Genomic DNA, 284,673 nt, shown 5'->3' with positions numbered 1-284,673 from the left:
GCGTCAACCCATCTTATTTTCGCTTTCATTCTTTTTCATTCTCTCTTCACTGCCCCCTGTCCTCAGTCCCCAAAAGAGAGGGATCCTGTTTTATGCAACTTTGGTGTTTTCTTAACTAACCAAAGGCAGAAGTTAGTACAAGTATGTCTGAAGATTACAGTAATTTGATAAACCAGAAGAGAAGAGGGATTATTTGTTATTTCTGCTTCTAGTCTATATGTATATATGAAAACATTCACAACTTAAAAAAAACCCATGAAACAACACATGGAAATATTAGAAAAAGTTTGATTGTTAAAATTGCATCTACATCTATTTCATCTGCCTCATGAAAAATCCAGCATCTATAAATACACAAAACATTTTTTCTTATTTAAAGGTGCCCTGCCACACAAAATTGTTTTTACTTGCATTTTTTAAATATGTTAGGTCCATATATGTGAACTGCTACCTCCTCTGTCAGCTCTAGCCACTGAAAAGAAATAAGCGGAGAAATCCGGCCAATTACAAAAGCTGGTCAGTGTGACGTGGTGTTGCCTGAGCTCACTACTATTCATGAGCTCGGCCAGTTGGGTACAGGATGCTGATAGCCAGGCTCTCATTGGCTAGCTGTTAGCCAATCAGAGTCAAGCAGCTTAGCTCGTTGAATATTAATGAGAACTGGCACAAATCAAGCTGAGTCTTCCTGCAGGCTTTCTATACCACGCTAGAATGGCTTGAAACAAGGTAACCAAGGCATTTTTTCCACAAAAAAATGTTACAGAGTCCATGGTAGAACTTCAGACATTACCACAAAGTAATGAAATACGTGTGGCAGGGCACCTTTTAAAAGTTTTAACTGCTGGACACAAGATATCTCCTACTTCACTCAGTCATCATTCTTGTGTTTGTGTTCTAGAGGTTTCAAGTTTCCACCTCACAATTGCATACTGGACCATGTTTGGCTTCCAGACTAGCTGTCACAAAATTGTACAAACACGTGTTAAACTTAGATTAGTAAAGACAACTGTCTTCCTTCAGCTGATGAATGTGCAGGGATGCAAACAACTCGCTTTTCAGCAAATGTCGCTTTTTCCACGTCATTTTGGGTGACTTGTACACCATATGCATACATTGCTATACTGTAGGTACATTTAAAAAAATTCCACAAAAAATATAACCAAATTGCTCTGCTGCACTGTGTTCTGCACTCTGACTTTGGGTAGCTCTCTCTTTTTTTCATCATACATGTGTTTGCATCCCTGAATGTGAAAACAGACTTCTAGTGTTTTGATTGGAGGGGGGTCTTAGTTTTCTTGATAGCATCAGAAAGCCTCTGAGTAAGATGTTAATTTTGTGATGATTTAACAGGGATTCCAGCCAGGTCTCTCTCACTGTACTTATTACAGAGTAAACTCCCTATAGCATATGTTCCCTTGAACACCAAAGTCTCAGTTCATAATCAGTTCATTGACTAGTTCAAAACTAAATACACTCAACTTTTGCTTTGGAGAAATAACTGAAAATGATTAGAATACAGTGTAAACAATCGAACCCCCCACGGTAATGACGAAAGCGCAGTTCAATAATCACCTAAATTAGTCTGTCCTATTTCCTTTATGGTCCGCAGGTACAGGCCTACATTATCAGCTCTCTGAAAAAGGACATGCCAAGTGTGTTTGGAAAGGAATCCAAGAAGAAGGAGCTGATAGCCAACCTGGGAGAAATCTACCATAAGATCGAGAAGGAGCACCAGATCTCACCTGGAGACTTCCCCAACCTCGCCAAGATGCAGGTGAGATTAAAGAAAAAGATCATTCCAGAGATGAATCCAGCCACCTACACAGTAGACTGATATGTACCATTCAGAGTTACATAAGCTACTTGATGCAATAACAACTTTGACTCTATTTCTGGCATGTTAAATAAAGTGTTAGAAACAAACGGTTCAGAGTAGAATGACCTTCCAACCTTTACTCTCTTCACATCTTTGCCCTTCTTTCCTGCCCTTGCCCTCCAGGATGGGCCAGTGCGGGGATGAGATTTATTTTTCCTGGTTTGTCAGGAAATCCTGCTTCTTGTATGCTACACCCATTGGTAGCCATTGAAGACTGATCTATTTCTATCACCAATTCCTGTTTTCTCTCAACCCCCTATTCCCTTCAGGAGCTGCTGAATGGCCAGGACTTCTCTAAGTTCGCAGCGCTGAAGCCAAAGCTGCTGGAGGCGGTGGAGGACATGCTCGCCAACGACATTGCACGTCTCATGGCGATGGTGCGCCAGGAAGAAGCCGCCATGCCCAGCCAGTCCGTCAAGGGTGGAGCCTTTGAGGGAACCATGAATGGTCCCTTTGGTCATGGCTATGGAGAGGGTGCCAGCGAAGGCATCGATGAGCTGGAGTGGGTGGTGGGTCGTGACAAGCCTACATATGATGAGATCTTCTACACCCTCTCACCCATCAACGGCAAAGTGTCCGGCGCTGCAGCCAAGAAGGAGATGCTGAAGTCCAAGCTGCCCAACACGGTCCTGGGAAAAATCTGGAAGCTAGCAGACGTGGATAAAGATGGCCTCCTCGATGATGAGGAGTTCGCCCTGGCCAACCACCTGATCAAAGTGAAGCTGGAGGGTCACGAGTTGCCGCCCGCGCTGCCTGAACACCTGGTGCCACCGTCCAAACGTGGGACAGCCCTGGAGGCCTAGAGGAGGAGGAGGAGGAGGAGGAGGAGGAGGGGCAGCCTGGAGACTAGCCATGTCAATGCTTTTGCATCATGTTTAGGACTCTTCAGACAAATGTCCAACCACAAGCATGAACAGCATCATCCTCCATCGAGCTGTGAGTCTCCAGGCTTCCTGACACACCATGAGGAGGTATCGCTGTGATCGTTTTCACCAGAGAGAGACTGGAGGGGAGGTGGGAGGGGAGGGGAGGGGGGAGGGTCCATCTTTGTGCATTAGGGAATAATATTTAGGTATCTGTTAGAAATAAATGAGTGAGGTTGATTTGCAAATGGATGAAAGGACATTACCGGATCATGAACTGATGGGTAGTTGGAAGTCGCATGATGGGGCTGAACATGGATTTGTGCATCCTGTGTAAAAGATGTCTTCTAAGTATACAGTCCATATTATTATATGTTGATCCAAAGAAATATAGTTTTCTTTTTCCATTTGGAGAGAGAGAGAGGAAATAAATAAAAACAGCTATTATAATTGTGTCATCTATATTTTTGTATTTCCTGACTGTTAACTTGGACTTTCCAAATGCTTCCCTTTTTATTATTTTGCCAGGTAAATAAAAAGGAATACTGTACCATCTGACTCGTGGTTATGTGGATTTTCATTGAATATTTGATACGTAACATTGATTTAAGTTAATCAGATGTTTGATTCACGGAACAAACTCACTGGAAGGAAATTGGGGAAATCATTGTTTTGTGCCTTTTAATTTGTAGTCATTGGTCATATAGGGTCATGTCAAGGACGGTCACCCAGAGGTCATCAAGACACTGACTTTTTTTATTTTGAAATGCCCCCATTTCGATAGTTTCAACGTAGTGCAGTGCCCTCTGTAGGACAGAACGAGTTGTCAGCACTGCCACGGGACATATAAGGCCATTTACCCATGACACAAGTCGCCTCTCACTGCATATTTGTGAGGGCAAATTGAAACCAGCAGTGGAGGCAGACATTTGAGACTTTCTCTGGAGCATTTTCAGGACACATGGAGAGAATTTACACAACTAGAAATTCAGTCCATGCTCAAGCAGACAAGCACAAATCATAAAAAGAAAGACCGGAAGCTGTAGCTTTATTAAAGTCATATTGGGAGTCTGACTAGAGATGAAGCTGGCTGCTTATAACTTCGCTTTACATTCACTTCGTGAACTTGTACTATTATATAACCTGAGTTGGCAGGTGTGAATCTGCTCTGATTGGGTCTGTTTGAATAATTCAAATAGAATGTAGGTATAACAAAGGCAAATCAGATGCACCTCAATGTTTGTTAGTACATTTGAAGGAATTATGATTTCCCCCCAACATGAACCTTGTTCATCAAGGCCCCAGCAGCCAGGTGATTGATGCAAGACCAAGAATTATATAAACACATTCCCATACTATATTTTTCACTGCATGTATGTTCACATCGGTGCCTTATTTTACATCTATCATCCTCAACATCACCTGGCTGTTGTCCAATTTTTGTGACGAGAGCAGAACACCAATTCTCTGAGAAACGGTGTTATGTTTCATTTTCACGTTGCACTCAGTCATGCGTCTCTCCCTCATCGGCACACTTAGGCCTCAGTGGAGACTCATTGGTGTTCTACACACTGATTCACTAGATTATCATTCAGTGTTGAATACGCATGATGCTCACCATCTTTTTTTTCCGAGTGGCAGATTTAATCTTTGCTGAAGTCCAGAGGCGCTCTCTTGTGTCTTGTTAAGTTATTACAGGTATTGTGTTTGGATAGACTCATATTAGGGCCATGTATGGTTGTGTCCTTTCTTATTTTTTACTGGAGTGTCTCAGCCAAAATAGCAGTAGCACTTACAACAGCAGTTCCCAACCTCTTTTAGTTGTGACCCCTTAAAAATATAGTTTGTGATCCCTTTTCGCAGGTTATGACCATGAGTTATAAGCAGTTAAATCAAAGAGGGATTTCCCTTCTTGGATTGTTTCATTTGAAGGATTTGGCCTCAAGAGGTAAAAATATCCAGCATTTTTGCAAAATGAACCCCTTAATTTATCCTATGTTCTTGATCTACAGGTTAGGACTCTGAACAAGACCAGACCATTAGTTATAAAACATGTAAAACAGACTTCTATGAAGAGCATAGTTAAAGATCAGAAGGATAAAATGGATCAAATAACAGCAATACATTTATCATAATAAGAAATGTGAAAACAGATACACAATACATTTTAAATCTTTACAATAAATTTGATTTTTATTATATATTATATTCCAACCAAAATAAATGGTTTAGCAACTCAGACATTCTTCTAAATCAGAGAGAAGAGGTACAGACTGAAGCATTTTATGTGTGGCATACATTTAAGAAAAAGTTTCTTTTGGTTTCTGTCAAAATGTTGTCCAAATGTTGTAAAGCACCGAGTGTCAGTTAATGTGGTGTAAATTGTATATAGTATTTTTCCAGCATTACTGTAGTTTACATAAACTTACAAGTGGCTGGATCTTAGGTTTGGTGTCTTAAAAACAAAAACTAAAGTGATGCATTGAAGTAACCTAATTTCTCTACTTGTAAAGTCAGATTCTAGACGACATGATCTATATCCATCCATCCATCCATCTTCTTCCGCTTATCCGGTGTCGGGTCGCGGGGGGAACAGCTCCAGCAGGGGACCCCAAACTTCCCTTTCCCGAGCCACATTAACCAGCTCTGACTGGGGGATCCCAAGGCGTTCCCAGGCCAGGTTGGAGATATAATCCCTCCACCTAGTCCTGGGTCTTCCCCGAGGCCTCCTCCCAGCTGGACGTGCCTGGAACACCTCCCTAGGGAGACGCCCAGGGGGCATCCTTACCAGATGCCCGAACCACCTCAACTGGATCTATATTTACAGCATAATTCAACATTTCCAAAATTCCTACTCTTTTTTTAATAGTGACTTCTGCATGTTTCCAATTGCTTTTTGTAAAATCTTGTGGAAATAATCTGCTGCAGACTTAGTTTTATTGAGCATTAGTAGGCCTACTGACATGCATTTGATAATTTACAGCTTGCAGTAGCTTCAGGGTTGTTCTGGAATGATAATATATTGACAGAGAGCTGCTTGAATGCCCACAGTGATGTGAAGTGACTGTACGTCCCTGTGTGTTTGGATAGCTGTCTCACTCCCCCCACTGTATATCTCTACTATACAGTGTTTCCTTTTTCCTGTCCGTTCGGACCTCACTATCTTCCCCTCCATCTCTTTTTCCCTCTTCCCTTCTTTTCTTCCACATGTTGATGGAGAGCAGCTTTTCCCTGTTTTGCTGCTTCTTTGTTTTTCATCTGTATTCCCTGTCACTCCCCCCCCGACTCTTTCTCTTACCCCCTCTCTCTCTCTCAGTGTTTTGGGTCACATTTGTCACTTCTACATCTAAAAATACTCCCCCCTCACCCTCTGACACACTGACCCCTGCAGATAGTTGATTGTGCGAGGCTTATATGACACAATCATGTGGAGGGAGTGCCGCTTCTGAGAGGCAGGTGAGGAATGAGGCACCCAGGGGTAACTATAGACAGTGCAGGCAGTGCAGTTGCACTGGGGTAGTAGCAATCTGAAAACTATTTATTTAAATAAATATATGATTTTCTTTTCTTTGGTATTTTTTGCCATGTACAGATATGCAATGATGATTGCTGAGTAATATGTATGTTGTTGATATTGACCAATGGTTGGAGTCAAACCCGCGGCCGCTGCGTCAAGGCTTGACCTCTGTATATGGGTGCACGCTCTACCAAGTGAGCTACCCAGGCGCCCCCCTGGTAGCTAGTTTATGCACAAAATCTGCTATCTGCAAGCCAAGCGAGCATGTCATGCCTTTCAAACATAAAAGCGGCAGATACTAGCGTGCACTAGGGCCTGTCTTAACTACCTTACACCACTGGGGGCACTTGTATGTGTGTGTACCATAGACTGTTAATATTAATGGACAACGCATCCAGTTCAGCGAAGTGCTGCAAATGCGGAAGTGCCTTAAACCTGCATTCTGTCTGAATTCCAGCAGGGGGCGATACGTGCGGTTGCAAAAGGAGGTTGGTTTCTGTAGAAGTCTATGAGAAAGTGACCCACTTCTCACTTGATTTATTACTTCAGTAAACATTTTCATAATGAGTTTATGGTCTCAATCGCTAGTTCGAAGTCTTCTGCAACTAAGAATGATGTACATTTTTTGTATTATGGTCTTGTTGATTTTAAAATCGGCGATAAAGCAGGGGGTGTTTTAGGGCATGGCTATGATGTGATTGCCAGTGAAAGTGTGTAATGTAACGTAGAGTGTAAGCAGCTCCTCCCTCACTCCTCCCGCTCGTCTAAAATCGTCACATCTGCAACCAGGATGGCTACACCCGTAACGGCAAACTCGACTCGACGACTCATAGCAGATCTCCACAAACCAATGGGTGACATCACACATGCTCTGTCCACTAATTTACAGTCTATGGTGTGTACAGTACATCTGAGTACAAGTAGTCTCACTTTGCCAGACCTTCCTTCACAGCACTGCAGTGGAGGGTCTGGCTAGTCCACACAGCATTCCGGGATGTGAGAAAAACGTGCTCTGGTTTATTGCCATTTCTTCAAACCAATCACAATGGTCATGGGCTGCGCTAATCTCCGCACGGAGCCGCTGCAAAATAGCCTCGGGAAAGATCTTGTTTTAGGGAAACGTGTACGTTCAAAAGTTGTTTTAGTCGTGCAACAGAACACTCAGATTGGACAGATCTAGTCTAGCTCTCGATTTACCCTGCACAGATCTGAGGAGCAGTTAACCGACATCCGGCTGAAAAGAGTGAAATCCGGCAGAATTTCCGACGGCAACGGAGCAATCCTGGAAGTGGAACGTCGTGGATATAGACAAGAGTACAAGTGCACGATAAAATCACTGGATTTCAAGTGTAACAACACCATAACTTCAACTGTTAATGCCTTAACCACCCAAAAAGCCCTAAGATTTTATGAAACAATGTCTACTTTTGATGCTTTAATTTAACTTGAAGGATTAAACAGCTTCTGTGTTGTTTGACAAAATTCGAAACCCATTCAAACTCCATTCAATGATCTAAAACATCTGGAGTTCAAGCTAAAAAACACAGCTGTCACCTAAAAAGTTGACATTTTGAAAAGACTATCTTTTTCCTAGCAGCAAGCTAACTTTAAATATTTTATAAACTATAGTTAAATATCACACAAAGTCAATAAATTAAAATGATATTGATTTATTTTTTGCTCTACTGACAGCTGGATACAGAACAAACCATTCAGCATTCAAGTGACATCCAGGTTTTCAATGAGGGCCTCAAGAGTCCGGAGCATAGTTTCACATTTTTAAGGAAAGGACGAGGATGAAGAGGCAATCGAAGAAAGGAGAGACGACAGGGGGAGATAAGTGCTAAAAAAAGGAGTCTGATTACCAGCAAGACATTGACCCTGTTTGTGTAGAGTGGAGAAGGTGGTGGTTTTACAGGGCAGATATGAACATGTTTGACCAGCAAAGACATAGAACAGACCAAGAAAATCATCCCAATTTCTTTAACATTTTGGAGAACTATTGCATCTGTATTGAATCTAACAACCACTCTGTCTAAAACAAAGACATCATCATCATCATGGTGAGCCTTGTCCTAGCGGCAGAGCATGAAGAAAAGAGTAATTTGCTGCATTTGAAAGTCCAGAAAGTTTCATGAGGTAGACTGATATGCAATTTGGGGCTAAAAAAAACTGGACAAAAACAGTCTCTGCTTGGTTCTTTTTTCCTCCAGTTTGGTTGTGTGGTGTCTCCACTATCGGTTCAGTTAATTGTATGTGCTTCAGGTTCAGCAGGGCGGTCTGGTTGCTGTTTGAGGTGCTCCGAACATCTCCTGTGAGGCGTAGGTGATGTAGAGGAAGCCATCAGTGTCACTGTAGCGGGAATAAACCTCCCCCATGCTGGAGGACATGCAGGACATGCTCTTCTCTGCCACTAGGAGGAACAGAGCCTGGGTTGAGTCCAGGGCAATCTTATTCCTGAAAGAAAGAGACAGTTGGAGAGGTGGAGAAAGGATGGAAACAACAACAGATTTTTAGGAAAAAAAGAGAGTATGAGGGAGGCAGGCAGAGAACAATGGCACACCTGACAGTTTGGGGGAGAAAGTGGAGAGAAGGGAGGGTTGGCTTGAGAAGAAAAAGTCTAGAAAACTCCAAAACAAGCTGGTTGAGAAGTAAGGTCTATTGATTCTACGAGCACACAGTGTCACAAATTAGTTACCTGAGCAGGCAGAGGAACTGACCCAAGGTGAGCTCGAAGGGAACCAGGAATTTAGTTTTGTCCAACAGGGGGAGAGTCTTTTCACGGAGGTAACGTTCAACAATGACCTGAACACAAAAAAACACATCTGGGGTAAGCTGCTGGTGCCATCACACACACACACACACACACACACACACACACACACACACACACACACACACACACACACACACACACACACACACACACACACACACACACACACACACACACACAACATAAAGTGTGACACTGGTGATTAAATGTTATTTATTAATATGTGTATGGAAAATCAACTCACAGGCAATTTGTTGGGGAATTTTGTCCGAATGCTGCACACTTCATCTTTTCTTGTCTCTAAAAAGAAATATTTTATACACATTTCACACTTTTAACAAAAGCGTCAATACAGTGTGAGCTCAATGTTTTAATGCAAGCAACGAAATGTGACTTACCGAGGCATTTCCTCTGCTTGAAGGGCATCATCTCCATAGATTTCTCAAAAGGAGCCATGTTTGTTTGTTACTTGGGGTGGTTTGCAGAGACCAGCGGTGATGGAGGTGGCGCGGCGGTCTTTCCCGGGCTGACAGTGAAGTCCCCTCGGGTGGAAGTCAACAAACCCCACTGAGCTGCTCTGACCGCTGGTGTTTTATAGGAGAATGAGCTAGGAGGAGCCGAAATGCGACACCAACAAACAAAGACACACTCCTGGTCCTGGTGGGCAGTGTGAATGCACATTCACACATACTGGTTATCTCACTGGGCATTCTCACATCTACTGGTGATATTGGGTGCTGCTGTGCAGACAGGAGTGTAATGAGGGCAGCCCACTATGTGAGGAGCACAAACACCACATGACATGATTCAGAGGAACCTGGTGCCACCACCTTTATCATGAGGTTTGAATGCTCTCCATTCAACTCTGACCTTTGACCTCACTGTTTGATAGCCTGAGAATGATCGTGATCAATAGTAACACTAAGTGGAGTGTTGACGTGAAGGCATGGACGGATTATGCCCCTGTAAACAGACATGCAAAAAGCCCCAACATCTTTACCAAGAGCCAGACTTTATGATGCCTTTGCCTCTTTTTTGTTCTTTCCCGTCTCTTTGTATTCATTACACATCTCTCTATGGTTTTGTGTCTTTTTGTGGTTATTTTGCATCTTTTGGAGAAGTTTTTTGTCACTTTGTAGCCATTTTGTGTTTCTTTGTGGTTGTTTTGCTCCCTTTTGTAGGTATTTTGTGTCTATTTGCAGTTGCTTTGCATCTTTTTGAAGTTGTTTAATGTCTCTGTGGTCATTTTGCATCTCTTCGTGGTCGGTACATGTCTTTATGAGTGATATTTTGCAGGTGAAGGCCAGGGGGGTGGGGCCCTGAAACTTTGGGCCCCTGACACTAATCCATCAATGCGGTTTCAGTACTGGGGCTCTCACAGGTGCCGTATCTCCAAACTGTATTTCAGTTTGATAATAATAATAATAATAATAATATTTCTGCTGTAGATGTTTAAGGATATAATGCAGTAAGGTCTAGAGTTTCATTATATACACTCAGTTGCCAGTTTAAGGGTACACAAATTAAAGCAGTCTGATACAACAACTCTGTAATAAATCCTGCACGAAAGATATAATGTTCAGTTTTGAACTGCGTGATCATTTTGAAGGTGGCAGTTTGAGCTGCTGTTGAATTATACTGCACTATACTGCTGTCTTTCTAAGACTTTGTGCTCTCCACTGTCAATAAACCAGCAACTGAATGTACATAATAGTTTAACTCAGATAAGTCAAACATTTTGAGCCACCAAGCCTGTGGAAACATAACCAGGGATGATTCAATTCAATTCAATTCAATTCAATTTTATTTATAGTATCAAATCATAACATAAGTTATCTCGAGACACTTTACAGATAGAGTAGGTCTAGACCACACTCTATAATTTACAAAGCCCCAACAATTCCAACAATTCCAGTAATTCCCTCAAGAGCAAGCAGTGCGACAGTGGCGAGGAAAAACTCCCTCTTGGGAAGAAACCTCGGACAGACCCAGGCTCTTGGTAGGCGGTGTCTGACGAGCCGGTTGGATGAACAGTGGCGATAGTAGTCACATTAATAATGGAACAGTGACTGGATGTAGCGGGAAGCTGCAGGGTTCAGCAGGACGCAGCATGACATTGCAGGGCATCGCTGAGCTCAGCAGGGAGTGCAGCAGGACCACGGCGACAGCTGCAACCAAGATCTTGGTGCCAACGTTCTCCAAGGAAATACGCTGGGGGAAAAAAAAAGCATAAGGACTCCGGGGAAACTCCCCAGAAGCTAGGATTAGTAACAAGCATTTCTGGGACGGGCTGCACACAAATAGTAATAGTAATAGTAATAGTAATAGTAATAGTAATAGTAACAGTAATAGAAAGGGAGAGGAGAGAGCAGCTCAGTGTGTCAAAGGAAGGAAGTCCCCCGGCAGTCTAGGACTATAACAGCGTAACTATAACAGGTAACTAAGAGAGACAGGTCATAAGGAGAGGTAGCGTTTTCGGGCTTAGAACTCTCCCCCTGCCGGATCTGGCTTGGCTGGCCTGCCTCCCTCTACTTTGTTATGTATTATTAATCTAACAATTATGAAGAGAAGCAGTTGGGCCAGTTAGGTGAACACTGCAACTCCTCACTCCCTAACTATAAGCTTTGTCAAATAGGAGAGTTTTAAGTTCATTCTTGAATGAGGTGACAGTTTCTGCCCCCCGAACCCAGATCGGGAGCTGGTTCCATAGGAGAGGAGCCTGATAACTGATGATGCGCTGTTGTGGAAGAAGATCACCCTCTGCTGGTTGAAAGGTGGCACAAGAGCAAAGTGCACTGCACCAGTCTAACATGCAGAATAATACAGAAACATAATTGCCTAAATAATCCTCTTTTTTTTTTTATTGAAAACTGTATGCTTTTTTCTTACTTTTTTAAAACTTGTGGACAGTTGATATACAGATGATATTCATAAATGGTAGGACTTTAAGATTTAAGATTTTAAAAGAATATATGCAGTTGCTATTGATTCACTGCCCATGTGTCAACTAGTTTGTGGTAATTTGATTCATCACAATCACAACTTTATTTAGGATTATGCACCGTTTGAACACAATGTAAACTAAAATAAAAAAGTTTACATAAAACTACATTTTCACCCATTCCCTTGAAAAGGAAATTATGACATTGTATTTCTGCTGCAAACCTTTTTCACAGAAGACCTTATGTCTTGAAAAAGATTTGTTCCCTAAAGTTGAAAGTTAACTAAAGTTGGGGTTTGGGGGTGGGGGGGTGGGGGTGGCTGAGGGATCCTACTATATCCTCCATTTTCACATTAAAACTATTGTGTACAAAATGATAATATAGCGTACTACAGAGCCTGATGAGGTCACTTTGTAACCTCACTATGGGGACACTGTGGGAATGTGAGCATTTGTCCACTGGCATCCTGAACAGTGGAGTTGGATACTCAGGGGGATTTTTGCATACGTCCATTCGAAAAACTTCCCTGTCCAATCGGTGTGCAGCTCTGGTGCAGCGGCTCCTCCTCTCCTCTGCCTGCTCCCACATGTAACGCTATCACCCTCCGTCTGTCTTCTGCATTGTCTCATAGGGGACACAGCGTACAGGAGCGCAGCACCATGGTAACTCCACTGGACCGAGAAGCTTATAAGTGAAATTTAAAAAAAAGAGAGGATTGTGTCAACAGGAAATGAAGACATGGCTCGTTGATGTTCCCTCATACCGGTGGATTCATTAATTCTAGTCTTGTGCCAGTCAGCAGGGCTGTCCTGAAGCTGTAGGCTGTAGCTGCATGGCACGTTAGAGATGGTGATTATATTTCCCTTATCGCATTGATCCAAGCGACTAAGTAGGCTACTATGTTGCTATCGCTCGTCCGGACCTGTGTTGCTCTACCTGGAGCTGCACCGTAGCCAACTCGTTCGTCTCATCCATTGCACGGCAACTGAGCGGTGGTCGGCGGTGCGCCTTGGTTCCGCCTGCCGGGAACCCCGACGAGGATGGCCGGCCGCCGCGGCTGCGTGAACTCGCTCTGGTCGGGCACTGAGCGTGTCCGCATCGGAGAACGCCTCAACGCGACGCTGGCCGGCGTGCTGGAGCTGGAGCTGCTCAGGTGCAAACACCTGGAGATGGTGGACACCGCTCTGGAGCACCGAGCCTCCACTACCGCCAACGCCGAAGAACCACGGGCGGAGGAGGGGAGCGCAACCCCGGAGAGCGCCGCCTCGGAAGCCAAGCATGGCTCTGCGACATCCCGCAGGCAACAGGTCAGTCAGTGCGTCTGTCAGGGAGCTCTACATGACGAGATTATTAAATATGGATGCGGGGATGATGGTGATCTGCCAACAAGCCAGTCCCTCTGCGCCTCAGTAGACAGATTTTATCGCTGCTTGGCGGGGCATGGCTGTGCCGAGGGCTGAACACCCAACTGAGTGAGATGATGCCAGGGACCATCCAAGCATGCCCGATCATTTTCCAAAGCAGCAGTTTGTAACCGTCACATGGAGCAAATGTCATGGAGGTCAGGGTACCAGGACCAGCTCCTGTCTGGCTCTGTGCCCTGCCTCAAGGTTAGAAAGGATGATATGGTGGGATAGGCGTTAAAATCAGGTGCAGGCATTATCACACAAGCCAGCAACCAGACACTGCTGCAGTTTTTTTTGGCTCTGGTCGGTATGCTCATCAGCTGTAAAGGTCACTTTGGCATCCAGTTTGCATTCAAATCACTCTGATCACAATATGAAGGTAGACTCCATCACTGTAGGTCATCTGAGCTAAACTGTGCTATGTTGATCTTTTTTTGTGAAATCCTGAATGCTCCAGTGAACTGTGACTTTCTTCACAAAGGTTAGGATGGGTGATCTTCAAACACACACATAAAATTAATCCATTTCCAATCCTAGTGTTGAGAATGAGGGGAATGTGGGTTGACATGTAATACAAGAGGACAGGATGTGAACAGGTCCCATCCTGGAGGCCTAGATACTGGGGCTGTCTGGTCTCTTATTAGTGGACATGAACTACATTTGAACCAGTGAAGTCATCAAGATGAAAAAATCTGTTGTAAATGAGAGGATAAAGATGCCTGCGAGTGCATCCAGCAAGATTTTCCGGTTAGAAATGCGAGACTTAATACTAAAATGGTCACTGGCAAGACAATATTGAATCAATAGAGTTGAAAAAATGTGTTGATTAGTCAATTAGAGGATTGACAGCAACTATTTTGAAAAGGAATATATTTTGGTTTAGGAGTGAGCAATCTGAAGCTGTCGCCTTGGGCACTGGGAAACCGCGATGGGCATTTTTCTCTATTTTTTTGACATTTTATTAGACAAACTCAAGAAAATAATGGTTAGTTTCAGCTTCAGGAAATACAACAGCCTGTTATGTCCTTTTTTTATTTAAAGGGCACCAATTTTAAATATAACTGCTCCTTTCCACCACATCGACAGCCTTTTCTATGAAATAATACTCCTTCAAGCAGTGAAATTGCTCCTTAAGATCAAACTATCCTAAAAAAATTAATAGATTGACTTTTTTCTATGGACCTAATTCACTGCATTGTACAGAGAGTGTAGTTATGTGCGTGTTAGTCTGTCATGGATTACCTCGAGATCATTTCCAGATTTGACAAACCAGTGACAGGTTCGTGTTGTGTTCAGGGTCTCCTGGTGTTGGTAGTTATTCCACCTCAGATATTAAATCCTTTGCTGCATTCTGAGAAAGTAACCAACACTTCATCCTGATCACTTTGCACACAGTGTATTTACACTGTGAATATGTGTGCCTGATACTACTGTAATGAGCCGTATTAGTCAACAGCATGCAGCACATTAATACATGTACAAATGTTCTGTCTAAATCAGGCCACAGCTCAGGTCACCTTTTTGCAGAACAGTGTATTTATTTGACACAATAATTACATGCTTGCACTAAAGGGAAGATAATAATAATACAATCTGTTTTCATCAGTGCAGGGACAGAAATGTCAGTCCCATCTGAGGGCATCTGCATGGAAGTGTGGCTCATAATGTGCCGCCTTCCTCGCCACCCACCTCCCAACATCTCCTCTGTAGTTCTCCCCCATGGTGCTGAGATATCCCGTTGAGAGGCCAAGCAGCATTGCTCATTCTCACCTCTAAAGGGAGCTGCCAGTGTAGCAGAGCAGGCTGGCACTCTGCCCTCTGCCCGGGCCGACCTCCGCCAACACAAAAGATGCATAAATGGAGACAAATAGTTGTTCTTGTTGTTGCAAAAGTGACCACATCTAGTTTAAACAGAGAGAGCAAAGAAGAGAGAGCAGATGTTTATTTACTACCATCAATGGGGATGATTACTGTAAAAATGTCAACCCCAAACACATTCTGTTAATTTGACCTGGAATTCATTACTTACTGCTTTGACAAATGCAGGATGTTCTGCTTTTCAAAACGTAACTATTTTTGTGAGCTGAGGATTAGATGACTCACAACATAATGTGCTCTACTTTAACACCAGCTTTTTGCTCTACTTTAACACCAGCTTTGTTAATTTTTTTGTTTTGTTTTTGGAATTAAACTCTTGAAATGTGATTCACCTTTTCTCTCTAATAGCAGAGAGAGGGTAGGAGTTATGACTGTGCAAATCCATATTTGGCAGGTCTGGACTATGGCTGTATGGTGTCATCTGTGATGGAAAAATACAATTTAAAATTACATCTTTTCAACCTTGTGATGTGCTCCGGCATTTGTGACGCATGCAGGTTTTTGAAAGAAGTAATGACACCTCAAAAACAAGTGCTTCTTCAACATTGTTTGTGGAAAGCAAACGCATTTAGTTTGTATGAAATATGTTTCAATATCATAAATAATTCAGTTTTAGGGTTGCAAATCTGTTTTTATAAGTAGACCCAACTTTGATTTCCAAATTAAGTATTCTACATGTTTTGTATGAACTAGAAGTAGACTACTTGTTTGTAACATTTTAATCTTGTCACACTTTTTAGCAACTCTTCTTCTTGCCTTCAGAATCGGTGTCAAGGCCAAGTTGTTGAAACACTGATTCTTGCCGTTAAGCGTTCAAAAATAAAAAATCTCCTTACTGAAGACTGCATACAGAGGAAAGGAGTGGGGGAAGGCGTGTGCTGCAGAGCTTCCCTTACTTCAAAATTAGAAAATTAGTTGCCTTTTCTTGTTATCTTTGGGTTTTGGGCTGTTGATCGGACAAAACAAGGCATTTGATATCATTACCTTGATCATTTTCCACAGTTTTCTACTGTTTTATAGACCAAATGTCTAATCAATTATTAAATAGAATCATCGATTCTAAAGATAATAGTTGCAGCCATAATACACAGTATGTGTTTGTGTCTCTACACCATGCGCAGTGCTGTGTGCACTATTACTGAAGGCATCCTGTCTTGAAATTAGGTTTAGTATTGGAAAGCATCATCTTACATGGAGAGCCATTACCCTGACTTGTGGAGTGAGACAGCTTTTGTCTCTTGGTTCTTGCCTCGGGATCCTTTTTAAGCTCACTGGGAAAAAAACAAACTCTACTTTTTATGTGCAATGAAAGATTCACCTGAATGTTTCAGAAAAGGTGGAGAACATATCACTCCACTCGGCTGGCGAAGATGAAGATGCACAGCGTGGGCTGTCTTTATATTTCAATACCACATTAATAATGCATGAAACAATAAACACTGCTGTGTAGAACAAGCAAGAGCTTCTTCTCACCAAACACTCGCTCCTGTTTGACCAAATGACTCTGCCTCAACATGGCAACCGCTGCCATTTGTCTCGCTGTAATGACATAATGCACTTATTAAGAGGAGGTATGTTGCTTGTGCAGCTGCGATCGCCAGCATTATTGTCCAATCGACCCATACATTTTTTTTCATATTGTTCCAGAGGGGCTGTGCTGCTCCCTCACATGAAGCAATATCATATTACAAAGCTCTGAGCAGACCCCCACCCACTTGTCTGTCCTATGATTTGATCATGCAGGTCTGTGTAACATTATATTCTGTAATGTGCAGTGCATTATATTGTTGGAGGATTATATTGAGGAGATGGACATTTTTGCATATATATCCTGTATACATATACATTCAAGGGACTTTTTAAAGGGTTACTTAATATCTTTAAATAGACTTAAGTTGAGGCAGAATGATAAAACCTATGTTCTTTTATGGCAGTAAGAAGAATTTGCAGTGAGTGGGAATTAGCGGCAGAACAGACAACAGTTCATACATGCGAGCGAGAGTCACAACAAGCCTGGATTGTGTATCCTCAGGCTGAGTTAAACATTTCGCCGAGCCTGTTGTAGTGTTGTGGTTCTGTGTGGGAGGAGAAGCGAGCGAGAGTTAGAGAGCGAGCAGCTGTAGCTATGGTGAGCACGGGGCGGCAGGCTCGAAGGATATTACAGAAGTGGGGGTTTATTTTGTCAAGGGGAGTGTGGGGGAGGTGGGGGTCCTTCAAGATGCCCTTCTCTCTCACCCGGCAACCGCTCACCCACTCCCCACCTCACCCTCCCTTTACCGCCTTCACTCACTCAGTGACTCACTCTCTTATTTCTCTGTCTCTTTTTTGGTCCCTCTCACTCAATTCAACTTTTATTTTTTGGTCACCCACTCGCCTCGACTCACTTTAAACTCCCTTGGAAGTAAAAAAAAAACAAAACAAAGGAAAAAACCCCAAAAGGGGACAGGAGTGACTGGAAGCACCTAATTCACACAGCAAAAGGGGAAGAAAGCCTACAACAGGTCAAAGTCTGTAACTCTTTCTCCCACTTCTTTTCCTTCCATCCCTTTTTTCTCCTCACTCCATCCCCCTTCCCTTCTGCCGCTCCGGCTGCTCTTTGTTACGTCATCTGTCTTCTCCCATTATCTTCTGAATCCCACCCCTCTCTCCTGTCACCCCAGCAGTGAGTCACTACCTGTATTGTTTCCTCAGTAACAAGAGGATTGATCAGTGCCACTCACAGTGTTCTGTTGTCTGGGCTCGATCAGTCAAATGCAGGGGCTCCTCTTGGCTGCTGTCCTGGAGGGGTAGGGGATTTGTAGGATAATTGGAGGAGGGGTTTCTCCACCAAGCGCTTACTAATCTAGCAAATGGAGGCACTTTGCTTTACTTAACTGTGTGTGTGTGTCTGTGTGTGTCTGTTCCGGTAAACGGTGTGACGTCACCAGAGCGTGTCTGGTAAATGATATAATAGATGTACATACATGTCTTTTCACACTGGTCTAACTGTGTCTCTACTCTCACAAAAACAAGCGGTGCCAATGAGTTGTGTGTTTAAAGCAGTGGCTTTATTGTTAGTGGTGTAAAGTAACTTAGTACATTTACTCAAGTACTGTACTTAAGTACAGTTTTGAGGTACTTGTACTTTACTTAAAGCTATAGTGTGTAGTTTCTGTCTCCCCCATGAGGAATTCTAAGTAATGACAACATCCCTGTCGCCGCATCCACATGACTGAAGCCTTCTGTGATTTAAAAAAAACAAAAAAAAAAACATGATGGACTCTTCAGAATAGGTAATTCTCTTCACTCGAGTTTCTGCACGCGAAAGTCGCCGGATGACACAATCTTCTGAACATAGTCATACTGAGGGAGTTTTGTGGAGCTGATAGTCTTAATTAGCTTTGTAGCAACTCATTTGGCAACGGCTTGAATGTAACAGACGTTCATTAATAATTTTACTCCACTACTTTTATCTGAAGAGTTTACATAAAAAAAGATGTGTGTGTGTGTGTGTGTGTGTGTGTGTGTGTGTGTGTGTGTGTGTGTGTGTGTGTGTGTGTGTGTGTGTGTGTGTGTGTGTGTGTGTGTGTGTGTGTGTGTGTGTGTGTGTGTGTGTGTGTGTGTGTGTGTGTGTGTGTGTGTGTTTTATAAAATACAATAAATTGTTAAAGATTAAATCAGGGGTTCCCGACCTTTTGTCTTATGACCCCTACAGGGCACCCTGGTCCAACACTTATTGATGAGATTTAATAAGCGGTGAGAAGTACCAGTATATGAAAACAATGCTTCTTCAGTATTGTTTGTGGGAAGAAAATACATTTAATTTGCATAAATATGTTTCAATATTATAAATAATATAGTTTGGGGGCATGCTATCTGTTTTTATAAATAGACCCAGCTTTGATTTTCAAATGAAGTATTCTGAATGTGTTGTATAATCTACAAGAGAACATTTTTTTCACACTTTTCAGCAACTCTTCTTGCATTCAGGATGGGTGTTGAGGTCGAGGTAGTGAAATGGTGATTGTTGCAGCAGTTCATGGTTAATGCTGCAAACCTCTAGGCTGTCTTAAAATTTTAAGATAATTTAATAATAGGTGGGAGGTACCAGTATATGAGGGACAGCTCTTAGTATATGATCGTTGTGCTTGAACATCTAGAGAACTATGCCCACCAAAATGTACATTTCACAGAGGTGAAATTCCCTTCCAAACAAGCCCTGTCTACACTGTGTATCATAATGAGTAATTCCTGTTATTACAACCATTGGATGGTCATATCTTTATCAAATTAGACCAAATATCATCTCGGTAATTTGGCCACTGTAATGATGTTATAGCTTAAATGTTGTCATTTTTCTGTATGGCCGTAAATGCTGATTTGTTTCTGCACTTATTTGATTCTTGTAATTTGGTAAAATGATCTACACATGTTTTTACTTGGTTGGCCTTTTTATCCACATCACCAAACATTTTATTTCCCCAGACAAATATGTATGCATATAATCCTAGTTACAGTATTTAGATATTGTAGTCAAAGATATTTGACTTTGTCAATATTGGTCAGCCCTCACCTGTCGCATGTTTTGTTTTTATCAGGTGCCGTCTCTCTCAGATATAGTGGTATTGCCCTGTCAGAGCAGCTCAGAGGATTGTGGCAGTAATTCAGGGGATGGGACAGTCCACTTCTCATCTGGCAGGGGGAGTAACTCACGCTGGTCTACTCTGTCCTGGGACGCCCCCTCTGACCTGCTCTCTCCACCAACACCAGACCCCAGTGGAACGGTCCATCTGGACTGTGACTCCAGACCTAGTTCAGGTAAACACACACACACACACACACACACACACACACACACACACACACACACACACACACACACACACACACACACACACACACACACACACACACACACACACACACACACACACACACACACACACAGAGTGGTCAACAGTGTGTGGTCCACAGCACTGACCTGAACAGTAACCAACGCAGTTTGTCACCGTCTGATATCACTACAGCTCACCTTGTGTAAGAGAAGTCCCATTAACCATTAACCGGGTTCCTTTTTTACTTTTGTTTACTTGCTCTTACTCTGGGACTTGGCACTGACTCTCTCTCTCTTTCTCTGTCAACTTTTCAGCCTTTCTTGCCAAACTCTTATCCACTCCCACTGTAACTGTGGTCTCTGTATCACTGCACCCAACTCAGACATTCCTCTCCCTGCTTTGCACTCATGTATGCCTTCTTTTATACTATTTTAAGTGATTCAACTCAAACCAGAAAGATTATTTTAGATTATTTTAAGTTTGAAGTTAGTTTCATGCCTTATATTTATTATATAATGTAGATTTGTGTGATATTTTTTAAGCTACTGTAAGTGTTTACAGCTGTTTTTGCACTGCAGTACCTTCATGTTACTTGTTAGTCAAACAGTGGATCCAGTACTGTGATGCCTTTCTCCTGGAATTTATGTTACTGAAGTTTGAGTTTCTGTAGGTGACGTCTTTGTTTAGCTAAGTAAGTTTTTACTGACATTACTGTCTTTATATACATCCAAACAACACTAACCCTTTTGTTCCAGAAAACATTATTTCCTTTTTCAAGAAAGACCTACCAAAGACTTTATGAAACTGCAAGCAACATGTGTATGAAATTGATGTTTTATTTTTTTTTTTCTACTGTTTTTAAATTAAATGTAACCTAAAAAAAAAAAATAACGTCAGTAACAGCACAAAATAGGAGTCGGCTAAGGAATAAGTACAACCCCTAATTTATAGAATTAATAAGAAATACAAATGAAACAATGGTCTTTAGGCACCCCTGTTTCCTGGCCTTCATCATTGGCGCCCCTGAGTATTATAGAAAATGATTGGATATTGTCGCTTAGAATTTAGCATACAGATACATTCTGAATTTATTTTCCTCTCTTCCTCAAGGTTTCTATTCAGTAAGCGGGAGCTCGCTCTCAGACTCTTGCTACTCTGTGTCCAGTGACGCTGCTCAGGGGGTATCGGTGCCACCGGCCAGACCCCTGAAGCTGTGGGAGCAGGTCCCTCTGTCCTCTGACAACACTGACATCCTGTGGTCAGAAGGTGCAGTGGAGCAACAGCAGCCTGCACTGCAGAGCAGCCAGGAAGATGCTGAACCAACAGAAGGGACACCAGCTTCAGGTGAGCTGGACAATAGATCCATATCATGTAATGGATCCATGTCATGTAAATCCATCCGTGTAAATATGACTTTGCAGCAGTCAGCTGAAGCTGGTTCAAAAAGGTCAACTGAAGACGGTTCAAAAAGGTCAACTGAAGACGGTTCAAAGCAGTGCTCTGGCTATAAACATCAGTGGAGCTCTGGAAAGAGATTAATGTATAAATATTATGGAATAATGACCTAAAATAATAAAAAATGTTCTTCTTCTCTCGTCTCTTACAGTCCAAAGTGACATTGAAGCAGCCAGTCTGAGCTTTCTGTCTGACCTCTGCTCAGGACTCAGTGACTCCCTGATTTCTTCCCTCATCCCGCTTTTCGACCCCACCTCCTCCCTCCATCCAAACCCCCAGCTGGACCCTCGCTACTGCACCGACCTGGTGTCCCGTCGGACCAAAGAGGTGTACCCCTACCCAAGCCCGCTGCATGCCGTCGCCCTCCAGAGCCCCCTCTTCACCTCCCAGAGCCAAGAGAAATCGGCCTCTCCAAGCCCTGAAGGACCCCAACTAGATGAACCACAAGAGTCCAACGCTGATCCAACTCTGCCTCACCAGCCCCAGCAGCCCCCTGGCCAAGCTTCTTTCACCCAGCTGGAGCAATACATCTCTCGACTGGCTCGCCAGTACTACAGCCGGGTAACCTCCTCCACTTCCGATTTCACTTCAGCTGCCACCCCTGGTCAAGTCAGGCACAGAGGCCTTGGTACCCCTGGCAAAAGTCACGGTTCGACCCAGTCCCTTTCTGCCTTTGAGAGCCGCAGTACACCCTCCACCCTGCCAGGGGGCAGCATCACTCCCTGTAAGTCACTGCTGGGAAACTCTGCCAGAATCAGCCTCAGCACCAGTGGAAAAAAAGCTACTAGAAATTCAATCAACCTGGGTAACCTTCCTTCAGCAACCGGAGAGGACTTGAACATAAATCTGCATCTCAACCTCAACTTGAACCTGACTCCTGGTTTAAATTCTAGCCGGGGACTGGTGGACAATCCCAAAAATGGCAGCTGTGGAGCTTTGAGGAGCGATATTTCTTCAACTTCCACGGCCTCTGCTACATCACTCTCCTCCACTACACCCACCCCAGCAGTTAGGGCTCGCCCTCGCATTTCAACATGTCCAAGCAGCCTGAGCCACCGCAGTTCCCTGGAGGTCACTTCAGGGTCTGGACCCACTTCTGGATTTGGGTCATCTGTATTCTGTCGCTCAGTAGACTGGAGCAGCGGTGCTCCACCTGAGACTGGGCCATCAGTGTTTGGTTCAAACTCTGGATCAGCTCCAGGGTCTCAGCGCAGTAGTTTGATCCAAGAGTCCAGCTCCAGTCCCAAGCTGAGTGAAGACTCCCCCATGGTGGGGGAGATCTCACGCCTCTCTGGCCTCTCTAGGGCTGTTGTGGTGGGATTGATGGAACAAGGTGTGGAGCTGGATATTGACTGCTTCCAAACGGATCCGGCAGGTGAGGTGAGGGGTCACAGTAAAACCCACCTGAAAGCCCAGACAGATCATTTACATGATTATACTAGACTAACCGACCTTAATCCCCAGAGACCCATACAGCTGTCTCTCAGTGTCACCCATTCTCCACAGTCTCAGTCTAGCCTCACCCCTCCTCTCTCACACTCCAGCAGCCCCATACACCCCTATCAGTCCATCCATATTCCCTCTTCCCACTATTCCTCACAATGCCACTACCAGCAGATCCCTTCGCCGTCTGACCTTCCCTCTTCCACTGCCTCCTCCCCTGCCTCCCACCCCACCACCAGGGGCCGTTCCCCTCCCCGGCCTCTCCAGCCATCCCCTCTGGGTGCCACCCCGCTCTCTGTTTTCCGACGGGATGCACCCTTCCAGTGCTCCCTGCCTCGCACCAATACAAGGAGCTCTCCTTTGGAGCATGGCGGTATCCAACCAAGGGGTGGCTCACTTCGGCAGAGTGGGGGTAGTGGTGGGTGTAAGAGGGTAGAAGGAGAGGGGCTTTATAGAGGAAAGCATGCCTCCCACAAGCTGATCCGGGCAGCCACAGTAAGCAGCTATGCTAAGAGAGAGGACCATAGCTCTGCTTGGGCTGGGGAGCAGGAGAGGGAGCGATCATCAGCCCAGACGCCCAGGAGGACCTCCAAAAAACTCTGGAGGGGCTTTGAGGGACGCATCTGGAGCAAAGAGTCCGAAAGCGAAAGAGAGGAGATGGACAGAGCTGAGTACGGCTATGGATGGAGGAGGAACAGCATTGGAAGCTGGAGGAGGGAGCATCGAAAGATGAAGGCTTCATCTAGCAATAATGACAGAAGGCCAAAAGTAGAGAACTCCCCCATCTTCTCAAAGAAAAGAGGGAAGGAAGATGGGGAAAGACGCAGCACCAGCCTCAGGCTTTCCAGGAGGGCTTTGTTCAGGAGTGAGTCCCAAGGCTTGCTGGTGTCTCGTAACATCGGCGAGGAGCCCACAGAGCGGGCACACTGGGTCTCCTCATTAGATGTGGGGCAAAGTAGCATGGGCCACAGCAAAGACGAGGGCATCAGACTGCTGAGAGCAAAGGAGGAAGACAAACGCCTGTCCTCCACCGCCAGCCTCTTTAACCTCTCTCGCTCTCAGAGCCTGGAAGGCAGCTGCCATTCCCTCTCCCCTCTCTCCTCCCCTTCCTTCTCTCCATCCCCTCCTTCACGGATGTCCCTACAGCGCTCTCGATCACTGAGGGACTTGGGGAGGAGAGTGTTTGGCTCCATGAGGTCCCTGAGTCTCAAACGGAAGCCATCCAAGAAGTGACACATGTACAATAAATAACCATCACAGTATATGCATTTTCCACGTTAAGTTCAAAACACCAGTGATTGATGATTGGTTGGTATTATATTTCATGTAAAAGGAAGTGCCATCATTTTAAACTTTCAAAGACGTAATGATTGATTAGACAGATACACTGGTTTTATAATACTGGCCATAAGATATCTTCCAGTCCTTTTAATCCACTACCAATATGATGGAAGTTCCTCTCAGGCACATAGTCTGTAAAAAGCTATTCATTTTGCTCTTGGCTCACATCATTCATCTTAGTAATGTTTTTGTACATTTTTAAAGACACTCTTTTTATAGCCTCACAAAAAAACTACATAACGTCTGTCGAATTTCTTCAAATAGGTTCTGCAGCATACAGTGCATTGCAGCCAATCAATTTCGCTGCCTCCCAAATTCTTTCCTCTTTGACAATGCATTAATTGTGCACCCTACAGTAGCAAGCAAGAGTGCTGTAGGGTGCAGCATGACCCACAGCGAAATGTCAGTGAAGAAAACTTATGTGACAACTTCATATAAGGGTGAATAATTCCTTTTAGGAGCTGGAAAGAACTACAAACCTTTTAAACATTTTATTAGTGTGGGTTTCAAGGGAATTTTTCAGTGTGCTGTTTCAAAGGATTTAACATCTCAACAGAACTTTATTCTGGGCTAAAAGTAGCCCAATTTAAAGATATTGAATATGAACTCCTATTGGCTATAAGTAGAATAATCCTGTAACCATGTATGAATGTGTATAATGTACACTCCCCTTCTGCATGCTGCTCTGTGACTTGTTCAGTGATTATAGCTATTGTGAGAATGTGATAATCTGTTTATGGGCAACACTGCCTCTGAAGTACAATCATATTGGCCAGATAATGACCAAAACCAAGCAAATACTCTTTAACTTGATATTGTGCTCAGGATTTTCAAATATTGAATGATTAAAATATTGAAGTTATTGGAGACAAAATGTGGCTTATCATGGCTTACAATTAATAAAAGAAATATGTATAACTAAACGTGTACTCTGCCTGAAATACCTGTATTATATACACTATTACAATCAAATGAGTTTAAAAAGACATCAGAGCTTGGATGTTATTTATAAAAAAATATTTTACTTGAAAACTCACATAATCAACATTCACAGCACTGACCAGACACCTGTAATCATGAAGGCATAATCAGTAGTGCATGACGAGTCTCATTTTAGCTTTCAGTGGCATTTTTCTGAAATATCCAAACTGAAATACAGCTCTGCTTCTGTGTTGCTAGGAAACTAACTTTCCCATCCTCTTCTTTCTATTTTCAGCAGTGACATCTTTAGTTTCCTATTGACTGCTTCCCAGTAGTCTGTATAATTACAGTTCTTACTTTCCTATTCTCACCTAAAGGAGACAAAGCAACATTATTCAAGATGTGTCAACATTCTTCAGTTGGTGATCAGTTGAGGATCAACACGCTCTCTCAGTTTGAGGCTTCATTTGGTGGGTTGAGCTGGCAGGCTCAAACTCCTTCACCAGCTCTGTTGGTTTGGTTAATCCCTTCTCCGGAGCTGCTCTTCAGGCTGGTGGAAAACATGCCTCGGTACATGGCCCTCTCTTTTTGCAACTCTTGATTCAGTTTTTCCTCAGCCCTCTGCAGATGTTTCCTAACATTGGCATCTGAGACGGAATAATATAGAACTTTTATTTTGGAAAGGCATACTTTCCTTTATCCCACAGGTGAATGTTAGGAAAGAATATACAGGATATATTCAATACTAGAGACAATACATTCTCACAAATTCTGCCAGCTAACTCTTAGCAACAAAGCGAATTTCCCAAAATGTCAAACTATTTCTTGAAGGTAATAAATAACATTTCAGAGACAAAAGCATCTTGACAAATCAAAAAAGGGCATTTTACTATTTTAAGTGGTTATCAAATATGAAACCGAATATATACATTAACTGTCCAGAGAAGGAAGTCTCACAAATAAGAACCAATGGGAACTACGTACTGATTGGAGATAAATATCCATCTAAAATGATTTGTGAAAACATAACATACATATTGACATATTGGCCTAAGCCTGCTGTGGATGACCCTGATGTGCTGGCTCTTTTCTTACCATTAGGCTGCTCTCTGCAGGCCTGGGTGAGGTATTGTTTGGCAGTCTGTGCATCTCCCATCTCCAGAGTGGCTACTCCTGCCCTGTACATTGCTTTGACATCACCTGGTCGCCACTTCAGCACCCGCAGGCTGTAGTCCAGCACACGAGAATAGTCAACCCTCTGTCTCTGCAGCAAACAGGCTGAAAGAAATATTTGTACATTTTTAACACTGTACATACTGTACTCAGCTGCCAATTTCCCTTGTAATGCAATCAATGAAAAAGCTCTCTCAAGCCCGAGACACACCAAGCTGATAATAGGCTGTTGGACAGTCTGGCGAGGTCAGTGACTCGAGTCTGTTCAGTGTGTTCCGTGCCGTCGTCCGTCTGAGGGGCTGTCGGCCTTCATTTTGGCCGACCTGACACGTTCAGTCGGAGGCAGGGCAGTCAGGACTCACCCGGAAATGGCGAGCGGAATGAGCGTGACTAGAGTCTCTCAAAATCTGATGAAAATCTTTTAAACTGACCTTTGTTGAGCTGAAAGGAAGACAGATTCAGCAACTGCATGGCCTATTTCTCTCTTAAAATGTTTTCAGAAACATGTTTCAGTGAACTATTTTACTACAATATCAGATCGTATTCTGAACGACCCGCCATGACAGTCTGGCTTTGAATTTCTGGAGAAAACAAACCCATGTGACGGGTTCTTAAGTCGCATTACGTTTCTTAAGTCGGTGTCGCCTCAGTGTGTTCCGAGGCAGTTTTTTGGACCTCGGGGACCCGACTGATCATTCCGACTGGCTTTTCTGTCGACGGTCGGCCGTCTGGTTGGTGTGTCTCGGCTATCATAAAGGAAGTCACCTCTTTGGAGCGTCACTGAATTGCAGAGGGATTTGTTGGTCGGGCATTTTCACATTGAAATGATTATTATGACTCCATATAAAACTAGTAACTACATGGAACAACTTAACTTATACTCTGAATAGTTTTTTGAAGAGCTACTACTTTAATAGATTTTAACAGATATATTTAAGTCAAAGCTAGTACTCTTTCCCCCCCTGTACTTTGCATAGTTGTGATGTTTTATCTACCAGCTAAGTTGTTGTAGCAGTCCACTTGTGTGTTTCTCAGAAAAGCCTCCTGTTCAGGTGCGAGAGCAGGTATCTCAGGTCCAAACCCTTTCACTGACGCCATCACATCAGAGTCGAGGCCTCTGAGAACCAGCAGAGCTCGGTGATAACGCCCGATGGCTGGGCGAATGTTTTTCTCCCTGTAGAGAGCATTCCCTTCCGTTTTCATTTGGGCTGCTTCCTCTAGTAAAGTCCAAACCGGCTTTGCAGAGGTCTGTTGGTGTCCAGAAAAGCTTGGTTCTGCTGCTGCTGCTGCTGCTCCCCTCACATCCAGACTCTCATCTCTTCTCCCAGCCTCCATTTCTGCAGGAGAGCTAGTTAGCTGTTGAGATCAATATACAAATACTGGTTTAAGTGACCTTTATAATAGGCACTGGTTTTACACGTCAAAGTCTCCCAACTTTATGGAAGTGTAATAATTGCTGGGATGCCCCTTTAAATTGGATATCTGACAGATTTACCAATCCACATTAAATACCAAGTTAGTCATTGTCATTATGAAACAGATAACGTTACAGAACAATATAATGAAATTTAGTAAAATGTATTTTGGTGTAGACGTCTTCAATCCACAAGCAGTTCTGCACTGTATGAGGTGCACGCTGGTTTCAGCAATTACCCAGAGTTTAATGGAAGACAAGATAAGTGGGGTAACGTTAACGTCTGACTATTTCCATGCTAACGTTAGATAACTAATCTCTGCGTCGACCTGCCTCTCTGGTAAGTTAAGTTTCGTATTGATGTCTGAGAGAATTTCGTTAATATTGCAGTTTACTGGGTTTGTGTATCAGCACTTTGAGGACACGTAACGTTAAATGCAGAGCAGCGCTGGAGATATCGTTAGGTCTGCCAATGCGAGATTGTCATTAATGGCATTGCTAAGAAAAGTTAGCCTCTTTCGACACGCTTTTGAGTCAAAACTCGGGTTCGGCTAGGAAGCAGAAGTCATGATTAGAAAACTGCATTTTGTACAATTTAAACTGACTTTAACGAACGTCCAGTACCGTTTCAGCAGATCGTTAACGGTTTTTAGCTTAAGTTACAGCTAACCTTGCTAGCAAAGTTAATGTACCATGCTAACTTCACATACTCACACACTAGCTAACGCTCATTCTGTTCAATTGAAGATCTCTACACATTTTAACGGTTTGGTACATTAAAGCGCGATGGATAAATTGTTCACCTTATACGCCACTGATAAGATAATCAGCGGACAGCTACTTCTTGCAGTCGACAATCATTCTGCTGCTATAACGTACAAGCGCTTCCTTGTTTTCTTAAGAAGTGGTCAAAACTTCAACTTCACGCAGCGTTACTGCCTCAACAAGGCCGAACCAGGAATTACCATGGATGTATTAAGAGACTACCAGTACATAAACACAAAATATGCTCTGTCTTTCCTTGGGTTATGTCTGTGCACTATAAACAAACTGAACTTTACGTTAGATGTTAAACACACCTTACCTGAAAACCCGTTAGCTAAGTGGGGCAACTACATACCCATATAAGGTGCTGTACACTATAAAATCAGACATAGGCCTAATACCTAATTCAACTTGTATGGCAAACAATAATGGTATGCAGGTGGACAAATACTTGCTTCCATCCTGCTAAATGCAGGCCCAGGGTGTAGATGTCACAACAAAAGGGAGGGAGGTGTAGGTCTATAGATTTATCCAGCAATTGCATTCATCCCATATTTGACTGTACATTTATAGGAAGTTTCACATTTAAATTTATTTATCTTATTAGGGCATTTATTGATTGTAGTTCAACATAAAATTACACCAGTATCATGTACCAGTAACAAAAGTCAACAGGCTCATTTAATCAAAACCCACTGAAATAGAAATGAAGCTCAGCGTAAATTCTTAAAGGAAGACTTCATATACCTTTTCCATCACTCATAATGATCAGCTGGTTCATGGTATGTCACTTGTCAGTAATAACAAAGAATTTCTAATATATCAAGAAGTGCCACTCCCTCGTTACTTCCGGCTTCTGAACTGGTTGCAGTTCCACCAGAGTTCCATAAAGGGGGCGCTCACAGGCCAGTGCAGAATGAATGGGGCTCTATGGAGCTATACCCCTCAAAACCCACTTTTCTCAGGATATCATTTTTTGTCTAGTAATATGAATGTTGCATTCAAAAGGGGAGGCTAAGAAAATACACACTGCTGTGTCTTAGATTTTTTTAAAGTCGCTTTTGAAATGTCTATGACGTCATACATATATACAGCCAGAGATACTGCTTTACGGCAAGCTCTGAGTCGCTTCCTTTGTTCTCTCGAGGCATCGACAACACAGCTAACAAGTAAGGCTCTCCCTGTTAATACCATTGACATATATATAATGGACCAATAGACCCCGTTGCTCTGGACGGAGACCAGTGAAGGCTATTAGAAGCACTTTTCCGGTGATGGCCAGCTTTACTGCGCAGCCTCCAACTGACAGAGACAACGTAAATGTGACGTGAGCAACGTGTCTGAAAGTTGTAAGTCTTCTTGTAGCTGTGCCAAGAGAAATCTCAGTCATTCCCAATCTTACAGAGACGGAGAGTGTAGGTATATGTAAGGAGATAACATAGGCACAGGCTAATTATTGCTAACTAACATGCTAGTTAACATTAGTAATTAAACCTAAACAGCTAACGTAAGTCGAAACTGCCTGCGAGCTTCTCCTGTACTATACGGTAATTCCTCTACTGTGCGACAGTAAGTCACTTGGTTATGACACAATCGTTAGCCTATTTTTACAAAGACGTCTGCTACGGAGCCATAACGTGAGATACAAGGTCATGGAGCCTTTTATACGTTGTCGTGTTTCTTTAGAACTAAACAATGGACAAATAGTCTTTAAACGCTGAAGATGTAAAGTTATTCGCAGTCAAGTGACGTAAAAAAAAATGGCGGTCAGCGGAATGCTAACGGGAGGTGATGGCCAGGTAGCAACAAAATGGCGCCATAGATGGCTCGAGTTCTGAAGCGAAGCTTACCCCCTTGGTTAATACATGTGCTAGAAAGAGGTTTGCTGATGTTTTAAAGACCACACCGAAATATTCACTCTGATATTCAGGCTCTGCTTCGGATGCCGTCAAGCGGGATCTCCGATCGTAATCACTCCTTCACTGACCAATCAGCATTCATTAGCAGAATGCTAGCGTGTTATGGGCTACAACGACTCACCCTGTAAGAAATCAAAAGGACATAAGTACTCATTCATTCAACTTTCGACCTATAACCCATGTTGAACTTGCAAAAACTACAATCAAATCTGAGGTTTCTCAACCACAATCAGGCGAAAGAGACAAATTTAGCCGTCTAGCTCCATAGAGTCCCATTCATTTTGCACTGGACCGCGATCACCCCCAGTGGAACTATGGTGGAACTGCAACCAAAATCCGGTACAATGGGGCTGAATAGGGAGTGGAACGGCTTTCCGTAGACCGGCTTTGGTAGTAATCAGAGCAGCTGTGTCGTTGTTAGTTAAACCAATCAGGGTCGGCCATTTGTCACGAGCCTATCACAGCATGACCTCCTGCTTTAAATCTGCTCTCTCTTCCGTGGTTGGCAGTTGTCGTTTCAGGTAAGTTAGTGCTTCTGCCACCGGTGGTCACGCCCTCAGACCTGGGTTCGTCTGTGCTTGGCTGTCGATGGTTCCTCTGCTCATTCACCACCACCAGTGTCTGGACTCCATCGGGGGATATGTTTGGGTTTCCTTAAACCCTTTAGGACATTTGGGTTCGATAGAGTCCAATCTCCAGAGACTTGTACATTTACATGTTTGTCTGTACATGAAATATGTTCATAATTGCAAGGAAGTCTCTCCTGATTGAAATTAAGTGGTGGAAGAAGTCATCAAATTTCTTACCAAAATAAAAGTAGCAATACCACAATGTAGAAATACTGTTACAGGTAAAAGACCTATATTCAAAATGTTACTTAAGTAAAAAAGTATAAGTAAAAAAGTATTGGCAACAGAATATACAGAAAGTAACCAAAAGTAAGTCATCATCATGCAGAATGGCCCATTTCAGAATAATTTATGTTTTATTATTGGATTCTATAATTGATGCATTGTGGCATCAGTTTAATATTGCAGTTGGTTATTGTAATTACTTTATATACTTCGTGTTAGCTTGTAAATTTCCCCTCAGGATCAATAAAGTCTAATCTTATAATAAAACATAATAATGTACAGTATTTGTTAATTATATTTTGTTTTATTAAATAAATGTTGAGTAAAAAGTACAATATCGCCCTCTGAAGTATAGAGGAGTAGAAGTAACAGAAAATAGAAATACTCAAGTAAAGAACAAGTACTTCAAAATTGTACCTAAGTACAGGACTACCATTGCCAAAGCAAGTATTATACATTCACAACACATGCACTTGTTGCAAGAGATGAATTCTTACACCATCCTATATAATTTTACAAAGAGAAAAGTATTTGGTATAAAAATAGAGACGTGATAAAATATCACCATACAAAACATGTAAGCATCCCATTAAACCGTTTTTCTTTCAATCCTACTGATTTGTAGTAAACATTAATTCAGTCTCATTCTGATCTTCAGTTTTCTCCTCCTCGTCTGTTTTTGTGGTACCATTGCTCATTAGCATTAGGTTCTGGGTTGGTTTGTGAGTTTTCACTTTAAATACGTCCCACCTCTCAGGAATCAGTCCTTTATTGAAGAGCAGTGACGCCAGGGAGGAGAACAACAAAGTGGCAAACATGTTGGACAACATGCAGATCGTCTGAACAGGAGAGTGCTGGACATATATGCCATCCTCAAGAGTGCAATCTGGAAAGTGGAGAACAACAGGCAACCCTATAGATGGCTCGCCGCTCAGCAGTCTCAATAATACTCCTACTAGCAAGCCCATGACGGAGCCGTAGCCATTGGAGATGTTAAAGAAGAGGACGCAGACGAGTTGAGGGAACATGATGGTGTAGGTTATGCCTGAGCCCAGGATCCAGAAAACCATAATGCTGTTGTGTAGGAAGGTGAGCACTGTACCAGCCAAGCCCACCAACACCACAGTGGCACGGATTACCCACTGGAGCTCCCCCTCTGATGCCTGCAAGGGGGAAATGCCTGTAAGCTGAAACCAAACTAAAACCCACAAGCTTGCTCTTCTCCTCAGGTCTCCTCTTACCTCGGTCCTGAGGATGTTCTTATAGATGTTGGATGTGAAGATGGAGGCGGCTGACAATAAAGCAGAGTCCGTTGATGACATCACGGCAGCAGCTATAGCTCCAATACCGATGATGGAGATGTAGTGTGGTGTGAGGTGCTGCAGAGCAATGGGCAGAACCAGACCGGCCTCTCCACGCTCGTATGGGGACGGGGAGCCATACACAGTCGTGTTCCAGTCTGACACAAAAAATGAGGCATACATGAGCATAGTATCGCTTCCCTTTTCTAATTAAATCCATTGTTGTACCTGTTGATGCTGCGACTGCTCCAATCAGCATGGATGGGATTCCGAGTATGAGGATGAGGGGAGCTGCAATAAAGCAGGTGATCCTGGCTGTGGCTGACGAGGCAGCTGACAGGGTCCTCTGGTGGAAGTCCTGATATCCAAGGTTACCAAAAGCCTTAGAAAAACAAACACTCTTACACTCTAGTAGCCTTTAAAGTGCCATCCAAGAACAATAACTATAACAATGTGAGCATCCACACTCCTTAACGATAATGTTCTAGAAACAGGGGCGTAAAGCATTGTGCTGTTTGATCCTCTATATATAAAAAAAGGAACAAATGGTCAAATATTCGTATTTAACAGCCAGATCCGATTCGACTGACAAAATTCTGAGTTGGGTACAGCCCTATTGCACTCTGTACATCGAGGACAACAATGGAAATAGGTCTTATGTGTGTCATTGACCATTAGTAGTTGTGTCACTTCACTGTTGTGTCACTTAACTTCTTTTTTAATGGCCACGTGACCAGAATCAGTGAAATTTCATATCGCACAATGATGTCCTTCTTCTCGCTACTGATGTCAGATAAACTGAACAGGAATCCCTACATGGCGCCCAAGGGTAAAGTTTTGTTATGCATCCTCCGACAGGCCGTTTTCACAGCAGATATTTTTGACTTGTCATGGTATTGGTCACATAACACTTCTATCCTATGACTATTTCCCATTCGCTTCAATTGAAGCCTTTCAGCAGATGCGCTCAGAAACACTGATGCACTGTGATTGGAATTGGAGAAGGTATTATTCTAGTATGTTTTATCACTATTTTAAGTAAAATGTCACACTATGCAATCACAAACTTTAAAATCACTCTTATACACTGTTTATGATCAATATTTATTTACTACCTGCATCAGAAATACAAAACCACATCCTTTTTCTGGGCACAATGTGGGTAAATTATACTGAATAAAAACATAATGTGACCGAACCTTTATAGTGGGAAAAACACAGTTGTTACTTATGGCCTTACCAATGGCTGTGTTCTACTCAAGTCCCAGTAAGACATGACAGGGTGACAGTGAGCCAGCATGACCCTGAAACTGAAGCAGCTTAATGGAATTCAGCCATCATTCATTTTAGTATTTACTCTTGCTTTTCCTACTGTGTAATATCAAAATAGTCTTTACCAATAACAAGAAATTATCAATCCACCTCCACGCTCTTTCTTTATCCACTGAACCAATCCAGGGGGCCTGGTAGGTGAAGTTGAAAGCAGTCTTGGTGATGTCAGTTGAATGGGCATTCATAAGGATGAAGGGGACACATAACCACTGCAGAAGAGACAATGAACCACTGACTTAAACATTTTAAAACATGCATATTCACCTGTTAAGTACTGTAGATATGTACTGTATGTGTGACAAGCAGATGTTTAGAGACTTGGCAGAATGGCACCACAAGCTTTGCATAAGATAATCATAAGATGTTTTGTCCCTCAATGGAAAACTTTTCTCTTCCAACAACAGGGCAGGCTTTATCAAGCTTCAAAATGTTTCTGTCAAATTGTCTTATAATAAGCTTTTGGAAGAAATTATTTTCTATGTAAGCAAGGAACTCACCAAACTGAAGAATATGAGGGTTAGCTGTATGATGTCGGTGTAGGCTACAGAGTAGAGGCCTCCCAGAAGTGTGTAGATGATGGCTACTGCGGCAGAGAGCCAAATGCAAACAGTATAGGGCAAATCCAGGATCACACTCATTGTTGCACCTATAAAAGTAACACAATCACATACATCCTGGCTCATATATAAATGTACTACATTTATAAAAGGAGACGATTTACACATACTCACATTAATACGCACACACCTAAAGATAGCCTCTACTGTAATACGGTAAGACTGACATCAGTTTTCAGTCTGTGCTGAGGTGTTTGGGTTCATGATTAAGGTAAGCATATGTGTTTATGGCACCTGCAATATCTTTGTTTACATTGATGGTTCAGGTAAATTTAAAACATCCGGACATTAATTTAAATACACCTTCAGGAAGACAGGAACTTCAGAAGTTGGGATGGCACTACCTTGTACTGTTTAATTCTAAATTCTCCTTGATCAAGATTTCATTAAATAATTCTTCAGTCATCTAAATTTTCCAAACCTTCTTTACGTGTGTGAATATGAGTTGTGCTGCTTCAAAATTTTTCCATAAGTGTGACTTACCTAAACCAATTAGAGTTCCTGTAACCCAGATTATATCAGATATCAGTAGTGCCACAGACAGAACTCCACTTATTGCATTTCCATACTTGATCTTGAACGGGTCCATCATTGTCACATATTTTTTGTCTCTCATCGTCTTGGCGAAGAAAAGTCCACCTTAACGATTGAATCCCACAAAGGGAGACAAAAGAAAAGTTAGACAAGCAGTCAGTGCCTCCATATCAGGTACATGATATGTGTCCACGTAAAACCAATTCAAATACCATGACACCATTTCATGCGACCAACCATAAAAACCTGGAGGACATCATACAACATCTGAAATCTTCCTCAAGTTGCCTTGGTATTCTGCCAAAAGGCTTTTAAAAAAATGTTTAAAATTGTTTGGCCTCAGACCTTCTACAGATTGTAAACACATCTCTCAGGTATCTTCCCAATAGCCTTGAAAACTGCAGTCACCAAACCACTCCTAAAAAAAGAACAATCTAGACACTAATCAGCTAATGAGCAATATAGGTCCATATCAAAGAGTTGGTAACTATTTCCAATATACACTCTTTTTTATATATATTGTTTGAAATGGTTTTTAAAACTAGACAGCAATAACTAACTTATGGGGCTCTGAAAAAGGAGTGAAAAAGATCTGTCATCTGTAGCTGCTGTAATCCTGTAAAAACGCCCACCAATCACTGCCTTGTGGTCCGCTTGGAAAGTACCAATGAAATGCCTCCTTGCCCCGCTAAGCGTTCTCTCAACAAATTCTCACTCCCATCGCGTAAAATACGGACGCATTGTCAGCTGACGTTGTTATTGACGCTAAAAGTCTCCTTTAGAGTCATATCTAAACAAGCTTTGTCTAAACGCTCTAGGTCGGCACTATTGGTGTCACTTTGGGTTTAGGAAAAGATTGTGGGTGGGCTTATAAAAGGTACGTTTCCGTGACGCTGGACAAGAACAGGACGGTTGTGTTTAGGAAAAGAAGAACGGGACAAGAACGGGACAGTTGGGTTTAGGAAAAAAAGAACAGGACATTTAGGTTTAGGAAAAGAAGAACGGAACAAGAACGGGACAGTTGGGTTTAGGAAAAGAAAAACAGGCCAGTTAGGTTTGGGAAAAGAAGAACAGGACAAGAACGGGACAGTTGGGTTTAGGAAAAGAGACATGAACCCAGAGAACAGGGTAAAAGTCCTATGTTGTTTGACCTATCAACCACCCCAACCAACCTCCCTACGCGGCATTTCGGCCTTTCATACTACTCACTACCATTGTTACTCTTAACTAGTGCAGTGCCCGTTGAAAACATGCCTGTTTGGAACGGGCGATTGCTTGGCCTGTGGTATTGCTGCTTGTAGAATTCATCAAAACCAAATTGTACCCCAAAATGACTTACAGAAGGACCCCAAACCACTTATTATGCACCTCCACTTCATAGCCTACTACTATAGGCTACTTCTACATCAGAGACTATTGTAGCTTAATACTGTATTTACCTGACAGAGAACGCTGCAGATTCAGAATGTAATCACAAAATATTTATTATTTTATATAAAAATATGGTGTAATCAGACATTAGACTCATGGCAGTGCGCTACCCACCTGGCCCGAACTGAGAACTAATCAGCACATATCTGCGTTCATCAACCACCAGAATCGGACTGCGCGTGTGTGTGCGTGTGTGCGTGCGAGAGAGAGAGAGAGAGAGAGAGAGAGAGAGAGAGAGAGAGAGAGAGAGTGTTGTCTCGTGTCGGATCGTTAATGAATTTAACATTTCAGCAGACGTGTTCATTTCCATACAGGTTTAGTGGCTTGATGGTTAATTAGAATTAAAAATGTATAGAATAGAGTTATGGATTTGATTCGCAGGGTTATTTTGGCGACTTAATTAACCCGACCCAGGGTGAGTCTGATGAAAACTGATGTATCTGCCCGGTTCAACTCTGAGATTTTCTCGCATTGCACAGCACTCTGAAGGAATAATCTCCGAGATTACGTTATGTTCTGCCAGCTCACAGCAATTTAATACAATAGCAGGAAAAGAGTTGTTGTTGTGTGCCCGTAGCAAGACACCTGTCAAGTTGAAATCCATCGGACTAACGGTTCGAGAGATATGCCGCAAACACACACACACACACACACACACACACACACACACACACACACACACACACACACACACAGACAGAAAGACGTTCCTGCAATTTATAGATAGATACTACGTCATCTTCAAGCACCGCGGAGCTGCTGCTCTGCCGGGTGCGTTTTATACACACGCTGAAGGGTGCTTTTTGCGTTGTATCTGACGCTGAGAGCCACTGACCAAGCGTCCGTATTTTACAAGTTGAGAGTGAGAACGGGTTGGTTCTCTATCCGTGCTGTGTACGAGCCTGAGCTCAATGCGTATTATCGCTGCCAGAGTTACTGCAAGTCTACTGGAGAATGAAGGAGAAAAGTCAGCAAAAGTTGCCACTGCCACGGGTTGAATGAAGTAGTTTTGAAAAATCAATATTAAATCCGAAATACATATAGCCTACAAATGATGCCATTTTTATGATGCCTGAAAAACTGTCTTACCAACAATGAAAGACAGGGCTGCTGTTACCGGTATGACAGCCCAGGTCAGACCCATGGTTGGAGTGTACACTGCCTCTGTCATACCAACGATGAAGCCCCCTCCAACAAATGTAGCTGTAGGAAGCCCACACACACACACACACACGCACACACACACGCACACGCACACACACACACACACACACACACACACACACACACACACACACACACATAACACACACAGCATCACTGATCACATTGTAACCCTGTTTAGGCTAAACTGGCCTACTATTATCAATTAGTTATTATCAATCAGTTATATTAATAACTCATTGTACATTTGAAACACCACATAAAACTATATGTACCATAAACGAAATCAAAAATGAGTCAAAGATCAATAGTCATGTTTCCATCAACGTATTTTTATGCAAATTTTGAAGTATCGCATTAGAAAATGTTGATGGAAAAGGGCAAAATTTGAGAAAACTTCCTCAAATTCGCAAAAAAGGTTTTTACGCTCACTTGAGGTGGTTTTTGCCTTTTTTGAAAAAGAGTTTTTGCGCAAAATGGGAGATGGAAACAGCTTTGCCAAATAAGTTGTGACGTAGCAAACATGTAACTCACATGACTATAGTCCCGGTATCCACCGGATGGGGGAAGGATCGGGATATAGGTCCCATCCAGCGTGCCATACACTTGTGGCACAAGGTGCGTAGTGAAGTTGCGTTGCTCTATAGCCTGTGCCTCAGCAAGTCGGGTAAATTGACGAATTGGTTCAACAGATTGAAATCGTATGGCCCTGCACACTACATATACACAGCGGTGAACGGTTGTCTTACTGACACCAAATATCTCTGCTACAACCCTGTATTCTGCACAGGTGGCCAACTTGTAAAATGCTACCTCTCTCCATTTAGCCAAAGAACAGCCTCTAAACTCTCTTCGGTTAGCAATCTACAACCAGGCGTAACGTCAACTTGTGACGAAACTACGCTTTGCATAGTCTAGTTTATTCGCTCTAAACCAGTTAAAGGACAATTCCGGCGCAAAACAAACCTAGGGGTTAATAACAGATGTGTACCCACTCTGTCGTTCTCTGGGACATGTTTTCATGCTAATCGAATGTGTTTGTAGCTTGGAACATGCTAGCGCGGACCACTGACTAGCCTACAACGCTAGTATATGGGGCACAGGGACACTCAAATTAAATCGCTATTTAATACCACTAAAAAGGCTCAAAATATCATCACACCTTAACGTTAGCATAACGAGGGTCCCTAAATGTTAACTGAAGCAGTGAGAATGTTGTAAGTGTACAGATAGTTTATTGAAAAGATAGATTATAAAGACAGTCACGTTCATTTTTACATGCGGGCGCACAGACACTCCTGTTCGGTGGCCATAGCTTCACAATGTCTGCAGGTACACTACCAGTTTCCTGAAGTACAAGGCTGTGTTGCTGCAGTGACTACCGGTATCTCTCTCTCTCTCGTAGCCCTTTCACAGAGCTCCCATAGCTCTTTGTCAGTATATTCTGGCTCGAAAAGATAAGGACGTCCATCAAACTGCAAGAGTTCGTTGTCAATGTTTTGAAATTCGGTGTAAACCGAGCCCTGGGTATCCTGCTCTGCCTTTGAGAAAATGAAAGCTCAGATGGGCCGATCTGGAATCTCCTCCTTATGAGGTCATAAGGAGCAAGGTTACCTCCCCTTTCTCTGCTTTGCCCGCCCAGAGAATTCGGCCCGCCCATGAGAGAGAGACATCATGGCTTTCAAATGAGCAAAGTGGCAGTTGGTCAAGGCCACACCCCCACCCTCCTCAATAGTATTTAAAGCTACAGACACATACTAAGGAAAGCTCATTGTGGGACTGGCTGTAATTCTGCACCAAGGCTGAATTTCAGGAAAGATACTTCAGATACAGTATTAGGGGACCTCTAAGGCCTATATAAAAGCATCCAAAAAGCAGCATGTCATAGGACCTTTAACCCTCTGGCATCTAAGCCATTTTCCCCCCAATATTTGGGTCGCCTGATTTAATTTTTTGTGTAATAATAATGCTTGTGTAACCTCAACCCTGTAATACACAATCAAGTTATAGACATAATTTTGTTTTCAGGACAACCTGGGCTATCAGGATATGTATGCTGCAGGCATGTCACATGAATTTATAAATTGATCAATGGATTCTATCCAGTGAAACATTTCTTACAAAATGATGGTGTGCAACTGTTAATAGTCACGTTCTTGCGATGTGTAGATGTGTTAGACTTAATAATAAACAATACTTAACCAACAAAAACGCTGACATCATGACTATGTAAATAAACCATAACTTGCATCACAGTGGAATTCAACATGCACCTTATTGCGACGAACAGCTTTAATTAAAAATGATGCTCACCTGTCATGGTGAAGACTCCCACCACCATGCTAATCCCTCTGTTGCCCAGCAGGGTGATCTCTGTCCGGTCCGCCTGCATGCTCTTCTGCAGCCGCCTGGACTTCATGGAGGCCCAGATGCCGGTGCCCAGCACCAGCAGGTAGAAGAGCACCATCACTATTAATCCTGGGACATTCAAGCTCATCGTGCAATGACTGACTGACAGACTCCAACTGCCTCCCTTAAACCTAATTATTATGTGTTGAAACCGGTTGAAACAAGAAAAACAGGGTTTCAGTTAGTCTGCACGATTGAGGCGTTGTTGAAAGCTGAGCAGAAAAAAACAGGTGTTCAATCTATGAGGAGTAAATCGATATTTACACAGCAAAGTTGCTTTTTTATCAATTTCAATATAGGCTTTTATTTACTTATAGCCTTTTAGAAATGTGTAGGTTTAGTTGTAGATTAACTACTGTTATATAGATTTTGTCTTTTTTCATTTTTTTCACTTTGCATTCATTCATTCGTTCTTTCATTTCATTTTGATACAGACCAAACTATCAATTAAATTACTATAAGGCTGATGAGTCAAAACCAGTGGAAATCTGAAGACATAAATGAAATGTTAAATGTATTTATATTTATTTTCAGTGTATATGCATTTTATTAGTCATTTTGAATTATTTTTTAGTTTGTTTTGCTTTTACTGTAACCAATGATTACATACATACAGTTCATACATACAGTACGTGTGTGTGTGTGTGTGTGTGTGTGTGTGTGTGTGTGTGTGTGTGTGTGTGTGTGTGTGTGTGTGTGTGTGTGTGTGTGTGTGTGTGTGTATGGAGTCAGTGAAACTTCCGTGGTTAACAGGTCAGACCAGGCAAACGGGTAACAGGTTAGACTAAGAGAATCAGGCACTCTCTCAGTGCGAGTAGATATAAAGAAGAACTTTTGTTGTGAATTTACAGTTTCAAAATACATATATGATTTTTGACATGTGCCCCCATGCCAAATGTGCAGATGCAAATCCTGCATTCTGGTGTGGCTTGTGTTCTGCGGCCAGTAAGTGACCGTCACATGTGCTATGAATTTTGCACTAAAAAGACATTTCATGGCAATGCATTTGTAATCTTGTTTGACTGGACAGCTTCTTTTTTGACATAGCAGCGTTAAAACAATGTGTATAAATTATAGCTTTAAATCAAAATGCTGGGCCCTTTCAGGAGGGCTGCTATATCATTTGAAATCCCTCCTCAGCCACATTATTTGTAACAAATTGAAGGCATTTTAAAACCTAAAACACACACACACACACACACACACACAGATTTACTGGGTGAAGCACATGTGCCACTGGAAAGGGATGGAAAAAGTGTTCAGATCCTTTAGTAAAAGTACCAATACCACAATGTAAAAACACTCAATTACAAGTAATGGTTCTGCATTCACATTTTTACTTAGTGAAAACAGAAGTTGTAACAGCAAACTGTACCTAAAGTATCATAAGTAAAGTTGTTACATACTGTGTCTAAACAGCCTTTGGAGATGAGTCGAGGTTATGTAATGTTCTGCAAAATAATTCACTGTATTTCACAGTCTTACTATACATTTTTAAAATATGCAATGTAGCAACTAAGTTATAGCTGTCAAATAAAGTAACAGTAAAAAGTAACAGCTGCCTACAATATTTACTTAAATGTAGTGGGGTTTAGGCTATAAAGTAGCACACAATTAAGTACAGTACACTTAAGTAGACTACAGTAAAGGTAGCCCACCACACAAGTATGTAGGCTACTTAGGCCTAATTGTATTCCACTAGTTCTAACTAGGGTGTTAACTGCTGTGTAACTGTTAGCTGCTGTTTTTTGTAGATTGTCAGCAAACATTAGCTATCTAGCAGTCTAAATTCAATTCACGGTGAACGGCTAATTCAGCTGGAAATATAAATGTATCCTAGATAGAAGCCGAGCTGGCTGTTAACTGTGACATGTTTTAATAAATCAACTGAATGAATTTCACTCTCTGTTTAACTAGTCTGCTGAGCGTCTGGTCGCCAGTCTATGGGAACGGAAATGGAATGATTCATCCAGCGCTGTCTTTCTGTCTGTCAGGTTAACCGTCCCCTTCTTAAACAGGGAGGGGTGAGTTTATCACCGAGTAGACACTTGATAACCCTACAATTACTTTTATACCGTGCCGACCGGTGCTGACTAGGTTAAGGTAGCCTATCGGTAGTCTAGTCTCGCATTACCAGACATATCTCCACAGCGCTGTATGAGGGGGGAAAGTATTTGCATTTAGCTCTAAGCTCCTCAACTGTAACCAGTCTGTTGGCATATCAGAGATTTTCTGTGATTTCCCGAAACAGGCTACAGGGCTGTGAAGGAAGGTCTGGCAATTCCAGACTAGCTACAGGGTGATGATTTGGTATTTGACCCTAATTTGAATGGTGTATTGACAAAATGAGGTAGCTGTAACTTTGATGTGCACAGTAGGTTTAGTGTAACCCTACTAGTAGGATACTAATAATAGTAGCCTATCTCAGAAGAGTTTTTGTCAATTCTGAAGGTAAATCAATAGCGTGAACACGTGCAGACACTTTTCCATTTTAAAAACAAAATAGTATCTATAAAATAATATCTAAATAGATGCTTGTTAAGTTTTAAATATGGTGTCAAATGGAAGACAATTTAATGACAACCATTTGTAAATCTGAAGACTTTTTTTTGTGGCTTTTTCCCCTTTATTAAGAAAGTGACAGTGGATAGACTTGAAAGGGGGAGAGAGATGGGGGATGACACGCAGCAAAGGGCAGCAGGTCGGATTTGAACAGGCGCCACTGCAGGATTCAGCCAACATGGGACGAACGCTCTTACTGCATGATTAGAGCCTGCCCCTGAAGACTTTTTAAGGATATCCTCCAGCTACCGCGTCATCAATTTATGACAGACAAGATTAATTTCAAAATGTAGGAAGGAAGGTCAGATATATCAACACAAACCTGTCTGCTGCCTATACTGTAAATACACCAGTGTTTAAATGTAAAACATTATCTGGCTTATGAGACTTTGATCTATCATATCATATATCTATATAGCTTTCTATTTCTGGATTGTTTTTGAAATGTGGACAGTAGCCTACACAATACAATGCTTTGTTTGGCAAATACAATGTGTTGGGTGGCAATTGGGTCTGAAGAAGATAGAGAACAGACACAAAAGTTAAAGCAGTGATAACTGACTTCTTTGACCAAAGAGTGGGCATTGCTGCCACTATTTTCCACTTTAAAAAACAAACAAATATAAAGGTTTTGTAAAAAATAAATACAGATTTAAGTGTATCAAATCAATTAATGGCTGAAGGTCTAATTTGGACATTTAGCATCTTTTAAGGACCTGCAGACATCCTGACCGCATTGTCAAAATATCCCAGTCAGTCTCTTTTTTTTTTTTTGTAGCCATGACACTCTGTTGAAATTCTTGAGTAGCCACACCCACGTCACGCATTCGTCCAATCAGCTGCTGGTTAGGGGCGTGGAGCATCAACCATTGCTGTATGACGTAGCGACACCACACTTATGGCGCTTTTCCATTACATGGTACCTGCTCGACTCGCCTCGACTCTACTTGCCTTTTTTGGTTTTCCATTAACGAAAAAGTACCTGGTACCTGCTAACAGATACTTTTTTTAGTACCACCAAAGCCGGTCTACGGAAAGCCGTTCCACTCTCTATCCAGCCCCATTGTACCGATTTTGGTTGCAGTTCCACCAGAGTTCCACTGGGGGTGATCGCGGTCCAGTGCAAAATGAATGGGACTCTATGGAGCTAGACGGCTAAATTTGTCTCTTTCGCCTGATTGTCGTTGAGAAACCTCAGATTTGATTGTAGTTTTTGCAAGTTCAACATGGGTTATAGGTCAAAAGTTGAATGAACGAGTACTTATGTCTTTTTGATTTCTTACAGGGTGAGTTGTTGTAGCCCATAACACGCTAGCATTCTGCTAATGCATGCTGATTGGTCAGTGAAGGAGTGATTACGATCGGAGATCCCGCTTGACGGCATCCGAAGCAGAGCCTGAATATCAGAGTGAATATTTCGGTGTGGTCTTTAAAACATCAGCAAACCTCTTTCTAGCACATGTATTAACAGGGAGAGCCTTACCTGTTAGCTGTGTTGTCGATGCCTCGAGAGAACAAAGGAAACAACTCAGAGCTTGCCGTAAAGCAGTATCTCTGGCCGTATATGCGTATGACGTCATTGACATTTTAAAAGGCTTTTTAGAACAAAAAAGTGACATTAAAAAAATCTAACACACAGCAGTGTGTATTTTTTTAGCCTCCCCTTTCGAATGCAACATTCAAATTACTAGACAAAAAATGATATCCTGAGAAAAGTGGGTTTTGAGGGGTATAGCTCCATAGAGTCCCCTTCATTCTGCACTGGCCTGTGAGCGCCCCCTATATGGAACTCTGGTGGAACTGCAACCAGTTCAGAAGCCGGAAGTAACGAGGGAGTGGCACTTCTTGATATATTAGAAATTCTTTGGTACCTCCTCAGTCGAGGTTCCAAGCGAGCTGAGGCGAGCCGAAAAGGTCACGTGAAAACCTGCAGGCTGCTGACTGGTCGGAAAGAATCGTCACTGATCACTGCATTGCTAGCGAGAGACAGCATTTATAAATAGTTTAGCCAGCGGTGTTTTTTTGCTGCCGGAGGCTCCACGCAGAGCTTTCTCCGTAGCATACAAGTGGCCTGATGTTTATACTTGTGCGCTGGTGTGTGCATGTGTGATGTGTGTGTGTGGGGAGCTGGTGAGCGAGGGAGAAGTGAGAGAGTGACCACTCTCTCCAGTATTTTGAATTTGCACTGCAGTAACTATTTTAAACACTAGCTGTCAGTATTACATATTGCACCTTTAAAGAGCAGTTAAAAAAAAATACAAATACAAAAACGAGAAAAAAAGTTACAATGCAGTATATGAAATAAACAATTATTTAAAGACAGGCAGCATCAAAAAGAAAGGTCTTCATCCTTGATTTAAAAGAACTGAGAGTTGCAGTGGACCCACAGTTTTCTGGGAGTTTGTTCCAGATATGTGGAGCATAAAAGCTGAAAGCTGCTTCTCCCTGTTTAGTTCTGACTCTGGGGACAGAAAGCAGAGCTGTCCCAGACGACCTGAGAGGTCTGTGAGGTTCATAATGTAGCAGCAGAACAGACAAGTATTTTGGCCCTAAACCGTTCAGTGCTTTATTAACCAACAGAAGTATTTTGAAATCGATTCTTTGAGGGACAGGAAGCCAGCGTAAAGACTCCAGCGATTAATGAGGACTCAAGCAGCAGCATTCTGAATCAGCTGCAGCTGATTTCACAAGAAAACTGTTGTTTAGTGACAAGAAAGAAAATGTTTAGGCCGCTTTTTTAACCGCTTTAACCGCTTTTACTTAAAAATGGAAGGTTTGATACAGGCCTATAATTGCTCATTAGTGACATGTCTAGATTGTTTTTAAGAGTGTGAAGTGAAGGCCTGTGGGAGGTTCCTGAAATAAGAGATGTGTTTACAGATATGTAGAATAGCTGAAGCCAAACAATTTGAAACATTTTTGGAAAAGCCTGTTGGCAGAATACCAAGGCAGCAGGTTCAGATGTTGTATAATGTCCTCCAGGTCTTTTTGGTTGATCGCATAAAATTGCGTCATATTTAATTGGTTTTGCGTGGACACTGTGACAACACATACGTACCCTGTACTTGATATGGAGGCACTGACTGCTTGTCTAATTTTCTAAATTTTGTCAGTGAAGAAGGAGGAAAATTGCCTGCTGGGTAAGTCCATAGTTATCAAAAACACAACACAGTTCTTTAGTCCCTCTGTCCTGGAGGTTGTCAACATGAATGTTAAAATCACCAGCAATAATTACACATTCAAAGTTAATACAGATTAGGCTATAGAGACAGCAGTTGAGTAAAGTCATCAAAGAAGGTTGCATAGTATTTAGGTGGCCTGTAGATATGAAGAAATATAGCCTAGCTTGAGAGAAGGACCTCAGCTTAAGAGCCACATTTTCAAAAGAAGCAAAATTTACCTAAGATATTTGTGTACATTGGAATGAGTCATTAAACAAAATTACGACTTCACCTCCTTTCTTATTTACTCGTCTATTCTCACTCATAAAACTGAAGTTAGGAGGGGCTGACTCGATAAGAGCAGCAGCACTGTTATTAGGCCTATGGTCTAACCAAGTTTCAGTTAAAAACATAAAATTAAGATTGTGCTTAGGAAATAAAATCATTGATTAAAAAAGATTTTCCTGCCAAATAAGTTTATTAAGGCTAGTGTTAGTGTGTTAAAAGGATTATCTGCCTCATTTTTTGGGACAGGCTGTGGCTGACGAGGAATTTGCTAAAAAAAAAACGGTGGCAGGTGAATGATGGGAGAAGGGGGGTTATATTTAGTTCTAGCAATATCCAGCTCCTTCATCTGGTCAGTGAACTCCAACAGGACCCAGCACATATTAAAGCTGTACTGTAGTGGTGCATACATTTGCAAGTAATTAGGCCTAATAACCAAAACAATAAACTGGGGCTTTTGGGGCACTTGGTAAGCCAGCCTTGACAATAGAAACGTTTGAATGGGATTGTTGGGTTATCGGGGAGGTGAAAGATGTGGGGGAAAAACTGAGGTTATCTTGTTCATCCCATCAAAATAATCTGTAAAAAAAAGTGCTTTAGTGTCTGCTGCATTGATCCAACAGAATCATGCAGTGGCTGTTTGAAGTGTACTTCATGTTTTTCACCCTGTGAGGCAGTAACGGTCACCAACGTCTATGCGCAGGCGCAGTGGTACTTCACACAACCGCAATAAGCAAACATGGCGGCGGCCGTCGACAGTGTTGTGAAAGTGTAAGTTTACCTTTATTTATTGTAACAGTAAAACGAGCAGCCATACAGAGCTAAATGTATAATTGATTAATCGTCATGTTACTGCAGAGTGCTGAAAACGGTAAACATCGCATCTTCAATACAATATTTGTCCCAGGAGGATAACGTTATCCACTGAGCTAATGTTAGCTTGTTAGCTGTGGGCAAATATAAATGAGGCGAGCCCATTGTGGAGCTGTATTTTAGCCACTACGTAGAACTAACTTAGCCACTCATGGGTGTGTTTAAGGTGGTGTTACACACAGTGTATCCAAACTGTTGTTAGTCAGCCGCCTGCAGATGAAGGAGAGAGTTAATTTAACAGTAACCTGTCAACTTGGCGGGTGCTTTGTTGTGAGGAGAGGCTTGCTAACAATCAACCTTTTGTTCTGAGGTCCCTCCATCGTTACTGTTCATGTTGTGAAGTTAGGCATTGTAATGAATTCAGGCTTGGTTATGTGGGTGCTGTTAATAAATGCTGAGGTAGTGCAGTCAGAGCAACAGTCTGTGAGAAGCTGAGAATAAATACTGTAACGTTATTTGTGATGAAGGGCACTCACTCGTGCACCATAGTGATTATTCGTTTTGGTTGCACCGAAAACGGCTTCGTATAATAACTGTGATTAGTTTAAGAAATACGAAAGAGTGAAGGAGAGAATTATGAATTACAGTGCAATATGCAAGCAAAATAGCAGTAGGTTGCACAGTAAGTGGTTGCACTGCTCCTTTTTATAGTGCAGTTCTAAAAAAGCCAATTTATGTGTGATCATATTTTCGATACTGTGACTTTGATTCCGGTCTCTGAACAATACTTTTTTCGATACCAATTTTATAAAATCCATTTTCACAAAAAGTATTTACACACAGATCTTTATCATTTTTTAAATATTCTTTACACCTATGTGACGCTCACTGTATTCAAGCCTTTCAAAATACAATAACACACACGTGAGCCCTGTCTCTGCATAATGCAGACTTTTTCCTCCATGCCTCTACTACGTTTAGACATCACAAGCATTCATCTTGGTTTGGCTCACTGACGCTAATGGAATTTAATCCTTATGTATTGAAATTTGGTATTGAATGACAAGGAGGACATATATATATATATATATATATATATATATATATAGGCAGATAAGTCAGTACCTAAAAGTATTGAAAGCACCAGGAAAGGCCAGTAAGTGGATAGTGGTTAGAACTACAATTCACAGGTCAAGAATGAACTTTAAATGTTGCCAACAACTTCAACAGACATTTTAAGAGTAAAAAATATGAAAATAGAGAGTGGATTGCACAGCGACTAATAATGCATATACAGATTCAGATACCTTTTGCATACATTAATAGCTTAACAGTGTTTGTTTTACAGTGTTTATTATTTTTAAAGCTTAATTTGCAACGTTCACCCTCAGTGATTATGAACGTGCTATCCTGATCTTTGTTATTTGACCTGTCGGTGTCCAACTTTCACATTTCAGGCTGGGAGAGCAGTACTATAGAGATGCTATGGAGCAGTGTCATAGTTACAACGCTCGCTTATGTGCTGAGCGCAGCATCCTCATGCCTTTCTTGGACTCTCAGACTGGTGTAGCCCAGTCTAACTGTTACATCTGGATGGAGAAGAGACACCGGAGTGCAGGTATATAATAAGTGCTGAATGATAATTCAATATTGTCATTAGTTCAGGGTTTTCATGCCTCAGAATGGGCCTTGGGGGGGGGGCATTATTAAGTGTGGGGTCTGGGGTTCCTCCCGCAGGAAATTTTGAGCATGAAAGACTTTATTTCTTGCATTCTGATACATTATTGAATAGATTGAAAGATATAGCAGCTGTAGATGGGAGGGAGGCTGACTGCTGAAAATCAGCCATTTTGGCACTGGCTAAAAACCTCTTTGGGGGGCGCCAATACTGTCTCTGTGCAGGAAAAACCCTTTCAGTTCATGTGGTATCCTGATAATAAAATAAAGGCATTTTATAACAGGGTTCGTCCGGGTGCTTGAAAATGCTTGAATTTTGATGTTGTGTTTTTTGAAAAGTTTGATAAATTGAAAAGTGCTTACATTTTGGATAAAGTGCTTGAATTTGACCTTGGAAAAGGTGTTTGAAACCCTGTACAAATACTCTGCAAACTAATGAAAAACTTATAAAATTAGTTATAGAAGTTCTTGTTTTATGTGATTTTATTTTTTATTTAAATTTGTACTGTGTAGCATGCCATCGGCCCATTTATTTAGTGCAACAGAGCACACCAAAACCTACTCCACCTGCTGGTTCTTCTATACAGTCTGTTCTGTGTCTCATCAGGTGTAGCTCCAGGGCAGCTGTACACTTACCCAGCCCGTCGCTGGAGGAAGAAACGCCGTTCCCACCCCCCTGAGGACCCCCGCTTGGCCTTCCCCCCTCTCAAAGCAGGTATCACTTGTCTCCCATCACAAAAACAGTCAAGTAGGGTTCATTCATCAACCTTAGTAGTAACATTTTGTATATGTAGATTATTCAATATCTTTATATTTAACGGTTGCAGGAGTAGGATGGCCTGTTCTGTTAATTAATTTTGGTGTGTTTGTGTGTCTGTCTGTTTCTGTGTTCATGTCATGTCAATGCATGTGTTACCAATTTGCTTGGTGTGTATAGCAGATTTGGAGCTGGGTCTGAAGCGTGATGCTTTGGGGACTGTGGATGGCAGCAGTCTGGAGGCCCTGCTGAAAGGGGAGCCCCTCGACAGGAGGAGCGGAGTGTCGGACCTCCGCGGCCCTGAAGATGACTCCGTAACTGTGGAGCCTCCTGCCACCTCAGCGGCCACTCACACGTCCTCTGGGCGTGTCCGCAAGGTGTGGCTCAAAGCTGGCTGAACACTCTTCCAATGCAACTGAGATCTAGAGTCTCGCAGTACAACTAATGACATGCGAAAAGGCATTTAAAGGAAAATCCCTGTGAGCAATTGATCTCGACAGGTCAAAACAACCTTTCAGTCACTCTTAAAAAGTATTTTGTTTAAGGACACAGGTCTTTTTTTGAGCGATGATATATATATACTAGAGCACAGGACAAATAACAGGAATAGATTTAGGTTGTATTACAATTGTCTGATATTAAATGCCTAATGTTTTCATTTAATTTTGTAATTAATCCTTTTATATTATTTTAGCTATCAACTTGATCTTACCTTATTATTTCTCCAAGTCAGTCGTAGGCTGTGGTTTCTAAGGCAGGGCAAATTTCTTCCTTTCCAATCTTGTCCATGTCTTACCTTATGAGAAACTGTCTGCTTCTCCTACATGTTTTTGTTAAACATAGTTAACATGTTGTAAATGTTAAACTGAATGACAAAAAATGTAAAAACAGTGAAACAACTTTGAGGCATTTTTTTCAAACTCTAAATGTAAGTAAAGTAGGGAAGAGTTCATACATTCAATACAGTGAGACCTAATCCAGACCCTCTCACTGCAGCGAGTCCTTGACCACGACGACTACTTGGACGACCTGGATGATGACGACTTTGAGGACGAGACCCCCAAGAGACGAGGCAAGAGCAAGTCCAAGGTGAGTACCACGTCTTTTGTCAGTTCCCTGTGGGATTGATCCTTCAGAAGTGTATGTGTCAACTGTTAAATGGGTTCTATAGGGTCGCAGTGACAAGAATGGCAAGAAAAAACAGGAGGCTGCAGCTGCAGCGCTGGAGGAGAGGGACAAACCTTATGCCTGCGACAGTGAGTAGAAGCTTCCTTTGCATCATCCGTGTGTCATGCAAGTCAGCAAGAGAGGCTTTTGCTTTCCCCCCAAAAGACAAAACCAAGCCTTCTGCCATGTATGATGTAATCTGAAAGACCCCATCTGGAACTAAGTTTGATAGCATAGAAATTTGAAAAGTTGCCCTTCCGAATGCGTTTCTTTCTTTCTTTCTTTCTTTTTTTCTGAAATGCTGCTTCGGTTGTGTTCTGTAACTTCCTGCTGGCCAAATGCTCACCTCTGCTGTATGAGTTTGCTAGCGCGCCAAATATTAACCATGTGAAAAATAAAGCTGGTTGTGGGGTGATGAACGGCGTATTTTTGTGGTTCCACCCTCTGCCTTTTTGGACCGTTAGAATTAGCCGCCATCACTTTAACACTTTTGTATGACCGTTTGTGTGTGTCAGTCTGTGGGAAGCGCTACAAGAACCGTCCTGGCCTGAGCTACCACTATACACACTCTCACCTGGCGGAGGAGGAGGGCGAGGACCGCGAGGAGATCGAGGCACCACCCACTCCTCGCCAGCCTGAGGAGCAGAAGAGTGAGTCACTCTCTAATGCTGAGAGAGAGACAGAGGGGGGGGGGGTTGGTTGCATGCCATGTAGCATGTGTGTGTTTGTACAAGGGAAGTCTCTCTCTCATTCATTTTTGCTCCTTTCATTTTTTTGATTTTCATGACTGAATCCCAATTTTGGGATTAGACTCAATGTTCCTGACTGAAACATGCTTGCACAGTTGGGATTTAGGGCATTTTTAAGCATATCATCCATCTCCCCCCCCACCTCCCCCAACATATCCATTGCATTGCTGTTTTCTTTTGTGCATGTGACACCGTGTTAGCAAATCCATTCACCAAGTGCATTTTTGTCAGTTGTCACTCATTCATTAGTTTGGATAATGAGTTAGTAGATACATAATCAGCCAGTTAGTGAGAAGAAAAAGGTGCCGTTGGTCTGAAGCGGCATGAACATGTTTGTAAAACTGTGCTTCAAAGTTTAAATACTTCAAATATTTGATTTAAACTTTATTTTACTACAGTTAGACAAACAGCAATATATTCATCTGGAAGAAGATAAGGGTATTTAATTTATCCTCCTTGATAACTCAGTTTAAAGTGACCGTTTAATGTGCACTGAATGGTTTCTTCACTCATTCTCCTGCTCAGCAACTAAGAAGGGTCCCAATGGGCTGGCGCTGCCCAACGATTACTGTGACTTCTGTCTTGGAGACTCCACTTTAAACCAGAAGACTGGCCAATCAGAAGAGCTAGTGTCCTGCTCAGACTGTGGACGCTCAGGTATGAACTTATCATGTCTCATTCATTACTTATTAACTGTTCACTAAGGCTTATGCTCCTTAGGGGGGCTTTCACACCTACCTCGTTTGGTCTGGACTTTCAGACTTTTTAGTTTGATCCAAACCAAAATTACAGGTGTGAAACCAGAGAGAGAATGCGAGAGGACAGGGAAGCGCGTCTACAAACCAACCAATCAATTACAAGTATTGGGCGACGCAGCTCATGTATGGGACGACAACAGGACGTAGTTATGCCGTGTATGATTATTTAGTGCGCTTGCATAAGTGCAGTGTGAAACCAAAACTAACTTGATCAAATGTATACAATGTAACAAAAACATGAACCTTGGTCCGGACCTTGGTTTGCACTTTCAGTTGTGAAAAGGCCATTAGTTACTCTTGCTATGCCTGTCAAGCTTTCTGTTATCACACATGGCACAATATATTTTTTACTTACTTGAGATCAACATTTCTAACATGTCCTCTCCTTCCTGCAGGCCATCCAACATGCCTGCAGTTCACACCAGTGATGATGGCTGCAGTGAAGACCTACCGCTGGCAGTGCATCGAGTGCAAGTGCTGCAACGTTTGCGGCACCTCAGAGAATGACGTGAGCCCTTTTATACATTGTTACAGATAGGGATGGGCGATAGAGACGATATGCAATATAAACGATACAAAATTGGCCTACGATAGAGATTTTAATTATATTGCGATAATTCATGTTGATGACGCAATCTACCCGCGAAGTTTAGAGCCACGAGCTGCAATGCGTCATCGTCATCTTGAGTAAACATGACTAAAAGAGAAACAAGGAGCTGGTGAAAAAGACCGGTGCAACATCCATTATTTGGACTTGGTTTGGATTTAAGCCGCTACAACGGAGCTGTGGTCGAGCCGTACCACGGCGCCTTTCACCAGCCTGACCATTCACTATATAACGGACGACTGGAATCTTGTCAGCTGGTGTTTGCAGACGTCGTACTTCCCCGCTGAACATACGGCTGTGTGTGCAGGTGCGCAGCGGCAGAGTGGGGCCAAAAAATGTACCGGGACGTTTACGGCCCCCGCCGTACGGGTTGAGCAGAGGCTGCACCGTTTGACCAGCAGGCAGCGGCGCCAGGCCGCTGGATGGTGTTACTAACAACTTGCAATGTTATTAAAACTATTATAAAACCGGCCCACCGGGAAAAGTCCCGTATGTGTGTGTGCGTGCGTGTGTGCGCGTGCGTGCGTGCTCTCAAATGTGTTACATTAGGCTGCAGGTAAGAAACTTTGTTTGAAATATGTTTTTATTTAAAGTATCTTTGCCTAATACTGAAAGTATTTTCAGTACAGTGTCTGTTCCTTAACTAAACAGACACCAGTTTGTCCTGTTGGGTGGCATTTAAGAAATGAAGAATTGTTTTTGTTGAATCACTAGACTGAACATGATGTTTTTTTTAGGACCAGCTGCTGTTCTGTGATGACTGTGACCGAGGCTATCACATGTACTGTCTAAGTCCCCCCATGACTGAACCACCAGAGGGTAAGCTGACACTGCAGAAGTTAACAGACTCGAAAGACATGTGCATGTTGTTATTCATCCTGGATATCATCACTTTGTACTGGGTCAGAGGCCGTTACCATGCACACCGCTTCACCCAGTATATCCAAGGTCACCTTCATGGCACCCGCAACCTGTCTGATCTGTTCTCTTCTCCTATAATCATTTCCTTTGACACCTCCCTGAAATCAGCATGGGACTATGTGCCCTTTTCCTCATAAATGCATTCTTTAGATGTTTTCCTGAGCAACAGCTTACATATAATCATACCTGCAAACTTGACGCTTTTCAGCCCTTCTGAGTTTGCAGGTATGTATAATGTAATGGCTTTTGGTAAAAGTAGGATTTATTACTCTGATTTGAAATTTACTTCAGAACACTAATAGAAAAGCGTTTTGTTGGATTGTTACTAAGATACCAAAAACGGAATAGCTTTGATTACAATTACAGGAGGGAATTCCCAGCCAAGTCAATGTTCTTAGTTTAAAGGAGCTACCATCATTATTTCAATAATTGCAATGTGTCAAATGAGGATGTGAAAGGGTTCGCTCGTAGTGATGAACCTACAGAGAACTATCAGCTGGATCTGCAGCTCCTCTCGGCTTTATGGGACTTTATAGTAAGTTTCAGCTCATTGTTTAGCTTTTCGGCTGCAACTTTACTGTTTTGGTTCACTCACTCACCGCTTCCATAGCTGTTTTTGAGGAAAAAGCACTAAAAACCCACTGTACACTACCTGCTCAGCACCTAACAGAAGACAGACAAAGTTACCCCCATTTTTTGGCTGGGCACGTCTGTGCAGCCTTGCGGTTTTGTTCCATCCCTCACCACGCGCCATACCACACCAGGAGCGCCTCAGAAGTGGAGCATCTTTGCCTGCCCGACTCACAGATTATATTGTCTCTACTTTGTACTTCACAATCATGTGTTTATTAAGCTAATATCTACCTTCCACTCCAAGCACTCCTGTAATTAAACTCCATGCCGGGCAGCTCGCGTGAAAATAGACGTGCCACACGCGCCGCTTCACACGTGCCTCTGGTACGTGCTGTGGCACAGCTGGTGGAATATCAAGCATTGACTTGATTGCTCGCGGGGCCTGTGGTGCAGACGCGCCTGGTGGAAAATAGGGGTTAGAGTTGGTAGAGTCAAATGACTGACAATGTTGCTTTGTAACTGCTGGATGTTTAAAACACGTGTTGGGCTTACAACTTGTGTTTCTGCTGCCCTAAATTGGCCCCCAAAAAAATAAATAGTAGTCTTATATTTTTACATCAATATAATTGTTTGTTGTCTATCAAATAATCAATGAACTGACAATTTTTTTTTTTTTTTACATTTAGAGTTTCACAAAGCGTAATCATATCGGTTGAATGTGATGTCATTGTGTGTCCTTTTAAAGGTATAGAGAGCCATATTGGTTAAGGAGATAATGAGATTTGAATGATTAGACAGTCCAGTTATCTTCCCTAAATTAGGTACTGTGTTGTGGGCTGTGATGTACAGATATGTAAATGAGGAATGCATATTCTTGACTAAATGGAGACTAAACAAACAAATATGTCCTCCCCAGTGATGCTTGAATAGCTGATGGTGTATTTCTACACATGTGGTTCTTGAGCCTGGCCTCACTGTTTCTATGTGTTGTACAGGGAGCTGGAGCTGCCACCTGTGCCTGGCTCTGCTGAAGGATAAAGCCTCCATATACCAGCAGAACCAGAGCTCCGCCCCCGAGTGACATCATATCAACAAGTCCCGCCCCATCAGTAACGGGACCCACCCCCGATGGAAACGTCAGACCTCCTCTCAGTCCGGAGCTCCAGGCTCTGTCCAGATGTAGCAGGGCCAGATTGCAGATCAGCTTTAGAAGTCTTAATATCTACAGTGTCAGTGGGGGGGATCAGTCAACATGGGGATCAATCTATCACTACTAACCTGCCTGCAAAGCCCCCGAGGCTTGCCAACACCTACATATTGTGCTTATAGTATAGACACACACACTCTCCCAGACTGTTACACACACTAGATACTGAGACAGAGAGCGTGCAGTAACCATAGTAACTGCTCTCTCCATGGGAGCTCCCAGGAGCAAACGGGTTAGCATCACAGCTAATTATCTGCACCCTTTCACACTCACAGACACAGTGTGGACTGTTGGGACAACACAGTTTTTCTTTCTGCCAAATTATCTATTTTTACTCCCTGAATGTGGGGAAAAAGGAAAAAAAAATCACCATGTATATGGTCGAGGAATATTATTATTATTATTATTATTATTATTATTATTATTACTATTGTTATTGTTCTGGTTACTAGTGGACTTTTGTAGTGGCATTTGTCTGTGTACTTTTGTCTGACCCATCGGAGCGTTATTTTTTGAAAAGGTTTCCCTGAGGGGAGCTAGTCAGTGCCAAGGTCCACCATCATCAAATACGCGCAACAATGACCCATGGAGCTTATCATAATTATTTCAACCATCTTTGTTTCATTTAAAATCAGAAGGACGACAAAAAACTGTCTTTGACTCATTAAGCTGTTAGCACAAAATCTTTGACCTTGCTACTTTAGGGTTGCACCAAAACCAACTTTTCATCTCTGATTCTGTTACCGGTTTGATCAGTTTTATCAAACACTAAAAACAGAGCATATACTGTAAAGGTATGTGTCCACTGGCACAGTGGGCAGTAAGGAGAAACTGATAACTGCCAGTGGGAAGCCCATCGAGCTTCCAATGTTGGGAAGTGGGGCGATGCCTATGTGGACACGTACCATAAGTGGGACTCATGAGACAAAACATTTAGTATAATGCCTTTCTTCGATATTAATTCTCCGTTAGACAGAGCTAACATTCTCTTATTCTGAAAAGACAGACTTGATAAGTCAGATAATGCTGTTCTTATCAGGGGAAACTGACCAATACATGGAACTAGTAACTAGTATTCTCCTCAAAGACGTTTGTGCTAGCTTTTTAGAAACACGGTATTTTTAAACTGCTGCTGTCAAACCGATGACACAGAATCATTTACAAACTGTAGCTGCTTTTATCATTTGTCACACAGAGGCAGATTTGCATGCAGATTGCACCTGTATAAATGCAGACACTCACACCACAAGTGTTTTTGATTTTTTGTTTTGTATTGTTTTTTTGTTTTTTACATTTTATATTACCTGATATTCCATTGGTACTGGGAGTTTTTCTAGTAGAATTTTGTAAAGTCTATGGTATAGCAAACACTTCAAGTATATAGCTCCTAATGCATTCTATGTACTGTATTGACTTTTTCTATTTTTGTTATGACTGTGACATGTTTGAATTTATTTGATTATTCTGATATGTCAGACCTCCATTATGAGTATTTGTAAAATTATGTACTTTGTTGTACTATTTTTATTTTTACATTGCTTTGGTATCAAAACCGATTTAGCCTGACAATAAAAATATCTTTGAATTATGTGTCCTTTGTAATTGCTTTAACTCAACTCATTTTTAGCAGGTCTTAAGTATCTAGTCTGTTCACACTAGAAAAGTGACAAAAATGCAGAAAGGAAATAAAGGTGCTACTCATAGCTGTAAAATTGTAAAACGGAAAGTAGATGGTAGAGTGGCAATCCCAAACCAAGCCATAAAATAGTCTTCAGAACTTGGACAGCTGTCTTTCTAAAGCCTGCTGAAGGCAGTGGAGCTGTCACTGGTACCAAAGTGCTGCAGGTAACAGCTCCATGTGACACTGAACTACAGTACATTGCTATGTAAACAAAACATGTTAGTCTGGAGACGTGATAAAAAAGTAATAGTATGGTATGTCAAAAATTTATAAAAAGTCTTATATTATGTCATAAAAAATATCAAATAAAAGTCATAGTATAGTATGTCCTAAAACAGTCCTAGTAAAGTATGTCACAAAAGAGTCCTAGTATAATATGTTGAAAAAAAGTCATAGTATAGTATGTCATAAAGTCAAAGTAAAAAAAAAAGTCATAGTGTAATATATCAAAAAAGTTGTAAAAAGTCTTGGTATAGTATGAAATTAAAAAAATTAAAACATCATAGTATGTAGTTAAAATGTAATATAGTATGTCATGAAAAGTCAGAAGGCAAGACAAGGCAAGTTTATTTATATAGCACATTATATACCCGTGGCAATACAAAACAAAAGCAAGGGTCAGTACATGATCATAAAACCAGTAAGAAATAAAAGCATGAGAACATTAAGGCATAAAAACAGTAAAAGATAAAAGCATAAAATAAAGAAAAGAATAGTAAAAATCATTGGTCTACTACAATAAGTAATAATGCATTAGCAGAAGGCATCTGAAAAGAGTTTTGTCTTAAGTCTGGATTTAAAACTGAATAGTTCCAGAGGTGAACCACATAATGCCTGAGTGCTGCTTCACCCTGTTTGGTACGGACAGTGTTTTTTTCTAAAAGATGTTAGTGCTCTGATCTGAGAGATCTGAGTGGTACATACTGCAGAAACATGTCCCATAGATACTTTGGCCCTATTCCATTAAGCGACTTGAAAACAAGTAGCAGTGCTTTAAAGTCAACCCTGTAACTTATTGGGAGCCAGTGCAGGGATTTCAAAATAGGGGTTATGTGCTCAGTTCTTTTTGTTTTTGTAAGAACGCTGGCTGCCGCGTCTTGTATCATTTGAAGCTGTTTAAAGTTCTTTTTAGGAAGGCCTGTGAACAGCCGTTGCAGTAACCAACCCTACTGGAGATAAAGGCATGAATCAGTTTCTCCAAGTCATCTTTTGACATAAAACCCCTAAATTCGGCAATATGTTTGAGATGGCAAAATGCTGATTTAGTAATTGCTTTCATGTGGCTGTTAAAATTTAGATCACTGTCTATGAGGACGCCAAGATTTCTAACATCTTATCCTTTGTTTTGTTTTGTTTTGAACTTATTTTTTATTGGGTTTTCAGCAACAACATTCCAGTATATACACGTTTCTCTATCCAGCTGTAGGCAACAATTGTGCACATTATATTCAAATTAAGATTACAAGCAAGTAAGGCAAACAAATAGAAACAAAGCAAATACAAATATCCACTCCCAATTGTACACATTAAATATATTAAATCAAAAATGCACATTCAGATATTCATATATGCACAAGTGCACATACAGATGAGCAGTCAGGAAACTGGCAGGGCTTACACTAAGCATTGTAAGGCATTGTGTGGATTATGTAAAAAATAAAATTAAAATAAAGATAGTGGAGGGGGGAAGGCTAATCAGTCTTATTGCATTAGTAAAGATACTACAGGACTCCACCGCTTAGTAAAGATGGACTTTTGGAGCTTTAATAAATATGTAATGTGCTCCATCTGATAGAGGTCCCAAACCTTCTGGATCCATGTATTATATGAAGGGGGGGTTGGTTTCAACCATCTAATAGTTATACACTTCAATGCTGCTGTAAGTAATATGTTTAAAAGATATTTCTTGGACTTTCCATTCAATCCTTTAGGTATCACTCCCAATAGAGCCACAGTGGGACCTCGAGGTATATCCTGTTGGAAGACCTCTTTATGAGCATCAAATACCTCTTCCCAGAATGTCTTTAGTTTGGGACAGAACCAAAATATATGGGTATGATTGGCAGTATGCGCTCCACAATTCCTCCAGCATGAGCTGGAATGTGACTGGCTCATTCTAGATAGTGTATTCGAGCTTGTGGCCCGGTGTGCCTCACTACACACCTCCTCCCATGCTTCCTGCGATATGTCTATGTCCATTTCTGCCTCCCATCTCTGCTTTATCCACAAGGAGTTTTGTGTATTCATGGATAAAAATATATTGTAGAGTCTACTAATAATTTTTTCATCTCTATTTCTTGTTTGTATTTCTATTAGGAGCTGCTTGATGGGGGACGTTTTTATGAGTTTTCCCCATTCCTTGTGCCCTGTCAGAAATGTTCTAAGTTGCAGATATCGATAGAAATCTGTCTTGGGGATACCATAATCGCTTCTCAACTGCTCAAATGTCCTTAGATTACCAAAACTGAAGAACTGGTGCAGATAAATCAGCCCATATTCTGACCACCTTCTGAAGCCGATGTCCGATGTATTAGGTATAAAGCTCTTCAAGGACCCTATGCTGATTAAAGATGATATTTGTGTCGGTAATCCAAAAGTTGACTGTACTTTAACCCAGATTTTAAGAGTGTTCTTAGTGTAAGTTGCCATTTCCTTTATTGGAGCAGCCAGGAAGGGTAGGTCTTGCAGAGATTTTAGCGAGCATAGGCTTTTTTCTATGTTAAGCCAACGCATGTCTGTGTTGTTCTGAAGCCACGCTAGCATAGACTTCATTTGTGCAGAAGTAGTATTTTAGGTTTGGAAGCTTAAGACCGCCGTTTGATTTAGATAACTGTAGAGTTTTAAGTTGGATTTTAGGGCACTTTTTTTGCCATATAAATTTTGACATCATTCTCTCCAAATTATCGAATGTAGATTTTAGAATTTCTATAGGTAGCATCTGAAATCTGTAATCAAGTAATCTGGGTAGAACGTTCATACGGATGCTTTCAACGCGCCCCAGTAGGGACAGAGGGAGCACAGACCACCGTCCTAAATCATTATTAATGCTCCGAATTATCTTACTATGATTAGCGTCAAACAGGTTCTGCAGAGATGGGAGAATGTACGTATATACCTAGATATTTAATACCTTCCATGGACCATTTAAATCCACTCTGAAGCTTTACACTATGTGTGACCGTGCCATTTATATCCATAGCCATAGTTTTCTCCACATTTACCTTGTATCCTGAATAAAATCCAAACTTGCTTGTGAGATATTATGTTTAGAAAAAGGCGTACATTATCTCCGTAGTATCTCCCAGTGATGAATCCAGTCTGATCGGGATGGATTATTTGAGTGATTTTCTGATTCACTCGCCTGGCCAGGACTGCCATCAATATACGCAGGTCCCCATTCAGCAGTGATATTGGTCTGTAGGATTGACATTCAGTGGGATCTTTACCCTCCTTATGTATCATCACTATAGTGGCCTCATTCCAGGATGGTGCCATAATTTTTTAATTCAAGTGCATGCTGGTATGCCTTTAGTAGCAGCGGTGACAGTAAATCTTTGAATGTCTTGTAAAATTCATTACTATATCCATCTGGACCTGGGCTTTTATTGTTTTTGAGAGATGAAATCACCTGCTTGATCTCCCATTCTTCAAATGGCCTGTCTAACTATTCTGCTGCAGACTCCGTGAGTTCAGACAATTTTATGTGGTCCAGAAACTCTGCAAGTTTCGTGTCATCTGAGCAGGTGTCTGTATTTTTATATAAACCTTTATAAAACTCTGCAAAGGATTCTGCTATTTTATCAGGTTTAGTGACAAAGGTGTCCTGCAACTTTACTCTCTGCACCGTGTTAGATGCTTGCTGTTTTCTTAAACTAAATGCTAATAATCTACTCGCCCTATTGCCATATTTATAGTAACGTTGCTTGGTAAATCTCAGTGCTCCCTCAGTTTTGTCCAGTAGTAAACTATTAAGTTCTCTACGAGCTGCATTCAAATTATTTAGGATATTGATTGAGGCCGATTTTGGGTGTTTTTGTTCAAGCTCTTTTATTTTATCCAGTCTGTTTAGACTTTTTGTTTTTTCCTGGCGGACGAAAATGAAATAATTCGTCCCTGATATATGCTTTGGCACAATCCCACAGTATCAATGGTGATGTTTCAGGCAAGGTATTGGTATTTAAATATTCTTTAAACTCTGCTATGATGAAGGAGACAAATTCTTTATCGTTCAGAAGAGATGCATTAAGCCTCCATTGCTTGGAGGTTGGTCTGTGGCCTATATTCCACTTGAGCGCGGTGGGTGCATGGTCTGAGGTAATAGGTAATATCTCAATATCTACTATCCTATAAAACTCATTCATAAGTGTAAAAAAATAATCAATGCTTGAATAGGACATGTGTCTACTTGAATAGAAAGTAAAATATTTACTTCTTGGAAATTTGCTCCTCCATACATCCATAGACCTGACTCTGTGGATAGGTGTTTAAGCATTCTGCTCATTTTGGACAAGGGGGTTTTTGAGGCGGGTTGTCGATCCATTAACTGTGACATCACACAATTAAAGTCTCCTCCCATCAACAATAGACCAGTGCTATACTGTGATATTATATCAAACAATGTTCTGATAAAGCCTGGCTCGTCTTCATTAGGTGCATATACGTTTAAAAGGGATACCCCTATACCATCAATTAATCTGTTGACCGAGACATATCTTCCTTCAGTGTCTTTGTGCACCAATGTTTGTTTGAAGTTGATTTGCCTGTGTATAAGTATGGAAACTCCCTTACTTCTCCCAGAGCGGTGCAAGGAGTAAAATACTGTATCTGCCCATGACTTTTTTAACTTCTCATGTTCCCCATCCGGTAGATGGGTTTCCTGTAGATATGCTATCTGGCAGTTAACCTGTTTCAGCTGGTGCAAAGTTTTCTTTCTCTTAATAGGATTATGGAGACCCTTAACATTATAGCTAATGACTTTTAGTGTGTCCATTATCTATGCTCTAAAATATATATATATATCTTGATCTTCAGGCATGTGGTGGCCAGGAGGAGAAATGAGGAGCAAAAGTGGACACTTGAAACACAACGCATCAGCCCTTTTATGTGGATCATGGGAGGTAGTGATATTGGTTATGTGCAGAGGGAGCGGAAATAGCTACAGCTGTGTCTACAATTTCCATCATTAACAGAATCAATAAGAATCCTTATGTAGAGTAAAGTTGGTGTCTTTGTTGTCGCAGTGTTTGTCACAGGGTCCCCAAAGAACAGAGGGACCAGAACAACCAAAGGAACAAGATAGCTAACGGAACTACAGCTAGCTAATGTTGATAAAACAATGGTGGGATCAAGTCCTAGCCGCAAAAGTAAGCAGCAAGTGTGTACGTCTAGGTTGAGTTTGACTGTGCTTGGGGTACAGTTTCAGCATCTCCTTATTATAGTATAGCAACTCGAATTACACACAGAGTTGAGTTCAACATAGATATTGAAAATACTAAATCTGCATTTTCCAAGGTATAGCAATGAGAAATAGTAGAATTATATCAACTTACGTAGTGGTAAGGTATTAAACTCTCACTTATAGGAAGAAAGTGCTAAATTAAGTACAAAATACAATATACAACCAAAAACTTGGAGCAACAGATGAATTACCACCCAACAGGTGATATTTAAGTATTAGTAGTAATAGTAGTACAGTGTTCACCTTACTGTTAATGTCCAAACACCTATAGATACGTTCAGACCTGAGCCTCTGTGAATGGGATAACCTTCATAGGATCAAGAAACTCCTTGTCCTCATCCTTATACAAAACCCGGAGTCTAGCAGGATAGAGCAGGCCATAGCGGACTCCTCTCCATCCTTGGACCATCTTCCTTACATCTGTAAATGCCGCTCTGGCCTTGGCTACGGTGGAGGTGTAGTCCAGGAACCGGCCGCACCATCGGCCCGTCTTGCCTGCACCGTCGGGGAGGTGGAGCGTGAGTGCGTGCGAGAGCGAAACCAGAGGAAACTCTGGTGGAGGCCTGTAGTGGTCCTGACTTGCAAATCGGTCATCCGGTCACACAGACCTCTATAGTGAATTTGCAGGCATAACCTCACAAAAGGCCAAAATAGCCAATTTGTCTCTCTTTCTCTTCCTTCTCCTCCTCCTCAGCACCTGCTCATTAATGTTATGGCTGCCATTACACAAACATTTTGAAATAAAAGCAAAAATGCTTACTTCCTCCATAACCTCTAGGGCTGAACGATTTTTGAAAATAATCTAATTGCGATTTTTTCCCCAAATATTGCGATTGCGATTCGATATTCGATTATTTTTTTAAGCTCTTTGTCTTCTGTATTATTCAACAAAGACAAACAATAAATCATTGTATAGTATGAACAACACACAATTACACACTAGACAGTTAAATAAGTAAAAACACATACATACATACACACACACACACACACACACACACACACACACACACACATATATTTTTTTACAGTGCACAGAGAGGAGCTGCCTCCAGCCCCTCCCCCTCGTGAAGTTGCGTGCCGACACCGTCAACACTGCACTTGCTCAGAGAGGCTATCGTTACGTTAGTTGCTGTGGTCTTGCCGTGGGATTAACTGTACTAATAAAACCGTTGAAACACCGCGGCCACGCTGCTGTGAAAGCTCCCCAAACCGTCATTTATCAGTCTGATTGTTACCCCTCTCAGTGGCAGCTCCTCCGCCCATATCTTTATATCTTTATAACGGAGCTAACCGCTAACCGGAGCTAACCGCTAATCCGAGCTAGCTCGTTGCCAACCGAGCCTTCAGTTCTGCGTGCCTGTATCCATTAACTGCATGTATGGACTCGAGCCCAAACAAAACCCTTCATTTTATTAAAATGGCTGTAAAAGTTTTAAACTTCATCTCAGAATTGTTTGAATGACAGAGATCAGCTCAAGGTACAGTGTAGCGTTAGCGTGCTAAGTTGATGCTTTCTCTGCGTAGTGCAGACTGATTTGCTCTTGCGAGTCATCAAATCGAGACCAAATCGCAGCCTTTGCAATTAGGAAATCGCGTTTTAACATATTGCGATATTATCGCAAATGCAATTAATCGTTCAGCCCTAATAACCTCCCTAACTTTATTGCAACAGCGTGCTGCGTCTGATGTCAGTTCGAAACCGCAAACAGTTCACACTGGAATCTGATATAGGATATAGGCCACATTTTAAAAGGTAATGTGAACAGCCAAACTTGCTCTGTTTTGTTTGAAATTTACTTGGAACGTCAACAAAAGTGACCATGCAGGAACTCATTATGCACCTTTAATGAAAAAATACACCATATTTTTTTAAACAAACAATTCATCAGACAAAGACATAGACAATATGGAAATAAGGAAAGAAGCACTTTTTTTTCTTTTATTGTCTTCTCAATTCTTAGTGCAATCATTCAATCCCTTGTCGCATAAAAGAGTCCCCATCGTTGGTCTCCACTGTTGGAAAGTTCCAGTTTTTCACTCCATCCATTTACTATTGCAAAATAGTCCTCTTCAGAGAATTCCTGCAGAGGACAGATGCAGGTATGATAAGCACTCATCCAAAGAAGAGAGACATTTAGGTTCAGTTAGTGTCCTTAGGTTGAAAGGATGTGCATGCTAACCTGAATGAATTCATCCTTGATGACTTCAGCTCTCTGCAGTTCTGTCTTTATCACCTGGATAAACTGGGCTGTCCGGTCTTCTGAGCAAACATTGCAGAAACCAGCTTCCTGGAGGAACTACAGGAGAAGAGACAGAATGGGTGAAGTAGAGTGGGGACAGCACCAGAAGCTGATGGACAGTAGTAATACATTAGCAACACATCCACAGAGCGTCACACTTTTGTGCATTTTCACAAAGTCTTTAGTGGAACGTTTACGTTCAAAAGTTGTTTTAGTCGTGCAACAGAAAACTCAGATTGGACAGATAGTCTAAGATCTGGAGAGCAGTTAACCATAGTCCTCAGAAATCCACCAGAGTTTTAAAATTCCAACACAAAGAAAGCGGAAGGTAATGGACATTGGCGAAAAGACATGCATCCGGCGGAATTTCCTGTGGCAGAGATCTTAGCTTGTTTTATGTACACAGGCCAAACAGTTAAAGGATCATACTCTTTATATTTATATTTTATATTCACAGGTATATGAGAATTCACCCCATGTTCCATGTGAGCAAGGTCAAACCTGTTAAAGAGAGCGCTTTGGTTCCAGCCACACCGCCTCCCCCTCCTCATCGTCTTGTTGACGGGGGCCCCGTCTACACCGTCCACAAGCTTTTGGTTGTCAGGAAGAGGGGTCGGGGTAGACAGTTTCTGGTGGACTGGGAGGGGTACGGTCCCGAGGAGAGATCGTGGGTTTCAGCCAGCAATATCTTGGATCCTAGCTTGATTCAGGACCTTCATAGGCAGCATCCTGAAGAGGCTGGGCCGTCGGGTGTTCGGCCTTAGAGGGAGGGGTACTGTCACATCCAGTCCTGCTCTTATTTTGTTTTCTGTTTGTTTCATGGACTTCCTGTTTTATTTTGTAATGTACTGTCTGTCTGCATTCACGTTCACTTGTCTTCCTGTCTTTGTTTGTTTCCGCCGTTTGTGATTACCTGTGTGTAGTTGTCTTCCTATCCCCCGTGTATATACACTCACCTTGTTTCACGTCTTCTGCCTGTCGATTCTGTACCTTTGCCTGCATTGTTTGTTGAACAATAAATCCACTTACCTTTTACCTCTGCATCCTGAGTCATGCATTTGAGTCTGCCATTGTACCCTGGCATTTATTACCACTTGTGTTTTTTATTTAGGGAATTTTATGCATTTATTAGTACAGTACAAAGATAACAGGAAATGAGGAAAAAAGAAACATGAAAAATATCACTTAATTTATATATTTTGTATTTTGTTTGTATTTTTGTTTGTTGTTACTGATGATACAGTGTACAAACAGACACTGCAGTGTGCTCGGCAATAATTCAGTAACAGTGTTAAAATAATATTACCAATCGCCTCGTTACATATTGGTAAAGAGGACCAAAGGGTTTTAGCTCCCCATAGGGCAGTGTAGCCCTTTTACAAACTAGTACATACTGTAAGTAGGCTCTACTGAATAGTTACCTTGCCATACTGTAAGGGTGTATAGAGGACATAGCCTCTCTGTTTGACGTAGGCCTCAAACACCGGTGTCCAGGGCTTCTCCCCGCAGCAGTAATCACTGATGAGCAACTTTCCACCTGGCTTTAACCATGACTGGATACAAAGAACACGGAGAATGAAAAACAAGGCAGAAAAGTTAGACCGGATAAAGTCACAGAAAAGGCACTAGTCTCCCAACGAAATATGTACAGTATACTGTATGACATAAAAGTGCTCTTTTCAGTTGTTTTTTGGAAATCAATGTAATGACTTAATGCCAGGGGCTACTGGTGGAATTTATTTCAGGGGGGATATAAAAAAATGTGTGTTACTATAATGTACACAACAGCTCATATTGTCCCTACTCATTTTTGTTACTGAACTGAACTAAACATACTCCCCCTCCCTAACTATATTAAATTTGATGTAGAGCAGGAGGGGCGTTGCCCTGGCACCCTCTATGGGCTAGCCACCACTGCTTAATGCTACCGTTTAAAGTATGAGAAAAAACTCACATGGAGGCGTTTGAAGAGGGCCAGTTTGTCATCTATGTGCAGGATTGTGTCTCTGCTGTAGATCACATCAAAGGAACCTTCTGGGAACGACCTCTTCGTGGCATCAGCCACCTCAAACTGTACCTGAGGTAGAGCGCATGCACATTATTTAAAACTGTTAGCTGTGGTATTTAAACTAATTGGACAAGGAAAAATTTAGTATACTGATGGCAGCTTCTCAGTGATCGCCCTCTCCATGGCGATGTCCACCATGTTGTTTGACAAATCCAGGCCAAGCACCTCCACTCCAAAGGTCTGAAAAGTAACAAGCATCAGCTTCGCTGTAGTTTCAATCATTAGAAAATCCCTCTATCATCATTATAAGCATCACCCTAACTACAGTAGTCAATTGTCAGATTCCTTGGCTCTTACCTTTGCCATGTAAAAGTCCCCTCCACCAATGCCACAGCCAACATCTAGAACCTTCTGTCCGGGCTTCAGGTTCAACAGGTCCACAAACTCCTGTCAGCACAAAAAAAAAGGATTCAAGTCATATGTCACTTTTCTTAGTCATGGAAATATGTCTATAATAATGTTGAATAAAACACTCTCAGGTCTGAAGTCTGTTTGGCATAAGTTTACTCATGTGGCATGGAGAGAGGGTGCGTTATAGAAAGATAGCACAGCTTCCCCAACAAAAAAAAATAGAACAGAAACTTTTATCCCTGATAAAGCTGCTACGATAAAGGCTGGTTCTGTTGCTGTTGAAGGTCATTTGTTAGCAAGACTAAAGCCTTGATTATACTCTGGAACAGATGCATACACAGCGGTCGCACAGTAGCTCTGTTTATACTATCTGCTTGAAGGACACGTTCCACACATGCGCAGTAGATCGCTACGCTACCACTTGTTGCAGAGTGGGTGTCGGTACACAATCTGTGCAGCCTGCACGATCCGTCCTGCGCATGTGCAGATGATAATCATGTTTTAGCGAGGATACGGCACTGCATGATCTGTTGCACGCTAGCCTCCACCTGGAAGCTAACGTTAATTCGGCTAATTTGCAATTTTCTTTTTAAAGATTTTTTTTGTGGCTTTTCCCTTCATTTTAAAGTGGATAGTAATGAAAGGGGAAGAGACATGGGGGATGACACGCAGTAAAGAGCAGCAGGTCGGATTAGAACCCTGCGCCGCTGCAGGACTCAGCCAACATGGGGCGAATGCTCTTACTGGGTGAGCTAGAAGCTGCCCCAGGCTACAGCTAAATTAAGTAATACAGTAATAAAAATAAAGACAAGTATTGATTGATTGTATTTTAAATGAGCACAAGTAAAGTAGAACTGACGTAACAGCTTTTATATATTTTAACGGTTTATTTTCAGGTTTTGTTTTGAGGGTCTTTTAAAGTTATTACATGCTGTCTCAGCTAGCGGTTAGCCGAATTAGCTGTTAGCTAAACTGACGTTAGCTTCCCGCTGAAAGTTTCGTATCCTCGGTAACACATGATTATCATCTGATTATCAGTGGGTCCGCACAGCCACAAAACAATTGGCACAACGCGGACGTCCGCACTGAGCCTACGCGCACACCTTCTGATGACTACATTAACGTCACGCAGACCCCAGCAGACAGTATAATTTCGGATAAGGAACAGTGGGGCTTTCAGCTAAATGCTAATGTCATCATGCTACGGAAAATGCTTACATGCTGATGTTAAGCAGTTATAATATAACTTTATTTACAGACTCAAGGTCCAGATATAAAAGTACACATAACATATTACAAACAGAAGGGTACACTCAAACATAAAAACATACAGACATACTGTCTATCACATAGTACATAGAGGGAACATACAAAACAGACATACCTACATACATACATACATATACAGACACAAAGTTATACACAATACTTAAAACATATGCAAATGCGTGTGCCAGTGTTTCCAGAGTTTGGAAGTAAATCTGGTATCACTAAGTGCAGGGTTAGTTAAGGCAGTTAAAATTGTATTCTTTGACTCTGTTAATCGGCACCTAAATTTGTACATAAAATTCCTCAGCACAGCATGGAAGGTGGGAACATTACTATATAGATAGAGATATTTCAGTTGGGACCGGGATTTCAAGTGGTGGACCTGAGTAGAAGTCATTTAGACATTTATTTTACACTGTTGCGAACATTATCAACTTCCATCACTTAAGTTATTTGCTAAGCTTTTCACTTTACTCATTTTGTTCAGTATTCTTGTTGTATCCTTTCCAAGAAGCACTTATTCATTGATTCCTTCCTTTATTCCTACCTTGGTGGTGCTGGGCCCCCCTGTGCTGACATAACCAGCCCCGCACATCTTCTCGTAGCGCAGGATGCCGCGGTTGGTGTACTGCTGGTTGTCCAGGAACTGCTGAAAGGTGTTGAATCCGTTCTGGGTACTCGAGGAGCGGGGAACCTTCTCCACAAGCCAGCAGATCTGATTCTGATTATTTTTCATCTGGAAAAGGAGGAGGACAAAAAGGATGGAGAAGTAGATAGAGAGGAGGGGAGAAAGGAGAGGGTTAACTACACATCCTGGCGCCTACATCTCACAATGCTATGTCCAATTTCACACCCAAGGTTTTACTAGAAGACTTAAATGCCTACCTCAACATAGGCCTGAACTTTCTAATTTTACCAACACAATGAACTCGAAAACCTACCAGGTGGGTGTATTGTGCCTCAGTGCGGTAGCAAGTGGGGTTAAAGTCCCTCTTGGAGTCACCTTGGTAGAACATCGCAAGTTAAAACGAATCCTTCACCTTTTGCTTTTGAAAGAGATATTGGCTACTGTTGCTGAACATTCATAATCAACTGAGAAAGACAGAGCAAATGAGAAAGAAAGAGCAAATGTCCCTATTTAAATTTCTTGAGTCAGATTCAGTTCTCATTAATGTGTAAACCATTATTATTCATAAGAGAGATGTAGACGTTTTATTGTTAGCTAAGTACCTGACCGGTGGTTGCAGGACTCTCTGAAGAAAAAGAAGCCACCGGGCCGCAGCCAGCTCAGCGTCTTCTCTATAAACGACTTTAGCTCTGTGTCGCTCAGGTACATCAGCAGCCAGTTGGAAAAGACAAAATCAATACTGAGGGGAACAATGAATGGAAACATTCAAATATATTAAAAAGCTAAAATTGTTTAAATAAAGCCGGTCTAGTTTCAGTGCAAAGATTGGATATCCCACGTATGATCCGATAGCCAGTGGATCCTATGTTCATCATTCATCCTCCATCAGAATGCATGGCTTGCTGCCTGCTTTAATCCGACAACGTGTAGTGACAACATCAATATGAGCTGCTATCTTAATGAATTTAAGCATATTTGTTTTGTTTTTATCTTGATATCTTTTTTTATACTCTGATATGTTGTCTGTATGTTTATTTCTTGTATGTCTGGTGAGCCAAAGGAAAATTTCCAACCTGGTGGACAATAAAGATTTATTCTATTCTATTCTAAAGCTGTGCACGTGGCAGAGAGTCCACAACATTGTCGTAGAATCTCACACCACGTGCACAGCTTCACACGTTGTGGAAAGGAATTCCTCCTGAGGGGCTGAAGGGCATCAATGTCTGTACCAAATTCCATCCATTTGTCAAAGTATCGAAGCAAAAACCACAAATGACCTCATGGTGGCGCTACAGGAAAAGTCAGGGGACCATCAAAGTCTGTAGGCTTTATCGTCTGCTGACAATCAATGTTCGAACCAACTTGCAGTCCATCTAATAGTTGTTGAGAGTTTTCAGTCTGGTCCAAAGTGGTGGACTGACCAGTACTGCCATCCCTAGAGCACTGCATGGCTAAACATTGAAGATATAAAGTGTTTCTTAAAGAACAGATATCCTAACCAGACCCAGATTAGAATTTTTAATCTCGCATGAGGGAATCTCACTGAAATGGTCTTTTGTCACCAGAGAAATATTGTTGAAGTGCAGCCGTTTCTCTCCCAAGCAGATACTGAGAGACTCATGCATGCTTTTATCACCAGCAGGCTTGATTACTGCAATGCTGTCCTCTCTGGTCTACCTAAGAAAGTTATAAATAAACTTGGGAAGGAACTTCTTTTGGTGGAACGTGTACGTTCAAAAGTTGCTTTAGTTGTGAAATGTAAAACTCAGATTGAACATTTAGTCTAGCTAGCTGTCTGGATTTACCCTGCAGAGATCTGAAAAAAAAGGTTAACCATAGTTCTCATAAATCGACCGGAGTTTAAAATGACAACACAAAGGAAGCCCAAGGCAACAGACATCCGGCTTAAATGAGTGAAATCCGGTGGAATTTCCGTCGGCTACGGAGCAATCCAAGAGGTGGAACGTCAAGCATATAGACTACACCAGTCCTGAAGTCCCTTCATTGGCTGCATCTTAGTTTTAGAACAGACTTTAAGATCCTTTTTTGGTGCTTAAATCACTCAATGGACTAGCGCCTGAATACCTGTCAGACATGCTCTCAACATATGCGCGCCTTAGATCACTCGGGTCCTCCGACATTAGCTCATTTAGTTGTTCCCTGAATGAGGACAAAGAACTACAGGGAGGCGACATTTAGTGTCTATAGTCCTCGCCTCTGGAATACCCTACCAGAAGAGCCGTGGGCATCTGTCATCTGGCAATCTGTAAATACCTTTAAAAGGAACTTTAAAACTTACCCTCTTAGCTTAGCATTCTCTTAATCTTCATCAATTTGTTTTTATTTTACATTTATTTTCATTGTATTGCTGTATTGTTAAGCACCTTGTATTGCTATGTTGTACTAAAGGCGCTATATAAATGAAGTTTAACACACACCTGTTTTGGGGGATATCCAGCTTTGTGACATCAGCTTGGATGAAGGTAGCGTTGCTATGGTGACCATTGTCCTGCCTGTTTCTCTCCACAAAGCTTTCCATGAAGTCCACAGCAGTCACATGGCCAGCCTTGGTCAGCAGGTGGCTGGTGAAACGACTGCAGAGACACACGTCAGTGTAAATCCATCTAGTTTACTAGTTTCATTCTCCAACACAACATCAAAAACATAATCTGATCCCCTGAATTATGAAATCTGCCTTTTGCTTCAGGCCCCTAAATTAAATGGAAACCCTGAACAACATGCTCACACACATCCACTACTACAGACAAGTCTAATGCAGCTGCATGCTCACCCGATGCCAGCTCCCAGTTCCAGCACTCTGGATCCAGCCAGGCTGGGCAGTACGGACAGGATCTCGGGCAGCTCATGTTGGGTCAGCTCCCTGGCACGAGAGTCCAGCATCATCTCCTCCACTGTGGCGGCCTTGGAGTTCTCTTTCCAAAACTCAATCTGTGTTCTTCTATTGACTTGAGCTCTTGTGTCCCTGTTAAATGTCATCTTGCGTTGCCAAAGTAGGCTACTGTCCCAATACACAAGAACAGTTAAGATTCCCGGAAATGTTCTTGACATGCCCAAGAATGCTGTACACAATCTTTGTTGCCTGTCAGTACATGATGCTCGTGCATGCGCATGACGTATTGTGCACTACACCTCAGAGGGAAATGTTGTAATGTTTACTGCACTACATTTATCTGACAGCTTTTGCTTTATTGCTTCAGGCTGGGCTTGTTTCAACAGCTCATTGAGTATTGGATACAATTAAAACTATTGAGGAAATATTTTCCGTTGAAATTGGTCCAGTATTAAACGAGATCTCTGCAGTCGGCAACGGTGAAACAAGCTACAATGTAAGTTAATTTCCACTGCACCCTTTCCACTGCACACTGACTGCTCACAGGTCCGTTCAATTCAATCCGGATCAAATTTTTACAATGGTCCACAATTTTGTGATGGGTACCCCAGAATCCCAAAAAACTCACCCGGCATTGGAGGGTTCCAGAACAGCTGTGGGCAACTCACAAGTATGACGTTGCCCTGATTAAGGATGCAACCCCTTTGGTGGTGGTTCCTAAATCTGATTATAGGCCCAACAAAAGACAATATCCTCTAAGACCCGATGCAGAAGAAGGCATGACTCCAATTATTGAGCAATTATTAAAGGATAAAATCATTGTTCCATGCCCAACATCTCCCTGTAACACACATTTACTCCCTGTAAAAAAGGCAGATGGAAAATTTTGGCGACCAGTTCATGATTTGCGCGCTGTGAACGAGGCTGTATTTATTCGTGCACCAGTAGTCTCAAACCCAGCCACAATTTTGTCGTCTGTGCCTGGCAATGCAAATTGGTTTGCGGTGATTGATTTGGCTAATGCTTTTTTTACCATCCCAGTTGATCCTGCGTCGCAATACTGGTTTGAATTTATCTTCAAAGGCAAAAAAAATGCCTGGACACGCGCGCCACAAGGTTTTTCGGAATCACCGTCTATTTATTCAGCCGCACTGCAGGAAAATTTTGCGGGTTTTGTATTCCCAAAAGGAAGCACTTTGATAACCTATGTTGATGACCTGTTGGTCTGTTCCAAGTCCGAAGAAGACTGCATTGCCGACACAAATGCTCTTTTGAAATTTTTGGCTTCGCAAGGCCACAAAGCGTCGCTAGAAAAGCTCCAGCTGGTGCACTATTTAGGACATGAGATCTCACACAACAAACACGAAATAGGGAAAGACAGAATTGAAGCGGTGCTGTGAATGCCAAAACGGGTGACAAAAAGACAAGTTTTGTCCTTTTTAGGATGTGTAGGTTATTGCAGAAGTTGGATTTGTGACTATGCTAAACTAGCACAACCACTTTCTGACATGGCGCATGCGACTGGACTGACTGCACATGAAAAAGTGACTTGGACACCTGAAGAAAATGTGAAGCTGAAGGAAAATTTGGCTTCTGTGCCTGCTCTGGGTATTCCTGACATGACAAAAGACTTCAGCCTGGCAGTTGATGAAAAAAATGGGTTTTACAGTGCTGTTTTGCTTAAAAACATGGTGATAAGCTCAAATCAGTTGCATATTATTCTCAAAGTCTACATTTTAAATGGATGTCTGCCAATCATCACATATATGATTATTGTGACAGAGACTGGGACTCCAGCTTAATAAGATTCTGACTGAGTAGCAAGATATGAATTCAATTGTGATTCTGTGAGAATTCACAGATCCAGTTTCTCTTTTTTAATCGTCCCCTTAACATTTAAAGGAATCTACATGTATGTGTGTGTGTGCTCAAATATAGAAAGAAAATAAAGGATACAATATGAATTACTAAACATAGATTAATTAAGAAGTTCCCCATACTTTTAGAGTTACACAGCACATTGGCCAGGAGTCATACTTGACGCCTCCTAGCCTATCTCAAACATCTCTCTCAGATAAGGCCAGGGATGATTGGGAATGTCTTGCTGCTTGTCTGCCTAATCTCTGATCTCTGTTTTCTTCATTTTCAATCATGTCGCCGTCCATACTACTAGTGCTAACGTTACCACCATCAAGCTGCAATTATTTGCCGCAAATGAATGCAGAATGCGGCCGAATCTGTCGAGTCGTCTTGTAGTGGTGCGTTACATGCAACGTAGCCTACAGTATATTCCCATCCAATTAGATTGAATTCAGTATTGATCACGTGAAAAATAATAACGGTAACTCCAGTGAAATTATTTGAAACTTGCTAGTGAGAACTAGATTAGGACCGTATTTAAAGCTGATGCTGGTTTCAAACTTCGCCCCCGGTGTGTCTGTAAAACACGGACAGAGACAACTTCTTTCTCTCTTTTGATGCTTTACAAGCATCGTGAAACCAGCTAACAGGTGAAGAACACAAACAACTAAATCACTTTAACTGTGCAGGAACTATAGACCAATACAACAACAGGCTTAAATGAACTGACAACATAAGTTATACGACTTACAGTTCTCAAGGACGCACACACACCATCTCAACTGATTATCCTCCGGACAGCAGTCTCTCTTTCTTTTTTTCTCACTTTTTTTTCTGTGTGGCGCACGCGCCGGCTCGCGGTGTGAGGCGCGTGTCCGCGCTATTCTCCGACATTACGACCTCTTGTACAAAACTAAAGTAACGAGCCAATTTTTAAAATGTAAGGAGTAGAAAGTACCGATATTCGTGTTAAAATGTAGCTAAGGATTAAAAGTAAAAAGTCGCCACAAAAAAAAATAGTAAAGTAAAGTAGAAATATCCGAAAAATCTACTTAAGTACAGTAACGAAGTATTTGTACAAAGACGTTCAGTCCATGAGAAGCTCTGCTGAAAAGGCTGCATGGGGAAAACATGGTTATTGTGACCCAGAAGGCGTTTGGAGAGGTCCACGTGGTAAACCTTGTTTACCTAAGCAACCTTTTCCTTACATGGCTATATTCTCACATGGGCTTGACCATGCTTCAAAGATGGGTATGATTGATTTTGTCACTCAGAACTGGGACTCGATTGGTTTCAGCACAGTAGCTGAAAATTTCCGCAAAAGATGTCTTGTGTGTGCTCAACATAATGTAGGTAAGTCACTCAACAAAAAACAATCTCAAATGTTATGATGGATTTTATTGAGTTACCCCAGCTAGAGGATATAAGTATTGCCTAGTTGTAGTTGACTTATGCAAAATCAACTGCTAAACATCTACTGCAGTATGTAATTTCCAGATGGGGAATTCCAAAAAATTGTTTTCAGACAACGGTCCTCATTTTATAAATAACACCATCTAATTTTTGGCAGAAAAAACAGGCATTGATTTAAAACGGCATTGTGCGTACCATCTTTAAAGCGCAGGGGCCGTAGAAAGAGCTAATGGGGTTTTAAAGAACAAACTTACTAAAATGATGGAAGAGACGCAATTGGATTGGGTTTCTTGTCTCCCCCTTGTATTGATGTATATGAGGGGCAGGCATCACTCAACCATAGGTCTCTCACCATATTAAGTTCTGACAGGTAGAACTATGTCTATGGGTCAGGATTTGTATCAGGTGCTACTCACTACACCCACGGCGGTGAAAGTGAAAGAGAGAACAACTTGGGTCCATGCGTCCCACTGTAAGAAAGCTCCAATATTGAGTGAAATTAATTAACAAAATGGAGTTTGTGGTGGTAACTATGTTGATATGTTCACTAGTGTGTGAGTTAGGAAAGTCAATGCAGGATGAAAACATCACATTGGCTGAGTGTGTGAAATATGGAGGACTGTATCCTGGCACTCACACATTTCAAGGGAATGTGGCAACTGTGGAAATAACGTCAGGTCCAACTGTGGGTTTTACTGCTACAAGTACTGTAGTTGATCTTGTTTTCATGTGTGGAGGAACCAATTATTATCATTACTTGCCCAGATATTGGTCAGGATGCTGTCATTATGCACATTTAACTTTGCCAGTAAATCTGATTTGAATGCCAGATCAGGAAGAAGATACTCCCCTGGCTATAGTGATTGGTATGACTGACACTGTAGGTAGAAAGCACCGATCCCTCCCAGAAGAATCTGTATCTTCCATAGCGGACACAAAACTCCCTGGTATGAGAAGGCGCTGAGTTTCTTCTTCCCACAGCTAGGAGTGACTGCGCGAGCTTTGCATGTAGATAATTTGTCTTACACTATGGGGATTTGCAAATGCATCCATGAAAGGTTTTTCAAAGAGACTTTAAAGTCACATAGACTAACCTTGTTAAAGCATCAGCAAGCCCTAGATTTTTTGTTTGCCAAGACTGGAGGTCTATGTGTAACTTTGAATTTGACAGGAGGTGCTTGTATGACTTTAATTCCAGACACTACGGATAATTTGACTGACGTTATCTCGACCTTAAATTACTTCAGATCTGCTCTTCTTCCGCAATTCCTTTTGGGGGTTGGCTAGCGAGTGGTTTTGGATCCTGGGGGGGAGGGATACTGCAGCTTTTATTACTGATCATTGGGACCATATTATTGTTTTTCTTGATAATTATGTGTCTGATGACATGTGTTAAGGCTATGTTACGAAAATGTATCGCAACTTCTCTGACCAGGGTCATGATGCAATCTGATGTGAAAGTTGGAGATGTTTGTGAGGATATGGGAGAAAATCACCTGCAGCTTCTGCAGGAGTTGAAGAGTTTAAATGACTCCTGTGTTTTCATTTCTTAATTTGTGTGTTGTTTTTGATTCCCTATAGTAGAAATTATATATCTGTATTATGAAAAAAAGCTTGCTTATAATATGTTAGCCAAAAACACGCATTTGCTAGTAAATGTGTTAGTATGTATGGAAAAGGAAGGGAATGTTTGCCATAAAACGGGGATTTTCCCCTTCACAAAGCATTAGAGGGTTTTTATCCTTTCTGTTTTGGTTTAACATATAGGTGTGCGGTATGATCTTTACTCATTTCCCATGCTAATGAGGGGTGAGATGTTTATCAGATTATACACAGAGGGTGATCGCAGGTCATTCCTCTAGATGAGACCCATGATTTTGATGGTCATTCGTCATTGGCATTGCCATTATCACTGGTGTTGTCAAAGGCAGGGAAGATTTTTTTTGCCTCCCTAGATGAGTGTGTACCATCGCCCTAGGATAATAAAAAGCTATAATCAATGTGTTTGTTCTTGCTAAAAGAAAATTATATGCTACTAAGTATCTAAATTGAAGAATTATTTTGTTGTTGTTTACTTTACACTAATGGGTAGAAATGTTAAAATGATAAAAGGGTGGAATGTTAAAGAAAATTGTGTTTTTTTGACTTTTTCATAATCATTTCAACATTTCTTTAAATTAATCTGTTCAGGGCAGTCTCACTGTTGTATGATCTATGACCTTGAGGTGTGTCAGAGTACCTATGTAAATGGATTTTCTTGTTCACTGATTTATGAGCTGTAGAAAGGCTTGAGACTATTTATAAAAATCTGTATGTTGCAGCCTGTTATTGGAGAAGAGTTGCATAGTATTGTTTTAAAGGACAAAGCTAACCTTGACCGGAGACATCTCATTGGTTTGTAAAAATATTAATTTGGCTGCTTTCCAATGAGCGCAGGTTTCTTTGTTCTGAAACAAGTATATAATCACTATTTGCTTTGTGTTCTGTGGGAGCTCTGGGGAAAAACTGATCTGGTGAGATTTGTAACTTTTTCCTCTGTATCTTCCCTGTAATTAATTACACAAAACCTTTGCAATATATCATATTAACCATTCTCTGTGTTTCTTTATGTTCAATAAAGTACATCACTGGAGAGGGCTGAAAATGTCCATAACAATAGTATGTGATAACAAGTCATAGAAGTCATAGTATAGTATGTGATAAAAAGTCATTAAAATAAATCGTAGTATATTATTTTAAAAAAAGTCATAAAAAAGTAGCATAATATATAGTTAAAAAAGTCAAAATATAGTACGTCATAAAAAGTTATTAAAAGGTTATAGTATAGTCTGTCAAAATAGTCATAGTATAGTATGTCATTAAAAGTTGTAAAAGAGTCATAGTAAAGTATGTCATAAAAAAGTCATGAAAAAGTCATAGTATAGTATGTCATAAAAACATTTTTAAAAGTCATAGCATATTGTGTAGTTAAGTCATTATATAGTATGTCATAAAAAGTCATTAAAAAGTTATAGTATAGTATGTCATAAAAGAGTCATAGTAAAGTATGTCATAAAAAAGTCATGAAAAAGTCATAGTATAGTATGTAAAAAAAAATGCTTAAAAGTCATCATATTGTGTAGTTAAAAGCCATTATATAGTATGTCATAAAAAGTAATTAAAAGTTATAGTATAGTATGTCATGAGCAGTCATTAAAAAAGTCACAGTATACTATGTCAAAAAAGACATAGTATGTCATACATTTAAAAAAGAAAGTCATAATATAGTTGGCCTTTGTAGTTAAAAAAGTCATAATATAGTATGTCATAATAAGTCATTAAAAAGTCATGATATAGTATATAAAAATATTCATAGTATAGTATGTCATAAAAAGTCATAGTATAGCATGTTGAAAATAGCCATAGTATAGTATGTCGAAAAAAGTCTTAGTATAGTATGTCGAAAAAGTCATAGTATAGCATGTTGAAAAAACAGTATATGTTGAAAAAAAGTAGAAAAAAATCATAGTATAGTATGTCAAAAAAGTTTAAAAAGTCATACTATAGTATGTTGAAAAAAGTAGAAAAATGTCAAAGTATAGTATGTCGAAAAAGTCGTAGTATAGTATGTCAAAAAAGTTGATAAAAGTCATAGTATAGTATGTCAAAAAAGTTGAAAAAAGTCATAGTATAGTATCTCTAAAAAAGTACAAAATGTCATAGTATAGTATGTATGAAAAAAGTTACAAAAAAGATAATTGTATAATATGTCACAAAAAGTCATGGTATAGTATGTCGAAAAGTCATAGTATAGTATGTCGAAAAAAAAGTCATAGTATGGTACGTTGAAGAAAGCAGAAAAATGTCATAGTATAGTATGTCAAAAAAAGTAGAAAAAAGTCATAGTTTACTATGTCGAAAAAAGTAGAAAAAATTAAAGTATAGTATGTCGAAAAGTCAAAGTAGAGTATGATTATGACTTAACTCATGGTATAGTATGTCAAAAAGTAAAAAGAACTCATAGTATATTATATCACGAAAAGTCATAGTATAGTAGTATGTTGAAAAAAAGTCATAGTATAGTCTGTCGAAAAAAGTCATAAAAAAGTCATGGTATAGTTTGTCGAAAAAAGCAATAGTATAGTATCTTGAAAAGAGTAGAAAAAAGTCACAGTATAGTCTGTCGAAAAAAGTAATAGTATAGTATGTCGAATAAAGAAAAAAAAAGTCATTGTATAGTATGTTGCAAAAGTCATAGAATAGTATGTCAAAAAAGTAATAGTATAGTATGTTGAAAAAAGGTTTAAAAAAAGTCATAGATTGTTTGAAAAAGTAATAAAAAAGGCGTAGTATTGTATGTCAAAAAGTCATACTATAGAATTGCAAAAAAGTCATGTGTATTGCGAAAACAGTCAGAGTATAGCATGTCGAAAAAAAGTCATAATATATCATGTCGAAAAAAGTCCTAGTATGATATATCGAAAACAATAGAAAAGTCATATGTTGAAAAAAAAAAAAGTCAGCATATTGTATGTCACAAAAACCATAGTATAATATGTCAAAAAAAGTCATAGTAAAGTATGTCATGAAGTCATAAAAAAGTCATAGTATATATGTCATAAAAGTCATAGCATAGTATGTCATAAAAAAAAGTCATATCGTACAGTACAGGCCAAAAGTTTGGACACACCTTCTCATTCAATGCATTCTTTATTTTCATGACTATTTACATTGTAGATTCTCACTGAAGGCATCAAAACTATGAATGAACACATATGGAATTATGTACTTAACAAAAAAGTGTGAAATAACTGAAAACATGTCTTATATTTTAGATTCCTCAAAGTAGCCACCCTTTGCTTTTTTTGATAGCACTGCAAACCCTTGGTGTTCTCTCAATGAGCTTCATGAGGTAGTCACCTGAAATGGTTTTACCTTCACAGGTGTGCCTTGTCAGGGTTAATTAGTGGATTTTTTTCCCTTATTAATGAGGTTGGGACCATCAGTTGAGTTGTGCAGAAGTCAGGTTGATACACAGCCGACAGCCCTATTGGACAACTGTTAGAATTCATATTATGGCAAGAACCAATCAGCTAAGTAAAGAGAAACAAGTGGCCATCATTACTTTAACAAATGAAGGTCAGTCAGTCGGGAAAATTGCGAAAACTTTGAATGTGTCCCCAAGTGCAGTCGCAAAAACCATCAAGCGCTACAACGAAACTGGCTCACATGAGGACCGCCCCAGGAAAAGAAGACCAAGAGTCACCTCTGCTGCTGAGGATAAGTTCATCCGAGTCACCAGCCTCAGAAATCGCAAGTTAACAGCAGCTCAGATTAGAGACCAGATGAATGCCACACAGAGTTCTAGCAGCAGACACATCTCTAGGACAACTGTTAAGAGGAGACTGCGCGAATCAGGCCTTCATGGTCAAGTAGCTGCTAGGAAACCACTGCTAAGGAGAGGCAACAAGCAGAAGAGATTTGTTTGGGCCAAGAAACACAAGGAATGGACATTAGACCAGTGAAAATCTGTGCTTTGGTCTGATGAGTCCAAATTTGAGATCTTTGGTTCCAACCGCATACTGAACCAGCATGGCTACCACAGCATCCTGCAGCGACATGCCATCCCATCCGGTTTGCGTTTAGTTGGACCATCATTTATTTTTCAACAGGAGAATGACCCCAAACACACCTCCAGGCTGTTTAAGAGCTATTTGACCAAGAAGGAGAGTGATGGAGTGCTGCGCCAGATGACCTGGCCTCCACAGTCATCGGACCTGAACCCAATCGAGATGGTTTGGGGTGAGCTGGACTGCAGAGTGAAGGCAAAAGGGCCAACAAGTGCTAAGCATCTCTGGGAACTCCTTCAAGACTGTTGGAAAACCATTTCAGGTGACTACCTCTTGAAGCTCATCAAGAGAATGCCAAGAGTGTGCAAAGCAGTAATCAGAGCAAAGGGTGGCTACTTTGAGGAATCTAAAATATAAGACATGTTTTCAGTTATTTCACACTTTTTTAAGTACATAATTCCATATGTGTTCATTCATAGTTTTGATGCCTTCAGTGAGAAGCTACAATGTAAATAGTCATGAAAATAAAGGAAACGCATTGAATGAGATGTGTCCAAACTTTTGGCCTGTACTGTATGTCATAAAAATGTTAAGCATAGTTTGTCATAAAAAGTAAAAATACAATATAGTATGTCATAAAAATGACAAAAAGTCATAGTATAGTATAACAAAACATTTATAAAAATGTCAGTTCATTATGTCATTGTATATTAAATAGTTGATTCTTAATGTTGTTCTAATTCTTGTTATATTTATTACAGTCATTTGAAGCACAAGTGAAGAAATTTACAAACGACCAAAGAGAAACCTCACAGAACAAAACATTTTATTGAACTTAACAACATACACTCAACATCTCTCTCCAAACACAGACATTCATAAACACCTTGTAGCATACAGTCGCCTTATTCCAGCACAAAATCACCACCTCTGTGCTGACAAGTTTGGAATAAAGAGGGGGGGGGGGGTGTTACGTTATGTACAAGGCCAAGACAACAGTGGCTCAGTGCAATTAACTGCAGCGTGATGATCAGCCATGCTTTGCTGTTTGCAACTACAGATACAAAGGCGTGATGAAAACTTGACATAAAAATGTACATAAAATAACTTTACACAATGAGAAGCAATCTATATAAACTTACATGTGTAATCATCTGGTCATTGACGTTACTCGTGGCAGTCATAAAGTATTAATAAGTAAATGAACCGACTTTAGGATTCCTTATACAATATTCTTTGTTTCAGAATAGAAATTCAATACTTTCTAAATTTGTTGTGAAACATAGTGCATAATCAGTTGGGTCTGATTTCACAAAATCTGGGCTGGAGGTGCTCGGTACAAAACTATGTAAAATACTCGTTTATCAAAGGTAAACAATGTAGCTTTCAGGCAGCCGGTGTTGAAGTAACGCTGCTTAAACATGTACAGCCACCCTTAAAGTGAAATGAAAATTCATCGGTCTGTACATTTAACGAATAACGGCAGCACTGAATGTGGAAAACAAGTCGGGCCATGACTCTGCGTGCACGTGTACAGGGAGTGTGCATGTCCTCTACAAACTCTCGAAGCCGATGGAGCAGAGGAGGAAGATGGCGTAGAGAAGTATGAGACAGAGTCCCAGTCTGCGGTCCAACCTCCAGCAGTTCAGATGGACACACAGGACCTGAGGAGGGATGGATGGAAAGAGAGAGCTTAATTTCCTGTTGCACTGCCCTAAATATAATTCTCTGAGTCTGGAAACCTGAGCCTCTGTCTCTGCCTTGACAGGAAAAAGATAAAGAGGAAAATCATTGGTAAAGAAGAACAGGCAGCTGATGTTACAATCTAAGAAATAACTATATGAATGAACTGGATTTTAACAATAATGATCAGCTAGAACTCACAGTGAGTATGACTGAGGCCAACAGAAGAATCACTGAGTACACCAGGCCTCTGCTGTTAATTGTCACCTAAAAGCCAGAGATGACAAAGCATTAACATGTTGAAACCACACAATGATAAATTCTATGTCTTATAAAGTTCAGTCTTGGTGTTGTACTATACTTAAATACAGTAATTTATTGTAGATTCACGTATAAAGACTTAATTTCTTCTTTGAAATGAGGAACAATATTCAGACTCAAAAGGGGCTGTCCTCCATATTCAGAACATTAATACAGCCGTAAACAGCCGTATTTGCTATGTAAAGCTATAGTGGAGTAATGGCGTCCTGGGCAGAGAATGAAGTCATACTTCCTCGGTGTGTTGTAATCAAAGCTTCTCGGTTCTCTGCGTTTGCATGTGAGTGCCATGTGTACGGGATGAGAAAGCGCCAGTATTTGACGAGTTGTAAGAGCCGTGTGGAGTAAATATCGGGTATAGCCCCTTCAAAGGCATAAAAGGAAGGTGTTATCCTAAAAAAACATGGTATACACTAATAAACAAATAATCCCTCTCGATCATCACTTATGACCCACTAGAAGTGTGTGGTGGTGTCTGTATCTGCAGAGACCCTGCCCTCTGCCTGTATTTTCTCTTTTCTTCTTATCTTTTGGTGTGCATGACGTTTATGGGCATCAACAAAGAGCCTTTGGGCCCCACGTGAGTGTGTAACCCCGAGCCGATAACGGTGTGCAGGTTGTGCAGCCAATCTCAGCCAACGCAGCTTTTCCCCCTCGGACGTCTCATATCGCGCACACGAGTCTACAACACACACACACACACACACACACACACACACACACACACACACACACACACACACACACACACACACACACACACACACACACACACACACACACACACACACACAGAGAAACAGAGAGGATGAAGCTCTGCTTTCACTCATAATCCGACAAGGTGTATTGTGTGTGTGTTTATATGTGCTTTGGAACATAACAGCCGTGAAACAATCTGAAAACATTATATTTTTATTCCTCCAATTCACTGCTTTCTACGGCTCTCCCTCTCTTTAGTCACTCTCTAGCTCGCTCGACCACCGCTGCGTTCTCTCTTTGGCTTTAGCGATACTCCCTTCATATTCTACCTTCTACCTACAGAAGTATTTTAAAAGTAGTTGGGATATCGCTATGTTTTTAGGATCGTGGGTCAAGCCAGCTGTACAAGATATCAGGTAGAGAAAACAGTCGGTGTTACCACTGATCCGTAGCTGACAATGAGAGTCCTCAGGGCCCAGGGGAAGCCCAGGCCCAGAAGCACATCAAAGATATTACTGCCAATGGAGTTGGAAACAGCCATGTCGCCCATCCCTGCAACATTTGACAAACACACAATGAAATTCAGGTGTAAATATGTAGTTGGAAGGCATTCAAATGACATTAAATATCCAGTCAAACAGCTTGACTTTTTCATTTTTTGGTCACGAATAAACCTGATTTAGTTTTGTAACATGCTAGGTGGTTTAAATGATTCAACAACGTAAAACACACACACGCGCATGCACGCACGCACGCACGCACGCACACCTTGTCGAGCAACGATGAGGCTGGCCATGCAGTCAGGGACACTGGTGCCGGCTGCCAGAAAAGTAATGCCCATGATGACTTCTGGGATTCCAAGTGTGTAGCTGATTATGGTCACCTAGACAGAAACACAGAGGGAAGAGGCTGTATGTATTTATATGTGTGTGTGCGTGTTTGAGTGTGTGCACGTGCAAGTGCATTAGTACGTTTCGTACCATCCAGACCATGAGGTAGGAGAATAGGGCTATCCAGAGTGTGGAGGACAGGAAGGTGAGCAGGTACCAGCGCTCCCACCGCGGCAGGTTACAGTCGGGGATGGTGAAGTAGAGTAGGACGCTCACGGGCCAAGAGAGCAGCCACTTCAGACGCACACACCAACCATCTGAGGAAATTTAGGAAAACACACGTGCACGCAGACACATGCACATGCACGCGCGCACACACACACACACCCACACCCAAGTTACCCCACAGGGATCATTGCAGATTCATCTAAACTTCTAAATTATTAATGTGGCATGGCCTGTGAATCTTAGTATATCCTCTCTTTTTAATTAGCTCCATTAGCAATGAATCCATCTCTAACACTGGAAGTACGTGAAGAAGCCAGAGGAAGCTTGCTACAGCCAGTTTGAACCTGAGAGATTTTCTAGCTTTAGTTATATATTTGACACGTGAAAAGATGCAAAGTGTGCATAACAATGTGTTCACCACTCACGTGGCAGGACGAAGGGTTTGAAAGGAGTGTTCTCCTCCTCTCCTTCCTCCTGCTCTTCCTCCTCTTCCTCTTCAGGATGTGCTACCCCACCTGTCTCTTCCCCGGTCTCTTTACCCCTCTCCCTCTCTCCCTCCAGTGGCTGCTTGTCTCCCTCGGCCACCGTCCTGTTCTCCCTCCCCCACGATCCGTTAGCACCCGAACCTTCCTCGCCCGAAGCTCCCCCTTCCTCTGGGCCACCCCGGGCCCAAATCAGCCTCTGCCTCTGTGGGTGGGGAGGGAGTGAGGGTGAAGTCAGAGAAAAGAAAGAAGGGGAAAAAAGAAGAAAAGAAAATGACATGAGAAACTACGTCATCTGACTGTAGCTAACAATATGAGACCTGGCAGCCAGGCATGTCCTCACCAGAGGGGGATTTGGAAAGCATTGATCAGGGGCATGGCACAGAGCAGGGGCAGCAGCACTGGAAGTGGCAAGCACACATGCAGGGGAGCCGAGAGAGTGAGGAAGCAGATTTAGTTACTGTCTGCTTGTGTCTGGGATAATATTATCCCCATGCATGTGTGTGTGTGTGTGTGTGTGTGTGTGTGTGTGTTTGTGTGTTTGATATGCCATCAAAAATGTATTCCCCTCATCTTTTTTTGTCTACCTGCAAAGCTCCTGTACAAATCTTAGCTATTGATAAATCATTAACAAATTCAACAATATGGCAACTAAAAACATAATTATTACCAAAAATACCACCAGCAAACTTAAATGGACTTTTCTTCCAGTGCATATGGAGCTAAAAACTGCTTTTATGTTACAGCTTGTGACGCTACAGTGACATCTATATGTTTTAATGGTGCAACACAATTCAATAAAAAAACTAGCGAGTAGATACTAAGAACTTAAGGAGGACTTTACAACACAAACCTAGGAACGGATTTACAAATAGCTGGTGCAACCCAGTTCAGGTACACAAGGGTGAGTGCAGTGATCCTTCATTATATTTATGGTACGGTTTGACCAATATGACCATGTTAATTGGACTGTGACATATTGCTTCTTCTTTTTTTAAATGATGCACGTGCACATTTAAATACCCACCAATCTAGCCAAAAAACCCGGGGAACTTGACGTTATGTGAAGGGTGTGAGCGCATGCGGTGTACCTCGTTGATGACCATGCGTCCTGCCATGCGCAGGCGGGTGAAGGGGGGGAAATGCGGGGTAATGAGAAGGCGGAGGCTTGCCTCTGAGAAGGAGAGCTGGTGGGGGTGCAGGTTCAGCAGCTCATCCACCATCACCACCCCTGAGTCCTGGCCGGCCACCGCACAAGAATCTGGGAAACGTGCAGGGAGATGGACGGAAGTTGGCAGGAGATATCAGTGGATAGGAGAGGAAAGCTTAATAAGATAAACGATAGACAGCAGACAAACAGGAAGACAAAATAGACAGAAGTGGAGAAAAAGTGGAGAAAAAATCTTGTCCATCTAGGCGGTCTTGTTCTATTTCAGCCTGTTGGAATTCCACAGGGTTTGACAGGCAGCCTTAACTGTGTCACTACAGTAGGTCATTTGAAACGCTGCTCTGAGAGAGAGACCAAGGGAAACTTTTTTAATGTTTTGGATGTACATATGCACGCATGCAAACACGAGCTGCTGCACCTGGCTTCAGCGGCACCATGTCGTTGTCACAGTCTCCAATGTTTCCGACAGCAGTCGTCCGTCGCAGGCGGCTCAGACATGGCTGACCTGCCCTGCTGCAGTGTCTCTCTGCCAGGCTCCGCAGAGATCTGTTAAACCTACACATACACCACACACACACACACACACACACACACACACACACACACACACACACACACACACACACACACACACACACACACACACACACACACACACACACACACACAAAGATGTGCGTGGTGGCTTGATACCAACAGGACAGAAAAGTGAGAGGGGGAAAAAAAAGACACTCACTTCATGATGATTATGTAGATTCCGTACATAGAGATCAGGATGATGGTCTCCCACCTTAAAACATGCACACAAACACCAACACAGATTCATTAATACCACATTCATCACAATGACAGTCAGCTATCCTGCAACCTGATATTCAAACAACATAGGCTGCTGAATTGTAATAGAGTTTAATTACACTCTTACCACAATACTTTTTCATCATAGATCACCTGCAAATACAATGAAAATATACTTTAATTACACCATAAAAAATGTCTTGTCAAAGGAACAGAAAAAGGATTGATTAGCTAATATTGGCCAATATATTGACTCCTATTAGCTCGTCACATCTTGGTTACAATTCTAAAAACCAAACACATTTAAGGGATGCTATTGAAAACATGTAATGCGCTAATAATAGTAATTAATGACTGATAATGAATGATATTAATGAATTAATATTGGCCTCAGAAATCCAGTATCGTCAAGCAATAAAATTGTATGCCGTGAGTATTTTCTCTCTACTGGTAGCCATATATACTGTCGTTTCTGGAGGAATTAAATGGGGAGTTTCTCACCAGGATAAGCACCAGTATGGACAGGATGTAGAAGGCAGCATCACGAAACAAAGGCCACCAGCTCAGAGAGATGGTCTGGAAAGAGAAGACACACAGTAAAGTCAAGCAAATGCTGTAAGATGTAATCATGTGAAAAAAAATCCGAAATATCTTTTTGCTTTTATGTTTAATGAGTTTTATTAGCTCAGAAAAGGTGAGATCAGTTCTCATTTTAGCTTAAGCCGGACCTGTCCAGAAAAGATGCCGCAGAGGCCGATGATGACCAGGATGTTAAAGACAGCTGATCCCACAATAGTTCCCACACCCACGTCTCCTTTTGTGATAAACACCCCTAATAACACAAAACAGGAAAGAGCAAGCCATAAATCATCAGCAAATGTGGCAATCAGTAAGAAATGATGGACTGTATTTCTCTCCCATACATAAATGTGTATAAAGTTAGGCATAATATCTCTCTCCTCTGAACAGAAATATTGTTGGTTCATAACCAAGGGGGCTGGGCAGATATCTTTTATCTTATGCTACTTATATTGCCTAAAGTTACTTTAATACATGAAAAGGCCAGCCTATTTTTCATTTGAGAATAAAGTAGATTATTTCAGAGGCAATATATGAGAAATAGAAGCAAAGTTTTCATTCTTACAAATCACAACAATACATCTGCTTCACTTTTATTAAACTGTATGTTATGCCTTCTAACAGAAGTAGCAGTTTCTCACATTACCACGACATGTGTACGATGGTTTCTGTATCCGTTTTATATCTGGGCCAAAGTTTCCAAACACTGTGAACAATGTCCTTATTTTGTCTAAATTTTACCATGGAAACTGCCTGGATCTTTTCTACCCAAAGTGTATTATTTCATCTATGTCCATATTTACTGAAACCCTAATGATCTGTGGGGAAAAAAACACTTGTGGGCCAAATAATTTGCAGTTGAGCTGGCAAACCATCAAGCAAAAATGAAACGTGCTCTTCTCGCTGTCTTTGTCTACTTAAAGGTCCCATGACATGGTGCTCTTTGGATGCTTTTATACAGACCTTAGTGGTCCCCTAATACTCTATCTGTAGTCTCTTTCACGAAATTCAGCCTGGGTGCAGAATTACAGCCACTAGAGCCAGTCCCACAATGAGCTTTCCTTAGGATGTGCCATTTCTGTGTCTGAAGCTATTGAGGAGGAGAGGGGGGGGGCAAGGTGGAGGGTGGAGGTGTGGCCTTGACCAACTGCCACTTTGCCCGTTTGAAAGCCATGATGTCTCTCTCTCATGGGTGGGCCAAATTCTCTGGGCGGGCAAAGCAGAGAAAGGAGAGGTAACCTTGCTCCTTATGACCTCATAAGGAGAAGATTCCAGATCGGCCCATCTGAGCTTTCATTTTCTCAAAGGCAGAGCAGGATACCCAGGGCTCGGTTTACACCTATCACCATTTCTAGTCACTGGGGGACCATAGGCAGGCTGGGGGAACTCATATTAATGTTAAAAAAACCTCATAAAGTGAAACTTTCATGCCATGGGATCTTTAACGCTTGAAATCAGTGCCGACATGAACTTGACTCCCCTCAGTCCTGATCAGATGAAGAGGTCTATGATTGCAGGTAATTGGAGCGCTAATGGGGCAATCATTGGGCTAATCCATGAGAGTGAGTAATCGATTAGACGAACGCCCTACTGACCAATCAGAGAGGTGAAGAGCTCGGGGGCGGAGCTCCCAGCTGCCATGAAGGTTGCCCCGGCAACATCCTGACTGAGCTGAAGGTTCTGGAGGACAGAGGAAGACAAGTTTAACGATTGAAGGATGAGGCTGTTGATCCACAATTGACAAGTTTCCCCAGCAAATGCACTTGTACTCATGTTTGAGTAATGTCTGCTAAAAACTACAGTGCATAGCTATTTGGAGAAAATGTTGAGCCTTTAATAAAAAAAAGATATTTGTAATCTTTCAATTAAAACAAATGTGCTCGGAGCTGGGTGACACAGGTGGGGAAGACATACGTTTTGATATCTGGCCTAATGCAGCGTTTGTTTATGAAATATAGACAGTCAGAAAAATAACTCCATCCTTATCCTTTAAAGGTTTGGATGAAAATAAAATAAACCGATGCTTTGTAAAAATCCCAGTTAACACCTGAAAAACACAAAGACAACATCAACAATCTAATTGTAGACTCTAAACTAAATTAACTCTCTTTTTTTGTTAAAAAAAAAACCCTCTACTATATGTCCTACATGATTTTATTTATTTATTAGATATGTCTTTAGTTCATACCTCTGATACTTTTTCCAGTGATGGCACAAAGTAAACATCACACACGATGGCCAGTGCATGAAACATGTAGATCGCCTGTGAAATAGAGGAGATACATTACTGGCCATATGGCTTATATAAGCGTTTCTGTTTGTGAGTTTATTGCAACAAAATGAAGCGTCCATTTCAATTTCTGGCTTTTAGGAAGAGCCGACACTCACACAGAGAACATGAAGGACTACCGCTCCCTGTCTCTTCTGCTCCAGAGTGAAGAGGTCTTCAGGAAAATCACTGATAGCTGGAGAAGAGATGGACAGAGAGTAATCTAATGATGTGTAAAATGGGTGAACTTCCTGAACTAGAGCTGAAACAATGAGTGGATGGATTGATTAGACACAGAAGAATCAGTCGGCAAGTATTAAAATCAATGAATCGTTATTTCAACAGCCCAAGTTCCAGTCTCTCAAATTAGAAGAGTTGTTGTTAATCTGTCTCTCCATTGACTCCCTGTCACTTTTAGGATTGATTTTATTGGTTTTTAACTTTTGAAATAAAGGGTATTCTATGGTCATGCACCTTTGTATTTAAAGGAGTTGTCGTGCCCTTTGACGTCTAAGAACAGCATCAGCAGGGATTTATGGCTGCTGGGTCCAGGCTGAAAACTAAAGGTGATTATGGTTTGGCTATTCTCTGTCTTATGTGATTGTAAAACGAATATCTTTAATTTTTGGACTGATGGTCAGACAAAACAAGCAATTTGATGACACTGCCTCATGTTTTAGGAAATTTAATGGAGAAAAATAATCAGTAGATTAATTAATAATCAATGAAAATAATCGTAATTTGCAGATCTTCCCTGAACCTCCAGTCACTTTTTTGTGAAATGTGTGGGAGTGTGTATGACTTTGTTGGATGTGTGTCCGGTTGTATCCCCTAGCAACAAGGGCTGAGACAGCTCGAGGTTCAAATGTTTGCCACAGTTGTGACGACACCAGTTAAACTGCATTATAATTGAGTTTTCAGCCCTTTTATTAATGGTTCATCTTGAGACTTCACACTGTCACTCATGCCATCTGCAACCAGGTTTCCAACTCTTTCAATAAAGCCATGAAGTCAACCTTCAGAGGCATCAAATTTGGCTGAGTTAGATGAGGCATCGCAACCATCCTCTTTCAAACTGTAAGGTAGTGTTTCGCTAGACTGCACCGTCTTGCTCAAACTAATGCCACGACTCACTGCATCAAACAAGCTTTTATTATGAGGCAGCTCAAAATAACAATAAAGAAACCTCTCAAGTGACTTTCTGATTTATTTGTGAGTCAGGATTCATAAAACCTCCATTGAAGATAAAGGTAACAAACGTGAGGGAAACAAGTGTGACTAAAGTGGCTGAGATCCTGCACAGAGGCAACATTGTGCAGTTAGTTAGCGGCTAACATGCATCACATGTCGGGATAGAGACACAAATATGGTGTGTGATATTATGACAACCTGTCACATGATTTTGTTTAGGCACGGATCAAACTGTATATTTTTATACCCAAGAACAAGATGGTGCTCTTGAAAAAACATGTCTTTGAGGCCTTGAGGCAGTTTTTCTAGATCAATATATTCTCTGTAATTGGATACAAAATCTCTTCATCTCACATCAGACAGTAGCCTAAGATGCCGTCACTGATTCTCTCTTAGTCTTTCAAAACAGCCAATTAGATCCAAGCACACACACAAGCGATGAGAGAACTGATGATGAGAGGCTACTAATCAGCAGGTCATGGCAGGCACTTTGAACAGCTCGAGATGCACAAGCTATCCAACCACAAATTCAGCATTCAGTTTCCTAGCAACTGGGTCCCCTCAAAGGCCTAACTGTTTAAACATCTAGATGTGCAGAGTTTGAAGAAATGAGGGACGAGGTGGAGGGAGAGGTAGATCTATGCGCGCGCGCGCGCACACACACACACACACACACACACACACACACACACACACACACACACACACACACACACACACACACACACACACACACACACACACACACACACACACACAAATGTCTCACCGGATCTAGAAATACTGTCATTTTCATTGTTGTCTTTTTCTTGCTGCATGAGCTCTTTCTTTGACAAGGAGATGTCATGATCCACAGTGGGTGCATTAGAACCTAGAAAGGATTGACATATGACACGATTAGTTTACCCAACTTGTATTTATGTTTGCCTACTGTGCTGCTAAAAACACTCGTTTAAGGTTATAATTATCTGTATTATTACTGCAATCAAACACTTAAATAATGTGAATTGCATGGTCATAACACACGGATGTGTACTGTAGATGAAATAATGACATTTTAATGTGTTGCTTCTTTGAAAAGCACCTGTAACATCGTTGAAGTTAAAGATCCAGGCGGCTGCGAGCAGACCGACTCCACAGACGCAGAACCGGGGGAGGAGCCGCGTCTGCCTCGGTCTCCTCGGCGCCTTCATCCCGCCAGCCGCCGCCGCTCGCCGGCTCTCCGCTCAGAACATGTCCCTGCTGCTGCCGCCGCCGCCACCGCCGCCGCCGCCACTCCTCCTCACACAGCCGGTGCGGTCCCCGTTATACAGACTGGATCAAACTGGCTTGTGGCTCTCTTTTTCCGATTTATCGTCTTTCAGCTATTTAGCTTCGGGCTCCATTCACGATACAGGAGGATGCTTGATAGGTTTGGCCTGTCATTCGCATCTCAGCACGAGTCAGTCCCCTCGCAGCATCCGCGAGCTCAAACTCCAGCACACACAAAATGAATCATCAGCCAGCTATGATATAAAAAAACATCCCTCGATTCAGACCATGCTCTCGTCCCTTCTGTCCTACATTTGATCCCCTACTTTATGATTTTCCGTATGGGAGGGGATGTTTTCCTGAAGTCACAGACAAGACCACCAGGGAGCGCCTTCTGCTGGGAGGGGCGACTGGAAGGTATAGATACACTTTTACTGGAGCACGTAATTCAAAATACGAAAAGTAATTATTTATTAATGAATGTAGTGGAACTGGGATACTAACCTGATAATAACAACACTGGACTGCTACTCTCATCAAGAACTCATCTCTTTGGTTCACATTTATTAAAGTATCTTCATACCATACTCACATGGCCATATATATGAATGAGTTATTGGCTGCTGTAACCCTTTCCCCATACTGACCACAAAGAGATCCCTTCGTAAGACTATTTTAATGTAAGTAAAATCCAAAGTACAAAAAACATCCAAAGTACAAAATTCCCTGATTCACTGAATCAAATCCACTGAATCAGTGCACAAACTCCTAATAAATGTGCAAAATTATTTATATTCCACTGCACATTTCATGTAGGCTAATATTTTTGCAAAAAATAAACTATTTAAAATAAACCCATTAGCCCTATGATCTGCTTAGTAGAAAACATATTCAGCTACAAAAAAACAACAACAATAAGCCAAAAAGAGTTAACATGTTTATAAGCGGGAGAGTTTAAATTAAATAGGAGGTAAAGCTCCGTATTGCACACTGCAGTAGGGCTGTAACATCAGGTGTGCACCACTCCACAAGGTGTTGATGGAAAAAAAGTTTCCTGTACAGCTTCCTGAAGCCACAAAGGCCGAAACGGTGAGAATGACAAACAGCAGAAAGAGTCTTGCTCTCTGGACGGCTGTCTCCAAGACACCTGCACACCTTAGACAACGGAGAAACCAGAGGGACGATTATGAATGAGGTAACGAAATATGATTCAGAGCTATTTTATGATGCAAAGCTTAAGTACCTTTTGGTCTGAAGATCTACTGTGACACTTTGAGGCTTCAGCAGCTCCTCCGCCTCAGATTCTTCCTGCACATACAGTACCAGACATCACTAATGCCCTCATTTCTACATCCAGTCTTTGGATTTACAGTGGCACACTCTAGTGGTCACTTGTGGAAGTACAGGATAATCAAACTTAAATCTACACCCAGTTGCCACTTTATAGGATTTATTGCAAGACTGCATTAGTTTTATCCAGGTGAACATAATTAACTGGGAACTGAGTGATTTTTATAATCTCTCAAGTTTAAAAGTCTGTAGACAGGAGGGAGAGGTCATACATGTCTAAGATCTGTGGAGTCTGACATGTTGATTTCCACTTCAGCTGAAGAGGCCAGTAGATTCATTTCCTCTGCGAAGGACAGAGGGGGACTGAGCGATCCTTCCTTTTCTGCCATCAGGTCATTCACAAAAGCGCTAGAATCCAACAGCAGACACACAGTACAGTATGACTGCAAACAGAAGACTCTGTACATCATGATATATACAGTATTTAGAGCAAGAGGATATAATGTGTCAGAGTTACAATGAGGCCTCATCCAGTCTGTTCTCCAACTGCTCACTCAGCTTCTGATTGGTCAGCCTGAGATCCTGGAGCAAAGAAACATGATCAGACACACTTCAACAGCTCATACCGTTAAGACTTAATCTGAAAGCGGTCGGTAGCTGAGTGAATACTGTTCTTTCTTAACTGAATAGAAATGGTTGAGAACACATTTACCTTTATGATGTTGGAGCATTCTTCCATTGCCTCCTCCAAATGCTTTAACTGCAAGTTTTTCTAAAACAAACACACATATGAAGAAATTTGATGTTCAAATAATTAAAAAGACAAAGAACTGTCAAGATATTCATACTGATGTCCTAAGAGAAAGATCAATCTTTATGATCTAATCTTTGACTTTTTGGTCAGTCGCTGCCTAGTGCTGTTGTCTGTGTTCCTACCTGATGAATAACCTCATCCCTTTTAAGCAGCTCTAACTGAGCCTCTCCCATGCTACGCTGAAGAAACACACAACATAACAAATCAGAAGCTGTTTGACGATGTAACATGACTAATGCAAACACCGGTGGAATGAATGGAGAGAAATAAATAATCAAACATCCCCAAGTTGAATCCATAATGTTACCTCCAGGGTTTGAAGTGAAACCTTGAACCTGCTCAAGCCAATCTTGTCCTGGTCTCTCTCTTGCTGGAGGCTCTTGAGCTGAAAAAGTCAGAATGACATTTAAATGTGCCAAGTGTTTTGAAATGCCTGTACCTCTTCTAACTGTAGCATATGATGACAGGTCATAGTGCTATGTGAAAAGTAACAGGTATCATACCTCTGTAGTTAGCTTCTTATTATGTTCCTTTATCGTGGTGTATTCCTTCTCCTGCATAAAAACACGACAACATGAAGAGTTACCTGGATATATATGTAAAACAAAATAAAAAAATAAAAAAAATGTTGTCTGCAATATATCTATACTAATGTGACATCTGATTTACTTCACTAACTGTGACTGCACTGATATTTAGATTTAAACCTACTGTGCAGTTGCCCTGTCTGACAAATAAGGGTAGCATAACATTTTCATTAAATGTACTTATGTCTAAAAAATAGCCTGGCATTGTTTATAACATAGTAGGCGTAAGGCTTTGGAAGAAAGAAATAACATATACCACTGATGCCAAACCTCCACAGGATGGCTGTTAATGTGCTGTATAGTAATAAAACCCTAGCTGGTATTACCCTACTTTATGATTATAGATCAACAAACTTGCAATCCATTATTTTTGATTAAATGCATAGTAAGAATTACAAAAATCTGATTGATGAAATTTTTGAATTTTGAAATTATGAATTATCCCTTTTCTTGTCAAAGGTTGCCTAAAAAGTCAAATCCTTGACATATATTTCTGAGGTTTACAAGTGAGATGCCACTGCAGTGAGGGTGGGCCTGAATACATCGACCTATGACCTGGATTAGACTAAAGTAAAAGACACAACGAACCATACGAGATATGAGGAAGCAAACTATGAGAATACATTGGTTTCTAAAAGATTACACAAATCATTTGAATGTTAATTTAAGTTAATAGCAGCTCAGAGCTCTGCCTGAAGAAACACTGGAATAGAGCTAGGCAGCTGATCAATGCAATGTAAGACTAGATATCAAGGATTTTACTTTGCCTTCTTATACTTCTGGTTACCCACCAATTTCTGAATCTTTTGTTCACTGCATCTCTTTGCATTGATGTCATCAGCTAGGAGGGAACTGCAAGGCTCTGCTTCAACCTTCTGTGCTTCACTGATGTTCTTCTCCAGGCTGCAGAAACACAAACACATCTACCTGCTGCTGACCGTTTTTCCACCATAATGTTAACGCACTAGTTCAAAAGCACTAAGTTACAAAGATAACAGGGCTGGCGCAACAAAAACATTGAAAAAATAAAGACAAAACAGATACAAATATAAGCCAACATGTCTTGCACAAATGCAGCAGGAAAATCAAACCGATCATTAATATGCTAAAAGATAATTGCAGTGTTAAGTTTGATAGTCATACGGCTCAGGGACCCTTCTGCTACTGAGTAGTGACAATTGTGTGTGACTAGTTACGCTTTCACTTGTTTTCTGAGGTTGGCGTTCTCTGAGCGAAGCACTGCTATATCATCATCTGCAACATCCAGCAATTGCCTCATTTTAGCATTCAGGTCCCTCTGTTGGCTCTGAGCATAATCCAGCTCCGTTATTTTCTCAAGCATCTCCGTTGGTGTCCTACACACGCACGCACACACACACACACACACACACACACACACACACACACACACACACACAAGCTATGAGTGTATAAAAAGTACAGTGTATTCACGTACACTAGCATGTGCACATGCCAACACACAGACGAGATCAAGTTCCATAACAGTGATTGCAACATTTCTTCGTGTGTGGGTTTATTCAGTGAACATCACTCACATATTCTCCTCTGTGACATCCATCCTGCTGGCTTACCCCTCCCTGGTGCTTGTGATCGACAAAGGTCCACCAAACAAATTACCATGAGGAGCAAAACAGCCTTTATTTATAAAAAATTTTGACAACATTTATGACTGTGGTCCACTGAATAGTGTTGACGGTGTGAATCTCTCAATGTACAACTTTTAAGGATGGACTAGACTGATCCAGTTAACTTATCTAACTAACATTAACATTACTTGTAACATATATTAATTATTAAGACACTCTGCATATAAAGCAGAAATCCCTGGAATGAGAAGCGCAAAAATATCATAGACGTTTTCCAACCTTTCAAGGCTGATTTTACCTGACTAAAAAATTAGAAGAGAGATTCTGGCATTGAAATGACTCCCAGTTTATTAGTGGGGGCACTTTGACAACATCTTTATTATATTTATATATATATATATATATATATATATATATATATATATATATATATATATATATATATATATATAAAGAATAAGGCTATTTTAAAAGTAGCTAACGTTAACTTTCCATAGGTAGCTAGAGTTATCCAACTTTAGTTAGTCACTTTTTTAAAAGAACTGAGGTAGCTAGCTAATGTTAGCTAAAACTCATCATTGATCAGCTAGTTTAGCTAAAATGCTAACAAGTCACATAGCTACATGTGAAAGTAACGTTACGTTATTAGTGTTTTTCAATACCTGTTGACACCCTTTATTAATGTTTTACAGACTCAGCTAGCTAGCTAGCTAGCTAGCTAGTAACATTAGCTACATGCTACCATTAGCTAACGTTTCAGTTAGCTAGCATGATACCACCCGCAGATACAAGTTGACCAAAGGTTAGCATACTACTACAACTGCTAATGTTTTATACTTAAATCCGCTTTAAAATGGACAACAAAAATGCCTTACCAGGGAGTAACTCCAAACTAATAAGGTAAGAAAAAAAAGAGACTGTGGTCAGCAGCTAAATTGTAGTTCTGGCTGCTAAACCAATCGCAGGAAGCCTGCGTTGCCAGGTTACCATGGACCTGCCACTAACCTGGGTCGCCTTCAGACCTTTATTTATTTATTTATTCTTCTTTCTTTTTTTTCCTTTTTTTACAGTCACTGGTTATGGTGCTATAGAGGAAGACTCTCTCTCTATGGCTCTGGTTCAGCCCCAACCCAGAGGCAAAACGGTGGTGTATGCAGAGCACGCAGTTTCACACCAAGGCCGTAGTTTTAATAATACACTGAACAAAATTATAAACGCAGCACTTTTGTTTTTGCCCCCATTTTTCATGCGCTGAACTCAAAGATCTAAAACTTTTTCTATGTACACAAAAGGCTTATTTCTCTCAAATATTGTTCACAAATCTGTGTCAGTGAGCGCTTCTCCTTTGCCGAGAAAATGCTGATTAGAAAGCATGATTATTGCACAGGTGTGCCTTAGGCTGGCCACAATAAAAGGCCACTCTAAAATGTGCAGTTTTACTGTATTGGGTGGGGGAGTCCGGGAGGGGTCCAAAAACCAGTCAGTATCTGGTGTTAGTGTTAGGGGTAGGGTTCAACCACCCCTTTTCTCTCTCTCTCTCTCCACCTGACTGCAGTTCGTAACAGACTTGATTGGGCAAATGCTCACATTTGATGGCGTCTGGCACTTCGAAGAGGTGTTCTCTTCACGGATCAACCTTAACCCTAACACCATGCCACACTCGTGAGGTGGATGGATTATCTCGGCAAAGGAGAAGTGCTCACTAACACAGATTTAGACAGATTTGTGAACAATATTTAAGAGAAATAAGCCTTTTGTGTTCATAGAAAAAGTCTTAGATCTTTGAGTTCAGCTCATGAAAATTGGGGGCAAAAACAAAAGTGTTTTGTTCAGTATATATTTGACACCCTTTTGAGGAAACGTGTCGTTGGAAAGCCATAACAAAACGGTTTTTAAAATGAACGTGCCCTTGTTTAGAAACAAAATGTTTGAGAAGACAGGCTCTTGGTGATTCATTATTATAAATGGTGTTGGGTTCCCTGCATTATAATGAAATTTGAATAGGTAGATTTGACTGTTTACTCAAGCGTCCATGTTTTAAATTGTTCGAAATTTTACTATTGCACCACCAAATACAAAAAATAAAATAATTAAATTAAATGTTTTTTTCAATAGTTCCATACTTCCCTTGAAATAATTTATTGAAGCACTTTCGAATAGCAAAACCAAACATCAAACAATGTGACCCATATGGTATAGCACACAATAAAGGCAGACATAATCAAACAATTAAAAAATATTAAAAAAAACCATTTTTTGCTGCAATGTAAATTCAGTGTAGGAGAAGAGCTCATATCAAAACAAAGGCTTGTAAAAAAAAAAATATATATATATATATATATATATATATATATATATATATATAAATAAAAAAAAACTACATTTTAAGACCAGGCGAACTAAAATGACAAAAGCAAAAGTGCAAAAAAGGAGAAATTGTACTGAGGTAACAGAAGTCCAGTTGGCGTCAAGCGCTGTGAGACATGTTAGCTGTGTCCCAAATCCATACTATATACTAAATCAAAGCAGGTTTTGAGTATGGAGTGTCTTCTACATACTCTAAACAGTGAGGTGGAACAGTTCCAGGAACTGATTTAACATTTTCCTTCTATTGTGTCAAACATATTGTATAAAAAGGTAATGATTTCCTGTATACCTACTGCAAAAACAGGATGTTATAAAGAGTTGTATACATTATATACTGTGTACAATTAGTATGTTGTAGGGAATTGGGACACAGCAGTCAAGTCAGTATACGTCATGTTGTTATACTGTAGGTTTAGTTTGTAGTAGTACATTACTGACTGAAACATAGACAGCGTAATGTGAAACATGGGCAAAGACTGTCCATGTAAATAAGTAGATTTTAAATGCTGTATTCACTAGATTACTTTACATTAGTCTGTAAATTGCAACCTTAGATTTTACACCATGTACAATTACTGTTGATTGTTTTCTTACACATATGTTGTCAACTCTTGTGAACACCCTCTCAGTGCTCTCATCGTCTCACTTTGTGCAACAATTTCCAGTAAAAAGCTCTGTGTAGTAAACTCAGCTGGAGCTCAGGAGTGGATGTAGACAAGATTAAGAATCCGAATATTGAGGAACAGACCTTAGGCAAAATAATCAGTACAAGAAAGGTCCATTTAAGTTGTCATCCCAAGAGGATGACTACCCAGGAGTCGTTGTCTGTAGTTTCGGACGCTTGTTAACAAGGATTTCAAAATCATACATTTTCCATGACCAATAAAATACATTCCCATTTCAGTGATGTCAGTTTACATATATTTTCAGGGCTCAGTATTCCTGAGGAACAATGCTAATTTCTGTGTTAATACTCTGAGGCAATGAGTGTACAGTACAGATTACCTTTAGGTCAAGGTCAATATACCTTCCATCCAGTAGACCCATCATTTCTTTGTCTCAGCACAAGGTAAAGACTACGGAGAAAATAGCGGTAGACAGTTACACCCATTAACATCTTAAAACAACCACGCACTGGCTTCTTCCCACCCCAAGCTACCTCTTCTTGAACTGAGGTGATCTTCCCTGCTGCTGCTGCTGCTGCTGCTGCTCCCGATAACATTAACCATCACCACTAAAGCAAAGACATGCGGCCTGTTAATATTCAGACCTTCAGCTGTTACCGGGTGGGTTCCAGCGATCCTGTGACCTGGAAGTTTATCCCATCTCCAGGGACAGGTGATGGGAGGAGTGGGCAAAGCCAGCAGAGGTACCAGCGAAGGCCCAGAGCGTGACGCAGGTTTCCCAGGAGCCCGAGGTTGTAGGGTCGGCGGGTCGAGTACCACTCCCTTGTGGTCTGACCCCGAAACATCAGGAAGAGATGGAAGAAGAAGAAGGCGGACACCAGCAGAAAGCCCACCACGCACGTGTCAGCGATGAAGGCGAAGGCAAAGGCACGTGCTGAGACTTGGCCTGGGGAGAGAAGGGACAGCAGCACTGATTAAATCACAGCCAACGATGGAAATCCAGGCTTAGGTTAAATTTGCACGTGAAATAGATTTGGTTATATTCCTGGGATGCATTTCATCACAAACAACTGAACTGATGTGTCAACGAGCATACATAAACCATCTGCTGCATTAAAGTTAAAGAGAGCTGTGGGGAAAGTAACCTTTAATGTTGTACTTTTTTTTGCATTCCTTATTATCCCCAGTTCAGCTCTTAAAGAGTCATCCAAATGTGTTTATGAATGTGACTTTCCCTGTGGACCACTGTGGGTGATTAATGGGACACTTTGACCAGAGCTTTCTCTCAAGTGAGTTCTGGCTGATGAAAATAGAGCAGACAAGAACTTAATGAAGTAGGCAGCACACAACATCTTCTGCACATCTGTCCATGCTGGAAGAGGGATCCCTCCTCTTTTGCTTTTCCCTGAGGATTCTTCCATTTCCCCCCCTCCGCTTTGGGGGGATTTTTTCCTTATCTGAATTGAGGATCTAAGGATAGAGGGTGTCGTATGTTGTGCAGATTTTAAAGCCCCTTGAGGCAAAATTGTGATATTGGACTGCGTATATGAAATTAAATTGACTTAAAGCAATGGCATTTGCTATGATATAAGTGTTTGTGATGGCACATTTAAATAATTTTTAAAACTATTGAAATTATCTAAAATAAGTCAATCTTTGAGGTGCAAAAATTACAAAAAAATGTGTGTACACTATAAGTAACGCTGGTAAGTGCCACAGCTACAAGGAATGCATGGTAAAATATAACCAATACGGCACAAACCAGATCCTACCTGAAACTAGCATGATCCAGGGTATGAGCAGCAGCAGGACGCTGTGCATAGTCACACCCTCCTTCAATATGACAATGAAGACCTCTGCATTCATCAGAGTGGCGTACAGGAGGCCCGACCACATAAAAAACAAGCAGCACAGGAAGTAGCGGTAGTTACGGAAGCCCACACACTGGCCAAAAAAGACGCAGTGGTGATCCCGCCGCAGAACACACACTTTGCAGTCGTAGCAATGGGAGCAGCGAGGAGGAGTATGTGTCTCGCATGTATAGCAGTACCTGTGTGGGAAAAAAAAGAAGAGAGAAAATACTGTTATTTACGGTCAGAGATGCAAACAACATTTACCTCGGCACAGTTCTGGACAGCCAGGTGAGCTTCTCTAAAAATAGAGTATATTTTGCTCATTTTATCTTCTTAGGAAATGTAGTGGCCTCTGTGTTAATCAGCAGATTTAAGAAGTAGTGCACAGAACTATTGTTAAGAGTATTTTAAATTCTCTGCCTAATACAGTCACCTAAACTATAGATCTAAGAATAAACTTTCTAGGACTCTAAACGGCAAGCAAAATAATTGGCAAACCCCCAAAAGCTTTTTTATTAGCCTATATTAGTGTAGGCTAATATGATCTATGTGTTTGTTTTACTAACTGCTTGTCTGCTTTTAATGTTTTATGTTGTCACTTGTGCTTGGTGAGCCAAAGACAAATTTCCACCCTGGTGGACAATAAAGATACATTCTTTTCATATATAAATAAATATCTATATATATATATATATATATATATATATATATATATATATATTTATTTATATCTCTAAGCTGCTGCTGCTCCTTCCTTACCTCCACCCCTGGCCCATGCCCTGTCCTCCCAGGAACACCCCCTTTATGCTGGGGCTGGTTCTGAGGAAGAGCAGGGCGTTCCAGCAGATGTTTCCCAGCATGAAGTACTGAGCCAGCAGGTGGACCGCTTTCCACCAGGCGGACCACACCGTCTTATTCTGGTCCGCCTCCAGCGAAGGCTCGACCAGCACCAGGTAGCTCACCTCCCCGGTGATTGAGAAGACCAGGAAAGTGTTGAGGACCACGGGGAGGTGGCGACACACCCTGTCGACCCTGAAAAACACCCGACTCGCCAAACTCGTCATGTTTCCTGCTCGTCCAGTGTCCACCTCTCGGTGATATGACAGCTCAAAGGGCGAGGACGGATTTGACAGACGCACTGTAGTAACCGTTGGTTAGCTTAGCTAGTTAACCAAAGAACCGCTCTGTTAGCTTTCTCTTCGAGGTTAAATTAACCGCAGGGTATCAATAATAATGTATGTAACTTTCGGACAAATTAATGTAATGCAAGAGATGAAATGTGACGCTGTTAAAGCCTCCCTCCGTACCATGATCCGCTGGTGGCATGAATGTATTGGCTGGTGGTGGACGGAATCAAGCTTCTGCTAAAACGTGTTACATGAAAATACATTCGCGGTGCAACAACATACTGTGGTTCCGCTCTGGGTGAACGCTCGTGTTCCCCTTTTAAAACACAGATAAAAAAAAAAAAAAGTAATGTAGATTGTCATTGTGGTTGTGTCAGACTGGTGGATTATAAGTTAGATATTAGTATTAAGTCTATTAATTAGTACTTAGCCTATTTGTGTTTATGCTGTGTTATTCTACACCCCCAAGGTTTCGCCTACATACCCCCTGCTCAGCCTGCTGCTGTTTCACATGCTCTGCTTTGCTCAGTGTATTTTTGTTTTAAGAGAAACATCAGAAACTTTAAAGAAACAAGAAAATAAACCTGTTCCCTCCACCTAACCATAATCCACCTGTGGGCTGAGCCATTACAACCCCTAAGGAGGATATTGCCTTGATACCACCTTGCTGCATATAAAATAGGCTTGACCAGGGGCAATGCTAGAAAATCTGGGGGCCCTTAAGACCTCTTATGTGAGGCTCTTAAATAATACAGAATTTCTGGCATGTTCCCCATCCCGTCTTGATGCCAAAAGTTATAGCATATTACCATATCTAAATAAACGTAGCAGTAATATTTTAATGTGAGTTGTCTATCTAAACTATTGTCATTTCTCATGTGAAGGTGAATGCAATTTTCTATAAACAGAGGTGCCCACTTCTGGTCCTTAAGAGCCCCTAAATTGTCCATCTACCCCAACACTGCCCACACCTGATTAGCTCGTCTGTCTTGTGTTCTAGGTAATCAGATCTTCAGGACCAGAAGTGGACATCACCTCTATGATGTAATTTCCAATATATGATTTACAAATGTAAGAGGAATAAATGTTAATAAAATAGGATGTGTGTTTCATTGCCAAAATAAAACTGTTTCAGGATGTGGCAGCCAACTGTAATCTGAAGTTTAATAGCCCAGAGGCCTTCATTGTACATTTAAAGTGCATACCTGTTTGTGTTTTATTATAAGTGAGGATGCTCAGATGCCAGGATAGGGATGTTTTCTGCGCTCCTCCAATGAGGTAGAATGCAATGAAGTGCCATATCAATGGGTTTCAATATTTTTAATTAAAGATTAATAGAACACTTTGACCAGACCGTTACAGTTACCTGTGTGGCATTGAAAAACTCTGATAAGGCTCATGAGTACAATGTGCAATGCCTTTTTAAAATCTTTTTATTGATTGTTTTTTTATCTTGTTTTTTTCTTTCTTTACTGCTGCTGCCCTGATTGACACCAACATCATTTTGTTGTGTTCATACAATGACTATAAAGTATCTTGAATCTTTCATTACTGATTAACCCCATTATCATGCCTATGTGTGTATGGGCAAGCATGTCTTTCGTCCCTCCCCCCCTCCAAAGCGCAGACCTTAATCCATGATAATCTCTGCATCCACTGAACGCCTGCAGTCATGGCTGCATCAAGGGAGAATTTACTGTCTCTCGGACATCTGACAGGCACAGAAAGAAACACTTTCACAAAACAAAGAGAGCAGAGTCTAAAAAAAAGGTAAGATCTTTGAATGCTGCCATGAGGTCAGGTGGGTTTTACTTGTTTTTTCAAACAATAATACAATAATTATCATTACAAACAGAAATTACCACAATACAAATAGACTACTAATACTGAGGTACTAACATAGACTGTATGGGTACTAAAGAGGGAGCCCATACTGTGTGTGTGTGTGTGGGCACAGGTTAAGATGCTGTATTATGATGCACTCATGTCTTTTCATCTCACAGTGTCAACAGGCCTGTGCTGTTGCAAGCAGACTTTTTAATTCCTCAGAGTCATCATCAGCTGTAAGTGCACATATAAATGGCATGTGCATCATAGTGTATGTTGGTGTAAACGTTTTGAATCTCTGATGTGTGTGTGTGTGTGTTTGTGTGTGTTTACTGTAGCGAGGTAATGCATCTGCAGCAGCGCTGGCAGGAGCTGAAGGAGAGAGAGCTTACAGCCCAACATCACAACAGGCTGCTGCTGCAGCAGTTTGACGAAGCCCAGGACACACTGAGCGAGATGATAACTCTCACTGCTGCCATGAAAACTATTCGGGTGCACAGACACAAACACAACAAACAACTCCCATCTGTGAATCTATCTGTTTAGCCCATTGACATATATATATAAGGTTTAGCCCTGCCACTGTGAAGCTCTGGTGCTGAATCTTCTTCTTGACCCTTGACCCCTTCAGAAGGAGTATGAACGGTACTTGGAGGAGAACTCCCCCCGCTGGCAGCAGCAACTCAAGGAGAAAACACAGGCTGCTCAGAGGAAGGTACAAGTGGTTCACAGTCACGATTCACAAAGTTTGTGGCCAACGCATACAGCTGGTTCTGTCATTTTAAGAGAGCCATCAAAATATACAAAAAAAAAGTTTGTATAAAATTCATCCCTTAAACTCTCTTCTTACACTCAAAAAAGGGTGAACTGAACAACTACAAAATTAGAGGATGTGTAATACAACAGCACTTTCCGCTATGCCTCTTAAAGGTCCCATGACATGGTGCTCTTTGGATGCTTTTATATAGGCCTTAGTGGTCCCCTAATACTGTATCTGAAGTCTCTTTCCTGAAATTCAGCCTTGGTGCAGAATTACAGCCACTAGAGCCTTTTTGTTTGTGTTTTCATTTAGCTTCTTTTTGAAATAGCATGGTAATTTTTAGCCTATTGCATACAAATTATACAGTTTATGTCTCAATGAGCTTTTCTGTGTCTGTAGCTATTGAGGAGAAGAGAGTGGGGGGCAAGGTGGAGGGTGGGGGTGTGGCCTTGACCAACTGCCACTTTGCTCATTTGAGAGCCATAATGTCTCTCTCTCTCATGGGTGGGCCAAATTCTCTGGGTGGGCAAAGCAGAGAAAGGGGAGGTAACCTTGCTCCTTATGACCTCATAAGGAGCAAGATTCCAGATCGGCCCATCTGAGCTTTCATTTTCTCAAAGGCAGAGCAGGATACCCAGGCCTCGGTTTACACCTATCACCATTTCTAGCCACTGGGGGACCATAGGTAGCCTGGGGGAATGCACATTAATGTTAAAAAACCTCATAAAGTGAAATTTTCATGCTATGGGACCTTTAATCATAATCATTGTAACCATTTCTACCTCAACCTGCTGAAAATAACCTTTTATACATGTAAAAGGCATTTCTGTTGAACTTTTGCTGCATGCTTAGCAAAGCTGCTAAGCATTTCTTTGACAAAAATGTTTCTTTAACAGAGGATGGAGGAGTATTTGAGGTCATGTCTAAAGAACACAGAGGACCATGTGACAAAGTCCTCTGCAGATCGACCTTCACTTTCACAAGGTGTGTCCTCCTCTTCACTGACTTGAAAAAAAATTGTTGCCACAATACAAATTTTTGTGACTCACATTTATTCTTCAATGTTAATGGTGTGTTCCAGAGACACATACAAACTCTTATGTAATATGTATCTTTGTTAGCAGGCCCTTCCACAATGCCAAAAGACATTGCCACACCTCCAAAGCACTACAGCCAAAACAGCCATTTAGACTACAACCAAGATGGCTCCCCTCATCTCCCCTATATGCAGTCTTCCAGGCAGACCTACCCTCAATCCCAGATGGCTAGGTTTCCAATCAGAGCGCCCTATCAACCTCAGGGTTCCTCTCATGTCCCTCCATCGTTCCTCCCGCCACGCATCTTCCCACATCCTCACTCATTCCAGCTCAACCACCTCGCCTCCACACCTGGTCATCATCCCCCCAGCCCCAGGCAAAACCCCCCAGGCTGGGCTTCCCTGCAGCCAGACTACCCCTGGTCCTGGGCTGCTGGTGCGGCTGGGATCCCTCAAGGCTCCGAGCCTCTGTGGGGTCAGCTGTACATGCAGGAGCCTCCTCCTGAGGCAGGGGTGGCGGGGGAGGAGGCTGACACAAGCCGAGCACCGAGCTCAAAGAGAGAGACAGGTGGTGGAGACAGGATCAGTCATGCATCCCAGGAGCTGGACATCAAACCAGGTGGGAAAAGAAAATGTGACAAGTTGAACTTTTAAGTGTTTGTAAGCTCATCTTATGCATTCACTCTTCCTCCGCTGAGATTTACAGTCACCTCGATGTGATATGTCATTTTTGTGTCCAGTTCGTCTGTCCGATGGCCATGCAGAGAGCAGTGAGAGCAGTCAGGTGAGCAGAGAGAAGAGGAAGAAGAAGCAGGAGAGAGGAAAATCACAGTGTTCCTCAGACAGAGAAAGATGCAGCTCTCAGAAGTAAGTAATATTCTCCATACATAGTGTCTATAATTTACAGTATATGGTAACTTTACAACAAAAATCAGACAATGCTGTGAAACAACTAGCTCTAAACTATGGGACTTTGGGATAATTACAACAGTTTCATACTTGAATGAGAGAGAACTATGAGAGAAGTATTTCCTTTCCTACACACGTATATTAGTAATGAATTCTAATACACACAAAAAGAGAAGAGAATACGAGCACAGCATACCTCAACTTTCATTTGATTAGTTTATACACTCTTGAAGAGGTAAAACTATGCAACTTTTCACAATAAAAAAATTTAAAAAATGACTGACCTCCAGGTTGGGAGCCATTGTTCTTCCTACCATACAAATCCATTTATACACTAACCTATTATACTTATTCTGCATATTTTTCCTCTCTATCCATTACTCATTTAAGGTCATCTAGGACTTCCAGTGCCATTGTCATTGCTGCAGTCACAGTGGCCCAAAGCTCTGAAAGTGACGACTCATCAGTGAAAGGCAGAACCAGCACTAGTAGGGGGATGAGGAGAAGTGGGGGGCTTACCGCTGAATCACCAAGGGCTGAGAAGGTAGAAAAGGGAAGCAAGGAAGTTGACTCAGGTAGTCACAAAGAAGAGAATCAGTCTACTAGTGAGGAGTTACAGAGTCTAGCTGAGGAATCCAGGAGTGAAAAAGTGGGTAACCAAAGTCCTGATGACAAATCTGAGAACTATAGAGAGGAGTCTGCATCCCAGAGAGAGGAGCGATCAGCAAGTGTTAGTCGAAGGATTGAAAACGGAGGTGGAGCTGAAATGGAAAAGCAGAATAGCAGCTCTGAACAAAGCAATGGAATAGAAAAGGATGAGGAAGAGCTAGCAGACGATGGGGATGCTGAAGAGAACAGTCAGACAGATGGAGAGAAAGCGGAAAGAAATGTGGAGGATAACGATGCTTCTGAAAGAAAGAATAAAGCAGAGGAAGAAGAGGAGACAGAGGAAAAGGATGAGGAGTCAGAGGAAGAGGGTGATCATGAAGAAAGACAGTCAGACAGGTTGAAGAATGAAGATGGGGAGAACGGACAAGAGGGTTCTGCATCCTCTCAGGATGAAGAGGTGGATGAGGATGAGAGCGAAGGAGGCGAGGACAACATGGAGGAGGACGGGGAGTCAGATGAAGAGGAGGAAGGAGCGGGGGAGGAGGAAGAGGAGCAGAGAAGAGACAAAACAGGAGAAGCTGAGAAGGAAAGCGATTCAGAGGACAGTATCATCTCACCACAAGACAAGTAAGATAATTAAAGAATTAAATGATCTTAATCACAAACGACAGCAACTGAACTTTAAGCAATCTGTTGTTTTCAGATCTAAAAAGATGCACACTATTGCCGAGGAGGCAAGTGAAGATGATGATGATAATGAGGGGAGGAGTAAAATGGGATCCTCCGATGATGACTCGAATGAGTTCAGTGATGAGGATGATGTTGAGCATCTACTTGCACCTCAAGAACAATCACAGAAAAAAGAGTGAGTTCTGATTTTACTTCTCTGAAAAAAATAAATAAATAACTACACCCAGAAATATGCATCTCACTTTTTTTTTTTTTTTTAATTTTTTTTTTTTAAATTGTACGTTTTCAGAGAAAAGGACCTGAGAGCTGATGAGAAACCTAAAGGTACGGTTTCTTCAGTCTTTACAATTAAAAGACCGATTGGTTATCTGCAACAACAAAAGAAACCTTGCTTTTTGAAAATGTTGATCCGTTTGATTTCTTTTCCAGTTATTTGTGACAACGTGGACATTTTTCAAGTGGACAAATCGACAAAATCGGATCACCCAAGTGACTCTGATGAGTTTGACAACTTTTATGGCTAAATGGGTTTTCTCTCAACTGCCAAAACTCAAGAATAGAAGGACAAAAGTCTACCTCATAATTTAGTTACATTTGAGAATTATATTAAAACATGTTGTTGTTGATGGTTTTGTTTTCTGTTTGATTAGAGACGGATATCTAAATGTTGCATTATTACTCATCCATAACTCCACTGCATTAAACTGCATTATATACCTATTAAGCAATTCTTTTTTAGACTACTATTTGAACCATGAAAGAAATAGGATTTTCATCAGGTTTCCTTCTCCTTCAATCAGGCTTAAAAAAAAAAATGATATAATGCTGTTACAAACGGTAGGAAGAGAATAGTACTTAAAACAATACAAAGAGTGACAATAATTTATTGAAGAGAGATTGTTATTGCGGTTGTGTCTGTGGGACTGATATTCCGAACAGACACATGTTTGCCATATAAAAATACACCAGATGCTTTCAACAGTACAGTAAAGCTTTTTGTTTACATATTTTACACACAGCGCTCAAAGCTGCTTGCACACTGGTCCTGGTTATGAGCATTCAAAAATCGGAATTTCCTTTTAGATTTTCACCACCTGAGCAGCCAAACAGGGGCTCCCTCTCCTCCCGTCGTCTGATGCAGCGCTGCGCTGAATCAGCAACCTGCCGTAGGTCCCGCCCACCTGGCCTTTGGTCAGCCGTCCAGGATTGACACATACACAGCCGACCACATCCTGAGGTTTTAAAAGCCATAATGAATATACAATAACCCAAAAAGAAAAGTGTCCATCTTAAATGTTTTGCCTTTAGTGAAATAAAAATAAATAAATAAATCACATCACATCATGTTGACTTACAGAAGTTAACGTGATGTTTAAATTGTTTCTTGGACTTATAGCTACATTAACTTCTTAAAATGTGTGTTTTTTGTATTATGAAACGGAACTCATAGCTGTACTTATTTTCATATTGACAATGCATTAAATGACTGTTGAGCCCTTAACCAATAACTAGACTAAACGTTAGTGTAGAGGATGTGAACCAAAACACGAGTTCTGTACCTTTACAAAGTAGCGCAGCTCAGAGGGAATAATGAGGAGGTCGGGGGTCAGCGGCATCTGTCCGAAGCTCTGGAACTTCTCATAATCCATGTTCACCTCCTCCACAGGTGGGTACAGCGGGTAGTAACTGGAGATGAAAACACAAACGTGGGGGTGTATTAATGTTGGAGCATCTTTAAAAACAGAGAGAACAAGTGAACTCTTTTAGGACTCGTACCTCCGCTGGGTCAGCATGTGTTTCAGTATGCGAGAAAATCTGTCTGATCCAGTGCCACTGCAACACAAGACATTTTCAATTTTTAACATAACACCGTACAGTGATAACATTCATTGAAATATATACGGTAATCAATATTATGCAACTAGTGCTTCTGGTATCGGAATAAAAATCCGAAGCGTGGCAGAGAGGTTTGTTCATGTGAAAATGTAAGAATCACACAAAACATTCAGTTCTTTAAGACATTTTCCTCTCAAATTAATTTCCAACCGAGCTCCATTGCTGGATGTAGGTAAAATTAGAACTCTTCCTCACCAGCTGATCTCCTCTGCGCCCATGTGGAACAGGATGTCAGTGGACGTCAAACCAAAGGTCACACCGTCGATCAGCAGGGTGCAGGGGTCAGGGACCAGGGTGACACGCTGCAGAGTGGGAAGAAAAACAATGTATAAGACTGATATGTGCATTAAAGTAATAATTTGAATCTTGTTGATAACAACTCGGAAAGAGGTGTTGCTACTTGACCCATTTTAAGAGCAGCATCAAATCTAAAGTTTAACGCTATACTTTTAAATTGAGGCTTTCCCTGATTGCTCACAAGCCTGTTGCATGTGCTCATCAGCAAGCGAGAAACACTTGTTTAGTTTACGTGTACAATCCTACACTCAGGTCTCTGTGTGTCTGACCTGGGCCTGGTCCTTGCTGAGGTTGGGCAGGGTGAAGGGAGGCTGTGGGTAGATGAAATGATGGTGGATGTCTCTCTGGGAGGGCACAAACACCAGGCGACAGCCAACACTGGATAGAAGAAAACAAACCGGTCTTGAAGGTCCGCAGGAGCTTAAATCATGGAATCATGGTTTCATAGTAGGGGAGATATGAGACATACCTTTTGGTGCCATCCACAATGCTTTCGAGACATCTTGAGAAAATGGCCTCAAATGTCTCAGTCACCTGAGCTTTCTATTTGAGAAACAGACGAAGATAGAGATGGACACATCAATTAATGAGCAAATCAACTCTATTTGAAGAGCTGGACAAAATTAATTAATTTGGTGAACAAAAGGAATTTGCATGGCCATGTATTGACTTTGGACATTCAAATCAGATTGTTTTAAAATGCAAAACATTAGATCGAGGAGCAGTGGGTATTCTGGTATAAAGACACAAAATGCCCACTGTTAGATGTACCTCAATTTGTTCATGCTTGGAATCCACAAACGGCCCGAGCTGGAGAAGAGAAAGAAGAACTATAAAACCCAAACATAATAGGCAGTCATGTTACAACTGTGTTACTGTACGTATTGTCCATCTGCACGTGGAAGAAACGCTGATTCTGATAAAGCAAAAAAGTAATTATACCAGCAGGCAGACATCAGGACGATCCCTCACAATGACATTGATTAGGTCCAGCAGAGGGTCAAAGGTCAGACTGTTAGAGGGAGTGTACGGTCCGCATGCCACCAGTACATTCATCGGCTCTGCAATCACATGACATGACCAGTGGGTATGCAATGTACATAAAAAGGGACAAAGAACTAAAACTAACTTTGACAAAAACCGACTGCACAGTCACTCCTGATATTGTAGATGAAGGACCTTAGCGTTAAACTTAATAACCGTTTCCTCTTTTTCTTTATTATGTGTTCCCTTCTGTACATGTTTTGTGTTTTAAAGAGGTCTTTAGAGAGAAAGGTCAAGAGCGGTATTCTGAAGTGGGTTTACTGGTAAAAACGCCTATGAAAATGTAAGATGGCTTTATTTATTTATTTATATATCACATACACACTTAATCACTATATTTGCTTGAAATTATGTTAGAAATGTTATCAACCGAGGGGGCATGGGTAGAATACGTGGTAGAGCAGGCGCCCATATATAGAGGTTTACTCCTTGACGCAGCGGCCGCAGGTTCGACTCCGACCTGCGGCCCTTTGCTGCATGTCATTCCCCCTCTCTCCCCTTTCATGTCTTCAGCAGGCCTAAAATGCCCCAAAAATAATCTTAAAAAACAAATACAAATGTTATCAACCAACATCGCTTACCTTCATCCATCTCTGTTTTCACCTCCGAAGTGTAGAAAGGAAGAGGGACTCCCTAAAAAAAGGACAAGGATAAACAAACAGGCCCCAGTGCTAAAAGCTGAGATTTTAAAGCAACATTTCAAGTAAATGTTGCTTTGTAAAGGCATTATTTTTGACTCTTTATGTGTGCAGCACTTTTGAAAAAAACGTGTTAACCTGTTGCTGACCTCATAGAGTTTAGAAGCCATCAGTTTTCTTCCTGTTGTGTTCATTCCCTCCATCACGACCACCTGAGGAAAAAAGAACTGAGTTTCATAGACTGCAGGGAGGCGGGTATTTATTCTAATGGGGGAATTGTTGTTTGCTTGTCAGAGTTCTCGGTCAGACGCTGGGTGAGTCTCGTGCCCAGGTCCTTGGCATACTCTGTTACTCTTGGTGGCTGTGTAACCTGCTGCACACACACCTCAGTGCACAGGTAAAGGAGAGACCACCGCTTTGTGTGAGCTAATTACTGCAATCACAATGCACTCTGGGGATTTACAATTAGGGCTGAAAGATTTTGAAAAATAAAATAAAAATCCAATTGCGATTTTTCTGCCAGATTGTGCGATTACGATTCGATTTGCAATTTATTTATTTTTAAGTTTAGCCAAAGTTCAATATTCACTGTGTAACAGATAAAAAATGTCATGGAGCATTATAACATCAAAACTGCTCTGTATTCCTATGCTCGGATGAGAACAGATATGTTTTTCTTTTAATAAACATGGAACATTTTATCACCAAAGCTTAAGTTATTATAAAAAACAATTCCAATAAAAAACATCAGTACTTTCCTGTGAACTGAAATGTCTCATATGCCTCAGTTCAATAGCGGCATCGGTATTATATGTTTAATAAAAATATATAAATAATAAAAATAAATGAAAAATCCACTGAAAATAAAAACAGGACATTTCTGGAAACAATCTGTGACATTATTCCAGCATGTATCTTATGAAATAACAGTAAATATAATTTTAAAAAAAAGGAATAAAAAAAATGTTAAACTAAAGGTTACATTCAACTAAAAATTTCAAATTTGATTAATTGCAGTCTTCACGATTAGCTAATTGCATTCTTTCAAATCTCGATTTAAAAACTATTAACTGTTCAGCCCTACTTACAATGGCAGTATCATGTATACTGCCATGTAAGTAGGGCTGAACAGTTAATTTCTGCTGCTTTCAGTAATCTTCTACAATACAACAAACTGCTTGTTGAATTTAAAATATTCTTTTATGGACTAATTGAACATTATATTGAGTATAAAAGGCACTACTAAAAAAAGAATGACAGTTACATTTTAAAGTGCAATTTTCTGCTGATATTTTCTTTCAACTAACAAAATATCTGTTTGGTGTCTATTGTCATGTGTGGCAGCCTTTCGCGATGTGTATATTGCGCCGGTTGATATTGTGATGACGATAAAAATACGCCATACTGTGCAGCCCTAGTTAAAATTACTTTCAAAGCAGACCCATCTGTAGATTGATCTGCCAAGACAAGACGTCTCCTTCTGCTCACCTGACCAGGAAACAGGGAATACTCTTTAAGCTCTGATAGGTCAACAGGTACTTGCTGACCACCTTGCTCCGGTCCCGCCTCCAAAAGAACAGAGTGTGCATTCAGTTTGCCATTACTGTCGCAGCAAACCTGACCCAACACTGTCATACTGTCCTACAGGTGAAGAGACATAAAGCACAGCAGTCAGGCTAAACTTAATTATACAAACGCATTTAATAAATTATCTTTATTAAATTGAATACATTGTATCTAGTTTAAGTCAGCTAAAACTAGAAACATGGAGCACATTGAGAAGTTATATTGTTTCCTAGTAATAACTAGTCAAGATAAGTATGCTTAACCTGTAGGGATATACATACCATGACTAACATTTTCCTGCATCTAAGTTAAAATATATTCAACAGCTGATTAAAATGCACAAAGTTCAGCACCAAGCTGCTTTTACATTTTTTCAATAAGTAAAACTGTAGGCTAATTAGTTCAGGGTTAAACATTTTTTCCAATTTAGGAATACAACTTTGCCAGAGTAAAACACCAAATTATAACTATAAGCTATCCATGGTGTTTTCCCAACTTTTGGAAATCAAAGGTTTAAGGCTTTTATGATTTAAGAGGTTTTTCACAGCTGTAACACCTCTGTACCTGAGCAGGCAGAGAGACGGGGGAGAACTCTTCGATGTTGAAGTGAGACCTGAGGCCGTCGCCGAGCTCCTCTATCTTTTCCGTCAACACTGGGGAAAATCAATGCAAAGACTTCAAACAATGTGTAACAACAGTTTCTATTCATCTGACCACAGTGTATAGCGTTTCATCTGTAATTTAATAGAAATGTATAAGTGTCAGTTATGCCATTGGGCAGTTGTTTTTTTTTTCTTCCCTCCAATGTAGTTTTGTCTCTTACCATTTCGAACATCGCGCAGCCTTTGGAACATGTACTTGTAGCTGCAGCGGAGGGAGTCTTCAGGCCCTTCCAGGAGCTCCAGCTGGATGCCGGCGCCCGGAGCCTTCCTGCCTGCCCAGCGGGTTCCCTGCACAGCCCCGAATGTAACCACCACCTCCCCTTTCCCTCCTCGCTGGCTGTACTTCTGTGAGGGTGTTGCACTTTTAAAGAGAGAAGGGAAGAGTCAGGTCACAGAGCAACATTAACATGTGGTTCAGAGGATTTAAAAATTATTTGTTTTCTGTTGTTATCATGGGCACAAGATTATGCAATACGTTCACTTCAAAGTGTTAAATAGGCCAAGGAAATGCACATGAAGATCCATTTAAACTAAACGGTCAGTTGGAATTAAAGGTTTGGTTTCTTACTACTATTACTATATTTGTCACGTGTTAAGAAAAGTGATACAGAAAACGGACGAAGATGGATGGATGGATGGATACAGAAAGTTGACTATTTCTATAAAATAAGGAACACATTAACTTAATGTTAGTTGCCGAGTACCTGGGAGAAAAGCTGGCAGGAGACAGCAGCAGGCCCGGGCTGGCCAGCAGAGCGGCACTTCTTTTTGAATGAGGGTTTTCAGGAGTGGTCAGTGCTCGCTTTTGAGAGCCCTAAACACACAAACACACACACACACACACACACACACACACACACACATTAAAAGTCTATATCTGAACAGAAATGCTGTCTCTGAAGTCAAAAGAGACCGCTTACCTTAGCAGGAGTAGAGTAAGCATCTAGTAGATTCTCCTCCTCTTCCTCAGCTTTGATTCTGAACAAATAATGTCAAGGACTGCATCACAATGACATTATCCTACACTCATGATTGACAACAGACAAGAGAAGGTGCTGCATAGTCAAGCATTAAGAGTTCACTGTGAAAGATACAAGTCCTGTATTGTGTGGATGTCTCTGGTTCTGTTATGAGTTTCTTCTTTTCTGAGGATTTGTTTGGATTTATTTCTCTTGTTTAACACCTGCAATGAAAATGAACCTGCTGTAAATACAAAACGACGGTGAGGACAGTATATATTGACTAACAGAGGGCCAAGCTCAAAGCAACAATATCAGTAACACAATGCATATGGCATGTGACAAAAAGAAACAATCAAATCAAATAATCAATGTTCCTGTTACCTCATGTTCAAATTGCTCCAGGGTGTCCAAGGTGAGTTTTAGTCCATTTTTTGTGGTGCTGTACGCCACCCACTCCAGCACTATCTCATCTGCCTGTATTCTGTTACAAATACACTGCTCCACCACTGAGGGACACAGGAGATATTAAAGATTGGAAGGAGAGCAGGTAACAATAAGATGACTGCAAACACAGTATACTTAGGCACATTTACCGTGAATACAGATGCTTATGTATGCCACTGAGACATAATGCACATGAATGGTTCGAAATCACTGTATTTTTGACGTTTTACTGAATTTCCTCATTTATCACAGCCTCAGGAGATAAGACACAATGTGATGTAAATGTAGGAGATGTGCCCACCTGCAGTCACTGTCAATGTTTGGCATTAAAAGAACCAGACTTTATTGCATAGGTAATAATAAGACAGGGCACACATAACAAGAAACCTCATAAACACCTTTACAAAACAGACACTGTAACGTCGAGTAACGCTACACCTTGGTGACTATTTAGTAGGTTGTTGGGGTTAAGTTAATGGTATTCTTAGCTACTTTTGTTGACATATTTTTCTAGAACATGTCACCAAATTAGAATTTGTTAGCTACTTACTCTTGTCGAGGACGGAGTCATCTTGGCAGGGTATGTCGAACATTTCCAGCTCTGATTTTAGGCTGTCTCCGGTTACTAGTGCCATTGTTTTTTTTTAACTCTATCGTTATCTTTACTAGCTAGATTTTGTAACGTTAGTTATGGAGGATAAAACGTCTGACGGTCCAATGTTTTGATGATACTTTGGTAGCTAACGTTAGCTGTACTCTGACTTCATAGCAATGCCGACGAGCCAATTGATTAATAATGCGATTTCTAAATACTAGCTACATCAATAAGCTACACGTTAGATGGCAGAATAAATCTGATGAACGTCAGATGCTTATTTCATTTTACCGCGAAAAATTGCTGCTGTGTGTTGGTGTTGGCGGCCGGAACTTACGTCACATCCCAAAACAATAATAAGCGGAAATCAGCAGGGCCAGAAAATAAAAGCCTCTAACGCCCTCTTGTGGTCGCCATGAGAGTATTTATTTAGTTTTAGCTCTCAGCCCTGTCGAAACATTTTTACGTTTAACTAGTCTTGTTTTTCTAGCTTAACTTGAACTGATGCAAACTTACAATCTCAATAAGAATGTGTAAATTACATTATATTGTACGGATGTTCATGTTATTGTTTATTGGATACATAATAAAACAATTATTTAAAAAAACTCAACAAAGGATGATCTCAGATCAAGAATTAAGTTTAATGTTAATCTCTGTTGGGAACGTTTTTAAAACTGTTAAACAACTGGTGGAACACACACATAACAATAAAAAAATAATAATAATGCATTATTTAAATTTGAGGCTGATAAGATTCTATCACCCTCACATTAACAGTACAACATGCACTACTACCCCACTTTATATTGCAAAACAAAATGCTCCCACAGCCTTGAACCAGAACAAAACTCTTTCAAGACAAACACAGACGTGCTCAGATTTCTCTTCTGGTGGCGTCATCACTCTCAGGATGTTCTTCCATCTGTGAAAGTAATGACGAGGTGGTAGATTGTGGATTAAAATCACATGTCTAAAAGCACTGAAGTGCTGCTATAGTAACTGTAGTTGGTAGCAGTGAACAACAAACATCCCCCTCACCTGAGCTGAGTGGCACCTGTCCCTGGGAGTGAATTTCCATGATGTCACCCTCCTCAGTGATTCACGGAGGGAGGCTGAAAGGTCATGAGTGTCACGCACCTGACAAACATACATATTGGAGGCACATCTGACTTCTGTCACACTATCAACACGCATACATGAACATTTCTGTAAGTAACAAGTCTATTTACAGTGTATAGCATATCATCTGATAAAATATTTGCCAGTGGCTTCATTGTAAACAGGAGAGAGGAAGTGAATAACTTTTATTTTAAAATTAACTATAAATATATGCATATACATGTTTAAAATATTTTTTATCCCACACCTTCATGCTGTTCAGACAGGCAGTTCTGAAGTCCACGTTACTGCTGCAGCTCACAACACTGATGGACGAACTGAGAATCACCTCAGCAGCTGATCGCAGCTTCTCTTGGTCCTTAACACCCAAACATATACTATTAGGGCCCAAATTGATTATTGATTTTCAATAATGTATTGATTATTTTTTCCAGTTCATTAATAATTGTTTGATCTATAAAATGTCAGAAATAAATTAAAATGACCATCACCCAAAACCCAAAGATATTCAATTTACACTGATCAAACAGAGGACAAGAAGCTACAACCTGCACGTTTGACATCTTTGCTTAATAAACAACACCAACAGTATACTGATTATCAAAACTGTTGTTGATAATTTTTTATTTTTCTGTTGAATAGTTGTTGAATCGCTACACACAGTCAAAAAAAAAGAAGATAAAAAAAATATAACGTGATTAAAAACACATTTCCTCTCTGCAGTCACTGTGTATGTGTATATCAGTCTTGCCTTTTTTCTGCGATTTTGGGCTTTCAGTGTGTTCTGCAGCTCAGTTTGCAGGGCTTTTGTGACTGATTGCCTGTTGTTGTTCAGAATATCCTCCAGGTAGTGCTCTATCAGCACCTCTGTGGCTGTGGGAGGATCACAGACATACAGTAAGAAAGACCAACTTTAACGCAGTGGTTTGTGATAATACATGCAGCTGTCTCTCACCCATCAGATCAGAGAGGTGGCAGTTGAAAGGGTCACTGTGCTGCAGAAAGAGGTAAAGCCGGAGACTCTGCTGCATTGGCAGAAGACTTGATTCTTGCTCTGGATCCTTACAGGGTTCTTGCTCTACTGTGTACACCATGCCACTGCTGTGCACATGATCTGCAAAGGATGTTTACAACATTTTTTGCAAAAGGAAAACATGACAAGGAAATGAAAGGAAAACATGATTATTAGTGACGATATTTACTTTTAATCAGTGAACGCTGTAAGTCCTCACTAGTTGAAGGCACACTGAGCGGTGGGTTGTAACAATCGCATGTGCGTATCATTGCGGTAATGGCAGACACACCTTTGGGTTGGGTAAGTAACTGTTACAACATTTGGTTTTACAGCTTTAGTTTTAATACTTGAGTTCACTTAAGCTCAATGAGTTAACAGGCGTTTACCTCACAATGCATCCCTTTTCAGGCCAGAGTAAACCAAACTTCCCCAATTTAATAGTTGTGACAGAGGATGTTCTCTCTAGCAGCCAAAGACCAGAGTGGACTGTATTAGGGGGCCTTTTTAGTTTATTATCTGTACTGTGAATGAAAAAGCTTCTTGTGATTTACAGTATGTAGACCTGTGGTTTTGCTCGTGGTTGTAAGTCACTGTGTAATCTACAAGGACAAGAAACACTTATTATGCAAGAGCGGTTTCTGAAAAATCAGCAACATTTTAAGTGATTCAGAGATTATTTAGTGATGATTAAGCTTAGTTCCACAAAAAGTATCTCTTAACAATAAACATGCAGCTCTCTCACACATGGTTTAGATTTATCCTAGATTCAAGTCAACTCTAATTCATGTAACTGATTGCCTAAGAGAAAATTTCCCTCGGACTAAATTAAGGCTTACATTAGACACTAAAGAAGAAAGAATATCATTCAAAAAGGCTGGACTCAAAAGGATTTATTTGACTATTTCACTGAAGACCAACCACCTGCTTGCCATGTACTCTGACATGAGAAACCCATACAGAAGAATTATGTTAATAAGCAATTACTTTTCAGTTAAAAAATTCTAAACACTAATGGTGATCACACCTGCAAAATGTTGCACTTTTCAACATTTTTAAAAAATTTATTTTTTAAATCACCTATGGAAACCGAGGCACGATTAAGGGTATGATTAGATGTTGGCTACTGAAACACATTTAGGTAAGGTCTGGGAAATGTCATGGTCAAAGTTAAATATGACAAATGAAAATACAGATTTCTATTATAAGACAGGATGGAAACCTGAGCGTGCAATGTCAAACTCATTTTAAACCCATCTTCCACCCCAACTCTCTGCTGTGAGAATGTTTCTATGCAAATGCACAACTACTTCAGAACTAACTGTCCACAATAAACATAAACTGCTAGTGCAGATGGATTCCATGTGGACATAATTCACAGGAGACAGATTTATAAAATGCAGTGAGAACCATTTCACTGCTGGAGCCCAGATTTTCAGCGTTGAAGCACTTTGTCTCTAAGTGCTATCACTTTAAGATTTTTTTGTTACTGCATTCTGTGTGTGTTCCTTTTTCTACGTCCATTGCTCTGTCTGGTTTCAATCATATTATCCAAATCATAGGCCTTTTGTGATCCATCAAAGTTTTTGTGGGCAGCTTCAGGCCTGGGCTGCGTGCTCATCTCTGAAAAATCATCAATTTAATAAGTGTTTTTGAAAGTCACTTTTTAAGACAGGATTAACTAGACTTCTGCTTTGACGCTGGCCAAGGAAACCAGCCCGTAGGTAATGACCTAAAATGTATCTTGGCCATCAGTATGTGTTGTTCCCATCAGTGGTTGTTGTCTACCTTTGAAGGAGGAGCAGTGAAGACCGTGCAGGCCCAGTTCCTGACAGTCCAGATGAGCAGGGAGGTTCTGGAAGAAGGTGGAGGGGCCTGCCACAGGAACATTACTGGGGCCAAATACCAATACCTGGACATGTGAAGTCAAGGAACACTAATCCAAATCAGAGAGGAGCAGCGGTTCTACTCTTCGTTCCATCCACAGAACAAACTAGTTCTGTTCAAGCATAAATCTGACTGTGAACAAGATCCCAACAACTTGAACTTCTTCACTTGGAGTAGTGCCTCACTCACAATCCTAAGGGAGCAATCCACTATTTTACAGCAGGAAATGACTTGGCTAGGAGGTGTTGACCCTCATCTCTGCTTTAACACAAATTTTTACCCAAGTGTGCACATGAAGTCATCAAGCTAGAGGAACGTCATCTTAAAAAAGCAGAGACGCAATCCCAACACCCTCCATAACTCGCACCTAGAGATTCTGTCTGGGAAAATCACAAGCATACTTATGATAAAATTAGCAAAGGATATTTTTATGTGAGTGAGTTGTGTTGCCAGATTGGGGTACTGCAGCACACAGGGGCTTAGTAGTGTGACTGGTTGGATGCTGAGCTCCCCAAACAGGCCTTGGTCCATGGCTTTAGGTGGGATACTGAGAGGCACCATGCCTCCAATGACAGGGTGTCCTCCCTGACACCAGCAGCCTTTCTTCACACACTCTGGAGGCCTTTAAACCCAATGAAAGAAAATCACTTTCTATAAAAACAAGTAAACACACCAGCATATGCCCCAGTATTTCACACTGTTTAGGCCTAGTTTATATTTAATATTTAATAAAATATATGTTTTCATATATACTATGTATGTAGGTTGTATATGTTTATTCTACAGTTGTACTATATATACATGTACATTATTTTCTTTCCTCTGAGTATATATTTTTTCAGTAGGTGTTCTGGTACTTTATGTAATAGAATCTTGTTATTTTATTTGATCCTATCTTTTTTTAAATCTTATTTATTATCTCTAGTATAATTCTTTTATTTTCTGTATGTGTGTGTCCTTGTAACTTGCTGCTGTAACACAGTCATTTCCCAATTCGGGATTAAATAAGTCCATCTATCTATGTCTTTTTTTTTAGGAATAATAGATAAAGATAAAAATTATTGTGGTTACACATCCATTCCTATTGGGTTCTATTATGTTTCTACTGAAAGTCAGAAAACATTGATCCACACAAACAACTACACATTAAAAAGTATTACAAACAGCATTACTGACTGTGTACTACAAGTGACGTCCAAGATCCGTGACGGTTGGTTTGCTAATACAACTGTACTCTTGATCTTCACTCTGCAAAAATATAAACACAACCTTAGCACTTCATACAAACAAGGCCGAGGGGGTTTCACTAGACTAGTCAGCCTTTGTGTTTGTTATTGTTATGTTGCAACTCCTAAAGCCAAAAGCATTGCAGGCCACTTATACATTCTGATCACTGCTTAGAAGTCTTTGTGTGCGAGTAAACTTTACTTTTGCATGTTTATGTACGAATACGTTATGAAACAAAATAGGTACATTCTGTGTAATACAGCGTGACTGGATGAACTGTTGCTAAATGTATCAGGCCATTTTGAATAAAACTGTTCTATCATGAGCTTATCTAACCAATGGGAAATTTGCTTCGTCATACCTTAAGTCTCGCTGGAAGGTCTGCTGATTCAGTTTGAACTTGAGGTGGATGTTGATCTGTTAAAAAGAAGCGGCAGTAAAATTTTTGCTAACTATTTTAAAACCATACTGTGGGTACGTGTCAGAGAGAAATAGATCCTACCTTTGCGTTAGCCAAACTGAATGTGTCTAGGAACGCTTCAATTCGAGCACACAGCTCTGTACTGTTAAATCTTTCATCTTTCATCTATACAGCGAAAAGATAGACAGAGATGACATAGGCTCACTGCAATCATCTATCGTTAAAATTAAAAGTGTATCATTAATTATTAACATTTGGGTAAATTTAGATATCCTGGGGACATTCTTTTGACAGACAGAGATTACTATAGTGTTTAAAAAAGGACAATGCTCAATTCTATTATCAGCAATTAAAGAAAAGGTTCACTGTAGTGTGTACCTGAAAAGACAGGAGTAATCTGAGGGAACCATACAGGTCGGTGAAGGCACACAGCTCCTCAGGGTCCGGCTGAGGAGACGGCCACATACAGGGAAACATGCTCTCCTTCAAATCTGTGAGGACTAATGTAGTAAAAGGAGATGATGTAGTGTACAAAAGCTAAAGATGTGTATATATACTTTAGGTGTGTGTGTACTGTACATACCAGGTTGGAGTGCTTCCATTTTAATCCCTGTGCTCCAAGGACCAGCAGCTGCAACTGTACCACAAATGTTAACACTGTTACAACACTTGCTGTACGTGCTATATGTCCTAGAAATCCTAACAGCTGCTGGCAACGGTCATGTTCCTTTATCATAAGTTATTGTTTTTACCGTAATCAAGAGCAGGCTGAAAATAATCCAAATAACTAAAATGTGACCAATTAATCATGTTTTTTTTTTTTATCGTAGTGACCAGTTTCTGTTTTTGTACAGGGTGGGATGCCTTTTTATTTGGGTCACATTGATCTGAAATTCAATGTCTGATATGTGCTTTCACCATAACTGGCAGATGAAAAGTATTACACTTCTATTTTAATTGTTTTCTGCTTGTTTGGGGGATTGGTTTGCTACTTAAACAGTTTAAAATGGGGCTCACTCTATGGTGCATTTAAACTTTTTGCCAATATGAACTGTCTACTGGTAGTAAATGGACTTGCAAATAAGACGCATTGTGTTGATGCCTTTTTTTCAACTGAACAGTTATTTACCTATATTTTACATAATGATTTATTAGAGCTGTAGCTATATTAGTGGTAATCATATGTATATTTTTTCTCATCAGAATTACCATTCGTTGTTAAAGCACATTTTGCTTGATAGCTAGATAGTTAATGTTAGTTCATCCTGATGAAGCTGCTCAGATTATGTGATAAACTTACCAGTGCAGTTTAGACTTTGAACAGAAGCTCCTGTTTCAGTCCACAGAAGTACCAAAAGCCCTCTTTCAGTGTTTAAACCATGCTGTGGTTTTTGCTTTCCCAAAAGCATGATCAACCGCAACACCTGAGTGGTTAAAATTAAAAACACGAACTCATCCTTTAGCTAGCTAACGTTAAAGATATAGCTAGCTAGCTAACTATATAACCTTATGTTATGCTAACTAGCTTCAAACATTGGATGACTGTCTCCGTTTAATAAATAACTACGAGCACAATTCAACTGTCGATTAAAAAATCATTTTACACGTACAAACATTATGTCTCTAGCCAGAGTAGCCCTTATTTAAACCATTACCTGTTGTATTTCTCTGAGCATCTTTAGCGAATTGAAGCAATTTGACTGCCATGCGCGCGCTGAATGGCTCTCAGATTGCGCACGTGCATGGCTGGCACAGTCACAAGACTTTCCCTTGTTTATTAATACAATATGCAATTATATGAAATCACTGCTAATACCTTACAAGTTAGATGAGGAATATAGATATGTAGTCTATAAATCAATAGCAAATTTGTGGAAATGACATGGACTTGTTCATTGTAGACTCCTGAAAGCAGGCCCATAGTCAAGAATTTAGAAATACTGAGGCCATTAGCCCCGATTCCACCACCAAATTATATATATATATATATATATATATATATATATATATATATATATATATATATATATATATATATATATATATATATATATATATATATATATATATATATCAGTGGGGCTGCTGGCAGCCAGCTAACTTTGTCATACCAGAAGAGCTGAAAAGACCTGTTATTTTGCCCTATGTTTTTGCCGAAGACTTTCAAAAAGGCTTTGCCAAAATCAGGTTGACAATATTAGCATTGTCTGCCATCGTGTGCAGTTTGCTAGCTGGCTACTTCACCCCTACAACACTAGCCTAGCCTACTGTTTAAATGAATGAATGAACAAACAAACAATCTAACAAAAACTCGAAGGAGGAAATGTGGGAATTAGGTTAAACTGAAACAAGGAATGTGGTGTATAACTGTATGAAATGTATGATGAAAATTGGCTAGCAATATATATATACACATACACACACACACACACACACAAACACACACACACACACACACAGTGTGTAATCATATAATTCTTGTCTTTAAATTGCACCGCATTTACAGAAATTCCTGAGGACATGATTTTAAGGTTGACTTACCAGCTTGAGCTTTCAACCACACCTCACCCTCTAATCCTTAGCAGACTTTTTTGTTACTGTATACTGTCTGTTCTACATTTGATGCCACCACTGTGTACATCTTTTTAGCATGCAGAAAGTGTTTTTTACTTCACCTTTTGGATCTCTGGATATACAGCTCTCGGAAATGATCCCCACAAATACAGGTCAATCTGAGTAGATAACAATTTATTTTATTTGTATCTATTCATACTATGTTGTAGAGTATGAAAACAAAGCAGCATACAAATATTTTGTTTGATTTCACAATTACTATTTGTATAAATATATATGAGGCTTTCCTTCAAAACAAATCACTTTCCCTCCTTCGCAGACCACTCTTTGTATGCTCCAGCATAATTACGTGCACTGAAACAGAAGACAGAGAGACACATTTTAAAAGAGAAGAGGCAATGTGAGGAAACAAGATTGGTCTCAACAGGAGTTGTAAAATCAAGATGGGTTGAAAGTGTGTGTATAATGTAGCCTATAGTAACCAATAACTGATTTACTTCACATATCCAAGTTCGTAGGCTTTTCCTGTGGCAACTGCCCCTCGCCTGCCCAAATGGCAGTGAAACACCAGCTCTGGCGCGTCCAATGGTGGCTTGGTTACTCCGTACTTGGCCTTGAATTCTTCTGGCACCATTGCAAAAGCATCTGCTACTGTATCAACTTAATGAGTAAAGGAGCAACAGAGAATGGCAGAAACATATTATATGATTAAATACCGCAGATGATGGCATACCATTTGTGTATCAAGAATACACAACAGCACACCCAGAAGAACTTTGGTCTGAATGTGTAAGATAAGTGGTAACATTGAGAAAATTAAGTTTATATTGTTAATAAATAAAAAAAATTATAAATTGATATAACTTCTTTTTTATATCAATGTTACAAAACCTTGATATTTCATTTATATTTTTTTCCCTCTGTGTAAATTAATTTAAAATAATCTCACGTGGGATGTGAACGGATCCTGGAATATGTCCTTTATCCACTTCCTCTTTAGTGCGAACGTCAACCAGAAAGAGATTTTGGCTCTTTCCCAGAAGAGCTTTTAGATCCTCATAGGAGATCTCCTTGGTGACTGGCAACGACAGAAAAAAAACATGAAAAGGCTTTTCAAACTCTGATACGCCTTTGTTGAATACATACAGTTTTAAACAGCCTAACACATGATTGTATTACTAACCACTGAGGTACTATTATACTATTATGATTATTAGGGATGTACCAAACGACAAGGTCATTGTTTGTTATGATCCACATTAAATTATATTTGTCTGTGTTATTACAAGATCCACACAGTAAGGTATACAGAGTTAAAATTTTGGAGAAAATAAAAAACTGGTTTTGGTACTTAGAAGATATCTCGAGTTGACTTATTGAAATGGGTATCACAAGAGCAAACCAGACTAAATTGCAATTAGATTTTAACTTGCTGTGAAAAATAATAGACGATTGGATTGGATTGAAGAGGTACGAAACAGACTAGGGTATAGTCCTCTCCAGAAGATTGCTCCCTCATGTTTGCACACACATCAGACAACAATGTTGGTCTGTATATGTGTGTGTGTGTGTGTGTGTGTGTGTGTGTGTGTGTGTGTGTGTGTGTGTGTGTGTGTGTGTCTTTCGAAAAAATAAGGAGTAAAGTTACAGCACCCACTCGCCTTTGATGCAACAGGTTATGGTATGCAATCATGTTTTGCTTCACTTGAGAGACACATTTTGAAACCGGTTTGTTGGTTGTTGCTTGGGTAAGCAGCTTGCATCCCCTGAGGACACAGGTAGCTTCAGGTTTGACCTTATCTTTGTATTTAGTGCTGAGTCATTCTGAATCATTAAGAAATGTATAACTGAATATTCCCATACAGCAAGGGATTTTTTCTTCAATTAATATGTAATAGTTAGAGAAATCTGCGTTCTAACTGTAGTCATTTGGTGAGATGGTTTGAGACCACAGCAACAGGAAACAGCAAGACATTAGGCTACAGGTTACAATTTACAGACAGACAACAAAATAGTCAGCTAAATGCAACAACTTCGACACATGGGAGAAGTCAGCCTTTATGGCTTTCTGCCAGAAATATGGTTAGGTTTAGGCAACAAACTGCTTGGTTAGGTTTAGGAAAATATCATGGTTTGGGTTTTAAAAAGCCTAAGGCTACTTTCTCCCAATTGCAATCCGTCTATGACAATATAGGTAACGTATTGATGCTACTTCACCTGCATTAAGTAAGCTAGTATTTATCAACCAGCTAAACAAGTAGAATACTACAAGTAGGCTATTTATTTAGCACAAACTAAAGTTTCTCAACCAACATTAGGGATATTTCAAGTCGTTTAAACAATTCAGATAGGCTGCAGTTAGTAGTTAAATGATATCCGTCTCAGTAAGAGAAGTAAAAAAAAGACTCACCTGAGCTCTCCATCCTGCTTGTATGATCGCTTAGATATATGGTATGATCGTTAAAAACAAATACATCCTTCTTCCTCAGGTTTAGTGACAAGGCATTGGCTTAGACGCCGAGAGTAGGCGGGACTTAGCTTAAAACTCTGCAGTCGTTAGCCAATAAAGTCAACTTTACACTCGCAGTGTTTTTACAAGACTTTCAAAATAAAAGAAGCTGTTGTTGATCATATTTTTAGTCTATGGTTATTATGATACATAAATTCAGACAGTGTTGAAATATTTATATCCGGTGAAAGCAAGGATAGCACAATGTAAAATATACTTGGTCGAAGTGGAGCTAATTTTAACAACGTTTTAACCTGCTGAATGGTTTAATATATAAATGCATCATATTCTATAAATTGATTATTTGTTTTGTATATAAAATCTTAGTCTACAAAAAAAGTAACTAAAGCTTTCAAATAAATGTGGTGGAAGTGAAATGTACAATATTTTCCTGTAGATAGTATAAAGCAATATAAAATTAAATTAGTCAAGTAAAGCAAAAGTATCTTAATACTGTTCTGAAATGTAAAAACTTCCCACTACTGCAGTGGTTCTCAAACTTTTTCGGTCATTCCCCACTTTGGACAAGGAGGAATTTTCAAGCCCCACCTGCCCCCATCGCCCCAACACAATGCTAATGAAATACGCAACAAGCTTAAAATGTTCCAATTTATTGAAGTAACAAGTTGTATCGAAATGCAACTAACTCTACATCAAATAACAGCAAGTTCAAAAATAAAGAAAATAAAAGTGCAGCTGTGTCAAAATTTGTATCAAGTTCAAAAATAGAAAAGAAATAAAAGTGTTAAAAGTTAAAAAAAGGAACAGAAATCCATTTGGCAAGAAAGGTATATTCTCCCTGTGTTAGTGGCTGCAATGAGCCTGTTTTGCATTGCACAATTTCGGGGGTGATCGGTGTAATAAGCTGTAAGGACGGTTTGCTCTCACACGCGCTGCATTTATAGTCACACACACACACACACACACACACACACACACACACACACACACACACACACACACACACACACACACACACACACACACACACACACACACACACACACACACACACACACACACACACACACACACACACACACACACTCTAGTCTAGTGGAGGCGGGTATGGCTGCAGCCTGGAGCGTCCTAAGCTGTCCTGTATCATGCCTAGGCTTATCCAACGGTAAATTCAGAGGGTCAAAAATACGAAATCGAATTATTTTCCAGATTGAGTCACGGGTAAATCCATGGGCGTCAGTTTGGTTTGAAATGTGCTGGGGACAGAGACGCATTTGGAAGTACATTTCCAGAAGTGCTGGGTACAATGACGCATTCATTATTTGTTTCTTCTCTTTCGCGCAGGTCATGTTTGAAAGACGCTGTCCTGTAGCTTACTAATGAATAAAAACGTGGTTTAATGTACGTAAACAATGATCAGTGATTACCAAATTTCTCTCTCATATTGCTCCTCATAACCACTGAAAACTTTCAGAAAATCGAACCCAAAGTCCAATTATTATGGACATTATCTGACATCTGAGGCGTTTCTTCATTCTCAGCAGGGCAGCGGAGCGGCTGTGGGTTGACTCCCAACGGTTCTCATGGGCTTTATAACGTGGTTTAATGTATCAAAACAACGATCAATCAGCACATTTCTGGTTAGATTTTTTTGACAGTTTTCAGTGGTTATGTAGCCTGGATGCCAGCCGAACTTAGCCCCGCCCACAAAATTCGAGGTCGGGAAGTTCGGTCTGGACTCGCTCCGTTGAGAAGCATTGCCCGAACAGGATCTGTTCGGACCAATCAGATTGTCGGACAGATGATCAACAGTAACAGAATCAATCACGTCACCAAAGAACGCTTGGGTTGAATTTGTTTACATCAGGTGGCTGCCGCTGGAGAACTGAGATGTGTAGATTCCTCCATCGCGTCTGTTAGGCTACAGACGATATCGACAGCGCATTCATTTTAAAATCCTCATCGGAGGAGCTCAACAACTGCCCGAAAGCATGGTGGCGTTATATGGTGGAGCAGATAGAGAGAGACTGGAGAGAGAGAGCGTTATATGGTGGAGAGAGATAGAGAGAGACTGAAGAGAGAGAGCGTTATATGGTGGAGAGAGATAGAGAGAGACTGAAGAGAGAGAGCGTTATATGGTGGAGAGACATAGAGAGAGACTGAAGAGAGAGAGCGTTATGGTGGAGAGACAGAGAGAGACTGAAGAGAGAGAGCGTTATGGTGGAGAGACATAGAGAGAGACTGAAGAGAGAGAGCTATATGGTGGAGAGACATAGAGAGGGACTGGAGAGAGAGAGCGTTATATGGTGGAGAGAGATAGAGACTGAAGAGAGAGAGCGTTATGGTGGAGAGACATAGAGAGAGACTGAAGAGAGAGATCGTTATATGGTGGAGAGAGATAGAGACTGAAGAGAGAGAGCGTTATGGTGGAGAGACATAGAGACTGAAGAGAGAGAGCGTTATGGTGGAGAGACATAGAGACTGAAGAGAGAGAGCGTTATATGGTGGAGAGAGATAGAGACTGAAGAGAGAGAGCGTTATGGTGGAAAGACAGAGAGAGACTGAAGAGAGAGAGCGTTATATGGTGGAGAGACATAGAGAGAGACTGAAGAGAGAGAGCTATATGGTGGAGAGACATAGAGAGGGACTGGAGAGAGGGAGGCCCAGCGGCGCTAGAACAAAGCCGTGAATCAGAGAAATAAAACGTGTTTTCGCTGATTCATCTGTAGAAACGCAACTGTAGCAAGCATGTCACTATCACTAACGTTATCCACATTTATATTTACACGCAACAAATGATATATCCAGCTTCTAAAAGTCGGAAGTTAGAACGAATGCATTGTGCAAAAAAAAAAAAAAAAGGAAAATTTCCTCCCGTTTGGCGCGCCCCACCTGTCACGTCTCTATTCCCCACCAGTGGGGCGCGCCCCACACTTTGAGAACCGCTGCACTACTGCATACAAATGGTAAAGAATAAATGAGAGGAGAAAAAAATGAATACAGGTGCTTCCATACAGCGTACAAGTGGTCAATTAATGTTTTAATGTTAAAAAAAATGTGACAATCATCATATACCTAAAACCATATACCGCTTACAGGAGAACTCCGAGGAGGGGCTGTGTCCTGCACTGTTCCACGCCTCCACACACACCTTAGTCCCAACTTCCAAAGATCCGACTAAACCTCGTCGTGAACCCTCCCCAAACTCCAGGAATTCACTTCCCTCTATCACCACTCTGTACCCAGACAGCACAGAAGATGGAGCACACCACTGGACCTCGATCTTCCCTCTGTCATCTCCTTCACTGATTGGCTGCAGCGCTTGGATGATTGGTGCATGAGGAGGCTCATCAACCCTGCTGACTCCAGGACAGAGACACCCAGTCTTTGCTGAAATCTGTTTGCAGGGCTCCTGATTCTCCAAGCAGGGGTTGTGTTGGCAGGGCTGCGCCTCCCGTTGGAGCAAGGTAGTCTTCACGGCGTGCACGTCTTCAGGAGGAGAGCTGTAATCGTCATAGTCATCATCTGAGCCCAAGGCAGTCATGACTATGATCGGAGGACGAGTGGCGGGAGGGAATGTAGAGGCAGCATGGGTGGAGAGGTGGGAGTGGTGGAGAGGTGAGGCACTCAGAAAAAGGAGAAGCACAGCCAGGTTCCTGCACAGTGACGTCATCTCTATTCAGAATTGAATAAATTAATGAATAATTAATAAGGTGGAATAGATTAAGTTAAATCAAGAAGCCAAAGTCATTGTAGTAGTGGTCACTGGGTCAAAACACAGAAACCAAAATACAGAACTTGCTTCCAATAGTAGACCAAATTAAACAAGGATCCACAGTGGTACTAAGGCCAATAAATAGGACATATGAGATTTTAAGATTTTTTTCCCTTTGACAGAAGACAAGAATGGTTTGATGCGACTGGAAAACAAAATTCTTTGGCTTGTTGACAAAGAGGATATTTTACCAAAGTTTATAGCTTGGAAATGGCTCTGTGTATAATCAAACATTTGCGGTGTTCTAGTTTCCATCCTGTAAACAGCTTAGGATAAATAAATGCTGATTGCTGGAAGAAAGAAATACAATATTGGGGTGACCCCATCAGCACTTCCATTTTCTCCTGGCACCAAGCCAGATGAGTTCTGTGGGAACCCAGAACAGAATTTTCACTTTACAGTATCTAGTTTATTTTTTAAATAACCCCAATAATCACAAGATTTTTTTTCTTGTGCTTTTAAATGCAGCTGATGACAAAACCTCTAAGAATATATAAACATCCAACCATTCAGTATTTTGCATCTGGTCAACACACGTCAGCATACCGATAAAAGTGACTTAAGTGTAAAATAAAATTCACTGTACCTGTTTGATGGTAGCGTATATATTTCAAGTCTTTCTAATCTCTTGTTCCCACTCTGTCTGCTCTCACCGTGTACTAACTACAGTCTTCTGCTCTCACCGTATTATAAGTTGCTTCTCTCAGACTCTCCCCTCCTCCTCAACACCCCCTCATTTTCTCCCCTCAGTGCCTCTCCCTCCCATTTTACTCTTTCATGCTCTGCCTCTGTCTTTTTTTCCCATCTTGCCTCATTCTCTTTCTCAACTTCCAACTCAATGACATGTAATTTAACTTCCAACTAGCCGTTGCTGCTCTTTTATATTTCTTTGTTTGGAATTTTTGTGTTAATGTGTGTGTGTGTGTGTGTGTGTGTGTGTGTGTGTGTGTGTGTGTGTGTGTGTGTGTGTGTCTTTCGAAAAAATAAGGAGTAAAGTTACAGCACCCACTCGCCTTTGATGTAACAGGTTATGGTATGCAATCATGTTTTGCTTCACTTGAGAGACACATTTTGAAACCGGTTTGTTGGTTGTTGCTTGGGTAAGCAGCTTGCATCCCCTGAGGACACAGGTAGCTTCAGGTTTGACCTTATCAAGACAGTTTTGTATTTAGTGCTGAGTCATTCTGAATCATTAAGAAATGTATAACTGAATATTCCCATACAGCAAGGGATTTTTTCTTCAATTAATATGTAATAGTTAGAGAAATCTGCGTTCTAACTGTAGTCATTTGGTGAGATGGTTTGAGACCACAGCAACAGGAAACAGCAAGACATTAGGCTACAGGTTACAATTTACAGACAGACAACAAAATAGTCAGCTAAATGCAACAACTTCGACACATGGGAGAAGTCAGCCTTCATGGCTTTCTGCCAGAAATATGGTTAGGTTTAGGCAACAAACTGCTTGGTTAGGTTTAGGAAAATATCATGGTTTGGGTTTTAAAAAGCCTAAGGCTACTTTCTCCCAATTGCAATCCGTCTATGACAATATAGGTAACGTATTGATGCTACTTCACCTGCATTAAGTAAGCTAGTATTTATCAACCAGCTAAACAAGTAGAATACTACAAGTAGGCTATTTATTTAGCACAAACTAAAGTTTCTCAACCAACATTAGGGATATTTCAAGTCGTTTAAACAATTCAGATAGGCTGCAGTTAGTAGTTAAATGATATCCGTCTCAGTAAGAGAAGTAAAAAAAAGACTCACCTGAGCTCTCCATCCTGCTTGTATGATCACTTAGATATATGGTATGATCCAAAAAAAAAAAAATAATAATAATATGGTATGATCGTTAAAAACAAATACATCCTTCTTCCTCAGGTTTAGTGACAAGGCATTGGTTTAGACGCCGAGAGTAGGCGGGACTTAGCTTAAAACCTTTCAGTCGTTAGCCAATAAAGTCAACTTTACACTCGCAGTGTTTTTTCAAGACTTTCAAAATAAAAGAGAAGTTGAAGCTGTAGTGGATCATATTTTTAGTCTATGGTTATTATGATACATAAATTCAGACAGTGTTGAAATATTTATATCCCGTGAAAGCAAGGATAGCACAATGTAAAATATACTTGGTCGAAGTGGAGCTAATTTTAACAACGTTAAAACCTGCTGAATGGTTTAATGCATCATATTCTATAAATTGATTATTTGTTTTGTATATAAAATCTTAGTCCACAAAAAAAGTAACTAAAGCTCTCAAATAAATGTGGTGGAAGTGAAATGTACAATATTTTCCTGTAGATAGTATAATGCAATATAAAATTAAATTAGTCAAGTAAAGCAAAAGTATCTTAATACTGTTCTGAAATTTAAAAACGTACCACTACTGCATACAAATGGTAAAGAATAAATGAGAGGAGAAAAAAATGAATACAGGTGCTTCCATACAGCGTACAAGGGGTCAATTAATGTTTTAATGTTAAAAAAAATGTGACAATCATATGCAATGGACTCTGCAGTCAACAGATCTCAACCCAAGCATGGAACATTTTGGACTGACCGTTGTTCAGTCCCTTCAGTTAAGCTTCAGAGACTCAATGCCAAGGCACATTAAAGCGTGCCGTACACCTACCAACCTTCATTAATTTGTCTCCCTGGTTTATGTTACAACACGTAAGCCTAAACCTTTCAGATAAAAGCAAATATTTAACAAACACAATTTACAGTTTTTATGAAATAAGTTTTAGTTTATTACAAAAGTCAGTATCTATATCCTAAAAAAATATTTACAATAAAATTTAGCCATGATAAGATGAAATAACACTACAATAAACCTACAAAGGTTAATTTGCCAGCAAATAAACCCGTAGTTCTAACCACAAAGTAACAGAATGACCCATTGATTAGTTATTCCATGAACACCGCTCCTCTTTACCCCAATATGTTTACACATTCCTTGAAACAGGAGTGTAAACAACTTCTTAATTCTATAATCATCATAATGAGAACCACAACGGTTTGTCTTTTGTTCTTGATTACAGCGTTGCTGTTCAGTGTGACTGGAATGGATTGTCAGTACTAAACTAATCTGGATCACATAGTCCCCACTGTGTAAGAAGGGTTCCCTAGTCCATCAGCGGAGTCTTTCTTTGCCTTTTTACGCATTTGATGGTTACAGAGGATCACAACTGCTATGATGAGAAGTAGGAGGGCCATTCCTCCTCCTATAACCCCAGCCAACAGTTTATGCTCTGAAGATTCAGGAGGAGTATACCGCTTACAGGAGAACTCCGAGGAGGGGCTGTGTCCTGCACTGTTCCACGCCTCCACACACACCTTAGTCCCAACTTCCAAAGATCCGACCAAACCTCGTCGTGAACCCTCCCCAAACTCCAGGGATTCACTTCCCTCTATCACCACTCTGTACCCAGACAGCACAGAAGATGGAGCACACCACTGGACCTCGATCTTCCCTCTGTCATCTCCTTCACTGATTGGCTGCAGCGCTTGGATGATTGGTGCATGAGGAGGCTCATCAACCCTGCTGACTCCAGGACAGAGACACCCAGTCTTTGCTGAAATCTGTTTGCAGGGCTCCTGATTCTCCAAGCAGGGGTTGTATTGGCAGGGCTGCGCCTCCCGTTGGAGCAAGGTAGTCGTCACGGCGTGCACGTCTTCAGGAGGAGAGCTGTAATCGTCATAGTCATCATCTGAGCCCAAGGCAGTCATGACTATGATCGGAGGACGAGTGGCGGGAGGGAATGTAGAGGCAGCATGGGTGGAGAGGTGGGAGTGGTGGAGAGGTGAGGCACTCAGAAAAAGGAGAAGCACAGCCAGGTTCCTGCACAGTGACGTCATCTCTACGGACTGAAGTGACAAATGAAAAACAATAAAATAGAGGCCAGAATTGAATAAATTAATGAATAATTAATAAGGTGGAATAGATTAAGTTAAATCAAGAAGCCAAAGTCATTGTAGTAGTGGTCACTGGGTCAAAACACAGAAACCAAAATACAGAACTTGCTTCCAATAGTAGACCAAATTAAACAAGGATCCACAGTGGTACTAAGGCCAATAAATAGGACATATGAGATTTTAAGATTTTTTTCCCTTTGACAGAAGACAAGAATGGTTTGATGCGACTGGAAAACAAAATTCTTTGGCTTGTTGACAAAGAGGATATTTTACCAAAGTTTATAGCTTGGAAATGGCTCTGTGTATAATCAAACATTTGCGGTGTTCTCGTTTCCATCCTGTAAACAGCTTAGGATAAATAAATGCTGATTGCTGGAAGAAAGAAATACAATATTGGGGTGACCCCATCAGCACTTCCATTTTCTCCTGGCACCAAGCCAGATGAGTTCTGTGGGAACCCAGAACAGAATTTTCACTTTACAGTATCTAGTTTATTTTTTAAATAACCCCAATAATCACAAGATTTTTTTTCTTGTGCTTTTAAATGCAGCTGATGACAAAACCTCTAAGAATATATAAACATCCAACCATTCAGTATTTTGCATCTGGTCAACACACGTCAGCATACCGATAAAAGTGACTTAAGTGTAAAAAAAAATTCACTGTACCTGTTTGATGGTAGCGTATATATTTCAAGTCTTTCTAATCTCTTGTTCCCACTCTGTCTGCTCTCACCGTGTACTAACTACAGTCTTCTGCTCTCACCGTATTATAAGTTGCTTCTCTCAGACTCTCCCCTCCTCCTCAACACCCCCTCATTTTCTCCCCTCAGTGCCTCTCCCTCCCATTTTACTCTTTCATGCTCTGCCTCTGTCTTTTTTTCCCATCTTGCCTCATTCTCTTTCTCAACTTCCAACTCAATGACATGTAATTTAACTTCCAACTAGCCGTTGCTGCTCTTTTATATTTCTTTGTTTGGAATTTTTGTGTTAATGTGTGTAGGGAAAGTGGAGTGAGGTGGGGGGGGGTCAGAGCTCAGAGCCAGCATGTGCCCCTATGTGCTAGCATATTCATTTGCTGTGTAGCTGCAGGAGGCAGGCTAGTGCTTGTTGCAGTATGTTTGTGTAATCTGTGGTTTAGCGGCCTGTTTTTGATTAGCTCTTTACAAGCTAAACTTCTTGCAACGCTCTGCAGGTGTTGTTGTGGAAAATAACAAGACATAAGGTCACTTCAGTGTGTTTATGTGTTCCTCTGAGTGTGTGTGTGTGTGTGTGTTTGTGTGTGTGTGTGTGTGGGGGGGTGTGTGTGTGAAGGAATGCATGCATGTCTATTTATTAGAGACCCCCTTCTACCTCTCTTGTGGCCCCCATTGTGACAAGCTGGAGGGGAACGATAAAAGGCTGTCCTTTTATGGAATAAAGCTGGCAGAGGGGGCGAGTTCTGTCTTATTCCAAGTGCCCAGATTGCACTGATGAAAGGAAAAGTACCAGGGCAGGAGCCTGCTTATTTCCCAACCTCAAAACTCAAAAGGATTTACTCGACCTACGCAGCACAAATCCTAATTACTTGGAATCTCAGAATAACTGGCTTCAATCAAATCTGATTAGAAGTACATGTGCATACAGTAAAATGGAACAAAACCAACAACACAAAGCCATACACAGTGACGTGAGGTTATGAGAGTGTTCTTTTACATGCACAAATCAACTTATCTTCACATGAAGCCAAAACTATTTTTTACTATATTTTCAAGAGAAGGGCTGAGTGCAAAGAAACAATAAATCATTGGGAGATGAATAAACAAAACAGACTTAAATGTACAGCCACTTAAATTATACAACAGGAAATAGAGTAGAGATGTATGAACTGCGTTTACACAAAGGTTTATGCACTTATTTGGGGAGCAAAATGATGTTGCGTTGATGACAATATGGTGAGTTATGAATGAAGAAGTGACAAGCTGTCCGTAACGAGTTCAGTGTAAAATGTGTTGTTCATTAGGGAGGTTCTGGGAAAGAAGCTGAAGTTCTGTGGCATTTACAATGTGGGATGGATCGGGAAAACGTGGTGCCTGAGGTGTTGGTGATAATTGTAACACCATGTGCTTGCTTAAAGAGAATATGATGCGTGACGAATGAAGAAGTAACAAGCTGCCTGTAACAAGTTCAGCATAAAATTTGTTGTTCATCAAGGAGGTTCTGGGAAAGAAGCTGAAGTTCTGTGACATTTACAATGTGGGATGGATTGGGAAAACATGGTGATAGTGATGCCCATATGCACCATGTGTCTTCATACATGTGGAAGGCAAGATGCATCCAAATGATCTTTTCTCCGAGCTAGATGACACACAGCCGTGTTCTCCCATGACCAGTTGCTGCTTTGAGCCAGGTATAGAAGGAAAAGATGGACTGAATGGAAAATCAAAATTACACTTCATGGAGCAAATGGAAATGCTTAACTAACCATACTTCTATTTCAAATTTTAGGGAATCATAGTTGTTCATTGTTGGGTGGTTGAGCCACCACTTGGGACCTCTTTTCAGACTGAAATATCTCAACTATTGGAACTACCATGGAATATGGCATTTATCACAAATTATAAAGCAACACACTTTAGTGGAAAAATCTGATTATTATATTCTTTATCAAAGCATGTGGCTCAAATAGGTGGGCTTCTCCTCAAGATGACCCTCATAGCTACAGTTTTTCCAGCTTCAAGCTTCGGGTTGTTTTGGCTGCATGAGACAACCATCTCTTCCACCCCCTGCCTGTCTGTCTGTCTGCAACACCAGGAGCTGATAAGTTTTAACAATCCAGTTCCTGTAACTGGATTGCACAGGTTGCAAAAGACTGAGTGATTCTCTTAAACATTCATTCCTGAAAGAGACAATCCCTCTGGAACTTTGAGTTAAAAGTCTTTTCTCACATACACAGCTAAAGTATTTGCAATACAGTATTTTATCATCCAGTTGATTATGGTAATTTCCCTCCATAAAGCAGCACTTCTAATTGTAAAAGTAAGTACATTGTTACACTAACACTATAATGTGTGAGTGCTGAACAATCTGACCCTGTCTACTTAATCTAAAGTTAGTTTTAAATCAAAAGAAACATCACATACACAAACATAAGATCAGTGATTTATGGGGATATGGTACTGTAAGTGTTTTACTGTTTCTGTGTGTGTGATCACATAAATAGTGTGATTAATACAGCTATTAATGTTGTATGAGTGAACCACTGGAGGAGGTATAGATATTAGAAACAATTTGACAAGCTCATATGCTATTTTTATGAGTGAGATCATCTACTTCTGTACGGGTAAGATTGCATCGGAAAACGAAGGAGTTCCTCACTTGTTCAAATAAGGGAAGAGGACAAGAAAGAGAACACAAACAAGTTCCACATTTTTAATCTCTCATACTTTGCCTCGGACTATTATATCCTTACAGTGGTGGAAAGTAAGTACATTTACTCAAGTACAGTACTGAAGTACAATTTTGTACTTTTCTACTCCGCTACATTTCAGAGAAAAATATTGTACTTTTTACTCCACTATACATTCATATGACTTGACATATATGACATATCTTTATTTACTTGTTACTTTACAAATTAAGATTATTGTATGCAAAACACATATGTAGTTTTTAAAATAAAAAAATAAATTTAAAACCCTGTTACCCTACAATATACAGGCCAACAAGTAAAGCTGAAATGATTAGACCATTAAACACTTGATTGACAGAACTGTTTGGAAATGTGAGGATTTTTCTACATTGAGTACTTACTTACTACTTACTTTTAATACTTTAAGTACATTTTCCTGATGATACTTACATACTTTTCCTAAAGTAACATATTCAATGCAGGACTTTTACTTGTAACAGAGTATTTTTTTTTTTTACAGCGTGGTATTATTACTTTTACTTAAGTAAAGGATCTGAATACTTCTTCCACCGCTGTATCCTTATCACTAATCACAGAGAATAACAAAAGGACTACTTTAAACCACTTATTTTCAGTTATAGAGTAGTGTCAGTGACTAAAGGCAGCTGTTTGTTCAGGAACACTCATGGGCATTGGCATGTTGGTCAATCCCTGATGATTATCTAGACTCATCTTTTGGGTGAAACCAAGCATAGCACAGGAGGCAGACATAACAGAGTTTAGAGTGCACCACTGATTTGTTTTCATTGGTGACGAGTAAAGATGTCACAGTGTTCACATATGAACTGTCGAAAAGGTTTTCTTCAAATTGTAACATCACTGAGAAGACAGTGTCCACTGCATACAAATTTCAGCTGCCCGTGACAGGCCAGCCTGCTCAAGTTTTGTTCTAACTGTGGCTTCAATTAAGCCCTTGAGGAATAAAGGAAGCCACAGTGTGGTTGACTCATACTACTCTAGATAATGACTAGCCCGCCAGCGCATTTTCCCTCTCGCACCACCACAGCATGTCTGAGCATGCTGCTGGACATGTGTAAGACAACTTGCACGTATCCCCGCCACCATCATCTGATTCTAGACAGCGCCACAATTTCACCAGAGTGCTGAATACGTTTATGTCTTAAGTCAATAAGATAATAGTCATTAAAGGGCAGGGATTGCACTCTGTCTGTTTAGCAAGTGGAAACACAAACACTTTACTTTCACATTCACATTCACTCACTCAAGTAAGCCTTTATCCCTCAGTGTGACTTTATCAAACTCTGAAATGTGTGGGCCTCTCACAGATGCTCAATCCCTCTCCTACCCACACCTCTCTAAGGAGTTGAAGCATTCCAATTTAAACAGGAACTAAGCTACTATTGGCTATATCCCCATCACCTTTGACCTCCACTTCATTCAAAAGGAATCCCAGGGTAGTCTTATTACCAGACTCAACCAGTCGTGTGAACTGCTATTTTTAGCTTTAAAAAACCCACTGTGGAGCCAGAGAGAGTGGGCTATGCAGTCTAACTGAGCCTCAATGGATAATTGAAAACAGACATGTGATGATATAGCAGCTCCATCTGATGACTAAGTCCCACATTCCTGCATCCTCTGCATGCTTGTTGGATTACAAACTACTGTATGTAGAATTGAAAGAGTGGGCTGGTGATCATATCACAGAAACCATCCTACAACAGGCAAGTTTAAATCCACCTTGCTTAAGTGAATCTCCATAATGTTGATTAACCTTTCTAAGGAAAGATAACATACAAATTACCTTTTATATATGCTATAAGCTAAAAAATTTTTTTTAAAGATTCTATTTTGGGCTTTTCCACCTTTAATTTTTGACAGGACAGCTAGGTGAGAAAGAGGGAAGACATGCTCAAAATCGTCACAGGTCGGATTTGAACCCTGGACCTCTGCGTCGAGGTATAAACCTCGAAGTACATGTGCGCCTGCTCTACCCACTGAGCCAACCCGGCTACCGTACGGTGAGTTTTTTGACTGCAGGACTAGATTAAGACTACATCACACCTATTCTACAGTATATTCTATGAAAAGATAGTTTGAACCAGTTTAAAAAAAATTCTCTGAGGGGTGTAATTTCATTGACTTAATATTAAACATGCCATTAATTATAGCAAGAGGGGCATCATAGTGCTGCCGCTGTGGAGAAATGTCTGGCAATGCGAGACTAACTGAACAGTATAACAGGCTGTTGTTAATAACATTAATGATGGCTCTGTTTTATTCAAGTGTCCCAATAAGTCATGTAAGTGTGACAGTGAGCCAGCATGTACCAGGACCCTGAATCTGAAGCAGCAAAATGAAATTCAGCCATCACTAATTGTATTATTTACAACTGTGTTTTCTTACTGTGACATGTCATAATGTCTTCAAAAAAAGAGGCATATTTGAATTTGTTAAAATATATTTTGTGTTATCTGAAATAAACCAAAACAAGCACAAACTAATCAGCTGACTGACTGTTAACTTGAAACCTGAACAAACCCCTTACATAGAGTTATAGCTCCACTTAGTGGTGTAAACTTGTATTTGTCAGCTACTATCACATACTGTATCCAAAAAAAAAAAAAAAAACAGAAGTCCCCTGGAGTATCTCTGGGAAAAATCGGACAGCGGTTCTTGCCTGTTTGCGGTTATCTAAATGAATCTAATGGATTGGTAAATAGGCTGACTTGATTGGTTTATTCTTCGTAGGAAAGAAATTATGTCCAAACACAGAAGATCAAAATGGCAGTGTGGTTGAAACCTATTCCACATTCTTAACCCTAATATCGCATACATACTTCTGACCATAGGCGTAATTTACATGGAGGATGGGGGGGGTTACATAATAATAATAATAATAAATAAAGACATTTGTACCATAGATAGATGCTGAAAATTCACCAGAATGCCGAAAATGAAGTGTTTGACGCTTACAATTTTGCTCAAAAGTGGAGATCTCCGATACATGTCAAAAAAGATTATACTGCAATCTCTGCTCAAGCTGGTGTTTTTATTTTTTTGTTGTCTCTCACTTTAAAACTCTGTTCAAGTGTGAAATTATTAGGGGTGGGAATCTCTTGGCACCTCACGATTCAATTTGATTCCGATTCAGAGGCCAACGATTCAATTCTAAACCGATTATCGATGCATAACAATTTTTTTATGTACATTTCCAATGCGTGATTTTTAAAAATATACATATAAATCTGAGTTTGCTACTCAGTTTGCAAATCATTTCCTAGACAAAGCAGCTAGACAAAGCTTAGATTTTGACATATATTTGTCACACACAAGTTTTAATGAAATGTTTTGTCTACTGAGGTTTTTATTTTGTAGTCATTCCATGCTTAAGCCTTAAACATGTTTGTGAAAGTCACCTCTCCCAGTAATCTCAGTCATGTTTAAAGGTGGATAATTGGCTTCTTAGAACATGAAGGTGTCAGATGTAATGTGATAAAGTAGATGAACAGCCTATATGTGTTTTGCCTAATTATTTTATGTATGATATATTAGATCATGTTTTGTTTCTTTTGACCATTTTTGTGTTTTTTTTCTGCACTCTTGCCTAAACTCTAAGTTGATGTCCATTATCCCATCCTCTTTCAGACACTCTGTTTTCTGATTTGTATTTGTCTAGAGACAGTAACTTTGAAATAAAAATCAACACATTTAATAACAATAAACAAATTGATATTTTTTAAATTATTAACTTATCTAAATCGAGAATCGAATCGTTCTAGAGAGAATCGCGATGCATCTAAGAATTGATTATTTTTCCCACCCCTATAAATTATCTGTCTGGGAACTCTCTCTCACTTCATAAAGTTGAATTTAGGAGAGGCAGAACATCTTTTGTTTGGAAATTATAGTATACGGTTGACCTACATGTTTAGAAACAAAAAATAATTATCATCCCAGCCTGATTTCCAATGGTACTGTTTTTGAGAATTCAGATGAGTAAATGATGACAGTGATGAAAATAACTACATACATTTACAATTTTAAAAAACCTGTACCTTTGAGTGTTTCCATTTTATACCACATTTAGATTATACCCACTTGATAGTTTGCAGATCAATATTTTACATACATCAGGCCAGTGTTTTCCCTAGGTTTGTGAAAGATGTAGGTACATGTATTTGGTCTGGGGGTTTAGTGGCCTCTTTCAAGAAAATGTTACGTTTTTCAATAAAAAGAATTTGTAATTTCACATCATTTTGGATTATTATTACCATATATGTGTCCAAAACGTAAAAAAAAAAAAAGATCTAGAGCAGACAATTAATAACACTCAAAAATCAAAACTTGTTAAAAGAAGTCCACTGGGGACTACAATCATTAGACCTGAGAAAAGTAATTAAGTTAGTTTTGATGCTCACATTGATTTTACATTAATTTGCCTTATGTAGTGCCCAAAACGGCTTGGGTGCTGCGCCTAAGCCTTATAATGCTAGGGAAAACCCTTTTATCCAAAGCGACTTACAATGAGTGCATTCAACCATGTGAATACAACTCAAAAATGACAAGGATCACGTACCTAAGTATACGTCTTCATTAAATATGCTGAACTGCTTCAAGTGCTACATTAAAAAACAGTAAGATACAGTGAAATACGAATATTGAACTTTTTACTCCACTACACTTGTATGACAACTGCATAGTATATTTATCCGCTTATTAAGTCATGAATTATAGGCTATAGATTAAACCAAATAGCAACAACTACAACAGTAAATCCATGTGTAATAATAATCCAGTGATTATAATAATTTTAAGAGGAGAGTGGACACTCTCATGTAGGCCTAACGTTGTTGTGAACACCCACCTTAGCTGGAGTTAGACCATGAAATGCTGGTGCTGGAACCCGAACATATAAGAGAACACGGAGGTAGCTAACGTTGTATGTACAGTAAATATTGTAGGCTAGGTGGGACTGGAGTAGCTAGACCATTAAAAACATCAGTTAAAGCACCATATTTTAGGCATTAAAGAAGCACCGGCAAAAAAACAACAACAACCGTTCATTCACAGTAACGTTACTGGAACTGTCACCGAAAAATAGAGACATATTTAACGACTACATGAACGTAAACAACTCAAAGCCGTCTTGATGACACAGTGAATGTTGCTAGCTAGCTAGCTATATGCTAGGCTAGCTTATCCTCTTAAATATATCTTGTCTAACCGAAGACACTGTTAACGCCACCGTCGACGGTTAACTACTGGACATTAGCGTTAGTTAGCTAGCTACCAGTATGAAGAGGAAAGCAGGCTAATGTCGTTATACGAGGTCTGAAGCCGAGAAGTACTCGGGTCTTTACGTGAATCAGTTAAGACACGAAGTGCAATCTCGTCCCACAACCGTACCGTAACTGTACTGAAGCTCCGCCATTGGTTAGAACCGTCCATCCGCCGGGCACTGGGCGGGGAAGGGAGGTGGAAACGGCGAGGCGCGCCACTGAATGACGGCCGGAGCTTTGTTGAAACAGCCTCCGAGAACCACACGGGCCTACCTATTATACATTTACACCGTGTAAAGATACCAGATGAAAGAGGAGGAGCGCCTAATCGTTTCTATAATCACCGGGGGATGTTGCGGACTGTGTGACGGGACGACACGCTGTTGAGACTGAGCGGACGTTTTCACAGGTTGATGATCCGTAGTTGGCACCGAGCAGGGAAGCCAGCAAAAGAAAATACATGGTTGTAGGCTGTTTCTAGTGACACTGGCTTACATTTAAAAGAGAACTAGGCGGTGCTTGCTAATTCCTGAAAAGAAAAAAAGAAAAGAAAAAAGAGACCTCCGACCAGAATGAGACATTTAACGTTTGCAGGTTGGAGTTTATTCGTTGAAGTTGACGCTCAGACTGGGGCTACGAGCAGCGTGTAGGAGCGCTCGTCTTTCTTGCACATTTTGACAGATAGCCAATCAAATCTGTTATCCAAATCTGTGCTCTTATGTCAGTGACCTATATCTCATGCACGTGCGCCAAGAGCCCACATTAACCTCTCCATCCGACCAGACATCAGCACAGCATGGGAATCAACGGGCTAGATAATCAAGCGCAGCCGTCCAGCGGAGGGTCCCGGACGGAGGAGCCAGATTCTCAGACGGAGCAAAGAGAGGCTCCCCAAGAAGCAGACCGGAGCAAGGCTGACCAGGCGGCAGGCAGCGAGTGTAAAATCGTGCAGGAGGACAGCACCGTGCAGCTGATCGAGGCCGGGAGCAAGCCGCCCCTCTCCCCGGCTTCTACATCTGAAGCGGTTGTCCAGGTGGAAGAGCATGGCCACGGACCCGCATTCGTCCCACCAGAAGGAGGTTTCGGCTGGCTGGTGGTTTTTGCAGCAACCTGGTGCAATGGGTCGATCTTCGGCATTCAAAACTCTTTCGGCATCCTGCATATGATGCTGATGAAGGAGCATGTAGACCCAGACGACCAGACGTCTCAGTTCAAAGTGGGTGAGTACCAGACGCTCTGCTGAGGCGAGTCTGAGGAGGAGATGAAAAAATATATCAACTGGTGGATAGAAGTACATTTGTCTTGGATGCATGCTTGATTACAATTAGCCTACCCATAGGCAAAGTTTAATAGTATAGTATGCTGTATAGGTTACTATGTACATTTCATCACATGCATCTATGCCTCTAAAAAAGATGTGGGTCAGCTCAGAGTTAAGTGATCAATAACTTAAAGTGGCACACTAAACAGTGTTATATTACTTATGTGCCAATTGCCAATACATGTAAAGTATGAATATTGTTTTTGTATAGTTAAGTCTTGATGCATTCTAAAATGCTCCTAATCTTGTTTGAGTTGGTCAATCTTGTTTGAGTTGGTCAACTGCATGTTTTGGAGAGCACTATCAATCACATCAATCATTAACAGGCATTTAACTAGCCAACTATCTACTAGCTATCCATTCATCAACACCAGTGTTATTTAACTACATTAACTCGCTGCTAATCCATTTCTGTTAGTCACAAAAGTCTCTTTGATAAAGTCGTTGCCCCCAAAAGTTAAAAGTGATAGAAATATACCATAAACTTTTGAACTATACTTGACAAGTGTGACCCAACAAACTTTCTAACTTGTAAAAACTTTGTTCTCAGGTTTTTTGCACCCCTAAATATTCCACAGAATACATTTCTTATTCGTTTTTTTCACTGTTTGAACTTTGCAGTTAAAAGACATGAGACTGAGCGACATCACATGACAATAATTCTATGCTAAAATTAAGACAGACATAAATGCCACATAGTATAATAATAGTAAAAACCTTTTGATAATTTAATCCCATGAATTTATATTCATGGTGTCGCAATAAAGCTGTTGTTAACCACTTATTCTGTGTTCAAATAAGGCCAACATTTACCACTCTGTCTCTCTGCGTGCTTCAGTTTTAACATTTTGTTTAGATTATAGCCCAAGCTTTCGGTGAATGCTCTCTAAACATACTACGTAGGGCAAACTTGAAGTACGATACAGCTGTATACTGTCTTATAATCTCTTATGTTAAGTTCAGTCTTGTTTTATGCAGAAAGAAACCTCCCTTCATCAATAACTAGGGATGTAACAATAACCTCAACTCACGATATAATTCACAATTTTAAATTCACCATACAATTTTCTCACGATTTTTTCAACAGAATGAAATGACTGAAGTTTATTCCTTTATTTATATAAACTGTGCAGAACAGCATATGTGTACTTTTATCAAAAGTCAACTGAAATAGTAATTTATCTTAAAGTGTGTGTGTGTGTGTGTGTGTGTGTGTGTGTGTGTGTGTGTGTGTGTGTGTGTGTGTGTGTGTGTGTGTGTGTGTGTGTGTGGGACAGAATTTTGGACATAGGACCTCATTTCCAAGTTAGCCAGTATGTTATTTATCAGTTTTTAACACTTTTCATCCAGTCCTTCCAGTTGCAGAGTTCACTGGTGCTAGGCTAACGCAAGTCAACAGTATCTGCTAGCCTGCCACTAAAAACAGTCTTACCCACTCCACAGTACACCCGAGGCAAATAAATTATAACGCCAGACTATCAATATAAATGTCTGTGTTGATAGAATAATGTTAGAAATAAAACCATCCTTGCATCTCAATGATTGCATTACATTTTGAGTGACTAGTTTCACAGCAGCGGCAGAATTTTACTTTGCTCCAGTTAGTAGTACTGCGCCGAAAAGTAAAAAGAGAAGTGCACTACAGTCGGGACACCTAGTAGTAGTCTAGTACAGTGGTATTGAAGCATTGGATTGGAAACTAATGACTTGGCAACATGGTGATTCAGTGTGCATTTAGAAATTGTAAAAAATAAACCAAACAGATGGGCACCACAAAGTTTCTACAAAACCGACAAAAAGAAGAAACACTAGATTGCAAATGGGTATTTTACAAAAACATTGAATGCAACACAAACTTACGGAGCCATACTAAACGCCACACTAGTCCCATCTCTGTTGTTTACAGTGGCAGTAGTCTTGCTTTGCCAGACCTTCCTCCACAGCGCTGCGGAGGAGGGTCTAGCTAGTCCTGTGGTAGAAAAACGTGCTCTGGTTAATTGGCATTTCTTTAAACCAATCACAATCCTAATGGGCGGTGCTAAGAACCAGGCAGAGCCATGGTGCCGCTGCAAAATAGCCTCGGGAAGGAACTTGTTTTGGTGGAACGTGTACGTTCCAAAATTGTTTTAGTCGTGCAACAGAAAACTCAGATTGGACAGATAGTCTAGCTAGCTGTCTGGATTTACCCTGCAGAGATCTGAGGAGCGGTTAACCATAGTCCTCATAAATCAGGTAAAAGACATCTGTCCGAAAAGAGTTAAATCCGGCGGAATTTCCAGCGGCAATGGAGCAATCCCGGAAGTGGAACGACGTGGATGTAGACTACAGCGGCTGTGTCTACGCTGTCTCAAAGCTAGTCACAAGCTAGTGTCTTCTGTCTTTAGCTGCAGACTGCTGAACGTCCCGATGAAATACAAACACACCGTTCAGCTGTCAGCATTTAAACCGCGTTTAAGCCAGCTAATGTTAATAGCTTACGGTAGGCTAACGTTACCTGCTAGTGTGACGCCCTAGGCTGTTTAAAAATTGCATCGCAATTCTTTTTTTTTATCTCAACCGGTTTTAATCTTTAACAAGGTCAAGATGTTGGAAGGGATTACTGCTCTAAGACTGTTTCCTGGAACAGGTTTAACCATTTCTCATCAGCACAAAAAACAGTTACTGAGGAAAAAAACAAAAAAACATAAAGTGAAAACCAAAGGCTCCAGGCATAATTCGACTCATTTGAGTTGTTTACGTAAGAACAGGTTGGATGGCATTTTGTCATTTCTAATTTATGTGACGGAAATTAGTGTCTGGGGACAGCGCGACAAGGCATCACATTACTTTCAGGTTCTGGTGATAGAGAGCCTGAGAACGTGTTGGGCCTGAACACAGATACCAAGCCAGATGTCTTCAACAGAAGACATTTGCTATCAATGTGTTTCCATCCAATTACCCCCTGTTCTTTTTTTTGGCTTGTGTGGAATTCATCACCAGACGTTCCTTGGATTTTATTCTTGGTTGCTCTCATATGTGAAAGGAAAAGGCTAACAGGCTTACCTTTTACCCCCAGCAAAAGAAGAAAACAGTAGGTTACAGTTTAACAACAATATTCACACAGTGGTAAAGGCTCCTTTTGAACAGCTATCCAGTCAGAAAACAGTCAGTAAAAGTTCTAATCACGTATAGAAGATTTTCAAACATGTTAAGTGCTTCCCAAGCAACAAACTATAGGACCATAAGGAGAGGATGATTTATTCTCAGTATTCTCTATTATACTGGGTATTTATTAAGCCTTAAGGGGTAAACAAGAAATTTTCCAAATAGCTCAAGAGTTTCAAGGTGGGGGATCAGGCCAACTTTTTTTTAAGTAAAAGAAGGTAATGACTGAGCGGGTTATGAGTTGCAGACGGTGTTGGTTTACTTAATGATTACAGCATGGCTCGGTCAGGTTTTATTCCTGTTTTGGTCACATACACAAAAATGCTGACATGTCAAGACCTTCCAACAAACCATTCTTTTAAAATTAAGGGACGCTATATAAATATGATTACAAACTAGGACTGTACATGAAATATGAAGAAAAGTACAAGATAATCAAGTGATCATTTTTTTATTGACAGTTGAAATGATTTCCATCTATCAATAGTGTGAAACATATCAGTCAGAAGACTATGATAAGAAAAAAACAGAGGCTCATTCAAGTAAATAATGTCCGATTTGTATAAAGCAGAAAAAGTTACTAAGCAATATCAATTTCGGTGTCTTGTTCAAAGACATAAAGGCAAGAGTGATACTGCAACAAAGGCTCCATTAGTATTGCTGCTCCATCACCTTAACTAAGGCTCAAGTGGGCAGACAATACATCTTACTGACAGCGACATTTAGCAGTTAAGAGAGTTTTTTTTTTTTATAAAATGTTGAAAAGACACTGATAACATATTCTTGACACAGGCTTTCAACAACATAAGTGAAAGGAAAAATGAAAAGATATCAGAAGGCATACAACCACCTCTGCGCCACACTTACACATTGATACACACTAAATTGTATACAGTATTTCAGAAAAGCTCAGAGTGACTGCAGTAATATTTGAGTAACAATGGTAAGATAAAAGTAAAACTAGTCTGAGATTGGGATGTGTTCAGATGTCACAGTTGTGTGTTTTATCATGTCACTGTCCTCCTGTGTAACCTTGTTCTGTGTTTGGCTTGGCAATCACTATGAGGGTTAAATCAATATCACTTTAAAACAGTTTTTGTATTGAAGCTACAGATAAACAGTATTTAAAGTGTTTATTCTCAGGGGATTAGTGTCTATACTGGACTTGTATTGATGTAAGGGTGGAAAAGCCTGTACAACAGCAATTCAGAACATTATGGGACATTAAAACTTAATAAAATTCATACAGAATTAGCAGTTCTTATGTCCCATTATATCCATTCAGTGCTGGGGTGCCCTTTGGCCTTCAATTAAATAAGATAAAGTTGCGTCTCAATACTGTATTTCTTTAATTGTGGTCAGAATGTAATCTTTCATCATATCAGTGGTCATTTCTTAACTCAAAGTCTCAACTTGGTAAAGAGAATATTACGGCCAGGATTCAAACAGGTGTCCGTGCTGTCACAAACAAACTCCTCCCATCATTGGCTGTATTGTAGCTCCGCTGCCCCAGATTTCACCAGCACATCCAGGGCAGCTTTAAATCCCAGTTTGGCAGATCAGGGTGTACTGTAAAAATATTTTGCATTCCAGAGGGAAGGGGAAAGGGTTCAAGTCGGATCAGAGCTCCAAATACTCATAAACAGGTACAGATGATCAGAAACAGGCGTGGGACGGTTTTTGTTGAATGTGGTTTTCTTTTAACCTCAATAAATGAATGCATTTATTTATAGACTGTTTTCTAGCAGGTTATAGGTAATAGTTACTTAAAAAGAAAGCAAACTCTCTCGCCTTTTCACAACTAGATGCAAGCGTTTGTGGGAAATATGGTCTTAACTTTGAGAAACACAATCCCACCAGCATGAAATAGAGGCTGCCAGTTGTAAGTTAGTGTTAAGATGTTTTATGGTTCTGCGGAGGCTCCACGCAGAGCTTTCGCCGTAGCCTACGTAAGTGGCTTGATGTTTATACTTGTGCACTGGTGTGTGAGTCGAGCCGGTGTGTGTGCGTGTGTGTGTGTGGAGTGGGTGATAGACGGAGGGAGAAGTGAGAGAGTGATGGCGATTAGCTTCGGAGCGAGTAGCGACTCTAGAGTCATAGTGAGGGAAACAAAGTGTCTCCCCTGCTAAGTCTTTAGCAGGAAAATTGAACCCTCTCCTTGATTTCATGTTGTTTATGGAGAAGAAGAACCAGGAAATGCCGGCGGGGGGGGGGGGAATGCAACGCTACCAAGCCACGGCTGAGCGCCGTGCGTCGCTGCGACGTCTGGTTAAATTTTTCGAGAGGTGCGCGTCAGGCCACGCCGTAGGCTCCGGCGTAGACGCAGAGGGGTCTGCGTGGGTACGCTGTCGATTCGATGCAGAAGCATAAAACAGCCTTTACAGTAGCACTACAGATCGTGCATCCGGAGTGAAGTCTGAGAGCCGAGTTGGGCTGCTTCATGTGTACATACATATATATCCATACACCCCCCAACATTATTATTATTATTATTATTATTATTATTATTATTATTATTAGTGTCAACGCAAGCAGTTTGGAGAGCAGTAATTATTGGTAGCTTGGAGGACGATATGAAAATTATGTAGCCTAAACTAAACTACTGTATGCTAATTAACCAGTTAGGTAAGGTTAAGCTGCAGTAGCAGCTTAAGTAGAACTACTTTGTTGAAAGTATGAGGAACTCTAATGACACAAAGTAAATATTTCTTATTTTATTTCTACTTTTTCTTTTTGCCACTTGCAATCAGCTACCAGCTACCTTCTGAATGAGCTTGTTTTGCATTCATGTGTTTTTAATGACAGAATCTCTAAAAATGAAGCTTCTATCCTTGCTGCGTGCTCATAAATGTTACAACCAGAGTTTTTTTTTAATCCTGGGCTCTATATTGTAACTGTGGTGTTGAGGTAATCGTTTCATCACAGCTACGTAAATACCGGTACACACTTGTGGGAGGACCTGAATGACATCAAGTAGAAAAGGTGGTTTGTTTGGCATGCAGGGTTTTTATGAAGATATTTAACTAATAAAGGACCAGTTTCAGCTTTGTACTGACACATCGCACTGATCAGTCAAAGTAGACACCCCTTCAAATCAAACACACACACACACACACACACACACACACACACACACACACACACACACACACACACACACACCGTTTGTCTTATCCTGTTAGATATACACTGAATCATCTTATGTCGACTGGGTAAATGTCTCTTTCTCTTGAACAGATGGTTCTTATAGAGACTCTCGCTGTCAGATTGCATCCATCACGTAAATAAGCTTGTTAAGCCTTCTCATCACCACACACACACACACACACACACACACACACACACACACACACACACACACACACACACACACACACACACACACACACACACACACACACACACACACACACACACACACACACACACACACACACACACACACACACACACGTTTTCATTTTGCTTCCCTGTCCCTCGCTGTGTCCTTTTTCCTTTTGGTTGGAAGTGTTCAGACCTAATCGTCTATAATGAGTACACTCCACTCAGTCTATTCACAGATCTTTTGCTTGTGCCAGGGCTGGGGGACATGAGCTTTAGAGGTAGGGGTTGGCCAGCAAAGAGGGGAGAGAGTGGAGGAATGAGACATCTCTCTGTTGCTTTGTTAGCCTCTGATTGTAGGTTGGACCTTGTATGTTGTAGACAATGTGCTTAGGTTTTGACACAGTAACATGGAGTGCACTTTCAAACAGGGACTGCAATCATCGTCTCCAGTGGTTCAGTCAAGAAAGCCTATGGATGTGGGCTTCAGTGAAGTAATTGTGTAATTTGCGTTCATTTATAGTACTGCTTGTACTTGCATGTTGCCACGGTTGCCACACCGCCTCCAGTTATACACTTTTCTTGTTCTGAAGTATTTTATTGTGAAGCAGCATAAATAATTGTGTGGACAGTGAAAGGAGTACATTGTGGAAGACTAATTCTTGATCCTAGTGTAGTAGGCATCAACAGTACTGTCTGTTCTCTTGTCTTTCTGTTGTTTTTTTCACATTACTCTATACCACTGCTCTTCAACCTGGGGGTCGCCCGAGCTTCACAGGGGGGTCCCAAGGCCTACTTGTTTTTAAGGGGTGTAAGATTTTTAAATATATAGTTGGCCTTTATCTCAGCATTTCATTCGTTATTTGGATTATTATGTTAAGGGCACAGTGAAGACCTGAACACAAGCTATATTCACAGAGCCTTCCTTCTCTTCTTAACAGCCTCGTCCTGCATTAGAAAAGTACGCAGTTCAAACAACCAGACCTAATAGAACAATGGCAGAGTGTCAGGGAAAAGAAAACACAGGATTTTGATCTTTTGAAGTGGGGTACTTATTCATAGTCTGTATAATTCTTTTTTACTGAGGTAGATGCCATTTCCTGTATTCTGGTGCCTTTTAATTAAGCAATTGCTTTGTTGTTCTGATGTCTGTCTTTCTTTTTTCTGCTATTATGGTTGGCTTGGCTGGCTGAACACACACACACACACACACACACACACACACACACACACACACACACACACACACACACACACACACACACACACACACACACACACACACACACACACACACACACACAACAATGTTGCTAGTCAGTGAGAATAACGATAATGAAGAGCTGCTAACACTGGTTGATTTGATGTTAACGTTACGGTAGCTAGCTAGCTAGCCTAGTAAAAACATCAGACAACTGTTAGAACAACATAGTGTAATTGTAAATGCAATTCAGTGCTGCAAAAAGACTACATGATGCCTTTAAAAGCAACAGGCGAACAAATGATGAACATTCACTTAAATACCAGCTTGTTTAGTGACAGTATGTGAGCATACAGCAGACCCACCAAATATGATATGATGCTTTGTTTACCTTGCTGTGTCGCGGGAGTGCACTGTGCAGCATGCTCGAGTAATAAAAACACGGAATGGAGTTTAATTTATATGGACTCTGATGAGCCAAGTGGAGCAGCAGCGTGGAAGTCAAAGCTGTAGCTACAACACGGAACAGAGTTTAATTTATTAGGACTTTCCTCAAGTGGAATGGATTTGACTGACGGTGCTCTGAAAAGTGAACAGACAGATTTACAGACTGAATTAGAGACTGTTAATGTGATGGTTCAGAGTAATTCACCCTAGGGTCCTTTGCACCATGACCTCGAGCCAAACACCCCCCCAGAAGCTTTTTTCACCTGGGTCTAACATTGGGAGAGTTAGCGTAAAGTAGCGTTATCAGCTGAATAGCTTAGCGCATCATTTACAAGATACGTTTGTATCTTGTAAATGACCCCCCGAAATGATACCATACGTCTACAAGTAGTACAAATAGGTTATGCTCTCATAAAACGATGGATTGGAAAGTTTGTAAGTACACCAGAAGTTTATGAACACTTGCCTGCTCTCTTCAGCTCTCTGTTGCTGTTGCTGCTGCTGCTGCTGCTGCTGCTGCTGCTGCTGCTACCTGCAGTTAGACGAGTGCTTAGGGCCGTCTTACAAATTACTACACCGAAAAGTGTTACAACAAAAATATTTATTAATTCAATGATTAAATAAGGTAATGTCTCCAAACTTACCTCAATTATTACTTGTCTCCTGCTAGTTATACTACAGCACTTACTTTAAAAAAAAGTTAAATTAATAAATATTTTTGTTGCATCTCTTTTTTTTGGTGTTGTAATTTGTATACGGCCCTAAGCACTCGTCTTACAGCAGCAACAACAGCAGAGAGCAGAAGCCAGCAGGCAAGTGTTATTTACATAAAATTCTGGTGTACTTACAAACTTTCCAATCCATCGTTTTATGAGAGCATAACCTATTTGTACTACTTGTAGACGTTTGGTATAATTTCGGGCATTATTGGTGGGGTAATTTACGAGATACAAATGTGGGTCCGTTAGCCCCGCGCTAAGCTATTCAGCTGATAACGCTACTCTACGCTAACTCTCCCAATGTTGGACCCAGGTGAAAAAAGCTTCTGGGGGGGTGTTTGGCTCGAAGTCATGGTGCAAAGGACCTTAGGGTGAAATTACTCCGAACCATCACTTTAAAGTGTGGGTCCAATATCATTGGTCTTAAAAAGTGTATATGTTGTCTCTTCATTAACTGCTGAAAGTCTGACCCAAACAGTGCCCATCCACAACAGTTAATCGCTTTACTTCCGTGTTGGTACTCTGGTCTGTTTCTCCAAACTTTGGATGTGCCGACTGCCATCTACTGTTGTTGGTAATACACTGACTATGGATAAGTACCTCATACAACACCACTTCAAAATATTCAAACTATTCCTTTAAGGAAAAAGGTTGTTAACCACTGCTCTACTGTCATTTTGTGATCCTGTTTCCCTGTAATAATATATCCAAACAGGGATAACCTTAAAGGAGTCAGGACAGTCATAGTTTCAGTAATGTGACATATTTCCTTGGTTTTTGTTTTGATAAAATTTAAGTTTTTGTCATTTTTTTGTGTTCAACCATGGTGGCAGTCACTGCTCAGTTTAACCACCCAGTTATTTCGTTAGATAGAGAGTATAATGCCCTACTCTACAATCAATCATTTAACATGTACCCATAACTGCAGTGAAGTAACCTACCAAGTAGGGCTGTGCAATTAATCGAAATTTAATCGTGATTATGATTTCGGCTCCCAATGATCACAAAAATAAAATAATCGAGAAAAACTATTATTTTGCTCATTACGTTTTACAAGTAAAACTCATATTTTCTCTTGTGTTCTGAATGAAAAAATAAAGTTGAAATAGGAAATGTATTAAGGCAAATTTCACAGTTGTATGTGTTTTTTTTTTTTATGTTGATTTATTTAACTTTTTCCACTGTTTTTTTAAGTTCAATAATTGCAACATCTTACCAGAAGTCAACGAGTAATCGTGTTAAATTACCGTGATTTCAATATTGACCGAAATAATCGTGATTCTATTTTTTCCCATAATCAAGCAGCCCTACTACCAAGTGCAGACCCACCTAGAGCCAAAACTAAGTAGTACTGTCGAAGCATATGCTACTAAAGATGGAAAATAGAGTAGTTATCAAGACGCATAGGACCAGACTGACCAACTTGATCGACTGTAAAACATTTTAAGGATGAAGCGCTAAGAGAGCGTGCAATGATGCTGGCGAAAAAAGCAAACATAGAGCAGCATATGCAGATGGGAGACCCAACAGTGGGTGGTTGAGAATGACAGATTTAACATCCTGTGATCCTTCCAGATAAACCATCTGGACATGTGGTAATGGACAAAGGACAGAACGTGGTGCTGGTAATAGATTGAGCTGTCTTAAGTGACAACATCAATAAGAAGGAATATGAGAAGCTGGGGAAAAAACAGTGATGGCAAAAGTGATCTCAATATTAGAAGCACGCAAGGCCGTGGACATTAATTTCTGCGATTCCAGGCAACAAAGGCAACCCAAACTAAACTCAACCCGATTCTGTCAGGAGTTTTGGGCTGAGCACATTTTTTGGGTGATTAACTTTTAGGACTATGTACATATGTCATTAAATTTCCAGGTTAGGCTATATGTTTTATTTCTGACTGTGTGCTATGTGGCTTTGCATACACAGTTGAGGCTGCATGCTATTCTCATGGATCATCTTCACCACTATAGTCAGCGGATTCATTTAATGACTACTATGGCCTTTCCCTGAGAGCCACCATCAAGCCCTATATGTATGCAGATGTGCTGTCATGTACACAGTACAGTATCCCTACCTGGAGAGATTATTGGCCAAAGCCAGCACTCCCAAAACACAAAGGGAGCATTCTAATGTTGTTTTGAGGGGCTTTTCATCTTATTTCCATATGGGAAAGCCATATGTTCGCACTTCAGGGCAAATTTGGTGCAAGAGCTAAACAGAACAAATGTGTAGTACAGCATAACATACACTTTTGCTCAACATTGTTGCTTCATGATCAGTTATGGAAGATTTTAGGGTTCAGTATATTTTAAAGCTGCTATAATCAATATTTTCATATAAAGTAGAGAATCGCACCAGCCACAACAGCAAATCGGGCCAGGGGTGTAGAGTGTGTGTGTAGGGGGCTTCCCTACTTCCCTACTTCCCTACTTCCCTACTTCCTACCCCCCAACTTCTGGCACCCTTGCTTGGACCACACTCGTCTTCAATCTCAGCCTTCGTTTTCATCTCAACTACACACCTGTAAAGCTTTGTACGGTGCATTCGCGGTGACAAAATCTGTCCGAAGACAGACAGAGTTTAGTTAGTTTGTGCGGTGTGTCCCACACTGTTGCCACGGGTCAGCCTTCGTCGGCCTTTGAATTGGCGTCGGACGCGGTCAGCCGTTGGCTGAACTGCCAATCCATCTGATCGCCCACCCAGCTCCCACCGCAGACAGAATTCTTTGCAGAGAGAACGGATGACAGGCCGGGAAATGGACAGTCTGGTTAGCCATCTCCCAGTGTCTGCTGTCATCCTGAGGGTAAGGAAGCAGAGAAACCATAGACTCTGTTCGGTTCCGCTGCTGCTGAATCGAGCAGACGCTGTTTGTTGTGGGCATCATAGCAGCGTTTGTATCTGTTCCCTTTTTGAAAGTCAAATAGATTACAGCCGCTTGCTGGTATAGAGAGTTATTTCCTCTCACGTAGGAGCAGAACGTATGTGGTACTTAGCCGTCGGCTGTAGTCTCTGCGGTGTGTTCCAGTGCTCTGCAGTTCCCCTCAGCTTGACGGTGCATTTAGCATATCTCAGCTCATTGTTTTGGTTTTACGATATGTGACTTTAATGTTTTGATTCACTCTCATCAGTATCATTTTCAGCCACAGCAGGCAGCTGTTTTTAGCAAAAAAGCTCTAAGAACCTACTGTACGATACCTGCTTAGCACCAAGCGGTACACAGGCAAAGTTAGTGACTAGCAAAGGAACAAAATAACACATTTAGCAGCTAAAGAGCCAGATATTTCCCTCAGATGGAGACCAAAACAGATTGCTACGGAGAGGTGTGGGGTTAGAGGGTCAATCTGACAAGCACTAAGTTTGAAGCATACCGAAGTTCCAAACTGAGAGTTATCTGATCCGTGTTCAGTCCTTGTTTTGTCAATTCAAAACAATCCACCCAACCTGTGTGGCGATGGCGTTTCTTTGCTTGCCTGTCTGACTGTCTATTCTTGATAACGTAATTATCCTAACATCCAGAGACCACTGAAGTTGTATTAAAGTTTAGTTTACTTGCAAGTAGAATCAGTTTACAGTACTCACAGCACAAGTACAGAAAGTAACGTAAGCCTCAAACAGTAGCTTATTTATGTGTGAAATGCAATCATAACAGAATTTGATGTCGTCAATTGTCTATCTTGTCAGTTTAGATGTTTTTTCCTCTATCTGGTCAGACTCGATGGCGTCCTCTTTATCTGGTTAGAGAGATGCATGTTCTATCCTCGAGCCCCAGACAACATAGCCAATGACTCCATGTTGTCTTGTGGGAACAAGTAGTGTTATATTTTCTTACTATGCAAATAGTTTAATTTAACAGAGAGAGAGAAGAATAGTAATCACTCTAATATTATTCTATGCAAGCAGTTTAATAAATAACAAGAGGGAAAGTATGTATCATCATTTCCCTAACACTGGAGATGGAGGAGAGCAGAATGGATTAGCTAGAGCAACGTTTGCCATGTTATGCTAGAATTAGCATACACCTCGTGGTCCCTCACCCTTGAGCCCTCGGTGTGAAAAAAGTACTAGTGTTACAATATGGTGCAATTGTAATGCTAAGGTGCTTATGGGAAGCCAAACACAAACTCCTTATTAAGTAAAGAGGATTAATCTGATCGCCTGCAACTTTGCCATTGATTTCCATCTCAATAGTATATATTTGTCTGTATGGAGTTTCAGTTGAAATGGGTTGGAAGGCCAATATAAAACAACCATTTGAAATTCAATATAGCATTTAGCCTACTTTACTGTTGTACCTACTGATATCCACTTCTGTTTGTGTGTGTGTGTATGTATATATATATATATATATATATATATATATATATATATATAAAATAGGTATCAGTTGTATGCCTTGTGATGTGGTTTTTACAAGACCAATGAATAGTTTTTTTGTGAATGTTGCACCTCGAGATGACACTTGAAATATTTTGTAGGGAAAGTTACAAAAGGGTGGGAGTTCATGCTAAATAGTAAAATTGCCCCTGTCTTGTTCCATTTGGATAAAAAAACTATAGGAAGGCTAGGGTGCAGTCCCACCCTTAGCTATACAAAATATGACTTGGTAGTGTACACTGTGTACCACATGTGTAAATGTATAGTACTGAATGTCTAGGTCAACCTCCACAACAAAGACGTTGTACGTGTAGAGAGCTGTAAAGCTCATGTTTCACACTGAAGTCAGAGTGTCGGTGTGTGTGTGTGTGTGTGTGTGTGTGTGTGTGTGTGTGTGTGTGTGTGTGTGTGTGTGTGTGTGTGTGTGTGTGTGTGTGTGTGTGTGTGTGTGTGTGTGTGTGTGTGTGTGTGTGTGTGTGTGGAAGTAGGTAAATCAGTCCATTCACCTGTTTATCTGCCGCTCTGGTCTCATTCCTATTGAGCTGTTGGATCAGTGACTACGTTTACAAGCTGTCAATTTTCGGGTTATGGTCGGGTTAAGGTCACTATTCGGGTTTCTGAAACATTCGGAATGACCCGTTTACATGCGTGAGCAGAGAGAGTTACTCCTGTATACGTGGAATTTGTAATCAATTGGCGATATCCCGACGTAAACGGCGCACGGTTAAGCGTGTCTGGACGTAGCCCTACGGACAACCTTTAGACGCCAATAACTTTTCGGTCACCTTCTTATAAATCTCACTATCTCGGTACTTTCTGCCGTCAACAAAAGACATTATATTCATGGTTTTCACCACACTAATAAAGAAATTGGTTTCCTCCTCGCTCCAAAAGTGTGGTGCTGTGCTGCGTCTCGCCCATGGGTCTCGCCATGTTTACCTCTACTTCTTGTTTACTTCCGGTATACTGCGCGCAGGTTTTCTGCATACACACATATATATATATATATATATATATATATATATATATATATATTATAGTATATAATTATTATTATAACTATGTTTTCTGGTGCATACAAGAAGTTCCTCTACTCAAAAGACCAAGATTCCTTGCGCGAATAGAACATGCGCAGAACACAAATCAATGTTCCTTTTGATGGGGATATGCCGATACGCGTTTACATGACCAAAATTTCGGGTTAGAAAAGGGGCAACCCAGGTAGCATATTCGGGTTTTTGCCGGTGTTTACATGGCCGTGCGCGACCGGGTTATTGCTAATATTCCGGTTTTGAACGGGTTATTGGCTGCATGTAAACGTAGTCAGTGTGGCCTACAGCCCAGACACCACGTTAGACATTAAATCTACCTTTGCTCCCTGGGGGAGACTCGACCCAGACATTTGTTTGTTTGCACTTCAGGGTACGCAGGGTCTCTGTTGGATCATTATGGCTCGTTATATTTTAACACTGGATGGACAAACCACAGGCTGGTCTGTCCACTTTTTTTGATCTGATAAGATTATTTTTTGGGCATTTGTAGGCCTTTATATGGGTATGACAGCTTAGACTTGAAAGGGGAGAGAGAAGGGGAATGACCTGCAGCAAAGGGCCACAGGTCAGAGTCGAACCTGTGGCCGCTGCGTCGAGGAGTAAACCTCTATATATGGGCGCCCGCTCTACCAGGTGAGCTAACCAGGGGCCCCTGATAAGATTTCTCATGGTGCCTTTTATCATCATGAGAAATCTTATAGAGTGTGTCTGATGTTTGTACATGGTGCAAGGAAAGACAATTCAAAGCACAGTTAGATACATTTATATTAATAGCAAATCACATCAGATAAGGGTGGCAGAGAGAGAGAGACAATTCCAAGAAAAACTAGTGCATACAAAGGCTTTTAGTTTTTCAAAGCTTCTGCAAATATTACATTTTCATGAAATCAAGGTATTAATGCTGTCTGAGTCAAGAAATGCCTACAATGCAATGAGAGATTTAATACAAAGCACTTGTTTACCTTTGACTGTGGCTTCCTTTGAGATCACAGAGGGAAATTCTCCAGCTGCTTGTGGGAACTGTAGAAACTGTTGAGAGATTACACATGACAAAATAAGCCAGTGTATTGTTTTCATGCAGGAAAGGCAATACATTTCTTTTCATTATTATTATTTTTTTTTTTACTGTATGTCAGTTGTATTGCCTACTTGTATCCTGTATATCAATACCATATTTTTTTTTACAGCACACATTTCATGTTACATAAACTTTGGTGTACAAATGAGTATAATATTTAGTTACTTAGTTATATTTCAGTTGAACATACCGGGTTTCCACCTTTCTGATAATGAATTCTCTCTTCTCTCCACTTTCTCTCCAGCATGGGTTGGGGCCCTGGCCATGGGCATGATCTTCTTCTGTTCACCGGTGGTCAGCATGTTCACAGACCGCTTCGGCTGTAGGAAGACAGCTGTCAGCGGGGCAGTGGTGGCTTTTATAGGGCTGCTCAGTACATCCTTTGCAAAGTAAGCTACTGTACATTTATTATTAAAGACATCACTTGCCCTAGACCCAGTTTGTGCCTCTGATGTATTACCATTAGAGGATTAGATCATGAGATTTCTTCACTACAGCTGAATAATGAGGTGCAAAATCGGAATCATGCAACCTCCATACGATTTGAGTTAGGAATACTCAAGTCTTTGCCGTGTTCCACCCATGTTCCACTTTCTTACACTAGTTTTACACTCATAGCAGGTGCACAAAGCAAGAGAGAAAACAAGAAGAACATTAAGATACAACAATAAAAAAGCAATTCTACCAATTTAACAGATTGTTAGGTAGACGTCTCAACTCTTTTTATTCAAATCTGAAATGAACAGCCAGATTTACAGTTCTTACACTTTTTATTTGACTGCAAGCCTTTTACTAAACGAGTCTAACCATTTTTTCAGCTTGTTTATATTGTATAATCAAGTCAAGTAAAAATGTGTATACAGCTCAATATCATAAATTTGTTTCACGGGGCTTTCCAATGTGTTCAGCATACAACACCCTCTATCCCATGACCCTCAGTTTATAAATGAATTAATGTTAAAGAAAAACAAATGGTCTTTGTTCTATTGCAGCTCCTTGAGCCTTCGCTATTTCACATATGGGATACTGTTCGGCTGTGGCTCCTCATTCGCCTTCCAGCCCTCGTTGGTCATCCTCGGCCACTACTTCCGCCAGCGCCTGGGCCTGGCCAACGGTGTGGTGACGGCCGGTGCCAGCCTCTTCTCCATGGGCCTCCCGGTTTTTCTCAACAAGGTAGTGGAACCCCTGGGCCTCAGCAGGACCTTCCAGATCCTCAGCCTCTTCATGCTGGTCCAGGCCCTGCTGGCGCTGATGTTCAAACCTTTACTCCCTGCTGGAGGAGGCATGGGACCCCCAGGCATGGGTCCTGGCCCTGCCAAACCCCAAACCCAGCCAGGGTCCACCGCTCAGGAGGGGAGCAGGTGGAGCAGGGTCCTGGATGGGGTCAAGAAGTACTTCAACCTGCGTGTGTTTCACATCGTGACATACCGGGTGTGGGCGTTTGGAGTAGCCACAGCTGTACTGGGCTATTTCGTGCCATATGTCCATCTGGTAAGAACAATAATGGGCCAGCTTGTAGTCAAATTATAAGTACACACGTGTATTTGCTCCTACCCTGAATTGGGTTATGTTAAGTTAAAAGGGTACAATATTTTGAAAAAAAGTCAGTTAATCAGTGTGTCAGACACACGATTATCTGACTTTTTTTCAAAATATTGTGATTTATGTGAATTATGATTGACAGGCACCTAAGCTTGTTAAACGAGCGACCAAACAAACATTCTGGCGAAAAGTGCACCTCTAATGCCAGTTTGCAGGCTAGGTAAAATAACACTGTTTATTTTTTACCGTAAAAAAGGGAAAATGTGATTTTAAAGCACAGTAACTTTGCTTTTCATGATAATTGGAATCCAAAATTCATGGTATTTTAAAAAAATGTTGACATATGGTCGACTTTGGTGTGAAATGGTGAGATAGTGAAGGATGAGGATGATGTGTAAAGCTGCAGCGTGGAGCTGTGAAGTTGATCTCCCTCTATCCAGATGTCGGATGTTCCAGCTCCGGCCTCCCTCTGTCAGGCCTGTTGTTTCAGGCCCGGGGCCAGATGTAAACACAGCCCCGGTCTTTGTATTGGCTCGACCACCTCAGGAAACCTCTCCTGTATGGCCTCTCTGTATCCCTAAACATGCCTATCCTATGGTCATTATGAATGTAGAGCCCTTCAAAGCAGAGCAAATATTTCACAAGTTCAGAAAAGACTTCAGAGGGCGGTTAAATGTTTTGGATCTGATTTGGGGGTCCGGACTGAGGGGAGTGGGAGGGTCTGACTTATATGCGTTTGGTCTTCCTGTTCTGCTGTTCCGAAGTTCTGTGGATGAAGACATATTGTTATTGTTAGACATTTGCTTTGGGGTTATGGATGGACAGTTCCTCCACCCCACCAAGTGCACACCCATTTGCTTAGTTAATTTACTTAGGTATGGAGCACATAATGAGAAAGTTCACCAGCAGTTTGTGTGATATCTCATTTACTATTAGTAGCATCTGGTGAGTTTCTTGTGCAGCACAATCACATTTAACCAGCAAACACAGAGCCAAAGCTCACGCAGTACTATGTCTGTTTTTCTTTCCGTGTCTCAGATGAATTTTGTGAAGGAGCAGTTCAAGGGGACCCAGAAGGAATGGGTACTCCTGGTTTGCATAGGAGCTTCATCTGGGGTGGGACGCCTCGCTTTCGGGAAGCTCGGAGACCTCATTCCTGGTCTTCAAAAGATCTACATGCAGGTGAGGAAATGTCTGAAGGCATAACATGTGAAAACTCATGCAGTTAAAAGTAGTATGTGGGCCTGAAGCATTGTGTCAAGATTGAAACTAGCTACTGTAGATGTCTTATTTTTGGCCTGTTAGTAACATTATTTTAATTATATCTTTGTACCATTTTACAATTATTCAAAAGTAAGTCTAATTTCTGACTATTTCTAAGCTTTGTAAGCACTACGATATACATTCCTGTAGTATAATTACTCTCTAATACTAGGTTGTAATATAACGTGTTAATAGAGCTAACAATTAAAATTAAAAGCCTGTCCATCAACTTTAATCTGAAATGGAAGACTTGGGGTTAACTATTAACAGTTGTGTTTTAAGGCTCTTTTTTTCAGTCGCTGTTATTTGAACTTTCACTTAATTTTACTCAGCCCTCTGGCACACATATTATCACACTGAACCAAGGTTTGTTTAATGGTAGTCTATTAAAAGGGTTATATAGTGTCACTTGGTTGAGCATTATATATTTATTTTGATTTGCAAACAGAGAGACTTAGTATTTTGATGACCTTGCCAGGCTAATTTCACAAATGTGTATTAGGGCATAGTCACACAATCAACGTCTCCTCCATCTTGGCTCACTCAGAAAATTTCAGCCAGGGACATTCAACTAGGGTCAACCACAAGCACTGTGCTATCGTGTGAGGGTGTGACTTCTCCGGTTAAAGTTCACCAAAGTTACTTGTGAATTTGCTTTTCCACTGGAAGCAAGTATTGTATGGGATTATTTGCTCCATCTCTTGCACAAAATGGAAGTTAATGGGAGGCTGATAAGCGCCAATGTTGAACTCATGAACTCTGAGCTCAGTGTAATTCAACATTATTAGCTGACTGTTTAGATTCGTACAAACAGGCAGGCAGCTTTCAACTGCTGCTAACAACAACACGAAGCGCATACCTAAATTCGTCGCTCAGCCTATTAAACAGATGGTGTGGTTGAGATTTATTTAAATTCCTCAGCTTTGTATATCTTCATCTCCACATTAAGCTTTCAGATGCCCCTCTATGAATTTTAAATATGTAGGTGTTTACCAGGTCCTAACAGTAGTTTGACGGTGCAATCTGTCGCCAGAACAAAATGTTCACAATGAAGTCAAAAGGCCTGGAGGCTGTTCGCCATGATCAAGCACAACAAAGATAGAAACTAATCCAACTAAAAACAGTGTACAGTATAATCTCCCCTCACTTACTGTCAACAATGCTAATGTTGGTACTAAAACAATCAAACACTGGAAACAAGCAAACACTTACTGCAGCTGTGGCCTATGAAACAGGCAGCCATGTCCATTAGAAACAGAAATAATAGAGACACTGAATGTGTCTGTTTCAGGTGGTGTCCTTCATGGCTCTGGGCCTGATGTCCATGATGATCCCTCAGTGCTTGGCGTTCGAGGGGCTGGTGGTTGTGTGCGTGTTCCTGGGGCTGTGTGACGGCTGCTTCCTGACCATGATGGCTCCCATAGCGTTTGAGCTGGTCGGGCCCATGCAGGCTTCGCAGGCCATAGGCTACCTTCTAGGTCTCATGTCTCTTCCCATGACTGCGGGTCCACCCATCGCTGGTGAGAAGGAAAACATAGCACTGATTTATACAGTGCAATCCAGAACGAGATCGCAGTGATCTGGCTCCTTGCATTGACTTCAGGATGTTGGCAGTAAGAAGCTGACTGATCTTAACAGAGTAAAACAGAACGTGGGGAGTAAAAGGAGAGTAAGACAAATGCAGGGCAGGATAGATTGTTCAGCAGATTGTGTTTACTGTGGAGAGATTTGGGCTTGTGGCCAACTGCAGGCTGTCTCTAGGGAAAAGCACACACACAGAGTAATCTCTCAACTCAACTCCCCTTCTGTCCCCTCTACCTCCTCACTCTCTCCTCAGGCATCCTAGTACTCTCTCTTGCCAAGTCTTTAAGATCTGACACATATCCGTCCTGGAATGCTTTTACTACAAAACACGCAATTTGCTTTTGTGGGCTCAGCTCCCCGTACCAGAGGTTGTTATTAATGGTTTGAGATATTTGTCCAAATTACATTTTAAGCTGTATAAACAGATTCTCATTTAAAAACCGCAACAACCCAATGTCATCTCAGAACCAAGGGGGTAAGCGAGCGTTTGGCAAGCGTAGTTCATATGGCGCCATTTTGATGCTAACAAGCACTCACCCGCCGTTAGCATCCCATTGACTGCCATTCATTTTGACGTCACTTTGACAGCGAATAACTTTAAATCTGAAGCGTTTAAAGATTTTCTTTGTTCATTGTTTATTTCTAAAGAAACACGACAATGTATAAAAGGCTCCATTACCTTGTATCTCACGTTATGGCTCCGTAACAGACGGTTTTGTAAAAATAGGCTAACGATTGTGTCATAACCACGCAACTTACTGTCGCATAGTAGAGGAATTACCATATAGTACAGGAGAAGCTCACAGGCAGTTTCGACTTACATTAGCTGTTTAAGTTTAATTACTAATGTTTACTATCATTTTAGTTAGCAATAATTAGCCTGTGCCCATGTTATCTCCTTACATATACCTACACTCTCCGTCTCAGCAAGATTGGGAATGATTGAGATTTCTCTTGGCACAGCTACCAGAAGACTTACAACTTTCAGACAGGTTGCTCACGTCACATCTACGTCTTCAAGCTCAGTTGGAGGCTGCGCAGTAATGCTCAGCTCTCACCGGAAAAGTGCTTCAAATATCCTTCACTTGTCTCCATCCAGAGCAACTGGTCAATTTATTTAACTGTCTAAAAGTAATTTCTGTTTTAGATAACGTCTTTGGAGAAGCCTTGGAAATCAAATCCTAAAAGTTGTTCTACTTTAGTCAGTGACTACTACCCCATGCAGCGCATGTGGTGACTAACTAGCCAAATGATTGCACTTCTTGTCTCTACACACAAAGACCTGCATTAAGACATACAGTACAGCATAGTGGCATATGGTTTCAATTATACTTTTGACTTATCACAGATGCAGACATTACTTCCTGTAGTTAAACAAAACATGTAATTGACATTATGCAGACTATTATAATGCATAGTATACATTTTGTCTGGTATAAAAAGCCATACATTTAGTCTATCACCAAAACAAAGGCAGCTAAACTCCTCAAAGTCTGTGTGTGATTATCACGTGTTGTTCTGTACAGTCTGTACAAGAATGCATATGATCCGGTCAACAATGTGAGTGCACACCCCTCCTGCTCTCATGTCACAAGCTCAGCTGTAGATTAAACATGCAGCACTGTGTGTTGAACCGTCTGTACAGTTTGTTTGCCTTAGCTCACATGCAGATAAATATAGAATTTGGATATACGTACTGTAGACAGGGTGAGGTTTCAGTTTTAGCACAATCTCCTTATTGACCTCCACTGTTGAGATATGTTACAGATTTATTGTGGTCATATCTTGTGTTGCCACTTATTTTAACATTAGCAGGTTAAGACCCTTGAAAATGTCACTATATTCAGTTAATTCTGATTATGTCATGGTGTATTGACACACACTGGAGCACACTTCTACATAACTGCAGCAAAGTAAGACATTAAAGCACAAGATCAGGTCATCAAAAACAAGATTTTCAACTGGTGTCACTTCGCTCCTGTTTTGCTTTTTTGCTTTCTCTCCCATAGTTAGATGATACAAAACACTGGTGTGTGTGTGTGTGTGTGTGTGTGTGTGTGTGTGTGTGTGTGTGTGTGTGTGTGTGTGTGTGTGTGTGTGAGAGTGTGTGTGTGAGAGTGTGAGAGTATGGAGCTGGAGCCCTAGGGGATTATTAGCCTAGTTTAGCATTACAGTAAAGCCTGGAGGTGGTGGAAACCGCTAGCCTGGCTCAACCTTCAAAGGTTCAAAAAAGCAAGTGAGCGGAAGCATTTTTGGTCGAGTGCAGAGCGGATTTTTGAAAAAGGTGGCGCGTCACCATATCTCCAGCTCATTCTGCTCCAATTACACTCCGCTACTGCTCACACCATAAGTTTGAAGCATCCCAACCCGAACCCAGAAGTTTGTAACTTGAGAAAAAATAATTTCTAGTTGGAAAATGTGGATTTGGCTGCTCAGTTCTTTTGGATGCCAGGCTAGAGTTTAAGCTCAAATTAAAATACAACATAGTTTTTTTTTCCTTTTTTTGGAGGGAGTGGGGAGCGATTTGAGTGGATCAACAGCCCCCAGGCACAAGACTTTCAAGACGCCTGTTGCCATGTGTGGTGCCATCGTGTTGAGCCACTTCTCCCCCTAAAACAAATGGCCTTTTCTGTATTTCTTTTAGGTATGGGTTAAACCGTTTTTGAGCAGAACCAGGCTAGTTGTTTCCCCCTGCTTCCAGACTTGAAGCTAAGCTGGGCTAATTGCTGCATGGCTCCAGCTTGATACTGAACATACCTGATCATTGAGGACATAAGTGATTTTTTTGTTAGATGTTGTGTTTCAGTGATTTAAGACACGATAACGTGAACGGTGTCCCACTGCCTCCACTGCCCAGGTCTCCTACACGATTACTTTGGGAACTACACGGTGGCCTTCTCCCTGGCTGGGGTGCCTCCTATAGTGGGGGGTGTGGTGCTGTTCTTTGTTCCCCTGATACACCGCCGGCTCCAGGCAGCGGCGTCACCAGAGGAGACGTCCACAACTGCCCACATGCTGCCCACCGCCCCACCAGTGGGGGAGCCCAAGAGCTGCTCCAATGGAGACATCCTGCCTGGCTATACTGACGTAGAGACACACATCTGAGTCGCACTGAACAAAGGTTACATATATTTATACACATCAAGCATAGATCACTAGGAAGTATAAAAAGCACACATATTTCTTCTTCTTTTACGTCACTCCTCTTTTTGCTTGTTTTCCAGGGATTCAGCCTACCAGCACCTTTTTCTTCATCCTTAGATTTCCCTCCTCTCAACCATGGACTTCCTGCTGGCTGACCTTTAACCCTCTCACCCTCCTGGACTCTCATGGGCTGTTTGTTATTTTCATGTGGAGAGAAATTGAAAAGGGCGCTCTGGCTACAAGCCACAGAGGGGACAAAAGAAGGCCTGTCAGCGTAGGATGATGGGAATGTATATGGAGGATAAGCACAACACAGTCTCAACAAGGATTGTTTAATCAGTGGGGACTCTGTAGTAACAAATACCTCCAAGAGGAAAGAAATGAAGAGATTTTAACCGACCGCATTAATTTTGCTACTTTGAAAAGAAATACAATGCTTTGTTTCTAGATTCATATAAACAGATTGAGATAAGAGGCATTTAAGAATTGGTGAAGGGATAAATTCACACTTTCTTTATGTAGCACCTCATGCATCTACATTTCTTAACACAATGCATTTTATTTAGTTTGTGTAGCTTGGGTGATTTGCTTTATTCTCTTCTGCTGTTTTCTGCTGTGACAGATAGAAGAGAAACCTGTTAAAGGTCCCATGACATGGTGCTCTTTGGATGCTTTTATATAGGCCTTAGTGGTCCCCTAATACTGTATCTGAAGTCTCTTTCCCGAAATTCAGCCTTGGTGAAGAATTACAGCCACTAGAGCCAGTCCCACAATGAGCTTTCCTTAGGATGTGCCATTTCTGTGTCTGTAACTATTGAGGAGGAGGGGGGTTTGGCCTTGACCAACTGCCACTTTGCTCATTCGAAAGCCATGATGTCTCTCTCTCTCTCATGGGTGGGCCAAATTCTCTGGGCGGGCAAAGCAGAGAAAGGGGAGGTAACCTTGCTCCTTATGACCTCATAAGGAGCAAGATTCCAGATCGGCCCATCTGAGCTTTCATTTTCTCAAAGGCAGAGAAGGATACCCAGGGCTCGGTTTACACCTATCGCCATTTCTAGCCACTGGGGGACCATAGGCAGGCTGGGGCGACGCATATTAATGTTAAAAAACCTCATAAAGTGAAATTTTCATGCCATGGGACCTTTTTAATGTAAATGTCACAAGAGGATCAGCCACCAGCCACAATCACCTCATCTCAACCACACACTGTACTCACACCCAGGGTCCAAAATACTTCAGCGAAAGGACTTCAACTCCTCTACCAGCCTGGCTGCATGGGAGACAGATGCTTGATTGTGGCTGCTGTTGATTCCAACTGATTCATATGCCATGACCCCTTGAGTGCTAGATTTTTTTCATGGTTTGAATTTAGGTCAGTGACTTTGCAGCTTGTGGCAGGTTAACTAATGCAGTTAGTAGGGGTGAGTCATGATGTATGAGCTGTGCATCTGCTGCCTCAATTCATGAAACTTACGTAACACTACAGTTGATAGGTCTTCTCGTGAGTCTGTACAGCCTTAACTCTCAGCATTTTTTTTTTCTTCCAATCAGCAAACTCTACAGTTATTGGCCTTTTTGAAGTTTTAGCAGGGTGCTAAACAAATCTGCATGAACTGTGTTTGTTATGGCTTTGATAAATAATTCATAGTAGTTTTTTTTGTAGTGTACACACTGTATAAGTGGAAAGAGTTGGAATCATGCAGTCCTAACTGGAGATTGACAGCTGTAGGTAGCATTGATTTTGGTCAACTTCAGACTTCAGACTCCGTATCATGGTATTCCAAACCTTTCCTCTGGGTGAATGTGTGTGTGTATGTGCGGGACCTGTGCATCTGCACTTTTGATAGTAGAGGTAGTTACTGCGTTACATTCGGTTGATGTCTGTCACTGAGATTAAAGCTGCCAAACGACCTGAGCCCTCATCAGGCCATTTCACAGATAATCTAATCAATTTGCTGCTTTAGTTTAGCTTTATGTCATGAGGCAGTAATGAAACAAAAGGTCACGGACGGTTTCATAAACATTTGGACCACTTACCTCTGCACTCTTAGATTACAAGTTCTCTTGAACCATGAACTTTAATGAACATATGAGAAGTAGAGCTGCAATAATTAACTGTTTGAGTAACACTCTGTGGTTATATGCATACCTGAATAGCAGAGAGGAGGATTGGTACACAGTAAGGATGGAATTGCTCTGGTGTTCAGAGGGTATTCCTTTCTGTCAATTCCCTTCTTTGCTGTCACTGCCATTACTCAGTCAGCTTCTGTGTTACAACATTTTGGAGCCTAAAAGCTACACAAACCTCACTGCTGAGTGTAGTGTTTTTGGGGCTAATGCTATAGGACAAAGTTTTGAATGGAAAACATACATCTATACCTCAGTAATCAAACAACCCTCAGCAATCCAGCTAAACAAGTTCTTCATTACTTTATAATTTCACTCATCTGTGTTTTGGTTTTGTTGTTGGAGTCGGAATCATGTCTAAGAGCCACAAAGCTGCCAAACACCTGTTTTCAATCACCATGGCTTCCTCCGAAACCTCATTAGTGTCTGTTAAGGAACCACAAAACTGTGGAAATGTCAAACTTCCAAAACAGTTGGTGCGTAATCCGTTTAGAGATTTATCCTTCCTCCTTATTTTGCCTTCATATCCATTTACTCCTTTGTTCTTGATCCTCACTGTTCCTGCTCTCTCTCAACTCTACCTGCATATTTGGTGGTTATCATTAGCTTCTCTTTATCACAGCCTCATGTCTCTGTCTGTGATTGAATAAATGCAGTAATATTAATGTCCATTATCTTTAACTAAAGATAAAAGAGACACTCAACCATATAGTGGAGACGCATTTAAACGTTAAAGTATGGCAAAAAACATAGCATAAAGCCCCTATTTGCAGCTGTCACTTGCAGACAAAAACAAAAGGTAGTGGTAATTACAAAGTACGGCTGCCTGAATTTTCCACTTACTGGCCATGTAAGGTAACTAGTCTCATAAATCGTCATCCTAGTTTGAGGGTCATCAGCCTCGATCCAATCCCAGTAACTTGAACATGAAGCTCCTGACAACACTGAGCCTAATTCAGTCACTTTCTCATTTTACAGCATTTTATTTAAGTGAATCAAGATCCTCCTGCCTAATAAATAATGGTTAACTGTAAAATTTATTTAATTTATTTATAATTTTTTATGTCATGAATGCAGGAAATGCTTTCTATAAAATTGCAGAACTGCATGAAAAATCTGAAAATTACCCTTATAGCTCTAATTGGACAGCATCCAGTGTAATGATGACGTTTTTACAAAAAGAAGAAGAAAAAAAAAGACATTTGAAAAAAAAAATCTTCATATTGTAATTTTGAATTCTGTTACTACTACACTGAAAAAAACAGTGCAGAGTTACTTACAAGTTGCACTAGTTTACTGCTGGCAGACTAGAGGCCTGTGTCAGTAAAGTCCCACAATCTGGCAAATGAATGAGAACTTCTACAGGGGGCTTCCCGCTCTGGCGGTCATATTGGAGGACCTCAGCCTTTCGGTTAATGACTGCTGCAAAAGGTTGATTGGGTTTCTATGCACAAAATGTATCCGTCTCAACAACGTTAAATATAATTATTTAGTTGTGTTTTTTTTACTGTGAACTCATGTTTTTTTTCCATTTTTTTTGTGTTGAATATGTTGTCATCTCGTTAGCTATCAGCTTAACCCTCGTGTTGTCTTCACGTCGACCTGCAACTTTTAGTTTTTCTGGGTCAAAATTTAAAACTAAAATTGGTCAACGCTTTTTCCCAAACGTTTTTTGTCACTTTTTCGGATGTTTTTGTCATTTTCTTTTGCGCTTTTTGATGTTTTTGTTTCCCCCCCCCCCCTCCGACACACACTTTTTAAAATCTTTTTTTTTAGATATTTTGTCCATTTTTTCAATGTTGTTGTATGATTTCTTTCTCCCAAAATGCTATGAAATTGAATAAAACACCCAAATTCAATGAAAGTAGTGAACTGATCATTTATTTTACTGATTTGTTGACAATGTGGTTGAAAGAAACCCAAATTTTCTGATATAGAAACTTTTTCAAAACGGACAAATTTGACCGGAGGACAACAGGAGGGTTAACATCACTGCTGTTTTTTTATTTTATTTTTTTTTTAAAGACTAGAACTAGAAGCAAGACATTTGAGTCACAGCAGTAACCTCAGATCTGTCTTTTAGTTACTGAACCAGCTGTGTAGTTTATTAAATGTATTTACATCAGGGACCATGTACAAAAATGCATTAATCTTAAACAAAGAAAAGAATATGCTATGTACGTGATAGCTGCTAGCTCATTTCCATCTGTAGTCCCTGGGCAGGTGAAGGAACACAATAACAAAACAATTTTCACTACAAATGGATTAACAACATCTTAGTGCAGGACGGACACACACACACACACTCTATATATATTACATATGTAAAGTTATAAAAGCAGGGTGTGTGTGCAGGATTTAAGATTGCCCGGGAGCTTATTTGATTCTTTAACGGCTTTAAAAGCAAAGGCAGATTGTACAGAGGTGGAGCCTCGTTTAGGAATGCAACAATCTCCCCTCTGGGGCTCAGAGCGGAGCTGAACAGCTCTTCAATGGTGGAGGAGCATTATGCGCTAAACGGACATCTGAGTACAAAATTGAATTGTGGAAGTACATCACATTGATGATGCTGTCGAGATTTCCTGCCCAGGACCTTTGGCTTGTTTATAAATTGACCTCATAGGTTTTAGGACAATCTTGTTTGCCTGAGACCAACTCAGCTGTGATCCACCACAACCAGATCTGATAAGAGTGGCTAGATTTGAGACTGTATAGTGCATCTTTCAGATCTTAACAAGACTTTTTAGTCATTTTTTTCAGTTTTTGCTTTCAGTATAGTCATTGTTAATCCTAGATTTTTTACTGGCCTCCTCACTTGATTTCAGTCACCCAGTTTCTGGTCAGAACCAGCTGAGGGCTCCTTTTTGTTATTAGATTCATATAGAGAAAACTGACATTTATCAACATATATAATATGTAATGGTTTCTAGTTAACCATACATTTATTTTTAATAATTGATTTTTCTTTGTTGGCGTTTTGAGTGTTACACAATGACTACTGGAACCCACTAAGTCGGTTTATCTGTTCAGATTTGAAATGATATATAAACGTAAAGGAGCTGAATGAATGTAGAATGATACAGAACATCTGTGTTTGGCTTGCCAAAGTCTTTTCATCTATGCAGCGTTCTGGACTGGCGGTCCACCTTCTGTGACCGCTTCACTTTCTGAAGTCACGTCAAAGTCTAAGTGATGAACAAGCGTTTGGAGTCAAAGTTTGCATTTATCTGTAGCCTGCAGTAGTTTCAGGACCAGCTAAACATACAGTAGAGCCCCTTACCAGAACTGTAAACTACTACTTAATGTTTTAGGACCTTTTTAAAAAATATATATAAATAGAACATTTTCAAGCTGTGGTTTTTTTGACTAAGTTTTCCCTTACAGTCAAAATGGTGAAAACATTTCTCTCCTGTGTTTGCTTTTGTTTTTCTTCATGTGCTTGCCTGTGGTGAACAGTATGCGGGTCAGAGCTACAGAGAGGCACATTCGGGCACTATTTGTTCTTTGGTTGTTACATTCTTCCAAGATCAGTGCAAAAAATATCAAATGAACTAAATCAACAAGCATTTACTTATTTAATCAGGTTGTAATGTTACTCAACAATGGCTTCGTTTTATATAGCATTTACTTGGATTTACTGCTGATATCTATCAGTCAGTGAACAGAAAACCGAACCATGACTCTCAGTCTCACCTCATTAGACTTTCCTCTGGCAGAAAAGAAAATCACCTGACTTGAAGTCAACCCTAACTACTGTAATATTGAGCCTCATTATTCTACTCTGCGAGGGTCAATATTACAGTAGTTAGGGTTGACTTCAAGTCAGGTGATTTTCTTTTCTGCTCTGTTTAACTGCTTTCTACTTTGCCTGAAGAGGTCTATATATCACAGAGCTGAGCCATCTTGTGCAAAAAGTCCAACACTTCACCTTCACCTCCAGCAAGAATACCAGACATATTTTGATCTTTATTGTTTCTGGTCACACCTGAATAATCTCTTTATGTGCTCCATATGTTTTAGAAACCCTGTTTTATTTGTGCATTGTTTTCTATATTTTGACTGTAGGCATCATGCTTTCACAGCTATAAATACTCAACTTTTTCCGATGTGTATATATATATTTCTGTATAGTGCCATGGCAACACTTAGCCCAGGCTTTCCCACAGCCTTACATGATGAAATATGAGTAACATTTCAGTGCGGGACTCTGCTAATCTTTCCTTTTCTAAACCTCTAAGGTTGCTGCAGTTAAACCTCTATTGCCTCTCTTCACTTCTTAAAGCTGTCCTCCCTTCACAAGCTATAGCCTTTTTATATAAATACATATTTCTGTTTTAGTCACTTTACAAAATGTTCTAACAAGGCCAGTGATGCCACAAGATCTGAAATTAAAGTCATGCTGCTAGAAAAACTGTTATTATTAAGAAGCAATTTGGATTCTGTATCAAAAGAGGCACATTTTTTTTTTTTGTATTAAACCAACAATAAAGATGTAATTTGAAAACAATCCATGCTGTCATTGCCAGTCACTCTTTTGTTGGCTATGTACTTTCAGCCCTTAATTTCTCCACCTCCATGTCAGACGCTGCAGGCAATCGTGTCGGAGACTAACCCCAGATCACTTTGAATGCAAAAAGACGTAAACCTTCTGCTGCTGTGGGACACCGAATGTGTTTTCAATCGTGTGATCTTGATCACCACGGCAACGTGGCTGAGTTCATTCAGGCAGCAAGTCCTCCCTTGACTCCCCATTCTCCTTTTTAACTTTAGTATCTCACAGCCAGGCAACCAAACATGCTGAGCCTGAAAGATCACACTTTGCCTGATCAGTTCCAAGCAGCAGAGCTCATTATGTGCATACAGAGATCTGTTGTTGTTGTTGTTGTTGTACATGTCACAAGGCAGACAACAAGTCTCTTCTCTTTTTGATGATTAAGTATTAATACAGTGTGGAAGACTCTTTTATCCCAAACATGAAATAAAAAATTATGTTATTAGATCAAATGCAACCTAAACGTTCTTACTAAACCATGAAACTGTCTCAAAACAAGTGTCTGTATATTAAAATAAGGCACAATGCACCAGAGGCCTGTACTACAAAGCAGGATTTGGCGTAAGCGAGCTAACTTCAGGTTCAACCCAGGGTTTTCTGTACTACGAAGGTGGATCACTTGTTATCGGGTTCAATCGCCGTGGTAACTTATGCTGAACACCTAACCTGGTCCGGAGCAGGTTAAGTTGGAGATCAGAGATCAACCGGTGTAAAAGCACCGCCTACTGATCAATCAATACTCGATTGATAACGGCGTCACCGTTCTTAAAGAAGATCAGGCAGCGGTGCGCAGAGAGAGAGAGAGAGAGAGAGAGAGAGAGAGAGGGGGAGAAAGGGGAGAGAGGGTGCGCTCATAAAAGTTAAAACATTTAGAGACCGACAACCACGTTAACATGAGCCGTGTGTCGCCAATGCGCACATCAGTTTGAATTATGTTTTTATATTTTTTATTTGCTCTCACGATCGCTTCCCACTGCCAGGGTTGCAACTGAAACAATAGGCTAAAGCAACGACAGTTTATGGAAAGCCCAAGTGTAATTATGGTCAGATCTTGGTCCTGACGGATGGGGAAGTGATATTGGAGTTGTGATTTAAACAGCGTTTTGCCAGCTTTCCTTCCTGTTTTAGAAAGCAGCGACTGTATTGCGTTTTCCCTGTAAAACCGAGTCTGTGTTCTTCATATTTATGTAGAATTATAATTTGCCATTCTTATATAGGCTATAACATAAGCGGCTCTGGTAGAAACTTGCGATTGGTCGTGGTGCGCAAACACCGCCTCTTTTATGTGAACGTGCGCGCCGCTGGATTGGGAAACCCTGAGTTGACTCAACTATTGATAACCAGCGTCGTGATACAGCTTATGCGGGACCGCGGTTGTTAGGCTAGGTGAAGCCGGATAACTGAAAGAGATCCAGGACATGTTGATCTTGCTTCGTAGTACAGGCCTCAGATCACTACACCAAAGATTGAGTGATAGAGTGAGAGAAAGGCAGAATGATCCTAAAGGCATTCTGGGTGGACTGGCCAGGTGCACCCAGTTGAACTAATACACACACTACACCTACCAGGACCTGAGGGGAGCAGCAGCAACCAGTCACATAAAGCTGACTAAGTAATGCTAGAGCTCAGGGCTGCCAGAGATGAAGCTCCCTAAAGCTTACTGTCTATCTCTTATTTTGTGATGAATTAAATAATTTGGATGGGTACAGATTGTACACACGTAGACTGTAGACACTGTATACACTATATACTGGCCAATAGGTGTCTCCATACACAACAGGAAACCACTGTTTAAATAATTAATGTAACAATGTAGATTGTCCAGTAGGGGTCCCCCCTCCCTCATTTCTTTCTGTAAAGGATCTTAAAATACATTCAATGCCAAAATGTTTCATTTTCATTACACATGATTTACTAAATTACCTTAACTAATTAATTTTATGACAGCTTATAATAAATACATAGTTTAGTTTTTACTGCCGAACAACAGGCCCACTATTTTACAAAACATGTATCTTCCGGTTATACATCTATTAAAAAAAGAACAATAAAGAAAAATAACACAATATATTTGACTTATATATTCTTTAAAATAACATACTTGAAATAATTTCAAATGAACTGTAGAATGAAACTGGTACACATGTTCAGTTTACATATAAAGAGCTCATTTCCTCATCTCCCAGGCTTTCTCTAAGTACCATCTAATTTAAATGTATCATGTGTCAACAGCCAACTTAACCTGTGTGCATAATCCATATTTACAAAATCTAAATTATTATGTTTTATTAATTCATGGGGTCCTTAATAACTTTCATATTCCCTGAAAACATACATAAAACATATGACAAGTATTAATTTAGTTTTCTGAGGCTGTGAAATGTTACTTTCAGTTTTACATGTTAACTATTAGTGTGGTCACACTGGAAATTTAGGGTTAGGGTTAGATATTACCACACACACACACACACACACATGCCACACACACACACACACACACACACACACACACACACACACACACACACACACACACACACACACACACACACACACACACACACACACAAATAAAAAAATAAAGTTACAAAGAATGCTGATTTTAACGTATTAGCTACTAGAAATACTAACATACAGTAGTTAAAAGGTGCTCTAAGTGATGTGGCGCGTTTTTTAGGCTACAACATTTTTCGTAAGCAAACATCTCCTCATTATCCGCTAGCTGCCTGTCCCCTGAACACACTGTAAAAAAAAAACACAGTCTCTGAAGACAGCTCAGGCTCCACAAACGGAGGCTTAGCACGTAGGCTACTTCCACAATGCGTATTCATGACTCAACCAACTCCTGCTTGTCTGTTATTGGCTGGAACACTGTTTGTTATGGTTCGTGGTGCAGGTTGGCGCGGTTTGTTTTTGTTGCCGTTTGTGGAGCCTGGGCTGTCTACAGAGACCGTGTTTTTTTACAGTGTGTTCAGGGGAACGGCAGCTAGCGGATAGTGAGGAGATGTTTGCTGTATGTGACAAAAAATGTTGTAGCCTAAAAAACGCGTCACATCACTTAGAGCACCTTTAATTTTGAAATATAACTATGTGCTTAAAAATACGTTTCACTTGTCACTCTCTTGGAGAATGTATCAGGACAGAGGCTTAATGTCAAGATGTTGATTTTCCAGTGTAACACAGAACGTGCATCTTAACAAATTGTAAATGGTTTAGTAATGAGTTTCTAGACAGGTATTGTGCAACTCTCACCAAGAAGAAGAAAAGGAAAAGGAAAATCTACTGTATTATCTTACTGCCAGGGGCCTCTGGCTCCTCAGGGGTCTGAGGACCAAAGCAGGAAGTGATGTAAGAGAAAGTGATGAAAACTCTGTTGTGTCACACTATTTTCCTTTCCTGCTCCCTTCATGGTACTTCCTCACTGATCTGTTAACAGAGATAGATTCCTCTGCACCGCTGTTACATATAAGCAGGTTGTGACAAAGGAAAGTGTAGAAATCTGTTTCATTATGGGGGAAATTTTGGTGGCATCCGACAGTCGACATTTTGTAAAGAGTAGTCTTGGCTGGAATGATAAAAGATCGGTTCTTTGAAAACAGTTGATAATGAAAGCCATACATTTTTCAGAAATATGTACAAAAAGTTTTCCATACCTTTTCTTCATTGTTGGAGGCAAGCTTGGGCTTCTGGTTTGTTGCAAACTGAAAAAAGAAGAACTAAAAAGAATTGGACGGTTACCACTCTGGACCTCAGCCCATTAACCACAAAACCTACAGTACTCATCGAGTACCCATTTTTCACTGAAAGTTTTTAGATGTAGTTCTCTTGCTTCTAGGCAGCCATTGCTTTTAGATACTTTCAGTACGGTCTGAAAATGAACTTATAAATAGATTTGAGACTTGGGACAGAATTGAATTTGGCATTACAAATGTTGCATTTCGACAGTCAACTCTCAAGTCTTAGCCGTCTTAGAATATGAGTTGTCACACCTGCATTAGTTAGTGCTGAAAAGATTAGTTGTTTAATCAAATGGTTTGATTTTGATGATCGACATCTTTGATAATCTGTTCACTGGTTCCAGTTTTTCTTTGTTTTATCTGATTATCACTAGAGCACGTTTGGGTTTTGGATAGCAATTGCATATATTGCAACGGCGTTGAGGAAAAACATCTTTTTAACAGGCAGAAACCACGGACAGAACCTGGCTCTTGGTGTGCGGCCATCTGCCTCGACCGCTGGGTGGGGGGAGGGGGGGGGGGCAATTACAGTAACAATAATAATAGAACTATGACTAATAGTAATAATAATAACAGTAGCAGTGGGCATCGAGCAGGACCATGGCAGCCACAATCCAGGTACCACCACAATCCAAGGAAATCTGCATTGCGAGAAAGCAGATGGACTCCCAGGAAGCTTAGTTAGTAACATGCATTAATGGGACAGGAATGCATATAGATGGAGAGAGAGGAGATTGATCAATAATAATAATATGTTTTTCTCTGTGTTGGTTTAACAGTTTCAAGCAATTTCGAATGTCTCTGCATTTTGATTTACAAGAACAAACTGAAACTAGAGGCTGCATTCAAGGTAGGGAAAACTGATGCACCTAAATCTGCAACAATATATATACATATATATATATATATATATATATATATATATATATATATATATATATATATATATATATATATATATATATATATGATGTAAATACAAAATTTGGAGTTGAGTAAATCATTTGAAAGCCTCAGTTTGGCCTGCAGCTGATAGGTAATCACGCCTATCAGCCATGGCCTCTGCTCACCTCTGTTTCATTTGGTTCAGATCATGTGTTTTAACCATTATACAAGTCCTGTATGTTGCTGAGATTACTGTGTTATTGTTTTCAAAGAGATAAAATGCGACAGCCAGGCATGAATGTGTTGCTGCCATGTCTCTACCAATGCATGTCCTGTCCTCCAAACGAAACACACCCTCTGCCTGGAAACTTCCTGCGCAGATAATGAGGTGATAAAAGGCTACTCATGTTTTCACGTTTCACACAGTTGGGCCCAAAACATACAAGTTAAGACACAGACATGCACACACTACATTGTTCATATTGTTTTCCTTTCAGTCACCTCATCATTTTAATCCTCATCTGTGAATGTACTTGGTTTTCCCTTTGTTTATCAAGACTGAGAATTTCAACTCGTAACAGAACAATGTTGCAGCAAAACTGTTCATTGTTTCTGCAGGGAATGCCTGGTGGAGGTGGATAAGCCAAAATAACAGTCTAGGACAGAGGCGCGGGAAGTCATTTCCAGCAGGGGGTGCGGGGTGCTGGCGGGGTGCGGTGCGCAGAACAACTCTCCCTCTGCCTCCCCCACCCCCATGAAGTAGGCTACATACTGCTATGTACTGCACAGCGAACTATATAGGCACTAAATCACATGCCAATCACTACTGGTCAAAAGATTCCTTTGCAGCGCCCGGTTTAAATCCGACCTGCGGCCCTTTGCTGCGTGTCATCTCTCTCTCTCCCCGTTCCTGTCTATCCACTGTCACTATCGAATAAAAAATAATAAAAAGATGAATGACTAGTCCAGCTGAGCAGGCGTCAAGTATGCCTTTCCAGTTCAATAAACCAAGTACTGCCATCTGACTCACACATCACAAGACAGTGTTACAATTAATTAAATCATACCAAAGCGTTGTATGGTTCAAGACTATGGCGATATAGTACTCACTAAAAATCACCCAAGCAGAAAGCACAATAGTAATTCTGAAACGTGATTGACTGAAGATACAACAATACCATCACACAACACAGCTGAGTGCAGGTTGTTAAATAACAGTCACTTAGTCAGCTGCTACTTCACAAACTGCAAAAGCCAACATATAGGCTACTGCACTTGACAACTTAGTCTCACACAGGCCTATAGCAGCATCACAAAATTATTATGCAATACGTCTGATATGCATGGCATTTCAATAAACTAAACAAAATATGTACATTATCTGGTCACACGGTCACAACAGATTATATTAACCTACTCAATTTACAGATAGCATAATAGCTCTTACCTTTAGAAGTTCTAATTTCTTGTCTTTTTCTTTGCAAAGTCGCGGAACCAAATCCTCTAAGTCCAGCTCTAGCAGCTCGCTAAACCCTACTACAGATGCGCTGCTGTGTGTTGGTAACTTTACAGGCAACGCAATAAATGTCTCCGGTGGACAGTGAATATAGAATCCACTCCCGTGGTACCGTTTCACCGTGGTGAAGGTGTCGGGTCAGTGCCTCGTTAGTGAGAGAGCGGGTCTTTCTGCCGCCAGCCTCGTCCCCCCTCCGAGATGCTGGATATTTAGCCGCCGATTCTGAAAGGCTAATATCCCTCTGGGTATAACTTCCTCCCGGACGGTCTCTGTAATCGGTCCCCGTAGTGCAGGGTCTTCAGAGATGATGGTACCTGAGGTGCCATTACCTTGTTCTGTAATGCTGATGACCGGCCTCATCTCTGTCTTTTTCCACAACAACTTCGCTAAAGTTAACGTTAGCTACCGTTAGCTGTGGCTGAGTGTAGCTGGTAGAAGGCAGCGATTCTTCCAAGCTAACATTAGCTAGCTCGACATTTTCTTTTTTTTTTTTCTTTCGACACCTTCTTTTTCCTCTTTTTCCAGCTCTTTTTAAAAAGCTATTTATTCGCGGGACATTTTTTATAGCAGCGGCATCTTTCTTTCCCTTTTCCACACTTTCACTCGCTGATACAACCCAATCTGACCGGGGATCAGTTACAAATTAATTCCACTCTTTCAATCTCAACCCGTTCTTAGAAAACTGATCTTGATTCAGTGCGATGTAAACAACCTGCTCTATGCCCACCCACCTTTATCATTAGCCAATCTACACAGTGCATGCGGCCTTCTCCCAATCATTACATTAAACAACTTTTACTTTATTCTGATTGGATAATTATCACCATAATGATTAATGCCCATTGTGTAATACGGGCTTGATCGCAGTTTGACAACAAGGGGTGCTGCCACCAACAAGGGGTGCTGCCGCACCCCCAGCACCCCTACTTCCCGCGCCTATGGTCTAGGAACATTTTGGACAGATTAAAGACGGATAGGACAAAGAAATAACTGAGATAATGTGCTGGAATGAAGGGAAGAAAACAAAAGCAAATAAAGAAAGTGCTACATCTTCTCCTGAATGAAGAACCGGACAGGAAGCAGAACATCGAGAGCTTGGAAGTGATATGTCCTTGTTTGAAGCTGTTCAAATGTTCAAACACACAACTTGGTTAAGAGTTTTGAAAGCAAACAATTGTTTTGAATTTGGCTGGAACAGAAGTGAGTTTTTGTGCACAAGCTGTTGCCTGAGGAGTGTGTAATAAATGCCAGTGAAACCCTTCGAGATTTATTGTTTATACAGTATAATCTCTAACAAAGCAGAAAAATAATACAACAACATACATCGACCATTCAAACTTTAAACATCCATCTGGAATATTTACACATGCTTACATTCAAATGTGTAGCTCAGCTGTGATTTTAAAGGTCCCATGGCATGAAAATTTGACTTTATGAGGTTTTTTAACATTAATATGCGTTCCCCCAGCCTGCCTATGGTCCCCCAGTGGCTAGAAATGGCGATAGGTGTAAACCGAGCCCTGGGTATCCTGCTCTGCCTTTGAGAACATGAAAGCTCAGATGGGCCGATCTGGAATCTTGCTCCTTATGAGGTCATAAGGAGCAAGGTTACCTCCCCTTTCTCTGCTTTGAGAATTTGGCCCGCCCATGAGAGAGACATCATGGCTTTCAAACGAGCAAAGTGGCAGTTGGTCAAGGCCACACCCCCACCCTCCACCTTGCCCCCCCCTCCTCCTCAATAGCATTTAAAGCTACAGACACAGAAATGGCACATCCTAAGGAAAGCTCATTGTGGGACTGGCTCTAGTGGCTGTAATTCTGCACCAAGGCTGAATTTCGGGAAGGAGACTTCGGATACAGTATTAGGGGACCACTAAGGTCTATATAAAAGCATCCAAAGAGCACCATGTCATGGGACCTTTAACAGTGTGGCTCTGTTTAAACTCACATCTTAAAATATATTTGTTTCTACCAACACTAGATACCCTTTTGTAACACAACATCAAACATGATTCTTTGCTAAATATTGTGAAAAGGTGGAAATGTAAACAAAATGGTGGCCACAGAGGAAATAGCTTCTCTTTCATCACTTGTTAAACTCCAAAATAAAACCAGGATTATGCTACTAAAATGGTGCTGCGTGGCATTGGTGAGTTTGCCCGGCGGTGTCAGAGCCCGTTCTGCGTGTCACAGCCCAGGACCTCCAGACGCAGGGCGATGTCGTTGATCCAACCCCGTGGGTGGATGCGCAGGTAGCGGCCGAACAGAGGAGGATCAAAAACGTTGAGTGCTTCATCGTCTGAATCACTGTTTCCTGTGAAGATCTGAGGAAGGCAGGAAATAAGGAAACAGCAGATGGATAAAAGTAATACATAAACATTGAGGACCGTGTGTCACTAAAACATGAAAACATGCTGTAATAGAATTCCTTTGGTGGTTTGTCAGCTCCATAATACAGAGTGACTCATCCACTTGTGTTAAGGAAACTATGAGATAGTTTAGGCCTTCTGCATTAATGATTAATTGAAGGAATAAATGAAATGACTGAAGAACATGTTAGTCATTGCACTTTTATTGGACTCTTTTAATGTCAGACAGGAACCTGGATCATGTTAGCAGCATCACTGAGACTGGCCTGCTTTTATTGGTAAACTGGAATGCGTACCTTTTCTCTTTGGGAGCTGTCCTCTAGCACACTGCTCCAGGAGTGTCCATCATGACTGACGGAGACTGAGAACTCAGTCACCATCATTTGGGTCAACAGTGATCGTGCTCCTTGGGTTAGCACACCCGTGATGCGTTTTACTCTCCCCAAGTCAACCTGCAGCCACTCGTGAGGGTTGTTGTTCTGGGGTGGAAAGGGCAGAGGAAACATTTTTAGATCTCAGAAAGAATATTATTAATACAGAAGAACAAAGACAAAAAACTAGAACTGCAAACAGGTATACCGGGTACAGAGTCCGAGTGTGCTCTTAAACTAATCTCACTTAAAGTGATGGTTCGGAGTAATTCACCCTAGGGTCCTTTGCACCATGACCTCGAGCCAAACACCCCCCCCAGAAGCTTTTTTCACCTGGGTCTAACATTGGGAGAGTTAGCGTAGAGTAGCGTTATCAGCTGAATAGCTTAGCGCAGGGGCTAATGGACCCACGTTTGTATCTTGTATAAAATACCCAATACGAATACGTTCAACCCAATAACGTCTAGTAGTAGTACAAATAGGTTATGCTCTCATAAAACGATGGATTGGAAAGTTTGTAAGTAACAGAAGTTTATGAACACTTGCTTGCTCTCTTCAGCTCTCTGCTGCTGCTGCTGCTACCTGCAGTTAGACGAGTGCCTAGGGCCGTCTACAAATTACTACACCGAAAAGAGTTACAAAAATATTTATTAATTCAATGATTAAATAAGGTAATGTCTCCAAACTTACCTCAATTATTACTTGTCTCCTGCTAGTTATACTACAGCACTTACCTAAAAAAAAAAGTTAAATTAATAAATATTTTTGTTGCATCTCTTTTCGGTGTTGTAATTTGTAGACGGCCCTAAGCACTCGTCTTACAGCAGCAACAACAACAGCAGAGAGCAGAAGCCAGCAGGCAAGTGTTATTTACATAAACTTCTGGTGTACTTACAAACTTTCCAATCCATCGTTTTATGAGAGCATAACCTATTTGTACTACTTGTAGACGTTTGGTATCATTTCGGGCATTATTAGTGGGGTAATTTACAAGATAAAAACGTGGGTCCGTTAGCCCCTGCGCTAAGCTATTCACAGTGTTGGGGAGTAACGGAATACATGTAACGGCGTTACGTATTCAGAATACAAATTATGAGTAACTGTATTCCGTTACAGTTACAATTTAAATCGTTGGTATTTAGAATACAGTTACATTGTTGAAATCAATGGATTACATGACGATACTTCTGTTTCACGAGTTTATTCACTCTGAATAAATTAAGGCAACTCTATGCATTTACCAGAAGCCCCGATATGAAATCGAAAAAAATAGCTATTTGCGTGATCAGTCACAATGGAGTCGGAACCGGCACGACAGAGCCAGGGCAGGAATAAGTTTCTATCTTGGAAATTCAAACAGCATTTCACATTAAAGAACGAACAGGGAGAATGAAATATAACTGTGCAGTGCAACCTCTGCTTGCCAGCAACCAACCTCCTTTCAGTGTCCAAATTACTCCACCTCCAACCTGAAGAAGCATCTTAAAGTAAGTTATTTTTTTAATTAGCCAAGAGTAGTCGTCTGCTGTAGTTTTACTGGTCACCTTGCTATTTTAACGTTGACGTGCGACTTTACATTCTCCTACGTGCTGATTTACTAGCTCCAGAGCCGTTTAAAGACTGACTAGCCCCGTTTGACATGCTAGCTAATACGAATACGTTACAAATACGTTACAAATTACATTTGTGGGCATGTATTCTGTATTCTGTAACGAAATACGTTTTGAAAGTATCCTTCCCAACACTGGCTATTCAGCTGATAACGCTACTCTACGCTAACTCTCCCAATGTTAGACCCAGGTGAAAAAAGCTTCTGGGGGGGTGTTTGGCTCGAGGTCATGGTGCAAAGGACCCTAGGGTGAATTACTCCGAACCATCACTTTAATAATTTCCCCTTCAATCACAAAGTGTTGGAGTTTTTCCTACTTTAGGTACTGTTCTCTGCAATAAACTTTAATCACACAAGCAAAAATAAAATGTTCATTTATTTTTTCTGTTGTGTCCAAATTAGAACTACATGATATTATGTGCAGAAGGACGTGATCATGAAATAATATGACTGGAAATAAGTCATGAAGGGAATTTTTTGAAACTGAAAGAAACAGATACTAGCTTCTGAATGAAGTAGAAGTAGACAAAGCAAAAGGAAAAACAAAAACAGATGTAGGGTTGGCCAAGGGAACACCACACAACAATTCCTTTCCCACATTACTCTAAGAGGTTTTGGAATCTAATAAACCAGGAAAGTGTTTTTGGCAGTGCATCTATTTTCCACTGACATGATGTGGCTGCACATAGAAAGACCAACAACATTAACCAACTGTTAATGTGGGGATTTCTTCCCTTGGAAAAAGGGCTGCAGCTACTGTTAAAGCTACTGTTGGCCATCTGTTTAGGCCATTTCAGAATGCTATTCCAGATAACAGTTGGCCCACAGTGGTTGACCCCTATTCATGGCTCACAAGTGCTACTGTTTGACGTGTGACCTTTAATAACAGGTCGACAGTTTGACAGAGGGACACATCACACCTCTACAGCTCAGTGCTGCAAAGTGTGAAAATGATAAGCCGAGGATGAGGAAATAAAGAACAAGATAATAAAGGATAGAGAGAGGAGAGTTAATGGTAATAAGTCTTATTATTATGCACATCAGTGTTTTTATTTTTTTTAAAGAGTATTTTTTTGGAGGCTTTTCCCTTTATACGATAGTGACAGCGCATAGACAGGAAATGGGGGAGAGAGGGAGGGCATGACACACGACAAAGGGCCGCAGGTTGGATTCTAACCCGGGCGGCTGCTAAGGGCTCTGCCTCATGGGGCTAACACTCTACTGGGTGAACTAGAGGTCGCCCCATATCAGTGGTTTCTATCACAATGTGAGAAAGCAAACAACAAATATCACAATATCACTTTGCCTTGGTGTTTCTCAAGGAAACAAAAGGGGCAGTTTTTTTGTATCTAAGTGTACTCCAGGGTGTGTCAGTACACTGTGACATCAGTGCTGTGTGTGGTTACATGTGCACATTTAACCCATCATGAATATAACTTTCAACCAGTGAGTCAGGCTAGCCAAGCTAAATTAAGCTAACCGTCTCCTGGTTGTAGCTTTATATTTAACTAGGGTGACCAGATTTCCCGGAGCTAAAACCGGGACACTTTGCACGTGACCATAGTGCTCGTGCACGCACACGCTTTTTAACGTGAACATGTGCCAGCCCAGGTCAGACATATAAACAGACAGTAACTTCATTATTTTGATCGTAGGCTCCTCATCTAATAATAACAGTGTTTTTTCCTGTAAAATTAACAAAATTGCAGCAACAGCCTTTTTCAGTTTAGTGTGAGATTTATGTTGAGATTTTTTCTAAAAAAGATTCTTTGAAGTGTTATTTATTCCAATAACCCCAAAAGAATTAAAATGATTTATTGAAAATTTTAAGCATAACCACTTCATTTCCTGCATTCTGGTGAATTTTTATGCACATATTTATACCTTTTTCTGAATCAATGTATACTGCAACCTGCAAATATCTGTAGCCGAGGCATCATTTACTCCTCCCTCCTGTTTGGCGTCTTTTGGTGAGGAAGTAACCTCCTTAAATGTGCACATGACAATTATTCACCTCAATGATACATTAATTCATTTTAATTTATAATAGACCCCTGGACTGTAATATTTCAGATGTGTTTGAGCAAGATTTCTGCTCATGTCCAAAACTTTGTGCACCTTCAAAGTACAGTATATCTGTGTTCTCTGTGATTTGGAGGAGACGATGAGTCGTGACATTTTGAGAAAAATAAAGTTAGGTTAGTAGGCTAGTACAAGAATAAAGTCACTATATTTCAGAAACTAATCTATACCTGCACCATAGTCTGCTGTGCATTACGTGATTGCTCTGCTGATACGGTAGATCTCAGACCTCCTGACAGACACAGAGCCCCGTTTGGGTCTCTGGTCTCTGAATGAGACCAACAGTTTAGCTAGAGAAGTGGCTGTACGCTGCTCTACATCGGAGGTGGAAAACGGAAATTACAGAAATACACGGAGCACAAACGCAACACATCTACCGCAGCATGCCCACAGCTGAGCCGAGCGCGTCCATAAACCTGAAGCTGCGCTGCATTTTACAGAGAGTGGACACAAGCAGGTCTGCTTCAGAGCTCCGTGTGTCTGAGTCTGAACCGTAGACTGGAAAAGTCACGTCACAGGAACCTCAAACTAAATCATTAGCATTGCGCTCCTAATCTTTGTGTTGATGGCATCAATGTATTACACTGATTTGGCTATGATTCCTCCCAAAACTTCGCCCGGCTTTCCTCAAGGAGAGACGGTTGCTAGGTGATAGCAACACGTAGCTGCCCGTTCTATTCGCCTCGGAAAAATAAACTGGACAAAGTTACATTCGGGGCTAAACTAAAAAAATTTGGGGCTGAAGACCCGGCAAAATCGGCTGACTCTGCTCCTGGTGTAAACTGGGACATTTTAGCGTCCCGACAGGCTTTTGTCGGGACTCGGGACAAACAATTGAAAATCGTGACTGTCCCGGTCAAACCGGGACGTCTGGTCACCCTATATTTAACGGACAGGTACGAGTGGCGTCGGTCCACTTATGTTATTCTTCTCCAGTCTATTTCCGTAAATGTCAAACTATTTCTTTATGTTACTGTCTAACTCGTGGGATAAATTACATAGCGATACAGTGTTTGTGTATTTTGTTCACCCTTGGCCTCCAGGCATTGGCGCCGCCTTCCAGGTGGAGCCGGGCGAGGCTGGGACTCCAGCTACGCAGCAGAGAGGAATAAAATGAGGAAGCACTAAAGCTGGTGTCAGGAATCTGCTTCTGGAGCCCGAGAGGGAGAGAGCAGCCTACACACACACACACACACACACACACACACACACACACACACACACACACACACACACACACACACACACACACACACACACACACACACACACACACACACACAAACAGAGTCAGTCTTTGCACTTTCATACAGTAAAATTAACTGAGATAAATGCTGCTGTTGGTGCAACTCACTGTTGATATCGCAGCCCAGCAGCTCCAGTCGGAGAGCAGGCTTTAGCACAAAGTCTACAGGCTGAATCCTGATGTAGCGGGCCACGAATGGTGGAGCGAAGAAGTTGGTTTTCACCTTGGAGCTGTCCATGTTGCCATAAAATACCTAAAACAGAGCCACACAAACAGCTCAGACTTCAAGGATCGTTGAAACTTGCTTTAGATAGACAACCCATTACATTAAACATGTTTTACTGTACAGTATTTATTTGACAATGAAACAGCATGATGTCATGGTTATGCAGGACGTGCAATAATAATCTTTCAGCATATTGTAATTCAGGTGGTCTGAGAGACAACTAGACGTCCTCTTGTTTTAGGGTTTAGAAAATCAAGCCGTCACAGAACACTTGCAATGTTTTACAATAGCATGTTTCACTTTTTCTTATCCGTGCGTTGTCATGTAACTGGTGTTCTGGAGGTGGAACTTCCTAAATGATAACAACAGGAAACTGATTGTTAAGCTACTTTTTGAAATACTGTATTTCAAAATGGGTAATTTCACATAAATACACATACATATTTTGTCAGTGGTCAGATGGTTTTGATCTGCTAATGTGGGAACTTAAATGGAACTAAAATGAGTCATGGGACATGTCCCATGACTCATTTTATTGCTGTGAAATGTTAACCCTAACTGTACAAGATATCCAGTTTGTGTACCACTGTGGAGGACATACTTGGTTCTTCCTGGTTCTGTTTCCTCTGTAATTGATCCAAGTCTCCTGGTCCAGGCTGTAAGAGATGTTGAAGATTGTGATGTAGTTGTCCCTCAGGTTGGACCTGACTCCCTGCGTCTGCACACCGTGCAGCAGGGTGGGCCTCCGTAGATCAACCTAATAACACACACATTACGTTACATTTCACTGTGCTCTATTTCTGTATTTTTCTATATATATCTGTCTGTATTTCTGTTACAAAGAGAATATTCAACTTGCATTAGTATATCTTACCTGTATCCATGACATCTGGTTTTTACCTATCCAGGCATTGATAAAACCAGACTGATCCAGCCTCGCCAGCCTCGGCTCCCAGTTCCCTGGACACACGTGTGTAAACACAGTTAAAATCTTACTTAGTGTGGATCATTTCCAGGCTTTCAGATTTAATAAAGCTCCCTGGGGTGTTTTCATTTTCAGCGCACTGGATATTTGTGGTAAGCAGTGTGCGATTTGCCGGGGGAGGGGGATGCGTGGTATTTCCCACCTTTCTGGTCTACATATCCCTGCCTCTGCTGAATTATTTTTAAGTGAACAGTCTAGTGTCATAGAGGGATAAAATCCAAGAGGCAGCTGCTGGTTGTATTTAGCTGCTTCAGAGCTCCGGGACGACGGCTACCAGCGGCAGTTGCTTAGCTGCAAAAAGGTGACTGTGAGCCGGGTACAGGCACCGCCAGATTATGGTGCAAATTCGCCATCATAATAGCAATGCGCCAAGGTGCAAACACGGCTGGCTTTTAAAGGGAATGGGAGATGACACTGATTGGTTTATTGCATGTTACGCCCAAAACACACCTATGAATTAATGAAGACACTAATTACAACCCTTTTGAACCATGCGCCCGGCGCACGGACCCTTTTTTCCGCCGTCAAACTAGCAAAAGTGGATCTGGACACGCCGTAAACGCACCTGCGCCATGCGCTTCACGCCATGCGCTTATCGTTAAATAGGGCCCCGTAAGTGTTTTGGCATGGCTGGCCGAGTGGCACTATATCCATGGTATGGGAGGGAGGATTTAATTCTTTTGTTTTGTTGTGCATGATCCAAAAAAAATCCCCCCTTTGCTTTTTTCACAAAACGCACCCTGGTGGTAAGTACTTCCTCTCTCTGCAAGTATTGAGCTTCGTCTCCTGTGTTTGCCTTTTTAAATTAAAAAAACTCTTACCGATGTGATCTGATGCTGTGATCTGGGGATCCTCGATCCTTCCTGATTTCATCCCCAGAGGCAATACACATACTGCATGTCGAGAAAATTCCAGCTCATTAATGCATTCCCCAAATCCATTTCTGTGCACTCAACATCTCTGGACAGTACAGAACTATACATTGTCTATTTTGACATTTTTGGAAATGATGATACATGTGACTCTACAGGTTTACCTTAGCTCTTCGGCTTAGCAATAAGGGATGTCCTCACTTATTAAAAAGCCCCATTAATTACACAATAACATAGAAACGTGTGTGTGGAAAATGTGGGGACAGCCACTGACATAATTTATACGATGTGATGAAACATTTAATTGCACAGAGTGTTGGCATTAAATACAACTGTGAGCAATAAAAGTTCCTAGTGTTTCATTACACAAGGATATATGTCCACAAGGCCAAGCGTTTACAGCCACGGCAGCTGCTCCATGAGGCTGTTCTCTCATTAAACACCACAAAATAAAATAATGAATCTACAAAAAACTGAAAATGTGTCGTTGGATGTGAGTTGGATATATTACATAAATAATAATATATTCATATTTTTACACAGATATGTGACACAGCATGTACTTACGTCGATCATATACCAGTAGTTTAGCCCTCATACCGGCCAGCTGGTAGTCTCCTATAGTGCACTCCACCAGCCACGTGCCAACTCTGGGGGGTGTCATCTCCACCGTGCCAAACACTCCTGGGTAATATAGAGCAATGCAATACATGAAGAAGGTTTTTAGAGTGCACGTAAGCTAATTATTTGAAACAGATATAAGAAAGAGGAGGAAGCTAGATTATTTTCTATGGTTTAATTTTTTCAGTTGGTGTCAGGATTCATATCGAGTCTTATTGATATTGAATGAAGAGGGTGGATCACATAAACGCATTTATTGTATTGTTTAAACCTACAGACATTCCTGTGGAATAAATTCAGGCTGATGAATAAAGGTGGTTTTAGCCCAAAAACTTGTTTTACAATGGAAACTGTATGGATTGCAGTAGCAATGTACTGCACAGGGTACTGGAAAATATTGTTTTTCTATAAATTAAATTTAAATCAGCAAAACGTTTGGGCAAATGCAGGGGCAAACATCTGTTTATGGGTTGCATGTTTTTAATGTGTGTATTATATGAGATGAGATGGAGAGTTTGCAAGCGTGAGGTGTAATGTCTAAATGTATATAAAGGTTATATAAAGTATATATATGAAACACAATGTGTATATGTGTGCGTTTACCAGGAAAGAGATTGTAGACCCCCATACGGTGTTCCTTTTCAGTGTGAACAGTGAAAGGCAAACCATGGAAGTGCACAGTGTGGTACTCTCCGTCACTTCCTACATTCAGCAGGTGCCACCTGACGAGCTGGTGCTGGGCGATCACCAGACCAGGAAGTGTCTCCGCCACATAGCCATTTATCGCTGAGGAAAAACGTAGGCATTGTTTATTTATGAGAAATTTAAAGAAAACGTTTGAGACTGCAGTACGCTCATTACAAGGCGACACCAACAATCAATCCTATTTCCTTCACCTGCAAACCTATTGCTGATGTGATACCCAGGGTCCTCAGTGTTGACCTGACAGGGTGGAGCACAGTGCCGCCGCAGGTTCTCCTCCAGGTACCAGCTTTTAGTTTCATCAAAGGTGTGGAAGAGAAGGGCGAACTCCTGGACGTCTCGCTGCGTGTTCTGACGAGTCCGGAGAATACCAGACTTGCAGATCACCAGTGGACCAATCAGACCAGAATGAAGGTCCCTCTCCTTGAACAGAGTAGAGAAATACTTTTTTCTGATCCTACAACTGTACCTCAAGATGTTTAGCATTCATTGAAACAAAGATGAAACTTAAGAATCAATATATATTTTTCTTTGGAGGAAATCAATTTAGGATAGGATTTTATACAAATTAATACAGACATACAGTACATGTTGTATATCCATGAAAAAAGGTAAAGTAACAGGCTAAAGGTGAAGACCTATCCATACCTTGTCCACAGTGGAGTAGTAAGCTCCAGTCTTGCAGGGAAATTCATTGTCGGTTGGTCCTTGTTTCTTGGTTACTCTCCAGTTATAGGTCCGTGACTCCCCAGGAGCCACAGGCTCTCCTGGAACCCCAGGTGGAGCAGAGGAGGCATGGTTTTGGCTAATGCCGGCCCCCTGGCTGCGGTCATAGACTCCCTGAAGGTGAAAGGAGTAAGGCCTGGATGCCTTGTTCTTAAAGACCACCTTTAATAAGAGGAAAGATAGAGTGAGAGAGAGCGAGAGAGAGAGAGAGAGAGTTTTGAACTGAAAGCTACATCAACTAGTTATGTTTCAATATTCAATGGTTTGTTTGTTGTGTTCACATTTGTTTTCATGTTTCATGAAACATATGCAGTAAAATTGAAGATTGTTAAAGTGGAAGTAACTAGCGAGACTACATAAAAGCATTACTGGTTTATTCTTTTATTTTGCTCAGCGACAGTGTCACTCACGGTGAGGAGATCATTAATCTCAGCTCTGATGAAAGGCCCCATGATTCCCAGGTGTTCCTGGAGCTCCCCTCTGTCTAGAGGAAGTAGGAAGTCTTTATTGCTGTAGGCTCGAAACACCACCTTCTTATACTCTGGGAGGAACTTCCTCATCCCTCGACGCATCTCTCTAAAGAGAGGAGTTGAATCAAAACTGCTGCTTTAGACATCAATTAGATTGGATTTTAAAGTTATTTCCATCCATCCATCTTCGTCTGCTTATCCAGGGTCGGGTTGCGGGGGGAGCAGCTCCAGCAGGGCACGCCAAACTTCCCTTTCCCGAGCCACATTAACCAGCTCCGACTGGGGGATCCCGAGGCGTTCCCAGGCCAGGTTGGAGATATAATCCCTCCACCTAGTCCTGGGTCTTCCCCGAGGCCTCCTCCCAGCTGGACGTGCCTGGAACACCTCCCTAGGGAGACGCCCAGGGGGCATCCTTACCAGATGCCCGAACCACCTCAACTGGCTCCTTTCCGCTCTACTCTGAGCTCCTCACGGATGACTGAGCTTCTCACCCTATCTCTAAGGAAGACGCCAGCCACCCTCCTGAGGAAACCCATTTTGGCCGCTTGTACCCTAAATAAATTCTTCTGTTCATTTTGTGTTTTGACTGTTGACTGTGTGTTAAGTAATGTTGACTTTGCCAAAAACTTTGGGACATTGCTATCAAAGAACCAAAACATCCAAAGCATTCCAGGTTCCGACAAACAAAAAACTAGACTAAGCAGAAATAAAACTTTTGAATTGACGATAATAACAATATCACCAGGGCAAAAAATGTTTTACAGTCTGGCCTGAGGCTGGCTCCAGAGGTACTGCAATGTTGTTTCCTAAATCAAAAAGGTTCCCCACGGACATTAACATGCTAACATGCCAACATAAACATGGTAACATGCCTAAAGTAGGCATGCACATGCATGTGAACATGTTGATGTTTAGCTTTTTATCAGGCTAACATGCCAACATTAGCATGTTAACATTCCTTAAGTTAAAAAATAGAATAGAAAACATAAATACATTGTTTTGGGAAATTTGGGGGAATACACTAATTTTCATTTTTGCTGAGTTAGATGAGAAGATTGATATAACTCTCATGTCCGTGCATTAAATGTGGAGCTGGGAAACAATTAAGTTAGCATAAAACCACAAATTGTCTTTTTTACATTTCTGTTTGTGTACAGATTAAACAAACAGGGCACAACATGATAATTAGTGAGCTTTAGAGGTGCTGGTAGGCAGCTTTTTTAACTTTGGATGCAGTAGATGTTTCTGTCTGCTTCCAGTCTTTGTGCTAAGCTAAGCTAATATCTGTTGCTCAATGCTTATTGTAGACATGAGAATGGCATTCTTTCTCTAAGCAAGAGGGTGAGACAGTGAATAAGCCTATTTCTCCAAAAACAATGCCTTTAAGGTCCTGCACGGAAACCTGGATGAAATATTATTCCTACCTGGAATTGATGAGCTGATATGGTTTTCTGATGCCGTAGTTCCAGGTGATCTCTTCTGCAGCAATGTAGTAGTGACGATATCGGGTCTCTCCGGAGCGCAGGTCCATGTAATCTGTGGCAATCATATCTGATGTTCCGTTCACCTATAATAAAATGTAGCATGTATTGTGGGTGAGAGGGAAGTGTTTCAATTTGTGACAATCAGTATGTAACATATGAATGAATATATATGCTTAACACACACACACACACACACACACACACACACACACACACAAAGAAAATAGTACCTCTTGGCTGTAGTCATCATACTCAAGGGACAGATCAATCGCTGGTGTGTTGTTGTGATCAGCAGTGTAGATGTATTTCAGCCGCTCAGGTTTAGACTGAATGTGGTTTTGTTTTACTAAGTTTTGATCCATGTTTTCTGAAATGCTTAGGGCAACAGTTGAGACCTTCTCATTCATCTGTGGATTGCTGTTCAGTAAGATCTCGTTGCTCTTTTCAAGCTCTCCCTTCGTCCCATTATTCGCACTTGACATTTTACTCCTCTCCTCAGCTTTTTCTTCGGCACCAGTGTCAGTTCTATTTTCCATAGCCTCTTTTGTGACCTCTATCCCAGTTCCTCCATCTTCTGAGGCTCCAGAACTGATATCTACATCTGTCCAGTTGCCCTCTGCCTGTCTTCTCTGCCTGCCACCCCCCTCTCCTCCAGACTCAGTCCCATTTTGAGAAACGGTTGACTCCCCATCTCTCTCTATATCCTCCAAGATATCCTGTGGGATTCCTTCCTCTGCTTCCAGCTGACATCCTGACTGTTCTGCCGCCCCAGTCTCCCCATCAGTGACATTTTGACTGGAAGTGTTTACTGATTGAGTGTTGTTATTAGCAAAATTTTTCTTACACACTTGAACCAACTGTGTGCGATTTTCAGGTCTTCTGCCCCTCGGCTGTAGATCTAGCTGATCCATATAATCAGAAATATCGTATTCCACCCCATCATGATCGACTCGGTTTCCATCGTCGCTTTGACGAACGGTGTAACGGATGCTCATCCCCCGACTCTTGAGGCTGCCATCGTAGGCACTGATCTCCCACTCACCTGAGAGAAGAATTCATAGGACTCAAAAGTAACACACACTGACGGGTCAAAACGCATGCATCCAACACATCAGCTGTTATTAGGCAATAGTGCAGTATCCTGATACGTTAATGTGTGTCAATAAGTCAGGATATGCCGCTGTCTTATTTCTCAGCATCGACATGTCAGTGCTTCAGGAAAGAAGCACTTTTAACAGCAGGTCGCAGCTTGTGTAGCCTGGCTTCTTCTTCTGACTGTATGACACACATTGTGTGTAAAATTTTTATTTGGTTATAGTGTCTTAGAAATTGTTCCGATAATTATTTTAGTTTTTGTTGGAAGTTTGAAATCCACTGGCGGGCGCCAAAGAAAGACATTTTCTACACATAGTGACTTTAATTAGTGACCGTTATAATTTTACTTGACAATCTCATTGTGTAAACTGTTGTTATGTTCTTACTAAAACAAATTTCACTGCATTTTTCATGACCCGGTCAAATTCTTTGAACTACTCTTTGAAACTTCTTTGTTCTATGTACAGTATAGTTAGCCTAGCTGACCTACCAAAGTGCAACTAGTCAAAACTTACGTTAGAGAGCCTCTGGCCTTTTAGCATCATTAATCTTGAAGTAATACATTTAACTTCACTTTCACAGACTTCAGTCTTACCCATCAGATCAGTTTCCATGTCAATGGTCATGCCAGTCATGGGGAAGAGGGTGAGGACGGACTGGTAAAGGCCTTGGTACTGAAATAGGTTTCCAGTGAAGTAAACAGAGAGGAAGTTACTCTGGGTGCCCACATTGGCCACATGCCAGAAGGTGACGTCAGTTTCAGACACCACAAACTGACGGCCGCCGAACATGGCGCCGTTTATACCTGAAGATAAAGGAACATTAACAGTTATAAAATTGATGATATGTTGTTGTTTAGTTTTTATCTCACATCATACACTCTGTCAATATGTCACTGTGTTGATTATTCCACTAACAGGCATTGGCCATTTTGCCTGAAGATGGTCTACTACCGAAACGTTGCCTACTATTAAACTTTATATATTTCTGCAAGTTAGACAGTGTGTTGACAGGAGTTTTCTTCGCAACTTTTGACCTGTTTGTCCCCCTCCAACGCACCTTTCTCACGTTGTAGATGTGCAAAGTACTGAAAGAAGTAAATAAACAAATATAACTCTGAGGTGAACCTACTGTAAATGACATTGGAGTTGTAGAATTCAGGGTCCGTGGTGTTAGGGGAGTTTTGGCTGGACTTCTGCATGTTTTCGTTGATGTACCAACTTCTGTTCTCATCAAACACAGCAAATATCAGGCTCCACTCTTTATCTGGGCCCAACTGCATACAACAGTAGATTCGGTAAAAGACACACAGGGTATTATATTACATTAGTGCAGGTAAGAGACAACATGGCAGCATGCATCTTTTTGCATTTTTTTTTTTAAATAATTCATTCAACAGTGTGTTTACCGTTAACTGTTAACAGTGTTTCTACAAGGGCTATGTTGATACATATTTATTATTATAGAAAGGTTCATCTCACCAGACTTCCTCTGGTGTCCATGGTGTTGTACTTGCAGATGAGCAGGGTGCCCACCAGCCCCGAGGCCAAGTCCCTCTCTGGGGACACGGTGCTCTGATACAGCTGGGTCAGACACGTGGGGTCTCCCTCCAAGGGCCCATCATCTGTTGTTAACTTCCAAATGTAGCCAAAAGTCCCGTTGGGGGGCACTGCCATGGAGCGCAAGTCTTTCTCTGCAGTTGTTTAATTACCGGTAGATAAGATTAGATGAAACTTTGATGTTAGGAATTTAGGGAATTGCAGCAACCCCATTATACGTTCAATTTTTGTTGCCAAAATTACAGGCCTTTAAGTATAAGCTTGCACTGCTGATAATGATATTAACTACTGATTAGAGAGGCTGTTGGTTAAGCTTACCATTTGCGGAGCTTTGAAGTGGAGAGATCTTGGTAAGGCCATTGGGGTAGATGTTAAAAGGGTGACTGGCCAGGTTTCTGAGAGTGATCTGGAGACACAAATCAAACCAATGGTGGATCAGCAGAAAGTTATACAATACTACATATTGCTTCTATTTTACTATGATTGATAATGTCTTTTTTTTCTTTTTTTGTAGCTCAAATTCAGTCAGGCACAAAAGGCCAATTGGTATATTTTCTGTCCTGACTCACTTGGATTTGATCGTTGATTTTTCCTTTCAGAAGTGGACCCAGCAGTGTCTTGGCCGGGTTCTTCCTCCGAGTGAAAGATCCATCTGTGTATTCCACATACACCGCCTTTTTATACTTGTAGCCCAGGTGATGGGGAGCTGCAGGCAAATATCCAGACTGCAACTCACTGATGAGTCGAAGAGAAAAGAAAAAAAACAATTCAATTCAAATCAACTTTCCCTTTTTGTTATTCTTCTTCCTTCCCCTCCTCCATCTTTCCTACCTAGTTGTGGGTTTGAGATGAGAGACATAGTTCCAGGTGACCTCTTCAATGGCGATGTAATGCTGCCAGGTTATCGGTGACTGTCCCCCGCTGGCTCTCGCTTGCACTTGTGGTTTTCTAGGCTGCAAGATTATGGTGTTGAACGAATCCTCGTCTTCGTCACTGTAGTCTTCATTGCTGTCTTCACTGCTGTCCCCGTAATCGTTGTGTTTGACTTTACGCAGGTCAGGTCCCGGCCGACTGACAGGGTCAAGGCATTTCTCCACAGTGAAAAAAGCATTCATACCATCTGGGTAGAGCAGTAGTGCACAACAAGTTAGTTATCATTTACATAGAGGAGGTGAAGTTTTCAGATTTTCTTAAGTCTAGGAGACTTATCGACGGCCCTTTCTTACCATGGCGGTGAGCATGTATCTGACAGCTCATAAGGAAGCGGCCAATAGTAGCAGGTCTCATTTCTGCAGTGATGAATGTCATAGGGGTCACCTCCATGTTGACTTTACGATGGGTCAACACCTAAACAATAACAATCCAATGTATCAGATTTTTTAAAGCCAGAAAATGCTAAATTGGGTTGATACAGGGAAAGTCTAGGAATATTCTACCGTGAAAGGTGTATTTTGGAACTTTGTACAGAGCAAGGTTAGCTGTTTCCCCCTACTTCCAGTCTATATGCTAAGCTAGGCTAATCCACTCCTGGCTCCATATATTACCAACAAAAAGTCACGCTATTCCTTTAAATCTCCAAACCCTGCAAAAAACGTTTTAGAGTAGATAGGAAATACCGTTTAATGCTGTTAGACTGTATGTGCCTTTCTCCCAATGTACTGAAATCCTTCTGCAATTGAATTCATTGCCAATAACAATCATCATGAAAAAACATTTGTTACTTTACATTTTTTTAGTCATTTCTAAATTGTATTAATCAAGCCAGAAAACTATACTTAATTTAAGAGTTTAAAAAATATCCTGCTTTACCCTTTAAATCTGTTTGCTATGACTGTGTTTTATGTGAAAACTTGAATTACCTGCAGAGTGTGACCCTGAAACTGAATGGAGTGGATTTCTGGAGCTGTGCCCATCCCAATCAGATGCCAGAACACATGATTACGGCCCTGACACATTGTCAAACCTACAAGAGAGTGAGTGAGCGAGAGAGAGAAAGAGAGAGAGAGAAAATGAGGCCAAAATTCCTGTGCAGACTGCATACAGCACAGCCACTGATAATCTGAGCACAGTGTGAGCAACACTTAACAAACTCCCTGTCTACAGCTAGTCCGGTTCATTACCGGGTAACGTAGAGTTGACATATCCATTGATGGTGTGGTATTCCTTTCTGCCGATGCTCTTCTTGAACTTCTCCCTGCTCCTTCTCTCTCCGACCCCTCCATACCAGCTCTTGGTCTCATCAAACACTGCAAACAGCAGGACAAATGCTGGATTTCTCCTCTGGCCATCATCTGTGAAGGCACCTGGGAAAACACACACAGAAACACACACACACACACACACACGTGATGCAAGGTGTGATAATATGATTGCAAGTGTAAAATTACAGGAGCATCAAGCACATCTGTATCTTTATCTTAATATCTAATATTATTTCTCCTTTTAAATTCCTTTTTCTATAGAGTAAGATAAACCCCTGTTCAGTACGAGTGTCTCTATCCAGTGCATTGCACTTTAGGGATGGCAATGTCGATCTGTTGGTCAATCGGTTCACAACTTGAGTCCAGACTGAAATATCCCAACTGCTATTGGATTTATTGCTGTAGAAATTTGAACACATTTTCATGGTGCCTACAGGATGAATTTCAATGACTTCTGTGATTCCCCTTTACTTTTCCTTTAGCACCACCATGAGGTCAACATTTGTAGTTTTGTCCAGTTTTGTTTGTGACCAAATGTGGGAGCTTTAAAGAACAACGAATGATGTAGATCACAAGAAGTGACTAGATATAATGTTTGTGAAATTAGATAATGTGTATGTGCCCTTTGCCCAACCACACACTGACTTGGTTTGCAGATGAGCAAGGCACCGATGAGTCCTGAGTTTACATCTCGGACCGTGTCCACCTGGGATGAGTATGAGTAGGTGAGGCACTCGGGGTCACTGATGGTGGGACCGTCATTATGGCTGATGTCCCATACATACTTATAGTATCCCCCTGGAGAGACAGCATCATCCTCCTTCTCCTGGCCTGCTGTGGAGTCATCATACCCGGCTCCTGGAAATAAAAGATGCAGCATGACTCCTCTGTATTCATTCAGCAGTAGAGGTGGGTCAAAGCTGGAAAACAGGTCTAATCTTTATACTATACTAAAGGACAAAAATATTCTACAGAGGACCTCTAATGATATCACAGGGAACACAAATTACATAAACTTGGGGAAATTTGAGTCATCATGAGTCCACTGACTCATGATGATAAGGTGCAATAATGACTTAAGTCGGACATGTGCAGGCACACGCACACCCACGGGCAGCAAATTTCCCTTTCATCCTTAATATCACACGGTGCGATTAAATCTGCTTCGTGACACGTCATTCTTGGATGTGACAGGTACAGCTTTTCAGATTATGAAGAACTCCATTGTAGGCATCTACCCTGTGGCAGGAATTCCATTTACAAGAACTGACTGCTTTGGATCTACAGCAGCATTAGGACACATGCCAATGCCTTCTGTGAAAGGTATTAACCTTAAAAAGCTTCTCAGATCAGGGATATTTCCTTTGCAGTCGGGTATTGTAATTCAAACGCATCTTAAATTAGTTATCAGGCAGTACGACTGACCGTTTGGCTCCAACATGTTGCAAAAAACTGCACACACAAAATAATTATAACCGTCGCTCGCTGTAATTTCTCAAGAATAAGGAGGCAACTTTGTTTTTGAATATCTCAATGATTATTATCACACTGTTATTTCTGATATGATTCTGGTTAATAGTAATGTGACATTTACATCCTTGCCTCTTCCATGAATGACTCTCTTTTTTTTGGACCCAAAATTATGTCAGACTTCAGCAAAAAAAAGAAGCATGTGAGTAAGAGGATCAGTTTGGATTTTTTTCCTTAAAGCTCTTAAAGTAGAATTGGACCAGCAAGCGTTTTGCCATTGACTCATATACGCTGTAACATGGAAATTACACTAAAAATTATGTTAAAAAATTAACAAGAAAAAGTATGCTGACTAATTTTCAGGTTGTAAGTGAGAAAAGTAAAAAAAAAGTTCAAAGGATGACAGCAGCTCCTTCCATTCAGTTATCTACCTTCAGACTGTTTCCAGTAGGTGATCCCCACAGGGCTGATGCTGTAGGACTGAGAGGCCAGGTTTTTAAAGTGGACCACCACCCAGTCACCAGCTCGGGCAACAATCACTGGACCTTGAATACCTGCAACAAGAGGACACAACCTTCTTAAAGAAGTCAAAAATATGACCCCCTAATTTAAGACAAATCTGAAGATACATTTTGTTCTTTGTGTTGAAAAGTTAAACAAAAACACTATTATTGTCCACAACATCAGTCTTCAAATCATTTTCCTGACTGTAAATCTTCTAAATTTAACAGGTCAGGTTCTGGCTAATATTTTTGTTTTATTTATTTCATTAATAGCGGAGTATAAACCATTAATAAAAATATGAAAAATAACAAAAACCAAATGAAATATTTGTTTGATTGAGAAAATTGAGAATATCAAAAGAGCAGTCCTACCTGTCCATGCTGGCCTTGGCTTGGGGACAGTGTATGTGGAATCCGTATACTCTCTGTAAACTGCCTTAACGTATTTTTGAGGAATATCTTTGGATCTCTTCCTAAAAAATACGAAAGAAAACAAACCAATCAAATAATATAAAGAAGAAATCAGCAAGGAAACACTTAAAAACTCCCCTCTTAATCATTGTTAACCATCTTAATGAATTCTAAATTTGCCATTATTTTAACCAGTTTCTAATAAATCCCCCCCAAAACCACGAGCCTGTATTGGAAGCAAAGTAAGCCTAGGTCCCTGACAGACGTGGCTCAACAATACTCGCCTTTGAAACTGGCTATGTCTAGGTCTAAATGACAACATCAGAGTTTGGTTTGCCTAAATTAAACAAGAAAATATTCACCTTTGCTCGGACGCTGGGTCAACATCGGCCAGGTAGACATAGTCCCAGCCAATTTCTACAGCTGCTATATAATACTCTCTAACGGCAGCGGCAGACTGCTCTGCTTTTCTGTCTTCCCCGACAGAGAAGCAGAGCAGCGGCAGCAGCAGGACCAGAAGTATCGCGGCTCTCATCGCGCTCAGCTCCACCGTGTCCCGGGTCAAACACTGCCCGGCTCTGCGGCTCCTCCTGGGGCTGAAACATTTAAAGGTAGGGGGAGGAGAGAAGGCAAGCAAAACTTACAGGGAAGCTGAAGTTGCACTTGGGGGCGTGTAGAGTGTGGAGGTGGTGGAGGAGATTGGGCAAATCCATTTGGTAAATAGATGTTAGTGTTAATACATTTTAAACCCAACTTGTTAGAACGAATCCCGCACACTGACCATTACGCAAGCAATCATTTATTCAGAAAATACGTTTCGGTCTTAGACCTTCATAAGGTAAAGGTCTAAGACCGAAACGTTGTATTTTTCTAAATAAATTATTGCTTGCGTAATGGTCTGTGCGGGGTTCTTTCTAAGCTCCTGAGCTGCTACTTTTGATCATATCCTAGGCACCTGCCCTACAAAAGAGGTGTGCAAAAAAAGCTTTTCTACGATACCCAACTTGTTAACATTTATAACGGCATTATTAAAAGACATACAGGGTAAATACCAGTCAAAGGACTGTTATTAATGGGTTAGAACTGATGATAAATCAACCATTAATAGTTACAATTTACCAAAAACCTTTTAAAAGCATGGCTTATTTGAAGTAGCCTACTTTCGTGGGTAGTGAAAGATACTTTGTGAAAAATGATGTAAGGTAATAGGCTAAATAGTAATTGTTGGTCCAAACTGTGAGAGATGATGAATTATGACACAATTCCTGAGCTTTTTGCTGACTGTGTGATGTGCTGTTAATATTTTAATGCAAAAACTGTAATAATAATAAGCCACACATCAGATTGAACACATAATATAATTTAATGTCCTTTACTTAATTTAGGATTCAACTAACTGATGCCCTGGGCAGTGGGCAATAGGGGGCAGAGAACACGGTAGTTCAGAAACAAAAAAATGGTCAAATTAAATGATGGGAGGATGTCCCAGGTTGTCCTAACGATAACACTCAAAATGTGGATTTGAGAGAAGCACGTTTTACTAGGCTTCACTCCCACCTTGTGGCAAATAAGAGGTACTGTAGAACTTTTGCATTGGACTGATAAAGAGCACAGAGTTAATTTACACTGAAAATGAAGAGGCAGTATGTAATGGTTTCAGTATTTTAATGCAGACGTGTGAACAAATTTAGAAACAAGCATGAATATGTTGACCTTATGCGTAGGACCAAAAATCCTTGTTTACATCCATGGTTTCGATTCAGACCCTTACATATTGTACTTTTAAATAATCAGTAAAAAAGCAGCAATACAAAAAATAGCAAATCATCACACTTAAAAAAAAAAATTCCAACTCAAACTTTGCATAGAATAAAGGAAAAACAAGGCAATCTCTGCCAACAGAAATTTTCTGGATTTTATAACAGGACTGGTGACAGTTTCAACGAGTTGACCTCTATGATCTGCTGCAGGATGTTGTCCACGTCGGAGGTTTCCAGGCTGATGCCGGTCAGGTCCAGTTGGGGCAGGAGGACCGTGAGAAGCGCCACCACGTTGTGACGGATGGTGCGCAGATTCTCCTGTTTAGATCTGATTGGAGAACAGCTTCGTTATTAAAGCTATTTAACACTTTAGTCGATCAGGTGAAACTCTGTCTAAGGGAAATTCCCATTTTATTTACGAAACGGCAAAAATGGAGAACAAGAACGTAGAAATAAGTGCAAAAGAGGACATGACTTAAATGTTTTTGGAGAAGTGAGACTAGATGAAACAGTAGAACGTTGGTAAAGATAGAAGCAGACATTCATACTAACACTGTTTGGATTGGTTTATCTTTTAGGCATTTATGTCCCTGCACACAAATGTAATCCTGCCAGCTTCAGGAAACAACTCTCAAACTACTGGAGGTCCAAAGAAACAGATGTTTCAGCAGTTTTGTCATGCAAAATCTAATTTAACATGAAGTGAAGGCAAACCACACTGTACTGATGTTCATTTTCATTTGCTAATGTGTCCGTACCATACAGAGATAGTAAATAAAGTTACAGACACTGACATTTTTTTGTCTTCAAATAAAAGCTATGATTGAGTACTTAATTTCTGACCAGTAAACAACTCATTATATACAGTTAGTGGTGTCTCTATATGTCTGTCTAGAATACACACCTGCTGTCTTCACCGGCCTCGCTGTCACTGACTCTCGTCCTGCTCGGAGTTTCTGTCTTCTTCTTAGGTGTGTTCTGCTCAGGCTGCTCTTTGGGCACACACACAGCTCTCTGACCCAGGACCACCACCCCCTGATGTCCTGGAGCCCGGGCCAGGCTGCTGGATGAAGTACAGCTCTGATGCAGAAGAAGCAGAGTAGAAGATTACTCAAGAGTTTGCTGTTCGAGCTTAATTTAAGATTAACTAGTCTGAGCAGGTGGCCTAGAATAAAGCATCTTTATCAAACACTTTGTTTGGAATTTACTGTATCATCATAATGAACCTAAAATATTTGGTATAAACTCAGCTGACCTCAGCCACTTCCGTTTGGCAGCCGACCTCTCTGCTTGCTGTGGATGCTGGCGGAGTCACCAGCCCTCGTGTTGGCTGTTCAGCACTGCTGTCAGCAGTTGTCATCGTGCCTTGAGTTGTCTTTTTGACTTCCAGACCTAGAAGCCTGCGTAGCCTCTGCACCTCTTTCTCCAACCCAGCCAGCTTCTGCACATTCGCTTCCCGGTCACTACCTTCTGGAGGCAGTGGTCTGCTCCGCTGCCCTTCTGTTCGACTCAGAGGAGATACCATCACAGTCTGGGTGAAGGGGAGCGAGTGGGTCCAGGTGAGGCAGGTGGGGGTTCGCTGAGCCACGTCACTTGGTTTCTCGACTTGGCCGCCACTGTCTTGCTTGGTCTTCTCCAAGGACAGTGTCTCGACTTCTGAGACAGCCTGTTGCTCCTCCGAAAGACATGGCTTCTTTTTCACACAGTAAAATAACGATCCTGGTTTCCTTTTGAGGCTACGGAGGATGAAAGCTAGTCAGTTTGTTTGTTTAGCATGCGTAAATTAACTTACATACATTTTAAGCATCCTTGAGACAGGTAATCCATAACACTGAGCATTTCATGGGCTTCATTTTGTTAACAAAGTTCTATTATTATTATTATTATTATTATTGCGAGATAATGCAGCTGAAAACAAAGATAACGCTGACAATTCTCCATGTTAGTGTCAGGGGTTTCTGGCTGAAAGAGATGCAAAGATGGCACCTCACCCACAACTTACTGACCCTTCAGTTAATCAATTTCTTTTTTTTTTTTTAAGTGGGAAAATAACTAACTTACTGACACTTTATTAATTTATACTGTTACTGTATAATTGAAAAAAGGACATTACTAAGGAATTCTACATGTTATAGCTTAAATAAATAAGGTGCAATAATGATGCAAAGATTAATTTTGACAGACCATCTCATTTGTTAAACGAATGCCATGCTGAGCAGCATTTTCTGACTGCGACCATCGATCCCATCCTCTTGTAGCTTTTTGTCTGTATTGTGTTGACTCTCAGACCTGGCAATTCACGGCATGTCCGTAGTAATGTGAGTTATGCTTTTAATGGACAGGTCTAATTAACTAGCCTACAATCTGCCACAATGTCTTTTTTTCACCTACTGGAGCGCCACCCTGCAGTTATTTGGCCCAATGTTAACAGGGTCAGGTTTAGATCATCTATGAAGGTAGAACTTTGGTTTGTGTACAAAGCCACTTTAATATCAGAGATTTTAGTAAAAGCATTAAACACACCCTGAAGACTGCTGATAACTAAACAGACATAGTTAAAAAGAAATGTCTAAGTCTGGAGTGTCCTTAATCTGCTGAACGTGCTTCCAACTGCATTACCAAACACTGACAACACATCTTTCTGTATGTTTTTCATGAAATGAATGAACAAATAATGGCTAAAAAGGAGGAGAAAAAAACCGTAAAACTTAAAAAATGCCACTGAAAAGACGGGACTACTGTAAAATACACTGGTGAAAATATCTTTAAGAACGATTTTTTCTGAACTTACACACAGTACACATGCAACATAACCCACCTTAATGTGTACGGGTTCTCTTCTCTTTCCAACGGCTTCATGTTTTTGTCTTTCTTTTTGTCTCTCTCTTTATCTTCAAGCCTGTGGTCATTTGTCTCATTTTCCACATGTTTGTCTTGCGTCTTGTCTTTAATGACTGTGGCTCTTTTAACGGGCTTCTGTTGCGTGTGTGTGACTCCATGTGCATCATCATATACGTGTGTGTCTGTATGATGATCTGTGCCTGTCTGCTCTGGTGTGTTTTCCTCTGTGTGGCATCGACCTGGTGTTCTTATGTGATCAGGCGTGTATGTGTGCTGGAAAGTGGGCTGGCTCGGCTCTGATGAACTGCGCGAGAGGATTTGATGTTCAGCCACTTCGTTCTGCAACACAAACAACCAAGCACACTTACAATATACACAATATATCCAGTTGTATAGCAAAACAGCATACTGGGACCTTTATCAATAGTAAGGTTGCATAAAGTTTCTAACTTTTTACAAACCTCCAATGATTTTTCTCGTTTCCTGCTTTTGGGCTGTTCTCTGCAGGAAAAAAGAAAGAAATTAATGAGCCGAGAGGAGCAGATACTCAAAATATGGAGAGGTTTAACTCCAAATTAAACTCTGATAATTGAACTGGCTCTCACTCAGTTTGACTTATTTTCCCTCTCTCCGATTCTGTGCTCTTTTTTTCTCCCAAACCCTTGGACACCTGAGATCTGAAGGAGTTACAGTGTGCCACAATTAAAGCCAATCAGAAAATTGGAGTAGATAATTTCTGATTGGTTATTTTGTCTCCGATCCGATTGCTAGTCGAATTATCTGTTACTAGGAAAGTAGGGAAGCAATGGAAAAATAGTAGTAGGCACACCGCAGCCAACCTCCCCAGCTCCGCTCTCTTGTCCAAATATTGTCACTACTGGCTCCAAATTACCAAGATGGGGACGGCCAAAATGCAAACTACGGGCTTTAAAATGGCAGTCCACAAACCAATGGGTGATGTCACTACTATTTTTTTTTTTACAGTTTATGGGTATGACACATGCACAACGTAACTGGAGCTGTGATGTTGGAGGGTTACAGCACACGGGTGCTAGAAATAAATGGATGGTTTCTTCCTCGGTGCAACTTGGGTGCGCTCGGCCTAACAGAAAGTTTTGAGTAAGCTTGAATGGAGCCAAATACATATCTTTATTTTTTCGTATAAAATATATTTGACCCAAGATCGACTGCGAATGCTTCAGTGAAAGAAATCAATCATCCTTATGTTCTATGATTTGCAGACATGATTTTACTGCCAATGTGATGATACAGCTTGTGACACTCCTGGTTTTACCCCCCTTATAGGAGACCTGGAAACGCTCACTGGGCTTTTTTCGGGAAGTGGGCTTAAAAAGACAGGCGCTCCAACAGAGTGTCTCAGACCGAGGGTGAATATAGGTGCAGCAGCCATGGGCAGTATGAGAAAAATAGAAAAGAATGAATCAAGTATGAATCTGAAATATAGCACAATAGGTCACTTTTGAAAAAGGTGGTGGGTTTAAAATTGACAAAGTGACAATTTTTTTTTATGATCAATATTTAAATTCCTTTGTATTTATGAGTAACAAGTCACCATGTTTTGAAGAACTGAAGGATTTCTCATTTCAGTCCTTCTGTGGTGATCACTGTCAGGCAGAATATAGCAAAACTAGACACACGGTCACATAAACCGGAAATAAGAGCGTGAAACTGACAGATGGAAACCACAAAATGGCACGTGAACCCACATACAGTACACACCCAGGCATGCAGGAAAAGTAGAAGTGTAAAACGGTTGTCTGTGTACAAATTCTCACACAGACAAAGTTTGAGAGGTCTAGAGAAATATAATGGGAATTTACGGTTTCTTGTGGTTTTTGGTTGGGGGGTGGGGGGGCGGGTGGGGGGGTGTGTTGTTTTTTTTGGGGGTGTTTTTTTTGTGTAGTTAAAAGGGCCCTCGCTCCCCCCCCCCCCTCTTTTTCTGTTGCCCCTTCCCCCTCTCTTTTTGTGCCCCCCCCCCCCCCCCCCCCCCCCCCCCCCCCCCCCCCCCCCCCCCCCCCCCCCCCCCCCCACGCACATTTTTTATTCAGAAAATGCAAACCAAAATTGTACATCACCAAGCACATAGGGGACTCCACACAGGGAACAGGAGTTAATGGCGGAACAACGAAAATGGAAAAAATAAAAAAAATAGACGAGAATTGAAAAGCACTGCAGTTCATTGAATAGATGTGGTGGTGGTGACTGTTTTTGCTCAATTGTTTTCAACATGGCGACAGGGTCACAAACTTTTTAATTTTAAAGCTAAACAGTACACTAAGAATATGTTTGAACAGAATCTTTGTATTTGATCAACACTGACTAGGTGGACAGTTTGATCTTAGTTTCTCAAGCCCGGTGCGATGGACTGACTACTTTTGCATAAAGTTGAGTCGTGATTATGCAAAATCAGATATGACGAATGGTCAGTCAACTCGCCGGCTGGATCTTCTGCTGTCCATAGAAAATCAATAGGATCCAGTGTATCTTAACCATAACATTTGACGTCTTAAATGATCCAATCCAAGGAAAGCAATAATAGAAATACACACCTGTAACGTGGATTGGGGTTCTGGCTGCAGTTCCAGCTTTCAGGAACCACATTGTAATGACTTGCAGGGACCTTACGCCACTTCAGGCACTCTTCACACTGTAACCACATGGGACCCCTGTAAATACAGACATACATGCATGAAAAAGTGTCAGTAAGCAGAAGCTGGCATTAGAGGGGAAGTCCATAAATAAAGCTTAATTGGTTATAAAGGCCCTTAAAGTTCCGCGTCTGAGCATGTTTACTCAACAGCAGCATCTCAACTCTGGTTTCAAGCGTTTGGGAAGAAAAACTATTTTCACTTTCAGTTGAAATGACAAGCTCCTACACGAGAGGGTTATTAACTGACCTGCTGTTATAAAAATTATGCTTAGAAACGTTTTGCTTCATTTTCTTTGTTAAACCATTTGCATCCAAACTGCTGTTTTAGTATTTCTGTTTTAGTATTTCTGTCTTTCATGTGTTTATCATGAAAGCTGAGTGGCCTTGCAAAAAGCACAGGATGTATCCCTGAGGGCAGAGCGCATAATGTGGAGGAGATGCCGGGCCTGACTAGAGATAAGAAGAAAAGCTAACTAACTTGACTCCCAACTCATTTAAAAAGACACTGTTGTGAACAATCTTCAGTCACTTTTCTGCTATGCTGTGAGTGAGGTAAACTGACTCTTTACTTGCAAGTAAAAACGATATTTGATCCAGTGATTCTGTCCATTCCTTGATAAATATTTATCTTAACACCTGCATCTTCCTATATTGTTACTGTCATTATCCATAAAAGGCTTGTAGAACGTGGACTAGGTATTTTACTCTCCCAGTGGTTTGACAGTTGTGGGTACAGATTTAGAGCCAGATGTACTGTACCAGGTGAACCAAAATCCTCTTTCAGTAGCACAGCACATTGAACATGTTTTTCACATGTTATTTTAAGCGCCTTTCACATATTTTGGAGCAAAGTTATGACGACACTTTTAAGTGAGGAGAAGTCAACGCTCACTTGTCAGCATCACACTGGGCTTCACTGTCATCTTTTTCAAGAGCCTGAAACTCTCGTTCTCTGGCCTTCTTCTCTGTCACCTCTTTCCAGTAGTCGTTCAGTTTTAGGCCCAAAGCACCAAGGGTGAGTCTTGGGATAAGAAAAAGGAAAAGACAATACATATCTTTACTATTTTTCCTCATATCGTAAACACAACGGCACAAGTTAAGAGTGGATAAGGCAATTTTTTTTTTTTTTATTACTTTAGAAGAGGAAAATGCACTTCCAGGAAAAGCTTCATTAGTCATTTGTGCTATGTTTCATCATATTGGTAACCACAGTATGCAGCATCAACCTAAGTAGCTAGTTAACTCCATAGCTCATATTAGCACAAAACGTCTCGCATGTGTCTTGATTTTGTTTGATTTGCATGCATGTGTTGTACCTGTATTCTTTGGTGTATTCAAAGTCTTGCTTGTTGTGGGCAGGTTTGAGAAAGTTACACTCAATGATACCGATGACGCCAACTCCTGCTCTTTGACCTGAAGCCTGCAGGAAATTGGGGAGTGAGATTTAAGCGGAGGCAGGTATCCAATATTACTAAATGTGTTAACGCTAACTGCGTATGTCATGCACGAAGACACACAGAAAATCCTTTTCCTCTACCTTCAGCTGGCAGCCCACTTTCTCGTAGGCTTTAATGAGTCGGTTCCTGTGGTACATCATGATGCCATAATGGTCTTTGTTTTTCGGGTTTAGCCCAAAGGTCACCTTCACCTTCTCTTTCTGACACCAGTCAAGGTTATCAACACTGGACATTGGCAGGTTTCAAAATAATATCACTAACTATTTTGCAACCTCACAATTTCAGAGTTGAACAGAAGCAAAAGCCAAAAATCCCATATTATGGTTGATATGAATTACAGGAATATTAATGCAAATAAATGATAAATATTTAACAATTAAATTCTGCAATTATTGAAACTACAATTTGAAATGACAGGAGGCAGTTTTTTTGAGAATTGAATCATCTCAGAAATATAAAAAATGAACACTTCTGCCGATACAATACCTGAGATTCGGTAGCAGTGTCAAAATGATAATTTTTTAAAACTTTTTTGGAGAAATATAAACACATTTTTACACTTAACCATTGTTTCATTTCACATAAGAAGCCAAATTTTTCAAATGTTGTTCTAATACACACACAAAAACAGGGCAAAGATCACAGGTGGTGCGCAAGTCTTTATCTGGTTTAAGGTTGAGGTAAAAAAAAGGGGGGGACGCTCAGCTTTTCTTAGACGTAAGTAGGAGGGCGCCAATAAAAAAAGGTTGGGAACCACTGGATTAGAGGATTGATACCCGACCTGAGCCCAATGGGTTCGGACAGATATTTAGAAATGATGTTCAGGTTGGGCTTGGTCACAACATTTTAAATTTAAAACAGCTTATTATGTAGGTAGCCAATGGGCCTGTTTCACTTGATTCAAAGGTTCGTTGCTAATGTTAATTTAATTTCAATTTGCTGTAAGATTGGGCCTCTTGTGCGCGCCTGTGTTAACATGCGCTTGTTTCCCTGTGTGTGAAGATGTGCTCATCTGTTGACATTTCTGAATGCCTTCCTACAGTTGCTTAATAAAAGCGGGCTTTCCACACAAACAAACATACATGTGTCATTAGTATGAGAAAAAATTTGATTTTAACTGTGTCGGGCTTGGGTCGGGCTTGGACATAAATATCTTAATGCCTGTCGGTTTCGGGTCAGGTTCGGTTACTGCTCTGCTGGACGCGGGATGGGCTCGGACAGAAAAACGCGGCCCGATCCACACTCTACTATAGATACATTTCAGTATGTACCAAAAAAGTATCAAGGTTCAATTATCAGCTCAAAAATTAGCAAATGTTTAATCAGTGACTTATACAGAAATGTGTTAGCATTATCATTAACTGTTCAGGCACTGTAGATATTAAATGGAGCATAGTTCTGCATTTGCATGGCCTTTAAATTGACTCAGGTTAATTTTGGCACATGAAGTTGGTATTCAAAGTTTTGATGGATACTGTTGAACAAACATTTTCAGAGCCACTGTGTCTTTCCATTTTAAAAACTGATAACAAAAATCCCTGACAGCCAAGATACTGGTGCATTTGAATAATGTAGGAAATGTTTGTGCCTCATGCATAACTTGCATCAAGAACTTCTTGAACTTGTAATTCTTGTACTACTTGTATTGTGCAACATGTTTGGCCATGCCTAACCAATACATTGGGAAGTCTTTGCCTGGCTAAAGCAAAGAAACAGTTCCAAAATTCTCCATGTAAAGTGATGGAGAGGATATGAGACAAACATCAAATAAAATGTATATATATAAAAGTGAAACAAATACATTCTAAAAAGATATGAAAACCACATGAAGTTTCATCTTCTCCTCTCAGACAGATGTTACCTTATCAGATCCTAGCGAAAGAAACACTACCTGATCTCCAAAATCAACTAACTTCCCACTTCCTGTTTGTATGCGAATAAAGGCAAATACAGACAATGACTTGGCTTTATACAACTATCCTCACACATTAGCTAACACACAGATATTGTAGGGATACACTGAAGTGGGGTTTGTAGACGTCATGCTCAATGTGTGTCAGCCTCTTCGACACCAGCTTAGCCAGAATCTTCTTCCCCCTCAGTATAATCTGTGTCCTCGGCTTCAGATACAAGATACTGAGGTAGGCCTGACAAAAACACAGAAACAGACAGAGAGTGTGTAAAAAGCAAGACATTTTAAATTCAAAACACATACTCTTAATTCATGTTTTTTGGTCTGACATCATCTGTCAACACTCTTTACTAACATTTTGGTATATTAGCCTGAAGGTACATAACTTGAGCTTTTACACTACATGTAATTATGAATCTTATAATGACTCTAAGATTGTCAAAACCAAGATGGGATTTACGAACAAAAATTTGAACATGGCTTTAAAAAGAAACTAGGTCAGTGTTACTACAAAACCACAGGTACTTCTCTGGTAGTGAAGAAGTACTCTTTCATGCTTGAAAACACACACACACACACACACACACACACACACACACACACACACACACACACACACACACACACACACACACACACACACACACACACACGCACACTTTGCATTTGACTTATATTTGCTATGTACTGTAGGCGCTTACCCAAACCTTAACCACAACCACTAAATCTCTTCCCACTTGTACTCTAACCCCCATCTTAACTACCAAAACTAAAAAAATGCAGAACTCTCTCAGGGTCTAACTGTCCTAACAACCCTAAATACAGTATTGAGGACAAACTCTGTATCCACGAATGAACTTTCAATTGAAACTTGTAAGCCGACACTGATAAGAAGTGCTAAAAAAATATGAACATCTATACTTTTATTTTATTTTATTCTTTTATATTAACTGGGCAAACTCTACTGCCTTTGTTGACAGACTATTTGTTGACAGACTATTGCCGTGTTTCCACTGTATGGTACCGCTCTGCTCGACTCACTTTACTTTTTTTGTACCAGTATTTTTTTATTTTGTTTTCAAATGCGGATAGTTTAGGTAGGATTCTCAGCTGATCGCCAAAGCAACGGCGTGTGAAACTGCCGTGACATCATCTTCAACGCGACAATCGCTGAATCCTTTCATCGACAACCAAACAGAGGAACGTTTTAACTCCATCTTCTAGTATCGGCTCGGCTCCTTTGGTACTTCGACCGAGGTGCTACCTAAAATAGTACTAGGTACTATCCACAACTTTTGTTAATGGAAAACCAAAAAGGAGCGAGTTGAGTCGTACCATGCAGTGGAAAAGTGGCATCATTCTTTAAGAGTGTTTTACATGACTCTTGCACATCAATAAATCAGTAGCATACTTATACTAAAACAGCAGTACAATAATTTACTGTAATTATACACTGTATGTATTTGCTGTAGTAGTATTGCTATGCTATGCTATACTATAATTACCACAAACACACAAGACTACCACCATAAATATCAGCCTTTACATTGGTTAGATATGATCTACTGGACCTAAAGAACAATAACTGTAGAAAAAGAAAAGTTGTTTTGTCAGAACCAGACCTTCAAATATTTCTTGCAAACAGGTGGAACATCCAACATCTCTCTGGACTCACATAGGTGACATTTCTCCACTCACCCTAAGACTGTAGTGCATCTCTGGGATGTCATGTTCGGCTCTCAGGGATCCACTGTTCCTCAGACCTTTCTTCAGCTCCTCGATCTGAATCTCAGGCAAACGGAAGTCACTCACATCGGTCTCAAAGTCGATCTCTGGCTTGCCATCTTTGGCCCTTTAGGATAACATCAAAGGGAGGAGTTGTTAAAACAGGTATTGACACATTTTATATCACTGCTCTCAGGCTACTGTTTTAAGAGCAGCAAAAATAACATCTGGCAGATTTTCCAGTCCATTCCATGGGTTTTGAAAGTGTCTTATGGGCCCCAGTGTCCAAACCAATATGTGTGCATTGGAGTTGAATCGATTTTTATTTACTAATCTTGTTAAGTGTGGTGCTTAGTATTTGATGACAATGAGCATAGTGGAGATACTTTTCTGACTCCAACGTAAAGAGGAAGTGAAACAGGAGAACGTCTGAGAAACTCCTACGTATGTTTTTGTAACTGTTTCTCTGAATCTAGAGAACTTTTCTTAAAGGTCCCATGACATGGTTCTCTTTGGATGCTTTTATATAGACCTTAGTGGTCCCCTAATACTGTATCTGAAGTCTCTTTCCCGAAATTTAGCTTTGGTGCAGAACTACAGCCACTAGAGCCAGTCCTACAATGAGCTTTCCTTAGTATGTGCCATTTCTGTGTCTGTAGCTATTGAGGAGGAGAGTGGGAGGGGCAAGGTGGATGGTGGGGGTGTGGCCTTGACCAACTGCCACTTTTCTCGTGTGAAAGCCATGATGTCTCTCTCTCATGGGTTGGCCAAATTCTCTGGGTGGGCAAAGCAGAGAAAGGGGAGGTAACCTTGCTTGTTATGACCTCATAACAAGCAGATTCCAAAACGGCTCATCTGAGCTTTCATTTTCTCCAAGGCAGAGCAGGAAACCCAGGGCTCGGTTTACACCTATCACCATTTCTAGCCACTGGGGGACCATAGACAGGCTGGGGGAACTCATATTAATGTTAAAAAACCTCATAAAGTGAAATTTCATGCCATGGGACCTTTAAGAAAGCCATATGTGAAAAGGTATTCAAATCTTTAAAAGATCCTCTCTACTCAAAAATGTGTTTTTCTTATGTTTATGTCAGCTAAAATGTCTACACCTTGACTATACTGACCTATCTGTGCAAAGTTTGTCACTAGAGAAGTGTTTTCACATTCCTTTACTAAAGGGGAAGATTTCTATGCACTTCCCTAAAATCTATGATTCGTATCGTATCCCGGGAAACCTATATTTTGTACGTCACAGATTCAAAAGCCAATCACGGACTAATATGCAAAAGCCGTAATAGAAACCTGAAAACCTCCAGCGCAGAGCGAGCTTGTCAGTAGAGAGAAGGAAAGCACACTGTCATCGTAGCTGTGTCAGCCACTGCAGGTTACAAGCTAACAAACAACAGAAACAAATAAAAGATGCTAACCACACGTACCATTCTGATACATTTGCAAGTTGCCGATTTTGGTGCACAATAGAATCTTCACTTGAGTCTAGGTCTGACTGACGCCAGGTACAAGACGCCGAAGCTATCGCCCCCCCGTCTGAACCTGGCGTGAGGCTCAAACATGTATGGCTGAATATCTCCAATGTTTTTGGCCATCTTAATGCCCATTGCTCTTTCACTTAACCTACTGCTGCGGTGGTGGGCGAGACGCACCATTTTTTTTTTTTGCATATTAGAGTGTAAGAGATCCAGAATTTCTCAATGAGAGAGATGTGCTTCTTGTCCCTTTTTTATGTGGGAAAACCATGTATTTATACTTACTTTAAAACACTGGAAAAGGACTTTAAATTCAAATTTAATATGATGATGATGCTTTTTTTTTCAACCTATTGTTTTGCCTAAACAAATATCATGTGTGTGTTCTTGTTTATTCGCCTGTCTCTGTTCGAGTCTGTGTTTGCATACTCATTATCAATCTCATGTGCGGTACATTAGAGCTACTGTCTACTACACATCTAAACTTTAAACCAATAATTTTTGTGTGAACTCAAACTAAAAGATTAGTTTAAACATTTCGGGAAATATGGTTATTGGATATGTAGCTAAGAGGTAGAAGACAGGATCTTTTACACTGTCATGTCTGTATAGTAAATATGAAGCTATAGCCAGGATATGGTTACTTTAGTATTAAGACTAGAAGCAGGGGGAAACAGCTAGCCTGGCACTACAAAGCTAACAAAATCGGCCTACTACCAGCTTTAAATCTCACAGATTTTTTACTTTTAAAAGTTTACTCAATAAAAAAGTGTAAACATGGCAAGTTGTGAAATAAAACATGTTAATAAATGTGATGGAAGGTGCTGGGCACAATTTCCCCCCTTCTTTCAGTCTTTATGCTTAGGTAACCATCTCCTGGCTGTAGTTCATATATAATGGGCGATATAAGAGTCTTTTATTAGTCTTATCATCTAACTCTCTGCAAGAAAGTGATTAGTGTATTTCGCAAATCTTTTAAGGGAATTTTAAATTACAAACATGCAGGTGAAAAAAATCTTTTATCGTTTACTTTTGACATAAATCCAGCTATATGAAAATGTATGATTCTGACCTGCGGATATTCCAGATTAATATCTTGGTGCCTTTTTTGGAGAGAATGGAGTCAAAGTGTGCATGTAACTGCTCCTGGGAGGTGATGATGGAATGTTGGAGGATGGCTGCCAGGCTGGCCTCCGAGTCCTCAGTCACCACCAGAGACCGTAACACTGGGTTAAGGTCAGGACATAAAGGAGCTTGCAAGATTACAAACATGTTCTCTTCCAATCAGTGTAAAGAAAAAAAAAAGTCTTATTTTTCTATTTTGTTTATTTCCCATGCCCTATTGTTTCATGAAGGATATTGGTTTGTTGGTTGAAGGGAACAATAGGGACAATGACGGCCTGGGCCTTGATGTTTTCCAGGTAGGTCTGAGATAGCATTCCAACAGTCTGGCAGCCGCCGTTCTTGGTGAAGATGAGCGCGTCGCGGCCCAGGCGCATGGAACCAGACTTGAAACCATTCCCATACACGCCGATGGCCTGCTGACTGGCCTTACCTGAACCCTTCTCTGTAAAACCAAAGCTGGACATAAGGGTGAAAGGGAGAGTGAGGAAATAAGGATGCATGTTTTGTGTGTATACAGTATACTACAAAATAATGATTAGTCATCCATAATCAATAGATTTTTACAGTGAAAAAGTGCCTTCATATTGCTTGTTTTGTCGAAAACCCAAAGACATATACTTTTCAATGACAGAAAAAGCAGCAAATCCTCACATTTGAGATGTGAAATGTTTAGCATTTATCTTATTTATACACTTAAAGAATTAATGGATTATCAAACTTGTTGTCAATTAAATTGATGTCACTCTAGTAAAGACCCAAAATACATGTCTGATATGCTGCTCTGTTACGAGCCACCCAGAGCTCTAAGATCACCTGGGACAAGCTTGCACACCGCCCACAGGGTCAGAACCAAACATGCTAAAGCAGCTTTCAGTTTCTATGCCCCGCAGCTCTGGAGTAAACTTCCGGAACACTTTTCTGTTTGCCATTGCTTACCCTAAAGTCATCCCTATACTTCTATGCTTTTGAAGTCTTTTAAATCTACTGTTTTGTTTGTTTTTCTCTCTCTTTTATGTAGTATTTTCTGTATTATTTGTTTTAAATGTTTGTGCTTATGTAAAGAACTTTGAGTTGTCTTTGTGTCTGAATTTGTGCTATATAAAAGATGGCTTGCCTTATATATATTATGTATATGTGTGTAGTTGTAATTGTTATTTGTGTGAATTTAATCGACACTGAGATATCTGCTTATTTGTGGGAGAATGTGTGCCTGGTCCAAAATGCAGTCTAATGACAATGTGCAAGAAAATGTTTCTGAATTAACATCCTACAATACATCTTTAAAGGGTTTTTCATTTACATGTTAACTTCATGTTAATATGCATGTGTGTGTCTTACCTGAGCATCTTGTGCAGTTTGTTGGGGGTCATGCCGCTGCCATTATCGGTGAAGGTTAGACACAGGTGATCACCTTCATCAAATACATCAATCCAGATCTGTTTAGCTAGTACACCAGGATCTAATGCATTGTCTAGAACATGGGAGAAAGAAATGAATTAACAACCTCGAAAGAGAGACGTCAAAGACATTGTGGTTTGGAGGGAGGTCCACTCTTGGTCCACAAGAGGAAGGAAGACATGCATTTAGGCATTCAAGCATAAATCTGCTTTTAAAAAACTGTAATTACTGCTTTTTTCTAAGACATACTGTATGACAAATTAACAATATACAGTACAGGCCAAAGGTTTGGACACACTTTCTCATTCAATGCGTTTCCTTTTTATTTTCATGACTATTTACATTGTAGATTCTCACTGAAGGCATCAAAACTATGAATGAACACATGGAATTATGTACTTAACAAAAAAGTGTGAAATAACTGAAAACATGTCTTATATTTTAGATTCTTCAAAGTAGCCACCCTTTGCTTTTTTATTAATAAGGGAAAAAATTCCACTAATGAACCCTGACAAGGCACACCTGTGAAGTGAAAATCATTTCAGGTGACTACCTCATGAAGCTCATTGAGAGAACACCAAGGGTTTGCAGAGTTATCAAAAAAGCAAAGGGTGGCTACTTTGAGGAATCTAAAATATAAGACATGTTTTCAGTTATTTCACACTTTTTTGTTAAGTACATAATTCCATATTTGTTCATTCATAGTTTTGATGCCTTCAGTGAGAATCTACAATGTAAATAGTCATGAAAATAAAGAAACACATTGAATGAGAAGGTGTGTCCAAACTTTTGGCCTGTACTGTATAACAATAATAAAAAAAAATTTAACACGTGGGTATAAATCTAAGCCACTTGAAAAGTGTTTTGGGGTAACATAAAAACTGAAAGTGAGCCCAACAGAAATATTGACAATAATCCATCATTGCACAGGAAAACGGTGTGCATACACAGCAACGATAAGATGGTAACGTAGATAGCTCAAAGTTGAATCAGAAAGTTGGAACTTAAATTGTGATGGACGTTTACAACAGTTCGGGTTGTAATTGGCCCCCCTTAGTTACCGTTGCTTCCTCCGTCATGCGCTACATTAAAGGTGCACTATGAGTTCCTGCATGACGTCACTTCTGTTGATGTTCAAAGTAAATACCAAACAAAACAGAGCAAGCTCGCCCCTCCACCCATGTTTCTGTAACTGTCATGACTAACTGACTAACTGTCACTAACCCCCACCCCCTCCCCCAACCATATTTTCGGTGATTGGCTGGAACTTGGACTTTGTTGTATTTAGGTGCACAGCCTGTGCCCCTAGCGTTTGTTTGACGTATACGACCCCTGTGTTGTCTCCCAAGACCGAGCTTATTCACAGTGTATTCAGGGGGCAGGCAGCTAGCGGATCAAGGAGAGATGCCTACGATTTGAGACAAAAATGAAATCGCGCTGAAACCATGCAGGAACTCATAGTGCACCTTTAATTGGCTAATAGCAACACAAAGCTAAATATCACATCAAATAAACTTAAAATCCTTACAAATACATTCCTTAAACATACCTAGTTGCCACATTCCGCTGGAGATAAACTCAAGTTCAACCTTATTAATCAATTATCTTCGTCAGCTCTGTGTGTTACAGTCCTGTTTGACATTAAATTTCCTGTAATATTTTTCCGATTGTTACTATAACACATAGAGAGTATTCCGTTATGTTGCTCTAAGCTATGTACAGGGAAACATTTGATACACAGCTTTTGATGTGTATATGGTTTGTACAGTAAGTCAGTCTATTCCAAAGTTAGGGTCGGGACCCAAATGGGTCACTTACCCTTTTTATTGGGTAGCCAATCAACAAAAATGCATAATAATGCTATGATATATGAATACATTTTCCTTATTAAAATAGAAGAAGAGATTTTTGGGGGGGATTTGTTGTGACAGTGGAGAGACAGGAAAGGTGGGTGGGAGAGAGATGGGTGATGACACGCAGCAAAGGTCGGATTCAAACCCAGACCGCTGCAAAGCCCTTAGCCTACATGGGGCGCACGCTCTTACTGGGTGAGCTAGAGGTCGCCCCATGTTGTCTTTTGCTACGCTGGTCTATTCAGCTCAGATCCTGTGTGCTAGATTGTTTACCACCCCCCCACCCCTTCTCTCTCTTCTCGTGAACCTAGAATGACCTGAAAACCTATTCACGCTCTGTGGCTGAGGTAGCGTTTAGTGTGACTTCTGTGATTCCCTCACTGTCGATCGTGCGCAACAATCAATTTATTTCTTTGTCGTGTGAAATTATATAATTATATAGATATTTACATATTAATGAACATGATGTCGAAGAAAAATATAAGTAAGAGTTTATAAACGTTGGCATTACCAAAGCCATTCGAAATGCAGAGGAGAGGCCTTAATGTGTTATGTGTGGAGAGGTGCAATGCAATACATTTCATATGCATTTCAAATTAATGGTTTGTTGTTTTCTTTATCAATAGTTTATGAATGTATAAGCCATGGCAATTCACAATGTACACAGTTTGAGGACCGGGGAGACCCCAAATTTCACTTTTGGGTCTCGAGCTGAAAAGTTTGGGAACCATTTAGTCTATTTCTATTTTCATGCTTCATACTGTATTACTGTAGATGCTAATACATATATAGTGTAATCATGTGCACTGGGGTTAAACATGGGGGGGGCAAAAAAAGTCTGATGACACCATGTTGTGAAGAGACTGCATGCTCCAACTGAGTTTGGGCTGTTTTGGTAGTTATCGCTACAATAGCTTGCAGGACTGGGAAGGGTTCTTTTCGACAGTAGATATCGACACCCATGTTTTTGATGCGCTCGCTACATTTGTTTAATGGGCAACCAGCATCAGACTTTAACTTTGGGGGGGTGTGAAACCCAATGCCATCATCTGTGCTCGCTTCCTAACTAGTTTTCATAGTCTTACGTACAAGTACCTTATGGGGTACAAGTACCCCTGGTTGGGAATCATTGCTCTAATCTGCTGTGACCGTTTGATGTGAATATGTTACATTCCAGTCTGTAAAAACTCTGAACAAAGCCTCTCTTATCGGTTTTAATTTGTATCATGAACTGCAACACCGTTTTCCTTTCTGAAGACTTAGCTGTGTTAACCAACCTTGAACCTATCCTCCTTTCCTATGGAGCCTCTTTCTTACCTTTCTACTCTCACGTAATCTAGAAAACGTATATATCCTTGTGTGAACACTGTGAACTGAATCCTGCTGTGTCGCTTAGTTTTCCCTGATCTCGTAACTGCTTCCAGAATCAACTCACAGAGTTCCAGCCAGTACATGATAGGTTTGATAGATCAAATTGTTTCACAGCACCCTTTACTTTTCTTGCTTGACATGCTCATCTTATCGCTCATCTCATATCTTAATCAACACATCTCAGACGCTCTCAACTAACATTAAGGCACAATGTTCTCATAGCTTGAATTTGCTGCTGGGCTATGTTTCGTGTATTACTGTGTAACTATGCTTAGATCCACATGCATTCCCTTTATACACATAGTTTTGTTCTGCAAACAAACTCCAGGTGTAATGCCCTGGACTGTGAGCAGAGAAAGCAGTGATGTCATATATAATTGTGCAATCTGCATACAGCACACTGCTCTTCCTGTTAAAACTCAGAGCAGCCAACAGACGGTCAGCACGTCTGAACCAATGACAGAGCACAGAGTGGAGGAATGACAATGTTGACAGGCCAGAAACCGTTTTGTTTCAAGAAGAGGGACAAATCCTCTAGTAGCCTAATTCATATGCCTAATTCATATGCTGTACCAAAGTATGGAATCTGCGTCCCTTTTAACACAGAGATCTAAACAACAAACATATATGGTGACTTCATATGCGATTAGGCTACTATAAAACTTTTCGGAATACTATGACTATTGTAACATAAAATTACAATAAGTCATTCTCCTACATAGTGTAATAACATAGTTATTGCCATGCCACTCCTCAATGCTGTTAACAGGCACCGTGAGGCTGTAACAGTAATAAAGCCTTTGACTGCGGGAAAGAGGAAGTCCATGGTCCATTTTAGCAGCAACACAAATATCTGTTCAAAGTCCACTTTGCGGGCGACAGCGGAAGAGTGCATGACATGACAGCAAGCAGACCAAGTTGGAACAGCAGCAAGTACAGAGCGCAGCGGAGCTGCAGGTGCGCTAGACGGGGGACTAGGTTTTAGGCCTAATCCTTCATATTGAGACCTACCTATTAACTCTGCCACCGCGCTGAAGGGCCAGGTGTGACTTGTAGAGTTGCTGTTCAGGAAGGAAGGGCTCATCTTGAAAAGAAATGAAAAAATAAGTCAGATAGTTTTAGTTTCAATTCTTCTAGAAAGGTTATTTTCCAAGTAAATATTGTACAGATTACAAATCCTGTTAAAAATACGTACGGAACTAAGACGAATCCCATGCTCGCTTAACCTCGCCATTATTGCGACTGAGTGTTTTGCATGCTGTGGTGGCTGTGTCTTCTGCGCGCTAGCACGTTAACCAGTCACACGCAGTGGGCGTTGCTTCCTCTGGTCTACGCTGTCAAAGGAAGTCAACTGAGAGATTAAATAGGAGAGCAAGCACGAATGCAACGGCTCACTGGAACACAAACATTCTAACAGGACCCCCCCGCCCACTTTTTACATTTTGGAGGATATGACTTATTAGTTCTCTGTCACACTGCCTGCGATTGATACAGTTCTCAAACACAATTTTCCTTTTCCTTATCCCATCAGTGTTCTTCTGAAAAGCCACGTGCCTTTGTTGTGTTTTCAGTGTGTCTCTTTGGTGTAATAATTTATGTTTTACCAAGCTATTAAAATAATGTAAAAACACCCAAGAGAGTAGTTGTGGAAAAAATACAAAACTGAAGCACCAATTAGCACCATCTATTGTCAAAAGACTGCAAAATATATCACAAAATGATATGTGCATCTCTCTGCCCCCATGCCTGAACAATGCCTGCTCGAGCTTTCAACCAAAAAAAAGCTAAAGCCAACAAAGAAGAACAAAAATATCTGCGACCAAAAGGCTGGTCCTTCAGCGTTGTCGTAAAGAAAGTTTTCACCAGAATTGCCATTCCAAAGAATCATAGACAGGAATGTTTGGACAATTGGATAATGGTAAGACATTCAACAAGAGCATACGGGAATTCAACAGTTCTGTCTTGTGTGTCAATTAAAATGACACATTTGGTAATTAGTTACATGTTTACGAAGACACAAGCCTTATAATAAGGTCCTTTCTAGGTTTCCTGCTCATTGCACTTCACAGAGGGGATTTATGCTGACACTTCATGAGCTCTCAACACAAGTTTGACAGATTAATTAAGTAAGACAGGAGAGCAGGATGTCCTGTTGAGCAGTCTGCCTGACCAGAAAGCGATTCCATCACTGTATGTAGGCTTTACACTGTGCGGCTGTTGAGCTCATTGGCAGACGGTGTGGTAGTCATTGAGCCAAACAGCACGTGTGCTCAATGGTGGTACGAGTCAGGTAAGTTCTGAACCTTTTGACTCTGCTGGCAGACTAAATCGTTCCAGTAAAACAGTTCCTTTTCATTTTCCATATTTTGTGAGATGATGAACTTGTGGTGCTAATTTTGCAGTATATAAGAACCAACTTAATTTGATCAAAATAAGATATATAAATGCTTTATCCTTTGTTACATCATATCAATAACATATCAATATTGTAATACTGTGATCATTGTTGTTATATAAACTACCGGTCTAAAGTTTGGGGTCACTTAGAAATGTCCATTCCACTCCACTATAGACAGAATACCAGCTGAGATCAGTTGCATTGCTTTTTTTAATCAGGGCAGCAGTTTTCAGATTGGGGGGGTCTCTAAAAATATTGACAATGTGTCACTTTGACGTGCAATTTCAGTTTTGTGTAACGCGATCATCGTGGATAATAATGTGTAAAATTGGAAAAATATCATTCATTCATGCATGACGGCGATTTAAACCTAATTCACTTCAATAAAGATAACTATACATGCTATTCGTGTCATGAGCATCAAGGCGTGGCGGCGCTGCGGTGCAAATTCAACTCATGTTTAGTAGCTACATGTTAACTCAAAGAGTCATAGATAAAATATGAATGTTGGAGGCCATTAATCGGCGCACAAAGTCCTTGAAATCCATTCCGCAGTAAGCATCATATAGCCATGGCAAAAAGAAAACTAGGCAGTTTAATTCATTTAGGTTTTTACTAAGAAATTGTGGAGCGATGACGTTAATAGCACGATTGATTCACCTGCTGCCAGCCATGTTGGCACACCTCCCGCCGGGGCAACGCAAGAAGAAGCTGAAGAAATAATCTTGTCTGGCTGAAGATGGAGGTGATAACAGCTCGTCAGAGGCCGGTCACCATACTAGCCCCTCTTGCTTCTCTCTCCTGTTAAATTGGAACAGCCAGCGTGGCTGTTTGTTAAGGATGGAAGCTCTTTATTATGGTATTCTTCGGTAGCCTGAGTAACTTTAACCATTGTTCATGTGAAATCTCAACGACAGCCTGATGCTTTGTTTATCGACTATTTGTGGATGGCTGTTTGGTGTTTGACCTATCATTTCCTGTTGATAAAGTATAATAGGGTAAATCCTGTATAGTGCATACACTTGTAGCCGTTATGTATCTCTGTAAATCGCAAGCGCGCAACCCCCCTCCGTGAAAACAATTTCTAAAAAATGGGCTCCCCAGAAGTATAGTTCGAACGCTGATTCTGTTTACTAGTCTGATATAATTTTAAAAGGCTAAGTAAGAAAACACTGGAGAACCCTTTTGCAATTATGTAAGCACATAATGTAGCTAATCTGAAAACTGCTGCCCTGGTTAAAAAGACAATGCAACTGATCTCAGCTGGTATTCTGTCTATAATGGAGTGGAATGAAAATGTCTTTATATATATATATATTGTCTAGACAACCTCCTGAACGCCAAACTGAATGTCAAACTGAATGTCAGAATGGGAAAGAATCTAAGCAACTTTGAGCGTGGCATGGTTGTTGGTGCCAGACGGGCTGGTCTGAGTATTTCACAATCTGCTCAGTTACTGGGATTTTCACACACAACCATTTCTAGGGTTTACAAAGAATGGTCTGAAAAAGGAAAAACATCCAGTATGCTGCAGTCCTGGGGGGCGAAAATCCCTTGTTGATGCTAGAGGTTAGAGGAGAATGGGCCGACTGATTCCAGCTGATAGAAGATCAACTTTGACTCAAATAACCACTCGTTACAACCGAGGTATGCAGTAAAGCATTTGTGAAGCCAGAACACGCACAACCTTGAGGCGGATGGGCTACACCAGCAGAAGACCCCACCGGGTAACACTCGTCTCAACTAAAAATAGGGAAATTAGTTTACAGTTTGCACGAGCACACCAAAATTGGACAGTTGAAGACTGGAAAAATGTTGCCTGGTCTGAGGAGTCTTGATTTCTGTTGAGACATTCAGGTGGTAGAGTCAGAATTTGGCGTAAACAGAATGAGAACATGGATCCGTCATGCCTTGTTACCACCGGGCAGGCTGGTGGTGGTCTCGGTGTAGGCCTAATGGTGTGAGGGATCCCTTTCACCTTCAGAACTACCTTCATTCTTTGTGTCATTGATTCAACAAGGTGCTGGAAGCATTTGTGACACCCACAAAATAAGTTTTGTGGATATTATTACTTTTTGTTTAATTTCCTTCTATTGCAATAGTATTTTATTTGATTCTGATTTATATAATTGATTACTAATGAGAAATTACGGAAGAAGCACCCAATTTCATGTATTTCCTAAAATGGACACAGGGTGGCAGTAAGCACGAGCACCGTCACACTGGGACATATAGCGATACGCAGAGCAAGACAAGCTCATAATCCGAGTGAATGGAGAATGAGCAACTGTTGTGCTGCGTCACTGTCACTACACATGTTTATAAGCTTATATCAAAGAACTTCTAATATATGAATCCCCAGTGATGTGTGCTCTGTGAACTAAAAGTATGTCAAATGTGTAAACAGTTAAGTTTGACAGTATGCAGTTGAGAAAATGGCGGCCGACGCCCGCAGATTGTTTATGTTATTTGTTCTTTATGGCTCCGGGGCATTTGTGGGTTATTTCAGTGTTTGTGGAAAACAGCTATGTGTGTACTACAATGTTAAAAGTGTAAAACGTGAATGTGAATGTACAGCATAAGACCAGTTACGGCTGCGGCCTTGTTTGAGGGCACAGGCTATGGCCTGGTTTAAGGGCGCAGGCTACGGCCTGGTTTAAGGGCGCACGTGCGTTAATATTACATCAATACAGATTCAGTTCATAGAGTTGAGCGCCAAGTTATGAGGCATATATATTATTGAAGTTTGTGTTCTTATAGTGTAAATGTAATACATTTTAACTGCAAATGAGAATTATTCTGTTGTATAAAGTGAATACTCATAAAATGTACAGTTATTACAAAAATACTCTTTTGGTAAGAGAACAAAGATGACAGATGTCTAAAGAAAGAAGTGCAGATATGATTGATAGACCAAACATGTGATTTAAAGGGAAAATGTTTGTTTTTGGTTTCATACAGATTTTGATAAGTTAATGTTTGATAAGTTAATGTTTGGAAATATGTGAGGACCCATTTATGTGAACACAGACCTTTGAAGAATACATGGCTTCATGTTATCCAAATGTGGATATAACCTGTGCTTCAATGCAAAGCAGACAAAAATAACAGAAAATAATTCATGATTGCAGATCCAAAGTTAAAGTGAAGTTGAAAATAAACATAATCCGAGTGAATGGAGAATGAGCTACTGTTGTCCTGCGTCACTGATTTCTCTGTAATATTTCCAATACTTCCAGAGCACTCCTATCAGAGGGTTATCTATATATCTGCCAGCGGAGACCTAGTCGGGACCCGCTACACATTCTTTAGAAATGTTGGCCCATATTGATAGGATAGGGTAAAACATGGTATTAGTATGGTGTTCCTAATAATCCTTTAGGTGAGTGTATCTGTCTGTCTGTCTGTCTGTCTGTCTGTTTCTTAATTGCTGCTGTAACTTTCAGGTTTAACAAATTCTGCATGTTTTCTTCACAAATTACTTTTAATCCTTAATGAAAAAATACACCATATTTTTTTAAACAAATAATTCATCAGACAAAAGCATAGACAATATGGAAATAAGGAAAGAAATCTTTTTTCTTTTTATTTTATTGTCTTCTCAATTCTTAGTGCAATCACTCAATCCCTTGTCGCATAAAAGAGTCCCCATCGTTGGTCTCCACTGTTGGAACGTTCCAGTTTTTCACTCCATCCATTTACTATTGCAAAATAGTCCTCTTCAGAGAATTCCTGCAGAGGACAGATGCAGGTATGATAAGCACTCATCCAAAGAAGAGAGACATTTAGGTTCAGTTAGTGTCCTTGGGTTGAAAGGATGTGCATGCTAACCTGAATGAATTCATCCTTGATGACTTCAGCTCTCTGCAGTTCTGTCTTTATCACCTGGATAAACTGGGCTGTCCGGTCTTCTGAGCAAACATTGCAGAAACCAGCTTCCTGGAGGAACTACAGGAGAAGTGACAGAATGGGTGAAGTAGAGTGGGGACAGCACCACAAGCTGATGGACAGTAGTAATACATTAGCAACACATCCACAGAGTGTCACACTTTTTGTGCATTTGGGCTGTCTGTATAGAAGAGTTACCCAATAAGCAAATCTGGTTGTCTCACAAAGTCTTCACTGAAAAGCAGCAAACCTTTAAAGGTCCCATGACATGCTGCTTTTTGGATTCTTTTATATAGACCTTAGTGGTCCCCTAATACTGTATCTGAAGTCTCTTTCCCTTAATTCAGCCTTGGTGCAGAATTACAGCCACTAGAGCCAGTCCCACAATGAGCTTTCCTTAGTATGTGCAATTTCTGTGTCTGTAGCTTTAAATGCTATTGAGGAGGAGAGAGGGGGGGGCAAGGTGGAGGCCACTTTGCTCATTTGCAAGCCATGATATCTCTCTTTCTCATGGGTGGGCCAAATGCTCTGGGTGGGCAAAGCAGAGAAAGGGGAGGTAACCTTGCTTCTTATGACATCATAAGGAGGAGATTCCAGATCGGCCCATCTGAGCTTTCATTTTCTCAAAGGCAGAGCAGTATACCCAGGGCTCGGTTTACACCTATCGCCATTTCTAGCCACTGGGGGACATAGGCAGGCTGGGAGAACACATTAATGTTAAAAAACCTCATAAAGTGACATTTTCATGCCATGGTACCTTTAACATATCTGTCTGGTGTGCAGGCAAACATCTAAACATGACAGGCATGTTTAGGGACTTGGTAGTCTGGCTAGTCTACACAGCATTCCGGGATGGGAGAAAAACGTGCTCTGGTTTATTGGCATTTCGTCAAACCAATCACAATCGTCATGGGCGGCGCTAAGCTCCACACGGAGCCTCTGCAAAATAGCCTCGGGAAGGATCTTGTTTTGATGGAATGTGTACGTTCAAAAGTTGTTTTAGTCGTGCAACAGAAAACTCAGATTGGACAGATAGTCTAGCTAGCTGTCTGGATTTACCCTGCAGAGATCTGAGGAGCAGATAACCATACTGCCCTACAAAGGCAAAGTGCAGTAACTACGCCAACACTGAAACTGAGAAAAATGGCTTCAAAGTTTTCATACAGGCCAGCCAAACATGTTGTAGGTACAATAGTGTTGATACTTTTATGTAATACCCTTTACAGGAAGGAAAATGTTATACATAAAAAAAGACCATTGATATGACCTTTGACCCTAAAAATGTAGATACTGCACTCTGCCTTTGTCTAACCTCAAGCAACTAAAACACTATTACAAAGGCAGAGTGCAGTATCTACAATTGAAATGTGTTAATCCAACTTTCTTTTTTTATTCCTTATACATTTTCATTTGTTTTAATTGGTTTTATGTTTTGTTTATGGATGTTTATAGGTTGAGTGTTGAAAGTGCTTGTTAGTAACCTTCATCCAGTGTATTCAAGAATAGTATTTTGTCGTAATGTCCCTGTTACATTAGTCTTAAATGATTAAATTGTCATTCTCATTATTTCCCCCAAAACATCCTTATAATTTTACACACAATCAAAATGCTGGTATTTTGGTTTGTGTTTGATTTTATGTTAATTGAAAATTAATTCATTAAATACCAAGGTTACTTATAAAACGGCACTTAAAAATTCATATACATTTAACAACATAACTCAAACAGAATAACAAGAGTGTGTGTGTGTGTGTGTGTGTGTGTGTGTGTGTGTGTGTGTGTGTGTGTGTGTGTGTCAGCTAGACAACATTATAAAGCAGATGCGTTAGGCACAGTCACAGTATGCTGCCTTACTTTATATGAAAAATTGTGTTGTTGCGTGAGACGGTGTGCATATGTCCATTTCGTGTGTCACAGTCAATTTTGCGAGACATTAAAAAAAAGATGTTTTACTCTGACAACTGAAAATACATATTGACATATTAAAAATATTATTTAGAACGTAGCCTATCTCCATATAAAAAAATACTCATAAAATTAAATGAAACTAGTGTAACCGAGCGTTTCTTATATTGTCTCACTGTTTGGGCTCTAAAATAAAGACACAAAGACGGCACGTCTCACTTAATTCAAATGCTGACAACGGTCAGAAAATACAACGCTTTTTCCACTTCCCTTTTTCCCGCAAAATAAAAGCTCTATGTTTACAACTTCCTCTTAAGCTTCAACTGAGAGATTACCTAATAAAATACATTACAATAGCGTAAGTAATGAAGACAACAAGAAACAAAACAGTTATGACAGCGTTTCCAGAGTGGATAGATGCTAACGTTACTGCCTTCAAGGGGAGCAGGTAAGCTAAAATGGTTTATATGCTAGCGGCTCGCTAGCAAGTGACGGCAATTTATTGATTTAGGTGTTATTTGCCAGGTTAGGTGTTCATATTTTACCATGTTCCTTACCACTGTCTGGATACTTGCATTTCAAAGCTAGAGACACTATAAGTTTTCCTCGGGATTGTGCCATGTTTCTCTGGGTTAATGATGTTGGCTTGTTGGTGGTCTGTATCACAGTGTCACCTCGCGCACGGCGTTCCTATATAACAGACTCTGTGATAAGGATGCTGTGCGCGAGGCGGACAGATTGGTAGATTTGAATGTGGCTACAGAGGCAGACCGCAGTATCTACCGCGTCAAAGTCGGGTAAACAAAGGCAGAACGCAGTAACTTCACTTACTGCGGTTTGCCTTGGTACTAGCTACCGAGTCAAAGTCGGGTAAACAAAGGCAAACCGCAGTAACTTCACTTACTGCGGTTTGCCTTGGTACTAGCTACCGAGTCAAAGTCGGGTAAACAAAGGCAGAACGCAGTAACTTCACTTACTGCGGTTTGCCTTGGTACTAGCTTGGATTTTGTAGTTACTGCAAATTTGAGATAGTGATTTCTCTGAAACGGGATACAGTTGAACCAGGAGTTTTTGTCACAAGACGTAGGAGATGTTACAAAGCCCATTTCCACTCTAAACTCAATTTTGACCAAATATGTAGTTACTGCGTTTTGGCTTTGTACGGCAGCATAGTCCTCATAAATCCACCGGAGTTTTAAAATTCCAACACAAAGAAAGCGGAAGGAAACGGACAGCGGCGAAAAGACATACATCCGGCGGAATTTCCTGCGGCACAGGAGCAATCCTGGAAGTGGAACATTGAGCATATAGACTAGGGACTTGGTAAAACAGACATAGGATTCATTAAAAGTATGCAACTTCTATTTAATAATAGAAGATTTTAACTTAATTTGAGATCTTAGCTTGTTTTATGTACACAAGCCACACAGTTAAAGGATCATACTCTTTATATTGTGCATTTTAGCTCATTTATTACAAGTTGTGTTTTTTATTTAGGGAATTTTATGCATTTATTAGTACAGTACAAAGATAACAGGAAATGAGGAAAAAGAAACATGAAAAATATCACTTAATTTATATCTTGGATGATACAGTGTACAAACAGACACTGCAGTGTGCTCGGCAATAATTTGTGTGCCAATCGCCTCGTTACATATTGGTAAAGAGGACCAAAGGGTTTTAGCTCCCCGTAGGGCAGTGTAGCCCTTTTACAAACTATTACATAAGTAGGCTCTACTGAATAGTTACCTTGCCATACTGTAAGGGTGTATAGAGGACATAGCCTCTCTGTTTGACGTAGGCCTCAAACACCGGTGTCCAGGGCTTCTCCCCGCAGCAGTAATCACTGATGAGCAACTTTCCACCTGGCTTTAACCATGACTGGATACAAAGAACACAGAGAATGAAAAACAAGGCAGAAAAGTTAGACCAGATAAAGTCACAGAAAAGGCACTAGTTTCCCAACGAAATATGTACAGTATACAAATGTTCTTTTCAGTTGTTTTTTGGAAATCAATGTAATAACTTAATGCTAGAGGCTAGTGGTGGAATTTATTTCAGGGGGGATATGACAAAAATTAAGCAGACTTTCTGCTGAAAAATAATATAATTGGCAACAGTGAAAAAAATGTGTGTTACTATAATGTATACAACAGCTCATATTGTCCCTACTCATTTTTGTTACTGAACTGAACATACTCCCCCCTCCCTAACTAAATTAAATTCGATGTAGAGCAGCATGAGAAAAAACTCACATGGAGGCGTTTGAAGAGGGCCAGTTTGTCATCTATGTGCAGGATTGTGTCTCTGCTGTAGATCACATCAAAGGAACCTTCTGGGAACGACCTCTTCGTGGCATCAGCCACCTCAAACTGTACCTGAGGTAGAGCGCATGCACATTATTTAAAACTGTTAGCCGTGGTATTTAAACTAATTGGACAAGGGAACATTTAGACATACTGATGGCAGCTTCTCAGTGATCGCCCTCTCCATGGCGATGTCCACCATGTTGTTTGACAAATCCAGGCCAAGCACCTCCACTCCAAAGGTCTGAAAAGTAACATAAGCATCAGCTTCGCTGTAGTTTCAATCATTAGAAAATCCCTCTATCATCATTATAAGCATCACCCTAACTACAGTAGTCAATTGTCAGATTCCTTGGCTCTTACCTTTGCCATGTAAAAGTCCCCTCCACCAATGCCACAGCCAACATCTAGAACCTTCTGTCCGGGCTTCAGGTTCAACAGGTCCACAAACTCCTGTCAGCACAAAAAAAAAAGGATTCAAGTCATATGTCACTTTTCTTAGTCATGGAAATATGTCTATAATAATGTTGAATAAAACCCTCTCAGGTCTGAAGTCTGTTTGGCATAATTTATGTTGTCGTATGGCAGAGGGTGCGTTATAGAAAGATAGCACAGCTTCCCCAACAAAAAAAAATAGAACAGAAACTTTTATCCCTGATAAAGCTGCTACGATAAAGGCTGGTTCTGTTGCTGTTGAAGGTCATTTGTTAGCAAGACTAAAGCCTTGATTATACTCTGGAACAGATGCATACACAGCGGTCGCACAGTAGCTCTGTTTATACTATCTGCTTGAAGGACACGTTCCACACATGCGCAGTAGATCGCTACGCTACCACTTGTTGCAGAGTGGGTCCGCACAGGCACAAAAAATTGGCACAACGCAGACATCTGCACAGGACCTATGCGCACACCTTCTGATGACGACATTAACGTCACGCAGACCCCAGCGGACAGTATAATTTTTTATTAGAGTCTACAACCACACTTTCGACTCTTAGGCTGTGTTCAGGAACAGAGGGGCTTTCAACTAAATGCTAATGTCATCATGCTACGGAAAATGCTTACATGCCGATGTTAAGCAGGTATAATGTTTATAACATGATCATCATGTTAGTTCAGCATGTTGGCATGAAAACAGTTGATACGACACAAAGTACAGCTGAGGATTTTTAGCTGGTAATTGTTCGTAAACCAAAGTATTGGACAAATTGGAATTTTGACTGATGGCGCCTCGAGATAAAGAGTTAACGGTTACATTTCATGGCAATCCATCCAATAGGTTTTGAGATATTTCAATTGGGACCGGGATTTCAAGTGGTGGACCTGAGTGGAAGTCATTTAGACATTTATTTTACACTGTTGCGAACATTATCAACTTCAGTCACATAAGTTATTTGCTAAGCTTTTCACTTTACTCACTTTGTTCAGTATCCTTGTTGTATCCTTTCCAAGAAGCACTTATTCATTGATTCCTTCCTTTATTCCTACCTTGGTGGTGCTGGGCCCCCCTGTGCTGACATAACCAGCCCCGAACATCTTCTCGTAGCGCAGGATGCCGCGGTTGGTGTACTGCTGGTTGTCCAGGAACTGCTGAAAGGTGTTGAATCCGTTCTGGGTACTCGAGGAGCGGGGAACCTTCTCCAGAAGCCAGCAGATCTGATTCTGATTATTTTTCATCTGGAAAAGGAGGAGGACAAAAAGGATGGAGATGTAGATAGAGAGGAGGGGAGAAAGGAGAGGGTTAACTACACATCCTGGCGCCTACATCTCACAATGCTATGTCCAATTTCACACCCAAGGTTTTACTAGAAGACTTAAATGCCTACCTCAACATAGGCCTGAACTTTCTTTTTCAACACAATGTCGAAACCAAACTTTTGGCCCCCCTCTGGCACCTCCACTTGTAGTGATGATACCAGGTGGCTGTATTGTGCCTCAGTGCGGTAGCAAGTGGGGTTAAAGTCCCTCTTGGAGTCACCTTGGTAGAACATCGCAAGTTAAAACGAATCCTTCACCTTTTGCTTTTGAAAGAGATATTGGCTACTGTTGCTGAACATTCATAATCAACTGAGAAAGACAGAGCAAATGAGAAAGAAAGAGCAAATGTCCCTATTTAAATTTCTTGAGTCAGATTCAGTTCTCATTAATGTGTAAACCATTATTATTCATAGAGAGATGTGGACGTTTTATTGTTAGCTAAGTACCTGACCGGTGGTTGCAGGACTCTCTGAAGAAAAAGAAGCCACCGGGCCGCAGCCAGCTCAGTGTCTTCTCTATAAACGACTTTAGCTCTGTGTCGCTCAGGTACATCAGCAGCCAGTTGGAAAAGACAAAATCAATGCTGAGGGGAACAATGAATGGAAACATTAAAATATATTAAAAAGCTAAAATTGTTTAAATAAAGCCGCTCTGGTTTCAGCGCAGATATTGGAACTTCAAACTTCTTTTGGTGGAACGTGTACGTTCAAAAGTTGCTTTAGTTGTGCAATGTAAAACTCAGATTGAACATTTAGTCTAGCTAGCTGTCTGGATTTACCCTGCAGAGATCTGAAAAAAAAGGTTAACCATAGTCCTCATAAATTGACTGGAGTTTAAAATGACAACACAAAGGAAGCCCAAGGCAACAGACATCCGGCTTAAATGAGTGAAATCCGGTGGAATTTCCGTCGGCTACGGAGCAATCCCAGAGGTGGAACGTCAAGGATATAGACTACACCAGTCCTGAAGTCCCTTCATTGGCTGCATCTTAGTTTTAGAACAGACTTTAAGATCCTTTTTTGGTGCTTAAATCACTCAATGGACTAGCGCCTGAATACCTGTCAGACATGCTCTCAACATATGCGCGACCTTAGATCACTTGCGGTCCTCCCGACATTAGCTCATTTAGTTGTTCCCTGAATGAGGACAAAGAACTACAGGGAGGCGACATTTAGTGTCTATAGTCCTCGCCTCTGGAATACCCTACCAGAAGAGCCGTGGGCATCTGTCATCTGGCAATCTGTAAATACCTTTAAAAGGAACTTTAAAACTTACCCTCTTAGCTTAGCATTCTCTTAATCTTCATCAATTTGTTTTTATTTTACATTTATTTTCATTGTATTGCTGTATTGTTAAGCACCTTGTATTGCAATGTTGTACTAAAGGTGCTTTATAAATGAAGTTTAACACACACCTGTTTTGGGGGATATCCAGCTTTGTTACGTCAGCTTGGATGAAGGTAGCGTTGCTATGGTGACCATTGTCCTGCCTGTTCCTCTCCACAAAGCTTTCCATGAAGTCCACAGCAGTCACATGGCCAGCCTTGGTCAGCAGGTGGCTGGTGAAACGACTGCAGAGACACACGTCAGTGTAAATCCATCTAGCTTACTTCTAGTTTGTTTTCTAGATTAATTCTCCAACACAACATCAAAAATATAATCTGATCCCCTGAATTATGAAATCTGCCTTTTGCTTCAGTCCCCTAAATTAAATGGGAACCCTGAACAACATGCTCACACACATCCACTACTACAGACAAGTCTAATGCAGTTGCATGCTCACCCGATGCCAGCTCCCAGTTCCAGCACTCTGGATCCAGCCAGGCTGGGCAGTACGGACAGGATCTCGGGCAGCTCATGTTGGGTCAGCTCCCTGGCACGAGAGTCCAGCATCATCTCCTCCACTGTGGCGGCCTTGGAGTGCTCTTTCCAAAACTCTGTCATGTTGCTACGAGCTGTGAAGCACACAGGTGTCCAGATTAGATTAGCAAAAAGCCATAAAATACAATAATACTATTCATTATTAGAGGAGGAGGATGACAAAAAGAGCAACTGTATATTTACTTTTTTTTCTTGCTTGTTTAAACAAAAAGGCAACAAGACTACATTACATAAATACATAAAACATAACAGTGTTGTACGCTTCTGTTTAGCTCATTTTCAAGAGAAAAAGGACAACTGCTGAAGCACAAATGTATGCTCAACCAAACTGTAATCAGACTAAAAAAAACAGTTGAATACCACTCCCTATACCACATGGATGTTCAAATAACTATTCATAATTGGGTCTTAAATGCAGACACAGAACTAGAAAATACAAGTAGTTTGCCTAATTATATTTTCTCTGGAATATGTGGCAAAGTTCATGGACCCCTGGGCCTGTGAATCATCTATCAAGTAGTTAAAAAAACAAGTCCACTCATGTTATATTCATTCAATTTATAAGTGACATTTTACAGAAATGCTTTTAATTTTTGACCTAAAATTCAAGCAATCAATCTTAAAACACACACACACACACACACACACACACACACACACACACACACACACACACACACACACACACACACACACACACACACACACACACACACGTGTAGATTTCCCCAGTTTCATCTTCACTTGCTCACACTTTCTGATGTTTTGCCTGCTTTTGTCTGTATAGGTATGCAGTATTTACTTTTATGATACATCAGGTTTACTTGCTTTGTCAAAAGGGCGATTTATGCATAATGTGGTAACTGTGAATGTGGCTAAAAAAATAAAATACCTCAAAATGCTACAAATATTTGCATTAAAGTCATCAACTTGGTAGAAAACCATGAAAGCCATTGGTTTGTAATATGTACCAGCAGAAAATGCAATCAGCTTCAGGACATGTTGCAATAATGCACTGGTGGTTAATAAAACAGTGGCCTGTAATAAGGTCTTCATATTATGAGGAATAACAACAGAAATTATACTGTACAAAGGACAAACATAAAAGTTAACTTTTTTCTCCTCTTTCTACCCCAATCTTCTGTTGCTTTAAATCCACAGAAACCCCATAAATAATGTGTTGCTAAGATGCCAGCAGCACAGCATATAGTGGGTATTAACCTCCAATGCTCCAGTAAAAAGATGATAACTGAGGTAAAGTAAATGTCTTCATAGTCCTCTTCCTGGTTACAGGATAACTGCAGGATGACATCCAAGCAGACAAACACTGCAGGGATCATTTGACAGCTGAAAACTTTAGTCAAATCACATTCCAGCACTGTGTCACAGTAGGATTACTTCCACCAGCTGAGTGAACAATTTAAACAAAACAACATGTGGCAGCTCCAACAAAGTCCAAACATCAGTTACATCAGGCTTAGTTACAGTTAGTTAGAGCAGTTACAAGCAGGTCTCCACACCAGTAAAATAATCCATATTTACTCTACTCATACCTTTTTCCATGGTGGTCTTTGGTGGATTTGAACTTATTGCAAAATTATTCTACACTTCCAATGTAGTCTGGCAATTAACAAAAGAGGGCTACTATGAGTAACGCCTCTCTGACAGAGTGCAGGTTTCAGCGTGTATGGTGCTCTTTAAATAACAGAACGCGTGGAGGAGATGGTCGCCAGGTGGGAAACTGGCCATTAGGATGCGCCCAACATGAGGACAGGGCAGGACAGGGGAGGAACGGGGAGGGGAGAAGTGTCTACGGACTATCGGAGACACGTTTATGGAAGTTATACCCTTGGCAGTGTGCACACATGAGCTAATAAACCACCATTAAAGACACGAGTGTCATCAATCACGGAAGCCATCGGCTATGGGCCCGACGACTGTTTATAGAGATTAGTTTGACAATGATGCACACTCACGGTTTATGTTGAATTGTGAAGTGGTGTGAGCGAGCGGCACTTTCCCCTCATCGGCTTCCGGATAGGCAACTTTTGCTGATCAACAGTATTTGACCCATGGCATGCGCCCACGGCGCAACATTGCGTCATGGTGCAGCTGAAAACCTCTGCGCTGTTAAGGTGGAGATCCCCCGGGACCTAACAATAATTGTTAAACCATATCGGCCTTGTTATTTAAATTTTTTTGTTTGTTTTTTTGATGCGACAAGAGGCCACGCGAAGGTTCAAGGTTCGAAGGTGTGACGATGCGAGACGAATTTCTGATTTTAAAGAAAATTCGTGCAATAAATCTATTGGCCTATATTAATTAATCGATAATGAAATGATTGTTTTTGACCCCGAGTTAAAACAAACAAGCTGCTGAGTCATTTGAGGTGCAGCGAGGTCTTGCCTTTAAAACTGCAAACGTTTTCAGTGATGTTTGGCGAATTACATGTGCAGGTTGTGGTGAACCAAACAAGGTGATGGTGAAAAGCAATAAAATCATTTAAAAAAGAATTAAGAGTTTCTCACTTTCTAATAAGCCATCAGGAAAAAGTTAGCAATTCAATTATTGATGTTAAATTGGTCTTGTACACAAATCGGTCCAAGCCTGCAGCTGTCACTTGTCAATAATTACTTAGATTGTGGTCAAGGTCATGGTGAAACGCAAGACGGAGTGAAAGTGCAGTGAAGACCAAAAATGATTGGGTACCACTACCTCATAAGGCGTTACAGTGTATGTTGTGACCAATGGCTTTCTAATAATACATGATTTATTAATTAATTATAGATGTGGTTATAAGCAGTTAATTTGTACAGCGTTTAGGTTTCTGGGTTGTGAAAAATCTCTACAATAAATGCCAATAAGGCCTTGTAAGTCTTGCCATTTTAGTTATTAATATATATCTGTAGTGCAACTCCTCTTAGCTACTCATAGCTCCTTTGTAACTGTGGTATTAGTGGTTCTTTATCCTCACTCCTGTAGGCCTCCAACGCTTTAATGGGTTACTTACAGCTGTCCACTTGTGATTGGATCACTCATGGCCGATGTTAAAACCAGGTCTACACAGGCCCACTGTTGTGTTTTCTGCCAAGTTACAAACTGACCAAATAACTATAGAGTGACTGTCTGAAGAGGAGGGCCTTGGTACGCTTCCAAACAGACTTTGGTGTAGGCCTAGTTTTATTTTAGCCAAACCCAAGATTTTGAGAGTACATAAGAATGTATCGTTTCCTTTGGTGTAGACCAGAGGAGGAGTGAAAGGGACCCTATGGAGTTTTTGACCACCGAGTGCTATGAAGAAAAGTTGGTAATACTTTACGTGAAGGTACCTACATAAGAGTGACATGACACTGTCATGACACATGAACCCTAACTCTAACCTTAACTTCTCATGACAAAAACCGAATGACACTTAATGACAGTTATTTTTATTTTTAAAGGCCAGTTATTTCATGGATCCAGGATACTATGCATCCTGATAAAGTTCCCTTGGCCTTTGGAATCAATATTGTCCCACATAATCACATACCCTTCACCATACCTAGAGATTGGCACGGGGTACGTTCCATAAAATCATCTCTCAATGCAAATCAAACCAGCTATTAGGCAACTGAAATAAAACCATGCCAATCTCTAGGTATGGTGAAAGATATGTGATGATGTGGGGCTTTTTTAACTCCAAAGGCCAAGAGAACTTTATCACACTTTATGGTGTGTATACTTATGCCCCCTGTATTTTAAGGAAGAACATTTATTTATTTACGATACATTATAAATTCATAAAGAAAATTGGTGTCCTTAAAAGGTTGGATTTTTACTTTAATTAAAGGCATTAAGATCAATTTCCAAAAGACGACTTTTTTTTATTCCTCTTTTTAGTCAACTTTAGCATGGGTTCATAAACCCATGCTAAACTCATAATTTGCTTTATGTAACCAAATAAACTGAAAATGAGTCAAACTAACCGAATTAAGGCTTATTTGGTAAACTCGCTTTTTGAAAAGGGCCTTTGTTCACAAGGAAGTACACGTTCATGAGATTTCATTATTAGCATAACCAACGCCTCGAATATTGCAATATTGCATATCAAGTTAAACTGTTGATGGAGCTTGAATTGTTGCATAACACTTTGGTCAATCAAAAATTATACTAGCAAGAAAGTGCTTTTGGTGTTAGTATGTAAACTGTGTGTCTTTTATTTTGTGCATAAGTGTGTGTGCGACTTGTTTGTGTTTGACTTTTTGCACAGTTCCAACATAACCATATCCAAAGGTCATAACCAGATTGCACTGGTGAAATCAACAGGTGGAAGGGGTTTTCTGAGACTTTATGGTACAGATAGTGGCTCAGAAAGTCCCAATACAGTATGTTCTCATAAATAATCAACATCAATTAAAGGTCCAATATGTAATATTTGTACTGTAATAAATCCCAAAATGACACCAATGCCTCATCAGATATTAAGGAAACATGTTAAACTGAAATACTATCTTTTCTGACAACAATGCTAATTTCAGTATTTTTTCTTTTTGAAATTTACATTCCGTGACGGAATTTATGTTTATGTTTTGATCTGTGTGTTGTTATCAACGGCCCAGTTTGACAGCCAGGGCCGGGTTGCCAGATATACCTGTGTAAAACGTAAACCCAGCGCGCTACAGCTGTAACGTTAGTACAGCCATGAAAGCCGCAAACAAACAAACAGGATCAATGGAGATAGATTCTACCCGACCTAAAAAAGAAAACAGCATGTTTCTAACAGTTCGCGTGACCAGAGACATAACAACCCCTGGTAAATATTGGAGATGTATTTGAAAGATGGAGACAGCTTAGAGCCCAAAAGGACGCAGAATTGGCTTATTTTCTCCTGAACCGGTAAGCATTAGCTTCAGGCTAATTTATCACAGCTACTAGGGACGGGCATTTTTGTCATTTCAACATTTGTGTTCTCACATTGAATTATATAGCTAGAGTACCCGAGTTGGTTACTCGCAAAACAATTGAGACACAGCCAGTAAAGTGATCCCGACTGGTCCTGGCTAATGCCGCCATGCTAACCCTGCTACCTGTTAACGTTAACGGAGAACCAGGCAAGCAGCCCACGGCTGTTTACAGCATGTAGCCTCGTCAGCGGCTGGAGCGCCGACAACGGTGAGTTATTTTTAAGCCACGGAGGGGGCTGTAAATCGGAAAGAGAGGACTGTGAGTTTGCAGTGTGTTTAGCGATTTTTGCCATAATTCTAAGCCAATGAAGTGTGTTCGTCGGTAGGGTAATTGGGGTATTTTTAGCGTTTCGTATTGTAATTCTAAGCCGAGGAAGTGTGCCTGACTGGCGTGTGGAGAGGACAGTGAGGTTGTTGTGTTTTTAGCGGTTCATACTGTAATTTTAAGCCGAAAAAGATTGTCTGTCAGTTGGTTACAGAGCTCCGCGTGAGCACGGGCTTTTATGACTGTCAATATAGCCAGCATCTACCGTTAGCTACTCCGCTGTGCTGTGGAGTAATGTCTGGCTATGTGAGAAAAGTGTCTAGCAACGTTGTTGTGAATGCTGCGGTCTCAGCCTGGCAACCCCCGTGAACTTCGAGTCTGGGCAGGAGGGGGCGGGGGAAACGACTCTCCAGTATTTTGAATTGGTAGTGCAGTAACTATTTTAACCGCTAGCTGCCAGTATTACACACAATATTACATATTGCACCTTTAAAAGTATGTGTTTAAGGTATGTTAATGTGAATACAGATACACATATCCGACCAAAGGCAGGTGTCACCAAGTCATGTATGTAGCCTATTACAGTAGCTAATACATGCAACTCAAATTAAATTCATTTTGACTGAGATTCATGTTAACTTTAATAAGTTTAGTGATTATATGTGTTTATACTTATTGTCCATTTTACTTTGTTTGTGGTGGGTATTTCCTCAGCTATGTTATTGCTGTATGAATCAGAGCCAAGTTTGTGAAGAACTGAGACATGCTATTCATGAAATATAGCAGGTTTAAGATCCATTTATTTATGTAAAAAAAATAAGTTAATGAGCCTGAGTGCTATCTGAGAAGGATAATGCATTTCAGAAGCTATCGGAAACCAATCGCTGGTTTGAACAAACCGAGTTGGAGGAGGAGGGAACAATTTTGGAAGACCATTTCTAAGAGTCAGAATCTTCTACCGCAGTGACGAGCCTGTAAATCATTAGCTTACTCACAGTGGTAATATTGACACAGTTGTTGCGAAAGATTCATTTCTAAACTTTAATATGTCACCATGTTTTGGAAGCAAAATATAAAGCAAAAATTACATTCAAAAGCGATCGTTTGTCAGATTTGTACTCCTGGTGTGTGTTTGTAGCTGTTCGGGTATGACCTTGGCCTGGCCTGGAGGTTTAAGTGTACAGCAAGAGTGGCTTGTGAAAGCTAGAGCAGATATTTTGACGATTGTCACTGGTGTGGGATAAACCTTTAGACTAGGACATTAATCCTGCGCAGTACATTACAGCAATAATTGAAAAATGGACAAACAGTAAAATGTACACAAATCAAAATGATTAAGAAAAGAGAAGCCAAGTTTGTTTTGGAACCCCAAAGAGAATTTAAATAGGAAATTTGGGATTTCAATTTGGTAAAATGAATGACAAAATTAGGGAATTGCCATCTGAAAATATAAAAAAAAGTGAATCAATAGAAAGTCTTTTTCATGTATTTATAAATGTAATTTGTAAACAAGCATGTAGGTCTGTAACAATTATTACATATTTGTGTAATTGTCAATTTTCTACATAATCACGGTTTCTTTGTTTAACCGCAATTCATTGCTAACATTAGCTAAGGTCTTAATGCGGAGGACTGGTAAATGTTGATTTTCTTTAGATATGCCAAATTGTAATTACAGTATATAAGTGATTATTGGTCGGACTATATGCAAATGGTGATAAAAAATTATTAATCAGACCTTCCCCCTCGTTAATGAAATAGTTTCTTACATTATTGAAACATTACAAAATATGAATCATATCTTTAAGGCTTAAGCGCATATTTTATATACGTTTATGTATTATTAAACTTTTATTTCTATGGTTACAACACATTCTGAGGGTGGCAAGATTTAAGAGACGAAATAAATTGTGTTACTTTTGACAGGGGACACTAACGTAGCCAGATTTGAGCAAGATATGACTGTTTGGGACATTCTGTACGACAAATGGGCATCAGAAAAGTGGATTATGGTGCTGGTGCAGGAGTAGTTATGCGTTTCAATGCACATGAATACTTTTTAACTGACAGGAATTCACATTCAAAAGTACATTCTCTTTTTAAGCCTCGGGTGACTTTTAATACTCAAAAGTTTCCCTCTGATAAGTCTGTGCTTTCAGCAGTAAATCATATTTATTGCAAGACAGAAATTGAGTTGAAAGTTTCCACTTGAAAATATCAAAGTAAAAAAAAAGTACACTTTCACCCTTGTCCACTAGATGTCAGGAAAGGCCCACAAAAATACCTACATTACAAGTTGTTGGTTAAGGGTGTATGGAAAGTTCATGTACTGTCAAACTTTAGCAGCAAAGTTAATGAAGGAGCAAGTTTATACACATATAATATTTTCTTTTAGAGAACATCACAATTCCATAACAAAAGGGAGCAGAACTGGCAGCCAAGACAGATTTTAAACATCCAAAGTTTGGCAAGCAGCAGGGCGCTCATTATATCATACGTTCATCTTAGCAGAAAAAAAAGCTTCATCAAAGCTTACATAATACCAAAGAAACCATCTCTGTATATGCAAATTTATAGTGCTCAATTTAGGTCTGTAGCATAGGGAATAGGCCTAATGGAAGTACACTATGTTCCTTTTTTTCCAACAATGACATACTATTTAAAAGTTTGAAATGTTTCGTAGCCCACATCACATTCAACTCTCTGCTTTCAGGACATTTCTCAAAATTCTCATTTTGAAGTTGCAAAATGAGGATGAATTATGCTGCAAAACAGCTGGCTTCTTCTTATTTATGGAGTATAAAAAAAAATCATATTTACTTAAAATAAATGAAATCAAGGATGAGGTTTAATACATCTTTTGTTTGGAGCTCTGCATGTGTGCAAGCTTTACAATTCTTGCATGAAAATGAGGTGTAATGATAATAATAGTCCACTGTGATCACGACTTATAAATATTCATTAGGTCTTTCATGTGGGAGACGGTTTTGCTTTGTTTTTTGTTCTACTCTCTAAAATTAGCAACCTCCCCTGGGACAGAAGATTATCTTTGTCCAACAGGTTCTCCTAACAAAAGGAAGACCGGGAGAATATATTTACTGTTTAAGTGCTGTTGCTGTTATATAGTTAACTCTCTGAGGACGAAAGATGCTACGGCGCCTCCAAACGATGTTTGACAAAACTCCTACTCAAAAAGCGATCTTACAAAATTTATTTTCAGACATTCATTTACTATTTTAATCATATACGTATAACCTAAGACTTTGGTGAACTCATTTCAAGCATCGAAACAATTTGTACAACACATCATAAGTTAATGCTTGTTTTCAAAAAGAGATTCGAGGAATTTCAAACAACCAACATCAACATTTCAGCTTTAGCGCCAAATTATCTCTTTAATTTAACATTGCTCTAGAAAAATTTGGGCGTCACAATACGGAAAGCTGAGTTTGTTCTGAACATTTTGATATGAAACACATGTGGATCAGTTATATGCAAAACCTAAAAAAGGTAAATTTAAGAAGATATGTGAAAATGCCCTTAGACCTCAGGGGGTTAAGTGGAGACAAAAAAAGTGTTTATGTCAATGTGATATGGGAAATTAACAAAAGACGTATTATATGCGTGCTTGGTCTCAGGGAGAAAAAAAAAGTAAGTGCACTTCACTTGAACTTGAGTGCAGAGGAGTTGTCACTGCAGGAGAAAAAAACCATCTTTGCACATGAAAGATTCATTGGAAATCTCCCAAACCACATCTCAGTTATTCCAGATTTTCTTACTCCCATGAGAGAAGGTGAAAGGTGTAAGGAAACATCAGCGGAGGGAGCAATCATGATGTATGTAAAATGTATTTATTTATTGATTTTACTACTGGGGATGCATTTGTGAATTATAGAATACCACAGACACAACAATGCTCTTAAAAATAGCGTTCTACTCTGTTCTGTATGCTACTGTGCTAGTCTGTCCTCATCCATCCACACACCCGTGTATCCCCTGCTCTCCACTTTTATATGAACCCCACTCAGGGCTAAGTTCACTGTGATATCGATTGGTCTCTGTGGGGACGCTCAGTGCTGTCCATCCTTCTTTAAACGCCCCGTTTCTCTCATCTGTCAAGGACAAATGGAGGCACAAAGACGTGGACGTGTGTGCTTCCACAATGCCCTCTCAGTAAAAAAAGTCCACACAGTTCACTTCAAGATATTGTCCACAATTTCTTGAAAGTAAAAATGAAGAACTGATCTTTAGTCTTGTTTATTTTTTTAAACTTTTCTCTACGTTTATCATGGAGACTAAGTAGACTATGGCTCCATCCCGCCAATCCACATGGGATTTGATTTCTCATTGGCATTGATATGAAATCGACAACAGCAGGCAGAACATGGCAAAGACTCCTGGCTGAGGGCAAACGCATTAGAAGTGCAGTGGTGTCATTGGACTCAACTTTGAACCATGTTTTGTTATTGTAGGATCAAGAGGTTTCCATGGTACATCTGCTGCTGTTGGCCAAAGGGGATGCCATGATCAGTGGGTTATCCACCGACTCTTTCACGGGAGCTACTTATATTTACAAAACAGTTATCATGTAATACAAAGTCAGGTGACAGAGGCAGGCGCGTCAAATTATAAACTCAAACTGTGACCCATAAAGTCATGCACACTGTCACTTTATGACGTGTCAGTGCCTAAGAGGGTAAAATGTTTACAGGCAAACAGCACCGGTACTGTAAACACAAAAGGTGAAAACTCCACCAATCAAAGGGCACCAGCAGCACCTCCTAGCATCCACACAAACCAAGGTCAAGGTACAAATATGGTACTAAGCTCTTCCAAGTGTAAGCAAGAATAATACATTTACAAATGTGAAAACATATACTACATATCCTATTTTACAAGGCTGAAGTACCATAGAAAATACCGTTTCAAATACAGGCGTAGATTTCCAGATACTTGAATTACTATCCCTCCACTGCAGCTCAGCAAGGGAAAACCTGTCTAAAAACAAAGAGAATTCTGTACGTAAAAGAACCGCAACTTGGGAAGATTCTCACTTAATTGGCTGTCTCAGACTGCTGAAGCCTTGTATTAGCTTCTTCGACTGAACTTGAGAATACCAGTTTGCAGAGAACAAAGAATGAGGATTTTGTCCCCCCCATCTCTGACATCAGAGAGAAGGGATCACTTCACCACTAGTAGGAACAATAAATAACTCTTTCAAGTATACATACACGTATACATATGTAAGTATTGCAATAATATAGACTCAAAATATGAACCTATCCGCAAATGTTTCGTCACAATTTTTGTCTTGATGTTTTGTGCTGGTGACATCTGAAATATGAATGATGTGAGGGCAGCAGAGAGGTTTTATCAGTGTGATGTCTGAAGGGAGAAACAGTGACATGAGGTGTGAGTTTCCCAGCCGAATAAACTGGCAGGACTGTGTAACATCTCTCAGAATGTCGGCATGCTTTGTGAACATGATTTGATGCATGGAATAAGTCTACCTGTCAAATCCTCACCTGGCAAATCCTCACCTGACTAATCCTCCGCTGAGGGGCTTAAACCAGAGAGAGTGCCGGGCTGTGACTCGAGCATAGATGAGGAACAGTGGAATGAACAGCAAATAGGTAATGCTTATTCATCCCTCAACAACAACAAATGTGAAGGTCCCCTTGAAAAAGCGAGTTTTGTCTTGTTGAGTTTCTCAGTGACATTTAATATGTACAGTACCCGGTAGCTCCCAGGTGTAAAACCATAGCTTGCAAATGGAGACTGTTCTCCTTTGGAAAACGCTCCAATAAATTGTTTGTTCAAGCAGCAATTAACAACTCATATTATTACATTTATAGTGGCAGTGCCCTCTAGCTGCCTCCCGTAATAATTATGGGAGCAAAGCAGGAAGAAATGTGACAAAGTATATACTGTATGTGCAAATTTGGTTGGGGGTGGTGGATGGGTCAAACAAACAGGGCTTTTACCCAGAAGACCGGGGTTTGTGTCCCATTTGAACATAAAAGTAAACGGCGAGTTTGTTTTTAGCTTTACGGAACAAACAGAACGTTATGCGTCACGTAAGTAACCGGAAGTCAAGTAACACAACAGATAAATTTGAACCCAAACATAACCTAAACATAAAAAATTTCTTTAAACATAACCAAGTAGTTTTGGGACTAAACGTAACCAAACCGCATACTGGAACATGATTGACTTCTAAAATATTTGTGATGTCACAATATCCTGTTTGTACGTCCACGTCTAAAACTCAGATTTAAAAAGGTGAACATACAACCAGACTGTTGTAACTGTTCTATTATTTGCCTTTACCCACTTAGTTATTATATCCACATTACTGATGATTATTTATCAAAAATCTCATTGGGTAAATAGTTTGTGAAGGAACCAATAGTCAACACTACAATACCGTTGCGGTATCGATATCGAGGTATTTGGTCAAAAATATCGTGATATTTGATTTTCATATCGCCCAGCCCTACTGACAATAATCATTAACTTATGTCTTTGGGAAAAACTTCAGTGTATCAAACTGCAGAGGCAAATTTAGATTTTAGATTTACCATCATACATGTTTTAACTTGTCTCCTGCAGACAGGCTAGGATTTTTACAGAATGAGAATGGTACCAACTTTACCAAAATGATTCAGTACAATTGTGATGTTCTTACACTGATGTATATTTCCATTTTGTGATTATAATTTTACATATTAAACATATAAGATCATGAAGTATTTCATCACATTAGTGTGGTTTACCAACACAACTGTATAAACAAAAAGTCAAAAACACAGGTACCAGTTACAACATTAAAATACTACCTACATGTCAATTTCTTTTTTTAAACATTCTTTCTACAGTAATACTGCTGTACTTTTACTAAAATACAATTTAAATGGAGGACTTATACCTTAAATGGACTTGGTATTGATTACTATTTGAATACTTTAAAGTTTAACATGATAAACATGATGTACAGTAGGTGGCAGTAGGCACCTGGATGTTGCAACTGTGGGCAAACGGTAAACAGAGGAAAACAGTCTGCTGCTTTCTTACACCGATTGACTAACCGGTGATCAATTTGCCCTGTTTAGTATGAACCGGTTTGTCTCCCTCCCTTTCTCATTTCTCTCCTCAGGTGTGAGTGTGCCACCAATACCACCTGCTTACTCTGAGGACACCACAGCACCGATCTTTTATTTACACCTCTGAAAGAAGGTTCATCTTTGCTTCGAAGGGGGAGTTTCACACTGAAATTAAATTCCTGTTGAAAAATACTTCAGATTATTATTATTGACTCTGAGCCAAATTTATTTTGTACAAGTGAGTCATTGTCATCACTATGAGGGCCAGTACAACGTCTGAACTCACATTTAAAGGTGCAAGTTGATGAATATAGGCAATATAGGCATTAATATATATAAATATAGACATGAGGCATGATGAAACATTATAAATTATAAATATGATACAGAGGATACCGTTAGCCCACAGTTCACCACTTGTGGTGTCATTACTCCGACTCAGCTCACCTGGAGTCCTGATTGTCCAGTCAGTAGCCAGAGGAGTCATTGTTCATCTTCTCTGTAACTACAGTTGAACACTAATGAAAAAGGAGCCTGCCTGTTGTGTAAAAAGCCTAATGTCCACAGTTAAATACAGAAAGACAACATCATGAGCCACTTTTTTTTTTACCTGGTCAGTCCTTTACTTCTTTCCTTTCCCTTCTATTCAGCAGGCGAGTACAAAATATGGTACTCTTGTCCCAAGGTGCCTGAAGGAACAATAAATGAGCAAATTAGAGTTTATTTAAGCATGTCAAGATGAATAAAGACCACCAGCCACCATAGTGTCCAATACCTCCCTGATGGTCCGTTTATAGGCCGAGTTCACCACCTTGTCAGTGCTCTGCAGTTTACATTTAGCAGGGCATGCTGTTTAACATGAAGTCCAGCGAGAAAACAAAGATGACCTTTGCCTGCCGGCTTTCGATGAAACACTGGTCACAATGAGAGTACAGACTACGCTCGCTTCTCCAATGTCAACTACAATCTTTAACCATGTCAGGCCCCCCCTTTCCTCTGGACTCGTCTTTTGTTGTCGTGGAAGCTGAACTTGAACTTGCATCTACATGGCACCACATCATAAATGTCAGCTGCATCCAAACACTAAAATTCTGTATTGGCAATAACCTGCTTTAGGACTTGGAAATCTCTGTTGCAGGCCAGGGCCACCAGGTCAAAAGTAATTACACAATCTGTTTAGGTATCATCAGCACATCATTTCTGTGGTCGCTCAAACATGAAGGAGACCTTGAGGTGCTTATTTGTGGGAGTGTGTGTGTGTGTGTGTGTCTCTCTCATCAGGCTTGGCCGAGTTCTGTCAAGGTGTGGAAATGTGATAAGTAATAAGAGAGGCTGTTCTAACGGTTATCGATTTCAGATGCCCTTGCAAACAATCAGAGTCAATAACATTTTTTATTGGTAGAGAATGATGGTGGAGGGTGAAAGGTGACACTTTACTAAAGCTTGTCTTAAGGACTAAAGAAGTCTCTACATATGGTAAAAAGATTGGGGAATTAGAAGAAATGCACCCTTTTGTCTCATTTGCTGGAGGGACATATGCGCTCATGTTTGATTGACACTCCAGAAGGGGAACGAGACAAAGTAAACAAACTCAAGCTTACAAGCCATGGGCCGACTGTGTTGTAAGATGTCTATTAAAGAGTAAGCACCATACAGGTATCAAAGACACTAAAGTGACAATTGCGGGTAAATTAACATGACGTTTAATGTTCTGCAGCTGCGCAGCTAATTAGCTTTCTAGCCTGCAGACTGATGTTAGCGGTGCACTTTCCCCTCAGTTAGCTTCAACAAGCTAAGGTGCACACAAAAAGACGTGTGTTCATGTTTATGGAGACTTTAGCAGGAAAGATAATGTAGGTTGTTTGAAGTCTGTTGCTCTTGTGTTGTGTAGCTGTCTGGCTGTTCAGAAGAAAAAAAAAACAGCAGAAAAAACACACAATTTCATTTGTAGTTAAAAAAAAATGAAAAAAATAAAAACTGGGAAAGGTTGGTCCCAAGTTGACAGCTTGACAAAAATAAGAAGTAACAAAGTCAAACTGACCATATATATTAGTTTCCATTGCATAGGATTATGTTGATTGGGTTTATTATTAATGGGAATACTTTATTTCAATATATATATTGTATATATTTTGAAAGTTGTGGATGTTAAGACTTTGGGCGTTTCCCAATATGTGTTCTTCTATTGACTTGTGTGCTCGTGTCCCTGTGAAACGTCATCTTGTGTTGCCAAAGTACTGTCCACAAGTTCGCATCAAGGGGGTAAGCTTCGCTTCAGAACTCGAGCCATCATGGCGCCATTTTGTTGCTAACTGGCCATCACCTCCTGTTAGCATTCCACTGACCGCCATTTTTTTTTTACGTCACTTGACTGAGAATAACTTTACATCTGAAACGTTTAAAGACTCGATTTGTCCATTGTTTAGTTCGAAAGAAACACAACAACGTATAAAAGGCTCCATTACCTTGTATCTCACGTTATGGCTCCGTAGCAGACGCTTTTGTAAAAATAGGCTAACGATTGGGTCATAACCACGAGACTTACTGTCGCACAGTAGAGGAATTACCGTATAGTACAGGAGAAGCTCGCAGGCAGTTTCGACTTACGTTAGCTGTTTAGGTTTAATTACTAATGTTAACTAGCATGTTAGTTAGCAATTATTAGCCTGTGCTTATGTTATCTCCTTACATATACCTACACTCTCCGTCTCTGTAAGATTGGGAATGACTGAGATTTCTCTTGGCCCAGCTACCAGAAGACTTAGAACTTTCAGACACGTTGCTCACGTCACATTTACGTTGTCTCTGTCAGTTGGAGGCTGCGCAGTAAAGCTGGCCATCACCAGAAAAGTGCTTCTAATAGCCTTCACTGGTCTCCGTCCAGAGCAACGGGGTCTGTTAGTCCATTAATATATATGTCAATGGTTCGCATTTCGCCAAGAACAGTTAAAATTCCCGGATGTATTCCTGACACGCCCATTTATCGAGGATACATCGGTTGGTAACCTTTTATATATGTCAATGTTGGTAACTTGTATGAACTTCGCAGCACCTGTATCCCAACATTCATTTCGGCATTCAATGATGGTTGGATTTCCAGTACATAGACAGCCCAAAAACGCATTTTCGCCATCTTATTCATCACTAAATTTACTTCTGAGAACATTTTAGGTGAGAAATGAACGGTTTATATTTCGAATATAGGCAGTCTTGCGAAAATCTTTCCCGAATTGACAATTTGCTCCAAAGTTTTCGGAGCTCCATAAAATGACGCGGCCGCCAGCTTGCGCCTGCCGGGGCCGCTTGCTCGGCGCTCGGACAGTCACACTCGGAGATCCCGCTGTAAGACGGAGGTTTTTTAAACCGGTCCCGTAAATAAGAGGCTTTTATTTCGCCGTTTCGGATCGTTTGTTTAAATATCACAACACATGTGGTTAACTGTCTTTTCGGAGTTAAACTCAACAAGCACACACACACACACACACACACACACACACACACACACACACACACACACACACACACACACACACACACACACACACACCAACCCGGTCTCACGGCAGTTCGTGTAAATGTACACGTTATTCTTAATCTATTGATACGTGTTCATGGAGACGTTTTCTCATTTTTTACGTGTAACTGTCACGTTATTTTTTACGTGTAAATGTCACATTATTTTTTACGTGTAAATGTCACATTATTTTCTCGGGGAAAGGACGCCGGGAGGCGGCCGAAAAGGTTGCTCCATAAGCCGGGAGGCGCCCCGCGAGGCGCCCCGCGAGGCGGCACGCGAGGCGGCACGCGAGAGGACGCGAGGCGGCCCGCTGGGGACGCCCCACAATAACGGGATGGTGGAGGTTGGGTTTAGGAAAAAACTTACGGGGAAAGGGCGCCTTAAACGCCGGAGAAAGGGCGCCTTAAACCCCGGAGAAAGGGCGCCTTAAACGCCGGGGAAAGGGCGCCTTAAACGCCGGGGAAAGGGCGCGGATTTTCGGCTTTTTATATTACTCCCTACAATTTCGTGCTGTGGTAACGAAATATGCTTCCCATTGAAATACATTAGTTCACATTTTCGTGTTGTCCACCACGTAAAAAACGACAAAAACGTCTCCGTGAACACGTATCAATAGATTCAAATAACGTCACATTTACACGAACTTCCATGAGACCGGGCTGCACACACACACACCGCGCAGCAGGCAGAGGAGAGATATAGGCCTACCATAGATAGACTGTATATTATTAATCTATGATATATACCCGTTTCTTTTCGGGAGACTTGTTTAAATTATGCCATAGGCTATAGCCTACATTATATTTTGTATTTAGTACATATTTTTGGTGTATTTGTTTTCTGATTTATTAGAAGTTGAGTTTCAGTCTTTATGATAAATTAACAGTTGTACATAAAGTGGTAACATGCTATGACATGTTATGTAGACTAAAGGGGAGACACCAACCTTTATAATTTGAATTTCTAATTTCCATCTCCCTGGGCATATACAGTGCACTACAATAATATAGAAACGATAATTCCACATAACACTAATAGGAACACATAGGACACACCAGTGCATATGCCTATTTATTTGTTTAATTTAAACTGACTTAAACTTAAGTGTTAATAATAGTAGGGATCACGTTCCACTCTTTTGAATAAGTAAGGGGTGTTTGAGCTAAACCATAAACAATAAAATTAAAGCTCAATTAGTTTTTTTTTTTTTTCAATATTATTGCAATAGTTGTAGCATTATGAGGTTTTCTTGTCCGGAGATTGTTTTAATACAAAGTGGTTATATTGTTGTGGTTTTTATTTCTAGCTGGTATTTTGGAGCCTTGCAGGTAGCCTTTGTGCTGGGAGTGTTGAGCAATAACAGGAAGAACGCATCGTCTCAAACTGTTAACAGCGTTTTCTGTGCTTGTGAACTTGCGAGTTAATTCTTCCAAGAACAACCAGCAAGAACGTTCTTCCCAGGACACAAGTCCGTACTTTGCATTCTTGGTATTGAGAAACGCCCTTTGTTTAATTAGTTTGGTGTATGCTGGTTAGATAACTCACATTTCAGAAAGAGCAGAGCAGAAGATATGATAAATTTGTGAAAATAAATTTGGCTAAATAAGTTAATAATGGAACAAAAAGGTTTTCACTGGACAGCAAGGAAATGGTCAGGAGTTTAACTCCTAGAGGGAAACTGAAAAAATGCTATAACCAACCCAGTATTTGCCTAAACGACTCATCAAGATTAAATCTATCTGCATACAGATGATAAAAATGTACAGCTCTTCTTTAATGATATGACTGGTTAGTGTCCTACCAGTTTAAGCCTTTTTAAGGCCGAACCTACTATGAAGTATGTGATTTCATGTCAGGAACGACGAATGTCACTGAGATTTGCAAATTAAAATTACAAATTACAAATGTAAAAAGCATGACGTAAATTTTATCAAGTACAAGCAGAAAAAAGTTCAAAAATGTGGCGGTGAAGGATTTGATTGATTTCCCACTGTTGGATCAGCAGCGGACCACAAGCAATCACCTCTTTTATGTGGAAATCAATTTTTAGAGTGAGTGTATGAAATCGTTGGTGATTTATTAGACTGCAATTTTTTAATCACATTTCCTCCCATCGGGCTCATGAATTACTGGATTTTATGACAATATATCGCTGAGAAACTTCTGTCCCAACAAACAGTAGCTGCTGCAGACTCACTCGGTGGTGTCGACTTGTCATTGATACAGAACTTTACAATCATTACAAACAGCAAATAGTGGATTGAAAAAATTAAATGCTGGCTCTCTCTTCTGCTCCCTGACACGCATACTTACACAATTTAATAGCTGCTACCATAATTTAAATGGAAATAGACAGCATTGTGGTCAGTATTTTTTATGTAACATAAAGGGATCATTGGACTTAAATTCAATTTGGGACTGAAAAAGAAACCACAAACATCTCGATACTACAAACCAAAGACAGTTTCAATGCTGAGCCACTGGACTGCGACGCCTCATTAAACAGACTAAAGAGGCAGGCTTGGGTCAAACTGAGGCCCTGTTTACACGATAAAAATAATAATAATAAATAATATAAATATTTTATCAGATGTGCCTTTCGTTTAGACAACGACGGCGTTTATGGGGCTTAAAAACTCAAAAAAGTGAAACCACCCTCCAGAGTGGAAATCGTAAAACCGCTCCACTGTCGCGTTCCGGTCTAAAGGGTAAAAACACACTGTGTGTGTGTGTGTGTGCACACCGCATGTCTGTGTGTGTGTGTGTCTTGTGTGTGTGCACGCCGCGTGTGTGTGTGTGTGTGTGTGTGTGCGCGCATTGTTTGGAGCAATAACTCCACCTCCTCGTCTGTCCAGACAAAATTGTCAGCTTTTGTTGTTCGCTTCGCCATGTTTTGGTTTCGCGCTACTAGGGAGAGAAGTAGAAGGAATGTTCTACGCAGGCGCGCAGACTTGGTGGTGCTTCACACTACCACCTAGCCGCTTGGTGTGCATACTACATTGATTTTCTACGTAGATTTCCCCCCTAAAACACTTGTCTAAACATGGAATAAAAAGTGAGAACGCAACGCCACTTTTGCGTTTTCTCTTCAGATCGTTTCCATCTAAACATAGCCTGAATTTCCATGTATCTTACCATTAAAACAAAAGGGGAGGATTGCAGTTATGCTACTAAAGTAACCTTAGGTTGGCCAACACACTGGTTCAGCAGTTCGGAACTCTGATATTTCTACGTAACCTTTTTATGATTAATTTTGGATTGAAACGCAAAGCCTGAGGATGGAGGTCTGACATTTAAAAGCCGTTTCTGATTTCCAGTGCCTGGAGGGCAGCTGCCTCTCATGGGCATGGGTCTCCTCCATGGGTCTCTCTCTTAACCGCACAAGGAAGAGCTTTTCCTCATGCTTAAACTGACACCTGCAGACTCAGGCTGAGGGAAGTAATTACTTTCATTTCTCCATCAGCTCAGGGATCAGTACCCTTGAGGTGGTTTGCTGTCCGGCACCCCTCACATCCAGCCTCCTCCTAACCCTGACAGTTCACGCATCTAATCCCATCGGAGGTTGGTGGAGATGGCTGCTTTCTGTAAATCAGAAAAAAAGATGTATGACAGCAGGAGGGAGACAGACTGAAAGAAAAGATGGTAAATGAGTGAGAAAGAGAGAAAAGAAGGGAAACTAAATCATGTCAACATCAGTGGGAAAGCCTTCACTAGGATGAAACTCCTGTTGACTCGACACTAAGGTCAATAAATTGGCTTAGGAGGGATTTGAGCGCTGGGTGATCTTAGAGCATCTTAGAAAGTTTAGGAGAACAGCTGCACAGTACTCTTGTGTGTATGTAAGGTTGAGTATCTGTGGGTTCCCTTGTGAGTAGGGTTTGTATACCTGTGTGTGGCAGGTTTCCTGAAACCATGTACACTACTCTTTGTGTATTTGACCAAACAAAAAGAAACGGGATAAAGAAATGAAGCAACATAAAGTCTGTTTAGTCTTTGAGGGACGTTCCCATTGTCTTACGGTAGCAGTTCAACAAGCAACAGCATTCAAGTAAACAGGATGGATAGAAAAGGCATTCTGTGGTCTACCATAAGGTTGTTTCACAAGCCTTCGTGGCTGCTGCCCAGGTGCTAAATTTACTGTTCCTTCTATCTAAAGCTCAACTTGAGCTTTTTGTGCAGTGTCGCAACATTACTTTCTTATGGGAAACATCAAAGTTTGTCTGGCAATGTAAGTTCACGTTACTAAACACTAGACGTATTGAATAACCATGTGTTCATAAGATATACTTTATTGTTCCCAAGGGGAAATTTAGTTTGGGCAATAGTGCTGCACACAGCACATTCATTTCATTTGAAAACACATGGGTTGTAGTAAATACCAACATAATCCAGTCCAAGTCAAGTCCAAGACCAGGGGGCTATTTCACATAATCTGAATTTATAAATCCAGGATAACCGATAAAGAGAGGCTGGACCTAGTCTAATCTGTGCAGCCTGGCTTGGTGCGTTTCACAAAGGCCAAGCCAGGCTGACGAGGAGCGACTAGGTCAAGCCAGGGTTAGGGCTGTGCAATTAATTGAATTTCGATTTCAATTTCGGCTCCCAACGATCACCAAAATAGTATAATCGAGAAACAAACGATTATTTTGCCATGTTCTGTTTTGCAAGAACACTCTTATTTTGTCTTGTGTTCTGAATGACACGTGCATGCGCACATCCGCACGCGCACATCCTCTCGAAGCCAGTCAGGGAGGCAAGTCGTGTGCATATCATCCGCTGGAATTTAAAAACTCAGCGTGAGTAAAGATGGCAGCAACGTTTGGTGAGCAAAAAAAGGCAAAACCAACTCAGTTGTCCGGGAACAGCTAACGTTAGCTAACCCTGCGGTCTCTCTGCCTTTGCCCCCCCGCTGTAGTAGACTGTCTATAGACGTTGTATTCCCCCGACACGCTGTATTCACTTACTGTTTAAAACTTGTTACAGCTTAGTGGGGGTGCATAGGCATACTGCTCAAAACAAACATGAAAAAACATAGTAATGTTCCCTCAGCATTTAGTTTTGTTGTTAAACTGTATGTAAATGAGCAGGGACGTTAAATCACCTGTTTCACATACCGTTACTCTAAGGTACCGTCTATGTGCTGGATTTTTCCCAAGGTTAGCTAGCAAATAAGCCCACTGACGGCGACATTATTGTTGATATTTTGGCACAATGTTTAGTAATGACAGTAGTAGTGGTCATAGTGAGTGAACATGTGATGTGAGATGCACACTGTGTTATGTCTGTGGAACTGTTAATTAGCTGTTTAACGTTATGTGTGATATCTGTAAAGCTGAACCGACTCACAGTAGTAAAACAGATTTTATTCTGATCCAAAGACTCTTTCTGTGAGATAAAGGACACTAACAGATTATACCCTGGACACTATCCATTATATCCAAATGTCAATGAGTAATCGTGTTAAATAATCGTGATTTCAATATTGACCAAAATATAATTTTTTCCATAATCGAGCAGCCCTAGCGAGGCTGAAGTAATTCGGATAGATTCACGTTTACGGCTTTCCTTAACAGACTGCGAGGTCGATACCAGATTTACTGATGCTGAAATGGAGAATACGCATTTTTCATACTTTATACAGAGTGAGCAGCAGCTTCTTGCGGAAGTATGATAACGTGAGAAACACATTATTTGTAAAAAAAGAAAAAGAAACACGGCTGCTGTAATGAAACAGTGAGAGAAAGCGTGGCAGACGATCGCGGACCGACTGAATGCATAAGTAGCCTAAAAGTATATAATACTGACCACTGCTCTGAATTGAAGCCGTCATAATCATACCATTCAAGGATTAGGCTCCTAATCATTTGCACAAATTAACTGTTCTATTCTTTGCCTTAAAAGTAAGCAGAAGATAATGTTACTCAGGAAATTTACCATGAAGATCCATTTTCTACAATGCTAGAATATGATGTATAAATCTCTCTCTCTCTCTCTCTCTCTAAAATATGAATTTCCTAAGTCATATTAACTTCCACTGCTTGCTTTTAATGCAAAGCGGACAACTGTTTGTTTTTGCAAATGACAAGTGACTCATTGAATGGTTTCAGTTAAGAGCAGTAGTTCGTAAATGTATATTTTTAGACTAGCATTCAGTCGGTCCGCTGTTTTTTTTAAATTTTTTTCCTTCTTTACATATTATATGCCTTTCTCCCTGGTATATATGGACATAGAAAATAAAGACACTGAAGAAATTGGACTCTAAAATTTAGAAACTATAAAGATAATTAAGTGATAAATATAATGCACACTGTACACATGAATGTAACAGTATATTCATCAGTTATTTCCCCCCAGCAAAATACAGTATAAGGTAAAAAAACATTGATGTGTCCTCTCCCTGTTGTTACATGAATGTACAGTAGTCTACAATATATAGTTATTGGTAATTAATAGGGGTGGGAAAAATAATCAATTCTTAGATGCATCGCGATTCTCTCTAGAACGATTTGATTATCGATTCTGATAAGTTAATAATAGATAAAAAATAAAAAAAGAAGTGTTGATTGATTTTTATTTAAAAGTTACTGTCTCCAGACAAGTACAAATCAGAAAACAGAGTGACTGAAAGAGGATGGGATAATGGACAACAACTTAGAGTTTAGGCAAGAGTGCAGAAAAAGAGAAGGTGACTTTCACAAACATGTTTAAGGCTTAAGCATGGAATGACTACAAAATAAAAACCTCAGTAGACAAAACATTTCATTAAAACCTGTGTGACAAATATATGTCAAAATCTAAGCTTTGTCTATGAAGTGATTATCAAACTGAGTAGCAAACTCAGATTTATATGTATATTTTTTGTGCTATCAAACGATTAAAATATTAATCGCAATTAAATCGCATTAATGTCATAGTTAATCGCACATTTTTTTATATTCTTCATTTCTTTTTGTCCCTTTATTTTTTTCTCATTTTAATGCTCTTATCAACGTGGAAAAGTGGATTGGCTTGCTTTGTCGCCTGGCTTTGACGAGGGGGCGGAGAATTCCCATCGGCTGTGTGCTTGGCCAGTATTTCAGACTGGACGTGCTGCGATGATAGCTCAGTTCACAACGACAAAACACACAGATCACTTTGGTCTTGTCAATGGAACCATTTGGCAACTTTTTAAAAGTAAACTTTCCATTCAGAATCTTATTGGCATCCATTTCGGCGTCTCGTGCTCGCCATCGACTCAAAACAAGCGTGTGCGGCGTGCCTGTTTTGTTCCAATACTAGCTAGATCCGGTGTGGTGTTGTTTTTCTAACATTACTATCTGTTGCAACAGCATGTGAAAAAAACTACAAAGTTTGCTAGGTCAAAAAGAACGTTAATCTTGCAATAAAAAAATGTTACGCCATTAAAATGGGTTTGCGGTAACGCCTTAATAACACGTTTAACTGACAGCACTAATATTTAAAAAAAAAAATCAGGTGCCAATCGATTCCCACCCATAGTGATTAAGGAGGATTGTACAATTAGGATAGATTTTTTTAGAACTGTACAATCCTCCCAAATTATAGTCCCACAATTCCGAGTCCAACAAGGCAGAACCCAGACGAGTGCAAGACTTACAAAAAGTGGACTTAAGACCGGATTCAAGAATGGGTCTGGTAATTTTAATCTAGTAATCTTTGCTTCATGAAGCACACTAGATAGATAGATAGATAGATAGATAGATAGATAGATAGATAGATAGAAAGTAGAGATGACAACACAGAGCCATATTCAAACCCTAAATGTTGCCTTGGCAGACTGAGCTACAGTATGTGTCACTTTATCATTATTTTTCTGCCTCTCCCCGTCTCTAAGACCTGGAAACAGTTTGCATCTCTCTTACTCAGTATTTCCTAGCCGACACATGCTGGTCAGAAGCAACTAGAACAACAACATACCACGTACACACACTAACTGTTTGTGGAGGAAATACTTTAGAAATGGTCTCATAAATTATACAAATAACATTGGTAAATGCTCAGAACAATGAATAATTGTAGCTTATTACAAGGTATGATAACCGCCTGACTGCATGACAAAGAATCCCCATTAAAATAAGAAACATTTCTTTCTGAATCAGTGTTATTCCCGATCTTCAGCCATGCTTGCAGACATCTACAGATCATTTCAATAAATCATTATTTGAGGCTTTTGGAGCAAAGTAAACAGTTATGCTCCATGCTAATGTTGCGTGGTATCTCCGTTTGCCAGACTCATTTATCAGTCACATAATTTTTTTCATTTTGCATACAGGTAGGACAAGAAAGAAGTTTTGGGACAGAGTTTGTCCCATTTTGGTGAAGTTACTCACCATCCACATGTCAATGTAGGTGAAAGTAATTTGATTGCAGTTTCACACAGGTGTTCTCATTAACCAGGTATGGGGGTGTGATATACTAGTGGGCAGGTAAACGGGTCATTTCTTCTTCATTTTTCTCTTTAAATTTTGTTTCGAGTCTTTTCCTGCAGAACTTGTTTACTGCCCTCAACAGTGTCCTCCAACAGCCGAAAACACTACAACTCCTCGAAGTGTGGAAAGCGTGGGGATATCTAGAGTACTATCAGCCTAAACTGATCTAAAGAAAATGATGAAAATCATTGGGTGTTAAAGCACCTTAATTACCTCCATGAGCTGTGTGTTGCAGCCACTGGTGCAGCTGCAAATGTTGACCGTGTTGGTGAGTGGGACAAATAAGCGAGACAAAGTACAATAACCAAGTTGTTTTTAGAACACTGGCATGCACCTGTCCTTTTCACCTCACGCAGTATCTTTAACTCATGTCTTTCACGTCGCGGGGTTCAGTTGTTGCCAACTGAGTTTTGTCTCTGTCAGGTCACAACTGAAGGAATAGATTTAAAAATGGATGACTTTATCATCCTTTAAGAAAGTTCAAGTGGTAAAGGAGGATTGATTGCTAAATAAAAACGTAATAGTGTTAACTTATTGACCCTTTTCTCCACCCGTAAAATGCACCAAGCAGGAAATTAAGCTTCAGAAAATAAATCTACTAAATAATAAAAATCAATCTGGACAATTGTAACAAATATTCTTATTTAATGCTACTTGGCTTTTACATTTTTGTATTCATATAAGTTTAAAATCTGTACAAATCACTGTTTTTCATTTCTTTTCCTCCCCATTTTCCAATCGATACACCCACCCACCCCCCTTCCAAATGCCCAACAACTCCCCCCATGAGTATTGTATACTTATTTAATCCATTTATATACTGTATATGCACCCAAATGTTTTTCTATTCTTTAATGTTTGTTTTGCGTTTCTCTATTTTGTACATTAAGGTTATTTTACTGAACCTTTGCATCAAAAGATGTTTTTTTTACTTGTGATTTTTCTTTGTGCTTTTTATCTTTCATTCCACACGACATGTTGATGATGGAGGCCTTTCTTGGCTCTTGATTGACCTCTCTATGGATGCTATTTCTACATCCATGTCGATTGTCCTGTGAGCTCACAGATTTGAGTCACATGGCTTCTTTCTACACTATATTTGTCACTCAGATGATTACGAGCCTCTACCCCATGCTTATCGTGAAGCAGACAAGATGTGCTGGAATCTTGACTCATTCTTTTACTAAGGTCTGCCTGAAAAATGTTACCTCATTTGCGGTTAGGGTTGCAACTAAACGATAATTTTTATTGTCAGTTAATCGGTCGATCATTTTCTTGATTATTGGATTAGTTTTTTCGTCTATAAAATGTCGATCAGTGTTTCCCAAAGCCCAAAATGATGTCCTCAAATGTCTTGTTTTGTCCACAACTCAAAGATATTCAGTTTACTGTAATAGAGAAGTGAAGAAATTAGAAAATATTTGCATTTAAGAAGCTGTAATAGAGAATTTCTACTTTTCATAATAAATGACTCAAACCGATTAATCAATATGCAAAACAGTTCGATTGATTTCATAGTTGACAACTTATCGATAGATAGATAGATAGATAGATAGATAGATAGATAGATAGATAGATAGATATTTATAAAATAAGAGCGTGGTAAAAGAAACAGCCTTTCGTGAGGTAAACATTTTTTCACGATATGTGATATACTGAGGAAAGTAAGGTAGAGGAGATGGGAGATCATTTGGATTCAGACAGAATACAGTATAAGGAGCTCTCCTCACAGTGGAGGTGAAAGTCATTCCACCTTGGATTGACTTGCCACAGAGAACTAAACCCAAAGGAGCAGCTGAGTGCAGGGCATGAGCTAGACATGTTTTGGACCATAAGTTTGAGGCATCCGGTTGTGAATCCTTTTACAGCCTCGAATTGCATTTTGAATTTAATGCATGCAGGAGCAGGAGGAGGGAATATGTATGCGTTACTTCATCTAACCTACAGTGCGTTTACAAGCACAGCAGTAACCGGTGTATGGTCTTACCCCGGCTAAGTTAATAACAGGGTTATACCAGTTCTCCCCGTATACATAAGCCGGAAGAATAGGAAGAATTACGGGAGTAACTCTACATCCGGTACAGTAGGTGGCGCTCTGCCAACGTACAACTGGTCAGAATAAGAATTTTTCAGGCCACTACATTAGTCAAACCAAAGCTGGTCTATGGAAAGCCATTCCACTCCCTATTCAGCCCCATTGTACCGAATTTGGTTGCAGTTCCACCAGAGTTCCACTGGGGGTGATCGCGGTCCAGTGCAAAATGAATGGGACTCTATGGAGCTAGACGGCTAAATTTGTCTCTTTCGCCTGATTGTCGTTGAGAAACCTCAGATTTGATTGTAGTTTTTGCAAGTTCAACATGGGTTATAGGTCGAAAGTTGAATGAATGAGTACTTATGTCCTTTTGATTTCTTATAGGGTGAGTCGTTGTAGCCCATAACACGCTAGCATTCTGCTAATGAATGCTGATTGGTCAGTGAAGGTCTGATTACGATCGGAGAGCCAGCTTGACGGCATCCGAAGCAGAGCCTGAATATCAGAGTGAATATTTCGGCGAGGTCTTTAAAACATCAGCAAACCTCTTTCTAGCACATGTATTAACAGGGAGAGCCTTACCTGTCAGCTGTGTTGTCGATGCCTCGAGAGAACAAAGGAAGCGACTCAGAGCTTGCCGTAAAGCAGTATCTCGGCCGTATATGTGTATGACGTCATTGACATTTTAAAAGGCTTTTTGGAACAAGAAAGCGACTTTAAAAAAATCTAACACACAGCAGTGTGTATTTTCTCTGCCTCCCCTTTCGAATGCAACATTCAAATTACTAGACAAAAAATGATATCCTGAGAAAAGTGGGTTTTGAGGGGTATAGCTCCATAGAGCCCCATTCATTCTGCACTGGCCTGTGAGCGCCCCCTTTATGGAACTCTGGTGGAACTGCAACCAGTTCAGAACCCGGAAGTAACGAGGGAGTGGAACTTCTTGATATATTAGAAGTTCTTTGGTCAAACTTAACAACTTAATGTTTCATTCCCACACTCTTATAACAGCGTAGAATGCACAGTGCCCTCACCAGATGACTGACAACGTTGTTTGGCTTATTGTCTGTAACTTCAACCAGTGTCCTGATAGAATGAGCAAGCGAACATTAGCTAACTAACGTAACGTTAGACAGCAGACTGCTCGTTCCCTGCACTTATTTGCCGAGACACCGCGTTGAAGCCCTGGAGATGGACAATCTGTTTAGCCATCTGCCGGTGTCCGCTGCTCGGCGGGGATTGAAGCAGGTGGACCGTAGGATGCCGCTGCTGCTGATCCGAGTAGCGCCGTTTCGTTGTATCATAGCAATTGTCACAGCGCTGACGGACTCCGGGTAAAAAAACAAACAAACAAACAATCCAGGCGGAGTTGGGAGGGGCAGTTATAACCTACGAAGCATGCGCAGAAGCTTACCCTCTAGGTCTGTTAACCGGGTTATGAGAACTTTTTAACCGGGGTAAGGTGTATACATGGCATTTGAGAAACCGGGGTGTTGCCTTAACCCAAATATAAAAAGTATTTTTAAACTGCATGTAAATGCACTGAATAACTTTAAAATGGGGCTTCATCCTCAGGCTGCTACAGGCTAACATCTTGTTAGATTATTAGATTGTTACATGAAAAGGTAGGCTACATGCACACATGACTACATGAGTATACACAATAACAGCACTAAACAAACCTGACCTATGTTAGTATGGCCTGGGAGTAAGTGCATCAAAAATGACCTCAGCCCGAGCTGTTTTCTCTGCAGCACTAACAGCACACGTTGCCCTCATAAATGCAATAATAGAGCTAATGTTCTTCGACTGGTCTGGAATTGCATTACATTCATGCGAATTATAGTCTGCAAAAAGGATTCATTTTTTCAGTTATGTTCCTGAATTTTACATTTGTTACAAGCTAGAATACTGTGCTATTAGCATCACTTTTTTTTTTTTTTTTAAATGTGCTATAGAAATAAACTTTACTTACTTCTCTCTATTCCTTTTGAGAAATTTAAATTTGATATGATTCCAATGGTTGGCTGAAACGGAGGTTGAAAAATAAAACAAGGATTGTCTTTTCTCCACCACTTGTACAGGAAGCATAATTTTCTCATGCAAAGTTTATTTCACCCTCTCTTCGGCTTTCATAGATGCGTGATCTTCCCATATCCCTACATGAAATTTGTGGCCTTGGGGACTCGCCTTTAACCTGACCTCTCTCTCAAAATAGCCTCCGTATCCTGTGGGAATTGATTGATGCACATGCCATCCAGCAAGCAGCATAGGAAAACTGTTATGCTCTGCTGTGTGGAAGCCGTATGGGGAAAAAAAAAAATACAGTTTGCATTATGTATGGTGCAAATCGGCATAGTGAAAGCTGTGGAAAATGTATTCTATTAATGTCACTTTTCCTTAAGGAGTGCATAAGTGAAAGTGGCACAGAGAGTCCTATTCATGCACAAATGAATGCACTTACAGGACATGAACATGGAAACAGGCATACTGACAAGCTTAGTCACTCACTCATCATCCACGGACTCACTAAAGCCAATTTGCACAGTGCTGAAGTAAAGGGACTGAAATCAAAGTTCTATTTATTACAATGTACTTCTGTCCCAAAACAAGTCCCAATCATGTACTTTTTACTCCAGATGATGTATAATATTTATAATTACTAAATATCCTTTTAGATAACTTTTACTAAATGCTAAGGAATGATGTTGAGGTTTCTGCACTTTTACAGATTTCGCTCCGATTTGCCAACTGACACACTATAATAGCCATCTCATCCAACGATAATCCCACAGGATTAGCAATCAATGTCAACCTCTATTATGCCACATACAAACTGTTATACTGTAATACAATCTGTATCAAAACTAATACTATACCAAACCCATCCAAACACAATACAAGTTTCCTTGTGCTGCTCTTACAACTTATTGGTACACTTGTCAATCAAACCAGTTGTGATGCACATAGGTTGATAACTGAGGTAAAAAACATATTACATGATTTCTAAGATGAAGATAAAATGATATGTATAAAGTACAGTTGGTGTTTAATGTGATCTCTTTGATCAAGTATCTGATGTACTGCACTGGGGTTCTTTGGTTTTCACAGTGGATCTACAGTGTGCGAAGATGTGGATGCCTGCAGTTTAAAAAAGGAAGCAAGTCTTTGTTTTGCTGCATGCTGTGTTCTACTATATTTCTTTCTGCAGCTGTCTAGCACCTCTTCTGCCAGCTGCTGTGGACAATCACACTAAACTGGCTATAGAATTTTCAATCAACCATCTGCAGTTCAGTTGGAGAAGGAGAATGTAAAAGCTCCAGAGTGCTGAGCAAAAGAGGGAGAAGCGCAGCAAACTGATGGTAGGCAGCTGGGATTAACAACCCAGAGTTGGTAGAACAAACTGCTAAACCTTGGGGCTACTCGAGGAAAGTGAGAATCAGACGGAGCATTATCTAAAAAGTACAGAGGCAAGTGCCCATTTTAAAGTGGTTTGACTAGCGACATGAGGTAGTGCTGTGAGATGACTAGTTTTCTTCATGTAGAAAAAAGGACAGAAACAGAGTGTACGTGTTCAAAGTTACCTTAATTTGAAAAAATAAAAAGATTGATGAATGATTACAAGATGAATCATTCAAGAACAAAAGACCAAAACTATTTTGCTACTCCAAATGTATTCACTTTGAGACCTTCAACTCAACAAAGAGACAAATAATCTTCAATGTCCTTGGTTTCTAGTTTAGTATCCTGATTTTTTTTTTTTATAATTGGACCTACAGTATACTGACACACTGAGTCCTTTCTTGAACTCTCTCAAACACTCTGATGTTGAACATATTCAGTCCCTCTGAACATTGTAACATTAGACCCTGAAAATATAATTCACACATCACAGTGGTTTGATCAAAGCTCTGGCTGTCACTAATTAGAATAAAGAAACAAAATGCATCCCCCTCTTCCCTTTGTCCATTTAATATCTAATAGACCCTGTTCACCCTGGGTTTTAACGTGTTTCAGTGATCACATGTGGACAGCGGAGACACATCGCAGTTGACATCTGTGTGTCATGCCTCTCCAGCTAACCAATTGTGTTCAGATTTCGTTACTGCCTACGTCATTTCTGCTAGACGATAAAAGGGCCCTGCACACAGTTTTTATTTCCACACTCTCGGAAGTCACCTTAGCGGTTGAGTCGGTACAGCTGGAGATATCGCTGTGAGCAGAATCCAACACATCCCCATACAGAGGGCAAAACGATGGACAGTCATGCAACACTTTGTCCAACTCAAGTTATAGAGTGTTGGCACGCTGTCACCAAAACAACCACCACATCCTGCATTGATGATGTATTTTCCTGCAACATCCTTGTTGGTGACGCATCAGGCACATTAGCATTTACTGCACACTACAAAATATATGGTAAAATGTGTCGGTGGTTGGAGTGATCGGATCACAATGCAGCTTGGTGGTTGTTTACACTTTTATTTTGCGCTGTCCACATGTGATCCGATCGCCCAACATGCATTTTTAAACTAAGTGTAAACAGGGTCAGAGAAATCTTATAGTGTATAGGTTTTGCCAGACCAACAGAGTTAGTAGATACATGACATTTTAATGTTGGCTGTGGTGAAATGTCATCTTACAGATGAAAGTGGCCAGTTCTCCACCCTGTGGATGTCTTTGCAAGTGGAACGGGCAGAAGATTTAGAACTGGTTCAAAGCCAACTGGCCTTTTCTCAACACCCAGTGTACATTACGCTGTGATATTATATCATCATAGTGGTATTATGTGTGGAACTGGAGAGGTGATAGTAGCTGTCCACAAGTTACTGTATGCTGCTGTGAGAAATCTCTATTCAGCCCTACTTGCAGCAGGCAGAAATAATCTTCAAGACCAGGTTCATTATGATCAAAATCAGAAGCTTTGCAATTTATAGGACATCAGGTAGATGGGAGTGGTAGTGGTGGGGTATGATGAGAAGCTGTGTGGGGCCTGAGGATAACATCATCATCTCCTCCTCTCCAAGAAATCCTGCTGTTCATGTCTTAGAAAAAAGGAAAAACAGTGAAAGCATCCTATTAATACAAAGAAAGGATTAAAGTTTGTCCATTTATTTTTTGACTGATTCATATTCGACTATAACTTTGCCAGCACTAGCAGACTATGTATGTATGAAAGTTAATGCCATATGTTTGCATTTGTTCAAGTCCATAAATGAACCTTCAATGGAAATCCACATTGTGTATAAGCAGCTGGTCAAACATAGCTTCTGCTGAAATGCCTATCCTCTGTAAACATGAAAAAGATGTACATAAAAAAAAATAAAAAATAGCCATGGCCACATTTGGAATTTTGTTATTAAAATATTGTCAAAATATCTCAGGAACAGAAAATCAAGCTGTAAAATTGGTCCTTATCCACCTTTGTGACACATTGGCAAATCCCTTAATGTCATGGGATGCGAGAGAAAGCACACACAGCAATTTGTAGACCAGTAGAGCAGACCATAAATAGAAGACATACAAAACGACACTTTAACCATTAGTGGTGTAACAGACCCTAGTTGATCCGTGGTCTGTATGGATCAGTGGCAGATGGTTGTACGTCCTGGTGTTTGAATCCTCTACAGTGAAATACAGTCACACTTTTACACCGTTTAGCTGTCAGCATTTTAACAGTGTTTATACTGTAGCTAATGGTAGGCTAACGTTACCTGCTGCCAAGTGTAACGTGTTATTAGTGTTTACTAGTGTGACATGCAGTGATGCTTCTGTTGCCTTTAACATCTATTTTGGAGCATCAGAAAGCAGCACAGACATTTAAGTGGTACCGTAATGAGGCACCGAAATCTGCGTAGCTATTTCGTCCGGTAGATACCGGGCACCGGTGCCATATTAGCACCGGATTTTAACATGCGCTGTTAACATGAACAGAAAATTGCGTTGCCTGTATGTTTTCACGGCAAATGTGTGTGTGGAAAGCGCTCGCACAACAGCTGAAATGTTGTGTTGCGCACAAACGTAGTGTTTAAACTTTACGGAGACAACCAAATAACATATTGACTTCTTTTGAAATAAGATAATATATAAATAATATTTTTCAGTTTTGTAGGTTTTGATTTGTTTTTATATATTTAAAAAAAACAAATACTGAACAGGTGGTTGCCAAAGGGGGCAACCAGAGGCCACGAAACAACCGCTAAAGGCAACAGTTACTGTCGAGCCCTGAGTCTGCAGCTAAAGATACAAACTTGGTGACTGTGGTTGTCGGAAAAACCACACAGACGGGAATAAATGGTGCGTTTACTTGAAACTGGTAAACCTCGTTGTGCATTCAAAGTTATGTAAAATATCCTTTTCTTGTCTGTTTGTCATTTAACAGCAATTTACCGGTAATTATTACATTTATAATACATCATTTAAATCCCCCCCCTTTTGTGCCGATCCGAAAATTGAATTTATTTTATTTTTTTTTTAAACAATGTACTTCATCTACTACTAATAATTTAATCTTAATGCATCAATGGGTAAGTAACGGTTGAATCTCCCATTTTGAGCACACAATACCCAATTCTATATTCCTAAATACATTTTCATCTCTGTATCACACAGTTTTTGTATTTAAATTTCAAGTGCATGTGCTGATGCCATGAAACAAGCTCAAAATAACAGACATATCACCATATAAAGTTGATATGATGAACATGTTTGCAAACCATTGCCTTCACACATTGAGGGTACACGGAGAAATATCACAATAATACATTGTTTTGCAAAATATTGATTACATGTAGAGTAGTTTTAGAAGAGTTGTGTCAGAAGAGTGATTTAGTTGCATTTTGAGTTGTTATCAAAAAGGTTTCAAAATCTGGATACTAGATGTAAGTAATGGACAAACATTTTAAAAGGCAAATGCCATATGATGAAACTATGAGGATCTGAGGTCCGTTAGAAATATTGTATTCTGGTGGCATCACTCTATGTCTGTAGTGGTTTATCATTATATCCCTAGTTAGTAAACATCTCTGACCAAGAAAAGGCACACACATAGATCAAGGTCAGTTATTTATATCATGAGCTGTATTCAATGTTCCATGTTAACTACATGTCAACCTTAAACCATCTGCAGCTAATGGGCTTACATCAGCATGAAAGATAGCTTGATAAATATCAAAAGGTGAGGACAGACAAGAGAGGAGACAGCTTGATATTAATGATAATACATGGAATCATTTAGATGGAGATGGCGGTTTTGGTGCACGGATCAGATATGCATAGATCAAAGTGTCAACATGGTTCACTTGACAAAATCATCAAGCTGTGTTTACTTTTGATTATGATCTCTCCCCAGAGAATGGATTAGGTTGAAAGTTTAGATAATCAATCATAGTGGAGTCACTTACACTGTGTTTATGGGCTTATAAGCCTCATAGGCCCAACAAAAGGGGGCCTGCTTCTCATTGCTTATAATTAAACTACTGTAAAAAACTAGGGGTGCAACGGATCACAAAACACACGGTTCGGATAAACTTTTGGATCAGCACAAAAAAGGAGGGGATTTAAAAGGTCCCATGGCATGAAAATGTCACTTTATGAGGTTTTTAACATTAATATGAGATCCCCCAGCCTGCCTATGGTCCCCCAGTGCCTAGAAATGGTGATAGGTGTAAACCGAGCCCTGGGTATCCTGCTCTGCCTTTGAGAAAATGAAAGCTCAGATGGGCCGATCTGGAATCTTGCTCCTTATGAGGTCATAAGCAAGGGGGTAAGCTTCGCTTCAGAACTCGAACCTCCTATGGCGCCATTTTGTTGCTACCTGGCCATCACCTCCCGTTAGCATTCCACTGACTAGCATTCATTTTGGCGCCACTTGACAGCAAATAACTTTACATCTGAAGCGTTTAAAGACTCCATTTGTCCATTGTTTAGTTCTAAAGAAACACGACAATGTATAAAAGGCTCCATTACCTTGTACCTCACGTTATAGCTCCGTAGCCTATTTTTACAAAAACTTTTGCTAACGATTGTGTCACACAGTAGAGGAATTACCGTATAATACAGGATAAGCTTGCAGGCAGTTTCGACTTACGTGAGTTGTTTAGGATTAATTACTAATGTTAACTAGCATTTTAGTTAGCAATAATTAGCCTGTGCCCATGTTATCTCCTTACATATACCTACACTCTCCTTCTCTGTAAGATTGGGAATGATTGAGATTTCTCTTGGCACAGCTACCAGAAGACTTACAACTTTCAGACACGTTGCTCACGTCACATTTACGCTGTCGCTCTCAGTTGGAGGCTGCGCAGTAAAGCTGGCCATCACCGGAAAAGTGCTTCTAATAGCCTTCACTGGTCTCCGTCCAGAGCAACGGGATCTGCTGGTCCATTATATACTGTCTATGGTCATAAGGAGGAAGGTTACCTCCCCTTTCTCTGCTTTGCCCGCCCATTAGAAAGAGAGACATCATGGCTTGTGGGACTGGGTCTAGTGGCTGTAATTCTGCAAATTTGAATGAAGGAATGAATGAATTTCGGGAAAGACTTCAGATACAGTATTAGTGGACCACTAAGGCCTATATAAAAGCATCCAAAGAGCACCATGTCATGGGACCTTTAAATGATTTATTAAAAAAAAAAGTATAACAATGACCTATTTCACAAGTAAACTGCTGTTGAAAACAACAAAAAGACAAGAAAAGGGTATTTGACAATAACTTTGAATGCACCACGAGGTTTACCAGTTTCAAGTAAATGCACTTTATTCCCGTCTGTGTTTTTCCGACAACAGCAGTGACCAAGTGCTAGTTTTTATCTTTAGCTGCAGACTGTTGTAAGTCCCGGCGTTGGAATCCTTTAGAGTGAAATACAGACACTTTTCATTGTCAGCATTTTAACATTGTTTAATCCAGCTACTAGCTAAACTTTGCAATTAATCAGCGGTTCACATGCATTCTGAACCGTGTTGATCATACGGATCAACTATGGTCCGTTACACCACTAGTAAAAACAAAGTGGGTTACAAAGCCCACTTTCCTGCACTAAACCTCAGATGTCAGTCCACATTTACTCTCTGCACCACGGTGGCTCAAGGTGGGGAATTTATTCTTCATAAAAAAAAATAAAAAATAAAAAATAAAAAAAAGGGATTGTTCACCACCGTCTGTGAAGTAGGGCTGCTCCCTCTTAGTCGATTAATTGACTAATCGGTCGTTTTGGTCTTAGTCAACTTCGAGTTCTTTAGTCGATTAGTCATGTTCTATGCTTTTTTCATGCTGAATGATTTATTTCCAAGAAACGTACGAGCACATCTCTGGTAAACACAAGAATTAAAGTGGTGCAGATTTACAGATCTGTCGATTAAATCAACTAATCGATTAGTCAATACAACTGAATGAGTGTTAGTCGACTAAGAATTTCTTCAATCGAGCACAGCCCTACTGTGAAGTTTCACCATTTTGCGTTTTTTTGTATCAGCTATTTCAATAAGGTTATTCCATTTTGTCATTTTGTTATTTCAGTCTGTCTGCAATGATGTACAGAAATATGTGCCAAAAAATACTGGCCTCACCAATCTCTATCTAGAACCATCAATTGCCCATCTACAGAGTGCGCTGTAAATCACAACCTCCAACTCCTCAGTTAGAAAGTGTATTTACTTAATCCATTAACCTGTGAAAGTGGCTGTAGGGGATGATAAAGAGCTCCTCCAAGACACTCTCCCCTCTGGCTAAACCAAAACCGTTTCATCTAAATAGAAGCACTCAATCTTACGGACAGCTTGGTCAAAAGTGATGCAGCACACCCACTGTAAGTGCAGGTCATCCATTAGTGCTTTAGACACAGTTTTACAGAACAGAGTTGTCAAAATGGTGTGGAACTGATACCTCAATCATTTTTACCTTCTACAGACATCTCATATAAACCTAAAGAGCCCCCAAAAAAATATCCGTAAGGTGTACGATATCTCCAGAATTTTATGTCAATTCTAGCACATCTCTTAATGCAATTTACAATCATAAGAGCCAAATTTATTTTCAAAATAGGTTTAAAAAAATGTAACACAATGGGTCCTTATTACAGACCATTTTAGACAAAAGTAGTCTTCTTGGTTAGCCAGCGTCCACTGATTTTGTCACTTAATTAGCTAGCTAATTAAGCTCCATGAGTTGGATGAAAATGCTGTCTCCCGCAAACTTTTAATGTTTCCAGCTAACTCTTTGAATCTTGTAAAAGGTGTCTTGATATCAACTTAAGTTGCATACACAATATCATGCTAAAATACTGAGTTTAAATCTACATGTCACAGGTTAAAAAAAATAAAATAAAAAAGTCACTATCCTTTATGATCCACATAGAGGACAGGGAATTACACAGCAATGCAGTACATCAGTTACAGTAATTGGACATGCTAACACTTCCTCACACTTTTTCTCTTGTGTATTAGGTTTTGGAAAGACTATGAGAAGAAGACACCACTCTCAAAACTGTGAAGTTTGGAGCTATGATCTAAACCCACTGTTCAGGGTTTAGCTCACGGTCAAGAGGATAGAGAATGACCCTGCTAACACCCAATCCTGCCCACATTATTCCTCCGGTTTTCTCCCAAAACTGTTCATCAATATGTCAGCGACAGCAACAATATCTCAATGAAACCAACCCCCTGTCACATCCATAGGGAAAGATGGAAAGGTAGAGATTTTCTGCTGAGATCTCTCTAAAAGCACCTGGACATATCACTCTCTTTCAGCAGCACTGTCAAGCCTCCAGGGCTGTCTGAGACACCACCGTTCTGGTTGATTGATTCCACCCTCAGAGATTAATCTAGATATTGAATGTGTGGTGTGAGTGTTAGTGTGTGTCTGGTTGTTTGAGTTGGAGAAGGAGAGACAGTGTCTGATAGAGCCAGAGGGCTTGGTAATCTACAGCCTGTTTAGATCCTCATTTCCCAGAGTTCATAGCTCTCTTCCATCAACCCGCAGGCAGGGAGCCAAGCTTTTGCGCTCTCCGCCACGGTGGTCTAATTCATCCTCACTTAGGAAAGGTAAAGGCTACCTCCGTCTGCCTCAACAGTTCCAAAGGGAACTCATTTTTATCACTTCACTTTGATCTGCATTTGCTGTATTTATCTTTGAATCATTGTGTGGATTGTGTGATGTTGCTCTTTTTGTTTTTATGCTGCATGCACTTAGTGGAAATGGAAAAAGGAGCCTCAGTCTTTGAATAATTTACCTAAAGTAAAAGGTTAAATAGATGAAAATGTAGCCAGGGGAAGAAAACAACCTTACAAGACATGTACCCACCCACACAAAATGCACAATGCAAGCAGGCATAAATACACACAGAAAACACATGCAGGTTTGTGTACACCTGCACTACACATTGTCAAACTCATATTTGAAAGCAAACTATCCTCTAATTAAGCCAGATTTAAATAACATCCTCCAAAGCAGATGGTAATAAAATGAGGCTTTTCTTGGATATCACTCCTGGGCAGGTATAGTGCAGCTGGAGCAGGTGTATGTTGGTGAAAACAAGGCCAGGGGCTTGATGCAGATTTACAGTTCATTATATCCAGCTGTGCATTGTGTAGCTCTGACAGACCTTCACTGCAGACACCTCACTGGCACACACAGATGGCTGTCCACAGCTGATGACAAATCTGGCTAGATTTAGTGAAGAGTGCAGAATTACTGTGATGGGAATAGTAATGACATATTTAAATGTTGGCAACAATGATTAACCCCAGACTTGAATTTAGTCCAACTTCTCTCCCACATAAGATGTATTGACAAGAAGAAGTAATAAAATATGCTACAGGCATGGGGTCTTTGAATTGCCCTGCCAATAATTATTTGCACTATTTATTATGTTATTGATACGTTTTGATGAGATGCTATTAAAATTTAAGAGACTGATTCAGTTTGGGAGGGTATCAGCCTGCCTGCATTTATTCATGTACATTAGCCGACGTCAACTGGCGGCCTGCAGGCCACATCCGGCCCGCCAAAGCTTTTAGTCTGGCCCGCAGAACAATCATGAATTCACAAAATGTAAAGAGGAAAAAATGCGTTCTGTTATTTATCATTTCGAGCAAAAACACAGTCCCCTGTAGTTGCATCTCTATTCACATGCCGGGATTCTGTACAGCGATGCCCGAGCTCCACACACACAGCTGAGCCGAGATGTGTGTGCGTTAAAACACATAGCACCTGACTGGGAACAATACAGAAAGGATTACCAACGGCCGCTGGGGTAGATTAACTCACGCTAGTCTCTTTTCTGTAAATAGGCTACAATAAAACCTTCGTGAGTAAAAAGTCAATACTTATCAATGCACTCAACTGTGTAGACCGGCATAAACATGTAAAAAGCGATATTTTAATCTACTCTGTCTGCTCAGTCCACTCTTGTCCACCACGCTGTTTTACGCAAACACAGCTCTACTCTGCAAACAGAAAACAAAGCCCCAGTCAGACCAGAAAGTGGCTTAGTTTGATAAAGCGTTAGCTACATCAAGAAAAAAAAAAAAAGTGATGAGACTGTGGAACGATGTGACAGTTATTGAGGCATAGTATCGCTTTTTCTTTTAAAGCCAACCCCCTTTCTTCCCCCCGATAACCCTCGCCCTCTAAGCCCTCTTCAGCCGTACAGCCGTTACAGATATCACATCAGGCGGATGGTTAAGCCTATATTAAAGGAGTTGTTTCAGATACTTCCCTATAGTTAATACCGTAGGTATTGAAACATCATAGGTTCAACTACTATAAATATTGTATTATAACTATTAATAGGTTCAAAGGAATTAATTGAAATACTTCCCTATGGTTTAGATTATTTTTAGAGAGACACACACACCCCCGCATTCGCGGGTTCTCGCTACAGTGGAAACCCAACTACGAGACAAGAGGCTTTTGATTGACAACCTAGATGTCCCCCATATGTGAAATACACAGCACATAGAAGATCTTTACAACCAAACAATTACAATTGATTACTCACACTCGGACAGCCACTTCTGCCTTGGTCACAGAAGCTTCCGATCAGCTGGAGGATCAAAGGTCTGCTTGTCAGGTCGGTCCCCGGGGTTGCTGCAAACCGCACGGTTAAAGAGGAGGCCACCACTTCCCCTTTCGGGGTGTCCCCGCTCACACGGGTAAGCGGCAAAAAAGAAGAAAAAGGAAAAAAAAAGTGAAAAAGTCTTCTAAAAGAGCAAAAAAAGACTCACAAGGTTTTTTGGGTCACCTTGCTCAAGACGAACACAGGTGGTTTTATTTTTTATTTTTTTTTTAAAAGCAAAAAGTTAACAAGCAAACAAAATAAATGAGTCCAATCACTCAAAAAATGCTCTAAGACTCAGGATGTCCCTACAGCAAGGGTTCAGGTCAAGAGAGCCGAAAGAGCTTTTTTTTTTTTTTTCTTGGTCCCCCAGGGAGGTGCCTCTCGGCCCTTTTCCTGGCCATCCAGGGAGGTACTGAACCCCTGTGCTGAGAGCACGAGGAGTCTGGCGCTGCCCTAAAAAAGAGGCCCTTTGACTTGAAAATCTTCTGTTTTTATACACAATTCATCCCCCTCCCTTTATAGATGCAGCTTGGGGGTGTTCAACCACTTTATATGACCTTACATGGTAATACAGTCTTAAAGCAAGCATCAGGTTGGATATATGTAAAAACATCTCATTATGATGATATTTCATATATGCATATGCATTTTGCTATCTAACATACAATCTAACGGCTCGGTTCATCACTAGGTCAATGCAGTAACCTCTTTCTCCCCTCTTTCTAACACTCACAAACCAAAATCAAAAGCAGTATTATAGTTTCACAAGCAGAAATATATATTTAGCTGTTTTTGGGTTAAACTCATGTCACAAGCAGAAATACAGTCTCAACTGTTCTTGAGCTAGAACATGTCAAAAGCAGAAGTGTAGTTTTGGCTGTTTTTTGGATTAATACAAATACATTTCAAAAAGCAGGAGTATGATTTTAGCTGTTTTTTTGGATTTTCAACTCTCCTTGTTCAACAAGACTATAGAATGTCAAAATATACATAGGCCTAAGTGGAATAACACCACAGAGCCCTGATGTCCAAACCAACAATATGCCATTAATTATATAATATCACTTTGCAGCCTGACAACTGATTATTCATTATTAATATACAACCACTTTTCTCAATAAAGCCTTTATAGAATTAACTAGAAAAGAGGACAAGACCAAAAACAAATAAAAAGAGCTTTGGACACCGAGGCGGGTGCAACAATATGAAGCCACATTAAATAACCTGCAGATGCTTCTTTTATAGGCTAATCAACAGCAGCATAAAACATCACCAAAGCTGACACAACACGGATAAACAATAAACTACCGGCACAGCCATAAACACACATATTAAAGCAAAGGAAAGGAGAGATTTCCCAGTTTTACAAACTCCATAGAAATAGTAACAGCAATAAATAAGTTTGTTTTTGTACTCAATTCTCTGAACGACATTATGTGGGCCTCGTGCACCGCGAAGTCATCCTCAAACTGCTCCAGGTTCAACTTCTCTGCTCGTTCATTTTGAGTGCATAACATGCACTCTCATCAGGGGTTCCTGTCACAAACAGCAGAAAGGCCTCACCCACCTAATTAATGAAGGTAAAAAGACACAGCTGGAGGATCCACCAATTTAGAATTTAGCATGTTAGCTAGACAGCCTGTGCACCTGTCGGTGGTTAGCTTGTAGGCTAACGTTAACATCTGGGTGTGTTCATTTGGGCTCGCCAGGTGGTGCATTAAATCATTGATTAATTAAGCTGGATGCAACTTTAGAATGCCATTTTTTTTCAAACCATAACCACATCCCATAATGATGTGATCCGTAATTGTATTGCATTGTGCATTTTTGTACTGTTCACTAACTGAAAGCCCCAGCCCAGGTGCGACGTCCATCCTCGATCCGCTCCATCCTACACTTTCTTTAACTGTCTATGATCCTACACATAGACCGTATATAAGAAGATCCTACATCTATGGATCAGACCAAAGAATTTCTAATGATTACACCATCCGCCGTTAGGCCATTACCAATTCTTCTGCTTCTTTGTGGTTTATTGGCGGTTGGCAAACAACGATTTGGTGCAATACCGCCTCCAACTGGTATGGAGTATGGAGGATATCTAATGCGTATAATACTCAAAAACTAAAATAAAATAATGACAAAAAAAAATAATGATGAGAGAAAATACATAACTAAACTCATACCTTCTCAATCATATTAATTTGTCTAAGATACTGAAATAATTCTTGATAACCACTTGCATTACCGCCACTGACTGGACTGGAGTGTGGAGCAGTAGCGGCAGAAAATATAGATAAATTCACATTCACAAAAAGACCCTAGGTTGCATTTTGGCGAGAGTTACGCCCAGTCCCAGTATTCCTGCCACGTTTTTTGTGAGTAGTCCTTAATGATTGATTAATTAAGTTTTAAAGGGGTGATAGAATGATTATATAGGGTATTTCACACTGTTGCTTAAGGTCTCCTAATAGGGTATGTAACATTGGTTGAGCTGAAAATTGCCCGAATGTTATTTTATGGGCCCATAACTACCCTGTGAATATGGCCCTATTTGTAACAAGAGCTTTTCTTCCAAATATGGTAATATTTAGATGAGCTGCGCGCTGATTGGTTTGAGTGAACCACATAGAAACACAGTGGAGTCTAGACAGCAGTTCTCATATTTCAGACACTATAATGTTTCGTTACCAAATTCACTTCTGAGACTTTTTTATGCGAGAAATCAAATTTTCAAAGCTCAAATATGGGCCGTTTTACATATGTATGGCTAATTGCAAATTTGGTGAGACGTGTCGGATTTCAGGAGGTCCACACAGTCTGAGACAGCGGTAGCCCCGCTGCGCTCCATACCCAGGTGAAAGTCACCGTTTCTGGGTTAGCTACTGGACAGATACCCTAACGTCTTACAAAGCTAACGCTTGTGTCCAATTTCAATGTAATGCATTTTTGTGAATAGGAGGGCTTTCGTTAGCTGCTAGTTTCCATTCAATCCTATTGGTAGCTAAAGATCGAGGCTAGCTAGCTAGCTAGCTACACTTTCTGGAGCTCCGTCAGGGCGGGTATGGAGCGCTGCGGGCTTCTGGTCGTGACGGAGATCCATTTAGCTCACAGCGAGCCGGGGTCTATGAATGAGGACACGCCTGGTGGCGAGGCAGCACCGGGCGCTGTCACATTAGCCTGCTGAGCTCCTGCTGAACTGCGACAAAATTTGCAATTAGCCATACATTTTCGTAAAACGGCCCATATTTGACCTCTACATAGTTGATTTCTCGCATAAAAAAGTCTCAGAAGTGAATTTAATAATTAAATAGCAGACCTCTGGAGATCTGCGTGACCTAGCTAGATTCAGAAGACTAAGCTGACCTCAGGTCAGTGGTGTAGCCTATGCAAATGTTGGGGCGTGACAAAGACTAGGAGTTGAGAAGTTGATGTCAACTTTTAGCTTTGTTGAGATTCGCCCGTTTTCAGCAGCAGTTTCAAATTGTGAGATTTGCAGAGGAAAGGGGTGTCAATGGTATTTTGAGGTTCTATGTATGTCTTATTTACCCTCCAAACTGTCGTTTTTCAACTATGACAAGGTAAAATCGGTTTTGCATTCTATCACCCCTTTAACCCCTGCTTTACCACCCGACACTCTGCCAGCTGAATCTGACTGTCACCTTCTTCTTCTTTGCTGCACCAGCTGCTGATTGGCTCCTTTCTTTCTTCTCAAATCGGAACAGGAAGCCATGTGCCAAACCATAAAACAGAAAACATGCAACATGCAGCAAAGATAAGCAAATAGTTACTTGGTTTTTATTTATTAATTTTAACTAAAGTCTCTGGGTGGTAAAAAAGAGTCATCAGAGGACCTGATCACTAATGTGTCTATGAAGCATTTTCTGAACATGTTCATATAGTGAGGAGATTTAAAAAAATGTTTTTCTAAAACAGCATTCTGAGTTGTAGAGTTTTTGCTTTGTCTTTTTTTTGGGAGACCAGAGGGGAGTACATTACAGTAATCTATGGCCTGCTGGTGATGAAAGCGTACATTATAGTCTTTCACTGTTCTCTGAAGAGAAAAATTACCTGACCTTGCTATATTTCATAGGTGAGAGAAAGCAGTTTGTCCACATCTTTAATGCTATTATGCCGAGACCACACACACAGACACACACACACACACACACACACACGCACGCACGCACGCACGCACGCACGCACGCACGCACGCACACACACACACACACACACACACACACACACACACACAGTATTTTGTGATTAGAAGCATTAGAAGATTTAAACTTAGGTGCTGGACAAAGTCATGGCCCATTTAGTAAGGAACAAATAATAATAATAACAAACAAAAACTCAAGGAATGGAAGAAATATGCTTTTTCAGGCAAAACTAAAGCCACAGGTAGTGATGAAATGCTCCCCCCCATGTAGACTTTTCATTCGATGTAATTAGAGAGTTGTTGTACGCCACATTAGAGGCTTCGGTGACAAATGACTTAACGAGCTACGCAGGGAGTCCTAATTATTCTGCAATTAGAAATGTAATTATGGGTTGCTCCAACGGCTTGCTTGCTAGTTGGCTAGCAGTGTGAGGGAGCAGAGACAGAGTGAGCACCACATTTAAATGCCAGCTAATCTGTCACACATGGAAAGGTGCATAGGCCTCAAATCACAGCCCTTTGTGGACTGTATGGGACACGAGTTTAGGCACTAAGGTTTGTAATTTATCACTGCAAACCCACACTGGGTTAAAATACTGCTTCAAATGTACCTAAAACAAGTAACAACCAGTTACCAGTTACAATTGCTGTTCTAAGGTACCAGACAGAGTTGTCAAGTGTTGATCCAGAGGCAGGCAGGTAATGGGTTGTAATTGGATTTCCCTCAGCCTCTCAGTGTTATGTTAGTAGTTATTAGGTTACTAAGCAAATTTACAGCTCTATGTGATCATCTCATGGAGGTCAGAAAGTTAAGAACAAGACGATACCATAGGCTTTTGTTAAAGCTCAAACCAATATTACCATATCAGAGACCTAAGGGTCAGAGTCTGATGTTGTGTGTGTTCTGCAGCAACAAGCTATCCATTTAAGCTAAATGTTTTGGCTTGATTGAAATAAAGTAAGATGTCTGACAACAGAGCAAACAAGTCTGAAGTCATTTATCAATATGCTGTTTGTACCCGGACAGGAAGCTGAACAGGGATGATATTTATGCAGCAGTTTCAGCCAATCAAATAATTTATAATGGATTTTATTTTACAGGTCTGTTATTTGCTAATAATTTCATGGTTTCTTAGAAAGAGCTGTAATTTGGTACAAATGACAGAAAAAAAGAGACACAAAGTTCTGAGATTGATTGCGTTAGTTTGTTGTGTTGAGTTTAAAAGCAGTTGTTGATTTCCAACCGAATTTCTGCTACATTTTTACCTCAAGTACATATTAATTCCTCATTAATTAGGTCTAATTCTATGTTTATCTGTAGACAATTTTCACATTTTGCATGTTCAGCTGACCTGTGCATTGACTCTTTTCTAAAAAAGTCTAAAAAAAGACTCTAGGATCTTTTAATTTATTGGAATTGATGAGTTGGAAAAGTACCTGAACTATCCATCTCTTGAGTTTTAAGTTTTTAATGGATTTTAAGTCTACACAAAAATCTACACAAAGGCATTGGAGCTGAACTACACACTTTGACCTTTCCTCAAAAAAAACTTGCCTCCAGCAGTAACAACACTACTGAGCAGTTGGGTGTCTTCAAAATAGGTATAATAGAATAATTTTGTAAATAATTTGTAAAGGTTACAAAATTCAAGAACAAAAACACATTACTCTGATGTATGTCTGGCAATAAAGTTAATGATTGATGATGATTACAGTTACAACACTGCTGGGCTAAATAATATTATTCAGTGTCACAGTGCACAGTGGACGCCAGGGTAACAATGGCAATGCTTTCATTCACAGGCGTTAATTCCAAATAATTTCCAAGTAGTTTCTCGGAAAGAACTATGTTATTATGATCTAATGATGGCTATTCTAGGGTCCTGGACTGTTTTTGGACTAACAATTTGTTTTAGCACATTTTCTAGCTTTAGGTTAGACATTTGCACAGATTTGGTCCAAACCATGCAAGGTCATGGATATAATGTATGTGTGTGATGCCATATTGATCCCTGAGGGAGATAATTCATTTTTTTCAGCAGGGGTAGCAGTGTAGAGTCAGATGCACAACAGTAACCTTGCACCTGATATTATTTCAGTGCCTTGCAGACAAATGATTACATGGCCAAATAATTTGCATGATATTATTTGTATGTTTCTATATTAACATACTTTTTTTTAATAATTGAATATGGTGATCAATATATGCTTTCAATGGTTTTAGTGACTGAGATTCCCTTGGCTCTTTCATGACATTGTCTTCCTCACAGGAAAACAAGCTACAAAATATATGAGCATATTGTTCATCGTTTCAGGGTCAGTGTGAGTGTGTGTGCTTGCCATGCTCGCAGGCAGTGTTGGGACCCATGCCTACAGTACTATCTTGTAGTAATGAGGCATTTGTGCAAGAGGGTATAGTCCTACTAACCCTATCCTGAGCTCTGGATGAACTGCCAGCCTGGCAGCCTCACTCTGTCTTTAACCATTCCAAGGCCCAGCTCTTTTGGAAGCTTTGGGCTACATTTTAAATTGGTGTCCAAACTACACACAATAGTTCAGAAGCACTATTTATGTATGACATGCCTCTCAAAAGTATATTTATTACAATTCTATATATATTCATGAGCCACGTTGCAGGTTTAGATACATTAAACATCAATAACTTGAAAGAGCTTTTTGCTATTGGACGATGATGCATTCTTTCTAGCATTTTTATGTGCTAACAAACAAAATAAAAATATGAGTATCAAGGCAACTGCTGTGAAAAAAAATTGTGACACCAACACATTTGGGATCAGACTTTTAATTGGACTTAAATTCACATAAATAACATTGGTTCATATATATTTTGTATATTATACAACTTTATATAATATATATTTCCCCCTATGATATACATTCCTCTCTGGCTAAAATTATCTCTCATATCTACGGAAACAGAAAGCCTTGCATGAATGCAACGCAGCTCTTTTGTGCTGTTTATCAAGGTACAAATGCCAAAATGAGAGGAGCATTTCTCATGAGTTGTAAAAAATAATTTCCCAAGTTACACAAACAGAAAAGCAAAAAAGGAGAGTCTATTGCATTGTCTCTAGGGTATTACACTGCACTACAAGGAGTGGGTAGCTATTGAAAATCATTCACTGTATATATTCTACTGTATTGACTTGTGACACAAAGAAAGAAAGAGCACTGCAAACTGTTTGATATGCATGGCAATATCTACGTGTTCATGGTTCCTTTTTTTGCAAAAAAAAGAGGATATGCTTGACTCAAGATAAGAAACCGCATCATAAAGATAAGGAAAGAATTATGAACCTGTAGCAAGGTCACGTAATCATGCAGTGACCCAGCCAAGCACGCTTGCACAGATGAGTTGAGCTTGTCAGTCTGGATCACAAATCAACACATGGCCGTTTCGAGCCTGTGACCGACATTATTCAACAAGATGGGTGGATATCTGGAAGTCAGGAAACATTCATTAATCTCCCTGACAGAAAAAACATAACCCTCCCCCCTTATACTGGAGCGCCTCCTGCGTTGTCTTTGACCAGTGGATTATCTCTGTTGCCTGTAGCGCTCATGCAATCAATACCTCCATCACACAATCATGACTGACGCATCACCACACAGTTGCACTAAGTAAACACTGCAGGTTGAAAGGTGCACTGGGAGGTCATCACATGTCATATTTTCACTACCTTTCCATAGCTGAGAGTTTATCACTGAAACTTTGCTTTAATTCATGATTAAGTAACCAAGTTACTAGCAAATGATTGAAATCAGTTTGCCTGTATTTTTTATGTCAAGGAAATCATATCTTGTCAATACAAATGTTACATGACATTCAACATTATAAGTACATACCTGGTGATGTGTTAAGAGATTGAAAATGGCCATGAGGTGACAAATCTAACAAGACGGTATGTAAAACATCAGCTTTTTTATCACAATCCCTCCCTACTGCTTCCTGCTACACACTCTCTTAAATCTGCATAAACTATGATACACATTTGATTGTCTGAATCAGAGCCGCTACCTGAATATCAAACCAGAGAGAAACTGTCACTGTCACCCACACCAGGCCTTCAAATCCAAATAAAAAGCAAATAATGGATCCGGCTACAGCTGCTATGTGAATAGTGATGGGTGACAAACAGAGGTCAGGTCTGTTGTAAGCGAAGGTGAGTCAGTATTTGATGAAAAACAAGATTTAGTGAACTTGAAAAAGCTACTTAAAATACCCAGTAAACTGGTGTGGGATCCTACAATGTTTCATGCATTTATCATGACAAGGCCAACTTAAACGAAACATGACGTGTGTTGGTTTGTGTGTATATGTGCCTGTGTGTGTGTGTGTGTGTGTTAACAAATCACAGAGAAAAACACAATCATGCCATGACATTGCGACAGACAGCAAGTTAAAGTGTTAAGCCCCTCCTTCTCTGAATAGTCGACAACAGAGCAAAGTTTTTTTTTTTAAACTTCTATTAGTTTATCATAATTTCATCATGATAAAAATCGCATAAACATCATCATAATCGTATCCCTTTTCTAAACAAGATAAAGTTACTAGGTGCTGTTGAAAAGAGCCATGGGGAGGGAAAGTCACTTGTGTTCAAAGCACAGTGCAAAAACCTTTTAACTTTACAGCAGGGGCTTCTGTTTCATTACACTAGATTAGGTGTTAGCACATTTTTTTTAAACTACAGTGTTTTATTGCAATACTTTATTATGGTTAATATCCTGTAACCATTATTAATTTTAGACTATAAATCAATTTTGAAATATGCAACACATTCTCACACCCAACTCGTAAAATAAGGACGTTCGGTCAGGAGCCTTTCTCGTTCTTATTGACGTTAAAAGTCTCCTTTAGCGTCTCATGTAAACGTGCTTGGTCGCCACTATTGCCGTCCCTTTTGACGTGCTTGGTCGGGATGGTTGGGTTTAGGAAAGGGTCGTGGGTGGGCGTATGGTTCTGTGACACGCGGGAGGAAAGAAAAAAGCGACTCTATAAAGCGACTCCAGCAAGGTGGGGAGGACGCCTCACACGCCGGGAGACGGCCGCGGGTGAAGCGCGACAATGACGGAATCGCGGAGGTTGGGTTTAGGAGAAAAACAACGGGGAAAGGACGCCTCAAAAGCCGGGAAACACACGCCGGAGACGGGGGAAACAAAACGCCACACGCGGGACGCGAACCCGGGAAGGACGCCTCAAAAGCCGAGAAACACACGGCGGAGACGGGGAAACAAAACGCCACACGCGGGACGTGAACCCGGGGAAGGACGCCTCAAAAGCCGGGAAACACACGCCGGAGACGGGGAAACAAAACACCACACGCGGGGCGCGAACCCGAGTCTCCTGAGTGAAAGTCCGGTGTTTCACCCATCCACCACAACCAACCTCCTCATGCAACAATTTCTCCTTACATACCACTCGCTAAATCTCATCCAACTGCGGCTCTCCCCAGTACGTTACACAAATACGCCGAAGGGTGCCTTTTTCGTCGCATCAGACGCTGAAGGCCACTGACCAAACGTACTTATTTTACGAGTTTGGAATGAGAACGGGTTGAAATATAAGTAGGAAAATAAGGTGATGTATATTTTTCAGAGGAGGCTTTCACAGCCAGCAGTAGTGCTAGTTGTCACTTTGCCTCCCCATTACATCCCTGCCTCTCAGCTCCATCTACTTTAATACTCATAGAGGGGAAATAGTGTTAATCAAAAAGTGCATCATGAATATGTTGAGATTAATAATAAAAGTAAACGATCTTTTTTGTCATAAATAACACTTTTTTCCTATAATATTCAATAAACCTCTTATTATACAAGTCGAGTAGT

At 40.6% G+C, this 284,673-nt stretch overlaps 20 protein-coding genes and 2 long non-coding RNA genes across 41 annotated transcripts in view; 5 read left to right on the top strand and 17 right to left on the bottom strand.

The window, feature by feature from the left end:
- The window catches only part of ehd1a (EH-domain containing 1a), a 15,076-nt gene extending 11,779 nt beyond the window's left edge, over window positions 1-3,297 (top strand). The window contains exons 5-6 of the mRNA XM_039813774.1: window positions 1,610-1,774; window positions 2,146-3,297. Of these exons, the coding sequence (XP_039669708.1) occupies window positions 1,610-1,774; window positions 2,146-2,679 (699 nt within the window). The 3' untranslated portion in view covers window positions 2,680-3,297. The remainder of the gene's footprint in view (window positions 1-1,609; window positions 1,775-2,145) is intronic.
- Window positions 3,298-7,910: 4,613 nt separating this feature from the next.
- map1lc3cl (microtubule-associated protein 1 light chain 3 gamma, like) lies at window positions 7,911-9,585 on the bottom strand. The gene is made up of 4 exons (XM_039813836.1): window positions 9,431-9,585; window positions 9,277-9,332; window positions 8,955-9,061; window positions 7,911-8,713 (listed from the first exon to the last, which is right to left on the bottom strand). The coding sequence occupies exons 1-4, from the start codon at window positions 9,486-9,488 to the stop codon at window positions 8,524-8,526; spliced, it is 411 nt and encodes a 136-aa protein (XP_039669770.1). The 5' UTR covers window positions 9,489-9,585; the 3' UTR covers window positions 7,911-8,523.
- Window positions 9,586-12,283: 2,698 nt separating this feature from the next.
- Window positions 12,284-19,910, bottom strand: LOC120566955. The gene is made up of 4 exons (XR_005640493.1): window positions 19,811-19,910; window positions 15,151-15,281; window positions 14,623-14,731; window positions 12,284-12,658 (listed from the first exon to the last, which is right to left on the bottom strand). It is a non-coding gene; the product is annotated as an uncharacterized LOC120566955 (long non-coding RNA).
- Window positions 12,600-25,234, top strand: si:ch211-168f7.5. The gene is made up of 4 exons (XM_039813682.1): window positions 12,600-13,281; window positions 19,836-20,055; window positions 21,183-21,416; window positions 21,679-25,234. The coding sequence occupies exons 1-4, from the start codon at window positions 13,015-13,017 to the stop codon at window positions 24,201-24,203; spliced, it is 3,246 nt and encodes a 1,081-aa protein (XP_039669616.1). The 5' UTR covers window positions 12,600-13,014; the 3' UTR covers window positions 24,204-25,234.
- Window positions 25,235-25,302: 68 nt separating this feature from the next.
- On the bottom strand, window positions 25,303-28,757 carry ttc9c (tetratricopeptide repeat domain 9C). Of its 2 annotated transcripts, none has more exons than XM_039813683.1 (4): window positions 28,623-28,757; window positions 27,401-27,761; window positions 26,328-26,510; window positions 25,303-25,879 (listed from the first exon to the last, which is right to left on the bottom strand). In XM_039813683.1, the coding sequence occupies exons 2-4, from the start codon at window positions 27,738-27,740 to the stop codon at window positions 25,722-25,724; spliced, it is 681 nt and encodes a 226-aa protein (XP_039669617.1). In that variant the 5' UTR covers window positions 27,741-27,761; window positions 28,623-28,757; the 3' UTR covers window positions 25,303-25,721. The 2 variants fall into 2 exon arrangements, with proteins under 2 accessions (XP_039669617.1, XP_039669619.1); XM_039813685.1 differs by lacking the exon at window positions 28,623-28,757 and adding an exon at window positions 28,534-28,554.
- A 2,923-nt stretch (window positions 28,758-31,680) lies between these two features.
- On the bottom strand, window positions 31,681-40,264 carry LOC120566951 (high-affinity choline transporter 1-like). Of its 4 annotated transcripts, none has more exons than XM_039813678.1 (9): window positions 40,050-40,264; window positions 37,662-37,775; window positions 35,091-35,246; window positions 34,488-34,636; window positions 34,081-34,199; window positions 33,899-33,968; window positions 32,887-33,040; window positions 32,599-32,816; window positions 31,681-32,520 (listed from the first exon to the last, which is right to left on the bottom strand). In XM_039813678.1, exons 1-9 carry the CDS (start codon window positions 40,231-40,233, stop codon window positions 31,969-31,971), a joined length of 1,716 nt encoding a protein of 571 aa, XP_039669612.1. In that variant the 5' UTR covers window positions 40,234-40,264; the 3' UTR covers window positions 31,681-31,968. The 4 variants fall into 4 exon arrangements, with proteins under 4 accessions (XP_039669612.1, XP_039669614.1, XP_039669613.1 ...); XM_039813680.1 differs by having other exon boundaries at window positions 33,899-33,911; XM_039813679.1 differs by lacking the exon at window positions 33,899-33,968 and having other exon boundaries at window positions 34,056-34,199.
- Window positions 40,265-46,812: 6,548 nt separating this feature from the next.
- dpf2l (D4, zinc and double PHD fingers family 2, like) lies at window positions 46,813-56,972 on the top strand. 3 transcript variants are annotated; one of them, XM_039813978.1, is made up of 11 exons: window positions 46,813-46,924; window positions 48,424-48,584; window positions 49,251-49,358; window positions 49,584-49,777; window positions 50,397-50,489; window positions 50,572-50,656; window positions 51,083-51,217; window positions 51,842-51,973; window positions 52,470-52,582; window positions 53,419-53,500; window positions 55,171-56,972. In XM_039813978.1, exons 1-11 carry the CDS (start codon window positions 46,893-46,895, stop codon window positions 55,254-55,256), a joined length of 1,221 nt encoding a protein of 406 aa, XP_039669912.1. In that variant the 5' UTR covers window positions 46,813-46,892; the 3' UTR covers window positions 55,257-56,972. The 3 variants fall into 3 exon arrangements, with proteins under 3 accessions (XP_039669912.1, XP_039669911.1, XP_039669913.1); XM_039813977.1 differs by having other exon boundaries at window positions 49,581-49,777; XM_039813979.1 differs by lacking the exon at window positions 51,083-51,217 and having other exon boundaries at window positions 49,581-49,777.
- Window positions 56,973-64,351: 7,379 nt separating this feature from the next.
- On the bottom strand, window positions 64,352-72,240 carry LOC120567435 (phosphomethylethanolamine N-methyltransferase-like). The gene is given in 12 exon segments (XM_039814407.1): window positions 64,352-64,605; window positions 64,705-64,821; window positions 66,186-66,317; window positions 66,719-66,841; window positions 66,923-67,012; window positions 67,130-67,219; window positions 69,000-69,188; window positions 69,338-69,358; window positions 69,361-69,455; window positions 69,683-69,819; window positions 71,519-71,674; window positions 71,872-72,240. Coding segments are annotated over 12 exon segments (1,539 nt in total). The 5' UTR covers window positions 72,150-72,240; the 3' UTR covers window positions 64,352-64,494.
- A 9,318-nt stretch (window positions 72,241-81,558) lies between these two features.
- LOC120567165 (sodium/potassium/calcium exchanger 3-like) lies at window positions 81,559-92,697 on the bottom strand. 2 transcript variants are annotated; one of them, XM_039814025.1, is made up of 17 exons: window positions 92,083-92,697; window positions 91,768-91,869; window positions 89,927-90,003; window positions 89,727-89,801; window positions 89,134-89,218; window positions 87,688-87,791; window positions 87,461-87,535; window positions 87,087-87,112; window positions 86,898-86,951; window positions 86,580-86,716; window positions 86,085-86,254; window positions 84,937-85,198; window positions 84,434-84,600; window positions 84,222-84,336; window positions 83,893-84,005; window positions 82,638-82,703; window positions 81,559-82,417 (listed from the first exon to the last, which is right to left on the bottom strand). In XM_039814025.1, exons 1-17 carry the CDS (start codon window positions 92,189-92,191, stop codon window positions 82,307-82,309), a joined length of 1,848 nt encoding a protein of 615 aa, XP_039669959.1. In that variant the 5' UTR covers window positions 92,192-92,697; the 3' UTR covers window positions 81,559-82,306. The 2 variants fall into 2 exon arrangements, with proteins under 2 accessions (XP_039669959.1, XP_039669961.1); XM_039814027.1 differs by having other exon boundaries at window positions 86,166-86,254.
- A 476-nt stretch (window positions 92,698-93,173) lies between these two features.
- LOC120567166 (CDK5 regulatory subunit-associated protein 2-like) lies at window positions 93,174-97,768 on the bottom strand. Of its 2 annotated transcripts, XM_039814028.1 has the most exons (12): window positions 97,423-97,766; window positions 96,497-96,544; window positions 96,137-96,295; window positions 95,732-95,843; window positions 94,857-94,907; window positions 94,661-94,738; window positions 94,476-94,532; window positions 94,252-94,311; window positions 94,057-94,121; window positions 93,812-93,947; window positions 93,493-93,557; window positions 93,174-93,404 (listed from the first exon to the last, which is right to left on the bottom strand). In XM_039814028.1, exons 2-12 carry the CDS (start codon window positions 96,517-96,519, stop codon window positions 93,209-93,211), a joined length of 1,002 nt encoding a protein of 333 aa, XP_039669962.1. In that variant the 5' UTR covers window positions 96,520-96,544; window positions 97,423-97,766; the 3' UTR covers window positions 93,174-93,208. The 2 variants fall into 2 exon arrangements, with proteins under 2 accessions (XP_039669962.1, XP_039669963.1); XM_039814029.1 differs by lacking the exon at window positions 94,476-94,532 and having other exon boundaries at window positions 97,423-97,768.
- Window positions 97,769-98,662: 894 nt separating this feature from the next.
- On the bottom strand, window positions 98,663-102,772 carry zdhhc24 (zinc finger DHHC-type containing 24). Its single transcript, XM_039814024.1, has 3 exons — window positions 102,153-102,772; window positions 101,313-101,590; window positions 98,663-100,486 (listed from the first exon to the last, which is right to left on the bottom strand). The coding sequence occupies exons 1-3, from the start codon at window positions 102,455-102,457 to the stop codon at window positions 100,194-100,196; spliced, it is 876 nt and encodes a 291-aa protein (XP_039669958.1). The 5' UTR covers window positions 102,458-102,772; the 3' UTR covers window positions 98,663-100,193.
- A 1,392-nt stretch (window positions 102,773-104,164) lies between these two features.
- Window positions 104,165-108,977, top strand: LOC120567161 (dentin sialophosphoprotein-like). Of its 3 annotated transcripts, none has more exons than XM_039814021.1 (11): window positions 104,165-104,290; window positions 104,524-104,583; window positions 104,686-104,839; window positions 104,979-105,062; window positions 106,004-106,091; window positions 106,232-106,762; window positions 106,884-107,010; window positions 107,443-108,288; window positions 108,365-108,526; window positions 108,641-108,675; window positions 108,781-108,977. In XM_039814021.1, exons 1-11 carry the CDS (start codon window positions 104,193-104,195, stop codon window positions 108,873-108,875), a joined length of 2,280 nt encoding a protein of 759 aa, XP_039669955.1. In that variant the 5' UTR covers window positions 104,165-104,192; the 3' UTR covers window positions 108,876-108,977. The 3 variants fall into 3 exon arrangements, with proteins under 3 accessions (XP_039669955.1, XP_039669954.1, XP_039669956.1); XM_039814020.1 differs by having other exon boundaries at window positions 106,229-106,762; XM_039814022.1 differs by lacking the exons at window positions 108,641-108,675; window positions 108,781-108,977 and having other exon boundaries at window positions 106,229-106,762; window positions 107,443-108,476.
- Window positions 108,978-109,217: 240 nt separating this feature from the next.
- Window positions 109,218-116,812, bottom strand: pola2 (polymerase (DNA directed), alpha 2). The gene is made up of 18 exons (XM_039814023.1): window positions 116,411-116,812; window positions 115,798-115,922; window positions 115,549-115,637; window positions 115,375-115,432; window positions 115,159-115,268; window positions 114,616-114,815; window positions 114,357-114,445; window positions 113,715-113,867; window positions 112,376-112,438; window positions 112,170-112,221; window positions 111,487-111,605; window positions 111,316-111,354; window positions 111,014-111,087; window positions 110,814-110,922; window positions 110,443-110,549; window positions 110,128-110,184; window positions 109,911-110,037; window positions 109,218-109,583 (listed from the first exon to the last, which is right to left on the bottom strand). Exons 1-18 carry the CDS (start codon window positions 116,493-116,495, stop codon window positions 109,431-109,433), a joined length of 1,809 nt encoding a protein of 602 aa, XP_039669957.1. The 5' UTR covers window positions 116,496-116,812; the 3' UTR covers window positions 109,218-109,430.
- A 268-nt stretch (window positions 116,813-117,080) lies between these two features.
- On the bottom strand, window positions 117,081-124,897 carry zgc:195212 (DUF4554 domain-containing protein). Of its 4 annotated transcripts, none has more exons than XM_039814011.1 (14): window positions 124,800-124,865; window positions 123,425-123,548; window positions 122,708-122,761; window positions 122,503-122,624; window positions 122,206-122,289; window positions 122,065-122,120; window positions 121,653-121,724; window positions 120,903-121,098; window positions 120,378-120,501; window positions 118,533-118,691; window positions 118,329-118,450; window positions 117,825-117,935; window positions 117,497-117,595; window positions 117,081-117,380 (listed from the first exon to the last, which is right to left on the bottom strand). In XM_039814011.1, exons 2-14 carry the CDS (start codon window positions 123,531-123,533, stop codon window positions 117,333-117,335), a joined length of 1,356 nt encoding a protein of 451 aa, XP_039669945.1. In that variant the 5' UTR covers window positions 123,534-123,548; window positions 124,800-124,865; the 3' UTR covers window positions 117,081-117,332. The 4 variants fall into 4 exon arrangements, with proteins under 4 accessions (XP_039669945.1, XP_039669944.1, XP_039669947.1 ...); XM_039814010.1 differs by lacking the exon at window positions 124,800-124,865 and adding an exon at window positions 123,780-124,054; XM_039814013.1 differs by lacking the exon at window positions 123,425-123,548 and having other exon boundaries at window positions 124,800-124,897.
- si:dkey-34l15.1 (thiosulfate:glutathione sulfurtransferase) lies at window positions 124,856-132,741 on the bottom strand. Of its 2 annotated transcripts, none has more exons than XM_039814019.1 (4): window positions 132,714-132,741; window positions 125,648-125,776; window positions 125,196-125,358; window positions 124,856-125,052 (listed from the first exon to the last, which is right to left on the bottom strand). In XM_039814019.1, exons 1-4 carry the CDS (start codon window positions 132,724-132,726, stop codon window positions 124,998-125,000), a joined length of 360 nt encoding a protein of 119 aa, XP_039669953.1. In that variant the 5' UTR covers window positions 132,727-132,741; the 3' UTR covers window positions 124,856-124,997. The 2 variants fall into 2 exon arrangements, with proteins under 2 accessions (XP_039669953.1, XP_039669952.1); XM_039814018.1 differs by lacking the exon at window positions 132,714-132,741 and adding an exon at window positions 127,109-127,223.
- A 647-nt stretch (window positions 132,742-133,388) lies between these two features.
- Window positions 133,389-143,775, bottom strand: LOC120567158 (LRRN4 C-terminal-like protein). 3 transcript variants are annotated; one of them, XM_039814015.1, is made up of 2 exons: window positions 143,676-143,775; window positions 133,389-134,810 (listed from the first exon to the last, which is right to left on the bottom strand). In XM_039814015.1, exons 1-2 carry the CDS (start codon window positions 143,715-143,717, stop codon window positions 134,037-134,039), a joined length of 816 nt encoding a protein of 271 aa, XP_039669949.1. In that variant the 5' UTR covers window positions 143,718-143,775; the 3' UTR covers window positions 133,389-134,036. The 3 variants fall into 3 exon arrangements, with proteins under 3 accessions (XP_039669949.1, XP_039669951.1, XP_039669950.1); XM_039814017.1 differs by lacking the exon at window positions 143,676-143,775 and adding an exon at window positions 135,527-135,686 and having other exon boundaries at window positions 133,389-134,803; XM_039814016.1 differs by lacking the exon at window positions 143,676-143,775 and adding an exon at window positions 135,527-135,680.
- Window positions 143,776-144,310: 535 nt separating this feature from the next.
- On the top strand, window positions 144,311-168,488 carry slc16a2 (solute carrier family 16 member 2). The gene is made up of 7 exons (XM_039814009.1): window positions 144,311-144,768; window positions 160,454-160,598; window positions 161,202-161,700; window positions 162,790-162,933; window positions 164,306-164,534; window positions 167,456-167,719; window positions 167,823-168,488. The coding sequence occupies exons 1-6, from the start codon at window positions 144,345-144,347 to the stop codon at window positions 167,701-167,703; spliced, it is 1,689 nt and encodes a 562-aa protein (XP_039669943.1). The 5' UTR covers window positions 144,311-144,344; the 3' UTR covers window positions 167,704-167,719; window positions 167,823-168,488.
- Window positions 161,729-164,357, bottom strand: LOC120567160. Its single transcript, XR_005640528.1, has 2 exons — window positions 164,227-164,357; window positions 161,729-162,517 (listed from the first exon to the last, which is right to left on the bottom strand). It is a non-coding gene; the product is annotated as an uncharacterized LOC120567160 (long non-coding RNA).
- Window positions 168,489-182,360: 13,872 nt separating the features above from the next.
- On the bottom strand, window positions 182,361-202,096 carry f8 (coagulation factor VIII, procoagulant component). Its single transcript, XM_039813163.1, has 27 exons — window positions 201,924-202,096; window positions 201,523-201,623; window positions 201,079-201,201; window positions 199,823-200,035; window positions 199,097-199,279; window positions 198,836-198,939; window positions 198,203-198,323; window positions 197,808-198,096; window positions 197,546-197,711; window positions 197,295-197,382; window positions 196,899-197,110; window positions 196,549-196,693; window positions 196,013-196,222; window positions 194,553-195,364; window positions 194,263-194,405; window positions 192,779-192,944; window positions 192,291-192,530; window positions 191,837-192,065; window positions 191,544-191,726; window positions 190,887-191,003; window positions 190,269-190,340; window positions 189,337-189,422; window positions 189,064-189,219; window positions 188,345-188,489; window positions 188,021-188,166; window positions 183,225-183,407; window positions 182,361-182,883 (listed from the first exon to the last, which is right to left on the bottom strand). The coding sequence occupies exons 1-27, from the start codon at window positions 202,094-202,096 to the stop codon at window positions 182,728-182,730; spliced, it is 4,962 nt and encodes a 1,653-aa protein (XP_039669097.1). The 3' UTR covers window positions 182,361-182,727.
- Window positions 202,097-203,209: 1,113 nt separating this feature from the next.
- On the bottom strand, window positions 203,210-222,492 carry zgc:152774 (uncharacterized protein LOC553526 homolog). The gene is made up of 17 exons (XM_039813063.1): window positions 222,354-222,492; window positions 222,170-222,242; window positions 217,875-218,007; window positions 216,772-216,992; window positions 216,484-216,631; window positions 213,901-214,054; window positions 212,309-212,437; window positions 210,371-210,490; window positions 210,150-210,253; window positions 209,726-209,854; window positions 208,693-208,849; window positions 208,004-208,026; window positions 206,624-206,663; window positions 206,140-206,501; window positions 204,577-205,057; window positions 204,226-204,401; window positions 203,210-203,649 (listed from the first exon to the last, which is right to left on the bottom strand). Exons 1-17 carry the CDS (start codon window positions 222,390-222,392, stop codon window positions 203,478-203,480), a joined length of 2,661 nt encoding a protein of 886 aa, XP_039668997.1. The 5' UTR covers window positions 222,393-222,492; the 3' UTR covers window positions 203,210-203,477.
- Window positions 222,493-227,131: 4,639 nt separating this feature from the next.
- On the bottom strand, window positions 227,132-237,364 carry pmt (phosphoethanolamine methyltransferase). 2 transcript variants are annotated; one of them, XM_039814406.1, is made up of 12 exons: window positions 237,270-237,364; window positions 235,196-235,367; window positions 234,828-234,983; window positions 233,860-233,996; window positions 233,482-233,633; window positions 233,144-233,332; window positions 232,019-232,108; window positions 231,810-231,899; window positions 231,605-231,727; window positions 231,099-231,230; window positions 227,388-227,504; window positions 227,132-227,288 (listed from the first exon to the last, which is right to left on the bottom strand). In XM_039814406.1, exons 2-12 carry the CDS (start codon window positions 235,354-235,356, stop codon window positions 227,178-227,180), a joined length of 1,458 nt encoding a protein of 485 aa, XP_039670340.1. In that variant the 5' UTR covers window positions 235,357-235,367; window positions 237,270-237,364; the 3' UTR covers window positions 227,132-227,177. The 2 variants fall into 2 exon arrangements, with proteins under 2 accessions (XP_039670340.1, XP_039670339.1); XM_039814405.1 differs by lacking the exon at window positions 237,270-237,364 and adding an exon at window positions 236,847-237,004.
- A 46,746-nt stretch (window positions 237,365-284,110) lies between these two features.
- The window catches only part of mid2 (midline 2), a 167,994-nt gene continuing 167,431 nt past the window's right edge, over window positions 284,111-284,673 (bottom strand). For all 3 annotated transcript variants that reach the window (XM_039813358.1, XM_039813357.1, XM_039813359.1), the window contains one exon: window positions 284,111-284,673. This exon is cut by the window's right edge and continues 1,576 nt beyond it. The gene's annotated coding sequence lies outside the window, so the exon portion shown is untranslated.

This window comes from Perca fluviatilis, chromosome 10 (assembly GCF_010015445.1).
Source record: "Perca fluviatilis chromosome 10, GENO_Pfluv_1.0, whole genome shotgun sequence".
Lineage (NCBI taxonomy): Eukaryota > Metazoa > Chordata > Actinopteri > Perciformes > Percidae > Perca > Perca fluviatilis.
Note: the sequence above shows the minus strand (reverse complement) of the source record. Positions and strands in the feature narration are given on the sequence as shown.

What these genes read in the sequence shown, in the direction of transcription:
- map1lc3cl (XM_039813836.1), bottom strand. Translation starts at nt 9,488, where the DNA reads ATGGCTCCTTTTGAGAAATCTATGGAGATGATGCCCTTCAAGCAGAGG. An exon ending in CAAGCAGAGGAAATGCCTCG is followed by an intron (nt 9,333 to 9,430) that starts GTAAGTCACATT and finishes ATTTCTTTTTAG; the next exon opens with AGACAAGAAAAGATGAAGTG. An exon ending in AATTCCCCAACAAATTGCCT is followed by an intron (nt 9,062 to 9,276) that starts GTGAGTTGATTT and finishes TTTTGTGTTCAG; the next exon opens with GTCATTGTTGAACGTTACCT.
- si:ch211-168f7.5 (XM_039813682.1), top strand. Translation starts at nt 13,015, where the DNA reads ATGGCCGGCCGCCGCGGCTGCGTGAACTCGCTCTGGTCGGGCACTGAG. An exon ending in CGACATCCCGCAGGCAACAG is followed by an intron (nt 13,282 to 19,835) that starts GTCAGTCAGTGC and finishes TGTTTTTATCAG; the next exon opens with GTGCCGTCTCTCTCAGATAT. An exon ending in TGACTCCAGACCTAGTTCAG is followed by an intron (nt 20,056 to 21,182) that starts GTAAACACACAC and finishes CTCTTCCTCAAG; the next exon opens with GTTTCTATTCAGTAAGCGGG.
- ttc9c (XM_039813683.1), bottom strand. Translation starts at nt 27,740, where the DNA reads ATGGAGGCTGGGAGAAGAGATGAGAGTCTGGATGTGAGGGGAGCAGCA. An exon ending in CTGCTACAACAACTTAGCTG is followed by an intron (nt 26,511 to 27,400) that starts GTAGATAAAACA and finishes TATTTCTTTCAG; the next exon opens with CCTGTTTGCTGCAGAGACAG. An exon ending in CTGCAGAGAGCAGCCTAATG is followed by an intron (nt 25,880 to 26,327) that starts GTAAGAAAAGAG and finishes ATTCCGTCTCAG; the next exon opens with ATGCCAATGTTAGGAAACAT.
- LOC120566951 (XM_039813678.1), bottom strand. Translation starts at nt 40,233, where the DNA reads ATGAGCTTGAATGTCCCAGGATTAATAGTGATGGTGCTCTTCTACCTG. An exon ending in AGGAACTCTAATTGGTTTAG is followed by an intron (nt 34,637 to 35,090) that starts GTAAGTCACACT and finishes TTACTTTTATAG; the next exon opens with GTGCAACAATGAGTGTGATC. An exon ending in AGCAGTCGCAGCATCAACAG is followed by an intron (nt 32,817 to 32,886) that starts GTACAACAATGG and finishes TTTTTGTGTCAG; the next exon opens with ACTGGAACACGACTGTGTAT.
- dpf2l (XM_039813977.1), top strand. Translation starts at nt 46,893, where the DNA reads ATGGCGGCGGCCGTCGACAGTGTTGTGAAAGT. An exon ending in GCGGCACCTCAGAGAATGAC is followed by an intron (nt 52,583 to 53,418) that starts GTGAGCCCTTTT and finishes TGTTTTTTTTAG; the next exon opens with GACCAGCTGCTGTTCTGTGA. An exon ending in CATGACTGAACCACCAGAGG is followed by an intron (nt 53,501 to 55,170) that starts GTAAGCTGACAC and finishes TGTGTTGTACAG; the next exon opens with GGAGCTGGAGCTGCCACCTG.
- LOC120567165 (XM_039814025.1), bottom strand. Translation starts at nt 92,191, where the DNA reads ATGAAGGCGCCGAGGAGACCGAGGCAGACGCGGCTCCTCCCCCGGTTC. An exon ending in GCGGCATCTTTTCTGGACAG is followed by an intron (nt 87,536 to 87,687) that starts GTCCGGCTTAAG and finishes TTCTCTTTCCAG; the next exon opens with ACCATCTCTCTGAGCTGGTG. An exon ending in CCTCATCGTTGCTCGACAAG is followed by an intron (nt 84,006 to 84,221) that starts GTGTGCGTGCGT and finishes CAAATGTTGCAG; the next exon opens with GGATGGGCGACATGGCTGTT.
- LOC120567166 (XM_039814028.1), bottom strand. Translation starts at nt 96,519, where the DNA reads ATGGATGTCACAGAGGAGAATAT. An exon ending in AGACTGGATGAGGCCTCATT is followed by an intron (nt 93,948 to 94,056) that starts GTAACTCTGACA and finishes GTTGGATTCTAG; the next exon opens with CGCTTTTGTGAATGACCTGA. An exon ending in GTAGATCTTCAGACCAAAAG is followed by an intron (nt 93,405 to 93,492) that starts GTACTTAAGCTT and finishes CCGTTGTCTAAG; the next exon opens with GTGTGCAGGTGTCTTGGAGA.
- zdhhc24 (XM_039814024.1), bottom strand. Translation starts at nt 102,457, where the DNA reads ATGACGAGTTTGGCGAGTCGGGTGTTTTTCAGGGTCGACAGGGTGTGT. An exon ending in GGCATGGGCCAGGGGTGGAG is followed by an intron (nt 101,591 to 102,152) that starts GTAAGGAAGGAG and finishes TTTCCCACACAG; the next exon opens with GTACTGCTATACATGCGAGA. An exon ending in CTGGATCATGCTAGTTTCAG is followed by an intron (nt 100,487 to 101,312) that starts GTAGGATCTGGT and finishes TTCTCTCCCCAG; the next exon opens with GCCAAGTCTCAGCACGTGCC.
- LOC120567161 (XM_039814020.1), top strand. Translation starts at nt 104,193, where the DNA reads ATGGCTGCATCAAGGGAGAATTTACTGTCTCTCGGACATCTGACAGGC. An exon ending in CCTCAGAGTCATCATCAGCT is followed by an intron (nt 104,584 to 104,685) that starts GTAAGTGCACAT and finishes TGTTTACTGTAG; the next exon opens with CGAGGTAATGCATCTGCAGC. An exon ending in GAAAGATGCAGCTCTCAGAA is followed by an intron (nt 107,011 to 107,442) that starts GTAAGTAATATT and finishes TACTCATTTAAG; the next exon opens with GTCATCTAGGACTTCCAGTG.
- pola2 (XM_039814023.1), bottom strand. Translation starts at nt 116,495, where the DNA reads ATGGCACTAGTAACCGGAGACAGCCTAAAATCAGAGCTGGAAATGTTC. An exon ending in TGGAGCAATTTGAACATGAG is followed by an intron (nt 115,638 to 115,797) that starts GTAACAGGAACA and finishes TTTTCATTGCAG; the next exon opens with GTGTTAAACAAGAGAAATAA. An exon ending in CTTACTCTACTCCTGCTAAG is followed by an intron (nt 115,269 to 115,374) that starts GTAAGCGGTCTC and finishes TTGTGTGTTTAG; the next exon opens with GGCTCTCAAAAGCGAGCACT.
- zgc:195212 (XM_039814010.1), bottom strand. Translation starts at nt 123,800, where the DNA reads ATGCTCAGAGAAATACAACAG. An exon ending in TCAAAGTCTAAACTGCACTG is followed by an intron (nt 122,762 to 123,424) that starts GTAAGTTTATCA and finishes TTTGTGGTACAG; the next exon opens with TTGCAGCTGCTGGTCCTTGG. An exon ending in TCAGTTTGGCTAACGCAAAG is followed by an intron (nt 122,121 to 122,205) that starts GTAGGATCTATT and finishes TCTTTTTAACAG; the next exon opens with ATCAACATCCACCTCAAGTT.
- si:dkey-34l15.1 (XM_039814019.1), bottom strand. An exon ending in AGGATCCGTTCACATCCCAC is followed by an intron (nt 125,359 to 125,647) that starts GTGAGATTATTT and finishes TTACTCATTAAG; the next exon opens with TTGATACAGTAGCAGATGCT. An exon ending in TACGAACTTGGATATGTGAA is followed by an intron (nt 125,053 to 125,195) that starts GTAAATCAGTTA and finishes CTTCTGTTTCAG; the next exon opens with TGCACGTAATTATGCTGGAG.
- LOC120567158 (XM_039814015.1), bottom strand. Translation starts at nt 143,717, where the DNA reads ATGGACGGTTCTAACCAATGGCGGAGCTTCAGTACAGTTACG. An exon ending in GGAGCTTCAGTACAGTTACG is followed by an intron (nt 134,811 to 143,675) that starts GTACGGTTGTGG and finishes TTGTCACTTCAG; the next exon opens with TCCGTAGAGATGACGTCACT.
- slc16a2 (XM_039814009.1), top strand. Translation starts at nt 144,345, where the DNA reads ATGGGAATCAACGGGCTAGATAATCAAGCGCAGCCGTCCAGCGGAGGG. An exon ending in CTCAGTACATCCTTTGCAAA is followed by an intron (nt 160,599 to 161,201) that starts GTAAGCTACTGT and finishes GTTCTATTGCAG; the next exon opens with CTCCTTGAGCCTTCGCTATT. An exon ending in TCGTGCCATATGTCCATCTG is followed by an intron (nt 161,701 to 162,789) that starts GTAAGAACAATA and finishes TCCGTGTCTCAG; the next exon opens with ATGAATTTTGTGAAGGAGCA.
- f8 (XM_039813163.1), bottom strand. Translation starts at nt 202,096, where the DNA reads ATGAGAGCCGCGATACTTCTGGTCCTGCTGCTGCCGCTGCTCTGCTTC. An exon ending in ACTTCAAAGCTCCGCAAATG is followed by an intron (nt 197,111 to 197,294) that starts GTAAGCTTAACC and finishes AAACAACTGCAG; the next exon opens with AGAAAGACTTGCGCTCCATG. An exon ending in AGATTAATGATCTCCTCACC is followed by an intron (nt 192,531 to 192,778) that starts GTGAGTGACACT and finishes CTCTTATTAAAG; the next exon opens with GTGGTCTTTAAGAACAAGGC.
- zgc:152774 (XM_039813063.1), bottom strand. Translation starts at nt 222,392, where the DNA reads ATGGCGAGGTTAAGCGAGCATGGGATTCGTCTTAGTTCC. An exon ending in GCCAAACGGAAGTGGCTGAG is followed by an intron (nt 204,402 to 204,576) that starts GTCAGCTGAGTT and finishes CTTCTGCATCAG; the next exon opens with AGCTGTACTTCATCCAGCAG. An exon ending in GAGGCCGGTGAAGACAGCAG is followed by an intron (nt 203,650 to 204,225) that starts GTGTGTATTCTA and finishes TTCTCCAATCAG; the next exon opens with ATCTAAACAGGAGAATCTGC.
- pmt (XM_039814405.1), bottom strand. An exon ending in GGGACTTTTACATGGCAAAG is followed by an intron (nt 231,900 to 232,018) that starts GTAAGAGCCAAG and finishes GTTACTTTTCAG; the next exon opens with ACCTTTGGAGTGGAGGTGCT. An exon ending in CACCCTTACAGTATGGCAAG is followed by an intron (nt 227,505 to 231,098) that starts GTAACTATTCAG and finishes CTTCTCCTGTAG; the next exon opens with TTCCTCCAGGAAGCTGGTTT.